Here is a 243,793-nt window from a genome sequence, read left to right on the forward strand (position 1 = left end):
AGTACACCAGTACCGCCTCTGTGGAGATACTGCAACAGTCAACTAAAGGGGCTTGTGTTCAAAATATGACTAGCAGTATGTTTGCTATTTCAGCCAAAATATACAAGTAAACACCTTCATTGTGAAGTCAGATGTTTTCCTGTCTGTTTTCCTGTTGATGTCTTTGGATTAATAAATCTGCTGCAGAAATGACTCTTAATGTTTTCAATTGAAATAACATTTTGGAAACTGTACTTGAGTATTTCTGTAAGAATTGTTTTGGATTGCTGTCACGCTCCGATATTCTATAGTAGGACTGTGGAAATGTTTCATTATGTGTGGGGTTTAATAACAAGCTGCAAAGTAGAATATTTTCTAGATGTCAATTTTGTTTGTACACATGCATCATTTATTAATTATTGTAGGTGTTTTATTACATCTTGTCAAACTGTTCTAATGCAAAAGAACATGACTCCTATAAAAGCAAATTATTTGTTGTCAACTAAGATGATTTGCTGCTTCCCTATGTTAAATATATTGGTGTTATATTGTTTGTTTTGGACACAAGACGTATTAATGAGTCAACCGGTGGTCTGAAAACATTTAACACATAACTATATAAACTTGTAAATGAAATAAGGTTGGCCTCACTGCAATTGACAACATTTTATTGACTAAATCATTAATGGATTAATTGGTTGGCACAATAATCAATAAAGACAATAATTGGTTTCATGAGTGGCAGCCCTGGATAAACTGTGTGTTCACTCCTACAGAAAACCAACACATCGATTGATTGCAATATGTTCTGGAAAGCTGCTGATTTTCCCTTTCTGTTTTAAAATGGTTTTAATTAAAGATTGACTTGTAAAATTCTGCTTTGATCGCTGTCCCATCACTATGCCAGTGGATATTTGTAATTATGATAGAGGCTTAAATATTAATATTCAAGCTGTAATGCAGGATGTTTACCAGATGTCTTTTATGTGTAATAATCTAGCTTTACTAATAGAGCATGACTATAACTGACATTCATAACTGGTACCATGCCGTTGAGAAATAATAATTAAGAAGGAGATTGTGTGGGCCTGCTGAGCGTGGAGCTGGGAGACTTGAGACAGAATTTGAAAAGCTTTTAATTGTAATAATGAATACCTTGAACTAAATAGAATTTGAGAATCCTGCTGCATATCAGACCTGTCAATATACAGTTTTGTTTTGACAGCATCCCCATGCTGTTGCCAACGATGCTTCACAAAACACGCAGACACACACACACACACACACATACACATGCTATTCCAAGCACTCAGCTGCTGCTTGCATCACCGATTCCTCAGAGCGAGCTCCCGCTCTTGGTTTCCAGAGAAACGTAATGACTTGCCAATAATGCGCAAGAGCACACGAGCGTCCTCCGTGTAATATGGTGAGCGAGAGGTCCCTGGGAGTGCCTGCCCATTGTTTGCTTTAATTTCAAATTGCTCAAATGCTCCAGTCGACACTGGGCACTGCACTAAAAGGGGTTGTGGGAGGGATGGGGAAAAGGGGAAAAAAAGTGAATTGTGTGTGGCAAGGGAAAACCTATTAGAGCTGGAGAGAACAAAGGGAGGCGAGGGAGGGGGCAGCAGTTGTGGAGGGGCCCATATAGCTACTGAAACACTGAAAATGGCAAATGATTTTTACAACTTGCACTTGATTAAGTCAAAGTCTGAGCGAATCATGTGTAATGTTCCTGTGTCAGGGAAGAGCTTTCTCTGGCAGCGACTGTGACACTGCTTCAGACCAATATGTGTGACCTCAAAGTACATGCAGCACTCTCATATATATTTAAAGTATTATATTATTATAACTAGCAGTACTATATATTATATTTATTGCTGAAATTGTGAAGTTAGTATTTGGATGAGGATTTCTAAATCTCCTGCATTAGTGTTTTTGCTACAGGCCTTGAACTGATGGACAAAATTAGCTGTAATGTCTTAACTGTTTTCTCATTCCACATAAAAGATATAATCAACATTTTACAGACTGAAGAACCTTGCAGCACTTTTCCACAATGCAAATGTAGAGTAGGATGTATGTCATAGGCCACTGACTTGAACATTTTGCCTGTATTTTGTGGAGACTTGCAATCGAACCTAAGACTGACACAACATCCTTGAAAAACATTTCCTTATGCTACTTCTAATAAATTGATTTTGCAGTGTGTGAGCCTTTAGTAAACTAGAAACAACAGTTAATTAGCTTTCCTTTCGTATGCTTGACATTCATAGTCGCTCGTGCTTTTCTTTGTCCTCTTTGGCTCTATGTTTAACTGTCAGAAATGTGACTTCAGTTTGAAAAAGTCTGGTGATTGAGGGCTGCCTGTTTGATCAGGCTGAGGGAAGTTTAGTGGTCTCTGTGTGCAGGACGTGTAAAACACGCTGGGAGGAAAGAGCCCTGTGAAAAACAGCCCCCACACTCACAGACCTCTGCATCTGAAATGGTATTGTGTTAAAGGCATTGCACACACACGTATTGGACACACTTTTCTGCAGGTTATTTATTTTGCCAAATGGCTACTTGGCTTCCTAACTCCACCCTTTTAAAGGCTAGTGTGTTTTATTCACATTTAGAAATTCTAAGAGTAAGGAGTTCAGAAACATCAAACCAGTAATAAAATCTAAAGGTTGTTCTTTAAGTTTCATACCGTGTGTGTGTGTGTGTGTGCGCATTACAGGGGAACTGTGCAGTAAAGCAGTCTGCAAGGAATGTTTTCACAGACTTAGCTCATAAGCTTCAACAAATGACTACTGACAGCTAAGTATAGCACTTTTATTTTAAAGCATTTGTATTCTCAAACAGATGCCATATGCTGTTTTCAATTCATCAATGAGGAATGTTTTTTTTTCCTGATGTAGAAAGTAAGTGGCCTGGCGTAGCAAAATATACAGCATAACATTGTTTACGTTAAGTCGAAGAAAATGAAAGCTGTGTGGCATATTTGATCAGGTTTTACACAAGCTATCGTAGCATATGCATTTAGTCCAACTATTATTCTTTAAATTGAAACAATGAAAACAGTGTTTCTCAGACAAAGCAGTGGGTTAGCAGCGCACAGGTTTTTCATTTCCATGTTTGTGCTGGATTCAATTTCTACCTTTACATCCACATTCTCCCAAACTCTCCGTTGCGTTAATACAGTAAAATGCAGTTTAGATAATCCCCTGCAGACCCTACAAATGCATCATTAAATGTAATAAAGCCTGATAACATAAAATAAGATTTCCTTTATTGATCCCAATGTTTTGGAGTAGAAAATAAACAGTAAACATCTCAAAATCAAACCAAACTGAAAAGTAAAATATATACATATTGACAGTGGAAGATGTATATAGACGTTCGTTCATGCAGTAATTATAGGTTTTATACCCGGCTTCATGGATACCTTATGTGTTCTTTTGTTCTGTTTTAAATCTCTGTGTGGACACAGTTTGGTCTGATTCTGTGTGTCTTTCTTGTGGTTTATTGCACTGTATACTACATTTAATATCAGTAGTATGAAATGGTTGTGACAGACCATATGCATTCCCATCTGTATCAAATGATTGTAGTTCCTGTGTTGGAAACGCTTGGACCAAGTATTTGTGAAATAGCTATTCCAATAGAAATGTTGCTGCTTGTTGAGGATTTGAATTAAGTCCTAGGTTGCAAACACTGAAATGACCTGAAAAGCCAAGTGAACCCTTTGCATTCAGGAGCCATAATGCTTCTTTTCTTGTCCACACCACATTCAGGGGCATCCGTATTTACGCATGGTGTCCTTCTCTGGTCGGTGAGTAGCACAGAGGCCCAGGAAAAAAATACAAACAGTCCCAACACGGAGGGGTGAAAGGTGAAGAGAGCCCTCCCCCCACCACTGTCCGCACACACTTCAGGCTCGGATTGCATGTAAAATCACATTCTCCCGGGGGGGTGGGGGGTGGGAGGAATTCATTGTTTTGGCATGGGGCAGTGGGTTTGTGTCATAAAAAGTCTATGCTCTTACAAGTGCCTGCGCCTCCTTGACCAAGTGTCTCCATAAAACTCGACGCAAAGCAAATGACTTGGAGCAACACGAGTGTTAGAAAAGGGTTTGAACTCCTTTCCAAAAAACATGTTATGCCCAGTGAGGTTATATAAAATATATGATATTCTACTATTTTAATAGGTTACATAAACCTCGTCCGGGATTGTATGAAGTGTGAGGACTTTATATATATTTTTGCAAGCTTGTAAAACTTAAATCAAATACGTCATTTTGTATTGAAACAGTGCTGAAGACATTTTGTGTGTTCCTTCTCCAGCATTGAAGTTTCAAACAATTTAAGTCGTGTTAAAATGTAGGTTATGCGCAAAACCACGGAGCGTTGGTCATGTGTGTCCATTGGTCATGTGCGTGTGTCCTTACCGTAATCTGTATACCTCTCCTTTAAGCCGGTGAAGAAGTGGAACATTAAAAGAGTAGATAAACGTTGGCCATGTGTTTATTTAAAATAAAAGCTAGACGTTATATTCATTTAAGTTTGACTTTTAGTCAAAGCACCGTGGATGTTCTTAATATGAATCCAGGTTAGAATGACTCCCATGTGAACTCCATACACAAAACGTGGTCTCACCAAAATACGTGAAATGTCCACGACCTCTTCACAATGCATTACGTCATTTTATCATTTCGTGTCTCCACCAGGTAACACACAGTCGTGGTCATGTCACGTATTTTTGTGAGACCAGGTTGACACATTCTGCAGGTTAAAGTGAGATTCAGTGATTCCCCTGTAGTGCTACTCCTGCAGGAACAGCTTATAATGTCCTTCTCTAATGAGTCTAAAGTGCAGGACTTCTCGAGCATTTCCCCCGCAGCTCACTGCCGGCTGTTGAGAGAATCCTCCCCCGTGTTTGAGGGCTCTCTCTCGGCCACTCGCTCTGCTCTCCTCCCCTCCACATCCCGGCGCAGAGGCTGCAGAAACTGCCCTGTGGCATCTGGTGCATCTCAAATCTGCATGACAAAAGAGTCCCTGATCCTAATTGGAAATACTCCAATGTGTACACATGCACCAGGTTATTTATATTCAGCAATTATAGCAATATTATATTATCGTTTTAGGAGGTTTTAGATGGTCCTCAATTGAGAGCTGCAGGTAAACTGAGAGCTCTGATTTAACAACAGTAATCATGGCGTCACCGGCAGATGTTTGGAAAATCCAACCTGACACAAATAGCACAAATAACGATTTTTAAAAACAAATATTTATTTAATTTAAATATCTTTTAGTTTAGTTTTGTTCTTGGAATTATTTTAATACATGAATACAAAGATATATAAAACATATAATGCTTATAAAAGGTAGTATGATTTATAATAATTGTACATTACATTAATGTATTTTATTTATATGTAATGGAGTTTTTCACTCACATTTACAATTATTTCATCAGACTGCTGCTGTGTAGATCAGCGTGTGTGTTGGTGTGCGTGTGAACGTGTGTGTGAGTGTGTACTTAGGATTTATAATAGAACGTTGGGGGGGAATTGATTAGAAGTTCTTAAAATAGTTTGTGAGTTGTAAGAGAGTGTACGATTTCTCATCGAGCACTGTTGTAGACCTGTGGGACTAAAGTGTGAAAAGTTGTTGCTGATCGATCCGCGCTGCAGTGACCTAACACACGTAAAACGAAGGGGTGTTTGCTGTGTATGTTTTATGACAAATATATTAAATTGAACTCCTTGCGTGATTGCTCCGTTTGGATGTGGACGGATTTAGGTCAGGGAGCATATGTTTAACTCGCCTATAGAGAGGGTTTACAAAATTAAGTAGCTACGTATTTAGTCAACCATTATAAACTAACTCAGGTTCCCAGGAAGGAAAAACGTACAGGGGTTAGGACGTGTCTCTCTGTCCCTCCCTGCCTCTCCAGGACGGGCACGGTGCACATGGCTCCGGGATCCGAGTCATTCCCCCGGGAATCCGGACCTCCACAAGCTGCCCCTCCTCTCACTTCACTCTGGCCCTGTGTTCATGCTGTCATACAGAATCTGCGCGTAAATGAGCGAGCATTGCTGCTGCAGGTTCATGTATTTACAGCCACCTGGATGCAGGTCAGATGACTTATGGGAGTTGACCTGGAGTTTGGTGAAGTGATTGTGCAGACATATAACACTGATAGCTGCACGTAGGCGTAGCTACTAACGCACAGTGATCTCCATGATTCAACTGAGCGTAGTGTCAAGTAAACGCAACAGCTTTCTGAGGCTTATCCAGTAAAATATCACACATGCTAGGATATATATCAGGCTTCTATATTAAACATGTTAATCATCCATTCATGCTATACTCTGCTACTAGATTTTTTTAAAGCAGAAAAGATTTGGTCCACAGTGAAGCCTAATCCATACATAGTCTGACATTTCGAGATGCAACGGACCATAATCATCAGAATACGTGTGTGTGCCTACATTAAATCCCATTCACTTACTGTTCTCCTGATCTTATTTTATATTCAGTCTGTAAGTCCATGACCCCAGCGTTAGTGATGTTCTACCGTCCAACATTATGCGTGTATTTTATGGAAACTGTCCAAAAATATCCAGAGGTTTAAAAAGGAGCTATAATAAGAACGCTTACGTGTGTAACACCATGTTTGATATAACACCGAGCTAACATCGCTGCCATTCAACGTACAGTGAATGCTCTGTAAATAACCAAATAGGCTTAACATTGTGGGAATGAGCGTGCCCAGTCTTGAGTCTGGCCCCAACACACACTGCACTGCGCGTGAGGAACGGGCCACAAGGGATTCACGTGTTTTATAGATAACAAAGACGCAACATAACGCAGGGAGTGATGGGAAAATGTGTCTCATAGTGAAACACAATGGCCGGTCCAAACCGTCTCATAGAGGCCTATACCGGTTATTCAGACAATTAGCCTTTAATGTGTGTGTGTGGTGCACGCGCGCGCGCACGTCACTCAAAGTGTGTGTGTCCCTTAATGATTATGCGTGTGTGTGCGCGCATATCCTTGAATGTGTATTGGGTGAAAAGTCATCGTGTGTGTGTGTGTGTGTGTGGGGGGGGGGGGGGTGCTCTCGGCGTGCACATGCAATATGCACGTGTTCACAGACAAAATGTTAAAATGTGTACAAAGAATGACACAAGCCCAGAAATCAGGTCCTTTAAATGAAATTAGCTTCGTGCATTAATCCACACAAAGCGCGCGTTCCTGTTCACCCTGTTCTACTTGTTGGTTTTAATATTCTTAAGGTGTAGCCTTTGTGTTTTAACATGCTATAACTGTTGCTCCAAGGTGTCTGTTAAACCTATTTTTTACTATGAAATCTTAGTCACACTGTTTAATGGCTTAACCTATTTTCTTGAAAATCTTTGTGGGAAAAGCAACCCTGACTGTGCACTTTTACTGTCCAATCCCTGCTCACGTTGTTTTACCACGCTACAATCTAACTGGAATGTTGCAGTTTAGCACGAGTCCACTAAACTCACCTAAATATAATTTCTAGTGTTTGACAATAATTATTATTTTTTATCTCCAATTATAGGAATTAACTACCCACTATACATACTATATTAACGTTGCAACACCCTGCTGAGCACATTTCAAATGACTGCAAACACACACAGGGAGGAAGAGAGACGCACACACACTGAAGGGAAAAGGTTGAGAATACCGAAAACAGACGCATAAATGTAGGCCTTCTCAGTATAAATATTATAGGAAAAGTATAGGTCACTTAGTCAAGCATTGAGGAAGAAAATCATATGGACAAAAAAGCCCGAGCCAACCAAAGCAGACACGTTGAGCCGTGGTCAGGCAGAATGTGGAAAAGCAGCACTGCAAGTGTAAAAAGCAAATGTCTTTGTTTAAGCTGCGCTGCGTTAACACACATCACCCCGGAGTGTGGAGTCAGTTCAGCAGCAAACAATCGATTGCATACTCCTGCATGCATTTTGACTAAAAGTGAACAGCACAATGCATTCCAGACTTATCGTGACATTTCTCAGACTACCTATTCTGGTTCAGCAGCTGCAGCTTTGGAAAATATGAATTTGCGTTATTTTCTCCAACAGTGGAGAATTTGGGCACAAACTATTGTGACGGTGGGGTGTGTGAGGGGGTGGGGATGGGATATCCATTTTTATTGCATCACCTGTCAGCCTCGTCCAATGGGCGTCGACTCGGAGGGCATTAATTGATGAAGGTGTCTCCAGACCGGCGCACCTCCCCTCTCTGTCATTTTATTTGTGGCTCGACCAGCAGCCAGAATAGCAGCTGCATTTTTAGCTCTTATTCTGTTTCTCTCTCTCTCTCTCTCTCTCTCTTTCCCTCCCCTCCACCCTCACAACTCCCTCCCTCCCTCTCTCTCTCTCTCTCTCTCTCTCTCTCTCTCTCTCTCTCTCTCTCTCTCTCTCTCTCTCTCTCTCTCTTCTTGCTATTTTATCCCTCTGGCTGAGGCAGTGGTGTACACCTACCCCTCGTCCTGCTGCCGACCAGAGGGGAGTGGAGCCGGCAGAGGCAGGTAGCAGCAGCCCCGGCTTGGTGGACGCATCCGTGGCATTCCTCCACCATGCCGGACCGGGGCAAGAGGCGACGGGTGGATGCTGTCACATACACCGGCAGCTCCATTTAATGTCAAAGTTTGCATTTCATGACGCAGCAGTGTGGATGGATTAAAGGTATGAGCAGGATGAGCTCTGTGCCATTCACCGGTAAATCCATAGCATACTGAGACTGCATGGATTAATATTGGATACATAAAACATGGGAGACCTGGAGTGTGGCTTTGAGGAAATGCAAGGAGTGAGATTGGGATACCTGCTCATCCAAGGCAAGCAAATGTTTGCTTTGTCTCAGGTCTTCACCGACCTGCTGCAGAACATCCCCCGGACCACGGTGCACAAGCGCATGGACCACCTGAATGTGAAGAAGCACCACTGCGACCTGGAGGAGCTGCGGAGGCTCAAAGCGATCAACTCTATAGCTTTCCACGCCGCGAAATGCACGCTCATATCGCGCGAGGACGTGGAGGCTCTGTATTTCTCCTGCAAGACCGAGCGGGTGTTAAAGTCCAACAAAAGGAAAGCGAAAGCTGCGTGCTCCCCCGGGGGTGAGGACGCGTCCCCAGGGCGTGCAGACACCGACCTGTGGAAGGACAAAGTTTGGTTCAGTTTGCACGGTGTCCCGGAGACACTTCACAACAAGACGAGCAGGAGGAAAGAGCTGCCTCCCTGCCTTACCGACTCCAAACTACCTCAGTTTTACCAGAAAACGCACGGACGGGAGCACCGCTCAGTGACTAAGTCCGATCACAAACACTTTAAAAACTATGAAACAGCGAAAACAGCAGGGAACCGGGTCACCCTGAGCCAAAGGCAAGCGTTTTTCCGGCAGCCGGTAGTGCTTCAGTCCGCCATAGCTGCTCAGTCCAGGCTCTCGCGCTCAGCCGGCGACCTACTTCACAAAAGGAAGAGGAGGCGCGAGGGGGGCAGGAGTAGACACGCGCAACAACACGTACCGCCGGTTCTACTCGTGCAACCCAAATCCAGCCACGGGAATACTTTTGGTGCTTTCCACCTCGGTCCGGATCTGTATCTGGACCCCAGACCTCACCTTCATCACCACCACCATCATCATCATCACCACCACATCAACGAGCCCGGCTTCCCAGAGAGCTACAGCAGCGACACCGAGTCCAGCACCTACTCGGACCGGGCTGACTCGGACTTCGGGTCCGGCTTCTCCAGCACCAGCAACTCCGGGAGCTCCGAGGAAGAGGAGGAGGATGAAGATGACACGCAGTCAGAGAGTTCAGAGGTCAGCTCGGATGAAGAGGAGAGCTCCTCTCAGTCCGACTCTAGCTCTGTTTCCAGCCGGGTTTCGGTGCAGAGCATCCGCTTCAGACGGGCCCGGGTTGGGTCCCTGTCCAAAACTGTCAGCACCAGTAAAGCCCCTTTGGTCCTACAGCCCACGTTTCACTACAACCAGCACCAAGAGAAACCACACCGGACACTGGGCCACGTTTCCGCGTCACAACCGGGGGACAGAAGACAGAAGAAATGTGAGTTTATCTGCAGTGAAGCTAGGAAAGACGTTGGACCTTTACAGCCGCCGAGATTTAACTCAACTGTTACAGGAGAGAGCTTTTTATTCGAGTACAAAAAGGGGAAAGCCTTTGAGTCTGATCCAAGCAGTGTGGACCCTTATTCACCGGGACACAACCGGATTTCCCCCCCCTCACGCAGAACACTTCAGTGTGACCAGGACAGAGACACCAAGCTCCCCAGATGCACCGAGAAAAGGGATGCGAGGCCCAGCCGCCTGAAGCTGTCCCCTCCGCTGAAGAGAATAAAAACCGAGCCAGAGGAGCTCTCTGTGTCCGCGGCCCCCCGCCCGGACCGCGGCAGGACACCCCCCTTCAACCTCCAGAATGTGAAAGTTAAAGTGGAGGAAAGCTGTGATGAATATGAATACCAGAGCCAGGCTGCAGTCAAATGCAAAGGAGATAAGACAGAGAGCAATGGGCAGTATCCCCTCAAACATGGGAGCTATTTCGGGATTAAAGCCTCAGAGAAGAGCCCTGATGTGGCCCCCAGGTCCCCCTGCAGCCCTCAGGAATGCAGGAGCTCCCCGAGTTTCCAGGAGGGGAACAAAACCTGCAGGGCTCCGGTGCTGGGGGGTAAAAAACCTCGAGTTTCCAGGACGCAAACAAAACACAGGGTCAACCAAGCTGCCTCTTCCTCTTCCTCCTCTTCTTGTTCGTCCTCTTCTCGGCCAGAGGAAGTATCCACGGAGGATTTACCGAGCAGACGCAAACGCAGCACTATAGCATCGCCTGCTAAAATGCTTTTCAGCCTGATGGCACATTTCCCCTCCCCGCCGTCGTTGGTTGTTGGCAGCGACGGGGATTTGTGCCCTGCTTACTCCCTGAAGTCGCCGAGGGGCGCCGGGCCTCCCCCTCCGTCCCACCCCGTGTGGAGGTGGCAGCCAGGCGGACAGATTCTCCCTCCCCCACCCGCTCAGAGGACTAGGAAATACTGAGCAGGGTTTTTAAAAACAATAGCCTTCACCATCTACAACCTCTCCGTGAGCTCACCACTCGCAACTTTATCGGTGTGCCGCCAATTTTCTGTGAATGGGTTTACATTCCGCTTTGTTTTGAAGTTTGATCGAGAAGAAAAACCCTTTTTGGAGCCTCTGAAAACGCCCACAGGACTGTGAGACACTGCTCGTGGATCTGCGCTTAAAAAAAACAAGCTATCAATCCTAAGCAATATGTTTTTACTTGATTCTTTCTCCTTCACGTTTTCTATGCTCGACCTGTTGGATTGTATGGTGCCAGGGTGTGTGCTTAAAGGACATGTTTTTTTTTTTAAAGAAAAAGCCTTCCTTTAATGAGGCTAATCTATAGCTGGGACTGAGGGCTAGTTGGTAAATCAAAAGAAAATCAGGGTTTCCCATTCTGTGCCACCTGATAATTGTATGTCAAAGCTCTTTTCTTTCATGACATGCTGACCACAATGCCCCACATTTCAGAGAATTATTAAAACATTGGTTTAGTACCATCTATCTGCTCACAGAAAAGCCTTTATTAGATTTAGCAGGAATGTATTCTTGCTTGTTGTGTTTCTTTTTTCTTTTCCTAGAGTGCTTGTGATGGTTTTCAGTCTTTCAGGTTTTATTTCTGCTGAGTATTTCCTCGTTTGCGAATGTGTGACAGTGCACAGTCGCAGGCCCAGACACAACACAGGCCTTATGTACAGACAATCAAAAAGGAAAAAGGCTCAGACCTTCGTTATAGCACGTCAGCTCCCACCATTGACTCCATGCATGTCCTTCCACATGGTCACCTATTTTTCCTGCACACCACATCTGTGCAAACACCAGTCTGTATTTTCCTCTATGCAGGACTAATGTAAAGCAAAACAGACATAATGCCAATATCCAAGCTAGGCAGTGGATGGGATGTGATTCAGCAGTCCCTGTGGGTGGGAGTGGGATTGGGGGGGGGGGGGGGGGACACCACCAAAAACAGCGTGAAACACCTTCTAGCTTTGGCTACCAGAAACAATGCGACAGAGCACAAGAGATAGGCTTAAAGGCATTGCACTTTGATACTGTTGGGGGTCCTGGTTTTAGCTTTCTGACTAGCCTGTGAAATGATGTCTGAGAGAAGCTTGGAAACAAAAAAAAACATTTGATCAAGACACAAAGGCCAAACTGCATTAACGTGACTGATATTTGAATATCTAACCATGCCATTATGGTTTTCTGATTTTTAAAGAATTTGATAATATGCTAATTTCCGTGAAGCCACTGTTGTTCATTATTCTCTTTTCAGCTGAAGTTAATTGTCTCGATATAAGCTGGAAAAACGCCAATTATTTCCTATTATTTGACACCCAAAAACAGTCAGTTTTAAAATACCGCTCTCTTTATATGTCGAACATCACCATCTCATTATCTTTAATGTAGCCTTTTGAATATGGCCGCTCAGTGAATGTAGTATCCCTGATTGATTTACTCCCTTTAATTCAGACTTCACACACAGGAAGTGAATCCAGTGGCTGAAGCTGCTCCTACATGCAGGTATTTTAAATAAATGTGTGTGTTTTTTAAAGGAAGTGCAGGTCTGCTAATTGGCAGGCTTTTCTGTCTGCGACAAAGAGGGGCCCAGCTTATAGCGAGCCACACCACAACAAACCCAAAGCCTGGATGATGTCAGCCCCTCACAAGCTGCGTTCATTCAGTGGATCGTAGAAAATGGGTGATTGTAAAAAGAAAAAAGTGAGTTTGCCTGAATCAGCGTGGGTGTATGTTCAACCACGTGAGTAACTCTGCAGCCATGAGCGACGTTTTCAAACTTGAACTTTTATCCCCAGCGCGTAAAACTGGCTATTTCTGACACAAGCTGAGCAGGCTTGCAGTAAAACGGAGGGGGTTGAGAGGGTGCTGTGTTGCAAGAGCTTTCAACCTTTAATCCGCATGTCAAAAGCATAGGCTGCACGGCACAGGGAGAAAAGGAATAGCCTCACCCAGAGCATGCAGGTCTCCCCCCCTGACGCACCGGCCTATTCTTACGCACAATGCGCGGCCGAGGGACGGAGGTGGTGGTAATGGCCTGTTGGGAGGGCCTTTCCACCGTTAAGACAAACAGCTCTCTGACAGTGACGTTATTAATGTAAACAATTGCACCGTGCACTCTCTCTCTCTCTCTCTCTCTCTCTCTCTCTCTCTCTCTCTCTCTCTCTCTCTCTCTCTCTCTCTCTCTCTCTCCCCCCCCCCCCTCACTCATTTTTGATACTTGAGGTCAGGTTTTTGACATGGAGTTTGAAGTCACTGGTGTTTATATGAAACTGAATATTTATTTTTGTGAATTTTTCCTGGGGTTTCTTGTATATTGATTTGTTGTTGTTGTTGTGAATATTATATAGAACAACTGCACTCGAAATGGAAACTTGAACGGTGGATTTCTGAAGCACTTTCCCTCTCTTTTCTTTTTTTATTATTATGAAGCATTCATTAAACGCGACTGAGTGTAATTATCAGCCTCTCTCTTTCTTTAGGACAAGCGTGTGTTGTTTTTACCAGGGGGAATTAACAGATTTAATGATGGGGGAATTGGCCTGGGGTTTGCATTGGGAGAGGGTTATGAAAACAAAGTGATTTTAAAACTTTTATTTTATGGGGGTTCCCCTTTCTTTTTTATCTTTGATTTTGGAGCTGCTTTTCATCATTGATTTATGTTGCAGTGTTCCGCCATTTAAATGCCCTCAATTTACGCTGTAACACGAGTCACTGTATAAATGTTAAAAGGCGTTTAGGGAAATTAGGTATATCCATTCTTCAATTAAATAACAGATAACACTTTGTCCTGAGGCAAAAAGGGTTCAGATTTGGAAGAAAATAGATCCCAAGCAGTACTTATCCACATTGTGGGCAGCTTAAACCAACAATAAAACTAAATACGGATGCTAAATGCCCCTCAAATATGCTACAGTATCTCTGGTTGAACTCTTGCAGCATGAGGGAATCCCTCCGTGTTTTAAGGGGTGTGTGAGGGAAGAAGTGGTAGGCCTGCGGAGCCTGCAATAATAACAAGAGGCAAACCGCAGACATTTACGCATGCAGCATTTCTAACCACTGCACATGAGGAGGTGCACGCCTACTCGCTTTAATACGTGAAGCAGGGAGAAAGCTCCATAAATTGACCTTAAGATTTGTGCAACTCGTTTAAAAAACGATATTGTAGCATGCATTTGCAGGAAGCATGCCGTAAAACATCGCTATTCCCAAATGTAATTATATGTCTTTATTGAACAATTGTGACCATGCTTAAAAATACGTTTATCTGAAAAAGAGAAGAGATGCTGTATGCCTGATTATGGCTAAAAGCAGTTAATAGATAACAATAAACTGACGTTAGAACATGTCCTACTGCTTATCACACTCACAATTAAAACCAGATCAAAATACACTCATAAAAACGAGTACATTTGCCACTATAAATATAAATGTACAATTAATTCAAGCTATCATCTCAAATTACTGTAAATATAAGGTTGGAAAACCTGGTTGCCCAAAATCCATTTTTTCGCACTAAAGGGAAAAAGTGGGAACATCTAAGCAGCAGCCAAACTACCACTGATTATTAAAGGAACAGCAAGGAGCAGAGTATTGATACAAAATACAATACAATAATATGAATTCACAGCTATAGGTACCTGGTTGTACACACTGGGATAACGCTAACCTCGCCCAAACGCTATTCACGTTATTGTGAGCAACTTTTGTGAAAGCGTTGAGCTCCTCGCTCAGTCTGCCATGTTTGACGTGATGTTTCCCTGATTAATGGGACTCTGCGGTATATGGTCCAGGCCAAAGCCCCGGGGTTGATAAGGGGAGACGGGGCTGGCAGGCTGTCTGGCCCCGGCACGGAGCCTGGAGGGGCCAACACAGGGAGCACAGCCATTATACTGCTGCTGGCGTTTCAGGGTTAAATTCCAGTGCGGATTGGAAACCAGTAGACTGTAACTCCTATAGAATAACAAAAGGAGGAAAAAAGAACAAAACACGCCTTAACACAATTTGCTTGAAATACAATAAAATAAAAAGGGTTTTCTGAAGAGCTCAATGATATTTGTGGCAAACGAAGTTATGGGTAATGCTGACAGACACATGCCGCGTTGAGGTCAGCACTTTGCATTGATCTTTGAGACAATCACATACACGGAGACCGATAAATGCTGTCAGGACGTTTTTATGTTTAATCTCTCAACTGTGAAGGACCTGCGCGTCACTCAGCCTTTCACACAAGGTCACTCACTGGCACATAGCTTTTTACACGTAGAATATTAATAAACAAGGGGAGAATTTATTAAAGATGTGTGCGTTAATGAAGGCGTGGTGCATCAACTACTGTTTTTGTTTTAATGCTTTTGTGAATTTCTGGTTCCCATTGAGCAGAAGAGCCCTTGAAATCTGCTCTCTGCTGTGATCAAATTTGTTGCACAAACTTCCTCGCACTTTTGGAGTGAAATTTGCAAATTTACAAGCACTTGTTTTTCGGCCTGTATGGAAAGCTGCTGCAGGACTGGCTGACCTGCTGTGGATACATTTGTAACACCAACTCAAAATTAAAAAGAAACTCCTATATTTGTAGAATTAAGGAAATATGAAGCTGCTAAATCAGAATAAATGTAATCAATTATTAAATTAATTCTGAACTTTTTCTTATGCTGTTATCGGTGCGGGGACAGTTCATGTGGTGCGTAAAACACCAAGAGTGTTTGCACGTAGATGGATTGGAGTATTCACTCAGTCGACTGTTTGATGCTAAAAAAAAAAGGGGCGACATTTACTGAAATTAATTTGTATAATTTCAAAATAAAAGCATACTCTTATAATTAAGTGAAACACCACGCGGAGTGAAGTGCCGCTGTGTCCCCACGTGAGTCTGTCTGAACAGAGCAGAGCTTCTGTGTGAGGTGAAAAACAAAGTTGAGAAGAGGATCTAAACTAATGGTTCCTCCATACGCTGCTGTGCTTTAACGTAAACATATCCGAGAAAACATGATGATTAAATGGACAATTGAATGCAAAGTGTCCCAACTCCCATATCTCTCTCTGCTTGGTATTGGAATGAGTTATAATTCGTACACGCTTTAACAGTTTTGTGACTTTAGAAAGAGTTTGAGTTGAATTGAGGACGTTTAATGTACAGAGGGAGGCTATTGAAGACAAACTATCGAGCATTTTTTATTGAAAATGTAATTTTTTTTAACAAAATACCCTCAAACTTCTCTATTGGCAGCCTGTATGCATGTTACTTGTATATGTTTAGTGTATGATGACTGGCAATCAATCAATACGCCTAAACGTGTCAGACCTCCATGCATTCAAAATAAGTAGAGCAAAGGTCAAGGACTTATGACATAATAATATTAATATAATCGTGCAGTTATGTAAGTTGGAGACAAAGCAAAGCATGAATATAAATAACGTTTCAAAATAATCTGGTTGACTCCCGAAATTTGAATTGCTGCACATTATAATCCGTCACATTCCCACACATTCAGTTACATTTCCACTGGAGTCATGTGGTTCATTGCAGCCTCCATCAGCGCGATCGTCTCCTCACATGAAGGAGGAAGCAGCGGGGGAAGCAGCGGTGCCTCGATCTGCTGGTGTTTACCCGGCTTCCCCCTGCACAGACCCGGGGTCAGAGTGAGGGATGACGGCCTGTGTGGAGAGGAACACTCTGCTGCTGCTGCTGCAACTTCTCCTCTTTAAAATCACACCCAAACAACAAAAACAACACATAACAAGTATTTAGTACGACATGGTGTGTCAATGTATTTTAACATAGCGCATGCTTTTACTTGAACTGTTGATGGATAAACAAAAGCGTTTCAGATTTTAGACCTCTATGTTTTTAAATCTGGGAAGTCTTTTTCTTACATTCTATTTTGTTTCTAACTTTTTAAACGTATTGTTTGGTATTTAATTTGCTATTGTGGGTCAGGAAATACAGATCCGTCAATCAAACGTTATTATGAATACTGTGACTTCAACAATCTGGTTACACAACCTACTATTATAAATGATATGCTAACTTTCAAAGTGGGTTGTATGATAAAAACCTTTTATTTTGTATTATTATTATTCATGCATTTTTACACCCTTCAAAAATAAAACGTCTGATCACGTGATGAGGATACTTTGTATTATGTTTTATTTCCCAGCCTGCAATTAAATTCCAATGATCTAGGGTTAATAACTGATAGGCTTAAAACACGTTTATCAGACCCAGGGAACTGATGTCTGGTGGGGGAGGAGGAGGAGCAGGAGGAGCAGGAGGAGGAGGAGGAGGAGGAGGAGGAGGAGGAAGGGGAAAACCAGCGAGCACCAGAGGGCTTCTGCTCGGTCATGGAGCTCAACTCCATTTGTAAAGGCTTTTCTGCGGGCTGGACAGAGCCAGATGTAGCCTAATGTCGAATGCAGCATGCAGCAACTCACAACATACAATTCAATCAGTGATCAACAAGCCCGCTGCAGGCCGCGCACTGAGAGCTCTGAGCCCGGTGAAGGAACCAGCAGCTCCGGGAAGTGATCCCTCCTCTCATTTAGGCTGCTTTCCTTCCGTGTGTCCGTATATTTTAATGGCTCTTATTATGTAAAACTGTGTGCAATACGCCTGTGTTTCCTGTTGGCCCGTATTGTGTTGACAGACTCCCATCAGAGGTTTATTTATTTATGAAATATTCAACAGTTTTAGACTCAGAGACATTTCTTATCTGAAATTCCAGAATTTGTGGATTTGTGGAGCTGATTCATTAGAAATGAATACAAAATGTGTTTTAATAAAGGTGCACTAAAACAAACTTAGGTTTATTTCAAACTGGAAAAAAATGTTGTCTTTAATTAAACATGCATCCATAACTCAAACTGTGGCAGCCCCTATGCAACAAAACAAATGTAGTTTAAAGTGACCCACATTTAAGTCAAATGTAAAAATTCCTTTTCGGTCTTATTTTAAATACCCTAATCCCATTACATGAATGATTGGACATGTGCGTGTGTGAGCATGTTTCAGCTGCCATCCTTAAGCGGTTATTATTAACATCCTAAATGACTTTCATAATGAATTCATTTCCTTATTCTCTTTACAACAATCAATCAAGCTGTCCTTAGCAAGGAGGAACACCTTTTATAAATGCCTTTTATTATTAAGAAGTGAAGAAAACTAATGCCTTCAAACTAAATCCCTCACACACACACACACACACACACACACACACACACACACACACACACACACACGCATACGCACACACCATTTCAAAATGGTTTCTTTGTTGTTAGCCAGGGTTAAAATAGTTTTTTAATTGAAGGCCCATCTTCAGATTAATCCACTATTTTCTATTATTTTTGCTAAACCAGAACCAAGTGTTCAAACGCATTTGCTCTAAAATATTTTATCCCACTTAGTTTTTCATCCAAAATATGTTTTGAAGAACTTTCCACAGAAGGGTATTTTGTATTTCCTTTAAAAGGTGGAAAAACAATCCACTAAAATAACCTTTTTATGCACATTTTAACGTCTGTTGAAGTATAAGCAGCTTTAAATGTCCTACAGAAAACAAGAAGACATGGCAGAGTAAATCTCCTGTCTGCTCGTCCTTTTATTTCAGCTGATTGAAATGTTCCACGGCCTGCAAACTACTATCTGGACACTGGTTCCCTTTATAAAGCCACAGATCAGTTGAGGACATTACACACTACAGGGGGATTTGAACAGGGCCACAAGCAGCGGTGACCTTTGGCCCCTCATACCAGGGAGTTAGGACCCGGAGCCCAGGGTGGATTTGGGGATAAAAGACAGGGAACCTCCTCCACTGCTGACACGGTGACATCAAAAACCCATACAACTTCAATTATTAACACATACAATAATAAGTATCCTGCTAATATGATCAAAAATCATACACGTTAAATTTCCACCTGTGTTCTCATGCATTCATTTTCTCCCCTCGTCAAACCCCAGACTGAGATACTGCCTTGCTGCGCGGCACGCAGGCAGGAGACGAGATGTGTCAAACCAAATTTGAGCCGAAGAGCTTCCCTTTCTTCCCCTCTTTAAGTTGAGTTTCTTAAATTGGGTGCAGGGTGAGAAATATAATAGGACACTTTTTTATGGGGGGGGGGGGGGGGTTGTCTGGGCCTTCACCAGATAATGTTTCAGACAAGTTTCAGGTATTCAGGATGTGGGACAAAGGGGGGAGGCAGAATCATGGTAAATACCTCTTTATTTAAGCCACAATTAATCATGTTAAATTGTATTCTGACTGCACCTCGGCCGATTAATACAAATTAAAACAATACTCACTTCTATATGTAGCACTTCCAATGGTTTGGCTTATTTGAAGCTTATTTACTTGCAGGACTCTTGCTATATTTCAGAGTTGAATGCACCTAATTTAAGTCTGTTAGGACAAAAGTGCAAATATTATCCTCCATTGCTTTTTAAATCCAAAATGAGGTCGTTATGTGAAGTTTACAATAATATCACCTTTTATTATTTCAGAGGGTATTTTCACAATGCTTGCTTTTTGGTTTATACTATAATTCTGTATATATTTAGACTCAGGAAAAACACAAATGTAAAAGTCCTGCATTCAAAATTTAAAGTAAATGTATTTTACTTAAAATATCAAAGTTGAATATTACTAACGGGTGCTTCTGCCTTTCATTAATTAGTATAGCTATTATTATTATTTTGACTAAACTCCAGACAAAAGAAAACACACACAAACTTGAATGTGTTTTTTAAACTAATGGGTGGTTTAATAAACCTTATTAATATTCAGTCTATTTAGTTTTTAAATCTTAATCTCAAAAACCAAGTAGCAGCTACAGTTGTAAAATAAATGTAGTAAAGTTAAGAAAGTACAAGTAGCTTCAAATGGTCCTAAAGTACAGCTTGAGTGAATTTTCTGTAGTGGTTTATAGTGACCTAATCATATTTTGTAGAAGTTTGTATTATTATTCTGCTATTGTTGTTTATTGTGTGTTTATTTCCTCATGTTCCTTCACCCCATACATGTGTTTCTCCACTTTTGTTTGCTATAAGTTGCATAATATCCTGATTTTCTGATGTGCTCTCCCCTCTCTGCAGCCTGTTGTCCCACACAGCAGCAGATTGCCCCTGGTGATCCGGCCCGGATAAGATCTGCATGTTACACTGGATCCTCGTTAATAATTTGGCCTGATTGAGGCTGTTTGGTGTGAAATGTGAGCCTGCAGTGCTGCCTCTCCTCCCCCCGGGGGGGAACTGTGACTGAGGCTGTCAAAACAGCTTTTAAATAAGGATGTTTCACTTAAAGGTTAAAGACCAGACTCCAGTCAGGACTCAAACTTTATTAAAGGCTGCAACACCTGTTTTAATAAAGGGTTTATATAGTGTGCTAATACCCATCAATGCATTGTTTTTCTATGTGCTCTCTTGACCTGCTGCTAATTACCCATTACCCATTTTTTTTTAATGCAGAATGTCATCTTTTTTGGTCCTTTTCAATTTTCTCCACTGAAATTCATTTCTTTTTTTGACCTCTCTATACTGAGACTGGTTTATAATGACTCTCCACATGTCCCTTGTATTTTCTCAGGCCTCCTTCATGGACTCTTGCAATTGTAAATGCATTCAACAAGGGCCAAATGCAGAGAGCTTCAACCCAAGAAAAAAAAAACAGTTGGTGCTGGAAGTCTCTTTAACAAGCTCTGTGCGTGAAGAGAAGAATCAGGCAGTGGGTTAGACACACACACACACACACACACACACACACACACACACACACACACACACACACACACACACACACACACACACACACACACACACACACACACACACACACTGACATATTCAAGGAGGTTCTTTGTTGGAAGCTGTGAGAGTTGAGGTAGAAAACACGTTGATTCTAAAATATATTTTTGAACTCAAGGTATACATCTCGAGTTATGCCAAAACACCATTTCTCTTTCCCAATGCTCTAAACTGTTCTAAAATGGTTCATCTCACTGGTTTTACTGGCCACGTTCTTTAATGTTCATCTTAAACATGTTGAAGGAACTTACCATAGAAGGGTATTTTATTTTTAGACACACACACTGCTGAGGAGCTTTTGTCCACTGAATGCAGCTGATTGGATGATGATGTGTTGATTCATTTATGAATTGAAATGAAGCATTAATGGACATAGGATGTAATGTCTTCCATGAGGTGTCCATCAAATATTCAAATGTTGGAAAAATTAAATATATATCTGTGCATATCAGACAAAATACACAATAGCCTAACAGCCACTTCAAAAATGCTAGTATCAAAAACAGTATGTGTATAAGGGGAATGTAATACAACTAAACTAGCTGTGTAGATTTATACATGGAACTCATACATATATTGACACAGGCTTTAAAGGAAAGCATGTTTTTATTTTCTCTATCCTTTTTGTTTTATTATTTTATGGAGGATTGAGGTGAAACTCGCTGCCATGACTGCCTAATCTTGTTTCAATCGTGTTTTGGGAACATGATGCAGCATTTAGTCTCAAAGTGAAGTGAGAGGGGTCAGATGTACTCAAGGCTTCACTTAAAGCACAATGAAGTTAGCAACAAAATACAATACTCTTAAATTTAAATTGAGAGAAATTATACCATCCTAACCGTACAGTAGCTGTGGTTTTGTCTGAAGGATTCGTGTCTCCTGTATTTATTTCTGACTCTCGGAAAACACACATATACCGGGACATGTTCACCTCAAAAAGACTGAAAAAAAACCCGATTTAAAAGACAACATATTCTAGCAGCAGTATGGAGATTTTTATTGAGGGAGATCAGACCTTTTTATCTTTAAAATGAAGGTACTTCATATATTTCAATCTGTAGAAAGACCCCCGACATGTGAGCTTAAGAAACTCGAGGATGGGTTTAATATTACTCTAGAAAATTGGGGTAAATGGTTAAAAAAAGAGGAAGTTTGATCAGCCAAACACAGACAGAAGCAATCATTTTTACTGCCAACTACTTTATTCTCAGATGAAGATAAATTTGCTCTGCATGTGGAATAAAAAGACGGGTCAAATATGAGCTCCATCCGCTGATCACTTGAGCAACTTATTATTTTCTTCAGTTTAAACTCCATATTTTATACTGAAAGTCAAGATATAGGCTAACCCCTTTTTTCATTTTCCTTTCCAAAAAGAAAAACGCGTTAAAAATGACTCAAATTTAGACTAAACTCATGAGATGCGCTGCTTTTCCTCCCTGCTTTTATAACAACCCCTTAAGACTCTAGGTACTTATTATATAATATCTATTTGTATGCCACCTAAAGCGCCTCCACAGTGTACCGGAGTCGGTGTCCTCAGTAGTGGCGCAGACTGCCGGAGCTTACATAACGACTCTCCGTTACGCAGCGCCGTAACGCTCATCCAGCAGCTTCTTTTCCAACATTTCGTTGATTTAATCATTTGTTCATTGTGTCACGGTGCGCACACGGTGAAAACACGGCACTCCTTTAACGAATGAAGCAGGTTATAGGAGCTCAAAGGCCCGGGGAGGGTTTTACGCAGCGTCACGAAGGCAGCGCCACATATTCATGTTTAGTGCTCAGATAGAAAATACTCCTCTAAGTGTGATCCGGGAACCTCCGGGGGGGAGGGGGGGACTTCAATGGGCTCCGGGCGGGTCGTGCAGTAAATAAAACATGATGTATTTACTTAAAATCAATTAATAGTAAATGTAATATGTCCTATATGTCCGTCAAAGAGGAGTCACTCCTATTCCTGCTTTGTGTTCATACAGCCAATTGAATTAATAATAAATCAACAATAAAATCATAGTATTGAATGTTTTTTTGGAGTTCAAATACCATTTGTTGTGTTTCTATGGTCACATATTAGGTTTTTTAGGAGCGTTCATGATCTGAAAAACATCTGCGAGTCCCTGCGTGGAGAGACGAAACGAATTCGCTAAAATATGCGCGTATTCCGGATAAAAAATGGACAGAGAAAATGTGTTGATTCCCCCCGCTGTGCCCCTCTGCTGCAAGCACCTCGTGGAGTTACTGCAGTCTGACAGCGCCCCCTGCCGGCCACAAGGACAGATGGGAAACTCTCTTAAAGGGGAGGTCTGGAACCCGGAAGAGATCTTTTAAGGTGGCGCGGTGGAGTTAGCTGCACGGTGAGTGAGCTTCGACTGGCCAAGAGGGCACTGAGAGGAGGCACTTTCACTGGTTTCGTTGGGTTTTTGCATTTCTTACTACACATTTCAAAACGCATCAAGGGCTGGGACTTACACTCTTACCTAAACAAGTAAAAATACACCCCTGCTTGTGAGACGTTATTATATTTCCACATTTAAAAAGACGCCCTTGAAGATATTCAATGAAAAAGCAAATAAGTGGCGACTAGGAAAGGAACGCAGGGAAGATTTAGGACACGAATACACACAGTTGATATCTGGTTGCATGATATCTCATCTCATTGCCCTTTCACTCGACTGAAAAAAAATGTTTAAGGTTCAAAATAAAAGGAAAAGGTGAAAAATATCTATATTTTGCACTGAAGCTCATTTTGCTTTATAGAAAAATAAAGGCTCTTTCAGGTTGGGTGGCAGACTCTTCAAGGCTGGTCCCCTAAAGAGAAGGCTTTTGCAGCATATTCATCATTAAATATGAAGACTCCAGATGTAGTGTTCAGTGTCTTGCTCTAAAGTTTTTCAGCTTGCTCCAAATGGCCTTCGACTGTAAAGTACACATTTCTTCTTCGTCAAATATTTTAGGTCTACCTGAAACATGTGGATGCGCAGCCAGGTCCCTGCAGGCCAGGTTAAAGTGACTCAAATAAAACGGTAAATATGGTATATTACATAACAAGTGCAAATTAAGGATAGAAACATGATATATAATGACAAATATATTCCGTTTTTATCGGTACAGGTTCCCGTTTTTATCTTCCCCTTATTTGTAATTAAAGACAGCAACACGTCGCGTGTACAGGCATTCACTGACTTGTATACCTTAGATAGCTTAGCATAAATGTATATGGGTTAAATGCAACTTGGGGTATAAAAGTAAATGCCTTTGCATCTAAATGTCCCTGTATGTGCTGTGCTGTGTGAGTGAAAAAAGGTGTTCATGTTTTTGTTATTCACAGGTGGGGATTTTTCTTTTTCACGAAATGGAGAGTTTGAGACACACATGCTATAACAACTGAATAAAAAGGAGCATACTCATTTGGGCATATGCACATTTTAGTTATGTATTATTTCTACGCCAGTCAGCAGGGTCGGACAACAGGTCGGACAACAGGTCGGACAACTTTTTGCAGGACTACTTTTTTGCAGCACATGACCTTGCGCGTCATTAGAAGGAGTTTCTGATGCCAGCTTCCTGCTGCGTGACACACTTTCTGGTCCTTTCATTAGCATACAGTGTTCTCTGTTCTCACCTGCACACCTGAGTCCGTGCACCTCTCCTCCTCTCAGTCTGTGCGTCCAGCTGCTCTCCTGCTCCTCCTGCGGCCTTCTGTCCAGATCAGACATGTTCATAGTTTTTGTTTACTCGCTCATTTTCTCGCAGGATTTTCATCGCTACTCTGTTGCAGCTCGTGCACGAGATCCCGGGAGGCCAGCCTGGTTCATAGGGTGCATCACCGCCAGCAGCACGAGCCTGTTTGCACCCAGAGGTGGCCGTGACCTTAACCCGGTAACCTGCTCTGTGAACTGCCTGGATGAAGGGTGAGTGCGGGGGACACTGTGGGTCAGTCGTATTATGGGAAACCTCACGACTTTTTTAATTCTTCCCATTGGGACAAGTATGAATGCTATAGTTGGAGCATCTGGGATTGTTCTACTTTCATATAATTGCATTTTAAAAGTCAGAACTTTAAAAAATAAATATTGAAGTCCATTCCCCTGCATTATTTCTTCCTATGAACTGAGAGACCAACAATATCAAAATGTGCTTTGAGCACGAGTCTTTTTTGTTTAATATTTATTACTGCAAACATGTGCACCAATTTTTAATCCAAAACATAAAATACACAGTCTATGTCTGAAAAGTATTTTTGTCATTGCTTGCGTAGCTTATTACTGAAAGGAGTTGCAACTCATTTCATGTAACGCATCTTGTATTTCCAGCAGTAATAGGCCCCCTTTCTCTGAAAACCTACATGAGTGTGTGTTGGTTGTGTGTGTTTCTGAATTGGATGCATGCACAACATTTAGAGAGTATTTCATTGACTCTCAGTTTTTGTTCCTGAAGGTACCAGGTTGCAGCGTTGACCTCAGAGGCTTGTTGCTGTGGCAACGAGCAACAAGGACTGTTGTCTGGCGAGTGTTTCAACACCTCTGCAGAAGCACGGAGAAGGGATGTCACAGGAGGAAGTCAAAGGTGAGGAAGACTGAGGATTTTACATTTTTAACAATAGCTCCTCTAGGTCTGTTTCATAAGATTTAACATCTCTTTAACATCACAGTTACAAACACTCGTAGGAGTTTTAGGGATGAGGAGAATATTTGGTGTTTGAGCTGGGGCCAAAGCTTCAAAGGCTTATTTGTCATGTGCACAACAGCTACGGCATGGTAGTTGGCAATGAAAATCCAGGGCTCTTCTAACAAAATACAATATACCTAAAACATAAAGAAATAAAAGAGTGCAAGATGAGTATTTATGTATAATGCATGGATAAGTAAACCCTTTAAAGTAAAATATAAAAAGATGAAATCAGAAAAGGAACTAAACAATAACTACTCCTCATCGTCATCAAAGATAATAAAGTTAAAGGATCTTTTTATTTTACTTTCCAGAGTCCTCTCTCTTCCTGTTGGAGGTGGACGGGGACAGGTTGCTCTCTACAGAACTGAGGGGCCGTTCCTGCACAGCGTCCGTCTCTCTACGCCTGCAGACAGAGTGCATGCTGGGAAGAGTTTTGTTGTGGAAGTGGCTGGAAACCTGGCCGGACCCCCCACCCAGCCCACAGGTCAGCTGCTGCTTTTAAGTCATATTTTTCTTGGAAATATTCTTTAATTTATTTTGCACAGAGCAGCACTTTTATAGTAAATACTGTCTAACACTTTTCTCTGCTTTACTTTAAGTAAACATGTTATTTTGTATAATCTGTCATTTCCTTAACATTTATTTGTCTTGTAATTGTCTAAATATTTTATTAGTCTGTTGTATTTATTTTTTTCAGTTATTTTACATGAAGTACTTTGAGTTCTCCTTGATATGAGTATTGCAATATAATGAATCATAGTGTTTACAATGATCTATGTTCTCAGGGTTTATGTGTTCATGTTTTTATTAATTTAACAAAGTATAACTTTAATTATTTTACAAACAAATCACTTCTAAACCAGATTTATTTTTCCCTTTAGCTGCAGAAGCTCTGTGTAATGTGGTTAAACTGATCAGCAGGACGTTATCTGTATGATATAATGGACATTATTTAATTGCATAGTTGTAAACTAAAAAAAACAAGCGCTTTAAATCTAATTCTACCATAATAAATATTTCTCTTTTGAGAAAGGACTTTTGTTTGTGTTGTCCTAACCACTGTTTAATTTATTGATCAGGTTAATGTGAAAGCATTGCATTAAAACACACGTACTGTATTTCAAATATCAGGACATCATTTTGAAATACTGCACAAATGAAAGTCTTAATTTTTCTATCATTTTTTTAGGGATTCTGGGTCTGCGAGGGGAGGACCTCTCTTATGTCACCGTTGAGTTTCAAGAAGCGCCCCCCGAAGGTCAAAGATCACAGCAGGTCAGCGTGTTGGATGACGGCTCCTTTGCTTTGTCATCTGATTGGATTTTGGAGAATCCAGGCAAATATGAAATCAGTAAGTAAACAGCAAACAAAATTACACAAACAAAGAACAATTAAAAATGCATAACCCCCCCCCCCTCCATCGCTCTCTTTCTCTCCTGTCCAGATGTCAGTGTGTCCAACCCCCTCTCCACCCTCTCCTCCACCCTCCTGCTCTCCGTCCTGCAGCCCTCTGCATACGATGCGGAGGTGCTTCATGGGCCCCCGGGGGTCCCCTCCAGTCCCCCCGTCCCACAGGCAGCCTCCAGCAGGGAGAGTGTGGAGGCGGCATACCGTCCGAATGTTAAGTTTATTAACATGTTTATTCAGTTGAAGAATAAAAATTCATGGGCTGGATTTATATATTTTAGGAGGGTCTAACATTTGAATATTTGATAATAATTTCTTTTAACTATTTATCAATTTCAATGATGCTTTTTTACTGTTTGTTAAATTAAGGTGTTTTGCATTTATACATTTGTTAATTAAGTACAATCAAGAGATACAAAGGAAAAGGAAAAACACGAGAAATCAAAAACCTTTTATTAAATTAAATTTACAATTAATGTTATTTTATAATAAATGAAATACATATATTAAAAATAGTATTAAAATAATGTTCTAACCTTAGGGAGTTATTGTGCGTTTTAAATCTTACATATTTTAACAATATCAAATAAAACAGAGGCTTCAAAACGACCAAACATTTACAGAAATGAATAAAAAGTGTTATCAAATCAGTGTTTTCTGGTCCACCTTCTCCAGCATTTCTCTGTTTTCTTCGTTTGCACATCATCATTCTTTACCTCTTTATAGTGTTTATAATGATGGAAGTGAAATGTATATCTATAATGAACATGCAGTGTGTGTTACCCCCCCCCCTTACAGTGCAGATTCATGCAGCAAAGAAAGCTTTTCCCACAAACACAGACGTGACCCTCCTGGCTGTGTCTGAAGTAGCGGACCCTGCACAGCTGCTCTGGCATTTTGGAGACTCGACTTCAGAGAGGACCACCTCGAGGAGCATCACCAAAAGATACCACACACCTGGCAGGTACAGATGAAGTATTTAAGATATAATCTAAATGCTTTTTGTCTCTATAACTGGGCATAATGTGATGCATTACAAGCTCGACTATTAACCAAATTATCTGCAATAATCTGTGAACTAGAATAAAGGAAAGGAAAGTAAAATAGCTTTGAGACAATATTTAAAAACAAGATGATTTCCATAAATAAAACTGAGGGTATGAAGACAACTCAATTGAACAAACATAGACAGATATTTCCCCGAATAGCACCGTCACCAGAATATGTACTTACAACCCCTCCCTCTTTAATGCAGGTATGCTGTGTTTGTGATCCTGTCGAGTGGCCGGACCTCCGTCACCTCCGCTGTGTTCCCGCTGGAGGTGCAGAGAGCGGTGAGGCTCAACAGGCTGATCCACCCGGCCTCTGTCCTGCAGAACCAGACGGTGAGGCTGAGCTGCCGGGTCACTGCGGGGACCGACGTCTCCTTCCTTTGGAGCTTTGGAGACGGATCATCCCAGCGGGGGCAGAGCACCGAGCAGCACGTCTTCCACAGGTCAGATTATCTAATGTTGATTATTTAGATTTAGCTCCTTGGTTTCATACTGGCTGCCAGATCACAGTTAAACACTGGTACTGGTCTACCATGCTGTACAGGGATCTGGTCCATCCTTCATCCAAGACATGGTCAAACCATGCATCTGCCAATCGGTTTGCTACTCACACACCTTTTTACTATCCTAACAAGTGTAAGCAATTTTTTGGGATGTTTTTTTAAGTCACTTTTAAATGTGAAAACAGCTCCTAAAAAATATACACATTTTGGCCACAAGAGACTGAAATCCTCCACTACCCCATGGACTAAAAGCGCCTAGTTTTCTTGAATTTAATTATAGTTTTCTCGAGTTTAAATTTACCCAAGCGCTGTAAACATAAGGTACACCATGTAGTGTGTAAGCAAGTAATGTAACATCACTGTTTTCCAGCTAAACAAACTAAAGTTTGACAATCGCTTGATAACGGAGTTCAGAGTTTTATTTACGATTTCATTTTAAATCTGTTCAGCTTGACGTTGACAGTGTGTGTTTGTCCCCTGCAGGACAGGAGAGTTCAGGGTGGAAGTGACCGTGTCTAATCTGGTCAGCTCTGCCTCTCTCAGTGCTCACGTCTTTGTGGTGGACCGGCCGTGTCAGCCTCCTCCAGTGAAAAACATTGGGCCTCTAAAACTACAGGTACAAGTCCCCAGCAGCACTTCTACCTGTGTGTACTATGGTGAAGATAAACAGATCATTGTGGATATCGTCTCTCTCAAAGGTGCGGAGACATGAGGTCGTCTGCCTTGGAGTGACCTTTGAGACAGAGGTAGACTGTGACATTTCAAAAGGCCTTCACTACACCTGGACCTTGTTGGACTCTGCAGGACGGGTCTTTCCTCTGCCTCTCGTAGACACACACACACAGAAACTCAGACTGCCCAGCCTCCTGCTGCACTACGACACATACACTGCTATAGCCAGGGTGAGTAACGGGGAAAACTGTCACACATTGACCTTTTCAAAGTGACCGGATGTCCCGCTCTTACAATTAAATATGGAGGATAATGTTTTCTCCCAGATAACATTTGTTTTTTTACTTATAACCAAATACACTTTTATCCAGAGATGCACAGGGAGGACATTGGGATGGATAAGCCAATCACATACCGCATTCACACTTGATTGTTTGCATAAAGGAACCTCCATAAAGTACTTGCTCTCATTGCTCTGCAGGTTCAGGTGGTCGGCAGTGTGGTGTACAGCAACTACAGCGTGAGGGTGCAGGTGATACCGAGCCCTCCAGTGGCCTTCATCCAGGGCGGCACCAACGTGTTCATCAACAACAGGAACACCACCGTGGTGACGCTGGACGGGACGAAATCTCACGACCCAGACTCCCCCATGAAACCAGTCAGGTACAGAAAGAGTTTAGATTCGTCCCTGAAAGACATAAAAGTACAACAACCTCAACTCAAACACAGCGTCTCTTTTCTCCACAGCTTCAGTTGGACATGTAAACCAGTCAGCTCCATCCCCAGCTCCTGTTTCCTCCACGACGTTCCCACTTCCTCCCCTGTGCTCGTATTTCCTGCTGGTTTCCTAAAACACAGCTTTGACCAGTTCCAGTTCATGCTCACCGTCCACAGCGGCAAGCGCTCAGCTTCAGCAGAGACCTTCCTCACGTTCACATCAAACGTCATCGGGTAAGAGTCTTAAACAAGTCTACAGACACTTTTATATATGTCTTGTATTGTTACCATGTCTCTGATTGTTTCCACCCCAGCACAGTGTCCGTTTCCTGCCCTCAGTGCCGGGTGGAGCAGCTGAACTGGAATCATCCTCTCTCTGTCAACGCCGTGTGTGAAGGCTGTGAGACTTCCCTGGGAAACATCCAGTACACCTGGAGCCTGTTCTTAGTCAATGCATCTTCCAAACCTGCCACAGAACGTAAGATATGAAGCTTTTGGACATGTGAGCTGCAGAAATATAATGTGCAAGTTAAAAAGTCCTCTTTTCGTTTCTATTTTAGTCCCGTTTTGTTTCACCGTGGATCTCAGTGCTCCGTCAAACATCATGGGTCCTTCTTCTTCTCCTTGGACCTCCACCCGGCCCACACACACTGTCAACACCTCCACCACTGTCTCTCTGAGTGAGACTGGCTCTAAATATAAAGACAAAACCTTACATTTAAACGTGACATCCAGGGGAGAAGAGTTGTCTGACAGTAACAGAAAGAAGTCAGGTATGTCTGGTGTGTAATTCAATGGCTCTGTAAGAACAGATCACTGGAAGGAAAACGCCAGGTCACTAAACCTTCCTGTTACCTCCTCACAGGTTTCACAGAGCCCTCGCTCATCTCCTCTATGGACATGACAACAGCAGGATCAGGTTAGCCATGCTCTCAGCGCAGAAAACAACAGCGTAAAAGCATTTAAGACGCGGGCATCAATAGGGGAAATCAATTAGAAGTAATGCACAAGGTTAAAGTAAAAAGGATGAATTATTTAACAACTTCTTCCTCTTTGTGTCCAGGAGAGGAGCCTTTTTATCACTCTCAGGGGGAGTTTGACCCTCTAAAGCCTTTGTACTCCTCCACTGAATACCCGCCTCTTGACAACAGTGGCGTCCTTTATACGGACCACTTTATCCACAGCGACATTATCACTGAACTCCCAGTAGATCCGGACTCTTCCGCTGACTGGGGGTTTCCTTTTCCTCTACTGGAGAGTGGTGCCTTGGGAGATCGACCAGGTGAGACACAACTCTTGAGAAGCATCTCTGGTCTGCTAGTCCCATAAATCAGTCAAAAATCAAACGATCAATTAAAGGGGTTTCAGTAATAATTGCTGATAAGACCTCTGTTCAGGTGAAGCTAAACGTAGCTATGCTAAAAACATGTGCAATTCAGGTCTGTGCATACGTTCAGTGGTCAAATATAATGTGCATCAAATCTAATCTACTACAGATCCAGATTATGATGTTCCTGCGATGGACGCAGAGGAAGGAGACCCGGGGATTTCAGCAGGAAGACCCTCAGGTGCAGTATGTGTGTGTTAGTAATCACTGGTGTTGGAGGTTTTGTGTTAATCTCATGTATATTCTCAGGTGTGGACGGAGAGAGCTTCAGTCCAGGAGGGGATTCAGTGTTCGATCTAGCGTCACATGAAGAGGAGGGGAGTAATCTGTTAGACTCCAGTCCGTCTGTTGGGAAACGGGAGCCAATCCTGCTCGATTTACCTCGACATCCCGTAGACCTTTTTGAGTCCTACACCTTCACAGGTACATTTTTCAGGAACATATTTCCTCTTCTTTACCCAGCTGTCTCAGGCTTAATCATCTTTCTCCATTTGTCTCCCAGGAGTTTCCAGCCCTTTGCTCAGTGTGCGACCCTTCAGCCTGAACCCTGGGAGCAGGTACATGTTGGAGGTCACTGCCAGTAGGTTTCACAATGAAAGCTGAAGTGTTATGATTCCTGTTCCTGGACTGCGTTCTGTTTCTTAACACATGAGCACTTCAGAAATCTTAATAATGAGGTAGTCATGGACGAGGCTGAATGTGAATTATCCTTATTTCTTGATTTTAGTGATTTTTTTTACACATTTATTTCACAGTTTCTGCAAAATGTTTAAATTTAAAGGTTGTAAATGAAGGCCTTTAGATTTTTGTGAGTAGAAATGGGCCATTAAAAGTGTTTGAATTTATATATTAGTGCAATAATATACAGTGAAGTTATTGCTAGTCCTCGACAGGGTGTAAAATTGGAAATAAGGTGTAGTTTTAACTTTCTGCAGAGCAAAATAAGTGTACAAATAACACTAACTGCAGATCTATCCTGTGAAAGTAATGCACAATAACTGAATGCAGTTTTTGGGATTGTGGATCAAGTTGAAACACTGACACGTCGAATAGTAAACCATCTTTTTATTTCCTAATGCAAATTGAAGGGATGGATCTGGATGCTTTTGTGTGCTTGTTATTTTTCATACTCAGAATCTCGTAGTAGTTTACTGGGCCGGACTCAGCTGTTCTTAAAAACCAACCCTGCTCCAGAAGGCGTGACGTGCCAGGTGCAGCCAGTCAGAGGAGTGGAGATATACACACACTTCAGCATCTTCTGCACCTCAGGGAAACAGGTATTGTATATCACTGTTTTATAGAAGGTGTCAGGCTTTCCCTTTAAAGCATCTGTCAATTTTACTTTACTATTACTGTTCCCTACTTTACATTTACGTGTGTGTGTGTGTGTGTGTTGAAGGACTTATTGTATGAGTACAGCATCAGTGTTGGAGGTAGTCCTCGGAGGACGCTCTATGAGGGGAGAGACTTCCAGTACTACTTCAGCCTTCCCTCTGGTGACCCCGCTGATCAGTACAAAGGTAAAATGGAACACATGCACACTGATTTATAGCTTTACAACACATGATTGATTTTGTTCTGCTTGTAGTTACTATTTTCACAGAGATCAGAAGCAGCTCGTACGGGACGGCCACTAAACCCTGTCCTGTCACCGTGCAAGTCCAACCTGGCTTCTTCAGAGATGCCTCCTCTTCGTCCTCCTCTCACCCTGATCCTGATCTGGAGCTGTAAGAAGCACCATGTCCTCACAACAGCTTTATGGTTATGACTATGTTGCTCTACATATGGACTTTGTTGTTTATTGTATCTCGTCGTCTCCAGTTCAGAGTCGGGTCTGAGGAACCTGTCGGCTCTGGTGCATCTTGGGAACAGTTTGGAGGTCCGTAACTACGCCAGCCTCCTGTCAGGCGTCCTGAACCGACTCAGCCTGCACACCGAGGCAAACACACACACACAGAGACACACACGCAACACGCTCATCAACACAGTGTGTGACCTCGAGAGCAATGGACAGGTACACACACACACACACACACACACACACACACACACACACACACACACACACACACCCGCATGCACACGCACTTTAACTAACCAAACTCTGTTTCAGTTTTTCAACAGTTCACTAAACTTTTCCCCCTTTTTACAGCATTTATGTGACGTGTCATTTAAGGCGAGACACAGAAATAAAGCATCTTTATTTACATGAGATAATTCGTCATTTGCATATTTAAAAATACAATATGTTATTTTATTAATGAGTGAACTCTACAGGGGAAGTGTTAAATTGTCTCACCTGTAATCCTCTAAATCCTAGGCATCAATGGAGGACAACATCTGCATTCTCAAAAACCTTTTAGAAGTCTCACGTCAGGTAGGGGGGAAGGTTGTCTCTTTGCATTGTCTTTCCTTGACAAATACACACTGATTGACAGGAAAATTGTTTCCCTTACGGCACTTACTCCCGACTCAGGTGACATTAGCGAGTGCTAGACGAGTGACGGCTCACGTTCAGGACTTCTCGGAGCAGTTTTCAGAGTCTGGTGCTGCAGCCTCGTACCATCTGGAGCAGAGCACCCTCCACAGCCTGCTGTCTCTGCTCTCATTCAGCCTGCAAGCTGCCATCACTGGGGATCATTTCACACCAGAAACTACCACTAGTGCTGACACTACACAGACATTAGATCCACACCCACATGATGGAGCACAGGATGCATCCAGAGGTGGAGGGAGGTCCATTTCAACAAAGCAGGTGGAGCATCTGGTGGTTGATATGCTGCAGACTGCTTCAGACCTGATACTGGTGAGACAAAATCAATTCCATTTATATAGCCCAATATCACAGACCCTTGCAGCGCACAAGGAAATTCTCCCAAACTAATCCCAGAATTAACATTTAACACATCACCTCACATGTATCTCTCTCCTGTCCATTCTCTCCATTCAGAAGTTCATCTTGATGCACAAAATCCAGGAGCACTGGGTCAGCACCGGTCTTATAGCCTTATACTCATCGTACCAAAACCAAACCTCCACAGTGATCAGCAGTGGGTCCTCCTCCTTCTACCTGCCCCCCTCCCTGATCCAGGTTCTGCTTGTTCACGGCAGCAGACCACGGTGTGTCCTCAGCACTCTAACAGAGCTCCGCCACAGCCCTTACACCTGGGCCCGCTATCACAGGAGGGTGAGACATGCATGCTATCATGACACTTCAAATGATTTAACAGCAAGGCATCAGTCTCATTTTCCTCTGGTGACTTCCAGCTGAGCGGACCCGTGGTCGACCTGAGTCTGTACCAGTGCAGCACGAAGAGAAAGATCCCAGTTCGCTCCCTCATCGAGCCAATAATCATCGAGCTGAAACAACCATCGAAAAACGTATGTGGCTTTTATTCTTTCTACTCCTCTTCAGTTCAGAAGTAAATACTTCTACTATAGATCTGGATTAATGATGGTAAATATAATGAACCCTTAAATCAGACTTTAGTTCAGCTGCAGTAAATCCAGCAGCTACCCTGCAGTATACAAAGCCATTCAAACTAGCTGCACCTTTACCAGCTCTGAGAACACTTTAATGATCAATCATTATAAAACATATCAGAGATATTATTCTGAAATGGACCAATCAGACAATGACTACTTTAACTTGTGATATCTGTGATAACACATCCCGCAGGAGAGCTCTGAGCGTGAGTACGTCCTCCTGCGCAGCCGGATCAACCACCACAGCTTCAACATTACCCAGGAGCACTTGCAGCAGGCCATCCAGCTGAGTGTGGTGTTCACGCCGCCGCCCAACAAGCCGTTTCCCATCATGCTTCTCTTCAGGTACGCTTAGGGTTGGTGTTTTATAATCATTATCATCTGATGGTTAGAGCAATATAATAATTAAATGAAGTATTTTTAGCAACACCCCTCTTTTTAATTGGTCTTTCAATCTTCCTTATTTCTTTTATATTGCTTTATTTATTTTTTAAATATTTTATTGTATTTATAGATTTTGTCTGATGTCTTCCTTTATTTCACAGAGGGTTCATTATTTATTTTGTTTTTGACCTGAAGTGAATTTGTGCTTGATGTTGTTAACACACTTTGAGCTGCACCTGGTGTATGAAAGTGCTACACAAATAAAGCTTTATTCATTTTGAATGCTTAGAGTCTGTGTGTTGTGGCAGGATGTTTGAGAGGCCGACTCCCAGCATGCACCATCTGCACAGGATTCACTCCTGGGAGAGCAACGTCACGCGCTTCTCTCTGCCCTCATCTTACCTCAGCGGTGAGACTTTCCTATCAGATTTCAGCCGTCTCCTCCTCCGCCTCCTCCTCCTCCTTCTCCTCCTCCAAATAACTACTTATTCCTTAAAGTCAAAAATAAATAATCATCCATTTAATCTCAACATCGCTACAGTTTTTATATAAGGTTTAACTTTAAACAAGGCTAAAGCAATGTGGAAACTGTCCAAAAAATGACGTGCATTTCCTAAATAATACAGATGTAGTTGTTTGTCTCTGCACTCCTACACTATTCATCCAACCGTCTAATATTTACTCAAATCGCTCAATTATTTTCTACAGTTATTTAAAAAGTAAACCTCTCCAGCTGCAGGTGTTGCTCACGTGGCCCTGCTGGATGCTGGTTTTGAGAAAAGGCCTGGTTCCCCATCCCTGAGCGAGCAGGTGAGCTATAGCCTGTCGGTGGACAGCAGCCTGTGTTTGTCCTGGGACGGCCAGCAGGGGGCGTGGACACCCCACGGCTGCAGGACTCAGCAAACAGACGCCACTACTGATGTCAACTGCAGGTAGTGTGTGTGTGTGTGTGTGTGTGTGTGTGTGTGTGTGTGTGTGTGTGTGTGTGTGTGTGTGTGTGTGTGTGTGTGTGTGTGTGTGTGTGTGTGTGTGTGTGTGTGTGTGTGTGTGTGTGTGTGTGTGTGTGTGTGTGTGTGTGTGTGTGTGTGTGCGCTTCAGATACCTGTACATTGTGGATCTGTGTGTGTCAGTTGTCACCAGCTGAAGCCGCTGACTGTGGAGCGGCAGCAGATCCACAGCAGCCATGACACAACAAACCTGGACCCCTTCCTCAGGTAAACCCGCCCTCCTTAGACCAGATGCTTAACCTGAGAAAACTAAATATTGAATTAGGAAGTAATCTGCAAATGAGTCAATAATGAAAATGTGTTTTTTTTTAAATGAGTGACAAGATATTCTCTCCCTCCATCTCAGTGTGTGCAGAGATCTGACGGTGCTGACGGTGCTGCTGCTGTGTGTGAGCCTCTTCGTGCCGGTGTGGGTGCTGTGTATCAGAGCTGATGTCGCCTCAGAGACTAACCGGAGAGTCCACTACCTTTCCGACAACTCCCCGTGTGACCCACACCTCTACGCTGTTACCGTGCACACCGGTCTCTGCTCTGCAGCACGTATGAGTGCAAAGGTAAGGCTGGTTTTTGTATGTGAACACTATAGGAAAGGGAACCCCCCCCCCAACACATAATAGGGCCTCTTTAAGTGTTGAATGGGTGGATTCTTAGAGAAATATTGTGCTGTAAAACAGTAAATATGACATCCTCTGGTACTTATTGACACTTGGATTCAAGATTCTGACTTTGAAGAAGAGGACTCTGGATTGAGTTGGGACTCACACTTCCCTGGTCAGGGCAGACACTGTGTAGGGCCCTTTGGTCTTGACCTGGTCTCATGTTAGGGGGTTTGGAGTGTTTGTCAGACCTCTGCACGCAGTAGGATAGCGCTACAACCAATCAGAGCGACGAAGAAGGTGACGTAGTCAGAGCGACTGAAAAAGTAGTACAAGACACTCTCCAACAAAAAATGTTGGAGAAACTATCAATTATCAATTATCTGTGATGTCACTGCTGTAACATCTAGTTTGTTGTAGCTTTGGTTGTAGCGTACCCCCAGCATCATTCAGTTCAGATCACTTGTTGAATATGTACTTCATCGCTAAAACATACTTATCATTTGTAAGAAAGATGAACCTCATCCACCACAATCCATAATAGGTTTTCTTGGAAGACCTTGGCCAACATGTCTCGCCATTGTTTCTGAGGAATCCAGGGTTCAGGACTCCCGTATATCAACTGGCACCGGCCGCTTCGAATGTCCTCCTGGTCGCCTTTGCCAAGTTGCAGGGCCGAGAGTCCAAATGTGGGAGGCTCGTTTACCTGGTCCTCCATAAGCGCAATCAGTGTTGAAACAACAATCACCAGTGGGTTTTCACTGAGTCCCATGCATTTGGCCACCAGAGGAGCTAGTTGATGAATTCAACTTCTGCCATATCCGGTTGGCAAACTCCGAAAACATCTTTCTTTAGAATGAATGACTTCAGTACCGTTATCTGTTCATTTTGCAAAGAAAAGCTTAACAAAGCCGATTCGAAAGACTGCTATTCGCCAGCAGCAGCCATCTTCTTTATTTACACGTAGCAGAGACCGGCAGGGACTACACGCGGAACGGTCGCCACTCTTACGTCATTATGTTAAGCCCGCCCACGATGTGATTGGCCAGACCACAGTTAGGATTTTGCAGCTCGTGAGCTAACGAGGAGTTTCTAGGCGGAACCCTGACTGCAAATTCAATTTGCTCCCGCCAGGGTGCGCCTAGATTTCTAGGCTATGTTTGTCTCACTGTTGGTGGAATACTTTGGTAAGGTAATGTTCATGTAACCAAGCAAAAATAAACACCAACATTATATGAATTAAGTCAACACACTTTATGTAATGTTGTAACTTAATGCAGTGGGTGTTTTACGGAGGGCTTCACCAAGGGAAGAGTAGAAATCCACTGAACATGGTACGATTAAACGAGTCATCATAAACGCTGTAGTTGGTGGGGAGAACGATGTAGACTACATCTCCCTTCTCCAGGTGAAGAATTACTGCGTTAGATGCAGAGACATATCCAGCACTATCGTTGTAATCTAAAATCTTCATCACTCTGTTGTCGTTGTGATAGAGTTCAACAGAGGTCCAAGTTGAATAGCTCTCTTCCCAGGCGTTGAATCTGAAGTAGTAGACTCCTCTGACGGGGGCTGTGAAGACACCTGCATCAGAGGAGAGGATCAGGGAGGGGAGAATGATGCTGGAGCAGGACTTCAGGAGGGGGTTTAAATAAGACTACAGTAAGTAGGGGCTTCAATGTTCTACCGCGATCAACTGTAGGAAAACTGAGAGATGTTTTAATGGTTTCATTAAGAAAACTCTTTCAGTCAGGTGTGTGTGTGTGTGTGTGTGTGTGTGTGTGTGTGTGTGTGTGTGTGTGTGTGTGTGTGTGTGTGTGTGTGTGTGTGTGTGTGTGTGTGTGTGTGTGTGTGTGTGTGTGTGTGTGTGTGTGTGTGTGTGTGTGTGTGTGTGTGTGTGTGTGTGTGTGTGTGTGTGTGTGTGTGTGTGTGTGTGTGTGTGTGTGTGTGTGCGCAGTACCTGTAGTTGGGCTGTAAGCCTGACCGATATCGGTGAAGACTTTACTGAACTTCAGTGTGATATCGGTGCTGAAGGGTCCGACTGATCCGGTATGAGTGAGACCGGCTGAGAACGCCACCTGAGGACGGTCTGTGTGAAAGTGGAGGAAGAAACAGAGAGGAACAGTCTCTGAACAAACTGAACATCTATTTAAACAAAACTCCTGACAATACTTAACCACACAGCATAGTGTCACTGCAGTCCTTTGGGTTCTGATAACCAGCGGTTTGATCTTAATATGCTCATCAGTACACCAGTTTCATTCATTATGTGACTATTAGAATTTCATTAAAGTTTCTGTATCTCTCCTGCGTTCTCTCTCTGGAACTCCTCCACCTCCTTTTCACTGAAGCTTATTCTGGCCTCTAAAGCTGAACACATGGGACATTTTACAGTAAATTATACTGTAGTTATTGTCCTCAGTTTCCGTCACTTTAATCATACATTAAAGTGTTTGACACATATTTCCTACCACACTAAAGGGTTCACTTTAAACCAGCAATCTGTGTGGCTTTGTTAAAAACAACAAATGAGTCCTTAAAGTGAGATAGTAATAGTGCCAGTGATGATCAGTGCATGTGTCAGTGCAGCGTGGTGTGGCTGACTGTGTGTGTTACGTCAGGTGTCTCACCTGTGTTGTCTTGCTCCAGCTTCTGGATCTTGATCTTGTGTTCGATGGCCATGTCTCTGAGCTCCTTCAGCTCAGCCCAGACGTCAGTGATCGTCACGGTCTGACTGCTGCTCTGATCGGGGACTGCTTTCACTGCTTGGATATCAAACTCACCCTCTTTCTTCCCTGTGCCCCCTCCATCCTCACCCTGAGCCCCTGTCCAGAGCAGACAGAGCAGCAACGCCAGAAAACCTGCAGCTCTCCTCATTCTGAAATATCGCTGTTCAGACATAGAAGTGAGACACGTCTCGCTCTGTTCCCCTCTTTATATCCACGTGAAACAGGTCGCTGACGAGGAGCATGAGAATCCAGCAGGTGTCTTCGATAACACATATAAAAATACGCCCAGACGTCCTTGTACATTTACCTGGTTTTAAAGGAAAACAACTGTAATTCTGTTCTTTTAAAAAGGTTTATTATTCCTTATTTTTTATATCTCTCTATTTATGAGAAGACCTTGTTTTCCTTGACTTATATTAAACTGAACTACCTAAAATGATGTAATGTTTACAGGAAACCTCTATGTGTGTAACAGGTTTACATGGTGCTCAAAGGGGAAGATGGTTTCTCACAGACAAGAGAACTACTTGTCCCAGGATGCACTCTGTTCAGGAGGAACTCTCAAGACACCTTTATCATCAGGTGAAATCCAAAAACTCCACATAAATCAATACACAGACGCATTTTACATCAATCTCACGCCATTATTGAGTAGCTTTGGATTTGTTTTGCTCATGTTTAAAGGTGGTCTCTGTCTCTAACCCCACAGTACAGCAGACAGCCTGGGCCCTGTGTGGGGGGTGCACATCTGGCACGACAACTCTGGACCCTCCCCGATCTGGTACATCAAACACCTGGAGGTGTCCGAGGTAAATATTAGCTTTGCCACACAGATCCATTAGCCCCAGTTTCCTCAATTACAGTTTTTCTGTGTGAATGAATCCAAAAACAGAAAATCCTCGACACATTTCCTGCAGGTGAATTACAGCAGTATGGAACAGCAGTGAATCTTGCTGTTTGCTGAGTTCTGCATGAACATTTCTGACAGTTTTGCTAGCATATGACTGGATAAATGAGAGATGGATTGTCCTGCACGTTTTGTGAGAGCTGGGTAACAGAGGTTTTTTTTTTTTAAATATAGATCAAAAATGTTCTCAGTTTATTCGATTCTTGTGAGAAAATCAATTTTCTTCAAGAATTGAAGCTTCAAGACAGGAGTATGTTGCAAGACTAATGTGCAAATAAAGAAAGAGAAGTTAACTAAATACTTGTCAAATAGAACAAGATGAGCTAAATAGTGTTTTCCCTCTCAAAGAGTCCTATTTTTAACCTGGAAATGTTGAGTACCCCACTGTTTAATGATAGAAATGTATAGTCGGGGTCCCCAGCTCATAGAAACTGCTAGAGGCTAACTTGCACATATTGTGCACTTTGCACAGTTAGCATAATTCACCAGTATTTGTCCTCTCTGTGGGCTGATTTTGGTTCATTTTGGGTCGATTTGGAAGATTTAGGGGACTCTGGATCATTTGGGTTGGACAGATTGCTATTTATTTGAAAAAGAATAGTCCACAGTAGAGGTAATAATTGTCCTCTTGTGCTCTCTACATCAACACTGCAATTTTTGATCCTGAAAATTTCAGAAATCGATCCAGCACCACTCTGAAATTGCCCAATAGTCCTTTTTTTAATACTATTAATGCTCATTATGCAACCTATGCTAATTGTCCAAGTTGCCCAACATGTGCAGGTTAGCATCCGGCAGTTTCCATGTGCTGGGGACCCTTACTATACATTTCTAATGAAACTTCCGGGTACTCAACATTTCAGGGTTCATGCTGGCAACTCGAATGTAAAATGAAATGTTCTGGTTTTCTATAACCCAGGTGAGAGGAGGGCATATGAAGGGACGTGCTTGGCTCTTTGTGGCTCAGTGCTGGTTGGCTGTGAACCAAAGTGACGGGCGGGTGGAGAGGATTCTGGGAAATTGCGCTCATGGATTAGGCTTTTTTAAGGTAAGGAGTCCTCTTACACATACACTCAGATACAAAAAACCAAATATATATATCTTGCCCTGTGTTCTTGCAGATGTTAAGTCTCAAGCTATCAGACTATTTGGCCGATTTCCACATCTGGATGTCTTTGTACAGCTGCCCATGCCCCAACTCGTTCACACACACTCAGAGACTGTGTGTGAGCCTGCTGCTTCTTTTGGGATATGCATGTGTCAGCACGGTGATCATATCACACATGGACGACCCGGTTGGTGAATAAAACTATAGCGTTTAGTATTTAGTGCCCAAGAGTTTCCAAAACGTTTTAACGCTGATCCATGTTTGCAGTTGCTCTTCCAGCTTGGCTTTGTAGGTGCAACAGCTGTTTCTGTGCGGACAGGAGTACTGAGTGTGTGTGCAGTGTTGCCAGCAGCAGCAGGTATATCATTACTGTTCAGACAGGAAGAGGTCAAGCTGACGGGTTCAGGAGTTCAACACGTGAAGAGCAGAGTGAAGGAAAAGGACTTTTTGGAAGGTCAGATTTGGTATTTAAAGCATCATTTCTGCATTAAAATGTCTTCAAACGACTCGACATACATTTTATGTCACATTTACTTTTGGGATGTTTTGTATGTTGTCTAATTTTCACATTATATGCAACGCCTCGTTTTTAACATTTCCCAAATTGAGATCAATAAAGTAAATCTAATCCTATCTCAACTTGTCTCCTCACCTCCTTTTTGTATTTCTCCTTATTTTATTGTTGTTTCGTCTCCTCTCAGATGATTCTTCAGTGACTGGCAGTACATCTGAGTCCCATCTCTCCTGGAACGGTCTGCAGCAGTGGGCGCAGGAAGCCTGGAGGAACAAACACCAGGTGACACTCGCTCTTTCCTCTCACTGAGCTTGTCTCATTTATCTGTTTTGTGAGTCCTTGGTCCTCCAATACAATCTCGGTGTGCCATCTTTAAGGATATCTTGATTATCTGACAGATACAATAAATGAAGATTATCTAGGGGAAAAGAAAAGCCCTTTATATCTTTATTCCCACAGCATTTTGAACCCTGTCTGACTCTGTTTTCAGGGCACAGATCTGCCATCGGTTTCCCCTACGATTCTGGTAAATAAAAACTCAGACAAAGAACCTGAAGTCACAACAGGCCGCAGTTTGTTGCTCTTTAACGAGGGGGGCGATGTTAATCAAACTCCTCCGGGAAAAGAGTTTGATCTGTCCTGTACGAGGTATGGAGGACAGGAAGCGAAAAGTCTTCATGGGTGTTCATCGGACAGCAGTTTCGAGGAGGACGTCCGTCTGAAGGGAAGAGGATTCAGAGCTCAATGGGGTCTCTGTCTGGCCTGGGCTTTGTGTCTGCTGATGTCCCTCTGCTGCCTGGTGCTCTCTGCAGTGCTGGGGATGAGGTAACAGACATCTGATGACAACTGATGGCATGTGAAGTGGTGATGATCATGCTGACTGGTTTATAATCAATAATCTGTGTCAAAAAGGATGTCTCATGTGTTAGGTTCAGCAGCTGCCAGGTTCTTCTGTGGATGCACTCGCTTTTCTTCTCCCTGGTGTTCTGCATCTTCGTCATCCAGCCAGCCGTGGTAAATAAATAAAGACTTTCCAATAATATATTACATGTCCTGGGCTTTTATTGTGAAAGTGTAGAAAGGAAAATGTATATATTTGTCAGGTTGAAAGGAAGACTATCCATGTTATGGTTTTATAATCCTGATCCTCTGCACAATGTGATGGGTTGATGCCTACATGCTGCAAAAGCTCAGACATATTTACAGAATTTAGTCTCAAATGGCACATATCAGAGCAAAATGTGCTCTTTCAGGAGGTGAGCTTAAAGAAACAGGCACTTAAATTAAGCTTTTTAGACATGCAGGTATCTTTAGACTGATATAAGAAAAATAATGTGTTTTTTTTATCCTTACAGCATGTAAACATGTTCTAGTAACCCAAAATACAAGTATGAACCAGGAAATAAACCTAATCTCTTTGCACTGTGCATGTTATTTTTATTTTCCCAGATAGCTACGGTGGCCGTGGCTGTCTCCTTCGGGTTCAGGAACAGAACAGACTTTCATACTTTCTCCAGTATAAGAGAGTTTGAGAAAGAGACTCTAAAGCTGCAGAGCCACAGCACTGCCTCTCCTCAGGACTCACGCCTTGAAAAGGTGATCGTCAGACTATTCTCTTTTCATTTATTCTTTTCTCTTTGAACCTAAAGTCTTGATCTCTGTATAACAGCTGCTCGGAGCTCGTCAGCGGGTCCGCTTTCTCCGTCTCGTGCGCCCGCCGACTCCAGCAGAGCTGAGGAAAACCAGAGGGAAGAAGCAAAGAGAGACACTGATCCAGAACACTCTCAGGTGCGTCTTTGTTTGCAACCGTTTTTAAAGTGATTTAAAGCTCTGTAAGAACATATCTCCTCCTCTTCACCCTAGGGATTTGTCCCTCTGTGGCTCCATGCTTCTCCTGATGCTGTGCATAAGTTATGGTGGCTCTTTCACCGACCATTACCAACTCAATGAAGCTGTCAGGAAACAGTTCATTAGGTAACGCGTAAAACATGCTGTCCCTCTCTATATTCCCTTGGCTCTCTGACACACTTCAACATAATGATTTATCTTTAAACAGGGGCCTTGATAATGCATTCATGTCCATTCAAAAGCAAGAGGACTGGTGGACGTGGGCCCAGAAGAATCTCCTTCATTCACTCTACAAGATTTCATCACCCACTGAGGTGAGATACAATACCCTGAGATCAATTCATCCATCCAGGCCATGATGCACACTTCTATAATTCTCTTAAGGAGATACATTTCCTGTGAAGGAAATATCAAACCGATATGTTCACCTTTTTCTTTACTTTATAACTTGATGTCATGCATCAGCCACACATCTTGATTGGAGAGCCAATCCTGTGGAGGGAGGAGTCCAGTGCTTTTCAATATAAGGTAAATAACATGCATGTAATTTAAAGTATATTCCTCTTTTATTACTCTATTACAAACATGTACCATCGTAATGTCACTTCCTGGAAAATTCAAATGATTCTACTACCAACCCTATAGCAGCACCTTTAGCAAGCTCCTCAAACTAAACTCTCACTCAAAATCTCTTTATGCAAGTCATTTTTGGACTGGGGCTTGGACTGGGAATCGTAGGGTCGCCTGTTCAAGTCCCCGAACAGACTTGAAATATGGAAAGTGGACTGCTACTTGGAGAGGTACCAGTTCACCTCCTAGGCCCTGCTGTGGTGCCCTTGAGCAAGGCACCGGACACCTCCAATCCCCCCTCCCCATTGCTCCCCGGGCGCTGCACAATAGCTGCCCACTGCTCCTAGCACTAGGATGGGTTAAATGCAGAGGACCAATTTCACTGTGTGTGCTCTGCTGTGTGCATGTATGTGACTACTAAAGAGGGTTTCATCCTCCCATTCTATCTGTTTGTTTTGCACCAACTCCCCCTTAGAGGGCACTGTTTCACAAATATTGTCCCATAATGAATATGTGCAGCAATGCAAGTTTAATATGTGTCAAGGTCTTGAAGTAATACCTTAAGAGATGAATGAATCCTTCATCGTGCATTTGACCCTTTGATTTATGCTTTTGTTCTGACTGCTCAGGTCTCCAATGTGACGCTCGTACCAGAGAGTCTTCTCTCATTCTGGTCTGGGATCAGAACAACCAAAGACTCGATGCCTCCAAGGACCTTTGGTCAGCTGGGACCGAGTGCTTCAGTCGGATTAGGCCACACAAAGTGAGGAACAGACACACACATGTTGGGAAGGAGAGTTATTTGGGTTTTTCTAAATGTGATGAGAGACTTCTTGTACTTCTGCAGGACTGCCGCTGCGTCCAAACTGAAGCTCCTGCAGACAGACGGCTGGCTGGACGGACATACGGTGTCTGTCCACTTCACTTTGTTCAGCCCTGCCTTAAACTTATTCACCAGTGTGACCCTGCTGGCCGAGCAGAGCCCCCCCGCTGCCCTGCTGGCCGAGCAGAGCCCCCCTACTGCCCTGCTGCCCTCTGCCAGAGTGCAGTCAGTGAGGGTGTTTCACTCTCCTGCTGTGGGGGACTATGTTGTCATGGTGTGCCAGGTAAAATAGTTCTTAGCTTTGAATCTGTGGAAACCACTGATCTGAAACTGAAGAGAATCTACAGACAAAAGTCACACAACAAAATACTAATAGAGGTGGGAGAAGTACTAATCTTGTTTCAATGTGCTTCTTCCTCCCCTCCAGCTCCTCTTCCTCGTCCTGTCTCTGCTGCAACTCTGTCGTCAAGTGTACACCGTGGGGGAGCAAGGGCTGATGGGATACTGGAGGTCTCCCTGCAACTGGCTGGAAGTGAGTCTACATCATCATCATCACACAGAAACATGCACACACACTCTTGGCCACACACCAATGCAAACAAGATCACAATGACCTATTCGGAAGGGTAAAGTGACCTGCAGCTCTTAAACCAACATACCTGTGAAAGGTCGAAGCACACAGCATGGTTTTAACTCTAAAATGTACCTGTTTATGCTTTTACAGCTGAAATATACCTCTCTCTCTTTCTGTTTGCAGGTCAGTTTGCTGACAGTGTCTTTAGTGCACTATATATATTACATCTATCGCTCCGTCATGGTGCTGGAGGTCGTGGAGCTGCTGCAGAGACACCGCTACAGAGCGCATGTGGATGTCAGCCTCCTGGCTACATGGGAACAAGTGAGAGACGGAAAAAACTATATTTAATGTTGAGAAAAACCTCTCCTCCACTCCTGCCTTAGTCTAAAAAATAGTACCTTTATCTTTAAGGGGAAAACCACAAGTACTTAACATAATTAAAATGTCCCTTTAAAGGTAAATACTGAATAAGAGCCCAACTGTGAGGTTTAGAAATCACAAGAGGTCATGGTGTCATAAAGTAGTGGGCTCAAAATTAACAACCTTTTTGAGATGTGATTTAAAGGATTCTACTGATTCAGTGTATTATTGTGTCTGCAGTGTATTCGATCACTGCGTGGCATTACGCTCTTCCTCCTCACCATGAAGTGTGTCACTGTGCTGAGGGTAAACTCCTCCGTTACCCTCCTCTCCCGCTCGCTCTGCAGCCTTCTGTGGCCAACGGTAACGCAACGAGCAGAAAGACAACCAGCTAGGAAAAGACTCCATACATTTCAAACCTGACATATAATAAACTAAGTAAAAAGAATGTAAATAAAGACATGAGGAGCCCACACCACACGCACGCAGCACGCACGCACGCATGCACGCACACACACACACACACACACACACACACACACACACACACACAACACACACACACACACACACACACAATCAGTCAACAACACGATGAAAACATCATGACATTATCCTGAGTTAAATGTGTTCTGAGGAAAGCAAGCGGTCAGTAATCTCCTGTTGTTCTCCTAGATGTCCTTTGTTATCCTGATGGTGGCGCTGTCCTGCGCCGGGAACCTCCTCTTCGTGCAAAGCTCCTTGTCCTTCAGCTCTCTTCCCTTCTCTGAGCGGGATCTCCTTTACCGTGGACTCCTCTATCTGTCCTCTGTGCTTCGGACAGCAGTGGTACACTATAAAATATAAAGAGTCCAAAACATCAAAATACATCTCAAAATAGAAACAAAAACAGAACTCAGAAGTAAAATATAAGTATGGCTTATCTTTATCTTGTCCAATAGGTGATAGGTGTGATGTCCTCATTAGTCAGAAGAGCCAGAAGATCTCGAGGCCGGGGGGAAGTTCTCACCATGGCAGAATTAGCCCGCTACATCAGGAGGAGGATCTCTGAGGTCACTCTGCAGCGTGGACAAGCATGGACTGAAAATCATGTGGAAGGGAAGGTGAGGAAAAAAGTAGCTCAGTGCAATAAAACAATAACACTGAGACACATTTTACAGACTGCAACAGCTGCCGTGTTACATTTTAAATTGTCAAATTACCTGGGTGTGAACATTGGAGGACAGGTTTATGATGTAATGCTACTGGCAATGCTTCCACAGGCGTCTCTTAAAACTAAGACTATATCTCCAATAAATAAGATCCGATAAGATAAACCTGTATTGGTCCCTGTAGGGAATTCAATTTCTAAAGCAGAAACAGTTAAAAGATGGAAACGGAATCAATCATGCATCCCCCAACCTAACACATACCAGTACTTTATATATAGGTCAGATTCACTTTGCCTTCTGGTTTTTGCAGACGTACTACTTTGAGGAGTTTGAAAGCTTATTAGATGAGCTTCTGTTCAGACTCAGCGCCCTCTCCAACAGTCTGCACCAAACTCTGCCCTGCAAAGCTCCTCGCTACAGGGAGGACGGTCCTGCTCTCTCAGCCACACAAGGGATCCACCTTGATGCACAGGTGAGTCAGACTTCCAGGAATAAGTGCATACAGAGCATTACACACACACTTTCTCACAATGGTTTATTCTAGAGCTGATGCTGTGTGAACACTGTCTGATTGTACTACAGGACATTGTAAGAACACAAGAAGAAACCCTTCCTGCATCTCACCTGCTCAGGTATGAAACATTTCAGCACAATTTTAAAAAATCATGAATTGCAAAATAATGAGAATTGACAAGTTTCTTTCTGCATGATCCTGCCTTACCAGGTCCGAGCTTGAATCAGAGGACATCCTGTTTCTGCAGCAGAGAAGCCAAAGGGGAGGTTGTTCCTTCTCTGACATTGCGCTGGAATTGGATAATTCACAAAAACCAGAAACAAGAGCCGGAGAAAACCCAAGAGGCCAAGAGCTCCAGACACAGAACTACCCGTCCCGCCCAGAGACACTCATCAGGGTTTGGACAGAAGATGCTCTGGAGAAGCAAATTGACTCATGGACAGAAATCAATGATAAAACTCAGGCCACACAGACAGAGGTGGTGGTGGAAGTGCTGGTCCATGAGGAGCCTGGCAGTGTAGAGCCAGATCAATAAATTATGGAAATGACAGGTTATTACAATAAACAAAGATCTGTAAGGTCTGTATTTTCGGTTCTCTTAAGATTAATAAAGAAATCCTTCACCTTAATATTCTTGCAACCTGTCAATGCATGCATGTGTTTTAGTTCATGCATCATATTGCTGTTTTTAAAACCATATTACGATTTATTTCTTGTCTTGGTATTATTACCTCTGTAAAGTGACTTTGAGCATCTGTAAAAGCGCTTACTAAATACATGTATTATTATTATTATTATTATTAATTGTAAACTTCAAGTAGATACAACCATGGATGTCAGTTTCCTTTTATTAAAGAAAATGTATATGTTAATACATATTGACATCAGGGGTACATAGGTACATGATATACAGTAAAACAACTCAATAAGAAAGAAATATGAAGAACATTGTAAAAACAGGTTACAAACACAGTAAAAATATGTGTAATATACACTTTTGGTTTTGATTCCCTTATTTTTAATACTTCATAGTGTTGCACTAAGTGAGTCCAGTTCTTATTGTGTGTCACATCTTCCCCAAAAGTAAATTAGTTGTGTGTATATATATTTGTTTTAAATCCAACACCTTTAAAGTTTATTAAAAAGTCCTGAAGACCATATATTTGTGTGAAACCATAATAAAATGCATACATCCGGGATAGATCCATCCAATAGAATCACACAACGTATAATTGAGTGGCGAATTGTGATTGGATGACAACCGATGATTCGGACCAATCAGAGCGTGGCAAGTCAGACAAGTCGCAGACAGAGGAGGCGGTGACGGTATGCGTGTTTTCAGAAGTAGTTTGTATGAAAACACAGACACACACACACACACACGCAGTATCGTCAGTATTGATCCGGAGAGTGTGTGTGTATGCAGCTGAGTGTGTGTGTGCATGTTCATGACACGTATCAGCCCTGTTATTAGCTAGGTTGATTAGCCGGAGACGAAGAGTTAAAAACACGTAATCTGCAGACAATGAAGAAGCTGGCTCTGCTGCTGGTTGTGTTGCTTGGTGTTGCACATTTTGCAACCCTCAGCCGATGTGAAGATGGTAAGTGAAGGTTTTACCAGTTTATTGTGTTTGCTGCAACTTAATTAGCTATTCAAGTGAAGACATCACGTGGCTGCTGTGCTAATTATTGACTCGCAAATTAGCTAGCTAAGTTAGATACCATGCTAGTGTGTTAGCCCGCTAGCTAACAAGACAGGTAAGCTAACGACAGCAGGACTGCCTTTTACACACACACACACACACACACACACACACACACACACACACACACACACACACACACACACACACAGTCTGTTTTGATGCATGGTTGGTGTGCAGGAGGTTGTCAGTGCAGCTGTGTGGAGCATTCACATTCTGTTATCACTGTCTACATGCACATGTGGGAGAAGTACTCAGATCTTGTACTTGAGTAAAAGTAGAAGTACTCAGATATTGTGCTTGAGTAAAAGTAGAATTACTCAGGTCTTGTACTTGAGTAAAGTAGAAGTACCAGAGTGTAGGAATACTCTGTCACAGTAAAGTATTCTAAATGTTCCTCCAATGAAAGTAGAAAGTACTCTCCTCTAAATGTACTTAAAGTAGCGACAGTAAAAGTAGTCATTGTCTGATTGGTCCATTTCAGAATAATATCTCTGATATGTTTTATAATGATTGATCATTAAAGTGTTCTCAGAGCTGGTAAAGGTGCAGCTAGTTCTAATGGCTTTGTATACTGCAGGGTAGCTGCTGGATTTACTGCAGGTGAACTAATAATCTGCCTAGCAACTAAAGCTAATAAATACATGTAGTGGAGTAAAAGTACACCATTTACTTCTGAACTGTAGAGGAGTAGAAGGACAAAGTAGCATAACATTAAAATAGGTTAACTAAAGTCCCTCAAAGTACTTGAATGATTCATAGTAGTATACATTATGATCTACGACATTAAAATGCTCCTGTTAGCAATTTAAACCATGTATAAACTAAACAAAATGCATAACATAGTTCTTAATCCAAGAAAAGGAGCATATGGCCCCTCTTAGTCTATCTTTTTAAACCTTTCCTGTTTCAACAAGAAGCGCTTTGATAAATGAGTTTGTACTGAAATCAGTTTGTCCTCTTCTTGTTCGCTGTCAGATGTTGCAGAGGAGAAGCAGGAAGCTGACGAAGAGGACAGTGACGAGGAGGAGGAGGAGGAGGATGAAGATGACACCGAGGTGAAAGAAGAGAATGGAGTGCTGGTTCTCAACAATAACAACTTTGACTCTTTCATGGAGGGCAAAGACACAGTGCTGGTGGAGTTTTATGCCCCATGGTGAGTCTATTAGGATTTTCTGTAGTCACACACATTTGACAGCAGCTCACTTTCCATAAGCATTCAATATTTAAATCTTTGTTTATCCCTTTAGGTGTGGCCACTGCAAACAGTTTGCCACAGAGTACGAGAAGATCGCTCAAACTCTGAAGGAGAGTGACCCTCCGATTCCTGTCGCCAAAGTGGATGCCACTGTAGCCAATGACATCGCGAGCAAGTTCGAAGTGTCTGGCTTTCCCACCTTTAAGATCATGAAAAACGGGGAAGCTCTGAACTACGAAGGAGAAAGGACAGAGAAAGGTAGGGGCATCTGGATAATTTAAGCATCACTTTGACCTTTAAAGTCAAACCTCACCTCGTTATTAAATGTGTTCAATGCCTGTTTGTTGCAGCTATTGTGGCTCGGGTGAAAGAGGTGGCTCAGCCAGATTGGAAACCCCCTCCTGATGCGACGCTGGTACTCACCACAGACAACTTTGATGAGACTGTTAACAACGCAGACATCATCCTGGTGGAGTTCTACGCTCCATGGTCAGCAGACGGTCATTTATAAAATACAGATGGTTTAATTGTCACTGTTGTCAATTTTGTTGGCTTAAAAGCGTCCCAAGGTTTCAAGGTTTCAAGGCTTCAAGGTTTCAACATATTTTAAAAGGTCCGTCTCTGTCCTGACTCCCCTCCAGGTGCGGACACTGTAAGAGTTTGGCTCCAGAGTACGAGAAGGCAGCGAAGGATCTGAGTCAGCGCTCTCCTCCCATTCCTCTGGCCAAGGTGGACGCCACCGTCGAGAGCGAGGTGGCCTCACGCTTTGAAGTGACAGGCTACCCCACCATCAAGATCTTCAGGAAGGGAAAGATGTTCGACTACAACGGACCCAGAGAGCACCGCGGTAGGTCACTCGGATATCTTTCTATATAAATAGATCTGCAACACCCAAATGACACATTAAATGCTTGATATCCTGAGAACATTTGAAGTATTTCTTTATTGACGGCCATGTATTGAACGTTTTCCTCCATAAGTAGTAAGGAGGTCCGGTTAACAGGCCAGGGGTCTCCTGACACGTTTTTAATTCTTTAATTTTCTGGATTTCATGCATTCTTATGCATTTGCAAATAAAATAAACAAATACAAGTCACAGTTCTTCAAGCACAGTTGATTTACCTCTTTATCTTTCCCTTTAGGCATTGTTGATTACATGATCGAGCAGGCCGGACCTCCCTCTAAGCAGGTCCAGGCAGTGAAGCAGGTTCAGGAACTCATCAAAGATGGCGACGATGCCGTTATAGTCGGCGTGTTCTCCAGTGAACAGGATGCAGCTTATGAGATCTACATCGAGGCCTGTAAGTACCATGACATTTGAGGAATGTCTAAAGGTCCTGCAGCTGTCTTCAGCTGGTACACGGCAGTGAAATGGTCTTAACGCTCATGGCTGTTCTGCAGGTAACGTCCTGAGGGAAGACTTCACCTTCCGTCACTCCTTCAGCTCCGAAGTGGCCAAACTGCTCAAAGCTTCGCCCGGTCAGATCGTCATCTCTCAGCCTGAAAAGTTCCACTCCAAATACGAGCCAGCGTCACACACACTCACAGTGGAGGTACTGTCTTTTGATTTCAATTGTTTTTATGCTGTGTTAAACTCCTCGCCTCGTAATGACTGTGCTTTCAGGCTCAGTATCAGTGTTGCATGGACTAAATAAGCAATCATTTAAGAGTCACTTTTCAACTAAAGACATGTTTATTTATTTCCTAGGACTCCACAGCCGTGTCACAAGTGCAGGAGTTCTTCAGAAAGCATGTGATTCCCCTGGTGGGCCACAGAAAACCAGCCAATGATGCCAAGCGGTACACCAAGAGACCCCTGGTGGTGGTTTACTATGGAGTTGACTTCAGCTTTGACTTCAGGAAAGGTGAGTCTTTTTATTTTACCGGGAAAAACGAGTTTGACCTGGGGTCATTAAGTTCAGATTCACTCATTCATTATTGGTGCTTTATTTATGGCATCCTGCCAGAGTTGATGTACTTTAAAAGAACAATAGTTTATAACATTTTTAAAGTCTACTACTTTTTTCTACATTTTCTCTCAACTTTACTGCAACTTTTGTTAGTTTTTACTAAATGACAAAATGATCAGCATGCTATATCTTCTGAACTTATTATTTGCCAGGCTATACTTTGTTGATTTAACATTTTCGACATGCAATACTATAAAATAATATCAACTTACTATACTGTTTCATTTGTGATACCTTCGAAATACTATGTTGGGTATATTGACTGACGCTTGTATGCTGTTTTATTGTGACTTTTTAGACATAGAACAGGGTTTTGTCTAAGGTCACTGTCGGCGTGCGCCCTAATCCAAAATGCAGATTTGCAGAAAACAATATTTCTGTTCGTCAATTAGATTGTTTCTTTTACTCTCCTCTTCTCTGTAGAGGAAGTGAAGAGACTTTAACTCTGGATTTATTTGTTGTTTGAGGTGCAATATATGACGCGGCAGCTTTAATACCCAGAAGTGGGTGCAACATCAAGCTGTCTTTGGCTCTTTCTGCTGTAACAATGCAAATGTCCCCTCTGTGGGACTATTAAAGGGATTCTGATTCGGAAGTGACGTTGGCGCCTTCATACTGTGTTTTCTAGAAAAACCCTGTACTATACTATGCCGTTTTTCTTATATTTTCAACATACTATGTCTGGTTTTCACGTGTTCTCGAGATACAATACTACGTTTCTCTTGATATTTTAACATACTATTCTTTACATCCTTTGTAAGTTTGAGTATGTTTTATGACAAACTGTCAATGGGGTTATCTGACATCAATAATAATAATTAATACAAATTGTGGAAGATTTACGATGCATTCACAAAACCTCTTAACCCTTGTTTGTCTTTTATTTTTAGCCACGCAATTCTGGAGGTCCAAGGTGCTCGAGGTGGCTAAAGACTTCCCCGAGTACACTTTTGCTATTGGCGATGAGGAGGACTACGCTGAGGAGCTGAAGGGCCTCGGCCTCAGCGACAGCGGAGAGGAGGTGAACGTGGGGATTTTGGCAGATGGAGGCAAAAAGTTTGCCATGGATCCGGAGGAGTTTGACGCTGACGTGCTGAGAGACTTTGTGAAGGCTTTCAAGAAAGGTGAGTGTTGAGTTGTTTAGGCAATACTGAAAGATGGGTAACAGCTTTACTAGTGGAAATCCTGGTTTTATTACATTTATTACAAGAGCTGAGGTTGAACTTCATAAAATAAACTCACCCATGCCAAAATGTATCCCTTTAAAAAAAAGAAGCCCAACATGTTTCTAGTGGGGCTTAAGGGTTAATCTGCTCTCACAGTTTAGACCAAGATTAAACTCACATTTGTTCTGAACTTCTTTCTGTTGTCTACAGGAAAGCTGAACCCCATCATTAAGTCCCAGCCAGTGCCAAAGAACAACAAAGGACCCGTTAAGGTCGTGGTCGGAAAAACCTTTGACAAGATCGTCATGGATACCCAGAAGGATGTCCTGATTGAGTTTTACGCCCCCTGGTGTGGCCACTGCAAGAAACTGGAGCCAGATTATGTGGCTCTTGGCAAGAAGTACAAGGGGGAGAAGAACCTGGTGATCGCCAAGATGGACGCCACGGCCAATGATGTGCCAAACGACAACTACAAAACAGAAGGTTTCCCTACGATATACTTGGCCCCCAGCAATGACAAGCAGAACCCCATTAAATTTGAAGGGGGAGACAGAACTGTAGAGGGCTTCAGCAACTTCTTAGAAAAGCACGCCACAAAGCTATCGGAAAAAAGAGATGAACTTTGAAAGCATCTCTCGAAGAGCAGTAGCTAAGAACTCTCACCGTGCTCGGCAGAGTCTTAGATGAGGCTTTGGCAACGCAGCGGAGATAAAAACGGTGTTACTGAGATGATAGCACTTCAATCATCTTTTTCTTTTAGTTGTCTGTTCATTCCAAGGGATTCAGCTTTCCTATGTTTCTGAAAAAAGCATGTAAGCACTGTTGAGGATTTCCATCTTTTTAAATAAAATGACACAATGGCGGCTTTGAAGGCCAGCACTCAAATCATTTCTCCTCTTTGTCACCGTAAATTAATGCAAGCACACAATGCAGATTGAAAGGGTTTAATAACATGCAAGAACAATTTAAATATTAGTAAAACACATGTCTACAATCTGAGACAGGCTTTAAATCATGGATTGCTCCTTCAGGACTCAGTAACATGGTTCATGCTCAAAAGTTAGTCAGGTGAGGAAATAATTAACACACATGTCATTGAATAGCATGTCCAACTCGTTTTCCAATGGTTCTTGGCAGCAGAGAAATTAATGTGTGACACCACGACCTCTGAACTCTCTTATACTCTTTAAATGACATAGAATCACAAACCGGTCAGCTAGATTTTTTTTAAAGTGCATCATTTAGTGAAAATAATCACATCTTCACGTGCTGTACATGAGCAGGACACCTAAGTTGTACTAGCTTTATGAACATGGATGCAGCAAAGAAGTTCCAAACTGATGCAAAACTGAGAATATCTGTAAAAAAATCACATGTAGTGTAAATACAGCCTCGAGGTGACATCAGGACGGCTCCCTCGACACAAAGGCACTTTAAAGAAACTGGCACTGATTGGGTTGGTTTCTGAGGCGATCGTTATGAAAACTGCTTTGTGAAACGCACGTGGAAGTCCCTGATTTTCTGCAGCACGTCCTTCAGCTTTTCAGTGGGAGGCAAGATAGTCATCCTGGTAAAACAGCAGGAAGGGAGATATGGTTTAATGGCAATACAAATGTGGTGGATGAGACTGGTTAACTTTGATCCATAAAAAGAAGTAGGACTAACCTGAAGTGAAAAGTTCCCTCTCTCTGGCCAAATCCACTCCCTGGCACGAGGCAGATGCCCTCCTCCTCCAGCAGCCTCATGCAGTAGAACATGTCTGGGGCAAGGCCTTCCTCCTGGGGATGGACACACATGAGAATGTATTTAACACCTATGAGGTAATCCAGGTGAGATGAGGTTTGTGTGCAGTGCATACCTTAGCTGTGTCGATACACTTCTGTGGTAAAGTGATGCGGGGGAAGGTGTACATGGCCCCCTGCACAGGGTTACAGATGATACCTGGTACTGTGTTGAAGGTCTTCTCCGTTAGCCTCGCCTTTTCTGCTAAAGCTGCAAGCACCTCTGTCCGCTCCTGAGGAGGAAGCAGGAGAGACGAAAACGTTATTGTAGTTTATGGAAATATAGTATACCGAAAAAGCAGTAGCATATTATGGCTAAAAAATGATTGAAAATCACTCAGTATAATATGCTATTTCAATTATACGATTTGATCATTTTTGGGTAAAAAATAAATATGTATTATGCCTCATTTGGACAGAATACACCGTTCACTACCCCTACGCGGTATACCACGTGGTTTTTGAGCATTTTTGGCCGTGATATGCTGTTTTGAAAAGATGGAAAAAAACATGGCATCTAGGATCAACATGTTTTGACTCCACGAACACCCCGAAGTAGATCACAGTATGCGGTGGTGTTTAGAATCATTACAGAAATACAATATGTTCGCATACAGTCTGTGTTTTCTCATACCTTCATAAACATGCTGTAGGAGGGCTCATCGGGCTGGGGGGGGTTCACCACCAGGTCCAGGAGAGCCTGACCGGTGACGGGGGGGCACAGACGCACCGACACTAGCTTCGTGAGCTGGGCCTTCACTTCAGGGTCCATGTTAATCACCTCCATATAGCCGCCGCGAAATCCACACCTGACCGAAGCAAACCGAGGAAAGCAAAAGACACATCAACAACGGGAGCTTAGTTTTGTGTGTTTCATTAGCATATGATTAAAGGGAAGATAAGAGAAACCTTTACTGATCCCTGTCGGGAAATTCAGGAGTCAAAGCAGCCCAATGTCCCCCCCCCCCCACACACTTTATTTAATAACAAATGACATTCAAAATAGCTATTATTGTTTGCAATGTCTTTGTGTGTGTGTGTGTGTGTGTGTGTGTGTGTGTGTGTGTGTGTGTGTGTGTGTGTGTGTGTGTGTGTGTGTGTGTGTGTGTGTGTGTGTGTGTGTGTGTGTGTGTGTGTGTGTGTGTGTGTGTGTGTGTGTGTGTGTGGCGCCACTCACTCTCCCATGTAGCATTTGGAGGTGGAGTGGAAGGAAGCCATCTCCACGGTGCTGGAGTACTCTGGTCCCATCTCAAACAGTACTTTCTTAAAGGAGTGAAACTTGCAGCCTTCTGCGTACACATTGTCCTGGTACACCTGAGGAGGGACAACAGCTTATTAAAACACATCATTATCCAGAAAATAATAAACTGAAACAAGCTGTGATATATTTAACTCTTGGATGTAAAATAAATTAAGCTGATCTTGGCAACTTTTTCCATACTTTTCGATTTGGCTAGTTTTTCAGTTGTATTAGCGTGTGCACGCCTCTTTATTTAATATGCAAGTTTACTTTTGCCTTTGGTCTCGACTGTACCTTTGCTGTAATCCTGTAAATGGCCCCCTACGGAAAAAGGTAAGGATTTCTGGTTCTGAATCTGTGTTACCTTCAGGGACTAAGGGGAAATAGATACAAGTAAAAAACGACCTCATAAGTTGGGCAGGGGTTGCACAAGAGTTTGGCACCATTTTATCCTTGAAGACTGAAAGAACTAGGAATTCTGACACCTCTTGTGACACTGGGTCCAAAATGTATGTTCAAATGTTAACTTTTAAGGCTCAAGTTTTCTTTTTATATGAAAGAAAACAGGAAGTGAAAAAACTTCTGAATTGAGGAAATGACATTACCTCGTCAGCCATGACGAAGAGATGCTCCTCTTTTGCAAATCGGATCACATCTTCAATGCACTGTCTGCTCTGGACCTGACCTATCACACGGGATAAACAGAGTTACATGAAAGCTGGGCGTTCACATAGAAAACTGAGCAACAATTTCTTTAAAAAAAGGAAACAGTAATCATACCAGTGGGGTTTCCGGGGTTGATGATGCAGAGGACGCGGGGGTTGCAGTGCTGCCGGGCGGCTGTGACGGCTCTCTTCAGCTCCGTCACATCCAGACTCCAACACTTGTCCTCGTCCAGGTAGTAGCTGATCTGCACGGCAGCCAGGTCTGCCAGAGCGGCCGAGTACAGCGGGTACTGAGGAATGGAGATCATCACTCCTGTACGGTCATGCCCCTCGCCACACACCAGCAACTTCAGCATGGTCTGGGATATGGGGAAAGGAAGGGAGAGACAAAGGATGACGTTGGGGTGTTGTAAATGGCATTAGACTAGAACAATGGTATAGCCGTCAGTTCTGCAAAAGGAAATGTCCATTTAACCCAAAGTGAAATCAAATTAGAAACCCCTGTTAGCTTCCTGCAGGTCAACCAGGCCCAGTAGGGGCATGCACAACTCCATCTACTCTATGTATGCATGCATGTCCAGAACTCTGCCGCCAGAGTTCTCACCCGCACCATACCATGGCAGCACATCACCCCCACCCTCATCCACCTTCACTGGCTCCCGATCAAGTCCCGGATCACTTTCAAAACCCTCCTCCTCACCTACAAGTTTCTGCATGGTCTCGCTCCACAGTACCTATCAGACCTCCTCCATCCCTACACCCCTACACAGAGTCTGCGGTCCTCGAACACAGGCCTTCTCTCTGTTCCCCACACTCACCTACGCACCGTTGGTGACAGGGCGTTCCGTGTTGCGGCCCCCACCCTCTGGAACGCTCTTCCTGCAGAGATCTGCAATGCTGCCTCCCCGGACATCTTCAAATCCTCACTAAAAACTCACCTCTTCATCATAGCCTCTGACCATTAACTCATCTCACCCCCGTTATATTCCAGCTGCCATTTCTGTTTTCTTTTTTATTCACTATATTTTTCTATTCTTTTATTTGCTCTACTTTTTTGTTTGTTTATTTGTTTTCTGTCTGTCCTCACAACATGGAAAGCGGCCTTGGGTTCCTAGAAAGGCGCTAAATAAATTCAAATTATTATTATTATTATTGTGTAATACTCTGAGTATGGACCTGATTCAAACCCACTTCTCAAAATCCTTTACAGTTGATCACTAGCCTGATTAAGTTGCATAAAACTGGAAAAAGCTGCATCCTCAGTCAAAGGTCTGTGGGTGGAGATGTGCAAAGTGCAGCAGAGTGTATAATCAACAGGAGTTAAATAAAGAAGAGACTCACGGGGCAATTATACCCAGAGTGTCACACGGGCAGGGTTAAGGCAATAGATGAACTGGTGGCCTACAGTGCATCGGCAATAAAAGCTGTAACGTGTACCACGATTGCGTCACTGGCCCCGGTGGAGAGGTAGATGTTGTCGGGGTTGGAGGGGATCCCGCCGTCTCTCTTCTCGATGTAGCGCGACACGTCCTGACGGATGCACTCGATACCCTGGCTCGCACTGTAGGCCCCTTGAACACATGGCGATGAACTTTGATTAAACAAAACATTGCTCACTGTCTGTTTAAATAGTGACACTGTCCAAACACATGTTAATGAGTAGACAAGGGGAGGTGGATGCGATGGAGGGGGGTGTAGATGTGGTTGGAGGAGAAAGGGGGAGTTGCCTGACCTATACTGTGGCCCCCGCAGGCAGCGAGGATACGCCGGGCTCTTTGCTTGGCATCCTCCGGGAACTTGTTGTCTTCCAGGAGTGCAGGGTAAGAACACAGAGCCAAGACCTGAGAGGGGAGGGGGAAATGAAAGTCCAACAGGCACATTTAGTCTGTGTAAATCCAGTAAGGCCAGTTTAACATACAGAATCCGAAACAGGTCTATTGCCAAGTAGGTAGACACATACGAGGAATGTGTGTTGGTGTAAATGGTGCATAAACAACACAGTTTAAGATAAGAATAAGATATAAAGCACTTAAAAGCTGTCCGACCTGTCTGAGAAATGTGATTGGTTTTTGACCCATGGCATGGGCGTCACCTATGTTTGCCTTGATGACTTCTGTGAAAGGTTTCTTGACTCCCTGAAAATACAAAAGACAGAAAACACGGCAGGTAAATACGAAGACCGAGAGAAGAAGTTAGAACATGTTGAGTTTTTGTTATAGATACCAGCCATCATCGCTTGCAAGTAGCAACACATTCAAACAGAACAAACAGGATGTGTGAATCTTTAATGAGGGGTGGGAAGGAAGGATTTATCTGCATGATGTGGAAACTGTATGGCTTTAATTCAAATGATGTACAGCATCCTCCGCCCACTAGTCAATTTACAGTCAAAATTGCCATCATTTCATACATTTAATTCCGTTTTGTGGAGTGCATGTGACCTTTCTCCACCAACATTTAACCAGCTTAACGTTGATTTAAAATGTGAGACCTTTACAGAATAAATGGGACAAAGCCCTCAAAACTTAATGCCTTCAGCTGCAGCATGGAGACATAAAAGTCCCTCTAAACTAAGAAAGGTTTCCCTATTCCGATCTTGTGCCCAGAGTCAAATAAAGAGAACATGTTATTTGCATATCCTTCACGCCCGTGTTTACATTTCCTAACCAAGAATACAAAAGTGATTCATGGATGTTGGCTACAGGACTTCTTATAACTCCTGTGTTTGAAATTCAAAAAGTTATCCAGATATGGAACGTTTGCTCAGGGCTTAGGTGGTGGGAAAATGAAATCCTAATAGACACATCACAAGTGTGTTGTTACCAGCTCTGGGATCAGCATGTAAATATAGCCAGGGACACTTATATGCATCTCACACATGAATCTCTGAGAAGCACATGTTGCCTCTGCACAGTCAGACTCAAACCCGCCAGACACTTCTTCTGCTTCTGGTTATGGATTCACTCAAGAACTGCTACCTTAACCCAATAGTGAGACAGGCTCGGCTCTTTTTCATTACATTTCCTCCTCATCTGAACCATTTACTTCATCAGAGTCCTTCATCTGCATCTCTTTGCCTTAATTGGATATGTAATCTTTAGTTTGGTGCCTGCCAGTCTGTGGGCAACACCACGCTGCAGCTGTTAATCAGGTGACGTAATGTGACAATAGATTGTCCCATGTTTCTTTACACCAGTGTTGAGCAATGAGGTCTGATAAACCAGAGTTTTATGGCTTTATAGTTTTTGCATTCAGATTGATATCATTGAATGAAGAGTCATTGCATTTTACTGCAGGCTGATGTGACATTCAACGTCAAATGAAACTGAAAATTAGATTAGATTAAGAAATGTTTGACTTCTTGTGAAATCTTTACACAATCGCACTGCAATATACAGTTGTGTTCAAAATGTGTGTTTAGAAAAGTTAGTAAAGCTCAGAACCTTATAATAGTTCTTTATTGTCATACACACAAATGAATTGGGAACATTCTATTCCAAATCAAAACATGAAGAAAAAATGATCAAATGAGTTTTCACTTTACAGAAAGTGAATATTAGGCTGTTCAAAAGATAGTCTGTATTTCTCTTCACTAACTCAAATATTTACTGAAAAATGCTTGAAGATTTAGCTTTCCTGAGAATCACTGAACTAATATTTAGTGGTATAACCACTGTTTCTGAGAACTGCTTCACATCGGTGTTGCATGGAGTCAACCAACTTCTGGCACCTGTGAACAGGTATTCCAGCCCAGACGATCGGACTACACTCCACAACTCCTCTGCATTTCTTGGTGTTGCCTCAGAAGCAGCAGTTTGACATAACCCCACAAGTTTTCTATTGGATTAAGGTCTGGGGATTTTACGTTTTCTTCCCAGCTTTCTGGTTTTGGTTGCCATTTTAAAGCATTTGAGATCCTTTTAGCTGAGCAGCCGATTGTCCTCTGCACTTCTTTGTATGTTTTCCCCTCTTTAATCAACTTTTTAATCAAAGTACAATGTTTTTCTGAACAATGTCTGGAACGACCCATTTTACTCAGGTTTTCAGAGAGAAATGCACTTTACCATGTGCTGCCTTCGTCCTTAAATAAGGGTCACCTGTTTTTTCACAGAATTAAGGATTTCACTAATTGAACTCCACACGGCTATTATTTTGAACACTTCCCTTTCAATCTGTGACATTCCCTATATAATCGAGCCATGATATGACATGATCAAATATCAGGTAAAAGTCCTCCAAGGGCACATGTACTTTCCTTTTGATTAAGTCAACGTTATCATTTCTATGACCTTAACATTTAAATGACAGCAGGAGCAATCGTACAGGGTTACCTGGGTTTATGGGCTTGTTTGAAATGTGAGTAACTGGATGCAACACGTTTCCTTTTCAGTCCCGGGGCAACAAAGAGGCTGCTGTTCTCGGGGAAAGAGAGGAGCTGAGCACTGATTCTCCTGCTCGCGCTGCGCCAGGCACTGATTACACAGGCCAGAGCACAGAGACAAGAAACCCTCCGGGCCACCAGGCTGAATTCACATTTCACTTCGTCTGTGATATAATCTGAGAAACTGTCATTCCTCGGACAGTGTCCAGTCAGGTTGGAATAATGAGAAATGTTTGCTCATGTGATACATGCAACTCCTGCCAATTTATCCCTCCACACAGAAAATAAAAGAGAAAGGCCTTTGTGATTACACAAATATCTAAATAAAAACAAGTTCTCTTCCCTGATCTCTTGCCCTGTTGTCCTCTCACTGTCCCTGACGGTGCAGACTTTAGATCCAAGCTTGGCTAGATGTCTGGGGTGAGGTTTTATAAGGGTCATCAACACAGCAGCGCACGTATGCACTTTCACACACTTGCATAAAATGTGCTGAGCCATCAGTAGAAACGTTCCAGTCACAGGTCTGACAGGAAAGACACACTCCCAGCCGATTGGACATCTGATGCAAACCCTCCTGACCTCACAGAAAAACTCCAGGATTTCACTGTCTCTCCCTTTTTGTATAGCTGCAGGAGTAACAAATGTCTGAAATAAATCTGTACAATTCATAAGCAAACTTTCTATGGTGCTGCAGCACACCATTCCAGCTACTCCAGGCCCGAGCATTAGCCTCCTTTCCCCTTTCATCACTGGAGGCCAAACAAGTGGATTGCCAGGAACTGGAGCACTTTGAGCAGAAACTGGGCTGCTTGTATTGGAGGTCCTCGTAGAGAAAGGCCTGTGACGCTGCGGGGCCTCGCAGCTGCAGCTCTTTCCAATGAACTCCCCCCCCAGTGGGGAGGGAGGGAGGTGAGCAAACCCAGAGACACAAAAGAGGATAGAGAATGTAGCCTCTCATCTTACGTAATAACCTTCCACCATACACATTCTCTCAGGATAGAGTGAAATGCAAACACTCAGTACCTCCTGCAGGATGTGGGTCTCATAAAAAGGACAGAGCTGCGTCACTCCTTGTTTAACGCGCTGAGGAATGCATGGTGGATCCAATTGACCACTGCAGAATGTAATACGAGAGGAGGAGTGCTGCGCAGAACATAACATGCTGTCATGCAGGGGCTTTTAAAAGCCCACCATCTACTTCCTGCCTCCACTCTCTCAGCCTGTCAGCACAAACTGTCAAATGCATGCATATTATTCAGGTGTAGCCTATATCTGTCCTCCCTCTTTCTTTTATTGCTATACATTGAGGATAAAAATAACTTGGTTAATAACTTCTGTCTTCCTCCCCAGCTAATGGGTGCCAAAAAACACTGAGAGGCACTCTGGGTTTGATTGATAAAAAGGTGATTGAAAAAATACGTATGATTTATATATTCTTCTATGGAAAACGAGCAGGGAAATAACTTGTTTTTGCTCCACAGCTGTGGAAAGGAAAAGAAATGTACTAAAGAAAAACAGACTGGTATTGAGCTTTTGGCAAAAGTCAATTTCCAGGCAGTTCAACAGCTTTTCACATCATCTTCTATCCCACAAACACACACTATTTCATTTCTCAACATTTGGGATTTACTATATGCTTGTACCCTTATAATAAAATTAAATAAAACCAAATGTTCCACATAAAAGCTTCAACCTCCCTGTCATATCATGTAAAATAAATAAAAACAGCTCTCTATAAACGCCCCTCATCAGCAGACTGTGATCATTACAATGTTCCGTTGTCTACAGCGGTGTAAAGGAAGTGTGTTTAATCAGCTACTGTACTAAAGTACACTTTGGAGATACTAGTACTGCACTTTACTACTTAAATGTTGTATTACTTCCTTTCTCCTTTCAGTTGACTACCACATCTGAGTGCTTCTCCCACTCTTCACCTCTTTCAGCTCCTTCTCTATCTGCAGGGCGCGCTGCACGATGGCCCCTCGCACCGCGTACTCCACCTTCTTCACGTTGGGGTTCATGGTGTCCAGGGTCAGCACCTTGCCCCTGGACACGGACCCGTTCACCGCCTGAGTGGACATGTTGGTTCAGTCTGGATATCTGGAACAGAGACAGAGTTTTAGAGGCTCCACAGTGAACAGCTGTGACTGTACACCGGCCGTCAAAAAAGGTTTCAGAGCTGGAAGGAGTATGCAGATGCTTTAGTACCAAGACATTAATGTCAAAATACTTCATTACAAGTAAAAGTCCTGCGTTCAATCTTACTTAAATAAAAGTACAAAAGTGTTATCAGCTAAATGTACTGAAAGTATAACAGTTAAAATACTCATTGCGCAGAAAATGTGCCTTTATGTATTTATACATGTGACATTTCTAGATACCATTGTTGCATTAATAGCATTTTACTGTTGTAGATGAACAAAGTGCTGATTTACTTTCGGTAAATATTCTCTTTTGTGAATTATAGAGTCCGCTAGTTTTATTTTCCAGAGATACATTTAGTTAAATGAAGCTATGTTCATGATCTCCCTTCTGGAGTAGAAGTAGCATTACATGGAAATACTCAAGTATAGTACCAGTGCGTCAAAACTGTCCTTAAGCGCAGTACTTGAGTAAATGTACTTACCAGCTCTGCCAGTTGTTCCGCGAGGAGAAGGAGTCCGTTGCCTCGTGTTGTTTACTTCCACTCAGACTCCTCGAGCTCCGAATGACAGTTGAGCCTCTGGTGTTCATATTCTCACCCGCGAGACACGCCTTCGCTCGTGGTTGGCTGGTTTCTTGTCCAACTTCCCCTTAGAATTCAGCGTGCCAAGAGGACCCCTTGACGTGCCGTAGGATGTATTGCATCAGGGGGCCCTTTACGCTCAGGAATTTAGATATCCCACTTACTCAAAACGCTCTTAGGTGCAAAAAGTACCAGAGTGTAGGAATACTCCGCAACCATTTACCTCTGAATTGTAGTGGAGAAGTACAAAGTAGTAACAAACAGTAGCTACAGTACTTCAGTAAATCTACTTTTAGAAGTAAACACTACTTCAATAAAGGCAAAGAGATCCAGGTGTCATTGCAACAAAAAAAAACATGCTTAGAAAAATGATAGAAATAGAATTCATTAAAATCATAGATATGGATAAACATTTGGTCAATCAACGATTAACTATTGGGTCACTCATTATGAATTATAATTTAAGAGTCTTTAGTTGTGTATGGCAAGAGTAAGAGTACCAAAGCCACAATAAAAAGTGTGCGTTCGACTCACACATTGTCTCTTTAAGGCAGCCAAACCACATTATGGTCGTAAAACCAGTGTTAAGAGGAAATTAAGTGAGGAGTGTATCTTGCATAAATGCTTGGTTGTGTTGCTGCTGTTTTGCAAGGAATTATGGGGCAGCATGTTGTTCTCAGGGCTCCTTTAATCCATCATGTGCCCTGCATTAGGAACAAGGAGATTGTTGAGAAAGGCTCTTACACTGCAAAGGTTAATGTGCACGTTCTGCATCCTGCTCGTTGTTAATACGTGGACTAAAGCAGGCTTTCCTGTCGCTCACACCCAAACATACTTTTGAAACGAGACTTAAGCACAGTTCTCAAACAAATGTGGGGGTAATAAGAGACATGGAGTTAGGAATGCAGACTGGAGGATTTCAAAGAAGATAGAACCTGTTGTGCAAAAAAATCTCCCTCTTTTGTTAGAGAAGAGAAGGAGAGGCACAGAATAAGCCGAGAGTGAGAGACAGAGAAACCCCCTGAGATGTCATGGAAAGGTCTTGGGAAAGACATTTGATATCTCAACATGTGATGGCCCTGCAGTGCATATTTTGGCAGCATCACCTGACACTGTTCCATTTCATACCACACCTTAATTAGAAAGACAGATCTACTCTGTGTAACAAATAATACTGTAAACCATCTCTCTGTGAGTCGCTCAGAGTACAAACATCTCTGAATATAAGCAGAGGACATTTTAAACAGACTTCATGCACAGCTGTTACCACGGCCACATACAACATGTGCTGCACAGTGTGTGTGTGTGTGTGTGTGTGGGGGGGGGGGCTGAGATTCTTAAAGGGAAACAGACTTTTTGACGAAGCCTAAAAAAAATGTCTATGTACATGTGATCCTTTTATGGGGAGGGAAGTGTTTATTATGTACATCATGTGCTTCCCCTGGCAGGTGGATCAGGACTGAGTGTGACATTGGAGATGAGCGGAAAGTGAGTGACCACATGATGTAAGGAAGAGGAAAAGTATTTGTGTATAACACTTTTAGATTCTCACCACAAGAGGGAGACCTTGTTCACCTCATGCATAAGTCATATGTAAGTTGTATAAAAGTCTCTAAAACTTAGGTTGCAACGTCATGTTTCTTCACACACTTGTATATCTGAACCAGACAGAGACATACACCCAGATGCATTAAAATGACCCGTTGCAGAAAAGACAAAAAACATTAATGAAAACATTTTTTATGTCGGTTTTTTTCTTAACAGGGCTCAGTAAAAATCACTAGCAAATAGGAATTTCAACACAGAAATTAGAGTGCATCGCACGTCACGTAGAGGTTCATATCAGACAGATCGTTTGATCCCGCTGCTCATCAATTCTTCATGTGGGACTTTGTGCAAGCATTGCAAACCTAAATCAAATCTGCCACCTAAAGAAGGCACCAACCTTTGAGGATAAATCATATGACAAGTTCACTTGGTTTGACAACTTAAATTATATATCGCTGATAAATATCTTGCCAAAATTGGGCTGTACACCGTCAGCCATATTCAGTATTAGATAATAAATAATGTGATCCATTCAGAGGGTAGAAAAATAGAAATACTGACAGAAAGAATAGAAGTGATTATGACTGGCTGAGTACTTTTCCACAGATTTAAATATAAGCGTATATGATCGCTGATTAATTGATGAATTGAACCATTACACATGTGGAAATGTAGGCTTTTCTGTGCACTGGAAAAGTAAATAAAAATAAAAAAATCAAGCAAGGAAATGTTTCTGTGAATTCAGAGGAGCTATACCGTATACTGAAACTAGCATGACCCAGCAATCACTCATGCACAGAGTCATCTCTGGATCATAATGGAAATGTAAGCAAACGTGGATCACCTATCAGAGGACTCGGTAAAGATGACCTTGAAATGTTAATCTACACTAATTGTGCAGTGTGGTAAATGATAAATAAAGTAATAAACAAAAGGCAGCAGAGAGCAATGCTTTGGTTATGATTGCATAACTGGAATCTCTAGTTCTCCCTTAAGTGTCTCAGTCGACACCTGACGTCCAGAGGGAGCGACCGGGAATGTGAGGACCTTTAGTGGAAAGTGTGTATTGTGTTAAAAAATGATAAGCAATGGGAAATAAGAACAAGGATTGCACTTCAGTCACTGAAATGCTGCGTAGATCAAACCCTCGTTGGCATGTGGCCTTAACTCACAGTCTGTAAGGATTTATCCGTCTGATCTGAAAGCTTTTTGCCACTTTGGAGTGTAAAATCTTATATACTCTGCAGGCAGTGTGTGTGTGTGTGTGTGTGTGTGTGTGTGTGTGTGTGTGTGTGTGTGTGTGTGTGTGTGTGTGTGTGTGTGTGTGTGTGTGTGTCTACATGAGTCCACAGCAGGGCTCCTTATTGATAGACTGCTCCTCCTCAGGCGCTCGGAGTTTCAGCAGTGGAGGGTCTCCGCTGGCGGGGGTGAAGTACACCTGGCTGGGGGAGGCGACCTCCTCTGCAGGGGGGCTGGTCTGGAGCTCGAGCTGGGCCTGAGAGGTGGTCACCTCTGCGGCAGGTTCCTCCTCTAAGGCAGGGGGCAGTGGAGGGGGAGGGGCTGGGTACTTGTTGAGCTTGGCGGCCGCCCGCTGGCGTTTCAGGTCGGCCAGGGTTTGGTGCGATTTCTCCCGAGTCATACTGTCCGCCCCCTCCCCATCTGCATACGCAGGGCTGAGCTGGTAGGAGGCGCTGCGGTCCATCAGGCCTCCTCCACTCCACACCTCTCCGGGGACAGAGGACGCCAGAGACACTGACGTCCCTCCGTTACCCAGGCTGGACACGATACTCCTGTCTGCAGCCTCCAGCTCCTCTAAGCGTGACGCGGCCCCACCACCAGCAACCTGCAACCAGAGAGAGAACATTAAAGACCCTCAGCTTCAACGAGGTGTGCAAAAGTGAGACAGAAACCATGAGTCTGGCTCCGTGTGGCTCACCATGGTGGCGTGCCGGTGCAGCTCATTGTCCGTTTGTCTGTCCTCGTCGTCGTCCTGTGGCTCCGGCTGTCGGCCGCGCTCCTGCCACACCATGGCCTCTTTGTGGTGCTCCCGTCGGTACAGACTGGAGCGCTCGTTCACACTGACACGACGTACCACCTTACTGTACAGACAAAAGAGGAAGAGGGGGAAACAGTTACGCTTAGCTGCTCCAACTCCATGTGTACTGTCTTCACCCTCTGGTCTGGTCACATTCCAGCTCACCCTCTGCTGCCCGTGCTCGAGGCTCGTCTCTGCAGCGTTCCCTTCTGCCGGTCCTGGTTCTTCATGATGGCGTCATGTTTGTGCTTCAGGTCCATTAGTTTGGCTCTGACCTCCTCATCCATACACACATCTGATACGCCAGGAGAAGCATAGGTTAGGCACATGGAAGGGAAGATGCTAACAACAAATTTGCTATTCTGTCTTTTTTGCCCAATTGTTATTTGTCTATGGCAATACAGAACCATAAAGGCTGTGTGATCTCACCCAGAGGCGTCTCGTCCAGCACAGACTTGGTGTCTAAACTGGCTCCATGCGCCACCAGCAGTTCCACCATTTGGATCTATGCATCACATAGAAGCACATCAATGGGTGGTCTAAGAAAAGTGGAAGGTTTTATCCTTTAGTGTGTATTGCAGCACTTACTTGTCCCCAGCAGGAGGCGGCGTGCAGCGGCGTCCAGCCATCAGAGTCCCTCACCTCCATCTGAGCTCTGTGCTCCACCAGCAACTCGGCCACAGACACGTAGCCATTAGCCGACGCTATGTGGAGCTGGAAGAGAAGTAAATGTAACATAGAACGTCCAAATGCATTCATAAAAAACATGTTTCTCTCATTCATCTATTTCTATAACACAAGTAACATATGTGAACTCTACAAAGCCCTTTAAAATTCCCTGGCCTAATTTATAATAAATAAAGTGCATGTCCGTCTGTCTCACCAGTGTTGTTCCGTTAGCATCCTGTGTGTTTAAGTCTGCTCCGTTCTGAACCAGAGCTTGAATGTCAGCCAGCATGGCCTTCTCTTTAGCCCCCCGACATTCATCTATGCGATCCTGAGTTATCCCTGCACACACACAAAGACACACCGGAGAAAGCAACGATACGTCTTAGAAAACATGATTGCTAACTGGTTTCCACTGGGAGCGACAAATGAGGAAGATGTGTTTAGCAGCAATGCGTGACAGATTTATTTTACTGACCCTGTTCAGCCATAACCATCTCCAGCAGCTCGAGCGTGGCCTCATCCTCACAGAGGTCATAGGGCATGTTGCCATCCGCATTGACAGCCAGCAGGTCAGCCCCACTGCGCACACACACACACACACACACACACACACACACACACACACACACACACACACACACACACACACACACACACACACACACACACACACACACACACACACACACACACACACACACACACACACACACACACACACACACACACGCACACACGCACACACGCACACACACACAAATATGTAAACGATTAGTGCCACACCGACACACCCAGATGTACTCACGGATATTCCTACACATGCAAAGTGTTTTGAAAGTCAAAGTGCAGCCATGTTTGCATCATCAGTCACTCGCAGAGAAGTCTGTTTGTATTCCGCACTAGAAATTGTGGAATTAAAGCAGCATTTATCCTTATATAGTTGTTGCAAATCTCAATAATATATCAGTTTGGAGACCTTTGGAATCTTTCTGTTAAATATGCACATGAGGCATTACCCTTTTTTAAATAAACAAATGCTTGCTTATTTGCTTACATCTGTTTTTACTGCACTGACTGCAGGACAGTCGTTCTATGGTATAAAAGGAAGCTGAAATGTGGGGCTGAAATTGACGGGGAAACTCACGCCTGGATGAGGAGCTGCACCAGGCCGGTGTGTCCACAGGTGGCAGCAGCGTGCAGCGGCGTCCACAGCTCACTGTCACACGCGTTCACACAGCCACCAGCGTCCAGCAGGCACTGCACGATCTCCACAAAGTCATCTATGCAGCACTGAGAGGGTAAACACACATGAATACACAGACAGTGCCGTATCTATGCATCATTATTTATGGCAACTAATACACTTTGCTTGGGTGAAACGTGCATGCAGCCCTCTGCTGTGTAAACACTGAAGCGTTCCAAGGGGAAGAGCAGAGTGCACTGCTTTTATAAAGTGTTCTCTGTCCGCACAAATACCACCCTCATGAATTTATGGCAGTATGTGTTTACTTATGAAGAGAAGTTAATGACACAAGAAGGGAGGGAAAGTTTCTCAGATTATAATTGTGTGTAATCAAGGTGCTCTTCTGACTCAACTGTTTAGGAAAGTAATGTAAAACTAACATGGGGGAAATTAATCAGTGTGTCTCCAGATAAGTTGTGGTTTAGACAAAACAAGAGTCAGATCAGAGCTGTGACTGCATGACACATAAACACACACTCTGCTATATAAAATGTGGCCTGCCTCGTTAAGGGCAGTCATAAAGTGTTGGTGTAAAGCAGGTCTTAGAGAATGTCCTCCTAACCTCTCTACTCATTATTACACAACGGATAACCATTACCCCAAAGGGGGGGGGGGGGGCAGTGGTTTCTGCACAGGTGACACAACGAGGTGTGAATGTGTGTGTGTGTACCTGGTGTAGGGCTGTCAGTCCATCCTCGTTGACCAGATCTGGGCTGACGCCGTTGTTTAGCAGCTCCCTCACTAGAAGACACACACACACACACACACACACACACACACACACACACACACACACACACACACACACACACACACACACACACACACACACACACACACACACACACACACACACACACACACACACACACACACACACACACACACACACACACACACACACACACACACACACACACACACACACACACATAAACATTGCAACACTTGGCAGGTACAGTATCTACCTGCACTAAATAGCTATAAAAAGCTTGACTGATTCACTTCCATGTCTATGCATTGTGGTAGGTTTCCAATCCTTAAACATATTGCTCTCTAGCATGACTTTCCCCGTGTGTTTGTACCGACCCTCCTCCACGTCGTTGCGTGCAGCAGCATCCAGCAGGGTGATGGACTGGGGGAACGTGACTTTAATCGTGCGCGCCTTCTTCTTATCCGCTTTGGCTCTCGACCCTCGCGTTGTGTCCTTCTCCATCTGCGCCCATCCCTTCAGTTGCTGAGCGCGCCGCTTCTGGGCGTGTTTCAGGCGCTCCGTGGCACCCAGGCGCCCGATTGTGGCCATCTCAGCCAGCAGCTCTCCGTGCTCTGCTGCCATCCCACCACACACGACACTCTAAACTGTCCCGGTCGCTTCTCCTGCTGGCTTATCTTAGTCCAGAAGGATATTAAGCAGAAAAGTTTCTTGAATCTCTTCTTTCCCCTCGTCTTCCCTTAAGGAGGCCCGTCTGTAAGGCCAACCAGGCCTACGTTAGGGCCAGTGGTAGACACACACTGTACAAATATGGAGAAAATAACAGCAAAAATATCCAGGGTGATGAAACCTCTTATGTTGTGCAATCAGGCGGAAGATATCTCCATGATTTCAGAAGGAAGCAACATGTGGACTTGTTGTAATGTCTCTTTCTCATCTTTCACATATCAACTCTTATCATGCCTTGGAAATCAAAGAGGGAATCATCCAGGATGTGGATTGTAAGCAACCATCAGTCCTGCCATCCATATCAACTGCTGGGAACTTGATCCACTGAAGGGAGGAGAGAGAGAAGGGAGATGTTGCTAGATAGGAAGAGACAAACTCATCTCCAGGCTGGATGCTTTATCTGAGCTTCTAATCCAAAGGGAATGTGTCCAAGGTTTTGATCCAACAGGTGTTTGAGAATCCATAGTGAGAATATGACAACAAATCCAGAAAACTGGAAGAACCGTGGAGACTAAGCAATGATTTAAGTCCAACTGTAGTGTCAGTATCCCGTGTTGGTGTGTGGAGACTATTCCAACTTGTTGTTGTGTACGTTTTCTCTTCAGGTCTTCAGAAGAGGTTTCAATGATTCGTCCCACAGCGTCATCGTCTCCCTGTGGAGCGGGAATGGGGAGAAAACGAAAATGTGAGTGCTGTATTACAGTATAATGTTTGCACACTGCTCTCCTCATCCTGTTATCTTTAACCCCTGAGCTCCTTGCACCGACTCCCTCCTCTCCCACTCCTCTCCCGGAGGAAACCTGAGACGGTGGGACGCTTTTCATTAATGATTGACACACCCTGCAGCCCGATACACACTCTGCCGCCATTAGCATAAACGTGGAGCAAAAAGCGAGAGAGGAACGCAGTGGAGAGGCAGGTCACTCACACACACACACACACACACACACACACACACACACACACACACACACACACACACACACACACACACACACACACACACACACACACACACACACACACACACACACACACACACACACACACACACACACACACACACACACACACACACACACACACACACACACACACACACACACACACACACACACACACACACACACACACACACACACACACACACACACAGCTACTCATTTATTATTTAGGCCCGGCCTGTGAGCGCTGAGAGGAAGGTCAACTAGACGCACTCTGAGTGATAGAGAGTGACTGACATGACACCAGTCCTGGGCCACGAGACACGGCAACACGCAGCCAAACACCTGAAGAGGAGGCCGCTGTTTACACACATAATAGATAAACAGGCATTTACAATAACCATTATGCCTTTACAGGGGCCCTTTTTGATTTAGAAATATCCCAATGAGGCGAAAGCAACAGCTTTAAAGGAGAGCTGTCAATTGGTATCAAAAATCATGATGAATAATTGCGTTAATCACCGCAGTAATCTGTTTGAAATAAGAGTATTTACTTGTATTTTGGGGGAAATAAAACTCATACACGTGGTCCTTTAATGAAGAGATGCATGACACACATCAGAGGGTTTGATCTGTACTATAACATCTCAGATTTCTGAATAAACGGCATGAAGTCCGACAATTTTCCCAGCAACCCTAAAAAATCTACCGTATAAGTTATATACAAAGCAATTAATAAAAGGAGGTACTATTATAACTCTGGAATAGAGGGCTGAATCTGGACATATATAAGGGGTTTATATATAGAGAGACCTACCAGTCACTGTTTCCGTCAAGACAACTTCCTAGCCACTCCAATAGTTCCTGTTTAAAGGCGGACAGATGATTGTCATTTGTTCCTTTGCTCTGCCGTTCCACTATTCTTAGGACACCTCACCTTTCACCCTTTGTCACAAGCTACAATACAAGGATTTCCTTAGGTTGAGGTAATAAGCTTAACTCTCCCCCATTGACTGGCGAACACTGCACGCATAATTAATTCAGACAATACACACATGGACACGGACTTGTAACGCACGGGATCAAACATCATGAATGATGAATGTTAGGTGTGTTTAAAATGCCAATTATCCACTTTCTTCCTTTAACCCGCCCTCCTGCTGAAGGGAAAAGTCCATGTTCTTGTTAAAAGGTCAACAGGAAACTAACAAACCCTTACGGAGCAGTTAAGGCTGGGCCGTGTAGTTAGCAGCAGCATGGCTCATTGTTGTAAAACACAGATAAAAAGGGACAAGTTTTGTTGGACTTTAAGAGCTTTAAAGGGAGAAGGGATTGGAGAAATTGGGAAAATGTCTGCAGGATTCTAACTGGTGTATTAGTGGGATAATGCCAGACACAATCTGAAAGATCAGTGGAATAAAGATCCCAATCTTAGTGTTGTGTGCCTCACAAAGCAAACTAAAGAATAAACTATCTTAAGGAAGGATTTGACTCATAGTTCAGAAGACTCAGGTAAAGCAGGGGTGAAAAAATGGCCTCAAAACAGACAACAGAAATATTGGGAGCATGTTACAACACAGCTGCTTAAATCAGATTTGCGCTTCTGATGATTTGCGTTATATCAATGCACATCTCAGGAGCAGGAATTTTAAGCATGCATGCTGTCAGTCTGACATGCGGTGCCTGATTCGGATTTTTACTGTAAGAAGTGAACGAGAAGTTTGAGATATTAATCCAAAATAAACTCACAGGCTTACATGAATGTGTTAAGTATTTTTGAGACTACATTGCGAGTCCAATTGTCTCCATTTTTCATTTATTTAGTGCCAGCCACTGTTCCTGTGATCATAACAATTAAACCGGTTCACAGTGTTTCCACCCTGACCCTGAGTACAATGACTCACCTGACTCTGGGCCACTTCACTGACAGAAATCACACCCAAAACTCAAGCTGTTGCTTTTAATCGTATCTTACATTTTAATAGACCTCACAGAGGCAGTCTTGGCAAACTATAAAGTAGATAAATAATATCTATTATGGGTTTTTAAATCATTTAATGGACTATTGGTAAGTGGCAATACTAATTCAGCAACTCATTACATAACAGGCGAGTTGGAAGGGGGGGGGAAAGCTGCACACTCACATGTAGGTCAACCTTTGATACATGCAGGTCACAGGTAGTTCACATCTGATGATGTACATGCAACAACACACACACACACACCGCTGATAATCCATCTTGGCAGAGCGAGCTAGACAACACAAATCACGCCCAAAGCCAATCAGTGCCGGTATCGGGGGAATGAAGCTGAGGCTCAGACGGTACGACGTGCGTGACTCTGAGATCACAGGAACAATACACACTTATTAGCTGTTTATCTCTCAGGTCCTTCATGAATATATCACAGTGATAACATATTTCTCCTTTACAAGCCTGGAATTAAAACACACTTCCTGCACTGACCTACCACATATGTGTATATACAAATACATAATGATAACGAATGGTTACTTCTAGTGTTTGGAAAAAAATACATGATTATGCTGCCCAAAACAGCTCAAGAGTATCCGAGGAAATCATCCAATTAAGCTTTAAATGGCACCACTTTCCACAGACACAGATGTGGAGATAAGCTAATTCTACACCATTGAGAGAAACAACACCTACACCTTTATTATTGACAAACTAACAGACATAATGCATACGTTTCCATGCCCATACTTAACTATAACAAATGGTAACTTTGAGTGAAACTGGTTAAATCAACTCAATAGCAGGTGGATAAATACACACATTTTTCTCTGATGTGTTGATCTTACCCCCTCTCTCTGAGTCCTGCACATTTAGCTCTCCTCACAAGTCTGCACACTCACAGGTCGACAGAGACACTGGAGGTTAAGCTAGCGTTTCCCCAGCTTCAGTTGATTTTATCCCGTATAAAATAAGCCCCTGCTCAGAGGCAGTATGGGGAATTTGTTGGTGGCTAAAGAGCCTTGTGATCCTGTGAGTCACGACGGGAAAAGACCAGTTGAGATCACTCATAATGTCCGAGGCTAAACATTTTCTGTTTTTGAAAAATATCCCAACATCAATATGACATTTGTCGAAGTTTTCCACCTTATGACCGAACAGGAAGAGCCGTCTACAGCTGCAGACACACACTTTCATTCAACAGCTGCAATGAATAGACCAGTATACACACACACACACACACACACACACACACACACACACACACACACACACACACACACACACACACACACACACACACACACACACACACACACACACACACACACACACACACACACACACACACACACACACACACACACACACACACACACACACACACACACACACACACACACACACACACACACACACCAGGTGGGTGGTACCTCAGTGTAAAGCTTGTGACTGCACTTACAAGAGAAACTCTGCTCAGAATTTAATCCGGATACAATGGAATGACATTGCTCAGCTGTTGACTGAAACAAACAATGCTGAGTCGATGCAGCGTGATCATTCGGGAAGCATCGTGCCTGCTAAACTCTGAACCAATGCCAAGTCAACATGCTCTTCTGTCATGATCCTGGCCGAAAATAGTCCACAAAAGTATTCGAATAATCATGAAATGATGCTTAAAACACAGCAAACTATAGCTGGAATCACTTTGCCTTATTTAGGATTTAATTTCTAAATATCTTATTGCTTCATAGATTGAGAAATTAAAGTAAATCCCAAGGTCCCCCTGCTCAGATAAATAGGAAATGAAACACTAAAACTTAGTGTGAGTCTGTTTTTTACATGATAATCCTGTGTTTTTCAGAACAGTTGCTATTTTTAACTTTGCTACCACGATAGCAAGCTTGCAACATTTTCAGAAAACCACAATCAACTTACCCTGAGTGTTTTTAAAACACAACTTCAATCAAATTCAATAATCCTTTTTGGTAAAATATAGAGTCTAAATTGGAGATTCCAGCTGAATCTGTGGCACTGTGTTTGTTTTTTGATGTTTGATGTAAATGTGATAGAACTATATTAATACTACACACAATCAAATTATGGTTGCAAGAAAGGGAAATATACTGAAATACTGGTGTTTTTTATCACAACTTGCCATAAAGTTGTGTATTTTCCTGTCCCTCTGATGGTTCAAGCAGTTGAAAACTCCTCTGGTCTCTGGGAAACTATTTCGAACATGTTAGAAAAGAAACCATTTAACAAAGTATGGAAAAATAATCTGCACTTGAGTTGCAGCCCTCGCTGTAAGACTGTGAGTCAGTGAGTGCCAAAGAAAATGGGAGGGGGTTGCACTTGAGAAGAAGTGTGCACACATTAAGTCCTGTCATGTGCAATGGGTTGCTCTACATAATCACTCAGAAATCTCAGCAATGCCACAGAGGGAAGGAGAGAGCATGAAGTGAGTGAGAGCATGTGTTATGGAGATTTAGAGGAGACATTTAGACAAAAAGTGGCTGCTTTTTCTGGAGAACAGGATATAGAATAAGAGGGCAAAGGGATGCGGAGGAAATAATGTGAGGGAGATAGAGAAGGAGGAGGAAGGATGGGGAGGAGACAGAGAAACTCCTTTTGTTGCACTGAAGCAGGAAGTAGAGGTGCAGGCATAAAGGAGTAGATAAAAATATGATTAAAAGTCATTCAATGGCGCCAACAGGATGAGAGGATGTGACATCTGCGAGTTAAACACACTCACATGATGCTAAAGAAATGCCTCAGTATGAAAACGCTGGGAAAAATGAGGAGGAAATGATGTTCGAGAACAGGAATGTAACAGAGTTTGACCTTTAAAGTATCGCACGGGTTAATCTTGTTGGAAGCATCTTATCTAGAAGAAAACGACTATATTAGGACGGCAGAAACACTGATTAACTAGTGACACACTCTGCGCTACGGTATCAAATAAAGTGCGTTTTGAAGTTGAGATAACCTATTGTTCCAGGAATGAAGGATGCACACATTGTACTGAAGATCACCGAGGTTAAAGTCCACTAAAGTCAAAGTCAAGAATAACCTTTCCTGCATCTTTTGTGTGTGTGCTGCCATGCTGTGTATCAAGGGGCCTCGCTGCTAATCCTGCCCTATATTGTGAAACCAGCAAATATTTGACCATACATACCTAGGAAATGCTATAGAAGAAGTACTTTGACCACCCTTGTGAGTAAGGGTGGCTAAACATAGAATAAATGACTGTCTATTTAGGTTAATAAGTCAATCAAAGAGTCAGTGAACTATAGCATATCTCTATAGCACAAAGTTATCATTAATCTGCATTTTTGTTGAAATGAATCCATTCATTCACCAAATATTTTGAGTTTACTGTCGTATATGGCAAAGAAAAGCAGGAAATCCAGCTTTCACTTTCTTGTGACCAACATTTAATGGTGTGTAGCATCAATAGGGTATGACATCTGTAGGTTATTTGGTCCTGCATACAAAAATAATAGAGTGCAACAGATCATGCTAAATGTAGCTTCAGAGATAGACGTGTATTTGACCGTCCTTCTAATGTCTATTTTCTTTTTATGGTAGAGGGATCATTTTTAATGTAGAAAACAGAGTTACCTTTTTATGTGAGTCCCATGAATTTAACAGACGAGTTCACATGACGTTGTATCCAATAATCCACGACATGAACAAGGACATCTTGATGAGTTGATATGGAATTCCCTTACAACATTCCTACCAATGGTCTTAAGGTAAATCAATATAACAGCACCGCATGACATTGGAGCCATTTGACACCGAACTATGAGCTGCTGCTTGGGCCATAAAAGTCAAACTGTAGATTTATGACAGCCCATGTACCTGATAGTATGAAGACTATGCACTTGCCACCGTATTACAAAACTGTGATATAATATAGTATTAATCAGAAACTACCATAAGAGCACTTTAACAGTTAGGTAAACTCACCTTGGGTGGCTATAAAAAGCTTTAGCAGCAACAACACCAGTGTTTACTTGTGCAAGATTAAGGGGAGCTGCAGATTAGCTCATTTACCTTCATGCAGGTTCAACAGGTGGCTAGTCTGACAGGTAACGTAAGCAGCTAATTAATAAAGCTTCCTGGTTCATTTATCGACTCCTGGAGCGGATCAAAGTGAACACAGGAGAGTTTATCCACACTTAGTGACTTTACAGGACTACACATGGTGACAGCACTTTATCAGCAGCATTAAAGTCGACTAGCTTTGATGTCATGCTACCGTTACCTTAGCCTCAGGTTAGCTCACCTTTCAGACACACGACGCGCGGAGCGGTGAATTAAAAGGTGCGTCAAATAAAAAAACGACCAACTTTGGCGGACACCAGTTAAAGTGAGTCCAGCGGGGATATATCTATGTGAAATGGAATTAAATAAAGAGGGGATATCCTACCTGTTCGCTGTGACTTGTGGCTCCTGTGAAACTGAATCAGCTGCTGCTCCTGCCCTCAGGGGGAATGCTTCACCATAACAACCGGACCTGCGCGCTCTCCTCCCGCAGGACTCCCTCCGCCGGGGGGCGACAGAGCCTGGAGGTTATTTCATTTTATTGAACATTAAAGAAACAAACGGGATTTAGTGGTTTAGTGGTGGTTTACTTTTGCATTATCCCTGCAATTATGTCTGCATTAATTAATGTATACATACTGTACAATTCAAGACATATATTAATACTATTTTAACATTTTAACCAATTAAATTATGAATCTTGATTTTCATTATTATTATTATTATTATTATTATTATTATTATTATTATTATTATTGTTATTGTTATTTCTACACATCTGTTATATTTTCCAGTACAAATCATATACACTTTTTATTTATTTTTAAATTTTCATTGCTGTTATATATTGTAGTATAATTTACATGTTTTACTTTTTTGTATTTCTCTATGTTTATATATGTGTTTATCTTTTAGAATTGGGGAGAACTGTAATGCAACACAATTGTCCATCAAATCCATCAAAAAAGTCCTTGTCTGATAAAGAAATATTAAAAACACATCGGAGTGGAGAAAGGACTTCAAACATAACGTGCAAAAAACACATCTATAATCTAATCTTAAAGATGCTAATGCTATATAATATTATGGAAATTGTGTTACAACACTGCCTATAGGCCTATCCTCAATTTTACAGGTGAGTGCAAACACTCCTCTCCTTCTTTATTCAGCCGAATGTAAAGGCTGTGTTTGTGAGGATAGGTCATACTACTCCACCTATTTCACAATATTAGGTGTGTTTGCCCCTTGACAACACAAGCCTGAACACACGATCCTTTAAAACCCCATAATTAAATATCAATTTAGCAAAGGCACCAACCTTAAAGTAGTCTGGCTGGTTTCTTAATGATGGGGAATCAGCGGATAATACTAATAACAGACACACAGTGGGGATCTGCTGACTCCTGCTGGGAACTGGACACCATCGCAGCAGAGACACAAAGAAACAGCTCGGGAACATGAGCGACTGTAAATGCAGCACATGTACAGTGGTATTTGTTTGATGTGACTGCATGAAATGTTTTCTTGGGATAACAAACAAAACATATTTGGACCAATTAGTGCCCATGGTGTTGGTTTTAAGTGCCCAGATTTGAGGACAACCATCTTTGAGACGCCTGCATCCCCAGGCCATGCATTATATTTCTGTTTAGAAGACTTAACACCAATGCAGCTTTCCAAAAACAAGGTGTCCAGAGTAATCTACAGACTTTAATTTAACTTGTTTTTTCCAAATAAATAGTCTGTGGGAGATTTTTGTAGGACGTTGTGTTCTGTGAACTATCCAGATAAACCTGGACACCATGTCTGATATTGCTATTGATACAGATTTTTTAAAATAATGTCACTTTTAAAAACTCTCAGTACCACAAAAAACGCTGTGGTGGCCAACATGTATTTAGTGCATTTACTACAGGCTCAGATACGAAATGAAATCCACTTTTGTTCCTTGAGATACAGAACACACGTGTCTTAGTTCTTAGAAACAAACATACCGTAGGTTTTAAATGCATAGAACAAGTGTTTTGGTGCATAATACTGTAATGTTAAACACTCTGGTGGAGGCAGAAAAAGATTAGGAGAGGTCCAGTATATCTCAAAAGTAGCATCCCTCGATACTAAATTAAAGAATGTTTTATTTGAGTAAACAACAACAACAACAACAACAACAACAACTCTATAGCCTAACAAAGAGACTTCTGTTTTGACTTAAACTTTACAATTCTATAAACTGAACTCTGATGCAGGTTTTAAATAACCACATGTATTTTGGTGCATGTTAAAATACCTTTAAACCTGCACAACACTGATGGCTGACCTGCTGCTGGCTTTAATCTGGTGCAGTATGTTTGTTGTTAAATGAGTTAATATAGTCTACTCTTGCAGTAATGAAGCAGTGACAGCACAATGCAAACTTCCTCTCACTTTCTGTGTCCGTCACAAAGGGCTAAAGTCTGGTCTCAGTTTCAGGATGAGTCCCAGGGCAGCTTAGGAGGGATTTGTCTGGACACAATCAGCCCCAGTGAACAGCCCTGTGCCGCATGCTCTCCTATTCATATGGTTTTCTATTCTTCTCATGCGAGGTTCACTAATCCAGGCAAAACCTATTAACTGGCCCTCCGGTAGACAGGAAGACACAGATAAACAGTTTGTATTTAAATTACTGCGTTTTGCACGAGCACTGGTCCATAAAAAACATGTAAATCAGTCCAAACATTTGGGAGGGGTTTGTCTGTACATGTTTACTTTATCAGCTCTCATTTAATTTCTAAACAAGGAAGGATCTGGAAGTCAGTAAATAAATGTTTGAAATCCAAACATAGTTCATATATGATCAATCTATCAACTTATAATTTAATTTCAATCCTAACTTGCTCATCTGATGATCCCATTTCTGGGGATCATTGTGTTGATCAATAAATTCATTGTGTTTCATGGTTATTTATATGTTCTGAGGGATCCCTTGGTGTGTTCTCCGACAGTGTGGGCTACATTTAGGGTGAAACCACTAGAGGGGGCCAAACTTTCTGAGCATGCAGCAAAGTGTGTGTCAACCAGAGAAGAAAACCACCGATGCTAACTGCAGCAGGTGAAGGAGGTTTGCTGGGAAGCAATCTGACCTGGAAAACATTTTGAGTTTTACTGCAACATTTACAAAAGCTGCAAATCAACAAGGTGAGTTTCTCTCTCAGGGGGAATCGTTGTTCAAATCGATGCTTCTGTGCAGGACAACTTAAATTAAAGTGTCTCATTGATTTATGTAATTACCCAATACAAACTTAAAGTTAAATTATAGAGGCCAGATGCTTCTTGGTGCAAAAGGAAAACTCCAAGTAGCACGTTTGAATGAGGCCTGAATGCATTTTACCTTCAGGTTTCACTTCAGGTCAAAATGTGGGTTAATTGTCACTTAATTAGCAGCACAGCTTTTCTTATGCTATCAGCTAGAAACTTAAGAACTGACTTGTTTCCAACACTTTTGTTCCTCTGTCTATCTGACAAATCTTTGTGGGAAAAACATCACTTACTTCAAGAGGCTTTTCACTATCTTATCAAATGTAATATATCCACAATTTAAAGTGAGCACATGAATACAAATCAAACTAAATATCAGGATGCAGAAAGGCAATGTTTGTTGATTCTTACATTGGGTTTTTGTTTGAGAGATATCTTGAGTGCAGGAGAACTTGATGGCTCCATGTTTGAGGTGTGAATGTCCTTCCCAACAACGACACTTAGCAGCTTGTAATCGCCAGAAAACCCACAAATGGTGTTGAATGGCCCCCGTATTTCCTCACATGCTAAGCAGCTTCTCGGGGAAGGAACCGTCTCCAGCCTGCCGGTGGGGGTTCCTTCTAATCCAACTTGTTTTCACTGTCTTGCTGGGAAGAAAGCGTCTGCACATTAGCACTACGTTAACATGAACAAAAGACATGCATTCCCGAAACTTAGTCTTTCAACGCTGAATAACATCTTGCATAGTCACAAGGAGACCCTACTGTGCGTGAAACACCCCCAAATGTTGCGCACTCACCAAAATGTCTCCAAATTATTTGAGTCAGCTACAAATTGGAACATTTTTTCTTCCAGAATCGCAAAGCTTGTTGAGTCGTTTACATGTGCATATAGTTTGGAATAAGCCTAAACCCCGTCAATAAAAGCACTATATGAAACTGTATTTACTTCCACTCTTCTCCTCACAATATAACTCAAATGACTCAAGTACAGACTACTTTATTGGAGGTGCCCTTTTAAAATGGATGGTTCCTAAATACATGCAATCATCATAATCTTAATGTTTTAATCTTTGTATATTAGCCATTCCTTATGTATATTGCTCAACAGAAATTGTTGATTGCGTGTAAGCTTCAATCGAAATGACTCCTCTTTCTTGTCCTCCCCACCCCCCCACGTTTTAGCTTTTGCCTCTGCGCAGAAGTGTCACTCTCGAGAACGGTATTTTTAATAAAGCTTATATATAAATAGATAAAATGTTCTGCATATTTAATTGAGATAGTCCAACAAATAGGATTCCCTTATCTTTGGAATTGTTAAAGTAAATCTAATTATTTGTTTTAGGTTGACTCCTCCAAATACGCACTTAATACTTTAGGCCTTGGCGCGTAAATCTCCTGATTCCAAAGCAAACTGAATCTCTGCGTTGTAAGTGGCATGTTGATATTATCGTAAGGGTCATTTACAGGTTTACTGTCTTTCTGTCGCCCCTCCTCGTACACAGACCCTCCCCAGCCCCCCGGCGCGATCACTCATTCTGTTCTCAGATAACGCGTCATTCCCCCCTCGATTACGCAGCGGGATTTACATGAAACTGTTAATTGTTTGCTCTTCAAATAGTCGGCCTGGAGCCAGCAGTCTGCCAGAAGTTAAGGACCGACTCTTTGACCTCCCTCCCCCCTCACCAAGCTCCTGTCCAAACGTTCGGGCCGATCTTCACCCCCCGGCTGGGCATCAGCATGACAAAGCACTGGCCGGAGCCGACCCTCTCGGCACCACCCGCTCTGCCCCACTGTGGAGAACATCTCGACCATCACCTTGACTTCCACAGAGATGCGCAGCAGACTTGTCTTCACAGCGGAGTAGTGCGGAGCTCTGCAGCCCAGCATTGGCCTCACCACATGGTTCATATGGTTCCTCAGCAGCGCTTGGATAAACCCACTGCGCTTCCCGATCACATCACCAGCGCCACAGCATTCATGGATAAAACCGTACCACCGGGTTCAGCCCACCCAAACCCACAAGATGCCCACTTTAAACAGGAAAATATTTCCCAGGAGTCGTGGAATGGTGACCGGGAAAAGAGTAGCAGCAGCGGGGGGAAGAAGAAGAACTATCAGCGGTATCCAAAACCTCCGTACTCCTACCTCGCTATGATTGCTATGGTCATCCAAAGGTCGCCGGACAAGAAGCTTACGTTATCTGAGGTAAGATTATACTAAAATTGAGCAGGAATTTCTAAATGTTTGAATCCCCTGCGCTATGTTTTAGCTGTTTGGGTAACACTCGTGAGTTTTTACGCACAGTGCTACTCACCATGTTGACTTTAAATCTGCAGTATTTTATCGAAGTACATCTCAGAGGAATGACTGTAGTGAAATTCTAGCAGGAGAATTACTTTAACTTTCTACTAAATATATCATTCACACAAACAGATAATGGGCTTCTGAAGTGACACTAAACAGCAGCCTGTTGGTGACACTTGAGTGACCAGCACCCTGAGCAGTCCTGGTGTGCTTTGATAAGGAGGGACTGCAGTGAAACCAGACCCTGATCTGTATCAGAACTGTGATAACATGGTGATATAATGTGCATTGTAAAAACCATGTCCGTTGTTCTGCTAATACAACTTACATTATTGTAGAGAACTTCCTGTCTTATTTTTAATTCACAAACAGCTTTAAACTGAAGGGCAGACATTCACTTCTGCAAATGAGTTAAAATAGTAATAAAGTCTTACATATCATTGCATAGCATACCCAAACTTAATGAAAATGGAGCATCTTCTTCAGGCAGCCATATTGATGTGCTGTTTTGTTTCCAGATCCTGAAGGAGATCAGCACCCTCTTCCCATTCTTCAAAGGAAACTATAAGGGTTGGCGGGACTCTGTGCGACACAACCTCTCCTCCTATGACTGCTTTGTGAAGGTATGTAGAAATATTCACATGATTTAACCCCTTTTAAAATGACCCAGAGTGCTATTTTTCATCAGTCTAAGTTGTTATGATGTGAGATTTTGAGTGTTGTAGTACGTCTGTAGACACGTCTGCTTTTTCTCAGAACTATGGAACTATAGCAAAACCCTTAACTTATAAAACTCAAACACAATGTGGCTTTTCAGAAAAGCATGGAACAAATACTCAAGATGACCCACAGTCTTTGTTATGAACAGTTTCATGTAGGAACTATTTCCTTTCTACCAAACCATGACTGCCAACGAGTGGTCACCCCCTCTTCTGTGCAGTGATGCAGTTGTAGTAGTTTGGTAGAAAGAGTAGGGCACTGATCGAAACAAGGTCTGTTTTATTAGGTCAGGATTTCTTGCTGTTGCAGGCTTTAAGCACCAGAAGGAGTTCTTATAGTTCCCTTATTTTGGAGAAAAGGCAGACGTCTCCAACTTACACCAAAACACTCTAAATTCATGAGTAGCAATACATATTAAAAGGGAGAATATGCGTCTCTGATTGAACTGGCCCTTAACATTTACATTTTCTGTAGAGATCTTGTTTAGAAATACGCTCCAGGGTTTTTTGATTGAACCTTCGAACTAGTTTTGGGCCTGTCCCCTGTTATTGTGATGGTTAACAGTAAAACTAGGTCCATCCGGTCTGACTAGGTTTTCAGGCAAAGTGCTCATCCCACTGTCTCCCCCCCCCCCCCCTACTCGCTCCACCTGTAGGTGCTGAAAGACCCCGGGAAGCCTCAGGGAAAAGGCAACTTCTGGGCTGTGGAGCTGAGCCGCGTCCCCCTGGAGCTGCTGAAGCGGCAGAACACGGCGGTGTCGCGGCAGGATGAGACCATCTTCGCCCAGGACCTGGCCCCCTACATCCTGCAGGGACACAAGATTGAAACTGAGCCACCTCCACCACCTGCGCCCGCCACCCACCTCCCCATCGTACGCTCCAGAAACCCCTCCCCGCCTCAGGAGGATTTGTACCGGCCCAAGCTGGACTCCTCCTTCGCCATCGACTCCCTGCTGCACAGCCTGCGGCCCCCGAGTGCCTCAGATGTGGATCAGTCAACCAGGGACTGCTGGGGGAAGGCGGAGCGCCCTCGGTCTTCACCTCCTTGCCCTCGCTACGCCTCCTCCGCCCGCAGCGCGTCGGCCAGCTCCGCCAGCCCGGCCTCCACCTCCTCGTCGGATGAGGAGTGGAAGGGGATGTCTGGGAAACGTGTCACTGTAGACGGGGAGGCGGGGTCAGATGGCTACGACGACTACAGACCCCCTCTGCACAAATCAGCCCGACGGGACATCTCTGCTCCCCCATGGGAACTCCCCACCTCCTACGCCAAATATGCTCCTCCTAATGCTGTAGCCCCCCCCAGCATGCGGTTTAACGGGGGTCCTCTAATGCCCCTGCACAGCGGACTCCCGTTGTACGGCTATGGCAGCTCTCCTGTGGCTCCGGGTCACTTTTTAGGGCACGCTTATTGGCCCCTCCTCCCCAGTGGACGGGTTTCTGTCCAAGCCCCCCCACTCATTATGGACCTGGACAACATGTTGCAATCAGTGCCGCCCAATAAGAGTGTGTTTGACGTGTTGGTGCCCACTCAGAACTCACATCACCAGTCACCCAGTCAGTACACCCTGCAGAGCGGGCCCCATCTGAACCGGTACCCTCAGTACTGACTCACTGACTATGACCTCTGTGGAGCAGGACTATAAGATGAACCACACAGGAAGTCCGCCTCAATCACTTCCTTTAAGACAAGAAACGTCCACATATGAACTACAGAACTACCTCGTGTTTTTAAAAGGATCAAACGTCTTTATTTTTTTATTAAATGTCACTAATTCCCCCTGTTGTTTGTCATCAGTGTGTGCAGTATGGTTTATTTGGGGGAAATGTGCCACAAACAGCTATACAACAAATCGAATCTACCTCAGGCTCACTGCCGATCTAAGTTGCACTGTTTTTTATTGCCATGATTCTTTTTTCATAAAATTGCTTTTGTATGTTGTCTACCTCGACGCTGAATGTATCTCTGGAATGAATCTTGAATTTTGAAGTTTTTCCCATGTCAGTGTTTGAACAGACACTCCAGGGTCGGACATTTACCTTAATGTTCGTTCTTGTCTGGACTGTCTCAGTTACATTTGGCCATGTAATTGTCTTATTCCATTTGTGTTTGACCAAGAAAACATCATTTTTTATGTGTCTGTCTGTGAAAATGCTGCCAGTATCTACCTCAGGTTTTGAATGCATCCTGTGGACTTTGCACTGCCTGTTTTTTGCACTAATGTCATTATGATCTTCTTCCAGATGAAATTGCTTGTGATGTCGGCCTGCCTCGACGGCTGAATGTTTTGTTGTTTTTTTAGCCGTTTTTCCTGTGGTCTGGTTAAAGGTTTGTACAGTAATGAGCTGAAGGGAAAACAGCTCAAAGTATTATAAGACGGAAGAGGAGTTGAACAGGGTATGCAATAAAATGCTGTTTATTTTACCTCTGCTGCTCAGTGTCGTGTGGCTAACTGGAACTCAGAGTCTCTTTACGGTGTGCATGTTGGATTTACTCTCTCATTTAGGTGTTAGTTTCAGCACGTTGGTTCAGATGGCTGTTTAGTGCTGGTCGCTTTATTTGTTCCACAGCTGGACTCTAGCAGTGTTGCACAAATTGACTAACGGCTCATCATACATCAACTAATTTCAGAGCAATTTCTCATGCAAAAGTCTCTGAAAATACTTCCTTCTGCAGCTTAAAAGCTACCTATTCTTTTTCAGTTTTTTATCAACTTCCTTTGGAATTTCGTCCATTTTATGAACAATTAAGAGAACCCTCAAGCAGATCACTTCACTTTTGCTAACTATTTTACCTTTAATCCATTATCTAACCGAGCTGTTAAAATGGACTAGATATTTAAACTATCCATTATCTTGTGGAATTACTTTCACTGTTTTACTGAAATATCTTAGGGTAACTATTTCAACCATTTGTACTTTAGAGCACATTATTCTTCACTTTTAACCCATTATTTTAGGCATAATCCCCTTTATCCAATAGCTACCTTTGTCAGGAATGTATTCATTATCTTTAACTGTTTATTTTGGCCTGATTTAGTCTAAGTGAAATAATGAATCTATGTTAGTTTAGTACTCCATAGTCTTTGTGCTTTACTAATGACACTCTGCTCTAAAACAGATTGTTATTGTTGCCTTTCTCAGTTTCTCCAAGCATTTAAATGAACTGGATATTTAACTCTACAACTAAGGACTTACTCTTGAGTCTTGCTTGTTTTCTCTTTAGTCTCCAAAAAGTCTTCCAGTAACTGAGGTGTAGAGATGGAGAGATTGTGCGGGCAGCGAGTTTCAAACGCTCTCAGTTTGACAGATTGTTTTACCACAGGAACAGTGATCTATAAACCACAATCTGTGATCCCATAGCATTACAGTTTACACACACACACACACACACACACACACACACACACACACACACACACACACACACACACACACACACACACACACACACACACACACACACACACACACACACACACACACACACACACACACACACACACACACACACACACACACACACACACACACACACACACACACACACACCTGATTTGCATCTGCAGTCCGGCAGCCGTCAGCCTCCTGCTGCTTCTCTGCTATCTCTTTATCAGCCGCCTGCTCATGCCTGCACTCCCTCACCATCCTGCCTCCTCTCCTCCCTCATCATTCCTCACCCACAGAGGGGAGGAGGGGACGCCACTTACACAGGGACATGTCCCCTTCCCCCAAACACACACACCGAGCCATTCCTGAATGCATCTCAACAGCTCCTCATGAATTGACATGCATGGTGGACATTGTGCTGTTTAATTGCCTGTGATCGCCGGGTCTTCTTTAAATCGTCCGGGTTCCCACAGACTTTCTTCTAATGTGCTATAGTAATTGGGATTTTAGTTTTATAGTGAATTGTGTGGCTAGTGAAATCTGATAGACAGCCCTAGTATATATTTATTTATGTGTATATACAGTACAAGTATTTGCATATTTATACACAGCTGTTTTGTGTTTTCCTTCTTTATATTTATATAATTTTTTTACTTTACCATTAATCTTTTAATATAAAGGATAATATTATGTAAGCCAGAGTACATTTAAGTTTAAATTCTTGCACCCCAGAATTCCTACAAACACATTCATCCTTTCCTTCACGTAAAAAAGTTGCTCTAAAGTTTTTCTCTGACAGGAATAAAAACAGGACAATTTGATTAGTAGAAATGGGGTTTATTTGTCTGTCAAACTACATTTTGACTTATTGCTGTTATTTAAATGTTCCAGTTCCACACAGATTAGCAGCTGCTTCATATGATTGACTTCAATTCATTCCAGTAGTAAAACTCACGCTGTGTTAGTAATGATTTATCCCAATGGGACTGTAAAAATGGCAGAGGGTTATAAAAAGATTTGTGAATGTTAAACTAACTTAGACTAAAGGTAAACACATTCCTGTTGTCTGTTGAGTACAGTATGTTGTTTGTTGTTGTGCTGGAGGTTAGTTTATGTTACCAAATGCTTGAAATATATGTCCCCTTCTAACTTTAGTTTGTGCCTTTTAATGTCTCACAGTTTAGTGCTCTTTCATTCTATCATTCTAGAGAATCTTTCCTTCTGAGATTTCCCACCTCCTCTTCCTCTCTGTCTGATTTCTCTTCACACTCCCTCTTGTGCCATCCGGTACTCGAAGACGCTGCCTCTCTCGGGGAATGTCTCGTTGAGGCGCCGGCGCTTGGTTTGGGGTTTACTGTTCGTCTCCTCCTCTCTTCCATACCCTCCTCCTCCGGGGGTGTAGAGGCAGAACATGTCCTGTAGGGGGAGACACAGAGACATGGATTCAGCTGAGTAATCAGTTTACTGCAAGCATCTTTTAAATATCAAACATATTTGTAAAAAATGTATTTAAAGCTAGTTTATGAAAGCGTTTTTTCCCCGCCTCATTTCATGTCTACCTGGTATTTCTTGCCCAATACATTAAAATGCATCCAAATATATTAGTTGTTGCAACCTAACAACTAACATACAAAAGATAATTCAACTTCTGTGTGCCCTAAGTGGCATTATGCAAACAAACTGGCACATAAAGGGTTAAAATTCAGAAAAAATCAGATTATTAAGACTGTTTTTGATTCAGTCTGGATGATATATTTTTTCTTTCACACATGCACAGTGTGCGGTCTCACCCCGGGCTGCAGGCTGACGCTGGTCTTGGCTCCCAGGTTGAGGACTCGTCCGTCGGCTCTGTGCAGCAGGTTCAAACCGGAGGCTCCGTCCTCACCCCCTGAGCCGCAGAGAGAGGGGGGAGAGTGTTAGAGAGACACTGAGCAAATAACCTCCAATGCAAATTAAAAATGTGTGCTGGTTTGGGTTGAAAGGCTTCACCCTGGAGGCCGTACGGTCGGGTGGATCTCCTCTCCGTCAGCACCGACAGCACCACCTTGTTCCTGAACAGAAGCTTCCTCACCACCCCGTCTCCCCCGTGGTATTTCCCTGCGCCCCCGGACCCGGGCCGCAGAGAGAAGTGCTCTAAAATGACAGGATACCTGAAGAGTATCAACACGCGGATCAGTAATCATACAAGGCATTGTTATTATTTACTTTATGAAGAACTTGAGCTCATCTCTGACCTCTTCTCCAGGATCTCAGGGTCGGTGATGCGGGTGTTGGTCATGTGACTGTGCACACCGCTCCGCCCCGTCCAGCCTGGCCCCGCCCCCGCTCCCCCAGCAACTGTTTCGTAGTAACCGACGCTCTCACTGCCGAAGGAAATGTTGTTCATGCAGCCCTGGGGGAGGAGGCATCACAACATTTGGACAGGAATTACAAATCTCCGCTCTCTGCTTCAAATTTAATTTCCAAATGCAGTTTTCCTCACCTGTGAAGCGGCGCACACCTCGAATGCCCTGAAGATGACGTCCACCACTCTCTGGGATGTGAGGACGTTTCCTCCGACCACAGCTGCATTCTTGGAAGGCTGAAGGATGGAGCCAGGGGGGATGACCACTTTGATTGGTGCAAGACAGCCCTGGATATGAAAAAGAAACACTTAAATAACAGAAACTATATGGACATTTTCGTCATTTGGCCATGGCATTACATTTCCCACAGTTGTCTGAGAGTAAACCCCGTACCTGATTGAGGGGGATGTCCTGCCCCACCATGCAGCGCAGGCAGTAGATGAGGGCGGAGAGGGTGATGGCGCGGGGAGCGTTGCAGTTCCCCCAGACCTCCGTCCCCGTCCCTGTGAAGTCGAACACCGCACTGCCCTGTGGTGACGGAGGACTGATCAGCTCATCGTGCAGGAGGAAGTGTTTTAGATTGTCATGAGGAGACCCTCCCTGCTCACCTCTTTCTCATTGATCTGAACTCGCAGTCTGATCGCAGTGCCGTCGTCCATGAAATCCTCAGACTCCACATCCAGGGAGCCCGTCTGCTGCCGGCGGCGCCGAGCAAAGTCTCTGAGCATGTCCCTTACCGCCAGCTCTGCATTGCTCTGAAACACCGAGACACACCAGCAGCATCACTACTGCTGTGCACAATAAAGTGATGCATCTAACCAGAATATCATTCAAACTACCACTGGAGAGGGTGAGGACTCATTCCTGCACCTCTCTGAAACAGTGTTTTATCTACCTGGATGTATCCCATGTAGGCCTGAACCACCGCCAACCCGTAGCTGTCAATCAACTCCCCCACCAGCTGGCTGCCTCTCCGATTGGCTGCCACCTGAGCCCGCAGGTCTGACAGGTTGTCATGGAGATTACGAGTCCCAGAGGAGTCTGGGTACTGGGCCGGAGCCATCAGAGCTTCAGTTACAGCTGACAGAAAAAAAACATTAGTGGAAGTATTAATAAAGAAACTGATAGAATGTTAAAGAACATAGTATCTCTGAGCTCTTACAAGACCATTCTGGTAGTTCTGAATGTTTGAGCTCACTATTTCCCAAAGCAGGCAGTATGTTTTTACAGAAGTAACCTCAGAGATTAAACCTCCTTCTGGGTAATGCATCAGTCGATCAAACACATGTGTCTGTGTCAGTCAGAGTATTTTATATATGTTTTTGCCTTTTGTTTGTTTTCTTCTGACCTCATATTAAAGGGATCGTTTGGATTTTTTTGAGCATAGTGTTTTAAGGCATGCTCATATTTTGGAGAACATTGCAAGACTAGAAAATAAATGTTTGTGCTATCGTGTGACTTTGTTGATCGAGGCTGCAGAAGACGAGCAACCTTTGTGTTTGAGAGGTAAATAACTGCTTCTCAACAGTTCCCTGTCAGAAAGGACTGTCTGACAACAAAGTAAAGAGGCAAACATATCTAATACAGCGTAGACATTCATTTGTTTTTGTTCAAAAGGGTTTGGCTCCTTTACACAGCAGCACATTGCTTAGTTTCCTGCTGTCTGGTTCTCCAAACTGCATCTTCTGTGGGTAAACCCCCACCTGTGGAAACCCGGTACAGTCAAACGTCCACATCTCTCTCTGGCCTGTCGACGAGACACAGCTCTGTACTCTCTCTGTTCCCCTCCTCCTCCTCCTCCTCCTCCTCTCTTACCCTCTTCCTGGAAGACCCCGCCAGTGACCAGTTTGAAGGAGGTGAAGACGGCCCCCTCCTGCTGAAGGGAGGTGGAGTGGGGGGGCATGGAGCCTGGAGTGATGCCTCCGATGTCAGCGTGGTGCCCCCTGCTGGCCACAAAGAACACCGGACTGCCCACCCCCTTCCTAAACACCTGGAGAGAAGCGGTTTGTAGGGAGAAGTAAATGGAATGATGAGATGAATCAGACCCACAGCTGGGGGACTCACTGGGGTGATGACGGTGAGGTCTGGGAGGTGGCTCCCCCCTGCACACGGGTGGTTACTCAGGATCACGTCGCCTTCTTTCAAGCTGTTCCCCAGAGATCTGATCTGGTACTGGACGGTCTCCTGCATGGCCCCCAGGTGGACAGGGGATGTGCGGGGCGTTGGACACCAGACCCCCGTCAGGTCCGAACACGGCACAGGAGAAGTCCAGACGCTCCTTGATGTTGGTGGAGATGGAGGTCCTTTGGAGAACCCTTCCCATCTGTTCTGTGGAGGAACACCATGTGATAAGAAAATAATACTCCGCATGTATTCAAGTACTCTCCTCTCCTCTCCTCTCCTCTCCTCTCCTCTCCTCTCCTCTCCTCTCCTCTCCTCTCCTCTCCTCTCCTCTCTCCCCTCTCTCCTCTGTGTTGTACCTGCGATGCTCATGAAGCGGTGAGAGAAGATGGAGAGCTGCACGGTGTTCAGCTCGGTGCCCAGAGCGCAGTTGGGGTCCGAGCTCACCGTCATGCACACATCACCCGCTTCTGTCAGACGGGCCTCACAGCACGGCTCCACCAGGATGGTGCTGATGGAGGAAAGAGCAGAAAACATGTAAATAATCCAGGCAAAGATGCTCATATGGGGGGCATACAGGGATTTAAAGAACCCAGTGTGATCCCAAAAGTAAAAAGTAGTAATGTGGAAGTATCTTAATAAAGATCATTAAGAGCAAAGATGTCTCACTCTGTTAGGATTATTTGGACTGCAGAATTAATCATTTCTCTAGTTTGACCGCTGTTTAACACCTGCCTGTTTTTGTCGATGATGATGGCCGGTCCCTTGATGCTGTGACCGGACGGCAGCTCCTCCCACAGATACACACCTGTGTCCAGGTACCCTTCCTCAAAGTAGCACTTGGTCATCTACACAGGAGAACAGACACAAGGTAACTCTAAATTTATACATTTTTCATCTGTAAGACAGTTTATTTTTTACGTGTATTTGAGTTGTATCTGTACATGTTTAGCCATAGTTATGTATAAGACAGTGTGTGTACCGTGACTGGTTTGGCCTGTCCGCGCCCTGTCTTTGTTTTATACACAGATTTGATCCCAGATTTCCCACAACCCCTCACTCTGATGTCATCCACCAAGATGGGTCTGTCCGGGATGGTGAATCCAAACTCCTTCAGATAACTAAAGAAGAGAGAGGGAGGAACGTGGAGGAACATTAACCTTCAGTAGAGTAAACAGCGGCAGAGTTGACTGAGCTTATCTCCTATGGAAAAACGACTGTAACCTGACTGTTTACACAAAGAGGGCGCAGGGGGGGAAATGTGTAATGCATAAACCTGTTGAATGAATGTGTAGAGAGAACTCTGACCGCTTGGTGAAGGCGCTGCGGAAGTCTCCGGCTGCACAGGACTGAGCGTTAGCGGGGTGAGCGTCAGCCGTTACCATGAGGGCGCAGTCTGTGCCTTTGTATCGCAGGTGGAGGAAAACCTCCAACGATATCTGACTGCTGAAGACGAAAAGGAACAGAGAGGGAGGAGGTAGTCAGAGCCTGTACTGCAGTCAAAGCACACTGTCCTGCATCTTTAACCTTTCTTACGTTAAGGTTTGTGTGAGAAGTCTGATGATTATTCTCAATCATTATTCCTGCTGCAATAATGCATATGTTGCAGTTTACTGCTGTAGATGTTTGTCTCACTTCTTTATATGTTGTTGAGTGGTTTCATTTAAAGAAGTGCATCCTGATCTATAAGATGATCACAGGTTTGTAGCATGGTCGCTGTCGCAGTTTCTCAGAAAAACATCCCTATTTTATACTTTGTGATGATGCATTTTCCAGCGGATCCAAGAGGCTTTCATAGAGTGTATTGTTTTTAAATAGGAACTTAATCAAAATGTAGTCAAGCAAAAAGTACAATATTCACCCCTGAGATGAAAGAAGAAGAAAGTATGTAAGATTTATGCCACAACTGCATCTCAATCTTGGTTTCATTACTTGTTCACTGAGTATTAAATTGAAAAACCTGGACTAACACACCAGGATCTGGTTTAACCTTTGACCCTGCAGTGTGTGTGCTGACCTGCTGAATCCCCGTGCACACAGCGTATCTCTGCAGCGCTTGGAGAGCTGCTCCACCCTGCGGTTCAGCTCCCTGAAGGACTGCTGCTCGTACTGCAGAGAGCACGGCTCCTGTACCTCCTCCACCACGTCAGCCAGAGCCAGGCCGTAGGCCGACAGCACGCCGCTGTATCTGCAACACACACACATATTACAGGCTCAAGTAAATCAATACACACCCACACATTTAAAAACAACCAGTCTCCCTTACTTGTGTATGAAGACAGTCTTCATCCCCAGGGCGCGGGCGATGGCACAGGCATGTTGCCCACCTGCCCCCCCGAAACATGCCAACACATGCTGAGAGGTGTCGTGGCCTTTAGCCTGTGATGGATGGGAGACAGAGAAAGAGAATAAATAATACTAATGAAGCGATTTTATTTAAAGGTTCTTAAGACAACGAATCATAAAACGTATTTTGAGTGAAATTAATTTGACAGAAAGGAGAAAAAGAACACAAATAAACTAAAAGACCAATTTAAACTAATCTTATTATAATTATCATTTAGTTTACATATTTTCTTAGGTATCTCTCTCTCAGATAATGTTGTGAATTTATTGTCAATGATGTGGTGACACTCCTATTTGAGACATTTTACATCCAACTATTCAGCATATCTCACAGCTGGAGTTAAAAACCAAAGCATACCTGTGTCAGCGCTCTGATTGGCCGACACATGGCTTCATTAGCAACCCGGATGAATCCCATCGCAACCTCCTCCACGCTCATCTCCGACCTGCTGCTGTTGGCTCCATTTGCACTAACCTGGGAATGAAAACACAAAAACACATCAGAGTTTTATCATGAATACTCGCTTACAGACTTATTTAGAATGATACGAGTAATTTTCAGTGCCTGGGATTGGTCAGAGGACAGGAAGAGGTTGATCTCCTTGCTCAGACGATGGAAATGATTCATGGTTTCCTCTGAAGACAGCGGCTCGTTCTCCCCCGGCCCGAAGATCTTTGGGAAGAAGGACGGGAGGAGTCGACCAAGCGCTAGGTTAGCATCGGTCACAGTCAGAGGGCCGCCTGGGAACACCACAGAGGGGACCAAAATCAGCTGAATGCTGTTCAAAGTAGGTAGTTCAGTCTTGTATTTAACCATATGTAATTCTGTGAGAAATGTGATGCTCTCCCCTACAGGGAACATTAGATCTGAAGTCATATTTATTTTTGTTGGCACCACATCACATTTCCAACTGAGCACAATACTTGGACCTGTGCCAATGTCCAACCTTCATGCAGCTAAACCAGACTATAAATTCAGAGAAGAGGGGGGGCATGGAAGAGGACAGGAGGAGACAGAAGTGAAAGCTCTGTGTGTAGATTTATGACAAACAGCTGGACTGATAGAGTGGGGGAAAGGTGGGAAAAGTGACCTTGTACAACAGCGTGTTACCTTTTCTGTAGCAGGCGGGTCCTGGATGAGCTCCTGCAGACTCTGGTCCAACCACAAACATCCCGGATCTGAGAGGAAGGAGAGAAAACAGAGAGGACAGAGGTCATGAAACCTAAAGGAGCAGAAACAGTACAAATCTGGATCCAAATGGATGCATGTATGCTTTAGTACTTTGCTAAAATTACTACATTTCTTAAAGCTTTTAACCAAAGAGACAATAGGCATCTTTGCTGTTCCCTTCTTTGTTTTTGTCAAAGGTTTACAAAGGTCATAAATCAAGTGAGAAGAAGTGTAATTTTCTCCGAGACTTCTATACAATCATTCATGTTTTGCAGCCGTTGAAGTCTCCCGCAGTTTTAAGGCATTGTCTTCTTTTGGTGACGGACCTGAAGAAGAGGCGAGACCCTCCTCCGGCAGCCACAGTGTTGATGTCCAGCTGAGGGGCCTGCAGGGTGACCCCGGCAGTGGTCGCCTCGAACACGTGTTCGTACTGACCGGCGTAGCGACTAACATCGGTGGATGTTCCTGGAGAGAGAGACGGAAGAAATCAGGACAAGAACACACTGTGATTAGCTGTGCAGCCCTCCTCAGCATTACCCTCACTCACCTCCCATGTCGAAGCCAATCACAGCTTTCTTCTCCATCTGGTTGTATGAAGTGATGGCGTATCCCACCACACCCCCCGCCGGGCCGGAGAGGACGGCCCGGGATCCACAAAACTGCTCCATGGGAGTCAGCCCACCATCCGACTGCATGAACAGGACGTCCACATCCTGAGGAGAGGGAAGTAAGAGATGGAGGAGATCCGATTATTGATTGGATGAAGCTACTGGACCCTCTGGAAAATCCTGTCTGAGATTTGATCAAAAACACGCATAAGTTTAAAGTGGATATAGTGGATAACACACCTTGAGGCCTCCCTTGAACCCAGAGGTAAAGCCCTTTAAATACTGATGGATTTTGGGAGTGAGGTATGCGTCTGCGCAGACGGTGTAGCCGCGAGGCACCGCCCGCACCATGGGCATGACCTGGCTGGACAGAGACACCTGCGTGAAGCCCAGACGGCGAGCCAGAGCGCCGACGACCTTCTCATGATCGGACCATCTGAAGGAGAGAGCGAGAGGAATGAGGCGCGGCAGGAATGCAAATCAAACATACAATTCTTACGCAATTTAAACGGCTCTTTTGCAGCCTTTTGAGTCAGTCTTATCTTTTAAAGCCGGCACATATTGGGCAAGTGCTCTGACCTCTTTCACTAGTGTGAATTCGAGGAGAACATTGGAGAAGAAATGAAAAAACTTGGCGCAGTTTAGGAGAAAATGTAAGCTGTTAAATAGTAAATGTTTTATTATGGACTTCAGACTTGAATTGCAGTATTCAATGGAAGAAAAGTTACTCAAATGTTTGCTTATGCTGTCCATTATAGTTCTTAGAAAGAAAGGAAGGTTGCTAACAGCAGAGTTAGATAAATTGGGAGATCGATGCAACTCTTAAAGTAAAACATGAACTTTCCTCCAGTGCAGCACTCATACTGTACCAGTGGAGACAGACACCCGACACCTCTGACATACATACCACTATTTCCACAGAGACACAGAGAGGGTGGGAGCTGCACACACACTAGTGTACAGTGACAGGGAGGAAAGACAAATGACTTCTATAAGTGAAGCAGAGATGGGCGGGGACATGGCCTAAAAGGTAGGAGGACACGATGTACTGACGTGTAGGAGTGCAGCAGGAGGACAGCGAGGCTGGTGATCCCCCGAGACAAAACCCCCCTCAGGTCCTTCTCCACCCGCTCCAGATCCAGCTCCTTCCACACCTCCAGAGAGTCTCCTGTACTGCCTGAGGGACACACACACACACACACACACACACACACACACACACACACACACATCAGGATTATAAAGTGATCTAATCAAACAATGCGCTCATGCAACTGACAGACTACTGATTGATTGATTGATTGATTGCACGTTATTTTAAATTGCACAAGAACTTGGACAATGAAGAGCGTAATGTGAAGTGTACTGGTTGTACAGTAAGAGTACAAGTACGTGGTTTTTGATTCCCACCTGTGACAATACGCTTGGTATCTTTCCGGGGTAGCTGGCAGTCATCTTGCCTGAGAACAACCCGCTCGGCCACCTCTATAACCTCTTCATACAGCACATCAGGAACCGCCACCTCCTGCACACACACACACACACACACACACACACACACACACACACACACACACACACACACACACACACACACACACACACACACACACACACACACACACACACACACACACACACACACACACACACACACACACACACACACACACACACACACACACACACACACACACACACACACACACACACACACAGGAAGTCAATGCAAAGCCGGTCTTGAGGAAACGGCCCCTGTCAGAGCCCTACAGATAAGGATGAGGCCCACACATTGCAACATGCATACCAGCTCTGCATTAGCTTCATAAATATGTGACCATTTAAACCATTAATGGTACAACTGGTCAGGGGGCAAACTCCAAAAACTGCCCCCTGTCTCTGTTAAGTAAAATAATGTCTAAGCCTTATATGATGCAGGACACTGGACCCAGGAGACTCATGACCAACACATGTAGTACAGAAAAACATGACTCGTGGTGGGATACACTCACGACTTAGAATCAAGGAATTCCTCTGTGGTTTTTCACATGCTGACTTTTCAGTTAGCATGTTATATGAGCATGTCTGGATCTGCTTTACCTACAGAAGATTTCTGAATGGGCGGTCTAGGCAGAAACCTTGAATTCAGCGGCAAAATATCAAGACACTTACCAACCGCATAAAGATTAAAAGAGATTAAAACTATTACAAAGACAACAAAACATCTTCTAAAAGACACAAAATGAGCCCAAAGAAATGCAAAGACACTCAAAATGTCCTCAAACATGCAAAACAACTTCAGAAAAATGCACAATTATCACAAAATGATCCGAAGGCGATAAAAGGACTAGAAAGAGACACAAAACCACAGAAAGATGCAAAGATCACATCCAGAGACAAAATGACCACAAAGACACACGCAGTCCTTACAAAGAGACACACAATGACAATGAAAAGAAACAAAAAAAGGACAAATGACCACAAAGAGATGCAAACAGCACAACACAACAGTGGTAAGGCCTTTCAAATGTCTGTGCCCAGGGACCAATTGTCTCATAATACACCCATGACTTTACATTTTCATATAACAAATATAATATAAAGAACTAGCATCACACACCAGGTCGAACAGCTTGGGCCTGGCCTGAGTGCCGATGTGCAGCAGGTCCTTGAAGCCCTGTGTGACCATCAGAGCCGTCCGCTCGCCCTCTCTCTCCAGCAGAGCGTTGGTTGCCACCGTGGTGCCCATCCGGATCCAGCCAATCAGAGAGGTGTCCACCGGCTGCTCGCGGGGAAACATCCGCGCCGTTTCCTGTCAGAAAATATATCAAATACAGTTCATACAGATCACGAGGAGATGGACTGATAATTAATTTGACTACTTTTAAGTGTCTCTATGTTTTGATCTGCTCTAAGTGCAGCATCATTATTCAAAGTGTTGAGTCCTGCTTGACATTCTGTTGATTTAATGAGTAAAACTAAAAAAAGCTACATGAATCTGTGCAGCATTCATTCACCCAGCACATGACCACATTACAGTCAGGGTCAGATTTCATTCCTCTGGCAATACACACATCTCTTGATGCTCGGGGCATGCTTGATCCATTTCAGCTACTTCCTGCTTTACACACACAATTTTAAGTAATTGATTGGTTTGGCGCCATAATCACCAACTATTTTGATAAAAGTAATGTTCATGCAATGTCATAACACAGAGAATGAGAGTGATGTTAAAGAACATGATGTGGACAAAACATTCAAAGACCTTGTACTTGAAAATTAGTAAACCAATTGATAGCTAAAGTTTAAACGGGCATACATATTGGCATAAATGGCTTCCGAAGAGGCAAAATTGAGCTTTGAGAGGCGAGTAATTCTCCAAAACTCTCTGTACAAATGTAATATCAACTAGTAAATGCTTGCTTATAGTATGTACAATATGTCCTGTCACGTTACCTCTTCCAGGACCCTCCGGATCCCCTCTGTGGGGGCGTCTTTGTAGTTCTGGGGGTCTCGGGACAGCAGCTTCAGGACTCTCTCCCTCCCATCGGGCAGACGGGCAAACACATCGGTGAAGGTGCCCCCCCGGTCGATGGCAAAGTCGAATTTGCCCTGAGTCTCAGCCATGGTGAAGAGCGTGTGATTATCTGCAGTCACAGGAGGTGAGTTATATCCTCTGCATCACCGATAACACATACATGTTCATTCACTAAACACACACTTATTGCGCTCTGCTGGAATTCCTTATCAACCCCCACCACGCTTATATAAGTCGTCCCCCCGTCTCTCTGATCTCCAGGTTTGGTTTAACATTTTGCTGACTGCAGACATTCCTCAATCATCAATGCATTTAACACTCCTGTGCATCTTAACTTCACACCTAATGCTCATCTTATGCTTAACTCCTGCACTGCTAAAGTCCTGCATACACACAATTTATATTAGGGTGAAAAAGCAAAAGTTTTAGCTTCAAAATATCCTTGAAGTACCGAAACAAAAGTACTTTTTATCCAGAATTGGTCCATAATTATTAATGCTTGATTATGATCACCGCTCTTGCAGCTGGTCTAGGTAGAGCTTCTTTAATTAATGCATGTCCTACTGGGTAATTGAATCTAGAATAATTAACTCTAATGTATTGGTTGTTAGCATTTTGTATTAATAATCCGAATATTACAATATTTATCTGTGTGATGGAGTGGAGTAGAAGTTGCAGAAATACTAAAGTGAAGAACTAGTAGGTCTTGTACTTTTGGCTGGTTTGTACAATTATACGTTTTCTACATGATCTTTTACAAACCATGTGAGACCAGTTTAAACATGCTAATAAATATATAAATGCATGTATTACAAATGCAGATTATGTAATGTTGAAGGAGTTATTCAGTGACAGCCAAACACGCAGATCAGAGAGGATCCCTGCAGGAATATCAACGAAACTGCCCCCATAAAGTCAGATAACACCGCCGTAAACTCCCTACTGACTCTGCCGCTGTTGTGTTTGGACTGTTATCGTTACAGAGACATTAGAGACAGTAGTTGCAGATAAAGAATTAGGAATGAGCTCCTAACATTTGAAGGGTTTGCAGCTGTGCGTGCTGTGGCTGCAGACCCTGCAGTGTCCGTGCAGAGAGCTGTGTGCAGGACTCAGAAACCATGCGAAATGTTTGCGCAATGTGTCGGGGATTACCGTGTTCACTCACCGGTCCGCCGCTGCTGCTCTGCCCGGTGTTAATCTGTGATAATCCGATAACTATCAAATGTTCCTCCCCTCTGCACTGAAGTCGTCTAAAGGACAGGAAACACCAGGTTGCTGCTGCTGCTGAGGGTTAAACCCCGCCCCCCTGAGAGGCGCCGGTGTCAATGCCGAGGACCCAGTTTTGGCCTCCTTTTTATTTGCTTCCTAAAACATGAAGCTAAACTCTAAATGAAAATGAAAATGACACAACCCGTTTCTAAATCCATCCCATCTGACACCACGCATGCATGCTGTCCACGTGTCCACACAGCGACACTGACACCTGCTGGTGGTTTACTGAAAGTACAGATGTGACATTGAACAAAGTTGTCCTCTCCAATTAAACAATACAAATACAAGATATAAAACAAGATAAAACATGTTTAATAATTACAAAATAATACCATCATTTAAGGCTGACTGACACATGGATTAAAATATGTAAATTCTTACATTTTTACTAATAAAATGTCTTCCAGAATAACCCCAGAACTTGGTTTAGGCGGTCTGTAGACCAAACCTATAAAAACAGGAATATATTGTTTAAAATAAAACTAAACCAAGCTCTCAGAAATGGAGAAACAGCCAAGAAAAAAACGAAATATGTTCTGTTGATTACTGCAGGAAAACTGGTTAAACATGTATGAATCAAAATTTGTAAAAAATAAAACATGAGGGGAAAAGAAACCTTCTCTAAATTTCCAAAATAATATTTTGGAAGCCCATATGGGAAATTATCATTCTAAAATAGCACAATATTCAAAAATAATGTGTGTTTTATTTGAGTAAAGTTTAAATTAATATGCAATAATCCAATTAACATTTGCATTTGTCCAATTGCTAATTAATTCCATTGTAATTAAACAGTGACTTAAATGAATTCAACTTTTATTCAAACAGGTGGTATCCAGATTACTAATGAAGAGCAAAGACGTGTGTGAGTTTGTAGGTGTATTTATTGATAATTAAGGCACAACTGAACACCAGTGACAGAGCTGGTGTTGAACAGGTAACAGTGAAGACTTCTCATGGCTTGTCAGTGGGGGGGCAGTAGTGTAGTCGGGGGGCAGAGTGCAGAGCCCACATGCTCTAAACATGGTGAAGATTCAATCTGAATGACTCATGCATAGATGAAATACCATCATGGGTACAAAGCTTTTAAATAAAGCTGTAGGTGTGCTGGCTAACATGCAGCTGATCTATTAAGCTTCACAACAAAAGGAGTCTTTTCCGAAAGTATTCAAGTATTGCAAAAAAACCTGGCTATTATCCACTATTTATTAATAATGTCAGCGTATAACACTCAGAACCTCAGCTCTACTCCGCTCGTCGGGTTCAGACTCCTGTGAGAGGTGAACACGTGCAGGCAGCCTGCTTCCGCTCAAACAAACAATCAGACACACCTCTCTGGTGACCACGCACACATGCAGACACAGAAACGTAACAATATATAACTCTATTAACTTTGTTTGAAATAGCTCTATGAAGAAAATTGCACATCAAGACGGATTTATTATAACTTATTATTTATAAGTCAGAAACACCCGGCAACAGCTTTTGTGCAGAAGAATAAGGCCACAGTTTAGTTTAAAGGGGTAGTTTGGATGTTCTTATGTTCTTATGAGGAACTTCTCCATTATCAGTGTATTACTCACAGCAGATGCAGTTTGGCTAACAGACAGGAGTACCAACAGAAGCTAAGTCATAAACTGCTTAAAAAAACCACATTTTCCACACATAAATATCAGTCTGTTTCTCTACTGCAGGTAATAAACTGAATATGGAGAAGAACCAACACACAACCACACTTCATAAACCCCAAATGTCGCTTTAATGTAATGCATCCTGGTTTGGAACTGCTTCCAAAACAGAGAATGACACGCCTGCAGTGCAATCATTTGTCAAGTGAGATGTGACCCTTAATATATAACATAAATATAATTTAAAAGGTTTACTTAAAAAAATAAGCGGTAAGAAAGTGGATCCAGCTTGAATTTACATTTCGTTATGTATTAACCTTAATCCTCTTTTCTCTATTTTAGAGAATACTTTACCTCAATGCATTTTATTATCTGACCTCTTTCAGGTTTCTCAGTGACAGTTTTGACACTTAGGATGACATTTCTGATTGTTGACGTTGCAGCGACATCCCCCGCTGGTGTCTCCGGGACCCTTTAGAAAGAGGATCAGAATGAGAGGTGACTTCCCTTTCAAATAAAACCTTTCTTTAACCACCATGTTTTGTATTTGAAGTGTTCTTCCAGGGTTCCTACATAAGAAAAGAGAGATTCTTACCCTTGGCCCCCAGCGCGGCCCTCTGGTCACCCAGCAGATCTCAGAGTGACAGACGGTGCAGCGCAGCCAATCACATCCGTCCCTCTTCTGCACGATGATGCCACACTGGGGACAGTGCATGGCCTCGCCTGACTGCACCAGAGTCTGCTCGAGACAGAACAGTGTGAGTGAAAGTTTGCATGAAAGGTGCTTCTGTTCCAGATGTATTATTGCACCAGATAATTCCTTGAAACTAAAGTATTACTTAGGCTAGATCCCTCTTTCTCTTTCCTTTTCACTTCATAAAAATAAACACAAGTGAATGGCAGCTCGCCTGCAGTAGCTGTGTCGTCCTCCGGGCTGCAGAGTCATTTATAGCGCGGGCTGCGAGGTCATCCTGGTATTGCTTACAGTTCATTCCCTCGTGGATAGACTGAGGAGAGAAAGGACATAGAAACAAGGAGCTAAATTTAACCTCAGAGAAGTTTAATGCATCAAAATAGAAACATTTCTGTCTCTACACAGCAGTACGCTTGAGGGGATCAGTGCGATTAGAAACATGTGAGTCGTCTTTCACCTGTAATTGGGTACAATCTTACCTCTATTTCTACCATCACCAACACAGAATGTCTAATTGTCTACCTCTAGGGGTCTCCTAATCAAAACATAACAGGTAACAAAATGAAGCGCACCCTTACCTTGATAAACGTACAGATTTCTCTGGGTTTGAAAATTGTAGGAAAGAATGTGAGTATAAAACACATCAGAATATAAAACAGAGTCTAGCTGTTTTAATACTTTAGATGCAGGAATGCTACACATTACACCAGTAAATGCTGTATTGTTTGTGTGTATATACCTTGCAGATTAGGCAGTTGTGCTTCGTGCAGACGGGGCAGTGGAAAACGTTGACCGTGTCCTCGTACACACACCAGCCGGCACAGTCGGGGGTGGCACAGTGATAGCTGCCCTCACATCGAGACTCAGCCACTGACAGCCCTCTCTGCAGCCAGCGCTCGTACTCCTCTGCCGGCACCAACTGAGAACGAGGAGCGGAAATGAATTATGAAGGACGGGTAAATACAAATAATACAGCTAACCGGATTCTGGATTTCAGGATTCTGTTGTTTCCATTTACCCATTTTTCTTCTACACACCTTGTTCTGCACACAGAAGCATTCAAACTATTGCATGTCTTTAGAAGTTCTGTTTGGATTACAGTTTATTTTGTTAACATTTAGAAGCTGGAAAGGTTGGTAAACTGTTGCTTCATATAAGCTGAAGCTGCTAAAGTCTTTCCACATGAGGAGAGGTCAAAGTCTGGGCAGAAAACAAAGCAGTAGCTCCAGCACCAAGAGCTTTAAATATGCAGAACTATACTGGGAATCAACACAATCGGAAAACATGATGGAAACTATGTTCCCATATTTGCAGCATGCTCAAATATCAATAAACACTGCAAAAGCATCAAGAAGTCTGCTTTCTTCTTCCAAATTGAGTGAGTAATGGACCTATATATCTATACCTATATATCTATATCCCGATGTTACAAATAAACACAACACTTACTTCCCTTTTTTCTTTCCTTTCCCGAGAATTGAGTTTTTCAGCTCCTTCAGAAACAAAGGCTGATCGTTATGTGTGTGTGTGTGTGTGTGTGTGTGTGTGTGTGTGTGTGTGTGTGTGTGTGTGTGTGTGTGTGTGTGTGTGTGTGTGTGTGTGTGTGTGTGTGTGTGTGTGTGTGTGTGTGTGTGTGTGTGTAACTCACGGCTCTGATCTCCCTCTCCTGCAGGGAGCAGGTACAGGAGTACGTGTCGTCTCTGTAGGGGCAGGCCACCTCCGGCTCCTCGCTCAGCATGATGACTGAGCGAAGGCACTCTCTGGATAAACACATCGCACAAACAAGAGACACGTCAGGCTGAAGAAGACTCACTCTCTTTCATTTCTCCACACCTCTGCTCTTGACACTGTGAAGTGGTACCTGCAGAAGCAGTGCAGGCACTCCCTCAGCAGGACGCCCTCCCCGCGCTGCAGGTCCATGTAGCAGATCCTGCAGTCCACCGGCTCGGGGTTCGGCAGCAGGTCCTGTCCGTCCAGCATCACCAGCCGGGCGAAGTTCTCTCGGCGCTCCGCTTCCCGGGCCTGGTGTTGTTGGGAGGGTTAAAATGATGCTCTGACTGTTGCCCGTCAGTATTTATTAAATGCACAATAAACATAACAATGCATTACAGGTGTAAAAAGTGTAGGATGACACAATGATTGTGTACAAACATTTTATTTCAATGTGTTTCACAACAGTGCAAAATGAGCAATCAGGCTGATACATTCAATTTAGTGGCAATCTCTTCATTAAAGTTCATTAAAAAAACACCTGATGCTGATCGTCAACAGCAACCATGGTTATTCAGCTCAATGTAAAGAAAGTCTCTCATCACCCCTTCATATCTCCAGCGGTCTGTCCCGAGAACCAGAGACATTATTGGCTTCACTCAGGGGTTCACAAGGGAGTCAGACTAAGTGATTTATCATTTCCAGACCTTTTAAAACTCTAAAATGTTTATGAAGGATAACCTATTCCACCACCTGTTGTACCAGTATTAGTTTGATAGGGATAAAAAAGTCTTGTAAATCTCAAATGACCCACATTCATCTTCCGAGTGGAAATAAAAAAAAGGGCCATGTGTGTGTGTGTGTGTGTGTGTGTGTGTGTGTGTGTGTGTGTGTGTGTGTGTGTGTGTATGTTCAGTAGTCCTGGTCCAGGTTATACAGGAGTGAGTTGTTTTGAGCCCCAGCACTCCTCAGCACCTCTCTTCTCCCTTTCTCCTTCAAAAAAACAGAGACAGAAGAGAAGAGAGTCAACCTGGGGGGCCAGCAAATTTTGACTTGAATCAATTTCAGACTTTCCCCTCTGCTGAGCATTTGGTCCAGTTTGGAGCCCTGCGTTGCTTTAAGGGCTTTACAAAGAACGTATTTATTTCTAAAATTGCCTCTTAAATAATTCACTATAATCGAGTAAGAGATAATCTAGAATTTGTGTAATTATGTTTTATAAATGTACTTTTTGGTGCTGTTGTGAATGACACCGTATGGTACATCAGTGTGTGATTGCATGAGTCAGAGTGCTCTGTGGTTCAGGTGTGAGTGAGTTTCCTACCTGCTGGTACTGTCTGACCGCGTCCTTCTCCTGCTGGATGCGTCTGAGCTCCAGTGCATCGGGCCGGTACCCCCCCGGCACCACGTAGCTCTCCGGGCGGTTCGTGCTGCAGATCTCACAGCCTGGCCGCGTGGGTTTGTTGATGTAGGTGCAGGACGGGCACGACCAACCCTGAGGGGGGTGATAAACAACATGAGCATTTTTAAAAGTGTGTAAAAATCAAAGCTCTGTTCTTTTTAAACCCTGACTGCTTTCTCTCACCTGTGTGGAGGCTGTGTTGGGGATCAGTGCTCTGTTGAGTTGGGGCATCTCCATGTTGGCTAGGTCTCTGATCTCACGGATGTTCCCTCTCTCAGACCCACCTAAGACATTGATGGAGAAAAAAGCAGCTGATATTCAACCAGGATTCATTTCAGCAGCACTCTATTAAATGTTTTCTTCTTTTTCTACCTACTGCTAACATTTTACACACTAATTAAAGAGCTGTAATCTCATGTGTGCTCTTGACATTTAGAAGTTAAATCAAATCTGATAACCATCACAAACCCTACATACTCACCCGTGCTGCTGGTGCTGGGGTGGAGCCTCGCAGGCAGGGTGGTGTAAGGCCTCCGGTCGAGAGACGAGGGGCCGTTAGCAGAGGTAGCAGGCAGCGGGGGACCCGGAAGAGGCAGAGACGGAGGGGTGAGGAGAAGGGCGCTCTCCTGGTCCTGCTGCAGGGCCTGGAGGGTGAGACGAGAGTGCCGGGCGGACAGGAGGTACAGGAAGGCCGAGAGGTCGTTCTGACGAATCCCGTACGAGGCCAGGGAGCGCTGGTCGCTGCACAGACACTGACCGATCACCCAGCGCTGCACCCGCGGGTGGAAGCCGTACTCAAGGAACATCTGAGGAAACAGTGAGGGAGACATTTAAGCCTTTGTTTGGTCAGGATTTGTTAAAGAAGTTGTTCACCCCCCAAGCAGAATTATCCACAGTTAACTTCCTCTCCAAAACAAACAGACTTTTGATTTAACAGTGAACACAGCAGTTTTATGTCGAGCTGTTCGGCTGCAGCGAAGGATTTTTCCAGCTGATTCCTCTGATAATATAAGATCCTGACATCCAATGACTAAAACCCTTCATCAGGCTACAATATCGGGCTAAAACGACCAAAATCATACCAGGAATTTCTATGTATGAAAAGCTTCGAGCCATGCTAACCCATGCTCTTGCCAGTTACATTACAGGGGTATTTTGGACTAAATAAATAAAACCAACATGATTATCTCAGGACACGTATAAAGAAAAAGAGCGTCTCTCAGACTAACCTGCTGTTTCAGTGCAGCTATCGTCATATGTGGGAAAACTTTCACAGTGACGCAACAGGACGAAGAAGAATCCTCCACAGCAACGACCAAGCTGTCGGATAAAATGAGACACAAACCATTAGCCAATTCTTCCTAAAGATAATCATGTCGTCACAGCAGCACGTAAACAAGGCCTTGCACATCTATCAATCCGCCTACTTGATTTCATTGTCCTCCACGTCTCTGGTGGACGGCTGGATCTTCAGCGTGGCATGTTGTCGGGCGAGCGTTGCAGCAAAGAGCGACGCAGACTGCATGTCGCCTGCCTCTATGGCTCGTGTCAGCTCTATGCAGGTGTCCTCTACAGATGGATATACACACACACACACACACACACACGCACACACACGCACACACACACGTGCATGCACAAGGAAGCACACAGGACCCCACACAGGTGAGCACAGTGTGCAGAGGATGTTTCCATACCTCCAAACAGCCACTAGAGGGCTAAACATGATTCAATGAATGGATGAATAAAATGAGTGAGGGAATCAGGCAATTAGTGACACACATCTACAGAAATAAATCAGATAATACTTTATATTATTCTGTGCACACACCTGTTCGTTGCAAGGCCGCTGTGTTCTCGAGATGGAGAGCATCGGGGAGGCGCTGTGGACTGTTGTCTTGAGGGGCGACTGCCAAACAGAAATGTTGTACACCAGAAAACGGACATGTAGATAAAAAACACAAAAACAAAGCACTGATCATCTAATCCAGATTCTACAGAAACATTTTACTACTTTCATCCTCCCATTAACATATGCATTTATTCTTTTACTTTTCCAGGAATGTAATTGAGTAATAAACAAGGGGCATGTTTTGCACATGAGCACAGACCAACTTGTTGATATTCCCCTGAAACAAGAATATGAAGCTTGTTTACAGTGGTTGGGATGGACTGTAGTGAAAAGCTCTTTTGTTCAAATAAATAAATAACTAAATAACTAACCAGCTGGATTCGTCAAGCTTAATCATGAAGTACGTTCACTAAAGGGCAACATCATTACTCCAGATCACATCCAACAGGGCTCTTCCTATTAAATACTACATTAGAACATTTCCCCTCCCTCCTTTCTGCTGTTGTTGTGATCCAAAGGAGCACTATTTGGCAGGAAGTTGCACTGACCTCTGTGCGCCTCCCTCAGTGAAGACAGCACCACCGTGGCCCACTCCTGCGCCTCCTGCTCGGAGTGGATGTTGAAGCTGATGCGATCGTGTGGAGGCGCTGCCAAGCTCAGCTCGTGGCACTTTGGTGACTTCACCTCATAGTTCACGCTCCTCAGATCAAACTCAGTGATGGTCTGCAGAATCAAGCAATGGAAGCAAGAATGAGAGGAGATGAGGGAGGAACAATTTGGGAAGGAAGATGAATCCCAATGGTTCAAAGTGTGGCAATCATGCATGTGACTTTGAATATATGTACCTAAAAAAAAGGATTGTATGCCATGTTGAGACCTTTTCTACTAGAGGGAAACATAACACCATTATTGTTTAAGTTAATGATGTGCTTACAAGCTGCACGATCTCAAAATAAATGTGGTGAAACAAGTCAATACAATAATCTGGTTCTTGCAAAATCATGTTGGAAACTAAAGCTCTAGTCGGTTCACATCAAAAGTTGGTTTTATTTCACAATATATCCAAACTCTTGGACAAAAAATGAAGTCATATCAAGCGTCACAAACAAATGTTGTATTAAATTGGGTACTTTCCCACTCAAAATACATCACAACAAACCCAACACTACTGCTGCGGGTCGGAAGAAAAGGTACACCATGCATCGATATGTAGGCTACTACAGAATGACCTATTTCAGAAATACCTGACCTCCATATATCTATACTACTGCATTATAATAAGTGTGCATTATTATTTGCATTATTACTGTGTATTAATAATGTCAATATGCTCAGTAAAATATGCTGTCCGACACCTTTCTAAAATAAATTGCACTTATCTCAGGTTATCCTATATTTACATCTTAACCTTGGTCTATTACAGTGTTTCTGGGTTATTCTGTATATTATATAATGTATTCTATGGATACTTTAGAGAAATGTATATCTTTGTTGATGTTTATTTATGCAATGCCAATTTCCCAATTTGTCAATCTCATTTCATCTAAATAAACTTGAAGTTTAAAAACACAATATGGACCTCTGAGAGATGTAGTGAGTAGAAGTAGAAGGTAGCATGCAATTGAAATACTCATCTAGAGTATAAGTACCCCAACAGTGTACTTCACTTGACTCTATAGTGTCACATTTCACCCTGTCCGTGAACTCACCACACTGCGGCCGGCCCCCCAGCTCTCCTGCTGGAGCGAAAGCCGGAATTCCCCGGACTTCCCCGGGTCCATGCTGAGCTGCAGGCGGAGAGACACATCTCCTGCTCCGGGGAGACACAGCGGTCGGATCCCGGAGTGGCACACCGAAACCCGCACCGACGCGAGGACGGTGTGGCAGCCGGGTTGAGGCTGCAGGGCCCCGGCATTTTGACCCTGGAGGGAGGGGGTCTGGTCCTGGGTCTGGTCCTGCGTAAAACCTGGTGCCCAACCTCCTGAAGTCAGCGACATCCTGTCCGCATTGAGACACACGGGGCCCGGGTGGTTCAGCCTGTCGACGGTGTCCCTTTTAACGACATTTTTATCAATATTTCAAAACCACTCTCACAACAGGAAGCAAGTCCGTGACGTCTGTCTGTCAGCTGTTTCACCCAAAGCTCACAGGACTCTCCTCCTCCCTCTCAGTGTCCTTTCAGGTTCACTTAGAGTTTCGATTCGCTTTAACAGTATTCCAGGGGATATTTCACACCTGTAAACATGGAGGTTATCAGCAGTAATTTGACTCACTGGCTGCTGTTGTTTGTGCGTAAAGGCTTTCACTCCCCACTGCGCATGCGTGGTGGGCTGACGTGAACTGTCATATTCATGAGGGCGTGACCACGAGCAGAGGTGGAAGAAGTACTCATAATATTTAAGTTACAGGAGTAATACACACTTCTACCACATTGTAGAAATGCTGTGTTACAATAAAAACACGTGTAAGTCTTTCCTTAAGAAAAGATGCAAAATAATTAGCATCAAAATATACTTTAAATACCTAGATTAGTACTCATTATGCAGAAGGACAATTTACATTATTTATGCATCACTGGATTTTAGTTAGGGATGCATTAACGTGCAACTCATTTTAATTATGCAGCTGGTAAAGGTGATTATAACGACTTTATATTCTTCGAGGTGTTTTAATCCATTATAATACATCATAACGTATTTGATTGATATGTAGTATGAATATTATGTAGCTGCAACAAATGATTAAGCTGAATAAGTTGAAAGAGTAAAGAGTTGCAATACTTGCTTCCACTTTGTAGTGCTGAAGAGGTAAGCATTAATCAAAAAAATGGAAATATCTCCTCAAAATTGCACTTTAGTACACTTTATATTCAACATTAGGCAGGTATGTTGTTGTGCTCACATTTGACCACAAGGGGGCAGCACAGCCCCATTTTAGCTGAAATGTACAGGTTGGAAATATTATTTATGCTGTGTGTTTAATGACCTGTGTGGTATACATGAGTATTTATACGCTCTAATATGTACTACATATTTGAAAAGAAATCCACAGTATACTTAATTTAGATAACTAGAATTTACTAGTGCATTGATCAAGGTCTGAGCAGGATCGTTCACACATTTAATGCAGTAGAGGGTAGAGGACCCATGGTGTATGAGGGTCATTCTGTCATTAACACAAGCATTGACCTGTGACAGGTGGGCACAGGTGTTTCTGACAACATTAACAATGGCTGCATATTACTCAGGTGTGATTGATTTGATTTTTTAGTACTGTCTTTTTCTTTTCATTAAGATTCTGATCTCTACTCGACCCAGGTGGGACTCGAACCCACAATCCCCAGTTCCGGAGGCTGGTGCCCTGTCCATTAGGCCACTGGGCCTTACAATCAAGGTTTTTCTTGTTGGATTTTAATCCTCTGATCAATTATATATACACAAAGGAGAATTAATAAATGCAAATACTTATCAACCCACTTAAAAAGACAAGAAAAACTCTAGTTGGTCCTGTAGGGAAATTCAAGTGTCATAGCAGCAACAGTAAAAGCTAAAAACACAATGACAGGTACAGGTAAGAGTCGGCCTTCCCTCCAATATCATGGATTTAGTGTTATAAAGCTTTCATATTTGATAAACAAGTACACATGCAATGTAAATGCTTTGCCAACAGGAAACACCCTAAGAGAAACGTCCCTGCTGACTGACTTCCCAAGCCTTTTCAAGAGACAGGGTCACCCAAACATGGTCAGTGAACGCCTCATCCCACACACTCTCTGGGGCTTTGTACGAATTACGAGGCAGATAACAAAATATACTGTAGCACGTACCGGGAATGATTTAGACCACACAGCTCGGCCGGAAGAAGAGGTTAGTCATTCAGCCAGCAGGGCTTTTCTCAATCAATACCACATTCATCACAGCCCCCTGTCCTGCAGTTTAACGAAGCACCTTTTTTTTTTACAAATGAAACACCTTCACTCATTTGCTTTTTATAGATACATCAGTCACAGTCCCTTGTCATTTTTCTTTTGTTCAGAAAGTGTAATGAAGCAGGAGGGTGTCGCTGCCCCCCTGCTGTGAGTCAGCCGGTGATCCTCTGAAGCCTTTCAATCACTTCTGATGAGAGGGTGATGACACGGTGTCACGTCAGAGCTGGAGTTATCACACAAAAGAGGGAATCTTGAAGGAAACATTTGGACAATTTCTGGGTATATTCTAATCAAATAAGATGATTTAGTGACATTAAAGGAGGAGGATTAAGTAACCATATGCACAGGTAAGGGAATAACATATTGCAATTTAGTTCAGATGTTCAGTGTCACAGGTGCAAATTGAAAAAGGGATTTCTTTGAGTCAGAATTCTGAGACATTTCTCAAATGTGGCTTTACCTTAAAATGGGAATATAAAGCCAAAATATGGGGAAGAAATGTGTGTTTTTTTTATCAAATAAGGTGATTTGGTGAATTTGGACAAGAAATTATTCAAGAACCATATTCATGAACAGGTATAGGATGAGAAAAGTCAGAATTCAACTCATCTCAAAAACCTTTCTGAGGTATCGTTATGCAAAACACACAAAATAACCCTTCTTAAACTCAATTCTTTTATCAAAGTGTATTTTTTAATCAATATGGTGATTTAGGGAGTTCAAAGCATCGGTTAATCAAGGCCAAATGTCAAAGTATAATTTAGAATAAAATAATTTCATTTTAAGGAGATTTAATGAAAAATGTAATTCATTTCTATAAATTCTGGATCCTGACTTAAAACCAAGAGCTCAAAAATCTGTTTACATTCTTTAATACAATTTAACTCTATGTGTCTCTAAATCTATTCATGAGTAGCTCCAACAACCCCACATTTTAGCCACAAAATATGCATAATCTGACCTTCCACACCTGCCTGTGAACACAAATCTTCCTCTGGTGTTCAAATAAAGGCTCCCTATCATAACTCAAATTAGCCTCATTAGATGAGTGTTGGTCCGTGCTGTGGTGTGATTACACTTCCGCAGGTATTCCTCATCTCATTATTACTCTCCCACAGGGGCTGCACATCTGATCTCAGAATTATGACCGCCCTAATGTGTGGAGGAGTGCTGCTGGAGGGGATGCACACTCACACACAGACCACATTCTACATCACATGCAGGACAATAACATCATTGCAATATGCTTTAATACATTCCTAGATGATTACATTTTGTCTGACGCCCGCTCCAATGCTCATAGATATTCAATTTTCTACCAAATAAGTCACAGAAAAGCAAGTTTCTGGCTTTTTTGCTTGGAAAAATGATTAAAATATTGCTTTTCTTCTAATTGATTTATTCACTTATCATATTGATCCATTGACTTGATTTTGCAACTAAGCTTTCCATTAATAAATCACTAAAAAACACAGAAAGAAAAGGCCTTTGAAATGAGTAAATTACACACTTCTTCAGGTTTCTTTTTGAGCAGCACTGTCACAAAGCATTGTGACCTTTCAGACCCTGAGGCGACTTTATACCTGAGAGGAGTCATCCACACCTGGACCTCTCACTTATGATTTATCAGTATGCTTGACATATGAATCCACATACACCTACAGTAGAAAATGTACTTTGCACAAAGTATTTTTTGCACTGAAGAACTACCTGCACTACCGTCAAACTGTGTTGATGGTGTCGATCATATGTATATCTTACTTAGGTTTTTTTTGTATACCCCTTTTTACTCCCCCCTTTTTTTCTAGGTCTTATCTTTTTGCGTTAAATGTTCTTGTTTATATTCGCACTGTGGGACTGCCACAAACGGTATTTCAATTGTCTGTATGTATAACACATGTGGAAACTTTGACAATAAAGTGGACTTTGACTTGACTTAGTTTTACCTCGTATTGCTTCATGTACCAGTTTATTATTGTGGCTTTAGCTGGCACTGGTTTCAGCTGCAACACAAACGCTCTCATCTGGTATTTCATGTCAGAGATGGATTGAAAGGTTCAGTTTCTGCAGTGCGTTGTTCTTTTAAGAAACTTTCAAAAGCTTCTGGTGACAGGAATACACCGAGGGGAGGTTTGCAATAGCTGTAATAAAGCTGGTCGATGAAAAACACCCACCAGTCCCAGTTACTGTCTGACAGACCTACTTCAGGTGGGGGGGCTTCCCCAGGTCCACTAATTTAAAGTCGTCCACATGTCACAGACTCCCTGATGGACTGCTCTGCTGCGTGACGGACGTCAGGAAAACACCAGCAAACAGACCAGCTTTCTCCAAGAGAGGAGGGGGGGTTTAAAGAGTGGGAGGATGGGGGGGGTCGTGGTGTGTGACTGACGTTCTTGATTCATCATCAGACAACCACAGGAGCAGCGTGGATATAAAAGGTGGAGCACACCTGCTCAACGACAAGGACTGCAGACCTCCACCAGCTGACCTCAGCCTGCCACCAACGTCCAGGGTAAGAGACGTTTAATATGTATTTAATTTGAACATGCAAAGGTAAGAAGATAACATAGGTTTTGGTTATTTTAGTTTTATTCTTTTCTTTGTTTGAATGGGAGTTCAAACCCTCACTTATTAAGGAAAACATATTATTATATTCTAAAAGAAGTTATGTGTCGGGGAATCATTTTACAAGAGACCCTCCTCCGATTTGACGTTTACTTCTTAACTTATAATGTAACATTGATAGACTTTAGAAAGGTTACTGTAATGCTAAGATAAAGAAGAAAAACAGACAAAATAGTGCATGAAAATAGTTCTTGGCACACAAAGATGGAAGAAAAAGCAGGAATAAGTAGAACATATAAAATAGAACAAGGTTAATACTGTACAGTGGAATTAAATACCAGTCTTTTTGTATTGTGTCTAATAAAAGGTGAGTGTGTGCTTCACTGACCAGTGCCCCTCCGTGCTCTGAAGTGCTATTTTTAATCTCTTATACAACTTTTCTATTAAATTGAAAAGTGCTTTTTTAAAGATCTGACCTGATTTTTCTAACGGTATGAGTTTGAGCTGCTCTTTTTCTCTAAGATGTAAGATCCGAAAGCTTTATTGTTGTGTGCAAAATAGCAACAGTGTAGTCGTTGGCAATAAATAAGACATGCTACATACTTAAAACATGAAGAAGGACATGAAATAGTGCAAGAAAACAAGTTAAAATACAGCTATAAGAACACTCAGACAGAAATAAATACCAGTCCTTCTTTGTTTTCAGTGTCTAATTAAAGGTGAGTGAATGCTTCACTGACCGGCGTCTCCTCTGCAGTGCCTTCATCACTCCTCCTCCTCCTCCTCCTCATGCAGCCTGGGAGATCAGCTGATGTGCGGCTCTGCTTGCTGGCAAGCCGCTGGCTGCCTGCAGCTCTGGCTCTGCTGTTGCTCCTCTCCTGCAGCTTCAGCCGCGCTTACAGCTCCACGCTGGAGCACGACTTCCAGATTGTGCACAATGTCGACAACAGAAGTAAGACTTTGTTTACTTTCTATCACCTGCAGAGATTTAGATGGAGAGGTTTATGGTCTGTTCAGTGACCTTGTTATATCAACCAAGTGTATTACTTTTTCTTAATTGACTTTAAAAGATTGAAATTAACTAACTATACCTATAAGATTCCTAAAAAACATATTGTTTCTTGACTACTAATGGATATGTTTTCTGTCCTCCTGATTACTTTTAGACCATTTGAGAAACTCTCTTTGAAACCCATTTACTGTATTTAATAATAGATGTATTTCTTAAGGAGATATCACACCTTTTATTCAACTCGAAAAGAGGAACACTATCATGTAATGTACTGCTCTATATATGCTGTGATTTTATATCAGTGTATGTTATCTACTTTAGATTACACAAGCGTTACAGGGTGATCATTACATTATTTATTTTACATACTCTGCTTTTAAAGACAGGTCTGATTGTATGGATTAGTCTAAATTAACCAATCAATTTAACAAAAAAAATGCTAATAATTCAGTTTCAAATATTGACTGTATAGAATAGTTAAGTAGAACTGAAGTAAGTATTGTGAAAAAAGGATAAATGACATAAAAGGAGGAAACAAACAGAGGTGAGAGAGGGATTCAGGGAAAGGAGTTGTGTTGCAAAAGTACGACTGTGTGTTATTGCACAAAAACAGAGAGCAGTTTAATAATTGTATTTCCCCCGTAGTGAATTATGTTAGTATGCACCCGCTCTCTCTGACCCTGCTGTACCTGTGTGTCCTCCAGGTCCAGAGATTGACCCCTTCTGGTACGTGGGCCGTGGGGTGAGACCCATTGGGCGCTTTGGGAAGAGGCACAGCAGCCTACAGGGCACCGGGGGGGTGCAGCCGGTCCTCAGGACGTTAGGCCTGCTGCTGCACAGCCTCAGGAACAAGCAGAGCCTGGAGGAGGCACTGCAGGGCGAGGACAGGGACTGGTTGCCATGACAGAGACTCCTCTTCATCCACAAACTCTTCATTTTTATCTGTACTGAGGTCCAATACTGCTCTCGCTCTTACCTGTGTTTCTCTCTGGTGTCTGTGACCAGGCCTTGGTGGATGATCCCTGATATCTGTACATAAAAATGCATCTATATTGATTAATAAACGAGGATGTTGTGATTATATCTGTGCGTCACTGAGCCTGTAGACTTCACGATAACACTATAAAAACAGTCATTAAAAACTGTAAAAATAAGGTATAGTTAAGGATTATTTAATGATTAACAAATGACTTTCAGGTATGCTGTAAAGCATTAATTAGGAGCCAGATATATTTGACTTTGTTAAGGGTAAATAATTGGTTAATAACTTATCTATAAACATCATTTAGATATACTATTAATAACTTATCAATGGTTAATAATTGGCTTTGGGTTTATCTATCCATGTAATGTTTTAAAGATGTTTGACAAACAATTTCCCTTAAGGTTTATAAATCATTTGCTTTAATTAAAAAAATACACTTTAAATGAATAGATTAACAATCGTTAAGTCTTATTTACCATTAGCATTATTAGTTATTGTTATTATTTAGTCTTACCACCATCCTGTGTTTGCAGGAGCACAACAAACACTTTCTTTAGAATGAGAAACTTTTGAAGTTTGTAAATTTTATTCATTTCATAATACATCTTTGTCTCCTGTGGCACATAGAGAATCTGTATTTTTTGCTTGATAATATGTCCCCAACATGTCATATGGAGCGCAACAAACGATTGCACATACAGTGAGAGTCCTGAATCTCACTGGGTTCAAACAAAGTGAGATCTGTCTGCAGATTAGACTTCCTGCGTGACCCCCGCCCTCAGGACAATATACACAGTCTCTTGCACACAACACTGAAAGATTGGTCAACTATGATTGGGCAATACACATATTATTCTATATCATATCCATCTTTTCACACATATACATATATTAATAAATTCTGTGATGAGATAATATTATATTTTTTACATTAGAAAAATACAGGACACTGATGATTGGACCCTTGTGGCTGTGCTTCTTCATGGGACATTTTCACATCAAATTTCGATAAAACCAGAAACATGCGTTTTATACATCGACACCTCCGGAGAACAAGATTGACAAAAAGTACAGGATCAATGTGCAAAACCCGAGAAGTGAAAGGCTGGGATGAAGCGGGGATGCATTCATACAGAGGATCATCACACCTTTTTTACTTCAAGCAAAAAAACCTCTGCAGAAACTTTGACAACCGTATGCATGGCTAACGGAGATTGTGACTAATGCAGGTGGTCACAGAGTAAAGGAAAACAACCAAAGATGAAAGGCAGTATTCTCAATCTAGTGTTTAAGAAGTACAAACACAGTGTGAATCGTACTAGCCGCTCCAAAGATGCCTGTTGACACCGGTGTTTTTGCACCATTTACCATCCTCATTACTGGCAGAATATCAAATGGTAAATGCAGGCGTACACTGAAAGCACTTTGAGTCATGAGAGAGGACTGACTGAGGAGGGCTCCTTTGAGGAGAGAATAAAGCCTTCAATGTGCAATAGTACTTATATCAGTGATATTGCATAAAAACGTTCAGTAAGTACAAAAATAAATTGCTTGTAACAAAATCATGGTTTCATGGCATTAGTTTTATAGCCCATGTGACTTCATTATGTAAAAAATCTTTGCACGATTGAATGAATGCAACACAAAGGTCTGGACAGCGAAAGGTTAAAACATGAAAATACCTTTTTGTTTAAAAAAAAAAAGGCCACAATGTTTGAAAGTAAACAAAGAAAATGACTTGAAGAATACTGAATGGGGGAAAGTTGGCAGACCAAACCTGAATGTCAGACCTGAGCTGAGTTCGTCTGACATTCAGACATTAGACATTAGTTTCACTCTTTTCAATGGAAAGCCCATAGCTCTCACATTAAGGCTGTGTGTGTTTCTACTCAGCTTTACTTTAATAAATAGGAGAGCACTTCTTCTACAGCTAGCATCTTGAAGTTGGACATTATGGGATACGTTTCCATCCAATGAGACTCATGTGTCTGTAGCCTTGATATAAAGCTAATGCTGGTTAGCTTAGCTTAGCTTAAAAACTGAAATACAGGCAAAACATTTAGCCTGGCTCTTTCTGACGGAACAATATCTGTCTATCTTTTGTACAGTTAAAACAAACATATAAATCTCTATCTGTATATATATATATATATATATATATATATATATATATATATATATATATATATATATATATATATGAATGTGAACTGCTCGGCTAATATCATAACCTTTTTGAAGTCAAGTTAGCTAACTAGAGTCTTTATGCTAAGCTAAGCTAACGGGCTTCATGGTCACAGTACAAATGATACGGTAGTATTGATCTTTGCCTGTTAATGTAGTCATAAATTTCAACCAATATTTTAACCATTTTATTTGAGGCCGTAAATAAGGGTAGATGATTTTTCAAATGTGCTTTGTTTTTCCTTTTTAGCCATCTAGCATTTTCAGTGGCAGGAAGGAAGGGCAGAAACAGTCTTAGACCTGATACCTTGTGTATCTTAACCCTTATTTCTGGCAAGTGCATGAATAACTAAAATGGTTAACATATCAAAGGTGTTACAATCATTCCCCGAATGAGGATTACTATCTGATAGCTGTGTGTGGAAATGGACAATCATCCATAAAAGCTCAGAGGAGGGGACTTAGAGTATGATAAAGAGGATGCAGTATAAAACACTGGATCACAGAAAGTTTCACATGATTTCTCCACGTCTTCATTGAACAGTAAATCACAATACTCTTGCAAACAGATAGAAAAGGGAATGAGAGTCATGTTCGTCTGTACAGATGTTCTTTTTCTGTCGGGTCATGAGGATTGTTTGCAGATTTTTAAGGCAGAGACTGTCGAGTCATCCTTGCTTTATGTCATGTGGTGAAGAAATGGAGGATACAGTGGAAAGAGCCAGTCGTCTCTCTGGACGGTATTTGACTGACACGGTACCGTGCCTGGCTGAGGGCTGAGTGCTCGGAGGGTCACAGGGCAGGTGTTGGACCCTGCTTGGCCTGGAGGCGAACACTGGGTCAAGGCACTGGATGAGAGGGGCCCCCGTCCCTGGGGCTTTGAAAAGGCCCTGAGGGACTCCTTGTGCTGCTGTCACTACGGCCGAAACACTTTCACCTGTTGCTCTGGCTCCAACTTCTCTGAAATGCAAAAGAAAAAATGTCATGTCCAGCCTGTTAGAGTCAGCTTCACTCTGTGGGGATTTCTTCAATGTTTATTGTGCAGGAGTTTATCTAAAGCCGAATTATACGCAAAGGTTTCCCCCTTTCCCGAAACAAACAGATTCTGTGATTGAAACTGTCTAAATACTGACATAAAATCTGTGTTTGGAGGACATGGGCGGTACGAGCTGATGAGTATTGTTTGTTCAGCTTGTTTTCTGAAATCAGATGACACAATATTTAATTGAGTTAAAAATTGGATTAAAAGCGTCCAAGATCTAAAAGTTTTATTTAAAAAATGGGGTTAAAATGTATAACAAAGTCAATATATGCACTATTCTGGTAGGACAAATTAGGATTCTATGAAGCTTTCTTCAGCAGAAAGCCTTGGATGAAACTATAAATAACAGATGACTTGTACCTTAGTGTCACAACAGTCTTTAGCAGTCGTACATTTAGACCATACTGTCTGATGGACCGGCCAAAAGGATACGTTAAGCAGGAATCAACAATCTGATTACATGTCTTGGTCACTGATTTAGCCCCATTGTCCAGCATGCTTTCTGGCTTTTGAGATGTGCTAAAAAAGCCACCCTGAATCAGAGCTATTGTGCAGATTCTGCTAGAGAAAGAAAAGGGAAAATAGAGACAGACTAACAGAAAAAGGCCATTCACTGATATGAAAAAGGGAACTGACTTCTTGTAGGTTGATAAAACAGCCTCAGCCTCCTGGTCTCCATTTGGCTGCTTTACATCTAATGGAGCTTTTCAGTTCCTCAGTCCCATTCGAGCAGATGTATTCACTTTTACCTCCATTCAGCCGCCACCACAAAGCGTAAAATGTGTGATGTTAACTAAAGATGAATAAAAGTGCCTGTCGTTTCACTCGCCGTGTGTAGCGGATTCACACACACTGAGCATGTTTGTGTTCAGGAGAGTTTGCATTGATGACGTGTGAGTTAGCACGCTTTGCATAGTCTACCCATGACTGGTCCAGTACTTTGTTTACTGTACAGAGGGTGGAACATCACTGCAGTAAATGCATTAAACCGGGAAAAAACATCTATTCACTTTATGTTTTCCCTGCACAAAAACAGCTCGGAAAATTACTCCAGAAAACATATTTTTATTTCAATAGAGGTTTGGATTCGTCACAGTTATATATTTTCTGTTGTTGTTTACATGTTATGTATGCATGCATGGTGTTTTCTATGTATGTACGAAGCAAAGTAAACCTTGTTTGGTACCTTTTAGTGGAGGGGCTGGGAGCTTCCTCCTCTGGTGGCGTGATGAGTCCAGGGTTTGAGGCTGTAATCAGAGTATTTATATTATACACTTTATCCATAAACCTGGCCACTAAACTTGGGCAGACAACCCTGGAAGTATAGAACATATTTCTGTGTTGGAGAGTCCCTCGAGTTACCTTGGCCTTTGGCTTGAACTTGGAGAAATGATTGCAGACAGCCACATTCAACCCAGCTGTTTTCAGAGCTGATATCCTCGCCTCGATGTTCGAAATCTGAAGGGGACACACAGACTTCAGTTAAGGAGACACAGACTTCAATTAAGGGGAGACACAGACTTCAGTTAAGGGGAGACACAGACTTCAGTTAAGGAGACACAGACTTCAGTTAAGGGGAGACACAGACTTCAGTTAAGGAGACACAGACTTCAGTTAAGGAGACACAGACTTCAGTTAAGGGGAGACACAGACTTCAGTTAAGGAGACACAGACTTCAGTTAAGGAGACACAGACTTCAGTTAAGGAGAGACACAGACTTCAATTATGGGGAGACACAGACTTCAATTATGGGGAGTCATATTTCAATTAAGGGGAGACAGACTTCGATTAAGGGGAGGCACAGATGTCAATTAAGGGACACACTTCAGGTGAATAGGGCAAACATTTTAAAGATAATTGCCCAAACTCTCTAAACCAGTGCATAAAGAATGATGTGTATTCCTAGAGTTTCACGCCGTAAAAGCACAAATGAAATCAACATAGTTATATTTTTTCTTTTAAATAAACTGTATTGCGTTAAAAGGTCTTTGGAGCATGTATGGAACTAATAGATCTCCAGTACCTGTAGCTCAGACTGCTGGACCTGAGCGGCGGCGGTGGCCACCTGGTCCTCCAGGAAGGACAGCTCTGTGTCGGAGGTGCCGCTCTGAATGCTGCGCGCACACTCCTCCAGATCCCCCAGCGCCCCCTCCAGCCCGTACACTGCACCTGCAGCCAGGTACACCTACACAGGGAGAAGAAGCATTTAGGAGCTGTAAAAAGTGGGCCTCGTTTAGCTGTGAGTGTGGGCCTTAGTTCCAGATAATCTTTAACTGCTCACGTTCTCCTCCATCTTGGTGAGCCTCTGGTCCAGCCGGCGGGTGTCGGAGCTGTTGGAGACGGGGGAGTCGCTGACGGGCTCAGCCGGGGTGTAGCTCTCCCCTCCTGCCTCGCCGATCAGCTCCTCTGTGGCGTTCAACACCTTCAGCACCTCTGTGGTGATGCTGCAGAGAGAGGCCGCCGAGTACTTCTGCTCCACGAGAACACACACACACACACACACACCTTTTATGAGAGCAAATGAGATGTGCATGTGTGGAGGAAAGTAGGCCACGACAAGTTTGCGAAAGCCCTTTATGATGTCCTTAAAATAATCTTATCCCCCCCACTCAAATACATTTGGTTAATGTCATAGAGGAGCAAAACAAGTAGAGAATTTACATTTAAAAAGCAGGAATCAGATAATGTTTTGTGAAGAATTTATTCCAATCCATTGTCAAAGTAGCAGCCAATTAATCCCTAGTTGACAGTTAATTGATTTTTGCATTTCTAACCAGCAGCTTGCGTGCCCTACCATTGTGCAGGCGACACACAAACGCATACGCTGCTGGTCTTTAACCAGCTTTTGAGATGTATGCAGGTGCAGAACAAAGAACTGGACGTAAGAAGTGCAGAAGTGATGAAGCAGGAAAGTGAAAAAGGTTTTATGACAAAGCCTTAGGAAGGATCTTTTATCTCTTTAGGCTTTGATCCTGTAAAAGATGTTGCAGTGAATAGAAGATCTCTTGTTACTGTGCAGCCTGCGGGTCAAAGGATGGCAATTATGGTATCTGGGTGTGCATTTAATCACCTTCCAGATTTCAAATAAAGCTCACAGCCGCATTAAAGCTATAACCAGAAATGTAAATATGCTAATGAAGTAAAAGGTAAAATGTTAAATATCACCAGCTCAGTTCAGTCATTTGGAAATGGATGTACAAATCAGAACTCCCAACAGCATATTAAGGTGTCTTAGGAAAACAAAAACACGTTTATTCAAATCCAAGCCTCCAGATCTCTGACGACTAATGATATAAACAGAGAAGATGCCCAGTGAAGAAAGCGGCTGTGCTCCTTTCTGAATAGATGAAAACACTGAGCAGGAAAAGGAGCGTGACGAGAGACGGATCATATTCGATAATGAATGAATCACCGGCTGAAGCTTTGATCAGGGAGTATTGATCCGTCCATCACATGTAGAGAGATGAGAGGCAGCGTCTTTTCCTAAAATAATTAACATTACACTCAGGGATGTTGAGACTGAAGCAGAGACGGACAGGCTGAGGTATCGACATGGGTCGATTGATGGAGGACAGATTGATATTTGGTAAGAGGGCAGTGAACATGAAGATCAAACATCCCCCGCTGTTAGAGTTGAAGATGAACTTAATGTGTATTACAAACATAGTAACGCTCCAGGACAGAGATACAACTGAGTGAAGAGAGTCACTGGACCACACGCAAAGTTATTTGGTTAATTTAAACAATTATACCTTTTTATTCCATATGCACGACTATTGTATGTAGTATAATTCACACATTCTAAAGCCCCCTGAGAGGTATGAGATATCAGGCTATATATGTACATAACATTTAATCGGGTTATAGTATTGAATAGTAGAAGCTAGTACAGCAGCCACTTTTGTAAGAATGTGCTAAGACTCAAAATGTGTTTTTCTGGTCCTTTTGCCTTTTGTTGTTGTTGTTGTTGTTTTACTTCTCATTACTTGAGAATTAGTGGTAGTGGAGTTTGAGGCTCTATAAAACCTCTCTGGAGCTCCAGACCAACCTTTTCCTCAGCTGTTGGTTAGCATAAAGTTGGTTTGGGTCAGTTCTTCTAGTCTTTGTATTAAGGGTCCATCATCTCTTGACGGATGGCACAGTGCTCAGCCACTCTCTCCTCCCGAGTGCATTTCTAATATGCCATATTTATTTTGATGCATCATACTGGCTTCTGATTTTAGTGTTTATTTCTGGCTGATATTTCCATTTCAAAACCTTTATCTGTGTACAGCGATGAGTAATCCCCACTGAAGCCAAACATATCAAAGTCATCAGTCATTTCCTTATTCACCTGAACCGGATCACACTGGAACATGTGTCATCACACCTATTGTTAAAGAGCAGCATTACTCACAGGGGCCCTCATAACGAGGCCGGCTAATGACCAACATCGACTACCTCCTCTCATCTGTCTGGTGTGTGTGTGTGTGTGTGTGTGTATAATAAAGTGCATCGACCTACCTTTGTGTGGGTATGACTGGTCAATAAATCCATGGTAATATCAATACTGGAACACAGCTTGCAACTTACTAATGGATCGTTTATTACACAACCAGATTATGAAATGTGGATCATTTCCACAAAGTTTCTTTTTATATCTAGACCGTGTCCAAATTCCATAAACCCGCATATACACCGTTCTGTATGTACGGAATACACTCTCTGTATACGTCGAAATAAGAGTACACTTTGACAGGAAATAGAGCAATATGTCATTTGATTTTCAACTTAAAATGTCACTCTAGGCTAAAATGCACTCGATCTTACTTATTTTAATATGTTATAGTGGATTTTGGTAGATGCTGAATTGAGTTTTGTTTTTGTATGCTTCCACTATGCTCTAAATGTGTAGATACATTTTTAGCACAGAGTCAGTTTCTTCCAATCAAACGCAAACAGAACTGTGCTTGAGGCTGTGTGGTTGTGTGTGTGTGTGTGATAAGATGGAGGTTTGCAAGCGATGTGACAGAATCCTGTTGCTTCCACGCTGATTTCTCACCTGCTGCAAGAGAGAGGAGAGCAACTGAAGCCTCTGCTGTTGCTCCGAGTCATGCTGTCCCTCCTGACACACACACACACACACACACACACACACACACACACACACACACACACACACACACACACACACACACACACACACACACACACACACACACACACACACACACACACACACACACACACACACACACATGCCAAAAGAAATAGGAAAGCACAGAGAAAGATGGAAACACAGGATGAAGGAGGCGGTGAGGATGAATAGTTCATGAGAAGGACAGAGAAATAAAGAGTTAGACAGACAGACAGACAGACAGACAGACAGACAGACAGACAGACAGACAGACAGACAGACAGACAGACAGACAGACAGACAGACAGACAGACAGACAGACAGATGAGAGGAGATGGATGAGTATCTCCTGAGCTCCTCACCTGGTTGTCTGACAGCACCCCCTCCTGGGAGGACGGAGTAACAGCGGGTGAACTGCCGCTGGACCCACTCTTCCTTGCTCCTCCTCTCTGTCCCGCCTCCTTCTCCACGTCTCTCTTGTGTTGTCTCTTGCTTTGTCTCTTGTCTCCTCTCTTTGGCTCCGACTCTTCCAGCTTCTCTTCCAAACACTCAACCCCCATCTCTAGCCCCCTCTCCTCCCTCTCTGAAGGACTCTTTATTAGTCTCTCCTCTGGCCTGTTCCCTTGCTCCACCGTCTCACTTGCTCTCTCTCTCTCTTGACTCAGTCTGTCACTTCCTGTCTGTCTGTCGGTGTCTTTTGGCCTCTCCTCCTCTTCCTCCGACGAGCTGCAGTCTTTGCTGTTAGCCCGGCTGACCAGCTGGCTGAGTCTGGCCCTCAGCTCCTCCTCTAGAGAGTCTGCAGGCTGGGGCCCCTGGGCCACCAGAGGGTAGGGCTGCGGAGGGCTGGGCACCGCTGAATTCTGGGCCACGGTGTCCAGGTCCTCTGGCTCGGGTGTCATGGCGTCTGATTTGAAGGCGTCCGGTGCAGCTGTTGGCACAGTGTCGGGTGCTGACTGCTCCTCACTGAGGCCCCGCTTCAGGAGAGCGTTGAGGAGGAAACCACTGTTCTCCTTTGGGGGGGGGACATAGCAACATAAATACATCATATAAGATGCAAAATTAAATTCAATACTGTACAATAGCCCAAACTCTAATGATTGATCAGTGCATATTTTTGCCTCTCGTTTTATGAATCTCTTGGGACAGCCTCAGAGCAGTGGGGGTTGCAGATGTGATGTTACCTGTGCTAGAGGGTAGATGGACTGAGTGTTGCTCCCGGCAGCTTTCTGCTCTGATGAAGACTCTCTCTTGCTTTTCCTGCGCCGCCGCGACCTCCGGACCGGGTCGATCTGCCTCTCCTCTGCCTCGCTGCTGTCCCCCGTCACCTGGGAACACACATTTCCACTTTAGTATTTCCTTTTTAAATGCCAGTTTGTATTTCTAATTCACATTTCAGATCATAATAACAGTTCTCTTATAAATGAATTTGAAGTACAAGAATCCTCCGTTAACCTTGGGGTTGAAGTTGACGTCCAGGGCCTCTGAGTGCAGCGGGTACGGGGAGAGGTTCTGGGGGAGGTGTTGGTGGTACAGCGGCTGGTGGTGGGGGTGCAGGTGTGTCTCCGGGGGGCCTTTCTTCCTCAGCAGGTTGTGGGGGGGTTTGCGGGGACATGCCGACAGCACCGATGAGGCCTCGGAGTCCGAGTTGAGCGTCTCTGTGTTGGTGTACTGTCCGGAGGAGGGGGAGGTGACGGGCAGGTGCTGCGTGTACGTCCACTCGGGGTCGTGCTGAGAGTCCGTGTAGTACGTCTCGTCGGACAGTTTGCGCCTGAACTGACGCAGCGCCGCGCCCCAGCCGCCCTCGTCGTCCTGCTCCGAGTCGGAGCCCATCTCGTCGTACGCCGACACCACGCCGGACTCCTTCTCCAGTGCGCTGAACACCAGGCTCTTCCTCTTGGTCAGCAGGCTGGGCCGGGAGAGCTGCGAGCTGTGCAGGGCGATCCAGTTACCGTCCGGGCTCTGCAGCACCGAGGACGCACCTGCAGGGACAGGAAGTTCAGAAACACTGACCTGCCATAGTAATCATGGCTCAGCAGTAAGAGAAAACTAAATTCAATGGCAGTTTTAAAAAGGTCTCCAATATGATCATGGATGCAAATCTTTCTATTCGATTAGAATGACCTCTAGTGTTGGGTCTCTGGTTTAAATAAGGCAGATATATGGACTTTTCTTTATCCATGTTGTTTATTTTCCAGCTATAAGAAGGTCGATCTGGGGCCTGAAACATTAACCCCCCCCCAACCCGCTTGATGTTCACTTTGTGGGCTTTTTGCATTTTATTGTCTTAAATATGTCCTGCTGCAAAAACCAATCGCCTCTGTGGGAGAAAATAAAGCTGAAATGCTTTAATCAATTTTATTGTGCATCCTATTTGTCCTACACTCGCATCTGCATCCAGTGTGTGTGTGTGTGTGTGTGTGTGTGTGTGTGTGTGTGTGTGTGTGTGTGTGTGTGTGTGTGTGTTTACTGGAGTTGTCCAGGCGGTCCACACTCTTCCAACTGGGGAGTGATGTGGCCTTGACCTCCCTCTTCAGAGAAGCGTAATCCTGGAACCCGCCGCCGGCCTGGGCCCCCCCCTCTTCCTCTGGACCCTTCTCTGGGGAGTCGTCACTGGTGAGGGAGAACGCTGACCGCGAGCGCTGCAGAAAAACAGACACAAAATATGATGATGATGGCATGCACCTCTGCTGACACACACAGTTCAGACATCATGGTCCCTCTGGAACATTTTTAAAGTTGATTTTAAAGTCAAGTGAATCAGCCTTTTCTGAATTCAGGATCATTGTTTACTTGAGTCCGGCGGCTGCAGACAGGTTTTACTGCTCAGACGGCGGCAGCAGTCACATATAATATCCACCTACAGTAATTACATAATATAAAGGGAAACACTGCTGGCCCGTCTACTTCCTGTCTGGGAAGAAATCTGAACAAACAAGACTGTGAGTCAACAATCCCACCAGCAGGGGGGGCTAGAAGACTACTAGAGAGCAACACAGACAACAGAGCAAATCATCTTTGGAGGTGGGAGAGATGTTGTGGAAGTTGTAGGATCATAAAATGTCTTCAAATTAAAAAAAGAAACTACGACACTCCAATGCAACACAGTTTGCCTCTTTTCCTTTACTTTGAAGAGGCCCTTTTTGGGGTTTTCCCTATTCTGTGGTGTGTTAAATAGGGTTTTTGTGCATGTAAATGGTCTGCAAAGGATAAAATCCCTGTGTTCAGAGGGTGGAAAGAGGAGAACATTAAAGCATGGATACATGTAGAGGAACAAAACACTAATGTGTAATTTGCATATGAGCATGATAGGGCCCCTTTAAGGCACATGTACAAGTCTATTCTTACTCATCTTGTCAATTAAATCTTCATCCTAAAGACTAAGGGTCACCAAATTATGGATTTGGGACGATAGGCTTCTTCCATCTCACCAAAAACTTTACAGAAGACGCTTCAAAATTTTTTTAACTGGTTGCTTTTTCCCAAAGATCTGATCAATTTAGTGACATTTCTATTGCTCAGGAGTCAATGCAGGTGTATCTATACTCCTCTCAGAAACACATGCACACATACTGTATGTAGATGAAGTAGCTGCTCCGCTGGGAATGAAAGGAACAATATGGAGGGGATTTAAAGCTCAGTCATGTGCACAAGCTAAACTTAAATCTCATTGGTGAACAGTCTGTCTTTTCCATGACTTAACATCCAAGTACTGCAGGTACATGCATGTTCAAATACAGACCAGCAGAGCAGGGACACTTCTTACGGTGGGTGGGATGCACTATTGAGATTACTAAGGATCATTGTGCAGATTTGAGAGTGTATTTGCATGCCTGGTGTCTTAGTGTTTGCAGAGAGCTGATAAACAGAGCCTGTCCCAGTGCGGTGGGGGGGGTGGGGGGGGGATTGCACAGGACTGATCTCCGCTGAGTGAAACAGCGGGAAACAGAACGGCGAGGCCAGGGGAGCGCAGCTTTGAAGCTACGCTCACACACGGGACGATGACAAATCTGCAGGAGTCCCTACTGACTCATAGTGAGAGGCAGGTGTGTGTGTGTGTGAGTGTGAGTGAGTGTGTGTGTACTATACACCTCAGTGAGTCCCTCTGTGTAGTTTTTTTTCAAACCTGGAACATTAAGTGAAAGTGTGGATTTCGATTTACTTGGCACACATTTGTAATATTTGTAAGGCTATGCCAACTTAAGGGGAAAATCCACCGGAAAACACTTCAAACAGCAGAGAGAGCTGAGCCAGGCACCTAGGGGTCTTAGTTGCTAAGTGGTCTATTTTCCCTGAAGCATACAGTAGATGAACCTCAAAGAGCAGCATGTGTCTACCAAATCCAAGGAATCCTCTAAATGATATTTTTACACGTTATTTATTTGCATATGCTTTTTCGAAAAGCATGAAAGTCCACATCCCTTTTTTTTTTTGAGAAACCCGTAATCCTTCAAAAGATTAAGTGGTCAAAATAAAGGAATTCTTATGCATCACAACTAGATCCGACAAAGACCTCAGACAGAGAAAAAGCAGCCTATAATAATACCACCTCATCACCTCTATAGTCTGCTATAAGCTTTATATAAGAAGTGGAAGTAGTAAGCAAGTCTGACATGAGAGGGTGGTGCTTAGTACAGCTGCACATGACATTTTTAGGAGAGCAGTTCATAGACCTCTATACAACCTGACCTATTTTAGAGCGTGTGTGTGAGACGAGAAAGAAAATAGGGTTTAAGACACTTGGCTTCACTTTTCAGACACAGAGGTTGCCGCCTTGTTTGCCACTGAAAGGACATTCCTGTGTTTTTTAAACATGGCAAACACAGAGACAGCGGCTGAGAAACACATAACAAAACACACCACTATATGTGCTGTTCAGTGAAGCGCGGAAACCAAACCACTATTGTTTCAAAGCAAATCTGCAAAGAGTTTAGAAACTGGCCCAGACTCATCAGTTCACACCCGCTGACAGCAGGATCTGGTTGACGTTTGTTTTTGTTTTTCTAGAGTTTGAGCAGAGTCAGCACTGACCCACAGGGAGTAGGAGGTCTTCAGAGGGTCCTGGGGGGCTTGAGAAGACGCTTGAGGCTGTGACGGGGAGGAGAGTTCACCGGACTGGATCAGAGTCTGAGGCTGGGGCCAGACAGAGTCGTACTCTGTCTGCATCTCTGAGCGCTTCCTCCTCTGGATGATCTAAGGGGAGAAGAGAAGGACGAAGCACAAAGGAATAAATAACTTGCTATAATACACTTTAAACCAATAACCAGTTGTCAAGTTACGCACTAGTTGCTTAAAATGTAGATAGGAAATATCAGACAAACGTTAATTATAGCAGTTGCAAATCTTCACTAACTATATAAATGACAAACCAGGACTCAGATTGAAGCGATGGGTATTTGGATCTTCACTTCAAACATTCCTCAACTTACTTTTTGTACGATTGTTGTGGCGAGTTCCTCTATGAGCTCCTCTTTGTGGTCCTGCAGATAGCGAGCTTCATTCTGCTTCTCCTGCACACAGAGAGAGGGTGACTGATTAAAAAGGGGAAGGGGAGAGACAGGGGGGAGAAAGTAAGGAGCGATCTCTCACCAAGCTGTCACTGAACTCCTCCGCCTTAGCGATGGCCTCCTCTATCGCCTCCTCAGCGACACGCAGGGCGACTGTGAGCGTCTCGGCCATGCTGTGTCCTGACACACACACACACACACACGCACATTTCATAGATCTTACACCTGTGTTACACCTTCCTTCATCCCCTCACACACATTTGCTGGAAGTAACTAAGTACATTTACTCAAGCAGTGTATTTAAGTACCGGTTGGAGGTACTTCACTGGAGTAATGTCACAAATATCTTATCATAATTGTTAGTATTTTCAAATACTTCAATAATGCATGAATATTTACAGTCTGATTATGTATATATGATTCTGAAGTCATCCATTCTGCATCATTAGTACTTTTAATACAGTCTATTTGGATGCTTACACTTGTGTTTTTATACTTGTGCTTGCTTTTGAATGAAGTAATTGTACTTGTAACTGAGTATTTTTGCAGTTTTGTGAATTTACTTAAGTGAAAGGTCCCACTGTATTCAAACCGGTGAATTACAAACCCCTCTAATGGGTCTCAAGAGCATTGGATATCAAATTAGAATATGTTGCACTGACTTTATTGCATTTATTTAACATGTCTGCTGGGCTCAGAACTTATTTAAGTGGATAAATCTCAGAACATTCAGAGGGGAAGATGACTCTTTGGTATGGATGGAGTATTGGTTGGTTTTATTCTGGATATTTCAACAGATTTTGCTCCTACTTTTAATCCTTTAACCATTAGAAAAGGTGAAATTAGAATGGATTTATCTCTATAAATGATTGCACCAAACATGTTTAACAGAAAACAATTCAGCATATTATTATTGGGGATTAAAACACTGCAGTTTAAGTGAAGAACCACCTGTTTCCACTGCAGCCGCTCAATCAAACCAATACTCTTTAATAAAAAGCTCATCTCTCTTCTCTGTGAGTAGCACTTAGAAAGTTGTGTCTTATTAAAAACTAATGGACTCGTGGGATTCGTGCTTTTTGAGTTTGCATCTTCATGGCTAAATGCACTTGCTTTGGATAAAAGCATCCACTAAATGAAGTGTAATTATAATGTTATGCAATAAAAACACACACACACACACACACACACACACACACACACACACACACACACACACACACACACACACACACACACACACACACACACACACACACACACACACACACACACACACACACACACACACACACACACACACACACACACACACACACACACACACACACACACACACACACACACACGCTTTATAATTTGTGCATTGACCGGTGTCTAACTGTGTGTAGGAGGCTTTCGTTTTATCTGCGTGTGTGTGCATTTAATTCTCCACAGCGGTTTTATGTGTATCTGTGGATTTATGTGTGTGTGTGTGTGTGTGTGTGTGTGTGTGTGTGTGTGTGTGTGTGTGTGTGTGTGTGTGTGTGTGTGTGTGTGTGTGTGTGTGTGTGTGTGTGTGTGTGTATGAATGTTAATGCATTTTGTAGCATTGATGTGATCCCCCTACACACACCCCTCTGCAGAATGCGCTCTAACAATTAACAAGCAATAAACCTAAAAGCTCCACCTCTCTAAGGGACAAACGGAAAGCAACATAGCAACTAAATCTACATTGGAGAAGTGAACGTTAATTGCGTTTGAGTTATCCGTCACTCACCTTCGCTCTGTTTGTAGAAGGCGGAATCGCTGCCGCAGATGCTGCCATCGTTGTCGTTGCCGGTGCTTCCCTCGTGAACGCTGCTTTCTAAAAAAGCGGAGAGAGAGAATGACAAACCAAGTGTTCAGAAGAAAGCCTTCAAACTGACGGCTGTCACAGAAATGCAAATATCCCGCTCGTATCATAACGTATCTGCACGCTGTTGACACATTAGAAGTAGGTTACTGTCGCTAAACTCCTCATTGTGATCCTACTGTATTCCCCTCTCCTCTTTGTCATCTAGTGAATCGTAGAGCTGTGTTTTTTCTACTTGGTCCCTGTTGAACACGCAAAAGAAACATGACATTGAAAAGAAAAAGGAGAATTCCCTTTCCAACTAGTGACACTCATGAGCGTGTTTTCTTTGCAGCTCATCAGGCCAGGTCTCTACAGTGCTGCATTTGTTTTTAAAACTTATTCCAATGTCTAGAGTCATCCCAAATGGAAAATATGTAATTATAATCCTCATACAGCTCCACTTAAAGAGCACTGAGCGCCCAGAGAAGGTGTAGTGGTTACAACATCCCGCCTCCAGAACCACACACTCCCTCAGGGGCCCATTAGCTCGTGTTAGATACTCCTCCTGAGGTTAGCAGTCAGCCCTTTCATCAATCCGGCTGAAGAAATGAATAGATTTGGACATGCAGGTTATTAGAGAGACAAACTGTCAGAGAGTGCACGAGAGGGATTTGCAAACCATCGAGGTATTAGTCTGACGGAGCACACTCCAGGTACGTTTCCATCCTCCCCGACCACAGATCCAGACAGAACAGTCTGGCTCCAGATCCAGCTCATTTCCATCCAGCAACCGGAGCCCAAACCAAGCCAAACCTTCCCAAAACACAGGCCCTGTTCCAGAGTTTTGGCTCGTGCTGCTCAACCAAACTCTATGACTCCAGTCCTTGGCCGGTCCACTGATTCTCTGTCCTGTTTCTGTCCTGTTGGACCGGCTGCAGGTTCTGTCTGAATGCACACAGACAGTCCAATAATTGCAGTTGATTGATGCAAGAAAAATCGGCCTTCAAGGAGCCAGAGTCACTCACCGATCTGTGCCACAGCTAACTAACATCGCCAGCTGAACACACAGCGATCACTCTACCACGATGTTGCTGTTGGATGCATTCTTGGCCTCTCGCACAAACATATGTCTTATAAAAAAGCACACGGTTGCATACAAGGGCATAAAACTAATGGATTCATTTCAGAAGAGGCCAACACGTAAAAATATGAAGCCAGGCAAACAAGAAAGCAAGAAGCTGGCATTTCTGTCCCCTCTAAAAGCAGCAGTAAGACGGCCGACTGTCAGATATGTTTCAGCTCGCTGCTGTGTGTCAGCCAGACGTTACAGTGCAGAGAGCGTAAGCCAGCCATCACACACTCCTACATTTCTCCACCGTGACATGCAGTGACATGCTGTTACTCAACCAGAAAAGACTATTTTTAGATTCCCCTATACATCCGAGTACATGAAGTATCTGCCCTAACAGCAGCTGGAGTCTGTGTGTGTAGCTCCGATTTAAAGAGTGTGTGTTTGATTTGATGCAGCCCAGTGTATCTCCAGGGGTAATTCCTATATTCCTCGGATTTAAATTGCACTTAATGGGAACAACTTTTTTAAACCCGAATAGTTTCCATTGGATCAATAGACAAATCCAGATGGTGTTGGGGATTAAACCCAGACGTTACCTTTTTATTTAGGCAAGTTTCTAAATAGAACAAGAATGACAAATGTTTTGTGTTTGTTTAAATCTGTTTAAAGCCTTTTCCTATTCGAAAATATGAAGACAATATCTATGAAAGATTTAACAGAAAATTGGTCAGATCTGCTGCAGAGTTTGAGAAAAATGATGATGTTTGTGAATAATAAACTGCAGTTCTTCCCTTTCAGTACAATGAAAAACAAAAGCCACAAATACAAAATAATAAACGTAACATTTTAAAGTTTTCAACTAACTCCCAGAGAGCGATACTATCGCCCTAAGTCTAAGAAAGGCAAAACACTGAGCAGCCGTGCAGGAGTGTGAACGAGTGTTAACAGAACACTGAACTGGGAACCAGACGCACTCCCAGTCGCAGCTCGCTGTAACAAATCCTCACCATTACACGCTCCGCCTGAGCGGCTCGGCTCTGCCTGGTTGGAGCCGAATCACTGAGGACGGGGACAATAAGGGGGGGGGGAATTACCTGCAGCAGCTCACCACAATGTAGACACATAAAGGAGAGCTGTCTCGCAGGAACACACCCACACCCCACCACCACACCCCCACACCCACACCCCCACACACACACACACACACACACACACACACACACACACACACACACACACACACACACACACACACACACACACACACACACACACACACACACACACACACACACACACACACACACACACACACACACACACACACACACACACACACACACACACACACACACAGTAGTGGAGCTCCTGAGGTATCATGGTGATGCTCCCTCACTGTTTACGTATCAACGTCAGCCTCTGTCACAACATAAGTGTGTGTGAGGTATCCCAAAAAGCGGTGCTGTCACCTGTCAGTCAAACAGGCGCAGCCTGAAGCGAGACCCTTTTAAATTAGCTCTGTGTTACGGTCTGTTGAGACTAAACATTATTTCATTATTAGTATATTTACATAATACAGTTCAAATGTGCATATGCACCTTGTTTGCATATTCATGTTTTTTGCTATTTTCTATTTTCTTAGACCAAAAACACTTTTTCATTACATTTAATGCGTAACAGTTTGGAACTTCAATCTGAATATTAAAACTCACATTTTATATCAACATGAGAATGCTGCAACGGTGTTTGGTTCGTTTTGCATGGCTATTTGATTTTTAAAGCTGGTATTTCTGCACAGTGTCAGAGAAAGAGCACGATAAACTCCAGAGCGTTTTTTTGGTTTCATACTATTTCTTTTGTTGCAAAGAAGGGACAGTGTAGTATGAAAAGGCTTGAAATAACCTCATAAATTCAACCTCTCACAGCATTTTAAGATGACAGCGATCACTCAGTGTGATGACACCACATCACTGTTACTCTCACGCCTGCTGCTCATCAACGAGAAACATCTGACATGGCAGAAATGAAAGTGTGAAAAAACAGAGCAATCTTGTGCGTTGTCATTACGTGTGTGTGTGTGTGTGTGTGTGTGTGTGTGTGTGTGTGTTCTTAATCCAACTTCTGAATTTCCCCCTCTATGACCACCCTCTCACCTTTGTCCCCCACCACTTGCCGTCCTGCTGCTCAGACGAGTGGAGGAGGAAACCACTCGATATCGCCATGGTAACTACACAGACGACAGCGGTGGCCTGCAGGTGTGTGTGTGTGTGTGTGTGTGTGTGTGTGTGTGTGTGTGTGTGTGTGTGTGTGTGTGTGTGTGTGTGTGTGTGTGTGTGTGTGTGTGTGTGTGTGTGTGTGTGTCTTATTTCTTTTTCCTTCTTTGTCTTAAGTATATTGCACAACTAGTGTTGTGCATTGTGAATCTTTAAATACTTTCGAGAATAGATCTCTTCTTCTGTTGTTTTGGAGCAAAAAGTTTGGAAACGACTGAAACTCAGAGCTGGGATTTAGTAGAGTGATAACGAGTGTCGTTAAGAGAGGATATGCTGAGACACAGAGGTAACTAACAGAAGACTGTATAAATAAATGAGCCAGTTAAGCTCCACTTAGAGCGAGCGGTTCTGAAGCGCCGGCAGCACAGCGGCGAGGAGGGAGAGTCCAGACGGTTCCCTTTCAATTACAACGCAGCATCTGGCAGCACACAGCCTCATAAACAACGTCCTCAGAACAACGGCTGAGGAGACGGAAAGTGAGTTCACATCGAGATAGGGGGGGGGGGGGAGCGGAAAGTAAACAAACATTTCATCCGTCTCTTTCATTTGGGAGATAAGAGCGCTACTCTCTTGCCTGGATGATGCCAATGTAATTGAAATATGTATAGGTGCTTTAGGAACCACTCTTTTGAAAATATGAATTCTCTGTATCCTTAAGACTGACCGTTTAAGTGATGCACGCAGCACTTACCAGTGTGTGTGTGTGTGCAGAAAGGAATTGGTCCAACATGACCTTTAAAGTTTTAACGGATGGAGGTGGAATTTGAAATGAGGGAGCAAAGTGTCTCCAGTAATTCTTACCATTTAATTTTTCCATTTTCATAATGCAGCCACTGTCACCTGCGGGGCCATTGTGTCCGACTTAAAAGCAGTCTGATTGGGCTAATCCTTTTAGTGCATGAACCTGGGCAAGAACAAAGCTGCAGAAAAACAGCTCAAAAGGGCAGCCTGGAGCAAAAGCAATGTTCCAATGGCTGCTTCTAATGCAGAGGGAAATGTCAATGCATAACATACCCAATTCCACCCTCTCATCATAGTCTGATTCGAAAAAAGCCAAACTTGAGGCAGAAGAACTTTACTGTGAATGCAAACTGCAGGACAAGGTCAGATCCAGCTGCTAAAGGTCAGAGTTTCCTGCACATCTCTTTCATTTCACACACATTTGTCCATGAACGCCGGCCAGCTGACACGCAGTCCTGGCTCCACACGCGCCACACAAATAGCTGCAGTTGTGTTCTTGACACCAATGTGGTCCGGGCCCTGTAGCTGTTTGCTTTTTTGTGACAGCACTGGCTCTGGGCTCCTGTTTAACATCGTGCCCTCCAATCCCAGCAGACAGAGCGCTGCACTGAGTCACCGGGCTTTCAGCTCAAAGACCAGAGGAGAGAATCGCTCCGACAATACAGCTGTGAGTTAGTCTATAAATCTACTAAGAGAGGTGGATAAGGAGGTCCTTGTGTTTTGTTTACTCTTATTTTGGCGGGGAAGAACGACAAAGGCACTGTTCACATTGTCCTGGTACTGGCTAGATGTTGAAGGTGGAGATTAAAGAAGCAAAACCTTGTTTTTCTCGGCTACTTTACTGATACAGTTATGAAACAAAACCAGTTTCCATGGAAGCATTTATATTCATTAGGCATGCTGCCCCAAATACAGTAGCTGTTAAAGGATGTCTCCACAGCTATGAAAATGTAAATGAGTTAGGAATCATTATCTGACCTCGGTTGGCCGACAAAGGGGAGCAACTAAATTAAGGTTCGGCTGTAGAGTGAGAAAAAGATTTATAGATTTAAAGGCAATCTATGGAGGGCAAACACTGAACAATGATCCCATCTGCAAGTAAGCAGCTTCTATTAACAGTGTTTATTTAGATATATTTTATTCCACATCATTTGGTTTGATTTCCCTACAAAACAGCTCATGAATTGTAAGCTCTTCAGCAGCTCAAAAGGAGACCGACATGTAAGTGTTTGACTTACAGCCCTTAAACGCAACACAATAGTGAAGGTCAGAAAACCATATGATGGAGAAACACTCAAATCTGCATCCGCACTGAAATACAGACAGATAATTCAACAATCTGACTTGTAAACTCTAGAGTATGGATTCTATTTTCTCAACTTTGGAAAAGGGCAGAGAAACAAATGTAATGTGTGTAATTTACTGCAGCTTTTGGTGATGTTTGCACACAAATCAAACCTGCAGAGCGTTAAAACACAAGCATGCACGATGCACATACGGGTATCGTGCATTAAAGACAAAGGGTATTTTTAGTAATCTGTGCACCCTGCATGCTCCGATGCTTTCAGGTATAGTTGAGGACATCATAACTTCGTTTAAAAAGCCATAAAAAAACCCGACACCACTGCTCCTTTACTTCCTTTCACTTCCTCCCTCGTGACAGAACAGCGAGTCTGAAGGTTATAATACCGCTCGAGTCACCGTCGTCTTATTTGAGAGGTGAGGAGACTGCAAACACAAAAGGCAGGAATAAGGTGACGGAAGAGTAATCCCCGTTGGAAATAAACGAGATTTAAGTTATAAAAAGAGGAGGGAGAAATCATCAGTCCTGCTTCTGATGTTTCATAAAGGACTCATCAGGTTGAATTTCATGGCGGATGCTGTGATGCTTTCCCATGAAACCAGACTCGAGTGACGTACAGAAATATACAATGATGGAGATTTTTAAATAGCTGAGGCGTTATTCCAATTCAAAGGTATGAGCCAGTGTGCTTCTGCTAATTTATCACAAGGGAATTAAACACAATATCTCTTGGATCAGTCTAAGAGACGTACAGTCACAGCTAAATGCCTTCAAATAAAACTCTCTTCGGAGGGAATAGTTTGACATTTAGGGAAAGAAACATCTCTCTTTCATGTCAATAGTTAAAGATAAGACACCACTCTGAAGTCTGTGTGGTAATATGAAGATTAGTTCAGCTCAGAAACAGTAAACAGGGAACACGGCGACCTTGACTGGGTCCAAAGAAAGTCTTTCACCATGAGTTTTTCAGGCAGATAATTCCCCAGAAAACGACCATGTGTTCTTTTACTTTGATTTTTGTACAGATTCAACAAACAAGAAGATAAGAAATGATCAGCTGGAGGTAATTTAGGAAAGCCTAAAGACATGAGAGTCTCCTCCTCTAAAAAGGTAACGACCTCTTGTTGATTTCGTCCTTGTAAACAATTATTTGTTCAATCCTAAAGTGTTCAGATATTTGCTGTGATGTTACCACTCTGTGTTCATTTCATTTAAAGAGAAGCTTCATTTACTCACACAGTTTGCCCCATCCATACAGCAGTCTCATTTCTAATCTTGATGTATTTGTTTGGTTGTTGTTGCCGTGTTCAGGAAGCATTAATGCATGAGTAAACACAACCGTTTCATTTCATGCCATACTGCCGCCAAGGCATTAATTACTAATTTAATAGTAACTCGGATCAGTGGCTGGCATCTGCCCATCCTCTTAATGAGCTACTCGAAATAGACTCAAAAGAGAAAAAGGGAATTCAGCCTCTCAAAAGAATAGTTTTTCCTCCTATTTATGTTTCATGCTCACAAACACTCGGAGAATAACGTACTTTAACTTCAATACATTCACGTAAAACTTACTATGCAGATTCAGAATACTCATATGATTTATGATCAACACATACATATACCTTCATTATATCTGGAGTACCTTCACAAACTACACAGTATATAAAGACAATCAGTTAAACAAACAAAAACAATAATGCGTCCATAATTATAATCCAAAAGTAAAACATATCATTTTTAATGGGTCATGCTGAGAAGTCAAAGTACAGACTTATTATTTAGTCAAATATTGAATGCAGGACTTAGTTTCTCTACACTGTGTTATTACTACTTCTACTAAAGTACCAGATCTTGGCATGGGAACCGAAGGGTCGCTGGTTCAAGTCCAGATTAGACACAAGTAAAGAGAGTACTGGGGAGGGGACAAACCCCCAGAATGCTCCCTGGCGCCGTGAAACATGGCATCCTCTTCTATCCATAAGAAAAGTGTGTGTGCATGTATGTATTCAGGATTTGTGCATCCATACACTGTATACCAACAGAGTGACAAACCACTTCTTCCACCTCTGGTTAAATCTCTTCCTCCTGCACGGACACACAGTGCTGCGGCGGAGGGATATCTGTAACGCAGCCGCATCACGGCCTGGCAGCGCAGATGTTTGACAGGAAAGTACAAAGGTCTCGCTCCGTGTTGTCTTCCTGTCCGTCTGAAGGTCACACTCTCTCTTTGGGGGGGCGTGATGGATGTAAAACACCGGCTGTCATATCAGCTGCTGTTTCACACTCCTGCAGAATTGATTTCACAAGCATCGGCGCCTCGGTGATAATAAAAAAAGGAACTCTTCTAGTATAGAGGCCGCCTATATTCCACATATGGTTTGGGAATGGTTTATGGGAATGTTTGACATTCCTGCAGCTGCTTTCCTGCATGCATGAGGAACAGGCCCCAGTGTTTAGCAGCGTAATAAAATATAAAAGCTCGATGATGCAACATCAGTTTGTTAATGAGCAACATCTTTATCTCATTTATTTTGTATCCCAATCTAGAGCTGAATCACTTCCTTCAGTGAAACCTCATTACACTCCGTTCATTGAAAGGCAGGAGACGTCCTGATCTAATCACGGTAATCTGCTGCCATTATAAGCTTGTTGAAACACTTGACAGAAGAGCTTTGAAAAGGGCATTTTCATCCAAATAAATTTAAATTCAATCATGTTTTGACAGCTCCAGCCTCCGCTCCTTTCTATACACTTCAATCTGATATAGGATGCACCCACACCCACCCACCCACCCACACACACACCACACCCACACCCACACCCACACCCACACCCACACCCACACCCACACCCACACACACACCCACACAGGCCAGCTAGTGGGAGAGGCAATGCGAGCAGTTCAGTAGTGGAAGAGTTTTAATCTGCTCATGTGAGCCGAGAGAGAACAGCAGCAGAGAATAATCCTCCCTCCTCCATCCAGTGATGTAAGAGAGGAGAGGAGAGGAGAGGACAGGAGAGGAGAGGAGAGGAGAGGAGAGGAGAGGAGAGGAGAGGAGAGGAGAGGAGAGGAGAGGAGATGAATAAGGAGAGGAAAGAGGAAAGGAAAGTGGAGAGGAAAGGAGTAGAGAGGAGACGAAACGAGAGGAGAGGAAAGAGGAGAGGAATAAGGAAATGAAATGCAAGGAAATGGAAGGAATAAGAAAAGGGAATGAAAATAAATTAAAAGAAAGGAAAGAAAAAGACAGGAGGACAGGTGAGGACAGGTGAGGACAGGGGGGACAGGTGAGGACAGGTGAGGACAGGGGGAACAGGTGAGGACAGGTGAATCAGGTAAATCAGAACAATAAATGCAGGTTTGGACAGATTTTTGTCCCCTCAAACTTTTAGAAATGTCAATAAATTAAGCTAATATTTCTTTTTGATTCCTTTAGTTTTGTCTTCTGACTGCAGGATATGACTAACAACCAAAGCATCACATTTTAAATCCCAAGAAATATTTTGGATCTGAATCACAGGGCGGACACACACAATACTTTAATAATGGAAGGTCTGCACACTGCTAGTGTTTCCATGTTTTAGGCTGCCTCGCTGCAGGAGAAATCCCTCTCACGGGACAACACGGATGTGAACTATCATGTTATTAGACTAAAGCCTCTCTGACCAACATATTTTAGGATTCCCAGCGAGCCAAATCTGGCTATTTTATCCTGTAAAGATATGCTGGCTAGACGAGCGGTCTGCAGAGGAAATGATGTTAGTAACAGGCAGCTGGTTATATATCAATGCATTGTTCTACTTTGTGTGTTGCACAGTACTTTGTGTCTTAATACGTTTACATTATGGATTAAATAAACATCCTTTGTGTCCCGGTGTGTTCCTCAACATGCCCTCATTCTAACCTGATCCACTCCTTGCCAAAGTCTGGCCCGGTTTATCCCCTCTTCATCTCTTTAATCCCAAGTACCAGGGATTTTTAAATATATATCCCTTCACAGAGGCAGACCGATCATGTTGCAGCCGGGTCAAAACAATGTTATCTGGAGCAGGATCAAAGCTGCACAGGAACAATTCCCTGAGGACGCAAAGTGGCCTGAGCCCCGCTGGGATTAACATGCAGGACGGGAAGGAGTCTGTCATGATCACTGACACCAGTTCAGATCAAGCTGCAGCCGTGGAGTAAAGGGGTTTCCCACATCCAATATACAAGTGTAAATGGAAGTGTTTAACCCTGGAAATGTGTGTTTGTCGGTGAGAAAATCATTGTTTCTACATGCCAGTGAGAAAGCAGAATGTGTGAAACAAAGTGAGTGATCCTCTAACAAAGCAAATAATGAGCAATCAAGTGAGCCTGCAGTGTTTACTCCTAATGTCCCATCACAGATTAAGACTCTAACCAGCATTTATGAAAACGTGACACATTGCACTGAGACAGAAGGCCGCTCCGCAATCAAAATTATGCAAATGAGATTGATTGAAAGATAAAAAAATGAACAGCAAAAGCTTGGCAGTAGAACAAAGATTGTGTTTGATTAGAAAGTAAGCGAGTTACCGGGCAGATCGGAGAGCGCTCCTCTCTCGATGATGTGCTTCCTGTACAGAGTCTTCAGGACCTTGGCGCTGCCGAACCTCTTGAAGCGACTCTTTACGTTGTTATAATACCATTCGAGAGACTGTGTCCTCAAAACCCTGCAGACAAGAGCGGGAGGGGGGAAGACAGAAAACATGATATTAAGTCAAAAAGAACAGATGGCAACGACACTGGCTGCACACTTTATTATAATTACAGCAGGATTACACGTTTGACTTCGAGCCAAGACAAATCATTAAAATCTGAGGGTTTAATTAAATCAATTAGAGGAGGATAATGAGACTTTTCCAACAATAAAGAAAAAAGTAGGAGTTCTGAAAAATAAATGAGGAAAAACTGTTTGTTGAGGCTGCATTTAAAATGGGTTTCTTGAATTGAATGTTTTTTACAGTATTGTTGTTTCTGATGTGACGTCATGTCATTTTTACGGCTCATATGTAAAGCAGTCAGTCCTCAGGGCAGACGATTACATAAAGAGTAATTCATAACGGAGCGGGGTTATGGAAAGCCCTCAGAACAGCGCTCCCTTTGCGCCGCTGTTGGGTCAGATTTCCTGAAACTCGGCCGACTTTGTGTTTAATCAGCACTCCCTCCGGCCCCGAGTTCTCACACACACTTACAGTAAGTGAGGCTGAACAAACACACAGACAGATTCACACACTAACACACACACTGTTTAATTACATATTATTCATCACCATGACCACAATCAATCCCACTACCAAGTGTTTCAGAAAGTGCCCATGTAGCTAAAGCAGGATGTTATTGACCTCTGAAACATTAGAAACAAATCCATCAGCTCATCGACGTGTCCCTTCATGAACACTGTAGTTTATTTTCAGTCAATCCTTCATGCATGATGATGCTGCTGCTCAATAAAGACACTGGTGAGGGAACAGCTGCTAATAAAAGGATCCTGAGTGTCCCCGAGGCTGCTGCATCCCTCCTTCTTAACCTCCCTTCCTCTTTCATACTGGATTTATTATCCTCCGCCTCTATCAGCTGGGCTGCTCAATGGGCCTCCGCTCTTTAATTTCATGCCACGGGTCAACTTAGTCCCTCTAATGGTGCCCGCCGAGCTCCAGTGAGGAGGGGGAACTCTTTATCTGCCTCTGGGCCCGGAGAGGATGGCAGGAAATGTATCTGAAGGAGCAACGCAGCGTCTTGTGAGCATCATGGTGTCTGCAGCTGTGCATGCACGCTTCCACTTCAGAGTATACTTGAGGTTTCAGAGTCATTTTTTAACATAACAAGTTACCTCACAAACTGTAGATAGTTAAAATGTGCCTGCATAGACTTGGAATAACTTACTTTCCATAACATTACGTCAGAATTAATTCATCAATTACCTTTTTGCATTAATAATATCGAGCAGGAGGTAGCTTATCTTGTATGATAAATGTGTTGGAGTAGAATATTTCCTGCTGATTTAGAGTAGAAATATGAAGCAGCATGTAACAGAAAGGCTGAGGAAAAGCAGAATACCTTTAAAATGTACTTAAGTATTGAGTATTTCAGTAAATGTACCTACTAACTCTCTACCAAACATGGTTAATAATGTAGTAGTATGTCTCTCACTACAGCCCAATTTAGAGGTGCTTAGGTATGATATACCAACTGAGAAACAAGGATGTACAGTAGACATAAAGTATGCATCCTCACAGGAGAATAAAGGTCCAAAAAACTTTGATTTTAGCATATTCTATCATCCACATAGGCTTTGAGTGCGGCACAGTGGATCAGTGGTCTGCTGTGCCTGTCACTCATGTTCGCCACTAAATGAGATGATAAGTAGATTCAGACTCCAGCTCTGCGGCGCGCACCAAACTTGTTGAAATTAGCCAAGCTTTCACTTTGAGAGAGAGAGAAAGCGGAGGGATTTAGGGCAGTGGGAGAGGCGCCTGGATGAATGGAGCGTGACATGGCTTCCCTGGAGCGATGGGATCTAAAAAAGATATGAAGAAGAAGAGAGCGGAGTGGATAAGCAGGGGCTTTCAGGCTGGAGCTGTGAGCATCGGCAAACACGCTTTATAATTAGGCAGGGAGATTCCCCGGTGCTCGGCGGCTGCATGAATAAGTGAGAGGGATTCCTGTGCATGGACTCCTGACACTGCCCCCCCGCTATCATCACTCACTGTGAGGAACCTCCTTTATCATCCTCTCCTCTGCAGCCCTTTCGCCCTCCACACTTCACAGGATCGATTTGCACATTTAAATGAGGACTAAATAAAATATATAGAAGGATATGTAGAAGTGCAATAAAAGAGGATCTCGTCCCCGGGCGGAGGGAACCATTACCATAATTGACTTTCTGAGCTTCTAATGAATTGGTTCAGCTTGTGTTGCTGCAGAGGGGGAGGGGGGGGGGGGGCTGACTTTAACAGAAGATCAAATAGCTCCTCTGAAGACTTGCAGAGTGACGGCTCGTGTTAATAGAAGAAAATAACATAAAGAAAGGAGATTGTTCTCCAGTATTAGATCAAAGCGTCGGGAAGTGAAAGCCCTCCAGTTGTGAGGTCCTAATGAGAAGCGCTGTAGGAGATATTACGCAATACAGTAAAGATGTATTTAAACCAACTCTCTGGAATATAGAAGTTATGAACAAGTTTATATAAGTTTATCAGAAGTATGAAGAGATATCAGCCAAATCAAGGTGCTTAAAGTATTCCATTAAAGGAGATAATCGGCTCTTAGGAGTCAACCAGACATTTGTCTTTGCATATTAACCAAAATGTGGGTTTGGTGAATAATTATTATACATTTTCAACACCTCACACATCCACCATCCCCATCAATCGGATGACTTCAATCACTTTAAATAGGGAGATAAAGCCTTATGTCTCATAACTATTTGCAATATGAATCAAGTGCCATAGGCTATTGGTAAAAAGCCAGTCATCAAATGTGTAAAGATATACCCTAGAGATCTTCAGCCTTTCCTCCACGTGCACTTCCTAGAAGGGGATTGCATATGCATTTAAGGTATTCACGTTTAAAGCGTTGATTTGCATATTCATGGCAGGGATTCTTTCCGAGCTGTGCTGTCTTCACTGCTGCACCACAGCACTAAAATCAGACCTCTGAGATAAATTCAGCGAAGGCACAAAAGGCCAAAGGAGGACAAGGTCGTGGGTCAACTGCTAAAAAGCCCACGAGTCTTCCAGCAGCACTGTGCAAGGCACACCGACCTGTCGGGATGATTTAAAGCAGCGTCTGGTTTGCAGCAGGCAGCAAAACAACTCTCTCTCCCAGCAGCTCAGGAACCTCTGCAGGAAGCAGCGGGAATGCTGATCACCTGCATGTTCCTCTGAGAACGGCTTTCTGACAGACGGGAAGATGCAAATATAAAAAGATCTCATCCTGAATACTAAGATAGAGATGTTCTTATGCACTTTCACTTTCCTTCTTGTCTACTATCCATCTATCCATACAACTAGAGAAACACCTGCAGCCACAGAGCAATTTATTTATTTAAATTTGCACAATTACTACTGTGTTTCCTGTCACTGCAGCATTTCACCTGGACATACTGCAGGTTCACATTACTCTACACTCTGCCACCTTCACCTCACTTACCTGTGTCTTTATAAAGTCTAAATGTAGGAGCTGCAGGCAGCGGTCGGGAGATTCACTCTGCTATCTCTTCCTCCTACTGGCTCTTTCTTTAAGACCAAAAGCTGTCAAATCATCTCTCCTCAGACCTCCACTGTGCAGGGTGTTAGAGAGGAGTGTGTGAGCATGTGTAGAGTGTTAGAAAGGAGTGTGTGAGCATGTGCATGGTCTTTTGAAAGTATTGGAGGGTGGAAGTGAGTTGCATTGGGGGAAAGTGGTTTCGGACAGAGCATGGCCACAGGGAGCAGAGTGAATTACAAACTGCTCACACAGTGTCTGCGTTTCTAAAGTCCTAATCCTGATTTAAAGACTGTCAGACATGCAGTGTGCCGCTTAAACACAGCCCGTATGAGACTCTATTACGTAATCATTCAAAAATAGGACAAGATTATCAATTCACAGGTTTAAAAACAAACATGACAGCTCATTTGTGGACTAAAAAAGGTTTGATGAATGTGGATTGTGACTGAAATGGAACTCAGTAATTGACATTTTTAAATACAATATCCTTCTATACAACAAGACTGTATGCAACACAAACATTAGAACCGTATTTGAAGTGTACCTATATCCCCTTTTTGTTAGAAAATAGCAATGCTTTCCAGTTCACTTCAGGTCTTTTAGTGAAGCATTTGGTCTTATCACATGCAAGAGTCAGATAAGTAAAATCCAATAGTGCAACTCGGAGCCTCCTGTATAATGCTTACTATCAATGAGTGTGACTCGTCAATAATGCATCTCAAAGACTAAGGGAACCGTTAGCTCTGAGCTGAAACTATTATAATCAAACATGTCAGGGTCACTTTAATAATGATCTGGATTTAATTCATGGTTTGTGTCGGCAGTCTGAACCACCAGCCTGTCACTCTAGACTATAATTACAGCATTTGTACAGTAGTTTAAATATAGCTTTTCAGAAGTTGGTGCACGGAATGAAATTAGCTTGCGTAACAGCTGGACAGATGTCACATCGTTTGTTGTTCCGCTGCACATGTGGGCGAATTTTTAAAACAAAATCAGACGCCTAATGAAGTGATAATGCTGCACATGTTTTGCACGCCGCAGCATGTTAATATATACTTCTGTGTGGGTGTAAAGCATGTGGGAAGGGAGATAATCTGCCCTCAGTCTCTTGCTGCTTCTCCACATGGATTTTGAGGGGAGCATGCAGGGAGACAGGGCTCTGCAGCAGCACAGGATTGTGGGAAATCCAGCGACAGAATAGACTGCGGTTTCACTTTCCACCACTCAAGTCTTTCTCCATCTGGCTTTTCTGAGCGTATAATGAAAACTGCAACTCCCTGCAGCTTCCATCTGAGCAATTATGAGGAGCACAAAGAGCCGATGTGATTAGGGACTGCAAAAGTTAATCTGTTAAATATCTTGAGCTACAAAGCCCATGACAGTAATTAAATCTCACTAAGGTGGCATCAGTGGCTTTTTGTATTTCTTTTGGGTCGCTGTGGGACAGGTTTTATCCTCTTAATGTCCCACACCTCTGACAGGAAATGAAAATCCACTAAAATAACAGGATTTTAAAAGATTACAGTCTGCAGAAAGTTAGATTAGTTAGTTTTTACACTACATTACATTACATAGTGGGGGATTTGTGTATTTAGAAGCTGTTACTAAGACAGTCCTTAAGAGAACTTACAAATGGGGTTGAATTGTATAGAAGTAAATAAATAAACCTTTTCCAGATGATTTTATGGTCTCAAATAGCTTGTTTGTAATCTTCTTCAATACAGCATGACATTTATTTGGTAAATGATGTTCCCATTAAGAGTTTACTAGACATTAAAGCAGGGTATTACATTACGATTGGACATTTTACTTTCATTTATTCAGTTTTTTTATTCTAAAAATCCAATTTCCCACGAGATAAAAGTATTCTCATTCTGATACCACGTAGTTGTACAGTTTGTGACTTTTATCCTACAGATAAACCTTTGACTGTGACTTTTTCACTTAATGAAGGGTAATTATAACATTTTGGTCAAAACCGGTTGTCTGCAAACCAATCTGTGACCAGGTCCACTTCTTATATCCACCCAATGTTACCAACAATGCATAATAAAGCCAGGTACACATGTGCTGAACACTATAACAAGCATTCAGTGTAGATTGACAGAGGGAGGCGATGCGTGGAGGTCATTAAAAACCAGACATGGTCCAATTTGAGGAGAAACAACAGGATAATGGGGAGCAATCCTGCCGCTGCCAGAGCCCGGTGTACTGAAGAGTCTAACAGCCCGTTAGGGAGCGGAGGGAAGGAGCTGACAGCACCACACTACCCTGCTGTCACATACACACCAAAGAGGGGGGGGGGGAGCGACGCCAGAGGAGGATAGGCAGACAAAGAGGGAGAAAAGCCACAGTGAATGTTAAGGAGAAAGGTCATCGCTCTGATTGCATCATGGAGCCTTGGCATTTGTTCCATGGGATCTATTTCTAGAAGTGTTCGTTCACAGCAGAGCCACAGTCTGTGTCACTGATCAGTGGAGAAACAGGGGAAGCAGGGAGTTTTTGGGTGCAGGTGCTCTTTAAAGACCTGTTTGAGTGTGTGCTGATAAGCCAGGAAGCAGCGAGTTTGAGAAATGCTGCACAGAAGGTTACAGCACAGCTCCAGACATCAAGATTTGAAGGCTCAGAAGCAGCCACTTTTTTAAAGCAGTGACCTATGCTGAGACGACAAGAAGGCAGGTTTAAATGGAGGTGCAAAAGACACTTTCTGCTGGAAAAAAAGCACAATTTCAAATAAATAAAGCTCTGGGGAAAAGGTGATATACAGTATTTTGGGGGTTCTAGTTCAGAATACAGGTAAGGAATTTCTTTTCTGTGCATCAATCGTTTTTAGTTTATTGAGCAACTTAAGATGTGAGAATAAAGCTTAAAGAAGATGGCTGGATTGTTTGATAAGAAACCAGTTTTAGAGTTCATGTTAAGCTAATCAAAAGCCAAAGAGATATCATGTCCCATTGCCTACAGTCCCATTTTACATTCCCATATCTCTTTATTGAGATTAGCATGATGTTAGACTATCTGCAGAGTGCTTACGGCCCGGGCACAGATTAAATTGTTCCAGATTAAAAAGGTTTTCGGTTGTGTATTCGCTTTAGATAGAGCACGCTAAAGACATTTACATTAAATGCACCAGATCCATTTATATCATACATGGAGCTTTATTGTTTAACACAGCAGAGAGAGGTTACATGGAGTTGGAGACTACTATAAATGCAGAATATTGCGGATTACGGATTTTTTGTCTGAAACGCAAATGGCCTCACATTCAGAAGAGCCAGAGACACTCACATCCACAAATCTAATCACTTTTCTCTCTATTTTAAGGAAGTTTCATACATTTTATGAATATTATTGGACTTGAAATCTAATTTAAATAGCCCCAACAAAGCTCCCCTTACGTCTAAGGGTGCCTTTATGTCTGTTCAAATAACCCTATTTAAATGATTCTTGTATTTCAGTGACTGTAGGGCCATGTCCTCTACTCTCTTGAGTGCACTCCATTGGAGGAAAGGCAACCACAAATCAGGCCGATAAAGTTAGCGATATCCCTGAACTCCCACCAATTAGGAAACCAATGACTGCTTCCCAGACGAGCCTCTGGCTGCCCCTCATCCTGGGAGCAGCTCACATCAACTTAGTCACACAACACCAGCCAAGGAGTAAAAACTGCCGCTGGAACAGCCGACTCTTCTACCAGCTCTGTCTGTGTTCTCCTTCATGTCTTCTGTCAGACTGGATGTGTCTCCATCTCTGCTTTAACCACTCTTTAAACAGTTCTTTCTAATATGTTTATGAATGAATAGTGACGGATGTAAAGGCCAAAAACCCACCAGACAGCATGCAAAGTGAGGTTCACTGCACTACTGCAATATTTCTGCAGCGGGAAAAACCTATTTGGCACAAACGTCAACATGCTACAGGGGTCATGGGGCTCTGAGCAGCGATTGCTTTGCAAATAGCTGCAAAAAATGTAACTATCCCCAACTTTTGGAGAACATTGCATGGCGCTTTTCAGCAGATTGTTTAGCAGCTGCTCTCTTACGTTGTGCATGTGACTCCTCCTAATCCTAGCGTCACCTCACAAACGTTTTAGAGTAAACAGAAAGCCAGAAACGGACTCGTTCTCAACGGGCTGCGTGGGGAAGCCAGTGAAGGACCCTGTCCTCATCGCCCCAATACCATCCCACTGCCCCTGGCCTACAGTGTGCAGTTGTGGACTCAATAATGAAGTTTCAGCTCTGGATCCAGCAGGTCAAAGCTCGCCATTTTTCCACTTGCAAATCAGCACACTGGGGCCAGAGAGCCAGCGTTGCGTTGATGCTATTGGTTTTGAAAATGAAGGGGTAATTACTCTTGTGGCTACACTCCCCCTGTTTTTGTAAATGAAACCAGGCTAGACTACAAATTGCAGCACGGTTCTCCCAGATTGTTTACAGTTATTAGCGCTCTGCCCGATATTTTTCTTATCACCGACCAGTGACATCACGGCCCGGTTCTTTCGGACGGTGACCGAATCTGCAGCTCTCATAGGACACCCGCTGATACAGAGCAGACAACACTGTCCTCCTCCGTCTGGCAGACAGGGCGTGGGAGACGATGGCGATGAATCATTGATGCTCGGCACACAGATCACAAACAACCACACACAACCACACACAACCACACACAACCACACACACACACACACACACACACACACACACACACACACACACACACACACACACACACACACACACACACACACACACACACACACACACACACACACACACACACACACACACACACACACACACACACACACACACACACACACACACACACACACACACACACACACACACACACACACACACACACACACACACACACACACACACACACACACACACACACACACACACACACACACACACACACCTCTCTTACTCATCTGTCCTCTTGGTGTTTTTCTCTGATCCATCGCAGGTTCTGTGACGGAGACAGATGGAGGGATTGAGAGGGGAAGGGCTCAGTAACACCAGAGGACAAATATCCCTCTGACTTTGTTTGGTGTGTAATGAATAGCCCTTCTTGACCTTTGTTTTTCTCTTTGCACTTTTTCATCAGTACACACTGTTTATTTCCTATCACAGCCTGATGTATGTCTTATTATAACTGGAGAAAGGAGAGCAAAGACTTTCTCAGACAGTTTGGTGTTGCAGAATAACAGATAAGTCTTGAGAGAAATGGGACACATTTTTCAAGTCGGTGTGTGTTTAAATGCTTCTAGTGAATGGGTTCTCTCGACAGATGATTAGGTGAACATTTTAACTAACATATATCGCCTTCAGGCGCTGAAATATTGCTAATTTTGTTGACATATTGGAGGCGAAATTGGAGGGAATTTATGAGATCTCTTAGTATCGCTCCATAAATCATACTGTTAGACATAAAAAACACATGTTTTCCATGTTATTAGGGATACAATATTGTATAATTCAGGCTATGAATGATATAGGAACAAACCCCTGTGCACAAATTTTCAGCATATAGATGTGAATGAATCTAGTAAGTGTGGTGTGCAACTGAAGCGGAGATATGTTGTTCAGAACATCAGAAACAAACTAACACAGCCTTATTTGAAATGCCATGCCGGACACTTCACAAGAATAGAAGTATAAGAAAGTGTTCAAAGGAACGGTCTTTACGTCTGATGTAACAGCGTGGTCATGCACGGGTGGCTCCGTATAATCAGGCTGGAGATCATAGAGGAGCGAGTGTGTATTGGAGGACGGCTGATGGTGTGAAGTATGAGCGAGGGTAACAGATTGCATGTGGAGATGGATGCCATATACAGGAAATACAGCGCCATTCATCAACCCATGGCCTGGTGACAGTCAACTGTACCCAGAATAACTTACTGATCACAGCGCCACCCTGGGAACCGAGGCAGAGGACACTCGTTTGACCTTGAAACTATTTCACTGTGCAGTTGGAGTACATTTATGGCACATTTTCTCAACTTATAAGAAGCCTCATTTTGAGGAAGCAAAACATCCCGAAGCGTAAAAAGCTTTAGAACATCTAATTGCATAATAATGAAAGCAGAGATCACACTGAGTTACATGCATGATTCAGATTGAGCTCAGCTGGTGAAAACACACTTCTGTTTCATCCTCTGCATTTCTTATTTGATCATCCATGAGAACCTTTGCCCTTTCACGAAACAGAGGCGAGCATCCCTCTGCAGGCCGGGGCACGGGCCGCCTGCATTATTCATACTGACACCGTCACAGTAATTGAAGCCATGAAGCAGAGATTGAGGGGGGGATCATTATGAATGACCTCTGAGGGACATCAAGGTGATATCTGCATCTGAGGGCAGATCGGGAGGCAGATGCATGGACACACTTGGCATTGCATCATCTGGTGAGGTAATGGCTTTCTGTCCTTCAGACTTAAACGACTTTCACACTGATGTTCATCACAGTCTTGTTCAGATTTCACAAAGAGCCACAATATGCACGCGTTGTTTGGCACCTGATGCACGCGAGGAAGCTTTACATGACAGAAGAGGACTGTTGCATAACTGACGGATTATGAAACATAATTAATGGCCGTCGTCAGCGCTCATTTATCTCCAAACGCCTAATAGATTTTCTCATGAGTTCCACGGTTTATTACATAACTCTGCTGCCTCTTTTGTAATGTTCATCAGTGCACGAGAAGAGACTAATCCGTCACCAGAAATATCTGCTCGGCAACTAAAAAAGGGCTTTTGATTTCTCTTTGTGCAGCAGAGATGATGTTACAGAGAGACATGTCTGGCTCTTACTAAGGCAGGCAGTTAATCCTCCATATGCATATATAATCATATTTAATCATGTGCTGCTGAGACTCGTGCATGTTGAACGACAGGAACATGTGAGATGCTCTTGCAGTGGAAAACGTGCACAGGTATATGGAGAGATCGATATACAGCATGTGGCACTACTGCAGGTTTTATTCCCATGGGAGGTCAAAGGTTTCCTGAGGACTTTGGGACCTCTTATGATTCTGTTTTAACAAGACTATTGATTGAAGACAGAGAACCAGAAATGTGGTAGTTGAAAAGCCAATGGCAGTTAAGTTCCACGATACTAAACCCCTGTATTACAGTTTAATGCCTTCCTTTTCGATATAGATTTGCTGTTCACAACGTGGCATTATCAAGGGACAAATAGGGACAATGCGACGCTGTCATTCTCAAACCCTGGTACCTGTGAAACTGTGGAAATAAAACGATCCCTGTCACATATTGGTACTGGGGACGTTCCTAGTTTCGAACATGCAGCAGTGTGAAGGGGTGCTTATTCCTCTAAATCATTTCCCAGCATTCAAGGGATCAACACGATTTGTTGCAATGCACCAATCAAAGCAGGAGACAAGAACAAAATACTGGATACAATATATACTGCAAAACATGGGCTTTGCAACGTTTTCTAAAAGGAGTGAAATACACTCGATAGGATTGTTGGACCTGAACACTAATTTAAACAAATAAGAAAAACCCATTTATCAAACCAATGACTGTTAAATGTGTGTCCTGTTGTGACTTACTGCTGTGTGTGTGTGTGTGTGTGTGTGTGTGTGTGTGTGTGTGTGTGTGTGTGTGTGTGTGTGTGTGTGTGTGTGTGTGTGTGTTTAGCAGAGATATAACTGTTTACCGAGGCAGCGACCCCAGGTGGAAGCCATTACGTCAGAGCGTGTCCTCTGCAGGTAGGCAGGCAATCTGGTATTTACCATCAGAGCATCGGCAACACACTGAGGATGAGGATATCAAACGCTCACTCCCTCTGCGGGGAAAGTGTTAGACGAAACCAATTTGCCCGAGATGTGTACGTTTCATGTTGGAGTAAACACCAACGAGGTGCGGAGAGGTGCGTCCTACGGCTGTTTTGGTGGCGTGAAAAACGATCTTGGCTAAAGAAGAGTGCCGGGGAGAGGAGTGGAAGAGAGAGAGACCTTCATTCAAAATGCATGACTCTCCAGAACCTGCAGGGCTCTCCTCTCTGCAGGAGAGAGCAAGTATACTTGACACAAATGGCACTCTCACACACACACACACACACACACACACACACACACACACACACACACACACACTAATCAATAGGTAGTTTGATATGTGTGTGTTCAGCCCACATGCACCATCAAAGCAACTATTCTCCTCTGCACACACGATGGGGGAGAGTGGAGAATACGGCTAACACACACACACACACACACACACTGGCGGAGAGTGGAGAATACGGCTAACACACACACACACACACACACACACACACAGGGGGAGAGTGGAGAATACGGCTAACACACACACACACACACACACATACACAGTGGTGCATTTGTGTAAGCTTTCATGCTGTGTGTGTGTGTGTGTGTGTGTGTGTGTGTGTGTGTGTGTGTGTGTGTGTGTGTGTGTGTGTGTGTGTGTGTGTGTGTGTGTGTGTGTGTGTGTGTGTGTGTGTGTGAGAGAGAGAGAGCTGGATATGTGTGCCGCTTTGAAATCTCTCCCATTGGCAGCCCTCATATGAATGGATGCTTTGATCCCGTTTGAATCACGCAGCATCACCAGAGTTCCTCTGCTGCAGCCGAGCAAATAGCCCGAAAGAGGAAGAGATAGAGACAGACAGAGAGAGGGAAGGAGGGGGAGGTAGGGGGAGATATGCTTATTGTTTCCCAGTTGTTTTGGCTGATCTGGGCCAATATGAATGAGGGCTGCTACCTGCTGCAAGACGTCCCGTGGTATTTCAACCACCGACAGCGTAAAACACTTAACTGTTCATATTTGTTTTATCGTGAGCATCTCTGAAGTACAAAATCAGCAACACGATGTGGGTTATTGTTCTCTGCAGAGACAGGTGGAGCCGGATGATTTGGAAAGCATATCAAATACAGGTATTGGAGGGAATGATCACTTTTGAACCGATTATTTTTGAATAATGCAGTAAAATTATCATTGTTTTTGCAAAGATCTGAACCAGAGGGACATGCTTTCTTAAGTCTGTAGAATATAATGTGAAGGCTGCCCAAAAAACTGAATTCAGAAAGGTATTTTGAGACATATCTTTCCATTTATCAGGAGTTTTTCCACTTTTTGCATCAAGAATAGTGGAAACACGAAAGCCTATTTATTTTAATGCTATTGTAAAACTAATAACTGGAGTTTTGCTTTATTTAAATGCATTACATCATGGTGGGAAGTTCCTCCTCTGTTTTGGCCATACACGTCAAGACAAGCCAATCAACGCTCAAGAAGTAACTCCAATTATGGAAAACAATCGTCTTCCTGTATTATTTCGTGTTTACACCTCCAAACAGATGGTCTTATTAGGAATTAAGTACCTAATTAATTAGAAGTAATCATCTTTTTAAGCTAAAAGCCACAACAAATCAGAGAAAGCACGGTTCATTACGCAATATTGCAGAACAAGTAAAGCATAATATGCCAGTATCCAGACTCTCAGGTGACCAAAGGAAGCACCAACCTGAGACTCCCAGAGGCCCCAGCGCTGCAGACTTAATCAAATCTGATTATTTTAAACAAATGAGATCAAACAGCACCCCTCTCTCAGGTGGGGAATCCTGACTAAACAAGGTGAGAGGAGAGCAGTCAGCCGTGCAGCGAAGCCTCATTTAGAGCGCTGAAGAATGAGAGGGGAGGTGCTGAGAGACAGAGGCCTGCAGCACTGCACAGCCAGGGACAGAGAGGGGGGGGGGCAATAAGTGTGTGTGCATACACTCCATCTGAAGTCCCTCCAGTGTAACAGGGGAAGTGGGATACCTTCATTAGCATATTGTGCTAATTGATATTCACTCAGAGTGCACACAGTCCGTCGGGTGACGTGTGTTTATATTTCTCAGCATGAACATCTTGTGTTAAAGACTCCACCTGCTTAATTGATTTCAGTTAACAAGGGCTGCAGATAAAGATTTAAAATATTTATTTATCTGACCACGATTTATAGTTTACATACATAACACGTCAGAGAATAGTGTCTTTCAATGTCTTGCTTTGTCAGCGCTTTACCCCGGGACATTCACTCCAATATGTGTGTTCATGTGTGCATTTTCGAGGGAAAAATGTGGTTTCCACTCAGATATTATCTGTAGTTTTCCTGTTGATTGACTCATTTTTGCAGCTCTACCATTAACCATATTAAGACTTTTGTTAGTCAAGTTGTTTCCAAATGCTAATTATCCATTAATGCATTTATTCTTCTTATTTATGAGCATTTTTTCATATTGAAAAGCTCTTTTTTTATGTGCATTTATTATGAGTGAAGGATTTCTGTCCCTGCCTCTGGTCCCATCATCACTCCTGACCTGCTGGTGACTTAATGACCAATAATTGAAATGTGCTCCAAAAACTGTTTCAATGAACGCCTTCATCCGAACGTTGGCTCTAAAAGTCAAACTATGCATCATTATTACGAGCAACCTGCAAGTATAGAAAAACCAGGAGATTCTGCAGGGAAACTAATATTTAACTTTCATTACGGGGGGCTCCTGGTGTGACAGGCGGGGAGTGTGCATTGAGTATTAAAATTGTGCGGTGCCAATATCTCCTCTGTTTATGCTACGGAGGGTTCACCGTGGCAGGAGATCAGACAGTGATCCGCTCGAGGGAGGGAGGCGTGATGGCGCAAAAAAGTAATGAATAAGAGAGGGGTGAAGTTAGAGGAGGGGGAGATTACTATTCATCCAGCGACTCAGAGACATCGCTTTCATATCGAGACAGAAAGGCGCAAAGGAAGGAGGAGGAAAATAGCAATAATGAGTAGAAAACTTATTCCTCAGTCAGGAATTCACTTCATCTGCCAATCTCACATCCCCTCCAGGGTTTGAGGAGTTATTGATGGATCACATCTGCAGAGCCAGCAGGGGGGGGGGGGGGGTTCAGAGGGACTTAACATTTCTATTTGAGTGAATCAGTGCGGTTTGTGAACCACAGGACTCTTCTTTGTTTGCAGATGGATTAAAAGTCATGACCTCAGAAACCATGATTGAAATATAACTGACTTAAGTTCTTCAGCAGCAGCGGCGCACCGGGGGGGGGGGGGGCAACAGTAGCCACAAATACACCCTTCAGTCTGTCTGAACCGTCCTTTAGGACATATTCAGCTTGATTTACAACATTACAGTTGGAAATAACTGATTCAGCAGCTTTAGTTTCCATTTTTCCATTTTACAATCAAACGGTTTTGGGACATATTTAGGGAAACGTTTCAGTCCTCTTTGAACATTAAAGCGTGAAGACGTGTCACAGAAAATAACGACCTGAATATGAGCACAATATGTCCTCTTTGAACAGAATTGTTCGTCTTCCAAGTAAAACATGACCCAGATGTGCTTCATGCATTGGGCTTTTAGAGCAAGTAGCATTTCCTTTTCCAGGCTCTAGCTCAACATCTTGTTTTTCGTAATTATACATCAGCAAGTAAGTCAAGGATGCGCAGCATGTACTGGTTTCATAGCAAACACATTTTGAATAAATAAGGCAGCGTTTTCAGTTTCAGAGACAACCAGAAGTGCACCATGAGAGCAAAGACATCTGCCAACGCCAAAAGGGAAGGAAATAGTGTAAATGATTTGTGTACTTCACCTAGTTTAATGAAAACTGGGCCAGAAGTGTTTCACATAATCCAGCTGACAGACCGACCAAACAGCAAAAACACACCCTCAATGGTGAGGACACACACACACACACACACACACACACACACACACACACACACACACACACACACACACACACACACACACACACACACACACACACACACACACACACACACACACACACACACACACACACACACACACACACACGAAGAGTCAGCAGTAATTAGTTTTAAAGGAAACTCTCTCAACTGCTTTAGTAAAATTAAAGCGTGCTTCTGATTGGGGCTGTGTTTCAATTAATGAGAGCGATGTACTTAAAAAGATCTCAGTCAAAGCTGAGTCAAGACCACCAGGAGATGTTTGAACATAAATCACCAGTGTGTGTGTGTGTGTGTGTGTGTGTATAAAGTGCAAATCACCATCAAGAGTTACGATCGACTGGAGGCTTTGTGTCAGCGAGACAAGGCCGCTGAGGAGGAGAGAGGAGGACAAGACGGAGGGGGGCATAAGGAGGACATGAAAGGAAGAAGGAAGAGGAGGAGATGGACGGAAAGAGGAAGAGGACACAGTGAAAGAAAGAGTGAGATCGAGGAAGAGAGGAGGAGGAGATGAGTTGATTGAATGAAAGAGGAGGTGACGATGAAGGGAGGAGGAAGGGAGGAAGAGAGGAGAAGATTGCATGAGATAGGAAGAGAGGATGAAAAGAGGAAAGAGCTGGAGGAGACGGAGGGAAAGAAGGAGGGGATTGAGGATGAGAGATAGAGGCAGAGGGGAAGAAAAGATGGAGGAAGACAGGAGATGAAGGGAGAGAGGAGAGAGGAGGGGGAGATAAAGGAGAAAAGATTAGGAGATGGAAGAAAGGAGGAGGATGAAAGGAGAACTGAGGATGAGATGAAGGAGAGGATATGAGTGGCTCCTCTTCCTGCTCAGCTGCGCTCCAGTTCTTCAAACTGTTTGGATTGATGAACAGCTCTCTGAGTGGGAACGTGATTTGATGAGATCTGATGTGATTTTGCCGGATTCATCTTCTGATTGGACAGAGGCGGCTCTTTGTAAACACTGAGCACGTTCAAATGTGTGTGTGTGTGTGTGTGTGTGTGTGTGTGTGTGTGTGTGTGTGTGTGTGTCACTGCAGCGTGAAATATGGCCACACACATAAACTCTGTGCTATTAATGTTGTCTCGTGTGATTTAAAGGGGCTGTGAATTGATAGGGCTACAGTGTGACGAATGAGAGGGGGGGGCTTCCATCCTTCAGCTGCTGAGGCCTGCAGCCTGCAGCTCTTTATATGAACAAAACAATAAGTCCTGCAATCCAGGGTCCATTCATCTGCTCCAAACACAGTCTTCATATTAGAAGTTGACATACTGTAACTGTGATGTCCCTTGTTGGTTTTCAAGCTTCAACTTTAGTATTTTGGTTGTTGCTCTCTTGGTTTTTTGCACCATTAGACACACACACAAACACCAGACAAAACCATGGAAGCAGCTTGTCAATCACAATGTAGCCCCGCCCTAAAACAAACTCAGCTTTATCCTCTATTTTACTATGAGACTTGAAACCATAAACTCATGAAGAAAATATTCATCAATCATGCTCATAGTCTTCTCTATAATCCGGCTTCCTGTTGCAGCCAGTCTCTTCCTATTGGATATTTAATGGAATGCAATTATCACTGATTGGCTCTCCTCTCCAGGCCTGCAGGCTGCCCTCTAGCTAAAAACAAGACAAAATCTCAGAGCAAACAATGAGCGAGACACAAACAGAAGCCAACATGTAAATGTCTCGTTAGAGCGGTGTGCACACATCTCATCTAGAGCCCACCGCTGCAGGGCAGACCCTCCCCTGTCTTAGACTAGTCTCGCTCACCCGCACTGATAAAAATACCCCCGCGAGGAGGACAGAAAAAGATCACACTGAGACTCTGAGCCGCAGGTGCTTCTCTGACGGAAACAAGGCAGGTTCAGGGAGTTCACAGAGCTGGTGTCTTTAGAAACATGCTATTGTTTGTGGGACCGTTAGAGACATGCGTAGGAATAAGAGAACGACGCACAATGGAGGTCTTAAAGTGGAGGCAGGTAAAGAGAACAGGAGCAGGGGAAGGATTATAGAAAGTGTGCAGTCCAGATTAAATGTATTTCTAACAGAGGTGGGAACACGTCTTTGAAGTCACATATAAGTCTCCAGTCTCTGCACTCAAGTCCCAAGTCCTACATTATGAGTCGTATTGTGCTCTTGTGGGGTTTCTGTTCAGGCTTTTCTGAACAAACTGCTCGTCTGTTGGTAGTAAAAACCTCCTCTTCATTTTTCCTTACAGATGAAAACAAACAGCTACTATTCTCAGTCCCAGGGAAAGTGACAGGAGCCGCTACTGTAACATAAATGGATGTGACATGCAAGTGATATCTGTAGATGTGAGTGTGTGTGTGTGTGTGTGTGTGTGTGTGTGTGTGTGTGTGTGTGTGTGTGTGTGTGTGTGTGTGTGGTTGCATGTCGAACAAACAGCAGTAACCTTCTCCGTCGGGCACAGAGGGTTTGTTAGCTCGTGTCCTGAGGCCTCTGAGCCAATCGGATCCTGCTTGGCCTTTAAAAGAAGGCAGCCCACTCGCAAGGAATCAACCACATAAGCTATACGTGGCTACACCGTGACAGCACCACATTTAAAATAAGACATGGTTAATGTTTATTCCACTGCACGTTGCTCTGTATCGTACACAGTGTGATGATGCATGCAATTAGAAGTCACCATGAATACAATTCCTTAAAAGGAATGTCATGTAAAATGCATTTCAATTGAACTGAAGTGCCCAGTGAGGGTGTGTGCATTAGGTCTACAACATGCACGGGCTTGTGTGTAAGCCTCTCTTGTTTGTGTGTGTGTGTGTGTGTGTGTGTGTGTGTGTGTGTGTGTGTGTGTACGGTATAGGTCTGCAGCAGATGCCATAATCTCCTCACAGTCATGCGTTAGGATGAGATTACGAGAGCCATAATGTGGTGAGAACAGTTTGTCACTTTAGTGTATTGCTAGTTCTGTGCACACACACTCACACAGACACAGACACACACAGACGCACACACACACACACACACACACACACACACATTAAACAGGATATAGTGCAGGTACATCATTCCTTGCCCTGAGGACTGACTGTCCATTTCTGCAGATTAAGCACAGAGAAGTGCAGCAGCTCAAATGTAAATGTGGAAAATGGAGAGTTCATCAGGCAGAGCGTGGAGGGGAGGCGACGGGGGGGGGGGGGGGGGGCTTTAAAGAAATATAAAAGAGTCTGAAAAATAAGAGAAGCAGGGAAATAAAAAAGGCAGAGCTACGATTCAAAGCGAGAGTCAAAACAAAAGGAGAATTTAATGACATTTCTCTCGGATAATTGGGACTTTCCTCTTCTGTCGCTCCCTCTCCTTATCCTCCTGCCCCCCCCACCCTCGTCCTCTTGACCTTCATCTCCCTTCATCTCCTGCACTTGCACACCCCCCCCCCCCCCCCGCCAAAACAAGACTCTCCAGATTCCAGTAGAAATGTTTGGATGTGTGTGTGTTTGCTGTTAATTCTCCCAGACTGCAAATGGTCATGCTTGTCCCACTCACTTAGGAGGGGAATCTGTGTTTGGTGTGTGTGGTAGGTGTTGTGTGTGTGTGTGTGTGTGTGTGCAATTTACAAGAGTCTGAAAGTGTTATGACAAACCTGCTGATTCACCGAGTCTCTTTTCTTTACACACCATCTGTCGTCATCTCACATCAACCGACAACCAATCAATGAGAGTGTCCGTCCCAACCACATCGGCTCATAACTAAGCGACGTTTGATCGATGCTCACATGTCTGCTCGCTTGCAGCCATGTGTCGCCCGGATGTGCACGACATTCCTACGTGCATCCATGTATGTGTGTGTGTGTGTGTGTGTGTGTGTGTGTGTGACTTTAGCCTGTGAGTGTGTGTCCATGTGTGCCGTGATTACAAATCTGCTTTTCCCCAGACGGATGGCGTCCGTGCACAGCGTGGTTGTGGCGCTGTGAATGTTGATGGACAGCCGGTGCATGCGAGTGAGACCATTTGGCGCTCTGTTCATGATTGATTTTGCATTTTGATTCATCAGAAGTCTCTCAGAAATGGTAAAAACCTCAAAAAAACGAAGTACTTATCACCATTTTGTGTCACATTCTCTCTTTAAAATACTGTAAATGACATGCAAACGACAGAAAATGACTTCATTAGCATTCCTTTTACTGCCTCAGGATGCCTCTCCAGTTTGTTCAGCATCAAATCAATGCTTTTTCTTAGCAATCCTCCACACTAATAGCTATTTCAAAAATAATGTTGGGTACTGGAGCCTGGAGCTGAACACAAGCTGTAAATCACAGCTCCAACTGACACCCGCAGAGACAGAGAGGAATTCATGTTAAAACCAGCTTTAAGTCCTGTAATGCGCTAATGAAAAGTGCTGTATTTATATGTTGCTGGTAAACGGCACTGTTGTGACATGAGGTCCATCTGTGACTCAGTCCGAAGCCCTAATGAGAGCAGCGCTGAGCCCGAGGCAGACCCGGGGAGGAGGAGGAGGGGGGAGAGGTGATCGATGCAAACCTCGCCACCTCTCTGGACTGCCATCATCCCCTTACCCTCCTTCTCCTCTCTGCCCACACTCCCCCCTCCCCTCTCCTACACCAGGAGTCAGGGCAGCGGGTCTAACTCAATACCCAGCGCAGCAAAGATCAATAAAAGACAAAAAGAGAAGGAGCTCTGGGATTGAGGAGGGAAGAAATAAGGCCAACACACACACACACACACACACACACACACACACACACACACACACACACACACACACACACACACACACACACACACACACACACACACACACACACACACACACACACACACACACACACACACACACACACACACACACACACACACACACACACACACACACACACACAGAAAAGGAATCCGAAACGAACACACCTTCATGTCTGTTTTTCTGGATCTAAATCACACCCGATGACCTGGGGAGTTTATCCTATATATCTTAAGGAGGGAACAGTAACACCACACATAGACCCTTAAGAAGACACAACATATATGCTACGATCACATAATATCCCAAAATCACAGATCATTACCGTTATTCCACCGTAGAGACCGACTGGGGTGATAGTATTTCCTTCACCCCACCCTCGCTGCTCAGACTCGGCGAAAGCTTAATATACGTCGGGGCACTGGAACAACTCCCAAGGCTTCGGACACACATGCATGCATAATAAGCCTCAACTGACATACACACACACACACACACACACACACACACACACTTCTGCATATTCATACACAAGCAGCTGCCTCTTCTACTCCGTCAGATTGTTTCCTCTTGTTCAATAAATCAGAAACGCGCGCCCCTTGATATCCAGTTTGTAAAGCCGGGGACCGAAAACAAAAAGATCAAGAGCAACAGAGATTCTGGGAGTTGCGCGGCAAATAAATCAGCTTTTCCCTCCTCAGTGTGTGTGTCTTCCAGCAGTGTACATATTACCTTTCCCCCCGACACACACATTACTTAGATTACGCGCACGTTCCCCTCAATTTCTCCCCGTCTCCCACCACCCTTTTTATTATTATGGTCTCCCTTGATGTCCCCGTCTCCTCCCTGCTCTGCTGTACAACTACGAGGAATGTTAAAGAAAGGGAGGAAAGACATGTTGACTTTGCATAAGAAATGAATGAGAGTTGGACGTCCAAACAGCTTCCCTGCAGCGCCCTCACACATATGTCTCCTTCCTATTAATACTTCCTCCCTAAATCCATAAATTCCACACATCTATTTCCTCTCCTTCGCAGCTCCTCTCATTCATTACTCTAATCCTCCTCCTCCTTCGCCACCGGGGTGTGTGTGTCAATGTGTGTGTGAAAGCACTTACCTGCCCTTCTGGCATGCCGCGCACAGCCAGCTTGCTCCCTCTTGTTGTAGGTGCAGCAGGTCTTGCAGACGTTGTACTGGCAGTCCAGGCACAGGCGCTTGGGGTTGATGAGGAAGGTGAAGGGCGCGCAGCAGCGGATGCAGCAGTGCTCGTTGAAGCGGTGCTGCTTGGAGAGGATGGAGCATCTGCTGCCTTCCTCCGCCAGCTCCTGCTTCATCTCACTGAAAAACCGGGAGAGGGAGCGGAGGAGAGAGAGGGAGAGGGAAAGGGAGGGGGGGAGAGAGAGAGTGAGCGTCTGGTCGAGAGCTGGTGGACGGCGATGCGGAATGATTGGAGATGCCGTGGTAAATTAAACATTAAAAACGTTGGTATTAAAACAATAAGAGGAAGGGGTCATGAAAACACTCCCTCTGATTCTGAAGACTTAACGTGATGCCTGACATTTCAATTTGGGGAGATGTGGCGTGCATTGTTCGCCCGCATCAGTCAGACAGCTGAGAGAGCACGGCATGTACATGTTCACATGGAGAAACATTGCATCTTTGTCCATTAGGGAATGTGAGGATGAGGAGGATGAGGATACATTGGAAGGAACAGTTGTAAAATTGAAGGTCTGCTGCTCCTATTGAACACTCCCAACTGAGAGAAAGACACACAGTCATACAGAGATGTTTTAAATCCAATTTAAACTAGAGCAGCACCGTCTCACGCCTCAGACAATCGTTCACACTAATGAACTATTAGGATTATAGACTGTATCAAATAGCTTATTTAAAAATCAAATACAATCCACCACCAACAGATGCACACAAGTGTATTAAAGTCCCCTATATTCAGATTAGTTATTACAGAGCATTAAGGTCAGAAAGTCAGGATTTTCTATTAAATCAGTGCAAAAAGTATGTATTTATTGGCTTTAATTCTGGGATTTGGTGGAATTTATGACTCCCAAAACTATTTACAAAGCAAGAAATAATGTACAGATGAGGCTTTAACTAAAGAGGATGTGCATATACATTTGTGGGCTGATTTTTGTGAAACAAAACTAAGAATTCAAAGTAAAAATATCACAGTTGTGCAATTTCTTATGTGAGATATCCCATATTCCCATTCTAGATTTGGTAGCACTGTTCATTATGTATAACTGTTCAGTGGTTCTGAAATGGATTGACCCATTAAATCGTAATTCATGTTGCTTATTGGAGGTAAGTTGTTTGTCAACCATGATTGTTTTTTTACATGTGCATTTCTTTTTTAAATGCTCAAAATAGCCTCTATCTAATCCACTGAAGGGATGCTGGGTAGTACCGGCTGTTAATCAGTGCGTTAACCAGCATTGCAGCTTTCCAAACCGTGGCTGAACTCAACATAAATTATGAACGTGGGTTTTTCCTCCTTAGATTCGCGCTGACTGAGCAATGCACCATGAGCAGAGGCTGCAATAAATTATATAATGTTTTGCATTTATATCATAAACCTTTCATCATGAGTGCATATTGCACCCGTGCCAATTGTGTTTAAAATAATACCCAGCGAGGAGGAGAAGGACGGAGTAAAACACTAACTGGTGTTTACACCGTCACCCATCAGCTGTCATAAGGAGTGGAGCGGAGATGGAGAAGTTGTTCAGCTCCAACGGGTGGGGAGTAAATTATTCAAGCTGTTCTTCTGTACACTGAACAGCCAGGTTGCAGCATGCACTGATCCAAGACCTGCACACAGACGCCATGTACAGAATATATGCAGAACACTCCAAGAAGGAACGATAACTGCAACTTCAGACACGTGCCTGAAGTTCATAGATATCCTGTGAGTAAGCAGGCTGCAATATGTATGTATGCATCCCAACCTCGACTACACCACAAAGTCAAACATGGGAAATGAAGTGTAGAGCAAACGTTGTGCTGAATGCAGCACATTGTGAGTTTCCTGTGTGTACTGCATCTGCAGAGCCAGCGGGGGCTTCGCAATCTCCTGCTTCCCTAAGTTATTAACGCTGCTCCTCAAGCAGATCCTCGGCTGCCTCACTGATTGCTTTTCATACGCACCATTAGAGGCAGCATATTAACAAGACGAACAAACCATTTCATATACGGTGTCATGTGAGGAATGGCAGTGGTTGGCATATGCATGGCGTCGTTACAGACCTACACACACTTATCTACCGAGGTGATCAGAGGGAGGACTGTGCACGTGCAAGGTCACTGCTTCTGGGAAAACTGTCGGCCCCCAATCAAATTAAAAGCATCTAAAGAAACCTCCAGCTGCAGCATCTCACACACACACACACACACACACACACACACACACACACACACACACACACACACACACACACACACACACACACACACACACACACACACACACACACACACACACACACACACACACACACACACACACACACACACACACACACACACACACACACACACACACACACACACACACACACACACACACACACACACACACACACCTCAAAAAAAGAAGAAGTCATTGCAAGAAATAATTTCCTTCAGGTCTGATTAGGATCCATTCTGCCTCTCTGTGTCTGGTGTAATGAACAGTCCGGTTATGGCGGCCATTTAATTAAATGAGTGGGCGAACACACACACACACACACACACACACATATGTATATATATATACACACCAAGGACAAGGAGGGTTTGTCATGCCTGGAGTGTCTCCACTCTGATCTCTGTTAATGAGACATGAAAAGCTGCTGGGACGGAGACACGCGTCCAGGTGCCGGCACGATGCGATCAGCTCATAAAAACAACCGCCACCACTCGTTAGCACGGAGACCTTTAAATTACTCCAATGTTTAGTGCTAACAAGCCGTTACAATTTATCTCCTAACATTTAAAAGGGACGTGTTAGGATCATTTTCAGGTTGACAGGCTTGTGTTTTGGGTTTGAAGCTGAATTCATGGAGCCGTCAATCCATTCTTTGTGATTTTATTATAAAGGAAGCAGGGAACGAGAGGAAGTCTATTCTTAAAATGGAAACACAAGAACCAGACTCCCCACTTTGTTTTTACCACGTTTCCTATCAAGTGACTCATATTTCAGAGTCAAACTCATTAACACCGAGACGGAGAAAAACACACATTTTTATTAATTCAACAAGGTCATTCAATTTAATCCAACTTGCACAGCATGATATTTACAGTTTGATCGAGGTCAACTTAAGGTGCAAATCCTCCAATCTGCTGATTGCTCAATTATGTTTTTTAAATAAAATCCCAGAAAATAGTTGAAAAAAATCCAGCAATAATTCATTAAACACACAAAGGTTTGAAATGAGAAAGTGAACCCTTCAATGGACTCTCTATCCTGACAGGCTGTGTCAATGTGTGGCATGGATGTAATGAAATTGTAATATGGAAGTAAAATTGGTGTATTAATGAAAGTATTTATGGGTATAATATTGGCTTTAAATGTGTTTAATATGGGTGTAAAATAGATCAGAAATATGGGTATAATAATATACAGATGTATACTCTTAATGGGAAATGTATCACAGTAAACAGAGTGTAAGCTGGAGTCATATTTTGAAGAAAAATATTGAATTGTGCCATTTTAGTCTTAAATACATTCAAAAATATCTATTGACTAACTGTCCCAGTTATCAATATGTGCTTGCAGGGTCAGAGTGTTGGTCAAAAGGTCAAGAGGTCAAGCATTGAGACTCCATTAATGTCTGCAAAGAATGAAAGTATTAGAGGATAATGAACCTTTCAGACTGCAGATAAAGCTCACCTCTGCTTCTGCTGAGCGCTTTACATGTTGTACGCATGTGTCCATTACAATGTGTTGAGTGGTTTGCAGGAATGTCAGCAGGAGTTATCGTCGTACCTGAGGAGAGGATGGAGGCTCAAAGTTCCCCTGACACCAAACTCCAGAATTAAAAACTATTGATTATGTAAATGTGCGGAGGGTAGGGTGCACACGGGACCATTTTGTAATCTAAACTCCGGGCATGGTATGTGGATTTAATAATATGCAGTGTATCTCTGACTGCCTGTCAATGCTGGAGATTAATTGTGCTGAACGTTCACTTTCTCTTTCAGCTGTAAACCCATTAGTCCCTCCACGTGTCCTGCAGCTGACAGACAGACAGCCTTAAGTCTTCCAGGGGAAGTTGAATGATGTCATGGGCAGATTTGCAATCGAGATAACGTCATCCTGAGGTCCAGCTGCAGCCGGGCCAGTAAACAAAAACAATCGCAGTTTTATTTTTCAGATTGATGTATCGCCCGCTCAGCAGCTGTTCTCCTATCAGTGAGTTACTGCTCTGCAACCTGACGCACTGCTGACCGCCGAAGCAGCACAGGATGACTCAGCGCAGGTGCAAATTAATCACTGTTGGGCTTAGAATATTCAAGTTTATGCTAATTAGAACATCTACAGTATAGAGACAAATCCAATATTCTTATTGCTTATACACAGAAGTGTGGATCCTGATGCACAGTGTAACATCTGCCATAAACAACCAGAAAACCAGGGAATACTACATCTTAAAAGCTAAGTATGAGCATCAGAATAATGATAACAACAGTAACACTTGATTAGCTTATGAGTTGAATAATTAACACACATTTTATTCACTAATAAACAATAAACAAATGTCTGGGTCCTGCAGAGAAGTCCACGACTACAAATCAGATTATACAGACGTACTAAAGAAAGTCATTTTGCAAAATAAGTTCAAATCATTATCATTTTTAGATATTTCTTAAAGGAAACAACGATAAAAATGATCATTCCCGTCGATAGTGGAAAAAACCCCAATGCAATCAGTCAAAATATTTGTAATCAGCCCTAATGAGCATCTTTAATAAACACATTTAGTCACTTTTAAGTTCTGTGATGCAAAACATCTGTATTTAAAGGCACACAAGGATCCAAAACACAAGCTGCGGATATACTATACCAGGGTCGACATGCAAGGAAATTGTCTTTGCTATATATAGTCTGACTTTCTTTGAGACTGCAGAGCGATGCAACACAATCAAGACGAAATAAAAGGAGGTAGCATGTTGTTAAAAAGAGAGGGAGCCGTGTCGGAGTATTGTAGAGTAAGGAGAAGATCCTGACAATGAAGCAGAGCGGGTTTGATCCCAGCTTTGATCCACCCGCTGCAGAGGGAACACACACCTGTCTGTCCATCTGAGTATGTGTGTGTGTGTGTGTGTGTGTGTGTGTGTGTGTGTGTGTGTGTGTGTGTGTGTGTGTGTGTGTGTGTTGAGTCTGAGTGTGTCCATGTGTGTTTGTATCGATCTGAGCTGATGTGAAGCGTACAGTAGCGAGATGCACTTGGTAATTGTGAATTGATCGAGGGGTTTTGGAAGCGCTTAAGGTACTTTTAATTGAAAGTGGGCAATTTTCAAGTGCGGAGATGTTGCTTTCTTCTTCATGTGTAGATCTGTGTGTGTGTGTGTGTGTGTGTGTGTGTGTGTGTGTGTGTGTGTGTGTGTGTGTGTGTGTGTGTGTGTGTGTTTGAATGCTCTACATAGCAATGCTTTCCTGCTGTTATTCTGCCTGAAGTGTCACATTACCACAATGTGTTGGGTGTGTGTTCCTGTGTGTGTGTGTGTGTGTGTGTGTGTGTGTGTGTGTGTGTGTGTGTGTGTGTGTGTGTGTGTGTGTGTGTGTGTGTGTGTGTGTGTGTGTGTGTGTGTGTGTGTGTGTGTGTGTGTGAGAGAGAATCCATGCATTACAATCTGCATCTCTGCACATTAGTGCTGGAAGAATTTGAATTTGCTCCAGGGTGAAAAAGCTATAAGCAGCGAGCACATTTTTGGCTTAATCAAAGCGTTACATTTGCATTTGGACTCCAACTGGGCGAAGCAGAATTACTCGGCTCACCCAACTCCAATGCCAGCTCCAAGAGTGGAGGAAACCACTGTAGATAATCACAACCCTCTTTCTCCTCCGCAATGCAGGGGCAGACTGACACGTGCGTCAGACCTTCCAAGGTAGAGTTTCCATTGTTGGTAAACTGTTGATGAAGGTGCAGGTGATGGAAGGCTTCGAGGCTGAGAGGGGACCTTCCTATCATCTGCACGAATATATTTGCCAAACTGGAGCATTTAAAGAGGCCCTATTCTGCTTTTCACTCTCATCCATGAGTGTTTGACAAATAGCAGTCCTTCAGGAAACTGTGTAAGTATATCTCTGACAACAGTGGAGAGTTTTTAAGAGTCCAGAAAGGTAATTTTCTCAGTCCACCACCATCTGTTAAAGGGCTGAGTGACTTGAAATGACGGAGAGATATAATGCCCGTCATCCTGTTTGACATCTGAGGACATTCACTCCTGCAGGTGACTCGAAACGCAGGCTTCACTCTTTATGGCTCGGATTTATTGAAGCAGAAGCCATTTTGTATCAGCATCTTTTTTTGATTACATTCATATGAAATGAACAAGGGGCAGAGCAGGGGATCCATCAGCAAAAACACGATGTTTTTATGACACCTTAAAGGCAGCACAGAGCAAAGCTTTCCAATCAGTTAATTAATCAGTCAGTCTCTGGTCTTTGTACTCTTATAACTTCCCATTGTGACCAAAACAGAAAGAATGTTAAAAAATCTGCTCAAACCGCAAATGGAATTTCCAGCAAGTATGAGAAAACTAATGATAAGGAACCAATGAAAAGGAAATAGACCCAGAGTGGCATTATATATTAAAAAAAGAGACAATTTTCACAGAGTTTGCTATTACACCAGGAGATACAGCACTGGGTGCAATGAAGAGGAACAAACATCGATTCTGCATATATTATATCGGAGGAAGGCATGGAATAATAAGGACACACAGATAGTCTACAGCCGAGCAGCTCACTGAGACTCAGTGGTGCTTTGAGCTACATGCTAGCATGCATATTCTGGCTAATAAGCTTAACATGCAAAGGTGGAGCCGGGCATGATGATGACAATAGTTTTAAAAGGTATTTAAATTAAACCCAAAGTGATTGTAATTCATCCAGAGGGGGTCATAGATCCTGGGTCTACATTTCATGGTAATCCATCTACAATTGTTGAGATATTTCAGTGAGAGACTTAAAGTGCCTCTTTCTGTTTCCTCACCCTTCACTCTTTTGAACCCTCTTGAAACATTAGTCTGTGGTTAGAAACCTGGAGGTCAATCTCTTTGTGTTTTGCAGAGGAACGTGGCTAATTTATACAACATACATTATAAATCATGTTCATTTTTCATTCTGTGGCGGCCTTGGTGCGGTTTATTCTTCCAGCGCATGAATAAAGAGGCTGGCTCTCTTGGCTCCCTCTTCTCCTTCTCGCTCATATTTAATATACATATCAAATATCAGGTGCAGAGGAGGCTTTTTATGCACAATATGTCTCCTTTTTATCCCGTCTGCCTATCATTCTGCAGGTGTATGAGATGCTCAAGGCGACAGGAACCAACAAACTGCTCTCACTTGAAATGAACTAAGAACACACACACACACACACACACACACACACACACACACACACACACACACACACACACACACACACACACACACACACACACACACACACACACACACACACACACACACACACACACACACACACACACACACACACACACACACACACACACACACACACACACACACACACACACACACACACACACACACACACACACACACACACACACACCTCCTTGTCCCTGACAGCTTAATGCTAACGCTGCATGATGATCTGCAATATATTGTCGTCTGTTCTGAAACTCTGCGATCCTAAACTGTGTGTGTGCATTTCTTTTTGCAAAAGGAATATAAAGCCCATTTTCTACTGGACAGAAAAACCCCACTCACATCTGGATTTATATCTTTAGTGGGACAGTGTACAATCTGTGTTCACACCCAAGAAAAATGACTATACGCTGGAGCGCAGTATTTATCCGGGCACTGGACGACTATTATAATGTATAAATGTGCAAGAAATGACCTCATTTTTGTTTAAACTTGACAGAAAAACATGTGGTAGTCTTTCCAAACAATCCCAAACTCTGGTTAAAGAATAAAAGCAAGCCTTATTAATACATAACATATTTAAAGAAGTAGCCACTAATTCTGCTTCTGGCGCAATGTGACGTGGGACCTGACCAATCAGAAGAAGGTAAAGGAAATCAGGCATGCTTCACTACTGGCCTAGGAGTCCATCGCCTATTTTTAGTTGTGTTCCCATGTCTTAAAACCTTGCATGTATGCACCAGTTGTTGGGAAAAAGAGAACTGTGACATAATTACCTGAGGATGGAGCTCCTCCTATGGAAACTCCCTTCTGCCCCCCTCCCTCCCGTCAGTGTGTCCAGAGGGTCTCATTCTTGCAGCATCACTAGGCCCACATAAAGACCTGCTCCATCTCCTTACATATATCACATCACACCCGCCCTGCAGGCTGCACAGCCCGCTGAGCTGAGGGGGGTGTGAGTAAACACCATGCAGCCGTGCATGCATGAATGGATGAACACATGTAAGAGATACACAGGGACTCAACATGAGTGATGGAGACACTACGACACACTCCATGTAAAGAGAAGGGAAGTGCCTTTGATACGCCGGACTGAGACTCAATACCAGATTGATATCAGCAATAATGAGTTTAATTGTTCCAATAACTTCAGTTCACTTCATTAACGAGATATACTGGGACTGCAGTCTTCTCACTGTAGCTCTGAAAAGCTTCTGCATAAAGTAGGGCTTTACCTAATGATTATCTTCATATTAATGCTGATTAATTCATCAATTAGCGGTTTAGTCTATAAAAAGTCAGTCAATTGTGTAAAAATGTCCATCCAATTCCAAAGGTGATGTCTTAAAATGTCTCATGTTGTCAGTGAAAACCTACATATGTTCACTTTAATATGATTCAAATCAGAGAAAAGCAGCTAATCTCCATATTTCAGAGGATGAAAAACTGCCATTTCTGCAGAACACGTACTTCAATAGGTTATTGATTATGTTTGCATCTCTAACACATTGAGTGACAACCTTAAATCAGCACATGCACATACTGGGAGGGTTAATATAGATGAGGCTGCATCCATCTCTAAGTGAGTTTACCCACAGCTTTACAGCTCAGAGCAATTATTGAAGTCTACATGCAGGAGGAAAACCAATTACACCCTGCTGCTGCTAGATTATCACACTATCTCTGGTTTAAGATAAAATCACTGTTAACTCTTTACTGTCTTATTTCAAACCTCATATATCAACGTTGTCTTTCCTCCTCTTTTTGAATCTCTTCTTGAACACTTTCCGTCCCCTTGAGAAAGTGAGACTTTTTGGAGTCTTTTAACCCTGTGATCACATCGATCCGTGCCTGTTAGAGTGGGAATTTCACGCGTTACACACTCCATCTTTATGGCCACAGTTTTAAAGGCCCCCCTCCTCTCTGGGAGACTCTATCTAAGAAACGTTTGCTGCCGACGATTATCCAACAGGCCAATAATGAGCCCTCACTTTGGGAAACAATCCAAGAGGAATGTGTGCCGCGCTGATAACGTTTCCAATCAGACCGGCCTGCATGCGGAGCAGCTATGTGAGGAAATGAGGGAGATAAAGAGGGGGAGACGGTTTACTGCGACCTCTGCGATAATTCAGAAGTGATGGAATTCATTATTGCTTTCTGATGATACTGTTTTCCCCCTCCAAATTCTCATTATTGACACAGCAAATTCAAAGGGAGGAATATGTTTTTAATTGGGCCGTTTATTCCAATGTGGAGAGATTGTTTTTCTGGAAATTGAAACTGCATATGACTTCCTCTGTGTTACGAGGGACGATGGACAAAATAAGAAAGTCAAATACTGGATGTCATAACTCAGTCAGCTAACAAGCACAAACGCAGGTCAGAATCTTCCAGAAAAAAGCTGCTTTTAAGGCTTTAATTCATGTTTGCTTGTATTAACTCAGTATCTTCCTACACACTCCTACCTACTTTAATCCTCACTTTAATCCCCATCACTCACTTCATCACTCTGAAGCTCCACCATGCCCCCTCTCCCCCTCCCTTCATCCCTTTTCTCCGGCCTGCTCTCAGATGAGCAGCCGCTCCGGTGACGGCCGCAGATTGTTCTGTCCTCTGCCCAATAATCTCTATTCACACAGGAACATCACATCCAGCGTGCCCAGAACCAGGCTTAAGTGTCAACCACACCGAGGGATGCCAAGGGAGGATGAAACAGGACGAGAGACAGCGGCTCACATCCAGCACGGGGGGGAGGGGGGGGCTGTTTGTAGTGAATGGGAGAGACAATCTGTTTGTTGGGCTGCCACGAGGAAGAAATGTCAGTCTACAATATGCTGTGAATCTGCAGCATGTTCGTGTAAGTGAGTGATTCATGAGTTAATACGCTACCTGTAATATATATAATATATACAGCGGTAAAACTATAATTTCATTAGGAGTCTGCGTTTACACTTCCTCTGACGCCCATGTCTACTTTATAAGCGTACTTATAATGCATGAATATGGTGTACCTGCAGAGCATTACATTTTTAGGAGAAACACTCATAATGTGTTAGAAAAATGATGGTAAAAACACAAAGAATTACAAGATTAAAACTCATAATCCTTCATAATTGCACAATCTGTTTTGCAAAGATCATCATGTTATATAATTAATTGTAATATATTGTGTCGTATATTCTCTTCTCGTCGCCCGTTTCACTAAAGAGTTTTACAACATTTTGACCAGCCTTTTTAGGATTTCTTAAGAAATGAGTGCAAAGAATTTGTCGTAAATATCCTCATATATATATATAAGTGTTGGGGGAAGCTATTTTTAAAGTTCCAACATGATTTAGGAAAAATGACCTCTTAATAACAAAGTAATAACAAATCATACTCTAAAGCCTTACAACAGTAATTATAATTCACTTATGTATGGCTGTCTCTATAATCATACAGAGCTATAAGCAGATTATTTTGCATCATAACTCTGGTAATAATGCATTAAAGACATGTGGGTCATATAATGTTGAAGAGTTTACTTCTAGGAATTGAAAAAGCTTAATTTAATGTGGAACGACTCAACTATATGCATGTAAAAGATGCTGTGTCCTGAGGTATACTTCGCTGTGCAGTTTGCCGTGCGCTGCATTAGCAGAGGATGCCGGTGCGAGAGGATGTGCTGCTGTATATTAAAGAGGAGGCCGGGGATAGCCGCCAGGGAGCGAGTGGCTATTTCTGTGGCAACAAAGACGCAGAGCTACAGAAGCAAGCATCGTTCACTGAATTCCCCTGTGATGAGCGGAGAGATGCATGCAGGGAAATAAAGAGGAAGGGTAAGATAGACAGAGAGGAATAATGAGGGCTGAACCAAGAAGGGAGAGAGGAGGGAGATATTTTTGGGAGATGCCAAATCAATTACAAGGGACGGGGGATTTTGGCTGTGGTTCTGACATAATGGGGGCTCCGGTACTGACCCGGACTCCCGAGACCAGCTGCTAGAGCCCACCTGCTGGATCTCAATGTGTGTGTGAGTGTGTGAGCATGTGTGAGTGTGTGTGTGTGTGAGAGAAAAATAAATGTCTAGATTTGACACTGTCACATTAGACCACACACCCACACTGATGCATAAATAGACCCATCACACACACACACACTAAATCAATCTGTTATAGACTGGCATCAGCAGCAGAAGGGCATCACACACACACACACACACACACACACACACACACACACACACACACACACACACACACACACACACACACACACACACACACACACACACACACACACACACACACACACACACACACACACACACACACACACACACACACACACACACACACACACACACACACACACACACACACACACACACACACACACACAGTGTGACTGATGGCTGTGTGACACTGCCCTTCATTCTGAGACGCAGGGAGCTTTTGACGGAGGTGATTTGCGCGGAGAGGAGTCAGAATATAGTTTTGAATGCAGACGGAAAGCTATTGATCGCAGCCCGGGAGAAAGGAGCGGATTTCTTACTGCACAGCACTTTTGATTTGAGCTAATGACAGAGAGCAGGGAGGCAGCACCCTTTATCAGAGCTAAGTGCATTTTGAACGAGTGCCTGGATTCAACAGCAATGATGCACTTGCAAATTAGACATTTATAAAGAGCAGAAAATGAAAGATTAAAGAGGGGAATAAAGAAAAGGTTGCCCAATAAAAAGGTGGAACAAACTAAGTGATCATGACAGATTGTCCGTGTTTGCTAACGGATCAGTGTTGATAACAGACCGACCGGCCTAATGCACTCCCCCGGCTGACAGACATGCATATTGGATTTATGATAATTCAGTGCAGGTGGCAAATCAATAGAGTCAACACGACGGAGATACTCACCCTGCGCCTCATGGTGCACGTCAGGCAGAATGAACTTGCTGCAGGCCGTCCACACATGCAATATGCACGGACAAAAAAAGTCTTTACTCACACTACATCTATCCACCTGGGAAACAGTTCCTGGATCTGTTTCAGTGGTGCATACGGAAAGAGAGGCTTGCACTGACAAAATATCACTTATTCAAAGAACTACACATCCCATCATTAAGGAGGTTGACCAATAGCAACCCGCTGCAGAGCTTCAGGCTTTGGCCCTCCTCCTCCCTGGGGCCCAAATCAATCTTTATGAACTGAAGAGGAGAATCGCTTTGTTTCCTCATAGATAAATAAAGTTTACATCCCACTTTATTATATTGAGCAGTGTATTTGAAATACGAAGCTTAGTGACACATCCAGGCCACACATCCTCTCAATAGCAACAACGAGAACAACACCACTGATATAACTGTAAACTTAATCCTTAGCATTGAACCTTAGCACAACAGCAGTGATGTGCTAAGGACATTAGCGTACTAGCTCACGTTAGCTTACATTAGCATACTCCTATAAGGTATTTTCTGCTTCTCCTTTCTTTACAGTTATATTAAGCCTGTTGTGTGTACCTTTGCATTATTGAAGGAGGTTGTGTTGCTGATTTGATCACAATGCATGCTGTCATATCCTGATAATCATCTCTTGCAAACTCCTCTGCAGCTATCCTTCTCAGAGTTCCAGAAACTGATGCTGCATCGGTATTTTGCATTTGAATTTTAATAATCACATTATAACTAAACTGAATTATAGGAGCGTCTGAACTGCTGTACAGACATCATTTAATTAGGTTTGCATTCAAATACTCTCTTTCTCTCATTACACAGTCATGTTGCATCGCTGTGAAATGACTTCAACCTTGCAGGAAAACTTCCTCATAGCAGCCGCTGTGAGCTGCTCTCTGATGTTCAAGAGTCCTCAGATAACCAAATAAAGCCACTCCTAAATAGAATTATCTCAGCCTCAACACTCAGACACACATTATGCTGTATTCATGATATCTGGGCAGCTTACACCACAGGGGGTCCAGAGCACGAGGTGGTCTTGTCTTTTCAAGCCAAACATTCATTTTCGGAGCAGTTATTATTTCCTGAGGCGCTCTCAGCGATAAAAGGTATTCTCTTTTTTTAATCTTAGTGGGAAGTGTGCAGATAGGAGTGTGTGTAAGCTTTCAGTAACACAAGAATGTACACTGAGGCACTTGTGTTCAACTAAACCAAAACATATGCTCACGTGCACAAAAAAAACTGAAGTCAGGCGTCTGGGATTTAGAGAGGTAGGGGAGGGGAGGGGAGGGGAGAGAGGTTTTATAGAGAGAAAATCACATCACTATGTCCTTGTACTGGTCACCTTGGGTTTCTGGAGGCAGTTGAGTTAGAGGGAAAGGAGAGAGAGGAAAACTGGAGAGATTTATCACCGCCGGACAGGTGTAGCTGAGGCAGAGGTTGAATGACTGCGAGATTACAGCCACATGAAAGCAGCCTCAGAAGTGTTTTGCTCCAGCAATTACTGCGTTTTAACTCACTGTGTCCCCGTCAGAGAGCAGGAGGAGCTACAGAAACAGCATGCACACTGATATGCTGCGAGATGACAGATGATACGACAGGGAGGCACATGCACGCATGCACGTCACACCGTTCAGACACTCTGAACACACACACACACACACACACACACACACACACATAGCAGCTACACAAGCCAGATAGGATAACAGGGATACACAGAAGAGATGCCTCATTGCATAAAAGCATTAAACGCCTGTCAGCTCAGGAGCAGTCATATGCAGAGGGGGGTTTTACGAGAGAAAATGTTGTACAGGATCCATTTTACACATTTAAATTTAATCTAATTCACATCTGTTGCTTAAAGTGCTATAATCATGAGAAAATAACTGCACAATTATAGGAAATATCCCACTTTTAAGGTGTTATTTAAGGCTTTAAACATGAAAAAGGAGATGGTGGTGCGACAGTAAGTAGAATATCGTAGGTACCAGTACATAAATGGGTTCTGTACTGTATGCTAAATAAGTACAACATACTGTATGTGCTGATATGATACAGTTCAATAGACAGTTTGGGTTTGATTTGACCCCGCTCTTGACCGTGGCATCCTCCTGCAGACTGTCCCTGTATGTATGTGCTCTTCATAACTCACTTTAATGCAGCAACAAACTGCTGTGACAGCGACGACAACTACTGACACGCCATCCATCCACTAACCCGACACTGACTCATGGGTCACACTGAGGCTTCTGGCCTAAACAGAAAGAAGGTGTGTGTGTGTGTGTGTGTGTGTGTGTGTGTGTGTGTGTGATAGTAACAGACCCAAAACAAGTTCCCACTTCCAAAACTGACACTAGGGTGGAAAGTTGGTGTTCAAAATGCTATTAAACGGCTTGATAAATAAAAACTGCTGGAATATCTCTGCTCTCCTCACAGCGATGAACATGTTATTCCCTCTCGCTGATATGGTTCGTTTCTCAGACCGAATTCCAACACTAACAGATCAGAGGCTTGGCAGTGTTCTCTGTGTGTGTGTGTGTGTGTGTGTGTGTGTGTGAGTTCATGCTGTGTGTTTACTTCACCCTCAGCGAGTGTCAACCCTCACAACCCCGACTCCCGGCGACAGACGTTTATCTCCCATCTGATCGCCGTCAGCCTCTCCCGCTGCCAGACACGACTCATTATGGACTGTAACGTAAAGCTTTATGAATCCTCTGTAAGGCAACGCCACCAGAGGGACAGGTTTATACACATCTATAGATTACTTACAGTATTCCCAGATGATGGCATAGCATAAAGAAGATAAAGGAATCATTTTGGATGTGATCGGGACTATTAAGTGCAATATTTAAGGCAATGAAAATAAAGTCACACAATGGACATGTTTACATATTTTTTAAAGATAACATGAATAGTGTTTCAAAAATAATAATTCCCTCTAATATTGCAAAACATATCGCGATTGCAATGTCAGTCAAAATATTCAATATTTGGTATTTTTCCAATTGTGCAGCCCTTATTCGGACATTGTTATGGTACAAACTCTGTGATATTGACTCTGAGAAATCAAGATAGAGCTGGTAATAGCTGTATATTATACCTGTTGTCAACCAATCCCGTTAAAAGACCAAAACAGCATCTTAGTACGTGCAGGCCTTCCTCTGAGGTGACTTAGAGGTTAAAAAGCTGCACAAATGTTTAGCTGTGTCCATTCATAACAAACACAACAACACAAACTCAATGGCAGGCAACAAAAGCATTAGGATAAAAAGAGAGACACACACACACACACACACACACACACACACACACACACACACACACACACACACACACACACACACACACACACACACACACACACACACACACACACACACACACACACACACACACACACACACACACACACACACACACACACACACACACACACACACACACACACACACACACACACACACACACACACAGCTGTTAGCGACTTCAAACACCGTGCATCGATCTTCAGCCTCTAATAATTCAGCCGTTTCTGAGGATGACCTTCGGAAGCGACACCAGACGCTTCCTTCATCCATTCTGCTTTGGAAGATAACACATTTTGAAAAGAGACCGACACAAACAATAAGCCTATTTATCACTCGTATTGACAAAATGTAATTTCATTTAAAACAGAGAGTGAGTTGCAGCTCCGTTATGTCACAGGGGAAGAACTCTCTGGCGTCCATATTAGCAACAAGGAGCTAAAACAACACCGATTTCATCTCAAATACACAAATATTTAAGTGCAATATGATGAATAAGTAGGCATGGTTCTTCTAAAAAACAAGCAGGTATTGCCTGTCTGATATTTTCTGCTGCATCTGCAACTTACCCCCCCAAACTCAATCATCAGATCGATAGTCTCGGCTTTATCTCAGCGCCTCGGAGCAGACCTGACATGTGACCTATCTGTGAACTTATGAGTGGCTCCTGATTCACACTGGTGTATGAATCTTCATTAAAAACCACCAGACATTATTGGAAGTGTGTGTGTAGTAGTCTCCCCCACACACACACATCCTCATGTACATGACGAATCGTTCCCTGGAGTGTTGTAGATGTTAATGAGAATTAAACTGGCTGGCGTGGACACAGACAGAGAGAGCGATGGGCCGACGTGGAGAGAAAGTCTGAAACGGATTCATGTGCAGCGTATAGATCAGATTCTGATTCATGTCGCCATTAATGGACACGACTCGGGGAAGAACGACTGCAGATAATTCTTATCAACCATTTCAAATGCAGTCAAGTACTTACCAAGGAGAGAAAAATCAATTCCTGCATCTCGCTTCAAAATCCTACAGAAAAAAGATCCATTCAACATTTTGGGAAATAGGATTATTGGCTTAAGAGTTTGATAAGAACATCAATACCACTCTCTTGTCAGTTTAGTATAAAGCCAGGAGGTGATGAGCTTAGTGCTGGTAAACAGGCTCTGTCTGAAGTATTAAGAGGAAGATAAGAATTAAAAAGTGTGTTAATTAGCGAGGTGTGTGTTCTGGACAGAGACATTTCCCCTGCTGTCTGTGCCTAGCTGACCACCCAGTATAAAAGGAGTAAACCACCATTTTATAAGTCGTTTGGCTTTCTTGATTCAGGTAAGATTCATATTCTTAGCCAGAGCTGGAGCAATGGAGGACATTAGCTTAGCTTAGCAAGTAAAACCGCTGGATTTACCCAAAGGGAAAACAGTTTGTAATACAAAAATGTCCTCAAATATGGATGATTCTGCCTTTTTATCTTTTATATCATTTAAAGTGAAGATATTTTGGTTTTACACTGATAAAACAAGACATTTTAAGACCACATCTTGCTCTGAGGAACTAGTACATACTTTCTGACCTTTTATGGAACAAATAATCCAACTTTAATCTGGAAAATAAACTATATTAGTATATTATGCTAAACTACGCTAATGAGAGAGAGTGGTGTCTATCTCCTCAAACAACTCTTTAAATGAGTCCTCAAACTGTGCAACACGCCCCCCCTCATGACTAACTCACTGATCTGATCATACAGTATAGGGGGGGAGCGGGGTTCTGGTGTGTCCTCCAAGCATCAGTGTGATGACAGACGATGACAGTACAACACTGCTGCCTCGAGCCTCGGCGCGGGATGACAGACATCGATGACAGGGGACAGTGAGGGACGGGGAGAAAGTGAGATAAAGGAAAGGGAGACTGGGGGATGTCGGGGGGGGGGCACAGAGTGAATGATAGTGAGGGGAGGAACAAACAAACAGGGATTTCCAGATGAAAGTGGGTAGAGGGAGCAGAGAGGAAAACAGATTATCGTTTGGAAAGGCTGCGTGTGTGTGTGTGTGTGTGTGTGTGTGTGTGTGTGTGTGTGTGTGTGTGTGTGTGTGTGTGTGTGTGTGTGTGTGTGTGTGTTTTAGCACTGTTAACGCTCATGCACGAGATTAATTAAGGTGGTTTATTTTGAAATCTAACCTGTGTTTGTGCAACATTCATTATGTTTTAATTTGTGTTTGTTTATTTCCCTGAAAAAACAGAACAGCTTTACTGCTATGATATAAATAATAATAGTTATGGCTGGCGATAGGAGTTTAAGGATAGTTTATGTGCTTGTCTTTTGTGTGTGTGTCTGCGCTCACAACACACGTGGGTGATTCATAGCTGGACCCACACTGATTGCTAGAAGACTGTAAAGACAAACAGTTTTCTCCAAAAGTTTTTTATGCCACACATTCCTTTGAAAATCCTCTCCCCTACACTTTGCATCTTTCATTAACACTTTCATTTCAACTACACGTGTGTATCATTCTGCATATGTCGTTGTGTGTACACATAGCAGAGATGAGCATCGGAGGCTTAAAGCCAAACAAATCCTTATCTAGACATTAATCCCTATATTAAGACGGGCTTAGCGGCAGAGACTGATACCTTCCTGGGTGTGAGCATGTGGATTGTAATCTCAGGGTGACGATGAGACAGAAAGTACATCTCAACAAGTGTGTGTGAGGCCATTATGTCCATTATTAGAGATGGTTATAAATGCGGAGTGTGACGCAGGGCAGGGAGTCCTCGTCTGAAGGAGGAATGAAACCCGGGTTCACCGTGGCGATGCGTTCACACGTGTCCGCCATGCTGATGAATCCTAATCTCTAATCTTCTGACAAATGAAAACAAAGCTAATCGTATTAGCAGGTGCAACTGTCGTTATGGCAACAGGAGGTGACTGACTGCATTTGCATAAGTTAGTTTAGTCCTGCCGTCGTCAAGGAGTCCATTGATTGATTGATCATTATTTTGATTATAGGTCTTAAAGTCATTTTACAATTTCAGATTAAAAGAAATAACATTTCCTGGTTTTTCTCTGTTATATCATAATTAACTGAATATCTTTGGGTTTAAAGACATCCCCATGGTGTTTCAGATACTAGGATGCACATAATTAGCTATTGTCTGACATTTTCTCAGATAAAATGAGGCTTATTATGATTAATGAGCGCAGCCACACAAACACACCCTGACTTTTCCCTCCTCTTCGACCTTGCCCCAGTGTATTTGGCTTTTGCCCCAATTTCCCATCTGCCCTCTCTGTTTTACTCTCAATATCTTGTGTGTCACACACACACACACACACACACACACACACACACACACACACACACACACACACACACACACACACACACACACACACACACACACACACACACACACACACACACACACACACACACACACACACACACACACACACACACACACACACACACACACACACACACACACACACACACACACACACACACACACACACACACACACACACACACACACACACACACACACACACACACACAGTGGTGGGCCGTATGACTCTATGAATCACTGCTGCTTCCTGCTGCTGCTGTTGCCTCATCACTGGGTCCCACACAGCTTCCACTCACACAGCTAAAGGCTAAAAGCCCCCCGTTACCCTCTCTACTCTCACCTCTGAGCCCTCACCCCCTCTATATCAAACTGTAAGATCCACATTTATGCTGCTGTCTACAAAGCCAACAGACTATTACTCAGTGCAAACAGATATTGAGATGAAACGATTTCTGTACGCTACATACAAAGCTAAAGACAGCAGCTAGTTAGCTTAGCATAAATACTGGGGGGGGGGAATAGTTAGCTGGGTCTTGATAACAAGTAGAGCATTTCAAATATTGCCAAGATACATTATGACATGTTCATCTTCTGTCTCGTTACTCATACTCCCTGTGCCTAGAGAATTCAACGGCTCTGACACCCCGAGTCGAGTCCAGAATAATCACGTTTACCAAAATATCAAACGGTTCTTTTAAAATTGCATAAAGACGTGCACGTTTATCCAAAAGCATAGACACTAAAATGTGTCTGCAGGAGTAAAATGTCTTGCAGAAAGAGAAGAAAGGCCATAATAATAAAGCTGATCAAATAAAAACATTCCCCATAATGCCCCCTGCTGTGCAGAGTTAACTCTTCATACATCACCTTGACATTGTGTTAACGCATGAATAAGGCTTCAACATTACTGTGTCTCACATATCCCGGGGCTGCGTTGAAGGTTTCTAACAAAACTTTAATAATAAAAGTCAGTATGGAGATATGCTGTGCCTTCAGGAGCTGGTGGTAAACAGAATTTGTGCCACTGCAGCGACACAAGCGGGAACAAAACAATGAAGTGTCTGCAGGAAACTGAGTACACCAGGAGTCAGATTTCAGAGGAGGTCAACAGGTGGGATAAAGATGAGATGTGGACAGAGAGGATAAGTGCATTTTATCCTTGCGCATGTCCTCCTACTTTTGGTCATCCACTGGTGTAAGAGTGTTGAGTTCACGCCTGCAGCTGCTTTGAGTTTCCTGATGTTTCAGTGTTTGCTCTACCCTTGGCTGCTCACTACATCAATGTTCTCTAACCCACTTTTTCTATTAAAAGGACTTCATAAATATCTCTACCTTGAACTGGGTCTGAGCAGAGAAATGTTATTGCTGATCGAACACAGAGTGGAGAACATTAGGATAATAAAGTGTCGCTAATACAAAATGGGGCAATAAATTACGGTGCAGCGCGGCATCGTGAGTCATAAAGCAGGTTTTCCTTCAGGTGCAGAGTGTAACTTCGCTCAGTGTTACCTTGGGAACTAGCTTGATGAAAATACACCTTCGGGCTTCATGTTGTGTAGGGATAACCAGAAACAAGGCCGTGATTCATCATTTATTAATACAGACCTGTGGCACTGCAGGAGTAAACCAAAACATTATTCACCAGTTACAGACTTGACCCGTCATTGGATCTGTTAATTATTCATGTGTTGTGTATATAACTCCACCTGAGCTCGGTTTTATTGCATGCATTTGTCAAAAAGAGGTCAGAAAGTAAAGTAGAGGTGAAAGAGATAAGAGTGTAACTCCTGCACACAGCAGCCTGCGGGACAGAATCGATGTCTGAAACTCGAGGAGACAAAAAAGCAGCGATTAAAAAAAACCCTCCTCTTCTGGCAGAACCTCCTGAGGCTACACCTGCTATCCTCCAAACCTGGGTCGGTACAAAATATTAAACCCAGCTTTTTCCTGAAACTACTGATGTTTGACTCCTGTATTAAACTCCTGTACATTTAAAAAAGTTATCTTCGAAATGCATCTCAGGCTTTAGGACACCGTGGAGATTAATGAAAGCTGTTAAAGACTTTGAAAACTCACACAAAGCCTCGTCCCAATGCGCCTTTAAAACCTTACTAACTTTTAGAAAGCCTAAGAACACTGAGGGAGATAAGATGTGCCTTACACTCAAATATGAAGTTAACTTTTCACATTAAAGCAGTTAATATAGATAGGAAACTCAGCGTTAACTTATGTGCACATTAAATATTTTGGTAAGTGAACAATTGGTTATTAAGGGGAACAATTACAGTCCTGTCCCCTCTGTTAGCTCTGGTTTTGGTCTCCACCAACTCAATTGGGAACAAAAATGCTCCTTAGCTGCTAAACGCCACAGGATTTAGTTGCTAATTTAGATATTTTTCTATGGTTAACATTGGTCAGACTCAGGGAGATGTAAAAGATTACAAAGAGAGTTTTAGTTTTGAGAAACCAGACGTCTCAAAGCACCTGTGAAACCACTCATGGTAAATATCTTTAAAACAATGTAAGGGAGGTAAGATTCGCCAAAAACACTCCGCTCCGTCAAATTTAGAGTTGACTTTCACATTAAGGCTGTAAAACTGATTGTTTTTTGTTGAAACTCATAGGAGACTCAGCGGTCAAATACTTGACATTGTTTCCCATATACCCGGTTCAATTTGAATCCGAGACATTTAGCTATTTTTTCTGAAAACCTCTGCCTGCTTTGGCCAACTCTGATCATAGAGAACCAAAACATCCAATCTCAAGCTGTTAAACTAAATAGAGCTGATAGATGCTATGCTTTCATTTCATTTTTGAAATGACAGAGAAGTTGTTGATGCACATACATTTAGAAAAACTGCTTCAAACCATTAGAATCCTCTCTAGCTGGTGAGTAAATTCTACCCTCCAACCAGAAGACGTTAAATCCCTTGCCTCCCACTTGCATCTGCTCTTCATCTGAGTTTTTAGTCATTAATCATAAATGGTGTTTCATGTGGGGCTTACTGCATGCACTGTGTGTGTCATAAAAACAGATAAATCTGCCACTAGTGATACCGCCCACAACAACAGGCAGCCTATGGAGAATGTTGTTCAATGTGTTTGTGCATTCACTAAGTCTGGGTTACCTAACTTCGGTCCCCAAAGCAGCAGAGGTCTGCTTCCACATTTATCTAAACTAAACACTAATGCTGTAGTTTGTCTTGGGAGAACAATGCATGAAATAAAAGCTTAGAAATGTCTTACAATTAGGAGAGAATTAACCGGGCGTGTTGGAGAAAACGAGGAGAAGGGCTGATTTATTGCCCTCATGTAATATTCATCAATGCTTTGTGGGAATAAATTCAAATTGGTGCAACATGCCGTGCACAGAGAGAAGGGCTTTACTGAACATAATGAAAGAGGGGTTCCACCTGTGTTCATATCAGAGGGGAGCTATCTGCTAATATGACCAGGACATTACTTACAGTGCAGCAGATCCCTCTCTTTTTCTCAAGATAACAGTAATTAAACAATGCAAACCTGGTTTCTATGGAGCGACTGTGCAGGAGCATGCTAATCAGCCATGCTCACATTATTTCTGGCCCATAAACAAACACAGAGGGCCTCATGCGGCAGATATGGAGCAGAACTTCATATACTGCAGAGCGTTGACCCAAGCCTGTATGTCACTTCCTCGCTAACAGCAGTACAACCAATTTAACGCCACGCTTCTAAATCAGCATTTAATCACTAGAATGACAAGCTCAGCTAATTGTTGCCCTCCTCCTCCTCCTCCTCCTCACCCACGTCCTCCCTCTCTCTCCCCCTGTCAGCTCCCCCTGCTGCTCCAGTCCTCAGCGCTATTTCCAGCTACATCTGCAGACATGTTATGCAGGGTCTTCTTCTGGGTGGTTAATTATTACGATCATCCTGCACCGCTTAAACTCACACGTCTCGCTGTGTGTTCGGTTTGACTGGATGCCTGCTCGAGTTTCTCTTTACACAGGATCGGGAAGGGGATGCTTTAAAGTGTGAGCCTTGTAAGAGCATCGCTAAGTGAACATTTCCAACAAAAAACTTTGATCTACAAATCTGTCTGAGGTATCCTAGTGTAGCGAGGAAGCAAAGTCCCAGAGACTCATGATCAAAAACTGCACGGAGCAACAAAAAACTCAAAGCCCATTGATTTTAGCTCCCTGAATCAGTGTGTATCAGTGTGTGTATGCAATTAGCTATGCTCAATGTGCCTTAGGAAATTAAAGCAGGAAGAAAAGATTCGTATTCACAGGGACAAAGTCCACGAGGAGCATCTGTTTTGACTCCTAAAAACCTCATACATGAGTGAGAAATGTATAATTATTTAATGGCCACACTGAAGCCCAATAAGGATTTACAGATTGGAAAGTCATGTCTCATTCCTCAAAGGATATATATAGCATAGTAACCCTCCTTTCCAGTATTACAGTTCAATCACAAAGTGGCCGAAGACATGAATGAACATCTGGATAATATAAAACAGACACCGGAGGACAGGCAAATTCACAATGACACCTGACTCCAGAGGGGGGCACTAAAAGCAGGGAATAACCTATTTAATATTATAATTAATAGATCTTATAAGCTATAAACTGAGAAAATGTGAAGGATTTTAACGTCAAAAAAAGCAAAAAAACTAAATGCAGAATTCTCAAAAAGTCTAAATCTGATTTGCATGAATAATTTAAAGTTTGCATAAAAATGTTTCTAATAAACTGTCATTATAAAAAAAATAGAATCCAACTTTGCTTCCTACAGCTGAACACTTTGACAGCAAGTCTTTCCTTTTTTTAAAACAAATCCATCCAGCTGTAGTCTGCATCAGGCCTGAGTTTGGTGAGGAGTTGAAAAGATTTGAGGTTGTGGTCCGCAGACAGACGGGCAGATGTGTGTCTCAGTCTGAGGCCTGTGGTCAGCCGGCGGGACAGACAGAGTGCAGCCATGTGTGGAGACAACTCTGCCCGACAACACGGACAACAGTGCTCCCTACGGGCCCCGTGGAGAAGGTCAATCACACACACTGAACAGAGAGACAGGGTCTGAGCCTGGGACTGCATCATAATGCCCTGGAGCAGGGGGGTCCATACTGCAGCCATCATATTAAAAAATAAATGAAACCATACGGAAAGCTGTGATGCATTTGAATGATCTAGCTTAAGTATTGAGGCACTATACCTCACATGTAATGAGTGGCCCAGCCCTTCGTATGTTTTTATGGACGTGGCCCTCAGTGGACACCCCCTGACTTGGAGGAATTTTACTTTCCGAGTCTCTAAATCTTAAACTTTGCAAGAAACACGAAGAAAAGTTGTCCTGGACATAAGTAGGCCGCCCTTGGCTGAGCAGCACACTAAAGTGCACTCGCAGTATTTGGACAGTGATTTGTTTTTCATTGTTTTGGCCAATCTCCAGCGCTGGATTTCTAAAGAAACAATGGGTTTAAAGTGCTGACTCTCAGCTTCAGGGGTGTTCGGGGGTGTTCACATCTATATCTGGTGAGCACTGTGCTTTATACCCCGAGAAGGTAAACATAAATATTGTGGAGCAAATCCAATAGGCTGGAGAACACACACAACAAAATTGCCTGCATGCTTATATTCAGCGCTGGGTGCTATTACATTCTGGGTTTTATTTAGCTCACAAACCCATTTAAGAAACATATTCTGTGCCGTTTTATTTTCACAATCCCAGCTCGCGCCTGGCAACCTCTCAGAGAGCGGTGGCAGGGCTCCATTAACATATTTGGGTTAGCGTCTGACTACCTGGCAACCGAGCGGGGCAGCTGTGCAGAAACCCTCGATATGGAGGCTGCAGTCATAAAACACATCAGCCTGCAATAAAACACAGGGTCAGTTCGACTCCTGTGCATTAAAGGAGTCGCTCGATGAGAAACGCAGGTGCTGCTTCACCATCACAGTGAAATGTGTCATTGGATTATCAGTCTGTCCTCCCCACTTGAGCCCCAAAGTGGTTTAATCCTGCTAAACATAGAGAGCAGGATGTGACCCAGGCCGGGTGTATATTTAATTGCAATTAAAGATGAATGTTGGGTTTCCCTAAATGACAAAGAGAAGTCTGGATATGTTCTCCACATGTCTCCACATGTCCTCGACTACACCGCTGCTTTCCTTCCCTTGACCACAGCTGTAATTGCAGATGTGGAGCTGGCGGTGATCCATCACTGAACTAATGTGTGGCAGCACACGAGCGGGGCGCCTCGGATCCGCAGGATGAGCCCGGGAGTGTTTACGGCGGATAAATATTAGTGGGGCTGTGATGGAGCACAGAGGTGAGGTGTTGGACGGGTTTCAGGAGAGGGTACTGAGCGAGGGAAGATGGAGGATACGTCAGAGGGAGGTATTAGCACGCCTGCCAAAAGCACCATCATCTCAGAGAGGAATGGAGGAGGAAGAGACATAAACAAAGGGAGGGAAAGTTGCTTTTAGAGAAGCGGGGGAGGGGGGTCAGCGTGTCAGCGGCCCCTGCACTTTATTTAAACAATGTGTCTCAAAGGAGACACAAAATGACTACAACGACACACAAAGCAACCAGAAAGTGTATAAGAAATGACTACAGAGGCACAAAGAATTACAAAAACAACAAACAGACCAAACAAGAACTATGAAGTACAAAAACTCTACATAGAGACTCAAAATAATATATACAAAACTCTAATTGACTTCCAAGAGATAGAAAACAACTACAAAAGGTACATAACAACTATAAACCCTAACCCTATATACACAAACAAACGAGTATGAACAGATACAAAACATCTACAAAAAGGGGGGAAACCAACCGCAGACACACAAACAACAACAGAGAGGAAAAGTGAACAGAAACTGAGGCTCTGTGTCTCAGTCTGATCACCTGAGCTTCAGCAGGCATAGTATTACATTTGGATGCTTCATGAAGCCACTAGAAAGCTGCATCCATGAAACACTATCTCTTATTCTGCAGGAGCTGTGCCTCTGTCAGAAACAATACATCTCAATATGTCCAGATAAAGCAGCTCCATGTGATGGTGCTTTAAGAGAAACCCATCAGTCCTGCACTTCATCACACACAGATCACTGCTGCACTGTACGTCTTCATTTGGAAACCCAACACAAGATAACAGAAGCACACACTCACAAGTGCAAACACAGACACGCATATAAAAGCATAAACACCATCAGGAACCGGCTGCTAATGGAGCTCAGCTCTCAGCATCTGCGTCTCATGTGTCTCATCAAGGACGGATGAAAAACATCCTAACACACTTTGCCCTCTCTCTCTCTCCCTCTCCCTCTCCCTCTCTCTTATGTTCCCGGCTCGGCCCGCCTCGTCCCGTCCTTCAGTCTCCTCAACAAATCACACATCACAGACAGGATCCAGCTGTAGCTCATCTGCTGACCTCCACTGACACATTCACACACACATTCACACACACAGCAGAGAGCAGAGAGCAAGTCTACAAGTGTGTGAGACTTTAGGACAAGTTTTACTGCAAGACAATAACTTTAAATCATCACAAGAAGATTTGACAGTGTACGAAATGTGCAGGAATACATGTTGGGGTATTCTTCTGGGGTCTAAAAGGCGGGACCACCATCTAATATCACCATAATATACCCCATGTGCAACTATTTACAAAGGGGGTTGGTGCAAAGAAAGAACCCATTATTGTTCGGAGGCCTTATTGGAGGTATGCAGCCTTATAGTTAGAAATGTACAGGGTTGTGTTTTGAGAGGGGAGCCCTGCTGGGTACAGCTTGCTCTCACCCAAATGATGCATGATATAGCACTGCTAGCAGATGCTTTTTCATGGTGGGTGTATTACTCAGGACAAAGGGGAGCTCAGTGTCCGGTGTGACGCTGATTGGATGAGCGGTTTCTTGTAAAAAGGTACAAGCAACCTGACTTTTGTTACCAGTCTTTGCTCCTACAATAGTAATAGCAAAGGTGGTTGATCAGCAATGACAATATCTGAAAGAGAGGCTGAAGATATGTGCATGTAGGGAGTAGATTAAAGATGTGTGCCAATCTGTACTGGGTCAATACAATTGGATGCAATAATGTCAAACTGCTAAATACTATACAAGTAAAAGTGAATCGTAGTCACATGATCTGCAAGCATCCCTTCATATTTTCTGCACACATTGACCCGATAAGGTGTTGTGTTAACTTCCCAGGAAAGTAATATGGGCTAAAGGTCCTCAGGAACGTTCCATACTCTAAATCCCAACAATCCACCCTGGGCAAACATTTGGGAAAGGAGGAGCTGAGTGGAGTGTTTATCTCGCTGGTGTTAGTAGCAACGATTTATCAGAGCACACTCCTGCAGTCATTAGGCAGAGGAGGGCGAGCCGACCGCAGGAACCCAACGCTGACTCATAATCTCCAGAAACCAACGAGGCTCCTCTGGGAAACGCTGAGTGGCGCCCCCAAATGATGAAACAATAGAGAAAGAGTGTTTGATTTAATCCAAGCGGGTGTGCAGAAGGATTTGAGGAATTCAAACAAACAGAAAGTTATGCAATTATGGGTAGAAGCATAACTCTAAACAGACTTCATGAGGTTTGAATCTACCAAATCTCAAAGATAAACAACACAGATATTGAGTGACAGGTGTCTTAGCCTATCACATCGGGGCCTCTTCCCATCACGTGAAGTTTGATGGTGGTAATTTCTTGGACGACTCTATGCTGTCATTATCGGGTTGTTTTGATTACAAGACATGGAAAAAGTCTTCCTACACGTCTGTCACGTGTTGTTTAGCATGTTGCTGGTGAATCTCTGGTTTAAAAGTCATTAAACGCTCCAGATATGATGCAATAAATACGTCTTTAAGTTTACATTTCTGTATATTTGATGGACATTACTTAACATTTACGGTATTTCTCAGTTTGATTAGAGGGCGAGACGGTGGTAAGTGACGTTTGTAGCAATAACAGTTTACTTTAGACGTCTTTAATTTGGATAAACTGGAGGTAGCAATGATCCTGCTCTGTAGTTACTCTGATTGTGGTCGAAGGTCATGAGAAGTGTAGAGAGAGTTGTGTAGGTTTTCACGGGGTCAGCTTCACATCGAAGGAAACTTAGCATGAGAACACACACACACACACACACACACACACACGCAATTGAAGAGTCAACCAATGCCAAGAGACTAATATATCAAACATCACACTTTAGGTTGCCACAGTTTGATAAGTGCAAGGAATTGTGGGTAAAAGGAGAGACAGCCCTTCAGTGGGCAGACGGGCTTTAAAGTGGCTGATGCAATAAAACTTTTTCTGTTGCATGAACTCCCAAATCTGTACTGAAAATTACGACTATTTTGAAGTGAGATGACTCAATCTAAATATTACCATTGAGAGGTCACCAGAATTAATGTGTGATTTTGTAAAAGTTGTTATTAATAAAGTTTTTTTACAAGAACAGTTAAACACACGAGGGGCTGAAACTAGGATTAAGAAGAGAGGAATGATAAAAGGGAATTACAGCGTGCATAAAATTACATTTTTAGTAGAGAAACCATGAAAAGAACAGGATCAAAATCCTTAGCTGTGCATAAAAGCAAGACTCGGTCATAAAAGTGCTTTAAGAGGTGATTTAAGTGCAGTCCATAATCCTTATGAGTGTGAGAAAAGGAGCAGAAAATCAAGTGGCTGCGCTTTAATTGGGAGTGCTTCGTGTGGCTCATTAGTATCGGCTTGAATATAAAAGAGAAAGCTCTAACTCAAAGACATGTGAGCAGCTCAACCTGCCAGTGCACACAGAGACCAGTTCCACTCATCTTACTGGGCCTGATCTGCCCCGAGACACCATGTAATGATAAGTGCACCAAGCGATGCAAGGCAGCCGTGCTATTAGAAAAGGAGCAAGAAACCAGGATCCATTAACTGTGTATTCCACAGTAAAACATCTTTAATATTCAGTCCCTCAGAGCAGCAGTTTATATTCATGCTTTATGTTTATGAATCACTTCAATATTTGAGAGATTTCCTGATGAAAGAACGATGTTTCAGCTTCTATAATCTATCGAATCTACACAAGCATTGCATCTGCAGACATTTAATGCAGGAAAATATAAATGTATCCTTGTGCCGAGTTCATTCACTTCAGTAATAAGGATTAGTTTATAATGCTTACGTATCTGTCAGGTCATTTTGCAAAAGTGGAGAGGAGCAAAGCATGTTGATTACAGCTGTACATGTAGTGCTAACGTGACAATATTGAATAAAACAAACATATAATTCCTTTTATCTTACATCTATAAAGACGCTCTTTTACGCTTTGGGGTGTTTCCCTTTCCTTTAATGGGTTATACAGGTTTGTGTGCATGTAGATGATCTACAAAAGGCTAGAATTCTGATGTTTTTCCTCTCCTTTTTGAACTTTAAACCATAGAAATCATGTCAGAATAGAGACATGTAAATGGGCAGAATGTGGCTCCTTTAAACACACACACTGTATTTTGGGAGTATTAAAAGACAGAAAGTGCAGGACAGATAGGAAACAGGAAGCTGGAGCAGCAGGGGTTAAACCTATACTGAGGCAGAGAGACTGAAACGTGTCCTCTGTTGACTGATGGAGAACAGGAAGAGTCCCGAAGGAGATATGGATCACACTCTGCCCATTTCCTTTTAGGAGAGACAGTAAGATCCAACCCCCAAACCAAACACACACAGATCGAGCGGAGGGGAAATCATAATCAATGAGGGAGGCGAAAATAAACCAGAGGGGTCTTTAAAGTGAAACACTCCCCTGCCCCGCCCTAACCCCGCCATCAGAGTCTCTGTTTTATAAACTTTCATCTGATTAGATCCGTCTCATAAATAAGAGCTCCTGAGGTTTGAGGTCAGAGAGGCTGCAGCACAGGGAGATCCCCATCTAATTGTGAGGATGGAGCGCAGGACTGTGGGGAAAGCTCAGCGCTAATTTAATTGTGTGTGTGTGTGTGTGTGTGTGTCCGGGCACGTGTGTGTAGGAGGGATGACGTGCTGCTGTCCTCCGTCATCGATGTAAACAGATTACCTCCGCAGCCGACAGTCCTCAGCTGAGGAGCATTTGCTGACAAATCGGAGCACACACACCGGGGCGTAGCAGAGAGATGAAATATGATTTAGTAACATATAAATCCTGGTGGGATGTTATTTAATTATCTAAAAAGGTGCAGGTTCTTTTCTTCAGTCTGTCCAAGGTGACATGAGATATAGATATTAAATCTACAATGAGACGGGATAAAGAGAGCAGCCAATTGTTAGGCAAACCGGAAGGCCTTTTCTTCTTGCTTGAAAATATAAAATGTCTCCATCGCTTGAGGTTGACATTATACATGTTTACATATATTCAAATGTTGCCTACAGAGAGATTTTGATTCATATATGACAACAAATGTAATGGAAGGATGAGAGGAATATATAGGAAAGGTTATTTGCTGATAAGAACTCTGAAAACACACGATGCATCTGTATGTTAAGTCCTCTGTATTCCCCTCCTCAGCGTTACCAATCAGTGTCAGACAGCGTTTGAAAACCTGTCTTTGAAAAGCAACAACAGGAAGGGGCAGCAGGTTTACAAAAGGAAGAAGAGGATTCTTTTCTGTAATGATCCACACCTCACTTGGTACAGTGTCTGTCTGTCTGTCTGTCTGTCTGCCTCCTCAGACTCCTTTGTCTTCCTCTCACTGAGTCCCCACTGGGACTACTTTCTGAAGCTGTGTGTGACCGGCTGTGTCCGAGCACTTGAACCTCGCCTCACAAACAGCTCGAAGCCTCGGTAATTAACACGGCTGGCAGAAGTTCAATCACCACAATGTCTCGCGGGAGATAGGGTGGACGGGATGAATGACTCGGCTTTTTGGGAGTTAAATGAGTCCTGAGTCTCTTGGCCTGGCTGTAATGAGGAGCCGGACATGGGTGAGAAGACTTTGGCCATTATTCAGAAAAAGAGAGTCTCCATGCTGTCGAGACGGAGAGCAGCCGCTCATCCATCACGGTCTCCTAGAAATATGTTCCCGTGCAGCCAAAGTGCAATCTTTATTATGGTTTGAGGGGGAAGGTATTTTCTCCAGGATTACCGGTGCCGGTTTGCAGCTTATAAGGATGTGGATTAAAACAAAACTATTTCAGTAACAGATCATGGTTTGGGCTATGATTACGTGTGTCACGAAAACTGATGCTTCAAACGGATGTTAAATTAGGAAATTGGACAGTACTCGTTTGTCTGCAGTACCACAGGAAGTCACCGGGGATCAGGGCTCCAGACTAGATGTGCCCCAAAGAAAACCTTTTACTTTTTTAGGAGACCAGGCTTGCCCACACCATGGCTACAGCTAATGAAGATCCACCGAGTCAGTGAGAAAGAAACAGACAGGGGAATCTAAAGGGATTGGACCACTAAATGAAAAACAGTGAGGAAGAGGAAATGGAAAATCTCACAGGGATCCAAATCCAGATAGATTCAGGAGACAGGGAGTGGGATAACACCGTCTTCCTGTTGCTAACAGCTATTCCCCTCCAACTCCAAACAGCCCTTGACATTTGGCCGGAAGCAATCACTGCAGACCTGGATGGATATAAAAGTCTCGGCTCCGAGTCGGTCTTAGTCTCTCTGCAGATATCTAGAGGGAAATGCATTCCTGTTTATCTGAAGGAAGACGACGCACCAGTGACGCACTCACCTCCGTCTGACCCTCAGTTAGCTGCAGGTGAAATGCAACACAGATACACACACAGGCAAGGTTATAGAGGAGAAACACGTCTACTGAAGCAGTGCATGCACTCAGAGACACAAGTATTCGAGGTGGATTATTTCTCACAATCTCATCAGCGGATCCTGTGGGCTCAGCAGCGCCCGCTCTGATTTGTGTCACTCAGGGGAAATCAGAGTCTTCCTCCGCCGAGGACGTAAAGCGCCGTCTGTTTAGGAAACTTTGCTCAGGAGAGCCGTCAAATGCAAAGACACACACACACACACACGCGCGCACACACACACACGCACACGCGCACACACACCTTTGTCAGGAATTTCAAGGACTAAACTTTGTTCCCTTCTCTCTAAATGAGTTAAAGTTGACACATGTGTATTAGTAAGCCCTGTTTATGCTATAATCTATGTTGAATTGTTATTGCTATATTATGGTTTGCTAGAATGTGGAAATTGAATTTGCAACAGCATCAACAAACAGTGCTTCACTGATTTAATACATATTTAATCAGGCTTATGAGCCTCACATTCCCAAAGCCTGGAGGACTTCTAAACAGTATTAGCACTAAAGGTATTCAAACATAAAGTCTTTTTATTTCTAAATATAGTTGAATATCCTTCAGATATCAGGTGTATTGCAGAGGACTCGACAATGTGGTGCAGGTTGGTCAGCTGGTGGTGCTATAACGATATATATTTTATATTTTGGCTTGTAATCAAGTGTCAGAAGCTATTCAGTAAGGATTTCCTGGATTGCCTGGACTTCTTTGCTACTCCTACAAATTCCGAGCAATTTTCACCAACTTTGCTGCAGAGGCTTTCTAAAACAAGAGCAACTTATACACATTTGTTCACAAGTACATTTAAAATAAATGTCATATCTTTTGGATGCTTTTTGCTATTGCAACCACACTTGGGGGACAAGTCCAGATCTGATAGAGTATTCATGACCAAGTAGTTGCCATTAAGCTATCGGTTGTCGCTGCAGCACCATCATCATCCCCTTCTATCTGTATGTTTGTATGACTGTCCTGTGCATATCTCAAAGTTGTTCATCGAATTGATTTCATGCTTGGGGGGGGTGTTACTGAGGAGCAAAGGGAGTACCGTTTTAAATGTAAAGTTAATCTGATCAGCGGTTCTCCACAACTCTTCCAATTACCGGTTCCTCAGCCAGAAGGCAACGCCTCAAAAACGGGACTGCACTGGTTTTACAGTAGAAATACAAAGAGCTGCTGAACCACTGATAAACAGACCTCAGTCTGTGTGTGTGCGCGCGTGTGCGTGTGTGCGTGTGTGTGTGTGACAGAGCCTGAACACAGTATGCATGAGCATGCTCATGTATAATTACCGTGGTCAGGGGGGCGATATTTCTGTCTGCTAATTAAGTTTAATTATATTGAATATCATCTACTAAGGGCCACATTAAAGACTAATTAGAAATCAGAGAGTCGGTGGCAGCTGCACAGATCACCTGAGCAGCCCCGAACACATGAAGGCAAATTAAATCACAACCAGAGCTGATCACAAACTCCTTCTGCTTTAAAACCTCTTTGATAAACAGCAGAGGGAGTGGATAGTTGGAGGGCTTCATTTGTAACTTGACACGTCAGAGTAACTTCAATATTTTATTACAAGCTGATAGAGAGAATATTTGCACTTCAACTAATGAATCTCCATCAGAACACTCTTCCTGTCTCACATTAACAGTATTTAAACATGTAGTGCATCAAATCAAACCAGAAAACAACACACGATCAGCTGTGATTCATTTAAGGTATTTTATCCTCTATTTTAAACACTATGAGAAGAAATGGTCACTTTATCAATTCAATGAAATGTGATGAACCACAAAATGATACACCTGCCAACGTGGCTACAGAAAAAGAAAGGTCAAAAGGATGTGTCCTTCCTGCTCAGTGCGCACGCACACACCACACTGCCACATCAAGCACAATCAACATGACTCAGACAAACAACACACACACCAATAACGCAACACAGCTAATCCGACCAAAACAGAGCCGCTGCCAAGAGAACGCAACAACAGCAGACTGAATTGACTCCATCCAGACACGCTGTAAAGGCTGATAAATAAAAAACGTTCTTGCTTAATATGGAGGGGGGGGGGGGGGGTCAACATGTGAAGAAACGTCACATGTTAGGAACCTACATGCTGGATATAACACCTCAGAGAAGAAAGGGATAATACGTGTCCGTGCAACACAATGGAGCTATTCAACCCCCCCCGACAAAGCTGGACAAGTCCCACGATTTCAGGATTTCTTAAGTTTGGGTCAAAAGTTCAGGAGTCTGGGAAACATTGAACCAACCAACACACACACACACACACACACACACACACACACACACACACACACACACACACACACACACACACACACACACACACACACACACACACACACACACACACACACACACACACACACACACACACACACACACACACACACACACACACACACACACACACACACACACACACACACACACACACACACACACACACACACACACACACACACACACACACACACACACACACACACACACACACACACACACACACACACACACACACACACACACACACACACACACACACAATATTCAATACTCTACTTATTGTATTTGGAGAAGGGAGCTTTAAAAAGTGCAATGCGTTAACCCCGACCAAATGAGAAACACAGGGATGTTATTCTTTGCAGACCATTTACATGCACTTAAACCTACTACAGGAGAATAGGGCCCCGTTAAACTCTGTCCATATCTTACACATTGCCCCTTTAATAGATCCAGCTGTGACAGGACACTACCTCGGGTCTGAAAGTCAGAAGCTGGATCTGTCCCCGTTCAGCGTTGCTTTAATGGAGGCGATGGCAACGCAGCCCAGAGGGACGGTCCGGCACCGGAGGGCGATATCCTCTGACTGCTCGAAATCCAATTACACCAATTTATCGATCGTCATGTACTCTGAGTTTTATGGGCCACACAGAGTGGCTTTTATCTTGGCTTCAAAAAGAAGTGATTCTCTATATTCAGCCAGAGTATTTGAGTCACAGAGAGCCAAGAGGATAAACACAGGAAGAAGGAGAGGTCAGAGGAAGAGACATCGTCTGTCACCTTCTCTGAAAAAGATCCTCCCTGTGTGACTCCTGTACCTGCCTGTCACATCCACCCGAGCTTAAACAAGCTGTTCCCGACAGAGAGAAAAGAAAGGAGCTGAAGCTTCGGGACGCATTTACCAAGTCACTCAAACTGTTAAACAGCTGCAGATGGTTTCATTATCAAGCCACAACGTCGAAGATAAAAGATGTGTGTTTACGGCTCGTTTTCACTCGCTTCAGACACAATTTAACTTCAAAAAAGTCACAATTTAAAGACTAATTAAAACTGCTGGTGCAAAATATCAGCCTCTGATAAAGGGCTGCACTTAAGAGCCTGGATTCACCCTGCATTAAGAAAGAAAGAAGGGGCGAAACGTCACACATAATTGAGACTTATTCAAAAGGTAGTGTAGATTTATCTTAGCTGCAAGTGAAATGAGTTTTGGAGGAAGCTTTACAGCTGCAGTAATCGGCAGTCTGTGCACTCGCATGTGTAAAGTGGATCCTTCCCAACACCGAGAGCAAATTACCCGTAAGAGGCACCGAAAACTGGAGCCATCTTCTCCCCACTCACACGGACGCAGCGCTGGATAGACATTTCTATCTAGAATAATTTCCGTGTTTGACGGAGAGCTTATGCTGTTTGTTAAGTACACCCATGCCTGTGCTCCTGAGTTTCCTGCAGCTCCGTAATGAGGCTCTCCAGCAGCACGGCCACTGAGGCGGCGAGGCCAGGGGTCGAGCGGCTCACCCGCTCTAATTGGCAGAAACTCTTTAGCTGCAGAGAAACTTCGGTGTCGAGTTACTGAAGATTTGTTTTAGCATTTTAAAAACCAGTTGTGCCGCGGGTCAGTGTGTAAGTCGTTGGCAATGATAATTAAAAACAAACAAGAAGAAAACTGAAGAGAAAACCAGACAGCCAGGAGTTTAGCCTGTGGAAGTTAAGCAATTGCAGGTGAAACTTTTCAAGGCATAGATGCAAAAACAGCACAGGTAAAGTCTCCTGAGACACCTGTCAGACATCAAGCAGCAGAAATCAGATGCCCTCAGGTGTGAATGGACAGAATCATTCAGGAATGTGTGTTTTGTACCCAGTCTCAAAACATCTCTCCTGTAGTCAAAAAGTAACAAATAGGTAAGATTTTCCCTACCTGAGCTCACTGAACTTCTGTGTATCACCTTTCTTATTCCCAGCACATGTTGACTTATTGACGGACAGCACAGGTGTTACTAATTGCTCTAACGATGGCTCTGTTCTGTATGAAAATGTAAGTAGCCCTGCCTCTACAGGTTAAAGAAATGTCACAGGTGCGTCAGTGAGGAGCCAATCAATCACAGAGTGTTCACTAATCAAGCAATACGTGAAAACACCTGTGTGGTGCATCACAGGTGTGCAGGGCCTTTAATATGTGGAATCTTCTTTTAATTTGAAACGAGGACAGCAGACATAATTTATAATAGCAAATTCTGTTTTGATATTAAAGTAAAACTGTGTGTCATCGGCATAAAAACATATGAAATAAGAGTTAAGAAAGAAAATACGAAAATAAAAATGAGAGAAACCGATTAACCTTTAATGCATTGAGTTCTCCAGCAAGAAGTCACTAATAGCCACTGAATATGGTGGACTATATATCTGAATTATACAAACAAATGAGGAGTAAATGTCTATAGTCAAATATTCCGTCTCTCTATTGCCTAGCATTTAATCTTTGGAAAATCTGACCGATTAAAAAAAATCTGTGTTTCAGGAGCCATCAAACCTGTACTTAAATTTGTGTCGAGTCATGTTCCTATACAATAATAAAGCTCTTGTACAGTTAAACCAATTATTATAAAAAACAGCACAATACCAAACCCCCATACACGGTTATTACACCTTTAGACCGCAGAGAGAAACCCACATTAAAAGTTTAGGTGAACTAAACTAACTACTCTGTTGTGCATTTATGGCACAGAAGGTAATATCAGTTAAGTGTTTCAACGTTTCTTATTATTCAGCACGGGGGGAAATTAAAATGGAGCCTTTAAAAGTGCCAGCTGAGGCTTATAAAGTGCCCAATGAATCCTTCATCGGGTGATTTACAACTGTGCAGGCCGGACTTCATTCAAGAAAAACAAATGTCAGCCGAGCGTGGAGGAGAAAACCCTCAACCACCATCTGCTGTACACAAGCTCTTTCATATTCATATTCTGTGAGACGCTTTACATTTCATGTGACGGGAAAATATGGTTTCGATCTCTTCCTGCACTCTGATTGGCTACACGATGTCCCGCATTCTCCCTTATCTGAGAAACAGCAGGAAAAATGATTCATGCAAAATGAAATTCAACATTCAACAGATCAGCGGAGACTTACAGAGGTCTGTGTTCTCCAGATGAAAGAAGAGTATTTAGCTTTGACCAGTATGAATTTATTCTCATGCTCTTGGACTCATAAGTCAACTGATTCATTTAGATGCAGAGCGGAGGAGAAACAGCCTCTTCAACTCAGATGCATTCATAAAACACACTACTATACAAGATAAACACTGAGTAATAATACGCCGTTATTGATTTGTTAATCAGAGTAAATCTGGCTGCAGCTCATGTTTGTATTCATAATTGATCAACTGAATAAGAACGCTCCACTCTTTAAAACACGAGTAAATATTGCACTGAAGTCCTTTTTAATTACCAGATTTGTGTTCAATTCCTCTTCTGTCAGTCAAGTTTGAGACACAGAAGTATCTCCATTTTCGGATTCTACACGCCTTTGCAAGCTATAGTTTCTTTATACTTTACTGATGACACAAAACATATCGGCTTACAAAATAAGATGCATTATTTAGATTAAACTACACTTTGAACGACTACAACACTAACACTCTTGCAGCAGTATATAATGCCTGTAATAATGGGTACTTTCTGAAAACACTTGTGTACTTCTGCAGGGATCAGATTCCTACACTGCTGTGCATAAGTAACAAAAAGAGGACGGATACGCGTGCCAAGTGCTGATGCTGAATCGAGACAAACAACAACATAAAAGCAGGACAGAAACGTGCATCATGTCACGCAGCTGTTGACGAAGCTACTGTCGCTTTACATCTAATATCTACTCTGGAAACTTCTCTTTTAAGTAATGCTAATTTAATAAGGCAACAAACAGGCAGCCTGATTGCTTTTATGAAGAACTGTTGTCTCATCAACGTCCGCCTGCTGCTAAATCAACATTCATCTGCTCATCTTTTAAAGAGAAGTAATAACAGCCTGAGAGGCATCACTTCTTGTTGATTATTCATGGCAGCTTGGTGAGAGAACATCTTACCGCCCAGTAATTTGGGAATACATCGTCTTTGCTTTGAATCTGATTCTGGGAAAACAGGTCGAGACCAACGGCTGATTTTCTGGTTTGTGAAGAAAATATTTGCTCCGAGCCGAGCAGCCTAATCACTCATGGCGTCCACTCAGGAACACAAAACCACGAGGGTCACCGTAAAAATCTGAAGAAAGACATCAACAACATAGCCGATGCCTGGTGGGCAGAGCAGCATATTTGTGTTGACTAAATTATAGGGTACACTACAAGCCCGGCAGAAAACACATTTTAAATTTGGTTCTGATGAATATCTTTAATATGAAACGTCCCCATTTAGTCCTGCTGGAACAAAACTGATTCGAACAAACTTTTGATGACTTCCCCCCCCGTGGAGGCCTGTCAAAACTCAACAGAACCCCTCCTGAGTCCAAGCTGTCACAGGGAGGGGAAGAGGGGGAGGACAAGGAGGTGAGGAGGAGAGCAGCCAGCACTTGTCGCATGTTAAGTGAGGAGCTGTGACACTGGAGGCCCGCTAGCAAGAAGACAAGACAAACATCTTCCGTCCAAACTGAACTGGAAATCCTGTTTAGAATAACTGCAGCTGGAAACCTAGAGCAGTTTAAAAAAAGGCCCTATTCTGCTTTTTGGGGATTTGCGTCTCCTGTGTTCTATAGGTTTTCAGTGTGTGTGAATGGTCTGCAAAGGCTAAAATCCTTGAAAACGGCCCCTTTTAAAAACCAGGCCCCCTCTTTTCCAACTAATTCCTTCAACTACAATGTCTCAAAAATAAGTATTTTGGACATGAATGGAAACCAAAGCCCATCAATAAACTCTTGATCGATGGGAGCAGTGTTTGTGTTTTCATGAAGCTTTACTACAAATCTTTGATCATATAAATGATAACGAGCATAGCCGACTTCCGCCCAGCCTGTTAACATAATTAAAAGCAATTTGAAGCCGCCCTGTGATTCAGAATCTGCTCCTTAGCCCACACTACACCCTTCCACTGAATTCATGAGAATCAGGCCGTGCATTTCTCTGAAATCCAGCTGACAAACAGACAAACAAGCCAACCAGTGACATAACCTTCTTGGCGGAGGTAATAACAATCACTGATCTTGAGCTTTGTTTGTTGGTCAAGTCGATCAATTAAAATGGATAAAATAAATAGTAAATCTGTCTTAGTTCAACAGCTGATAGATTATAATCACCCAGAGGTATTTCATGCAGATTTACTCACTTATTTTCTGCAAGCAAACCTGCAGTTGACCTTCTGCTAAGCCAAGCCCTTGCTAACAGTTTCTACGTCCATCAAACCTTTTTAGCACCATCACTATTTAATCAGTCTATGCAATTGCCAGGAAGACTCGGGAGAACCCCGTCTCACCTCAGCCTCTCCTCCTCCTTCTTCCTCAGCTTCATGTCCCGCTGCACCACCTTCAGGACGTGCTCCGCCTCGTCGTCCGTCAGGCCCGACAGGTCCAGTTTCCGGCCCATCGCTCCCGGCCTCGCCACGCTGAGCTGCTGGTCCAACAGGGGGGGGGGGCAGGGGGAAGGCACTGCTGCTCTGGGGGCCGAGGCTGAGACAACCCTGCAGGAGGAATAGGGATGGAGAGGTTTAAAATGTGGACATGAGGACTCAAATGTCTTGTGTCAAGCTAAAACTTGCTTGTCAGAACTCTAGTTCACCTGCAGATTTCCTGGACAAAAAGCAACTGAATTTCTCAACGTGATTTTTGATTATTGCAGAAATTAATCTCTGTGGCAAACCAATGTTTATGATACTTGTTCAGCAGGATAATCTCCACATATAAACACCACTTTTTACAATAGTTGAAGAGTAAGTGCTTCACCAGAACTAAAAAGCTAACATTAGGCTATAGACAAGCTATAGTTCGGTCACTGCTAAGCTAAAGGCGGCTAACGTTGGACGATTTGTCCTCTCATTTAGACCCCTGTTAGTAACCACAATTTTAAATCCAGCAGTGGGGTATTAACTTAGGCATTTTATGTCCTAGAACAACCACCAAATTCCAGACAAAGGAACAGGAAGTGATGAAATGCTGACTCTTTTTGAGGGTTTAGGACTCATTCTGCACCACTTTATAAACTTCACCATCAATAGGTCTCTGGCTCACGGTGTAATGAAAAGCAACATCAAAGACATGTTTTTTTTAATAAGTGAGTTAAATTAAACTCAATGGCTGGTGCTAATTCAGCTTGATTGATAATTGCTAACACCTGAACACAAATGAAAAGGACAGCTGCCTTGATTAAAATGACATGTCTCTAGTTTTGTTGGAAACATTGTGAATAAAGCAAGAACACAACATAGGTCTGGTAGTTTTTAGACATTTAAATGTATAAAAGTCACATATTAGGCCTTTTTTAAAACAAGTCTGACAGTTATTTGTGACGAACAAGTGTTGAAAGGCTGACTGAGATTTAGGATCGAGGACTGACCTTTAAAACTCAAACAGAGGGATGACAGGAGGGGAGCAGAGAGACAAGGAGACGGACAGAAGGAGACGGTCTATTGAGAGACTGGCAGCAGGGAGATGATGACTCAGACGACCAGACAATAATGTCCGATCTATTATTATACATTATTGAGCCAAAAACTTCAGAGACAGAGCGGCGGTCCTCCTCAGATCTGTCTCAGGATATCGGTTGAACTACAGCTCATGATCCTGCTGCTAAATGTATGCCATAAAGTCCAATTGCAAAGACACCTTTATCCATTACCACTTCTCTGCAGCATCACGCCGTAAAATAACCTTCATGTTATCCGTCTGAAATAATGACTGTTTGTCAGTTTGATGAAAAGCTTCAGGGAAATGATTTGCCAGGTTATTTCACCCTTACAGATGTGTGTATATCAGTGTGAATTGAACATCCACAAGGGGCATTTGCAGACACACTCAATCACACACACATACTCAAGTGTGAGAAAGAGCTGCTGTCAAATGCTCAGCTGCAGCGGTAAAAAGATGTTAAACCTCTCTGTGGTTTCATACAGTGAGAATAAAGACCTGTCAGGTGGATGTACGTGTGCAAAATTATCCAACAAATCGCAAGCAATGTGCTCAACGTTAACCTGAGCACAGTCTCATCAAAACACCATCAGCAAATCAGATGTGCTTTATTACAGCCAGTTCGGTTATAGATTATCGGCTCTAAGTCTTATTGATAATCATGTCATTTCAGTGACACTCAGTTACCTTTCTGGTATCGTGACTTGCAGTGACCAGAGATCTAACTGAATGCAACCCCACAAATAGGCATGCAATGTAAAGCTACTCAGTCCTTTGTCCAACTATCTAGAAACCAGCATCAGCACGTGGAAAAATCTGCTCTGCAACGTCTCAGAAAAACGTCAGGCGGCTCTCACATATTTGTCGTCCCTCTCCTAATGTTTAGCGGAGATTAATGCACCATTACTGTATGACCATTATCGTATAGCCACAAGGGAAGGCAATTATTCAGGCCTTCTTTTTATAGTGAGTGGTGTCAAGGACGGGGATGGAGCATCATTTATGTGCGTGAGAGCGTCTGCCTCTGAAGCCTCCGTGACGCACACACAGCACATCCATTTCCACTAGTGACAATTTGCAACGACACATACATCACTGCACACACAAACACACACACACACACACACACGGTGCAAATCTGCCTTTCCTATGGAGCAGTGTCACCGGCACAGTGTAAAGAGGCTATTCCTGCACACAAGACCTCCTTAAGTGACACTGATTGGAGTGTCACTCTGGGGTTCAACGCTCCACCAATTCTGTGCAGCCGTCTCACACACCAGAGGTTGTGATGGGGTAAACTGAGCAGCATGTTGTAGGCTGATGTGGAGCTGCACACATTCGTCTCTTTCACTGACAGCTATTAGACTGCAGAGAGCAGGATTCCTCGTTTTGACCAGGATAAATGCACATATATTCAGGTTGATCACAGCTGTGTGTGTCTGCAGCACAGCCTATTTATCAAACCATATCAACAAATGAGCTACATTATCTTCAGTGTTTACATAAAAAACAGTCTTTTAAAGCGCTAGATAAAGTGCAATTAGCAAATACACTGGTATGAGTCAACTAAGAGGGGTAAACACACACAGGAATTGACTTAAAAGTTGTAGCAGATTCAGTTTGAGTTAAGCAAATTATTCTGCGAGTTGACTTATCCATTTATCATTCGACAGGAAAATAAATAAAATCTGCTTATTTTCCATGTAATTTCTCTTGTAAATATATCATATTGCAATGAATAGCTCTGGTTTGGGACTTGAGCAACTTTGACAGACATCTTTCACTATTTCCCGACATTGTGATAGCATCTGTCATCAGCATATTGATCAATAATCGTAGTAGTAATCATTGGCTGCAGATCAAAACACACAGGGATTTCATTAGGAAGTCTTATTATTAATAATTAATCAAAGTTTCAGTGCATTGCACAACATGTTAGCAGCTTGGAATGATCCACATTTGCACTCCATATAAGAATAAGTAAGAATAATGATCTAGAAACTTGACTGACACGTTTATATGTGTTGTGCTGTAGTGCTGATTCTACATTTGTGTTTTCTTTGTCTCACTTACATTCACTACAACCAAAAATGCTATAAATACATTAACACCTTTCTCGTGTCTCAAGGATAAACGACCCTATTCATAATAACGATATTCAGTGTTAGACTCGAGGTAATTCGGCTGCAACAACTTATTTTTCCCCACGAGGATCTGGTGTTTCAGATTATGTTATTTCCAGAGCTGCAGCAGGGAATTATGAGGATTTAAATGATTTTCTTCGCAGCTCATTATTCTATCAGCTGTAACCTTTGGTAACGAGCTGCAACACGCCCAACAATTGAAAGAAAATTCAAAGAAATGGGCACTACTAGGAAGTGTACTGTACAAGAGAGGGGCTTCAGTGGGAAAATAGGTCGCACTGATGCATCTCACGGGAACCCAGAGGACGTGTGCATCAATCTGAAACGTCACACTGGTATTAAATCACTCGAGGAACAACATCAGATCCAACATGGTGCTGCAGCCGTCTGTCACCTCAGAGAGAGTGCAGGGGAAGGAGCTGAGGACAGGATGGTGGGGCACTGAGAGGTGCAGCCAGGCGCTAAATGAACCGCTTGTTTTAGACACTCTCAGTTGGACCAGCGTTTCGTCACAGCCAGAGGGAAGGAGACTTTAATAAAAGGACAGTTTGGACTCAAGGTGGTCTGACTTTGCAGAGTGATGTCTAATGTGTGATGCATTTATGGGAAATATGACCAGGAGATGTCCCTTACTGTGCTTGGAAATAGCTCCTTTTATATCAGAGCTGTGTTTTTGTGTGACGGCCTTTCTTTGTCTCTTTGTTTTTCATCCACACAAACAGACAGCACAAACATTGGTGTTCAAGGTGTTTGTGTACCCAGGATACATCCAGAACTGTCAAATATATCACGAGAAGTCTTCAAAGAAACAAGAGGAGTGGAATATAAGGCTCATACTGCACTCCAAACTCATTTCCTTCAAGTGCTCCACCATCTGAATAGCTTTAAATAAACAGAGCACACCGTGTGAACTTAATAACACCAATCAACATGCATACTGAACATCCTGAAGGGAAGAGCAGTGCAAGTGGAGCCATAAGCATCTGCAGATGAATGAGTTGGCTGAAATGGCCTTTATAGAGAAATATTATAAAATACAAAAGACAATTCTGCATGGACATCACTTCTTGTATGTGTGGTAAAATCTCCCCACCGGATGCAGAGGATGTCTATCTATGGTCGGTCTGTCGGGTGGATGTTGAAGTGTGGTCTATATTACAGCTGCAGCTAACGGGTCATGAATAATCCTGCAGATGATTATCTTGATTACTTGCTTGGTCAATAAAATATTGTTAAAAATGCTCATCCCAAATTCTTTAAGTCCAGGGATGCCTTTAAATATCTTGTTTTGTGAGTCAAAAAACACAAATATATTCACCTTATCGGATATAAAACAGAAAGGTAGGACTTTTTATATTGGAGTGACCTAAAACTATATTTTGCATGAAATATTGGGCTAATTAAACAAGAAATTGATCATCTCTAGTCAATATAAACTTTTTTAATACATGGGAAGTTTGTTAAACTACAGAGAGTTAAAAGGCAATAGAAATATAATCTGGAAGCCGATTTGTAAAGGTCTTAACTCAACTATCCGACTACATACCAACGTTTTGCACAAACTATTCGCTGTTAAAATGAACTCTGGTTTGCATGCATACTTTGCAGAAGCACCTATACTTTCCCATAATATACACGTCAAAATGTCCATGCTTCAAATAAACTGAAAGCCAACACTGTGGACAGGAGTGCCGCCACTTTAAATACAACTTGGTCCATGCCAAAACAAACATGTGTGGGCTTAACCTGGTATGACACATATTTGGTGAGGAAACAACACACAAACACTCTCTGCTTGTATACTTCACACACACATTCAAATTTCTCTGGAGGCTCAGACAGAGGGAGAGCCCTTCATCATCTGTCAGAGTCTGACATCCACCCGCTGTGCCACATCCATCACTACCTGCCCAATTACTACCCTGTGCAGAGAGAGAGGAGGCTGGCAACATGAGAGATGCTGCAGCTGATCTGTGAAGACACACACACACACACACACACACACACACACACACACACACACACACACACACACACACACACACACACACACACACACACACACACACACACACACACACACACCACACACACACGGTGTTAAAATCTAAACAGATGTTAATTGAGGCTTCGTCTGATTCACTGTGGCTGTGACAACATGTGCTGAACAATCTAAGAATGGGTTGTAATTCTGTTTTTCCTTCAACAAACAGCTGACTGATTCATCCAGTTTGTGGGTGAATGCATTTCATGGTGTCTCCCCAAAGAGCTGTCAACAGGTGACAATCATGACAGAACAAAACAACAGCAACACTGAGCCGGGTCCAGCTACCTGCACACTCAGAAGGCTGCTTAATAAGGATTTCCAGCTTGCATTCCTTTGGTTTAAAGGGTTTCTTCTGCAACCATGGCTCTGACTTTATGCTAAGCAACCCCTGCTAATCAAAGCAGTGTCCCTTTCCAAAAAGATGAGTCACTTCCTGCACCTGCTTTTAGTTTCTTCTCTGCACTGCCGAGCTGTGAGGCTAATCTACCTGATGATACCACATCCTCCAACAACCCCCCTCATGTTATGCATTTCATTCACGTTGCATGACAACATGTGTGTGTGAAATCCTGCGGTGACAGACGTCAGACACACATGGACAGAGGAGCAGGCATCGGAAAGGTGATCAACGAAATCTGAATCTGCCTCATGTTTCAATCATTAATCCACATTATTCGCAGTGAGTTGATGTGCAGAATCACTTACACAGGATCAGTGGGTGCCGGATGGCCGCCAGTTACAGTCTCTTTCACGTTATCCCAGATAATGCCCAAAAGACGCGGAGGGATGCGCCGCAGCACGTGTAAACTTCCGCGGCACCTGTGCGTCTGTCTCCCGGATACTTTTGTGCTGCCTGCCCCTCAGCTGCTCGGCTTATTGTTTTTTTCTTTCTTTCACCCTCAGCAGCAGAAGCAGCAGCAGACGCATGCACCGCTGAATGGGTGATCACGAGGTTTGTATTACACAGAGGAAGGAGGGAGGGCGCACGGAAAGCGAGGTGAGGGATTGGCACCCAACCTCAGCTCCTCTTCCTGTGTTCATGGTGACACAGAGAGGCGCAGGGGATGGCTGGACATCAGAGCTAGTTGAGTGTGTCTTCGTGCTTGACTGATTTGATATCTAATCCCTTATTTTTGTCCTGGCACCTGTGCAGCCTGCGCTCCCAATTTGGCACGGCTGAGCAGGAGGAGGAGGAGGATGAGGAGGGGGCGGTACTGTGTTGGCTGGCTCCATTCACAAAGCCAGTCACTGTGCAATTAACCTAGAATAGAGATGAAAACATCCCAATTAATACAGCATCTATCTCTCAGATTCTCGTGTCTGTGTCTGATATCAAACCTCACTATTTCAGGGCAGAAATGCATCACAAATACATTAAAGGGGCCATAAAGTGCACATTTTAAGGTTCATATTCATATTTTGGGCTTCTACTACAACATCTTTACATGCTTAAACAAAATAGAATCACATTATTTTTCACAATATGTCCAGTTGAATATACCTGTAATCACCCTCCGTTTTGGGCGCCTGTCTCTTTAAGATGCCCTTCCATAAAGCTCTGCTCTGATTGGCTTTAGAGATCATTATGGTGCACCTTTGCAAAGGTAGTTCTCCAGCTGGGTGGAGATATTCAGATGAGGGCGGTTTATTATTCTAATGAGTCTGCATATGACGTGTACAGTAGATCATCGCTACGTTTCCTAAATAACTGGCAGAGGTAACAGATCACACAACAGCGTCTTACTGTGACAGAGTCCGACCTACTTGACTTTAAAAAAGTATTTTAAATTGTGTAAATCATGGCACAAATCAAACCCTATACAAACATACATTTTTGAATGTGAATTGGGGATCTTCTATCCATTTATCTATCTATCTATCTGAGGAAACCTACCACCCTTCTATCTCCATGATAGTATTTCCCTGCAGATCCACTTGAGAGCCCACTGTCTCCCTGAGTTGTGTTCTCGCTGAGCTTCAGAGCTCAGAGGAGGCCTGGCTGTTTGTTCTCTTTATTAGTGCACAGTCTTCTGGAAATAATGCTGACAGTGGTGCATTGCAGGAACACTTTCTGGGCTGTGCTTAACAAGGTGCATTTTAACAAGATAAAGTGCAATAATAGTCGACTTTATTGAGAATATAAATCAAGCTGCAGTGATGCTGTCTTTACCCTCAGTCTAATTAAGGCTGCATTTTACAACACAGACTGCCAGGGAAACTTTTCCTAGTCATATATTCTAATTATTAGCCTCTATTTTCCCTCACAAAAACATGTCCGTGAGTCACTGTATACTGGAAGCCTCAAGTCACACCCTTGATTTACATAGAGTCTACAGAATAAGTCACAAAGCTGCTGCAGAGCTGAGTGTGTAATCTCAGGTATTTGATTCATATCACTCTTTCAATGCTCACAGATAACACAAACACAGGGGGCACTGCAAATAGTCAAGCCCAGAGAGCACACAGCTCTTGTTCATCCACACAACTCGTGCACAGAAAAGTTTGTCGAAAGATGAATTGCATCAATTTTTTATTGTAACATTTGCCCTGCCTCCACAAACCCCTGTGTATCCCCTCTTCACCCACGGTCTGAGTAGAAGAACATGTTTGTTATTTATACTCAGACACACAGTTTGCATTATTAAAAATCTGCAAAAGCGTCAAGGTTAGGTGAGGATCCTTGACCATTCTCCATTTCCTCATGTAGCGTCTACTTGTACCCCTTGCTTATAGATAGACATTTTACATTTTTGTTATATGTTATATGCTTCCTGGAGACGGCCACTTTAGTATTGTCTCCTCCCATTACTTTAAAAGTGCATGTGTGTAGAGAAAGAAATACCCAAACATTGACTTCTTCCTCAATCCCTCAGAGAAATGTGAGATAATGTTCATTTAAAATGTAGTGTAGAAGGATATGGTCTTGTTAGAAGGGTCATGGCGGGGATTATTCAAATCTCTTACTTGAGCAAATATGACTGAGCAGAGGATGTTCAGCGGTGCACTTTAAAGCGAGTGTGCTTATTATGGTTCAGCGCTCATTGCTTGGAGATTTAAATAACACATGTCTGGCCTGTTAAACTGCTGTTTGGCTTGCTTAGTCTGCAAGATGTAGTTAAAGCGGTGCAAACAAACACACTGAGATTGAAACCACCCGGGCGGCTGCAGCGCTGCAACAAAGCTAAGGTTCATTACAATACATCAGAAGTGGACAGAGTCACTGAAACACTTTCACTGGACTCCCAGTACAATCCCAGTCCTCTGCTATAGGTCACTAAGTAGCTCCTGTGTGGAGTGGGGGGGTCATTCCTGCTTCTACGTCAGCAATCCTCCGGTCACAAGCACATTTCTGCAACCTTAAGACAACTGCTGGTCACATAAATGTTTGAGTAAAGCTCATTAAAGGCTTCACGCTGCAGGATAATGATGTTTGAGCTGCTGAGTCACTTCTAGTCTGATCTGAGGAGAATAACATTTCTGTCAAACGTTTCCCATTTCCAAACAACGAGGCTTCATATGTTAACATGTCTGCCTGGGGGGTTTGGATTGTTACCTGATGCATTTTCTCTCTAATGATCCCATCCAGCTCCCAGGTGGAGACCCAGGGAATATCCAGGCAGTTATCGTTGGTAGCCGGCGTGTGAAAATGCAATCAGCAGGTCATGCCTTAACACGCGGCGACAGTGTGGGATAGATTTACTGAGCATGGGAACCCTCAAAGCTTGCTGGGGGAGTTATGATTGCTAAATTGAAATATTTAGAGTGACTAAGGAGAGCAAGTCATTGTGGTCCTTCTATCCGTATCACATGCTGGTGTTACAGTGTGTGTGGGTGTGGGTATTTTCTGCAGGGACATTCAGTGTTTCTGAGGCACAGCCCTTTTCCCGGCACACTAGATGATCTCGTCCCTCAACCTAATGTCAGCCTTCGAAAGGAAAAAGTGGCCAATGAATCATAACCGTACGTTAGCAGCCAGTCAGAGATGATTGATGGATGTTTTGTCCGGGAAACTCGTAAGAAATAAAGGCAACAATCTGTAGTATTACTGTAATCTCACACAGGCAGAAAGCACCACTGGACGAGGTAATGACAAGCATAAACAGAGCTCTGCCACCAGGGGTCCTCCAAAATAAGAGGGTTTGCTCTGTGAAATATTGTCATAACTGATGCATTTAAAGAAGATAACCCTGGTCTCGTTATATTGACCGAAAACATCCCAGACCCTATAATACCATGGGGGTTGTTGATGCACATTTTATGCTTGATATTCAAAATGTGTGCCAGTATACCATCAACATTATAATATGTTCTGCAACGGTTTATGCAGAAGAAGCTAATTATATTGATTTGCTTGCTATATTTAGGATAATACCTGTATATTTGCTTTCTCTTCCCGTGTTGCAAGTGTTTCTGAAACCTCTCAGTGTGTTCCTGAATCTGCACAGAGATCATATTCCAGTAATAAAGTCACAGTGACGTCTCTGTGTGCGGGGAGGCAGCAGGTGTGTCATGCACTGAGAAAGAAAAAGGCTTTTGCACCTGCGACACTCAGCATTCAGTCACCATCAGTGATCCCTGATGTGCACTGACCTGCAAGCACACGCCTGCCTGTGCGTCCACCTGGTCACTGTGGTCACATCCTCAGGTAGAAGCTTTTCAAAGCCGTACCTCCATCTCTTAGAGGTAGAAGGTGTATAAATACCTCTGACAACCAATAGGATCATCTTACTCCGCAGTTGTTGAATAAATATGTTTTTCCCATTTAAAGGATCATTCAAATGCAGCCTTTGTGACTTTTAGTATCCCATAATCCTACCTAGGTCATTGTCAAAACAGCTGGAGCTTTAGGTTACATTTTCATCATCTCTTGTATTTCTACATGTGGAAATATTCAGAATTCACCTTTAATTTAAGCCTGATTATTGCAGTCTGACCTTTGAAAAAGTCTTTTAAATTTAACTGTGTGGTAATGCTTAAATTAGCGTACCATTATCTGAAAGTCTCTCAACACGCATGACATAAAATCCATCAGCAGGAACAGACTGTAAGGCTATAAATCAGATGTTAACAAGCCCATAAAGTATATTCAGTTATGTCTCAATCAATGGAAAACAATTAATAAAACCCATGATTTGTGGTAATTATTCTGGAATAATGAAAGGCCTGAGATGCACAGAGCTCAGGGTCAGAGTATTGATTTCAAATTAAACTCCTGCTTTTAATCCCACAATAATGTGCCAGTGAAATCCTCTGCTGCCTGTGAATTAATGCTGCAGATGAGCCGCAGGTTCCCCCTCTCTGCAGGCTCAGTTTATTCCTTTCAAACGAACATTTCCCGTGTTTGTCAGTGATGAGGTGGAGGTGCAGCCTCTGCCCACTCAGCATGACTAATTGCCCATAAGTGGCCATCCCAGTGTCGGAAACAAAGCATCACCGAAAACAAACAAACAAAATGAGTCACTCCGTGCATCACAGTGTGGAGGAAGCATATGTCGTTTGACAAGGAGAGAGTAACAAAAAGAGCTTTACATTTGATAAGTGTTTCCTCAGAGATCCCTGGGGGTGTATGGGGCTTCAGTGTAGGGGGAAAGGAGTCATGAAGCCCCTGTTACAGCTAATAAAAACAGCCGATTGTCCTCCGGGTTGGGTAATGAGTGAAAGCAGGAGCTGAGGAAAATCACACTCGTAATGGAAAACAACTGCTTAAAGTCCTCGTTATGCTACGCACGGATCCGCCATGACGGAGGGACTGGATGGAGCCAGTTTGCTCAGGTGCTGCAAAATGCCTTCAGAGCAGATGTTCATTAAGACTGATTTGCATTTCAACGACAAAGCAATGCATGAACATGGCAGCTTATGGAAGGTGTCAGGACAACAGGAGGTCACATATTCCTGTGGGAACGCTGGCCTGTGGCTTTAAAGCTCCTCAGAGTGAGAATATGTTCTGTCCAGATCCCATTGACTGGGTCTTTATGCACCGTGCAAAGCTTTCCAAGTCTGCAGTCGCAAGTCCCTTTTAGTCGCCCATCACTTAATCCTTTCCCTTCCAGTGTTTAGAAAGCACAACATATTGACAGTCTGGTCAATCTCCTTCCAGGCTATATTAGTCACACAGCACAGAAGCCTGCTAACCTCCCCCCCCTGCTCTCCTCTCCTTCCCTGTGTTTATTTCACAAATGTGGATGAGTGAGAGTAAATTTGCTAGCCGCTCCATTTCCCGATTTGCTTGCCAAAAGTTTCTGCAGCCAAGTTTAGCCACAGCTGTTTACAGAAGAGGTGTTTGTGCTGCTCGCCACCAAGATTCAGCCATTCCTGGAAACACAAAACAAAAATAGTGAGCCCCTCGGCCCGGACCGTGATCGTCTCAGGAGCAGACGAGTTCACCAGGGTATCTGAGGATGAATGAATGATGTCTTCAACTCAGTTTGTCCAACGTTAGTTAGCTAGCTCCAGTTTGATGATGCAGCAGATTAAAGCTGCACTAATCAATGTCTTTTATAATCAACAAGGGATCAAATGACTACATGCAATGTCAAAGTGCAGAGGAGGAAGGTGACAAAGTCAGGGTGGATAATCGGTTAAAAGAATACAGGATTTTCACTCAAGAGACCACCATGAGTGTCTCCTGTGAATGCACAGTTTTTTTATTACTTAACCACGTGTTTTAGTGCCTTAACTTAAAACAAGTCAGCGTTAAACTTAAAAGTGCATGACGTTGCAGATTCTTCTAAACATAAGAAGAGGAGTAAAAACATTTAGGATGTTATCCCGGTCATTAGTCGGGTTCTACAGCCTTCAACTTTACAGTTTCGGTTCATTAGGGGCATAGATAAGACGTGATATATATCCTTTAGAGTGGTTCTCTCACTGTGCCCTTATCTGACACAGATTTTTGGATAACAAGAAACTCTTTTAATGACTTTTACCACTCTTCTTGGGAGTTCTTGATTGTCAAGGACTCTGAAGTCTTTAGTGTGCAGACAAAGGAGCCGACAAAATGACAAAGTCCTGACAGTCAGCACAGACATCTGACATGTTGCAGATCAAAAAGCATACATAAAAGCGAATTGTATCTGCCTCACATCCACAGAAACACATGCTTTTTTATGGATCTATAATAACCCCATAGATATAACTGTCTACCTCCATGTCATCATGCATGTGTGTCAGCAGCAGCGTCAGAGACCCTTGTTTCTCTCCCCTCTCTTCAGAAGCCTTCAACCCTCGGTGGCATTGTTTGAATCCGACTCCTTGCTGCCATGGTAACGGTGCAGAGAGAGAGAGAGGGGAGAGAGAGAGAGAGAGAGGGAGAGAGAGAGAGAGAGGGGAGGGAATAAATGGGAGATGGTGAGAGGGCACGACCCGCACTCCATCTCACACGCCATCATGATACCATGTTCAGTATTCTGTCTGGATGAACAACGTGGGATGATTTTCATGACTGCTGTAGAGGAGCAGTTCCCAAAATTCAGAGAAGGTGCTGCAGGAAATCTCTGTATGTGTGTTTTACTGCATTTTTGATCATTATAAGTCAGTCGTTATCATTTCTTCAGTTGGTTCAATAGGTTTTTATAACATAAAGCATCCTTTGTTTAGCTGGAAACAGAAATTGAAGGTTGTTGACGTGTAGGCTGCAGTTATCTAGCTTACAACTGGAAAGCAAACCATTTAAATCTTTAAATTCAATGTTAGCACGCATGCATTACATTTCGTATGTCATCATATACCCTCAAAAAATAGATTGAGTGGAATCAATTGAGTCAGCTAACTATCTTGCTTTTCTTGCGCAACACCCTTCTTTTTCATGAACCACATAGGACGATTTTGTGTTGACTGACTCGAAGCCTGCAGCCACAGAGACAGATGATTCAATTGATAATCTGCAGACTGAATCACTTCTCTTACTGTGGGCTTTGATGTCTAAATTGATTTGGTATGGTAACAAGATTCATCTAAAACACAGCATTTTAATATAAAGCCATATTTCATGTTTTCTGCAGTGGGGAAATGGATGCTGTGATGGCTGGAATGCTGCGGTATCTCCAGAATGAGATTAAAGACAAATACCGTGAGGATCTGATGATGTATTTAAGATTCACTTTGAGTGTGCTAACGCTCAAACACCCAAGGACACATTAACAGAAAGTGAAACGTAAGAGGACAGACAATAATACCTCTCAGTTCAATGACAAGCTCACAAATTGCCGCGTCGTTTCCCTCGGCCTCGTCCTTGGCTTCCTCCACTGTTTCCACATGAGAGGACTGAAAGCCTCGCTGCTTTTTCTCACACCTTTCAAAGGGCTGTTAGCAAAGCATCTGCACGAAGAAGAGGGAGAAACAATCTGCTGGGGAGCAGTATCGATTCCTAATCCAAACTAACTCTGTCCAGTTGCACAGACATGAATTCAGTCTCATTTCCTAACTAGAGGTCATTATATAAAGTATGCACACCTTGCTCTTCACAGGCTGACACACACACACACACACACACACACACCCACACACACACACACACACACACACACACACACACACACACTTGCATAAAATAATAACACTTGATCAGGAGTGCTATTTGGAGCATGACGGGGTTCAGTTTGCCAAATGGATGTCTCAATATGACAAATTTCCCCTTGACGCACAACGAGGCTAATTGACCGTCATTGGTTCATTTCATCTGAAAGCAATCCTCGCCGGAGGTCTGCGCTCTCCGATGCCCTTCTGAATTGTTTTAGAGTTCGGATGCAAATACATATGTACAGCAATGGTGAAAGAGGTACTCTGATTGTGTACTAAATTGTAAAAATACCCTGTTAGAAGTAATCAAAGCCTTACTGAAGTAAAAGTACAAAGGTATTAGCATCAAAGCACATTTAAAGAGGCCCTGTTATGCGCTTTCCCTTTCCTGTAGTGTGCTATATAGGTTTTTGTGCATGTAAAGTGCCCCCAGATAGATGTAATGGAGTAACAAGTACAATATCAGCTTCTAAAGTGTAGTAGAACATAACATAAAAACACCCAGGTAAAGTACAGGCACCTCAAAACTGTACAACACCGTACAATGTTCTTCATTTCACTCAACCCCTGACGTAGAGCTATAAAAGGCTGGCTGCTGTTTTTTTCTATTTACAGCATGAGTGCTCCATAAAGCCCTGAGACCCAACATAATCCTTTTTTATGGGTGAGAACACATGGCTTTCTCCAAATCAAACATTGATTTTCTTGGGTTTTTTTGGGATTGTTTTCTAACTGTGTTCAAACTGAATGCAAAACAAATTCTCGAGGCAGCGTGACTCTCACAAAGTGAATACAAAGACACAATTAGAAGCAAATTCCCCCCGTTGGAGAGCTAATTGACGAAAAACAAGTATCTGTTGGCTCAATTTCAAGCTAGAAAACAATTTTCTTATTCTGAATTCCCACTGCATGGTACTGAATCTATCTGGATACCAGAAGAGTTTCTCTGTAATTTGGGTGAACCAACCCTTTAACGAATGGGGCTGTAAGATAGTCAATGGTTCAATTACATAATCCAAAACATCCATTACTCTGTGAGTCATGTCTGCTAATCCAGATGTTGTTTCCTCAGTCACATTTCCCGTTTTCTCTCATCCGTCACACAGACACAAACACATTTCTACAAGTCTTTATGCGTCACAAATTACCTGTCTTCTCCTCTCTGGTCACAGCAGACAGTTGTTTGGTTTCTCCACAAGGTCAGCAGCCGTGGAGCTTCACCCTGCGACACATTGACAGGCGCTCAGAGCAGGGCCGCTGATGAATGGCACTTCCTGCTATAGAGAGAGGCACTGAGAGTGGTTCTGCATAGCAATCTGAATACAGTGAACTCCCTGACAGGAAAAAGTTACTTTAAACTTGAAAGTGTGAAGAGTGAATAGCAGGGATTTGGGGGTATGAAATAACTCTCCCTCGCTGGGATGACTGTCTCTTCACACGGCCACACTGTGGTCTGTGAGACTGTAATGCAAACGGCTAACCTTGGTTGCATGATTTCAGCGTGTCTTACAAGAAGTCATCTGTTGTTTTCCTAAACTACAGAACAGACTGGGGTTCTCCAGAGGACTGACACTAAAATAAGCAGCCCATGTTACTTTGGAAAATGTGCAATTACATTATAGTGACGTTATCAAGGATTACTTAATTACATTTTGGATTTCATCTTTAAAATTATACCCTTTATTAAGCTAAGTTTCTCCTATTAGGTTGCCAGTTTTGTTAAGGATTTATGAATTATGGAGTTTGTATTCCTTTTGATTTACATTGCAAATGGAAGATCCACATATGAGATAAGTGCTGCTCATAATATTATATAATAATATTTTCTATAGCTGATTTAAAAAGGGTCCTGTTACGCTCTTATGCGGGTTTTCACTTTCCTGTATTGTGTTGCATAGGTTTCTTTGTGCATGCAAATGGTCTGCAAAGGCTAAAATCCAGAGGGAGTTTCTCTCCCACACACTCCATTGGACTCCTTTGTCTACTTCAGGAGCATAGTGACATCACTACGTAACATTTATACTTCTATTGGCCTTAAACACATTGCAGCCAGCTAACCAATGAGAGCAGACTGGGCTCTGTTTTCAGACAGAGGGTGAAAAGAGGTGCTGTGAGAAAGTATGAGAAAAATAAAGAGCTTTTTGAACACTAAAGCATGGAGACATGTCCCAAGAGAGACACTACATACAAATATGAACAGAACAGAGCCCCTTTAAACAAATTCAAATGTATGCAGTTATTATTGAGATTCAATCCTGACCCAACCCTGCTCGTAGACATTTCTGACTGGTGGCCAAGTAAAGCAGTGTTTGCTGTTTTAAGGCCATTCTTCACCGTGTCTCCTCCTGACTAAACATCCCCTCCATCAGTTCGCATCATTAGCTCGCAGCTGTCTAGCCGGAGGTCTTGCTGAAGCTCCAGCGAATTTCAACAGCAGCTCCTACACAGCGTCTCCATGCATCAGAAGAAAAACAGGAGGTGAGACTGGGAGCTGCATGAGGATGAATAACCATCCTTCACTGTCCACACTCACACTGTGACTCACTGGGAAATTGTCAGAAACATTACCAGGGCTTTCACAAGACTTCTCAAGTGTTGTTGAGTAAGAAGCCTCATCCTCACTGGCATGCTGCAGGACAGGGAAGTGGTGTAGGGGCTTGTCTTGGACAGGAAATTAAACTTATTTAATTTTCACAATTTCCACAGCATTGCATGTTTCCAGCAGGAGACGATCCCCTGTGACCCGCAGCCTGAGGCTCGAAGACATTAGACTAGATTCTGTCCTCCCACTCATTGTTTCCATCCTGTAATACACCGTGAGACAGGGTGCCTATTCATCTGCAACATGCCTCATCAGGAGGTTCCTTCTTTATGGTGTGCTGTTTTATAAAGGCCGTATAATCTCCCACTGAGGAACAGTAAATCCGCTCAACATGCACTGCAGATAATGTCCAACATGCTGCGCAGTTTAGGGAAAAAGTGAAGTTTCTATTTCAGGTTTTTCCTTCTGAAATGATGAGTAGTTTCTCTAATAGAGTCATAAAGCTTTTTATCCACATCTGACAATCCCTCGCCAGCGTTCAGTCAACAGGAGTGAGCGAGCTGGGAGATGGATTGACAGTGTTGAAAGCTGCTGTGTATTTCACTGAGGAACCCAACTGAGGAGTAATTACAGTAATTCAGAAAGTCTTATTGAAGTGTTTGGATCGGAGCACCACTGTATAAACAGCTGCTGCACCTATACATTTAGAAAGGAAAGAGACTCATCTGCAGCGAGGCAGCAGACTAATTCCCCGCATAATGCCGCATTTCTTCGAGACACTACATGAATCTAACCACCAATTTTTCATCCGTAGTGTACAGAGGGTTTGACAACACAAGTTTCCCCTCTCTGCAGTTTACACACACGTTGGCAGGAGCTACAGTGCAAGCCTAAGTGGAAAATGTCCTCCTCTTTGAGTGAGTTGGGTAGGGGGGAGTTTTTTAAAGGGGGAGGCCCCTGTACATGTCTGACATGTTTCTGCAGGACCGCAGGCCACGGGCTGGCGTGGAGCGCAGGCTTGTGGTGGGCTGTTTGTCTGCGTGAAGCTGGCATGGCCTCCCGTTCCCCTGCATCTGTTCCCCATTAGCAGAGAGACCGAGAGTATAAAGCAGGGAGCTGACAGGGGCTGGGAACACTCGAGTATAGCTGCCTGGATCATGGGGTTTACTATCTGGCTGTGTGCGCTCTGCCTGCAGGCCAGTCTACTGTCACACGCCCTCGACTGCTCAGCCGCTCAGGGAGAGCTGTGTGTGAGCGCACAGACCGCAGACGCTCAGGTAAGAGGCTCCCGGTGGATGTGATAGTTAGAGAGGGACAGTGGTAGCCAAAGGTGTTCATTATGTGTCCGTCATCCTCTGCGCTGCTGTGACTCTGCAGGGGTAAGTGCAGCCTGTTGGAGACTGTTTAAATGGTGTTTGTTGGACATAATAACTAACCTTTGTCTCAAATGGAAGTGAAAGGAATCTAGATTATCAGCGTTTTGTTCAGCGGGGATCAGCAGGGCACCTTGTGTAATGAAGGCTGGCAGTGAAACGTGGAGCTGCATCTGTAATCATACGATAAGTCAGTTTGATTATCATTCAAAGAGAAGTGTATTAAAATGTGTAATTTACAGAGAATTTGCTAAATAGTTCTGGCTGTTCTATCTCTTTTGACTTAAAGCTTAAAAATCAGCTTTTTAAACCAGCATTTCTTCCATGTGATTGGATGTAATGAAGGGAATTGGTCAGGATACACTTTAACAATCAGGAATTCATGAGGAAACTTTTAGATGACATTCTTTATACTTTCCCCCAAATATAAATGTCAAATATCAAGAATTTTTAACTAAAGAAGCAAAAAGAAATAGTGGAAGAAAACTAAACAGAGAAGAAGTGAAATGAAACAAAAAGTGGAAGATTTTGGATACTTTATTCAGGTTTAAATGCCAAGTTGAGTATTGGTTTAATAGTGTTGAGTGGGTCAGAACTTGTATGGTTCAGGTCAGCAGCTGCAGGAATGTAAGTCCAGTCTGACGTTAATCGTGGTCAGGCATGTGTCAGGGTGGCAGTAGACGTGTACAGTCCAACCCTGACCTGTGCAGACATATCATTTATTTTCTACCAAAACAAAGTCTCATTGTAATGGTTTTTACAGCCGTATTGCCACCACGACCAAAATAAAACCCCGCTGTGGAACAAAATCTCTGCCTTCTCATGTGGCCGGCGGCTGTTATACTTTAAACCTGCGGTGAGCATTTTTCTGTGGAAGGTCCTCATGTTCGGTGCAAAGTAATCGCCCTCATCTGGACAACGGCTTGGACAGCTGTGAGGAGGCGAGAGGAGGATTTGCACCCACACATGGGAGAGTTTTCATTCTTCCATGTGAGGGAGTTTGTGCCACATATGAGTTTTTCTGCAGCGGTTATTTATTTAATTACAGCGTGAGCTTTACATGTGGTGGCAACTAACTAATGCCCGATGCTGCATCTTTTTCAGAGGCTTCATTTGGTTTATTTACACGAGTTTCCCACAAAGGTCACTTATTTATAACAGTGGAAACATTAAGGGAGTCATTTGCGAGGTTCGTCGACACAGAACAGCAGAAGAACAGATGGACTGTGGCACGTTTTGATGGAGGCCAAATTGTGCTTTAAGGGGACGAGTTATTCTCCTTTCCAGCTTTCATACTTTTATGTAATTTAGGTTTTTACTCCAACATATTTACATGCTTTAATGTTCAAATTACGCCCTACTGTCCATCAGTATACACCTGTATGTTCTATGTAGCGCCAGTCTCTTTAAGAACCCCAAAAGAACCGCTCGGATCTGATTGGCTCTTTGTTGCAAAGGTAGCAGCTAAGGTACTGAAGGATTGCTTGTGTTGCCAAATATTGACATAAATTGTGATATTTTGTAAGAGAGGTCCAAGTATTTGTCTGGGTCAGTGCACTATTTACACACACTGAGTACTAAAAGTATCCCATATTCATGAATAGTTCACAATGCACAGGGCACATTTCCAGTTAGTAGCTAGTGTCCATATGCATTAAATTACTCTGCAATGTAAGGATATCATCAGCATAAGGGTTGACTCTGATGTTCTTCTTTTCAGTATGAGGACCAGAAGCAGCAGAGGGCACTACCCTTACCTGAAGGACTGGTATGTACCATTTTTAGTACTCAAGGTTATTACTTTAATCTGAATCCTAGTTTCTGTGTGACAGGGCTCCAGTTCAGAACAGGTTTTAATAAGAGGGAGTCTAGTGCATGACACAGCAGAAATAAGAGGCCTTTTGGAAAAAGGGTGTTGGTTGCGATGGGTTTTTGAGTAAATATAGTCGTCATTACAGTCAACTTAAACTATAAATGAGGTTTCCTGGTAAGAAAACTATTTCAAAAACATTCTGTACAATATAGAAACTAATCCTTTCTGAAAAAGTGCAGCTATCTCTGGCAGTGAGACCAAAGAGACGTTGCTGTTTTGCAAACACAAGCTACTGTAGTCCCTTACACACACTAGCAATGTATTCATCCAGAGGACCACATGCACATATTACAATTATCTCTCAACTCCAAACTGTACAGCACCTTTCCACAAAACTAATCCCAAAAATTAATCATCACAATGTAGCTCAACAGCAATCACTGTGAGCACTTCAAATGGCAGAACAAATCCTTGCAGTGCAAATATTTCTAGCTGATGTAGCCGTCTTTGTTTTCAACAGAATGGAAAAAGAGAAAGTTATTATCCAATACTGAAAACAACCTATCTATTTACACGCTTTGGAGTGGGAGCAAGCATCAATGAAGCCCCAAGGAAACATTATTATGTACCAAAAAGTCCTAATAGGCAAACTTGTTGTTTTTCTAAAAAGTGACAGTCCATTTATTAGGCAAACAAGTTGATCGATAGCAGAGCTGCATTTATGTGCAGATCAATGAGAAAAGCAGGAGCCACCGACAATAATGACTTACAGTTTCCTCCCCTCGAAGCTGGACCGCCAATAAAAGAGGGACAGGGTGAGAGGAGCACTCCCCCTCCCCTCCTCACAGGGAGACGTGCAGGAGTTGATGCCTCGCTCTGTGGTTGTGGTTTTGACTGTCTCACCCCTGCAGGTTTTGTTCAGACGTAAGAGACAGTTGGAGAGGAGGGGTCCCACCCACATGAGCCACAACAGCCTGCCGGGGGCCGTCACCGCCAAAGGCTTCCCGAACTCTCTCATCCAGGTAAACCACGGCCTGTTAGTCACAACCGGAGTCACAGTGAGGCCACATGAGGGGGAGGTGGGGACGGGTGTACAGCGGGGACTGATGCTGGTGAGGTTTTAGTCATACTGAATCATCTGAATCTGCTGGAAGACTTAGAATGATCCAAAGAAACCACATGATTTGTTCACCGAATTGTTAAAAAAAGGACCATATAAGGCAGGGACATTTTCAGGGTCACTGTATGTTAACAAACCAATGTCTAAAGAAAATGGGTTCATTAGATTAGCCATCTAAGGGGAAAGGGATCCTGTAGAGGCGTGCCCCCTAACCCTACCCCTCAACCAGAAAACTACTAGCATATTTGAGAGTGACATTAACCAAAGACAGGACAGGCCTTTATCTCTGCCTTGATTTCAGGGCATCTAGAGGGGGATAATGACAATATGCTCGATGACATGTGCTGGGAATTGTGTGTTTTCCTAAGTCTCCTCAACTGGAGAGCATTCAGAGAGAGAGCACAGTGTGTACAGGAAGTATCCGTGCACACTAATCCCCATCTGTGCCCCTCAGGCTGATAGGTCCAGGCGGCACTTGAAGAAGAAACCGCGTAAATCCCGCGCCGGCACCTACTCTCTCCTTAGCAACGACAAGACAGCCCCCCTACAGGTGAGTCTCCATGGCAACACCCTGAGCAGAGCAACAGCTGGGCAGCGAGGCCTGATGTGAGGACACCTTCCTCCCTTCAATGGATCACTTTGCTTTACTCCACGCTATAAGCTGCTCATTGAAACTGCTCTTTGATTCCGTTCAGACATTAGGCGTCATGCTGAAACATCCCTTAAAGGAGCCATATTCACATCAGTATGTAGTGTCTCTCCTGGGACATGTCTCCATGCTTTAATGTTCAGAAAGCTCTTCATTTTTCTCATACTGCCTGTGCTGCAGCACCTCTTTTCACCCTCTGTCTGAAACCAGAGCCCCGTCTGCTCTGATTGGTTAGCTGGCCGCTTCTGTTGTGATTGGTCAACCACTTAAAGATGTCCCGCCCCTTATCCTATCACGTACAATGTGTTGGAGCACTAGCCAATTAGCGCAACTGGTAAATAATGATGTCATGTAAACAAAGGAGTCCAATGGAGGTGTTTCAGGCAGTTGGATTTTAGCCATTGCCGATCATTGACATGCACTTCCTGCATGAGCGTCTTCATTTTTGCACTGGAAAACGTTCATCATGATCCCTTTAAGGCTGCTGAAATAAGTCAGAGGGTTTAAGCCTCACTCTTCTGTGTGTGATTTCACTTCCAGGTGATCAGAGTGAGACGACAGGAGAAGCTAGATCCTCCCAAGAGGGCAAACACCGGACGCTCCGGTGCCTTCTCTGTCCTGGTGAGTGCAGGGTGTATGCTCCTACACTCAGACAGACTATATTTGATGAATATTTGCCTGACATACTGTGTGCTCTGCAGGGAGATCCTCAGGCTGATGGTCAGAGCGAAAGACCCAAGAGGAGCACACAGAAGAGGAGTGCAGGAAAATGAAAAGCTATTTTTAATTTGGCCTGAAAAGGGGGGTGCACAGTTCAACAGAGTCTGAAAAACCTGATGAAAAGACTGGTGTGAAAATGACATTTAGACAAGGTCTCCTGTGCTAACTTTTAGTCATTCCGATATGTTTCACCTGTTAGTTTATCAGCCACTTACGGATACTTTATTAACTATTTTAAGTTTCTAATATATTCCTGCATGTTTTCAAATAAACCTCCACAAATGATCCCGTATTAATATTATAGTTTGCCATGTTGTTGTATTTAATCACAGATTCCTCGGGTATATTTTTGCAGAAATGTTTCTTGTGTTGTATCAAATTTCAATAAAAGTTTAGTAGACACATATGGAGTTTGAGTCTTTAAACATTGGCACTTTATGCTCTGCTGGAGCCTGTTCTATAAAGCTGGTTAATAGTTCTTTCTGAGCGGCACTATAACAGTAGCAGCTCAGTGTTTCCCAGAATGACGCGTTACATTTCCCACTCACTAGTCTGCAAAACTGTCTCCGGCTGATTCATAAAATTGATTTCATGGCAACGAAACGCCACTAAGACCCCAATTACACATGGCAGGAGCTACAGGTATGGTGCATGTTTGGCAAAAATGGTAGCAGGATAAACTAACAGGAGCCTATTTTCTATAAAAGTCCCTTAATCCATTTACATTACCATGTGTGAGAGAGGGAATGAAATCTAAATGTAGTCCAGACCATCTGTTTCAGGAGTCAACTTTGTCTATTTAAATATCTTGTGTCATTTTTAATTCATTTGGCCGGGAATGGAAACTGGTCTGGAGCAGGAGTGAGTATTTCTGCAGGGCGCTGACGTAAATGTGCAGAAAATTAAATCTCTGTGGCTCTGCTCTGCATCTGTCTGCCTATTTACAGCACAGCAGATCTTTTTTAAAAACACCTCTCTGAGAAACTGTGCTGCTGATGATTGTATGTGGGGTTAAAAATAAAAGCCGCTACCTAAATTAACACCCCCCCCCCTCTTCCCCCACTCCCAAAGTGATGAAAAAGAGTATAAATGTTAATCTAAATGAATGGGGTGAGTCATCTTCCGCTCATTTACCGATCAAAGCCCAGAGCTCGTGACGTAGGTCCCATTTTTATGGTTTTACAGACACAAACATAGAGCAGAGGGAAAAAATAACCCAACAAAATGTTATTTATAACTTGGCATTTTCCCTGAAGCATATAATTGATGCTGAACACGCTTCGGCAGCTCGCTCTGGGAGAATATGGATGGGTTGCCACAGCCATCAGATGACCTGGATTAGCTGGTTGTATTGGTGACAAACAACCACAGGATGCCTTTCAGATTTGTCAGAAAAAGGGCTCCGTCGAGGACCAATTATTCCTATTTAGAGGCAACAAGAGAAACACCACTCGCTCCCCTGTCATCATCTCACACACAGACCCATCCTTAAAGGCAATCTCCCTTACACAGACATGCCTTAAATAGAAATCCACCCATATAAACACAGTCCTGGTGATGTAAATGTTAAATTAAAGTTCAATCTGATTCAAAGTGTCACGGTGTGTGGTCGACACAAAGGGGATCCTCTCAGTCTGTGTGGTGGTGTAATGGTGTGTGTGGCATTGTTTCCGCTGTGCTTTGGGTTGAGTCATCCCCTCCAGAACAAAGCTGATGATAATCACCTCGAACAAAATCATTTGGAGGCCTTCAATCTATAGGACTGTGGTGGGAAGAGATACGTCACAGTTTCCCCAAGCGCTTCACTCAGGTTCATGTGTAGTTAGTGGGTAACGGTCCTTTTTAAGCAGAGGAAACCACAACGTAAGTATTGACAGGAGCATCCCAGACAACATGGGAGAAAGAGTCACAAACAAGTCCTAGGTTAGCTGGGGGGTTAACAGTGATGACACACCTTTCACTCCGTCTTTTACGTCCGTCACAATGTGTAAGACAACTCCTGTTCAATAGAAACTGTGTCTTATTGTAGCTTTGGGATAAAATGGACCAAAGTTAGTCGCTGAAAACATGGAAGAATGCAAGTCAGCTCAAGAAAAGTCTGGTTGAAACACAAGCAACCTTACAGGGTTAAAATCAAACCTCTAGTCCAACTTCAACCGTTTCCACACTGTCAAACCATCAAGGACCAGTCTATGATTGTAGAAAAACAAATCCATCACTGATTAATGGACAGCAATAAGAATGGGGACCTCAAGCTTCATACCAAGCTAGCTAGTTGGTTAAATCTTAAAAACTACAACAGAAAGATGGATAAAAACAATGGATGAGACGGAGGCAGCTGCAATACTTGCTGTAATACAACTTCAATGTGGGAATTATGTCTTGTTGGCATATTCAAATGAATAAAATCCTTCTACCAGCACCTCTAAAGCTCTCTGAATAAAGCATTTGATCTCCCATGTGTAAACCACAGGCCAACAAACCTTTGCAGATGCTAGTGATCGCTTCTTATTTAGTTTACAGTGTTCTTTTGAGAAGAGTATTCCCCAAGATGGGTTCGCGCATTGCCCTGTATGAACACAGTGCCAGGCTATCCCCCAACTGGAATAGTTTAACTTCATCACAACTGTCTGCAAAGCAAAGATATACCGTAGCATCTCAGCCCTTTTGTTAAAGAGTGATTTATTAGTGATTGTCAGGATGAGGTATTCCCTGCTCAGTATTCCTGCTGTGGTCCTCCTCGTCTTTTCTCTCCCGTTGACCTCAGACTGTGACCCTGCTTTGAGGCTGAATCTTCCTCCTCCTCCTCTTCTTCTTCCTCTCACTTCCCATCAGATCAGATTCAGGGTGTTGGCTGTCTTCCCTCACCTCGTGTCACTCCTCTCTGTCCTCACATCCCCTCCCCCAGTCAGCAGCCTCCCTCTCTCGGCCTGTCAGGACTTCCTCTCACTGTCACATCCCGGCGGGCTGATGAAAGCCGGGCCAACAGAGATGCGTGCGTGATATGTGTAAGTCGTCAGTAACAGCGTTGTGATGTCAGCTCCATATATCAACCTGCTGACCTTTCAGCGTGTAAGGCGGCGGAGGGAGGGGGGGGCTTTATTTACGGGCCAATGCAGAATTCATTGACTTTTCCAGGATCTGTCAGCTTCTCGTGATAAACAAAGCCTTGTTCTGCGCGTCCAGAGGCAGTCTGACACCTGCAAACCCTTCATCGTGTCACCAAAAGCTAAACTCAAAATGTCTCAGACGCTAGCGAAATCTATTTTAAGACGAAGTTTATTCGTGGCATCCAAAACTGCAAAAGACTGATGCTACACACTGAGTAATCGGGAGAGTTGCAGCCGAGTTACCAATAATAATCCTGTTATTCTTCACCTGAACTGTGGTCAAGATTCCTTTTCATAGAGAAAGTGCTATTTCAATGCTAAGCGTTGTTAGCTCTCTCAACCTTTACTTGCCAAAGAAACAGTTTTTAAGCTATTTAACTTTATAATACTATCTTTCCCAGGTGGAAAACTCCCCAATCCCCAATAGGTGATCATAAGTCATAAATAATGCATATTTAAGGCAAAGTTTTTTGAGCTGTGATTATGCTAATACAAATGACCCTGTTGGTTCAAACTTTAACAACATGCTATTTTGAGTTAAACTAGTGCCTTTAAAATGGATTCCTAAGACTGTCCTTAACCTTAGACAAGCAAAGCAATTACAATCTCCACCAAAGTTGGTTTTCCAAGAGCGACGACACGCTCATCCATCTCCATTAGTCATTCACAGCAGATAAATCCCTTTGGCTTTGCAGCGAATATCGGCAGAACAAAATCTAAACATTTAGGTAAAAGCTGAGAGCTGAAATGAACAAAGCTGAAAGCAAAATAGCAGATTTTCTATGTTCTGTCTCTGAGTAATTCCTCTGCGTAGCTCCCCTTGAAGATGATGGATGCCTGCTGAGTCAATGCCACAATCTGTGCCCAGCTCAGTACATTAAAGCAGAAAATATTGCTGAGTTTGGCCCTATACTCACTATATAGGTCCGTGGAAAGCTGATTTATTAAGAAGGGAATACTTTCCGACAGAGTGAATAAATTTCATAGGTGTATATTAGAAATGGAAGGCAGAGAGAATTGATGATGAATTGAGAAAAGCAGCATTTCTTAAAAAAGATATCTGTGGGAATACGGAGCCGACACTTCCTATATGTGGCAGGTAACTAGGCTAAGGCAATTCATCTCAATTACAACACAAAGCCCGCTGTGATTCAGCTGTATACACAGGACAGAGGATTCAGGAAAAAGAGGCTCAGAGGCAGAGAGATAAAGGAACGGGAGGCAGGTTTGGTTCAGCTCGAGCCGAGAGGCTTTTCACCCTCATTCCTCTTTCTCTTTGGTATGACACGAAGGTCGTAGCGGGCTGTGAAGTGGACAGGGCTGACAGGAGCCGAGGGGGGAGGCATGGGAGGAATCACAATCAGTCCCAGGCATTGGAGGCAGGAGATGGAGACAAAAGTTGAAAACTTCTTATAAAACAGAGAGGAAGACAACTTGGTGTCCTCAGACCTGAGGGATAAATGGAGCGGAAACCTCTGGTACCAATAGAAGTGAACCCAATATGCCTGAACATGCACTCAAGCAGAGGGTGAGTACTGGTTGAAGAGAGAAGTGTGATTGTATAGAAGTCTATGTGAAAATGACCCTACTCCTAACCTCAGTAAGCATTGTGAGTGTAAGGTCTTCTTCATTACAGCATGATGTTCACTTGTAAATAATGGTCCCATTTAGGGTAAAATAAACCATAAAGCAGGGAAGGCGTCATGGGTACGTGGTACTCTCCCTGAAAGTTCATTGGAACATTCTGGTTTGCTAAAAAGCATTTGTTTTTGGCTGTAATTAGCTCCAACCTCTCGTGTCACTTCTGGCCCAAAAAAGGGATGGCGACGGCCAAAATGCCAAACTATAGGCTTTAAAATAATAGTCTACCAGCACATGGTGACATCACGGTGACAGCGTCTGTGGGAGGGAGGGCTGGGCTGGCTGGAAAAGGTAATATGGGCCTTCGAAGTTGAAAAAAATGGCTGGAAATAACAAGCCTGCCTCCAGCCTCCACCTCGTCGACTCTGTAACCATTTGTGAAATTTAGAAAAGGCTCCAAACGGGCCTAATTACATACTGTAGATGAAAAACAAAGTGAGGAAAGGAAATGCATTCCTCAGTTACATTCCTATGGGGCAGCAGAGTAATGGAGTCTGGAAATATTATGTACCAAAGAGCAGCATAACACATTAGGTCATTGTCTGTGAGTCTACTGACCACATCACGGACCTCTGGTGAGGAATAAGGAGAAAAGTACTTTTAGTTTGTGGTCGGAAAAGAAACATGCTTCCACTTTCCGAGCCAGCCTCGCATGAAGACGCCATAAAAAAAGAGCAAAACAGCACAAAACGACTTCTGATTACCGGCAGTGATTAAACCCTGCAAAGGTAGCAGAGGCGGCTGATAGAAGTCCTTTGTGCCTTTTCAGTCCTGCTCCATCTTTCAGTCTGTTACTGTCTCCATATCTACATCACATCTTTATTATCTGACAAAAGCTTTGCACAGTGAGTGCATCCAAATAAACGTCTGTCAGCATCGCTGATAAAAATACCAAATATTCTGAGGACAGAAAGACATAAAAAGGACGGGGCGGGGGAGGAAGAGGGGGAGAATAACAACATTTAGGTTGCTATTGTGCTCACATTTCAGAAACTTCTCAAAGTTCAGTTCCAAGTTCAAAAGGTTTGTTGGGTGACAGCTAGGGAAGAAACATTTTAATATTTCATATGGAGCTAAATCTCTCTCTGAACATTAAGTAGAGGGAGCTTGTTGGCCCGGGAGTGTGGTCTCATATTGAATTTTGAAGTCATAAATGGATGTTTCAAACTGCAGAGCGGAGGGCGGTTTAGAGGTCCTGAGAGGACAATAAATCACTTGGTCACACGTACTGTAGCCTCTCCGGATCAAAGAGCCCCCTCAGCATCTCTACACTCAAGTATCCAGTGACAGAAGAGGGAGAAATAAAGCATCTGTGTGAGAAAATATATCTTTATATTGCATGATCCGATTGCAGAGCCACTGAGATGAAGGCTATGTGTCACTTAAGCTTCACTTAAATGCATCACGGTGGAAAACAACCACACAAAACGAAATATAGCTGCAGGAATATCATTGATGTTGCACTGTGACAATAGCAGGATCTCTTGACCGTGGTGTGAGAATATAAAACTAAAATAAGTCATGCTTTAATGCGAGTGTTGTAAAATGATTCCAGTGCACAGAGCAGAACACACTGCTTATTTTAACACTGTTTTGCAACCTAATTTTACACCAGCCAATGTTTTTCATCATTTTATGTGGCTTTCCTGAACCCTTTCGGTCTACCCGACCCTAAAGTTGAAATTGCACTATTAGCTGTAAAATGGTACTGCCTGCCTGCCTTATTTCCGTCCAAACCCCATGCTGACAGGCATTGCTGTGGTTGTAAAAAAGGGGGAAATGAGCACTCCTATGAGCAGAGGTGACACGGCTACTTTTCTGGTTTATCTTCGAGTGCAGCTCAGCAGATTCCTGCCTCCTGCCTCCTGCTGTTACAAACGACTCTTTTCTGGTGTAAAATGAAGTTGTATTTCATATTCACTCTGTGGGAGTAAAGCTAGGCTTGCTAGAGACTGCCCTCTTGTGGATATTCTATGCAATGCAAACTTTCACAACATGATTTATGCAGTATAAACAAATAGTGTGTTAAAAAATGTATAAATAAAGAAAATAAATGAGAAATTTTGTTTTCCTTGATTTATCTTGACATTTCATTGTATTTTCACATTAATGTATGGAAAAGAAGCAAGGCAACATACCAATGACTACAATCCTACTGAACTGTTGTAAGAAAAAACAAAAACAGTTTAGTTTAAAAACGGCCGGCAATATGATGCATGGGTGAAGTCGTGTTTCGATCGATTCTCCTGCAGGGACTTCACCTAGTCTGAGTCCATGAACTCTTTGCATGTGATGGAGGTTTTGGTCGGGTCTCTCCTCCTGTTCCCTGCTCCTTCCTCTCCCAAAGCCTTGTCCTTCTCCAAAGCCAACAGCATGGTCTGCTTTAACACCGCCTGGTATTTCTCATTCATCCGCTTAACCTCGGGCTCGTAGTTGTTACACTGCACTGTGAGCTTCCTCATCTCCTCTATGAGCCGGTTTTTCTCCTGCACCACACGCTTGTACCGCAACCTGTGGTAGTCTCTGTTTCTCTGCACCCTCTCCAGGGTCTGTGCTCCTGCAGCGGCTGCCCGCCTGTACTCGTCCATCTCCCGCCGAGCAGTCTCCAGGTCGCCGTGCAGACTCTGGTTCTCGGTGTACACCTCTGGCACCACACCGATTTGCTCTGCATCCACCAGCCCTCTTTGCACCATCTCGGTCCACTCAGTCTGGAAGCAGTCAAGTGTTTCTGTCATGCCGTTGTGGAAGAGGAAGGTGCGTAAAAAGTCATCCACGGCCTCCTGTTTGTGCGGGCTGGAGGGTGCTGTTCGCCGTGCCTCTACCCGTTCCTGGATCGCTTTCACCGTCGCCTCCAAATCCTCCTCTCCTTCCGTGAGACTCCAGTCATCCTCCAGAGAAACCTCTTCATACTGAAAGCCATCCTCACTTTCAGACAGAGGGTCCTTTCCTTTGACTTTCTTCGCTGCGCTCATTGTTTCATTTGAGACTGTTTGGAGTTGCTATGGTGACGATCCTGGCATAGTTTTTAACGCATCACAACATGGTCCTCTTCAGTCTCTTTTTTCCCTGTATCGCGAGGCTCTATTTTGCATTCTTTTTTTAATAATTTGAATAACTGTAATATATTTTGTATCCGTTTTATGGGGGACCATGAAAAAAACACCGTTACACGCGCTGTTACATAAACAAATGCATATATATATATATATATATATATATATACATACATTTTGATTGTTCTTTACCTGCTTGGAAAGCGTCTTTGAGCATCAGTAAAAGCTCTATAAAAATACCAGAGTAGGGTTGGGTTTTTTGCATTTTAATGAATTATTTCATTACAAGGCATGCATATCAAATTGATTGATAGATACATAAATTAACTATATAAAAATGTATAATTTACCCATTTTCCCAACTTTCATTAAATATTTTAACTTGTTTTCTGATTTTCATGGCTTTTTCTCCATTCCCTACAACTTATTTACTAGATTCTTCCATTTTGAGTTAAACTTGTTATTATCTTCTAACCAATTCCTTGTAATTTGTTTAATAATTGTTATTCTTATCACTAGATATAAGTAGATATCGTTATTTTAATCCCCTCTGGTGTTTTCCCATACGAAAAATATTTGACATTTCTTTCACACCTGTTCTCAACGCGAGATTTCGCCAGATCACGTTCGCTCCACCGTCCACAAACATGGCGGACTACAAGGAGGCGCCCTTGGCTTCTCGGCCAAAAACACTGGACCCAAACGAGTATTTTAACCTCTCTCTGGAGCACCGACGGGCCGAAGAGGAGAGGGCGGCTCTGCGGTCCAACCTGAAGCGCCAGTTCCAGACTCAGCTCAACGACCCGCACAGAAAGGCCCTCATTGTAAGTGTTACCCTTGGAAGTGGCTACATGCTAACGTTAGCATGCACTCAGAACTGCAACAAATACATATTCTTTGGCTCCAATAACTTTGTTGAGTTTTGCATATTAATGTGTGTTAACCATAGGCGTCATTTACAAACTGAGTGTACACTTCGAGATTTATTTGCACAATAGAACATGTACAATCTGGAGGACTGTTAACAATCTGTGGGTGTATGTATGGTTACTCAAGTGGCTACATGCTAACATCAGAACCAGAACCAGGTTTATTTTTGACACATGCAACTCATTTGCCAAGTCAAAGCTATTCTTAAGCGATGTTATACCTTGTATTGTCTGCTGTGTTTACGTCTTAATAATCCAAGTGTTAGCGTTGCTATATAGAGAAAGACAATTAAGCAAAGTCAAACATCAATTAACATACATACATGTGACTCACCTATCCGATTCCGATGTCCATGCTGCTCCACCACCAGCTGCTTCAATCAAACTGTAATTAAAGCAGCTGACTGCATGTAATTGACAGTTGCAGGGTCGAGGTATGTCCTTCCTAACAACAGAGATATGAAACTACTAAAGATGGAATTACTCAGTTTGGTTTACTACTGCTGAAACTGTCTCAACATATTGTCTTTTATACTTTTGTTAAAGGAAACATCTATTTGCAGTAGTAATACATATTAAATACACTTTGCCTTTTGTTTTTTCTCAAATGCAAAGACTTTGTACAGGGCGATGATTAAAATGGAATTGCTTACCTGTGTGTTTACAGGAGGACCAGGCCCTGAATCGCTGGTCGTACGCCCGGGGGCACCCCTACCCTTACTTCAAGCCCACATTCAAGACCTCTCTGATGGGGCTCATGTTTGGAGTGGTGCCTATCTTTGCCCTTTACTACGTCTTCAAGACAGACAGGGTATGAGACACCATGCACTCACTACACCACCTCCTGCTCCTTGTTTAATAACTACACCATCCATAATTTAAGTCCATGGACTACTGATTGAGTGGCATGTTTTTATGTCTGTACACAGATCCAGAAATACATCAAACATGGGCACATATATTATTATTCATCATCTATTCACAGTTTCAGTCTCTTTGAAGATAAATCCAAAATAGAACAGACTAATAATTTATTCCCAACATGTGTTGCTTTAGAGCCAAGCTGGAGGTCAAAGCACTAGTGATTTCACTTTATATAATCCAGTGAACACAGTATCGGCATTCGAACGTGAGGTAATTCTACCATGCAGTACTTCCAAATTTAAGACACTGAAAATGACTTTTAGAAAAAATAATTTAGCCTTAAATAATCGTTCAATTTTTGGAAGGCATCATGGCTTTGAAAGACTTCAGCGGAGGATCGGGACTCATTGTTTCTCTATGTAGGTGCACAGTTGATCCGGATGTCTATTTTGTCACAGTGCCATTCATATTTGAATCAAATGCTTTATTGTCATGGAGATTCAGCCTCTAAATCCTCACCGATATAAATTCGAGGGAGAATTTTGTGCAATTGTCAGACTGCTGAGCTTCAAATTCGCTTCCTCTTTCCGCTGGGAGGAAAAAAGCTGCTCGACAATCACAAAACGCTCGCTCATAAAACATGCTTTTGAGAAAATGTCTGCAAGGTGAAGAGCGTGACATGACTTTCATTGCCATGGAAACAGCATTAACCCCTCCCGTGTGTGTGTCGTGTGTTTTACAGGACAAGAAGGAGGCGGATATTAAAGCTGGAAAGTTCGAACGCAGGTTCTGTCTGTCATCATGAGACCTTCCTGTTCTAGTGATGCCAGTGTGTGTGTAATTAATATTAACTGAATAAAATTATATTGTCAAAAACAGTCGTGTGGTTTTGATTGGTGAGTTAAAGGTGGGGAAAATACGGTAGTCACCGGGGTTTTAAACAGAGTCAATATACTGTTGAGTTCAAGAGCACCTGCTAAAATCTCTTGCAACATACATTAACGTCTGCCCAGGTGAAGTGAAATGATCCCTTATGCATGCACCATGAACTAGTAAAGCAGGACACATGTTCAGCATGTGCAGAAACTATTTCTGCAGCCTAGTTTGTGTTTATTTCTAAACATGACGAACAGCAAATCTTTGTTTAATCTTTATTGTGGAACTCCAATCTAGTCTGCATGGAATAAACAACTGAATTTCTTCAGAAAAAGAAAGCCACGTTTCAGAAACATTAGATTATATTAAGGTCAAATTATAATGTTTCTCTATGTATAAAATATACTAAACTATCCTATATTGGGTTTGGATTCCTTCTTTCTTCTCCTACTGTTTGCTGGGCTTCCAGTTGGGATTGAAGTGGCTGCGCAGAGATTCCCAGCAGTGGTAGTAGCTCTTGTCCAGTCTCTGGCATGTTTCTAAACCCCACTTTGTGACGGCCATGCTGAAGGAGGACTCAAACATGAACGCCTGCAGGAGAAAGAATGCATGACACAGATAATTAATGATGCTTCCCAGTCTTCCCTAAAACTTCACGTGCATCAAAAATAAATAACGTTTTTACCATGGTGCCCTCGGCCACCCTCTCAGGTCTGAGCTCGGAGCTGCTGTTCTTCTCGAAGCACCCGGCATCAGGGCCGTGGGGAGTCATCATGCTGTGCAGGCTTCCCCCCCCAGGTTGGAAGCCCTCTTCTTTGGCTTCATAGTGGCCTTTGATCAGACCCATGAACTCACTCATGCAGTTACCTAAAGGGACAGGCAGGAGGAGCTGTAACACAGGCTCAGTTTCCAGTATCAGAGGCACTGACTTCCACTAGATGGCCTTATAGATCTGTGGTGGAAACAGACAAAAGGTGCTGTGGAGGGGCCTGAAGAGAGTCAAATCCCCTGCTGACCTGACTCTGGTTGAGTAAATGGGACAGGTTAGTTTCCTTTCATGATAAGCTAACATGAGCTTCACTTGACATAATTCTATTTGACTTGAAAACAACACATCAACCAAAACCAAACAGAGTTTTTCCAGAAAGCAAGATTGTCCCTCTAACATGGGCAATCTCCCGTTGTGTACTACATGCATTACATCTCTGGACCTGATTCTCTGGACATTCCCCAGAGTTTTTATTAGAAAACCGAGCTATTTCTCAACAATGTTTTCCTCCTCCGCTGCAAAATGCAAGCCACTTTAGAGATGAATCAAGGTGTTTGTGTGTGTGTGTGTGTGTGTGTGTGTGTGTGTGTGTGTGTGTGTGTGTGTGTGTGTGTGTGTGTGTGTGTGTGTGTGTGTGTGTGTGTGTGTGTGTGTGTGTGTGTGTTATTGGGGTCTTACGATGATAGTACGGTGGACGGAAGGTGTTGTCAGCCACACCCCAGCGAGGCGGGAAGATGACAAAGTCAGCAATGGCCACACCAGGACGCGTGGACTTGGCGGTCAGCACGGTGAAGATAGACGGATCCTAGAAGAAGATCAGTATACGATAAGGGCATGGTAGAGTATTGAGAGCACAATTTACTTCCAGGGCTGAAAGCTAGGATAAATGAATTGATTTGTGTTGTGTATTTTGAAAAGTAGCATGTGTGCAAACATGACCCTCACCGCATGGTCGAAGGCCACAGCGTTGATAACCATGAAGTTCTGCAGGTTGTATTTGTACGGCGTGTAGTTGCCATGCCAAGCCACTACATTGAACGGAGAGAAATCCTACATGCAGAGCACAGAGGCAAACAAATAAGACGAGTCTGCCCAGGCAACACACACAAAGGACTTTAAATTGAGCTTTTCACAAGGAAAAAGGAATAATGAATAATGTCTTTGTAATCTTAAATTCCCAGAGAGAGCACTTCTTGACATAAAGAGAGAAAACTGGTGGTAATGAAAAGGGTTGATTGTGAAAGAGGGTGTGCTTCTTTCTTCTCTTTCATTCCCCCTGTTCTTTGTAATACCAGGCTCCAGGTATTATGGGGTAATTGGCTTCACAATCAAACTTTCCCAAACTTTGAGCATTTTGACGCTCATGGCGGCGCAGTTATGGGGGGAGGAGAGCAGTTACAGTGGGTGCAGAGATTTTTTTTTTTCTAGTCTTGATTGTTAAAACCACAGCAATTTCATATAGTTTCTCTGTTCTGATAATGCCACCGCGAAAAAGACATTGAACAGCAGCTTTAAAAATCAATATAGTTCATTACAACTCAAGCTGCCTCCTGAGTGACCTGCGTGCTCCTCACACACATCAACAGCTAACACACACACACACACACACACACACACACACACACACACACACACACACACACACACACACACACACACACACACACACACACACATTAAAACACATGTGCATACACTAACATGTGCATATGTAAATGATTTAACCAAGACATAAAAGGAAGGAAGGAAAGGAAATCACACGGTCCCTGCCGTACAAAAAGGCCTAATCTCTTGGACATTAATCCGTAGTAACTCCCCTGGATTCGATTAAAATGAAGGGGGGGGGGGGGAAATGGCACACACATGCACTCAAAACACAAACATATTGGCCCAGTCAGGCAAATAATAAGTTAATTTGAGCAATTTCAGCACTCTGCGGGGGAACAAAGCAGCAGGATCAGACGAGAGCAGCAGCATCTTCCCCCAGATGAGGCCGGCGCCACCCCCCACCTTATTCTCTCACCCCTGCAGCCTCAGTCCCTCGGCTAGGGGACCCCAGGAAGAGAGTTTCAGGTGCAGCCGTCACCTCTGACCCCCAGCACCGAACAGGGGGCGTATTCTCCATACGAGGCAGCAGAGATGGAAAAATGTTTGTTTTGCTACAGAAAGCGGCGTCTCGCCCTTGTGTAATTCATACAATGAATAATAACAGTGTGGTTTGACATGGTTTCCACGGTTACAACCCCCCCAAACCTCTCCTCCCGCCTCTTCCCTGTCTCTGCAAAAAAAAACTCCTGTCACACGTTATGTGTCGATCCAATTATGCGCCCAACAGGACATTCAGGGAGGGGCGGGATCATTCCCTGAGTGAAATGCGGGGAAATTAATGCTTAACTTGGGAAAGGTTTTTCCGACAAAGCAAAGCCTCACAGGCACACGTCTGTAACTCCAAAATGCCTTAACTAATTACGAGTGATTAAGGCTCATAAGGGAGTCGAGGCGGAAACCCGCTGAAAGGATAACAGCACACACTTCGATATTAAACCATCAGGGATGGCAGCAGCAGCTAATGGATCACATGCTTCACTTGGACAGCTTCCTGTTAGTCATTGTTGCGGTTCGATGGTGTTTACTGAAGCAAATGCAAACCTAAATAGGCCAAGTATGCCAAATGTGTCAATGTACTGACTCACACACACTGCAAGGGGACAAAAACACACACCTGTTTGCATGCAAAGAGCTTCCCTTGGTACTTATTGATGACGGTGTAACCTGTGGCCACCTCACGATCCTCGTACCAAGCAACTGGACACAGGAAGTCTCGAGGGTTGGCCAGACCATTGGCTCCTGCAGAACAAACATGCACAGTCATACATGTGCACCATCATGTCACTTTAATGCTCTGTATGTTGCACGGGACTTCATCATCCAAACTATGCTAAAGTGATTGTGCATATGACAATGAAGCCTTTGAATCCTTGAAACACACACAAGCCAAAAACTTGAAATCTATATACACACGCTAGCATCTCTGTGAGGCTGTCAGAGTAGCACTTAGAGAGCTAAATGCTAACGTCAGGACGCTACCATGCTCACAATGCCAACATGCTTATTTTTTTACAGATGTGCAGGGTACCACGATTGAATAAGGTTAGACTGGAGTCTATCCTAAAACTACATGTGGAGTTTAATTCAAAATCAAATGTACATTGAAGAGTCTTGAAAATTATAGTCTCCAGTGATTGTTATGTCATGGTAAATGTCTGATGTCTTGTGTCTTGTGTTAAATATAACGCCCTGTTGATGTTGCACATGGAGCTGCTGTGATTGTAGAACAATTTTAGACTGGATCTGACAATAAAGTACTATGGTATTGAATGTTGTCTGTATTTAAACTCAGAGACATCGTGCAAACACACACCTATAGGTCCCAGGTCAGGGAGTTCATAGTGTGCTCCGTACACCTCCAGTATGTATCCTCGGGTTTCTCCGAACACATCCACACTGAAGCGCATCCCTTGCTGGACGAAACACATAAGAAGTGAAAGGATGTTTAGTTCTGTTATTAATCGCTGGGAGGACTTTGGGGTTATTTATTTTGAAGGCTTCTGTAGAAAAATAGAGAAATATGGTAACTGGGCTGTGAATGGAAGACACCGAGGCACCGGAGATGAAAAACATAGATCTCACCTGGATGACACAGATCTCGTTCGGCTCGACCATTATCTTCCCAAACTCTGTGGTGATCAAGATCTCACCCTGCTGCGGGACTAGAGACACAAACAGAACATTTGAAGGAAAAGAAAAGCTGAGAATTGGGCTATCATTGTTCTTCTTGCAGTAGGTGACAGTGAAAACATCAACAAGTCTCTTCCTCACCAATCAGAAAGTCTCCGTCTGAGTTGTTGAAGCACCTGCAACAAGAAAATATCTAAAGAGTGAGCTTGGAATTCATCTTCAAAGCAAAGTATTTGATCTGTGGAAATGCATATGTAGTCTCACCTGTCACCCATGGAGGTGTTGCAGGTGAACATATGGATGCCGATGCCGTTGCGGGATTTGGCATCTCCAGCTCCACAGACAGTGTGCAGACCCTGCAACAGGTAGAAATCCAGATTAGCAAACTAAAGAACTTTAATTGTAAAGTAATATGTGGGGAAAAAACACGTTGAGCTCACAGCCACAAAGTCCACTTTCTTCTCCGTAGATTTGGGGATGGTGAACGGCAGCCATCGCATCTGTGAGAGGAACCTCAGAGTTATTTATTCAGTATAGCTTCTTATGTATGTACATCTGCTTCCTATTAGCCGTCTATCTGGTTAAAGTGGGAGGGGATTTGTTAGAAAAGCTGGTCTCTTGTATCATGTGTGTGCACCAGTATGAGTTAAGCAACATTTGGATATAAATGTGTGGCTTTCCTTGCTTAAACTGGCAAAAATATCCATCAAATCTTATCAAAGAACACCAAACAGAACACATCAAATGAAATTGAAGTAAAACACTTTGATGCAACAAGAGATGAATAGCTTTTTTTGCACAGACTTAAAAGACCTTTCTCATATTGGGAAAATATGCAGCTAGCAGCCTCGAGATGTTCTAAACATAATTAGTTAATTGAGTTGTGAATGTGTTATTCTATAGAGTATGTTTCACAGTTTCTCTGACATACAAGCAGTAAGTCTTCATTTGGGCTTTTTTGTACCTGGTTGGGGTCAGGCTCCACCTCGTTCCAGTTCTCTGTCAGATTCCCACAAGGCACGGCGGTGAAAGGCTTGTGTTTGACAGATGGCAAGATACGGTAAAACCAGCTGGAGGAAGAAAAAGAAACGCATGTTGAGTTATTCCCTCTGTCTAACCTTCATTTGGATTTCAAGTGGGGAGGACAGCTAACAAGTGAACACCTCCTCTTATTGGCCGGCCGGGGGCAAGTGAAGGCCGAGCCGGAGAGCTGCTCAGCGTAGAGGCCGTACGGACACACCTGAGGATTGTTCTGTAGAGATCATACAATCATCAATGTCTTTGTAATCCCTTTGATGACTGACACATAGTGTGTTTGTGTAGATGTGTGTGTTACCTGTCCCTCAGGAAGAGATCCAGGACAGCGAGGGTCTTCAGAAGACAAGTCGTTCCCGAACCCACTCATGTACTGCAAGAGATATTCAAGATGAAAGTGAAAAAAGAGAAGAACCCCATGTAAACACCATGCGGCTTCATTGTAATGCAGGATAAATGTGTTCATGCTGCTTATAATTAAATGTGAAGGCTTGTCATTAAGACTTGTCTTTTTCTTAATTGTTGTCATATTGATTCACATTAGATCTATGATAAAACAAACTGCAGTTATGCCAAATTTCCCCCCTTGCAGTCATCCATTATTTTTGTGTTATTGTGATACAGAGACAGACTAATTACGCTGACATCCTCCACAGTGCTCTATGATCAATATTGCAATTATGACAGGATTATTACTATCCGCCTGCACTGCCATGGCTGGAGTCTTCCATTAAACACAGGGGAACTTAAAGAAAGACGTAAAGAAATCTTGCTGAGTCATTGTTAGTCTGAAGAAAACACACAGCAGGCACGGATGGGTTCCATATGTGCGCGTTCACGTGCCATGGCTCCGTGCGTAACAACGCTTTCGAGTTTGCTCCTCGTGATATGTTTAAGTCAACTTAAATTTGCAAGACTGGCATTAATATAAAGTAAGACACAAAAGTTTGAAATCACGCAAACTCTCGGTCAAAATAACGTTTTGTCACGTTCATTTTAAAAACACTTGGAAACGTGCAAAGAAGAGCCATGCCAACGGTGTAAATGGATATTGCTCAAAAACATGCATGTATAAATATATTATATATTTGGTTATGAGGGTTTCCCACTGAAACATTGTTGTTCTGTAAAGCTGGGACTACATCTGGGCAGCTGCTGAATGCTACGCTCTGATTGGCTGGAGGCACCGCCGCCCTTCAGCCAGGCGCTCTGCTCTGTTATTGATGATGACTCCTAAACTTTGCATGTTAGAAACAAGTATTAAACACTTTGGAGAATGGAGAAAACGCGGCCTTACCTTGAGTCCGGCCATGCTGCTGTCTGTTAAAGTTGTTAAAGTGTCTCAGTGGTTACAGATTAACTTGCAGAAGGTTTTCCCTCGGACCAAAATCCACTGCAGGGCGCGTGCATGCCGGTATATGAACACAGAGGGGGAGGAAAGGGGGCTGGGTTAATGCTGTTTCTCAATCTGGGTTCAATTAAAGCCCGACAGTATCCGTGACGCTCCTGCAGAGAGGAGAGGACGGGGTCGGAGTTCCGAAATGTGCAAACAGTGACCAGAGACAAAGCCAAGACAAACACCGAGACTGGTTTAAAGCTTAGAGAGCAACAACCAGGTAACACATAGGACATAAGTGTTGGCGTTCAGGTTATAGTTTCTATACTACTGTGAGGCTAACATGATTAGCTTAATATACTGACAAACAGATAATACACTGGGTGAGCTAATTTCCAAAAATCAGCAATGGAGAGGAACTGATTCACTTAAAGGACT

At 43.1% G+C, this 243,793-nt stretch overlaps 14 protein-coding genes, 2 long non-coding RNA genes and 1 other non-coding gene across 19 annotated transcripts; 8 read left to right on the top strand and 9 right to left on the bottom strand.

The window, feature by feature from the left end:
• Window positions 1-8,492: 8,492 nt before the first annotated feature.
• On the top strand, window positions 8,493-11,983 carry skida1 (SKI/DACH domain containing 1). The gene has a single exon (XM_063912877.1). It carries the CDS (start codon window positions 8,775-8,777, stop codon window positions 11,049-11,051), a length of 2,277 nt encoding a protein of 758 aa, XP_063768947.1. The 5' UTR covers window positions 8,493-8,774; the 3' UTR covers window positions 11,052-11,983.
• Window positions 11,984-24,575: 12,592 nt separating this feature from the next.
• Window positions 24,576-48,708, top strand: LOC134858156 (polycystin-1-like protein 1). Its single transcript, XM_063874063.1, has 54 exons — window positions 24,576-24,809; window positions 25,336-25,464; window positions 25,881-26,053; window positions 26,759-26,920; window positions 27,014-27,181; window positions 27,775-27,940; window positions 28,232-28,471; window positions 29,015-29,147; window positions 29,230-29,433; window positions 29,685-29,866; window positions 29,951-30,154; window positions 30,235-30,398; window positions 30,481-30,693; window positions 30,786-30,839; window positions 30,984-31,202; window positions 31,417-31,488; window positions 31,557-31,730; window positions 31,810-31,887; window positions 32,442-32,584; window positions 32,707-32,827; window positions 32,896-33,034; window positions 33,129-33,321; window positions 33,628-33,684; window positions 33,784-34,113; window positions 34,258-34,494; window positions 34,575-34,688; window positions 34,987-35,138; window positions 35,486-35,586; window positions 35,911-36,109; window positions 36,308-36,391; window positions 36,531-36,738; window positions 39,985-40,091; window positions 40,219-40,318; window positions 41,336-41,464; window positions 41,538-41,711; window positions 41,792-41,978; window positions 42,226-42,320; window positions 42,529-42,863; window positions 42,968-43,052; window positions 43,488-43,634; window positions 43,708-43,826; window positions 43,902-44,012; window positions 44,095-44,200; window positions 44,352-44,414; window positions 45,086-45,219; window positions 45,304-45,562; window positions 45,707-45,811; window positions 46,037-46,177; window positions 46,457-46,579; window positions 46,892-47,044; window positions 47,158-47,319; window positions 47,678-47,839; window positions 47,950-47,999; window positions 48,092-48,708. Exons 1-54 carry the CDS (start codon window positions 24,613-24,615, stop codon window positions 48,414-48,416), a joined length of 8,382 nt encoding a protein of 2,793 aa, XP_063730133.1. The 5' UTR covers window positions 24,576-24,612; the 3' UTR covers window positions 48,417-48,708.
• LOC134858023 (complement C1q-like protein 2) lies at window positions 38,024-39,673 on the bottom strand. The gene is made up of 3 exons (XM_063873867.1): window positions 39,411-39,673; window positions 38,741-38,869; window positions 38,024-38,364 (listed from the first exon to the last, which is right to left on the bottom strand). Exons 1-3 carry the CDS (start codon window positions 39,655-39,657, stop codon window positions 38,081-38,083), a joined length of 660 nt encoding a protein of 219 aa, XP_063729937.1. The 5' UTR covers window positions 39,658-39,673; the 3' UTR covers window positions 38,024-38,080.
• Window positions 48,709-49,209: 501 nt separating the features above from the next.
• Window positions 49,210-54,803, top strand: pdia4 (protein disulfide isomerase family A, member 4). Its single transcript, XM_063912364.1, has 10 exons — window positions 49,210-49,482; window positions 50,563-50,740; window positions 50,835-51,040; window positions 51,133-51,271; window positions 51,424-51,629; window positions 51,925-52,083; window positions 52,184-52,335; window positions 52,491-52,647; window positions 53,643-53,876; window positions 54,129-54,803. The coding sequence occupies exons 1-10, from the start codon at window positions 49,407-49,409 to the stop codon at window positions 54,542-54,544; spliced, it is 1,923 nt and encodes a 640-aa protein (XP_063768434.1). The 5' UTR covers window positions 49,210-49,406; the 3' UTR covers window positions 54,545-54,803.
• A 45-nt stretch (window positions 54,804-54,848) lies between these two features.
• On the bottom strand, window positions 54,849-64,723 carry si:ch211-217a12.1 (alanine aminotransferase 2-like). The gene is made up of 12 exons (XM_063912365.1): window positions 64,612-64,723; window positions 63,920-64,085; window positions 59,650-59,739; window positions 59,337-59,445; window positions 59,042-59,175; window positions 57,720-57,963; window positions 57,545-57,624; window positions 56,877-57,013; window positions 56,334-56,508; window positions 55,777-55,932; window positions 55,584-55,696; window positions 54,849-55,485 (listed from the first exon to the last, which is right to left on the bottom strand). Exons 2-12 carry the CDS (start codon window positions 64,064-64,066, stop codon window positions 55,395-55,397), a joined length of 1,476 nt encoding a protein of 491 aa, XP_063768435.1. The 5' UTR covers window positions 64,067-64,085; window positions 64,612-64,723; the 3' UTR covers window positions 54,849-55,394.
• A 1,711-nt stretch (window positions 64,724-66,434) lies between these two features.
• Window positions 66,435-79,096, bottom strand: ppp1r16a (protein phosphatase 1, regulatory subunit 16A). Of its 2 annotated transcripts, none has more exons than XM_063874042.1 (11): window positions 79,002-79,096; window positions 71,295-72,299; window positions 70,876-70,946; window positions 70,107-70,252; window positions 69,438-69,541; window positions 69,177-69,301; window positions 68,882-69,007; window positions 68,723-68,798; window positions 68,459-68,588; window positions 68,195-68,357; window positions 66,435-68,101 (listed from the first exon to the last, which is right to left on the bottom strand). In XM_063874042.1, the coding sequence occupies exons 2-11, from the start codon at window positions 71,539-71,541 to the stop codon at window positions 67,595-67,597; spliced, it is 1,695 nt and encodes a 564-aa protein (XP_063730112.1). In that variant the 5' UTR covers window positions 71,542-72,299; window positions 79,002-79,096; the 3' UTR covers window positions 66,435-67,594. The 2 variants fall into 2 exon arrangements, with proteins under 2 accessions (XP_063730112.1, XP_063730113.1); XM_063874043.1 differs by lacking the exon at window positions 79,002-79,096 and adding an exon at window positions 75,412-75,783.
• A 2,554-nt stretch (window positions 79,097-81,650) lies between these two features.
• Window positions 81,651-87,265, top strand: foxh1 (forkhead box H1). Its single transcript, XM_063912904.1, has 4 exons — window positions 81,651-81,790; window positions 83,471-84,057; window positions 84,675-84,779; window positions 85,532-87,265. Exons 2-4 carry the CDS (start codon window positions 83,590-83,592, stop codon window positions 86,480-86,482), a joined length of 1,524 nt encoding a protein of 507 aa, XP_063768974.1. The 5' UTR covers window positions 81,651-81,790; window positions 83,471-83,589; the 3' UTR covers window positions 86,483-87,265.
• Window positions 87,266-89,078: 1,813 nt separating this feature from the next.
• oplah (5-oxoprolinase, ATP-hydrolysing) lies at window positions 89,079-101,631 on the bottom strand. The gene is given in 28 exon segments (XM_063912254.1): window positions 89,079-89,678; window positions 90,053-90,150; window positions 90,252-90,412; window positions 90,497-90,654; window positions 90,745-90,894; window positions 91,001-91,135; window positions 91,216-91,362; window positions 91,503-91,687; window positions 92,423-92,597; window positions 92,672-92,815; window positions 92,817-92,935; window positions 93,088-93,239; window positions 93,464-93,576; window positions 93,711-93,849; window positions 94,037-94,174; window positions 94,746-94,916; window positions 94,995-95,107; window positions 95,433-95,549; window positions 95,640-95,815; window positions 96,186-96,253; window positions 96,572-96,710; window positions 96,793-96,958; window positions 97,094-97,289; window positions 97,907-98,030; window positions 98,264-98,378; window positions 99,474-99,665; window positions 100,310-100,500; window positions 101,544-101,631. Coding segments are annotated over 27 exon segments (3,915 nt in total). The 5' UTR covers window positions 100,481-100,500; window positions 101,544-101,631; the 3' UTR covers window positions 89,079-89,525.
• Window positions 101,632-102,529: 898 nt separating this feature from the next.
• shrprbck1r (sharpin and rbck1 related) lies at window positions 102,530-111,279 on the bottom strand. Of its 2 annotated transcripts, none has more exons than XR_010168384.1 (14): window positions 110,659-111,279; window positions 109,498-109,672; window positions 108,929-109,006; window positions 108,525-108,666; window positions 108,327-108,417; window positions 107,579-107,903; window positions 107,281-107,381; window positions 107,020-107,190; window positions 105,847-106,007; window positions 105,634-105,745; window positions 104,725-104,904; window positions 104,131-104,298; window positions 103,887-104,030; window positions 102,530-103,763 (listed from the first exon to the last, which is right to left on the bottom strand). XR_010168384.1 is itself a non-coding variant. In XM_063912918.1 (14 exons), the coding sequence occupies exons 1-14, from the start codon at window positions 110,944-110,946 to the stop codon at window positions 103,683-103,685; spliced, it is 2,148 nt and encodes a 715-aa protein (XP_063768988.1). In that variant the 5' UTR covers window positions 110,947-111,279; the 3' UTR covers window positions 102,530-103,682. The 2 variants fall into 2 exon arrangements, 1 of the variants encoding a protein (XP_063768988.1); XM_063912918.1 differs by having other exon boundaries at window positions 104,200-104,298.
• On the top strand, window positions 104,297-106,084 carry LOC134884208 (uncharacterized). Its single transcript, XR_010168385.1, has 4 exons — window positions 104,297-104,426; window positions 104,514-104,612; window positions 104,732-104,941; window positions 105,658-106,084. It is a non-coding gene; the product is annotated as an uncharacterized LOC134884208 (long non-coding RNA).
• Window positions 111,280-112,258: 979 nt separating the features above from the next.
• Window positions 112,259-112,331, bottom strand: trnar-ccg (transfer RNA arginine (anticodon CCG)). The gene has a single exon. It is a non-coding gene; the product is annotated as a tRNA-Arg (tRNA).
• Window positions 112,332-115,341: 3,010 nt separating this feature from the next.
• Window positions 115,342-117,400, top strand: prlh2 (prolactin releasing hormone 2). The gene is made up of 3 exons (XM_063873943.1): window positions 115,342-115,389; window positions 116,149-116,394; window positions 117,159-117,400. The coding sequence occupies exons 2-3, from the start codon at window positions 116,232-116,234 to the stop codon at window positions 117,356-117,358; spliced, it is 363 nt and encodes a 120-aa protein (XP_063730013.1). The 5' UTR covers window positions 115,342-115,389; window positions 116,149-116,231; the 3' UTR covers window positions 117,359-117,400.
• A 606-nt stretch (window positions 117,401-118,006) lies between these two features.
• On the bottom strand, window positions 118,007-210,094 carry LOC134883818 (rab effector MyRIP-like). Its single transcript, XM_063912253.1, is given in 18 exon segments — window positions 118,007-120,583; window positions 121,852-121,912; window positions 122,028-122,123; window positions 122,689-122,850; window positions 122,947-123,135; window positions 126,144-126,791; window positions 126,963-127,106; window positions 127,234-127,760; window positions 128,249-128,420; window positions 130,810-130,971; window positions 131,208-131,288; window positions 131,368-131,465; window positions 133,045-133,131; window positions 143,043-143,179; window positions 164,308-164,341; window positions 164,344-164,528; window positions 203,933-204,136; window positions 209,976-210,094. Coding segments are annotated over 17 exon segments (2,937 nt in total). The 5' UTR covers window positions 204,043-204,136; window positions 209,976-210,094; the 3' UTR covers window positions 118,007-120,539.
• Window positions 210,095-215,231: 5,137 nt separating this feature from the next.
• Window positions 215,232-219,012, bottom strand: LOC134884176 (uncharacterized). Its single transcript, XR_010168380.1, has 4 exons — window positions 218,936-219,012; window positions 217,445-217,586; window positions 216,414-216,524; window positions 215,232-215,582 (listed from the first exon to the last, which is right to left on the bottom strand). It is a non-coding gene; the product is annotated as an uncharacterized LOC134884176 (long non-coding RNA).
• Window positions 219,013-221,342: 2,330 nt separating this feature from the next.
• On the top strand, window positions 221,343-226,406 carry si:dkey-12l12.1 (uncharacterized). The gene is made up of 6 exons (XM_063912875.1): window positions 221,343-221,606; window positions 223,423-223,470; window positions 224,427-224,537; window positions 225,090-225,185; window positions 225,825-225,905; window positions 225,986-226,406. The coding sequence occupies exons 1-6, from the start codon at window positions 221,487-221,489 to the stop codon at window positions 226,055-226,057; spliced, it is 528 nt and encodes a 175-aa protein (XP_063768945.1). The 5' UTR covers window positions 221,343-221,486; the 3' UTR covers window positions 226,058-226,406.
• Window positions 226,407-234,407: 8,001 nt separating this feature from the next.
• Window positions 234,408-236,479, top strand: ndufb4 (NADH:ubiquinone oxidoreductase subunit B4). Its single transcript, XM_063874076.1, has 3 exons — window positions 234,408-234,632; window positions 235,405-235,548; window positions 236,344-236,479. Exons 1-3 carry the CDS (start codon window positions 234,456-234,458, stop codon window positions 236,404-236,406), a joined length of 384 nt encoding a protein of 127 aa, XP_063730146.1. The 5' UTR covers window positions 234,408-234,455; the 3' UTR covers window positions 236,407-236,479.
• A 259-nt stretch (window positions 236,480-236,738) lies between these two features.
• On the bottom strand, window positions 236,739-243,519 carry hgd (homogentisate 1,2-dioxygenase). Its single transcript, XM_063874075.1, has 14 exons — window positions 243,317-243,519; window positions 242,321-242,392; window positions 242,148-242,236; window positions 241,949-242,054; window positions 241,425-241,484; window positions 241,249-241,340; window positions 241,126-241,160; window positions 240,937-241,016; window positions 240,668-240,767; window positions 239,969-240,093; window positions 238,192-238,296; window positions 237,925-238,051; window positions 237,163-237,344; window positions 236,739-237,068 (listed from the first exon to the last, which is right to left on the bottom strand). Exons 1-14 carry the CDS (start codon window positions 243,329-243,331, stop codon window positions 236,925-236,927), a joined length of 1,332 nt encoding a protein of 443 aa, XP_063730145.1. The 5' UTR covers window positions 243,332-243,519; the 3' UTR covers window positions 236,739-236,924.
• Between the last annotated feature and the right edge of the window lie 274 nt (window positions 243,520-243,793).

The sequence above is a fragment of the Eleginops maclovinus genome, chromosome 21, assembly GCF_036324505.1.
Source record: "Eleginops maclovinus isolate JMC-PN-2008 ecotype Puerto Natales chromosome 21, JC_Emac_rtc_rv5, whole genome shotgun sequence".
Taxonomy (NCBI): domain Eukaryota; kingdom Metazoa; phylum Chordata; class Actinopteri; order Perciformes; family Eleginopidae; genus Eleginops; species Eleginops maclovinus.

Coding starts and splice junctions, on each gene's coding strand:
- skida1 (XM_063912877.1), top strand. CDS start 8,775: ATGGGAGACCTGGAGTGTGGCTTTGAGGAAATGCAAGGAGTGAGATTG.
- LOC134858156 (XM_063874063.1), top strand. CDS start 24,613: ATGTTCATAGTTTTTGTTTACTCGCTCATTTTCTCGCAGGATTTTCAT. Junction 31,489..31,556: donor TTCAGCAGGAAGACCCTCAG/GTGCAGTATGTG, acceptor GTATATTCTCAG/GTGTGGACGGAGAGAGCTTC. Junction 43,635..43,707: donor AGGACTCACGCCTTGAAAAG/GTGATCGTCAGA, acceptor TCTGTATAACAG/CTGCTCGGAGCTCGTCAGCG.
- LOC134858023 (XM_063873867.1), bottom strand. CDS start 39,657: ATGAGGAGAGCTGCAGGTTTTCTGGCGTTGCTGCTCTGTCTGCTCTGG. Junction 38,870..39,410: donor GCTGGAGCAAGACAACACAG/GTGAGACACCTG, acceptor ACTTTCACACAG/ACCGTCCTCAGGTGGCGTTC. Junction 38,365..38,740: donor GGCTTACAGCCCAACTACAG/GTACTGCGCACA, acceptor CCTCTGATGCAG/GTGTCTTCACAGCCCCCGTC.
- pdia4 (XM_063912364.1), top strand. CDS start 49,407: ATGAAGAAGCTGGCTCTGCTGCTGGTTGTGTTGCTTGGTGTTGCACAT. Junction 50,741..50,834: donor GTGGAGTTTTATGCCCCATG/GTGAGTCTATTA, acceptor TTATCCCTTTAG/GTGTGGCCACTGCAAACAGT. Junction 51,272..51,423: donor GTGGAGTTCTACGCTCCATG/GTCAGCAGACGG, acceptor ACTCCCCTCCAG/GTGCGGACACTGTAAGAGTT.
- si:ch211-217a12.1 (XM_063912365.1), bottom strand. CDS start 64,066: ATGTCCACTCAGGCGGTGAACGGGTCCGTGTCCAGGGGCAAGGTGCTG. Junction 57,625..57,719: donor CAACCCCGGAAACCCCACTG/GTATGATTACTG, acceptor CCCGTGTGATAG/GTCAGGTCCAGAGCAGACAG. Junction 55,933..56,333: donor CCTACAGCATGTTTATGAAG/GTATGAGAAAAC, acceptor CTTCCTCCTCAG/GAGCGGACAGAGGTGCTTGC.
- ppp1r16a (XM_063874042.1), bottom strand. CDS start 71,541: ATGGCAGCAGAGCACGGAGAGCTGCTGGCTGAGATGGCCACAATCGGG. Junction 68,799..68,881: donor CCGCCTCCTGCTGGGGACAA/GTAAGTGCTGCA, acceptor TGTGATGCATAG/ATCCAAATGGTGGAACTGCT. Junction 68,589..68,722: donor GCTGGACGAGACGCCTCTGG/GTGAGATCACAC, acceptor CTGGCGTATCAG/ATGTGTGTATGGATGAGGAG.
- foxh1 (XM_063912904.1), top strand. CDS start 83,590: ATGACAAAGCACTGGCCGGAGCCGACCCTCTCGGCACCACCCGCTCTG. Junction 84,058..84,674: donor AGAAGCTTACGTTATCTGAG/GTAAGATTATAC, acceptor TTTTGTTTCCAG/ATCCTGAAGGAGATCAGCAC. Junction 84,780..85,531: donor CCTATGACTGCTTTGTGAAG/GTATGTAGAAAT, acceptor CTCCACCTGTAG/GTGCTGAAAGACCCCGGGAA.
- shrprbck1r (XM_063912918.1), bottom strand. CDS start 110,946: ATGTCGCTGACTTCAGGAGGTTGGGCACCAGGTTTTACGCAGGACCAG. Junction 107,191..107,280: donor CCAACACAGCCTCCACACAG/GTGAGAGAAAGC, acceptor CACCCCCCTCAG/GGTTGGTCGTGCCCGTCCTG. Junction 104,031..104,199: donor GGACGACACAGCTACTGCAG/GCGAGCTGCCAT, acceptor TGTCTCGAGCAG/ACTCTGGTGCAGTCAGGCGA.
- prlh2 (XM_063873943.1), top strand. CDS start 116,232: ATGCAGCCTGGGAGATCAGCTGATGTGCGGCTCTGCTTGCTGGCAAGC. Junction 116,395..117,158: donor GCACAATGTCGACAACAGAA/GTAAGACTTTGT, acceptor TGTGTCCTCCAG/GTCCAGAGATTGACCCCTTC.
- si:dkey-12l12.1 (XM_063912875.1), top strand. CDS start 221,487: ATGGGGTTTACTATCTGGCTGTGTGCGCTCTGCCTGCAGGCCAGTCTA. Junction 224,538..225,089: donor TCCCGAACTCTCTCATCCAG/GTAAACCACGGC, acceptor TGTGCCCCTCAG/GCTGATAGGTCCAGGCGGCA. Junction 225,906..225,985: donor CCGGTGCCTTCTCTGTCCTG/GTGAGTGCAGGG, acceptor TGTGCTCTGCAG/GGAGATCCTCAGGCTGATGG.
- ndufb4 (XM_063874076.1), top strand. CDS start 234,456: ATGGCGGACTACAAGGAGGCGCCCTTGGCTTCTCGGCCAAAAACACTG. Junction 234,633..235,404: donor CGCACAGAAAGGCCCTCATT/GTAAGTGTTACC, acceptor GTGTGTTTACAG/GAGGACCAGGCCCTGAATCG. Junction 235,549..236,343: donor ACGTCTTCAAGACAGACAGG/GTATGAGACACC, acceptor TGTGTTTTACAG/GACAAGAAGGAGGCGGATAT.
- hgd (XM_063874075.1), bottom strand. Junction 242,237..242,320: donor GATCTCTTCCTGAGGGACAG/GTAACACACACA, acceptor TGATCTCTACAG/AACAATCCTCAGGTGTGTCC. Junction 237,069..237,162: donor GGGTGGCCGAGGGCACCATG/GTAAAAACGTTA, acceptor TTTCTCCTGCAG/GCGTTCATGTTTGAGTCCTC.